The sequence below is a fragment of the Tachypleus tridentatus genome, chromosome 12, assembly GCF_004210375.1.
Source record: "Tachypleus tridentatus isolate NWPU-2018 chromosome 12, ASM421037v1, whole genome shotgun sequence".
Lineage (NCBI taxonomy): Eukaryota > Metazoa > Arthropoda > Merostomata > Xiphosura > Limulidae > Tachypleus > Tachypleus tridentatus.
Genome location: NC_134836.1, coordinates 96262340 through 96492180, shown reverse-complemented (window position 1 = coordinate 96492180; position 229841 = coordinate 96262340). Strand labels below are relative to the sequence as shown.

Here is a 229841-nt window from a genome sequence, read left to right as displayed (position 1 = left end):
CGCGACCCTCAGATTACGAAGCGCACGCCTTAACGCGCTAGGCCTTTTCACTTTATCAGAATTTACAATGTTACATCACAAAGAACATGACCACGTTGTTTATTGTGATACTGTTTTACAAAATCAAATCAACCTCACAAACAATTTGGATTTATTTTAATTTTCATTTGTAACATAAAAATATTTAAAAGTACATTACGAAAATAGTTTATAAATACTTCAATAATGTGCAGTTATTTCATTGTATTATTTCAAACAATACTTTTAATTAAAAATTAATCACTAAAATTGCAACTTTCCTAACTTTCGATCAGTTTTGAACTTGACTAGTTTTGTGACTCAGCTGGGTTTTTCCTATAAACGTGCTTATTTACCACATACATATTCTAAATAGCAGGTATTATGTAATTATTTATTTCAACATTGTGTTCCTTTTATCTTGGGGCGTTCCTCTGGCTGTTAGTGTAGAAGAGGCACCCGAGCCTTGTAATTATGGTAGTATGTGCCAAGTTTTACACACCGATATCAAATAGGCGAAAACGCCTTTGGTATTATGTGACTACTTATTTTTTTCAGTTCATAATCAAGAATGCAAAATTAATCTCGTGACTTTCTGCATATAATGAATTATAATTGTAATTTTTTAAAATTTTAAACAGTCATACAAACAATTTATATGTTAATATTCTATACGTGTTTTAGTCCCATATTATTTATCTTTACACACGTTGAAGGTATATTTCAAACATTGTTACTATTGAAATTCTCACAGAAAACAAGCAAGGTTTATTGCTTAGTTGTGAATATTCCTGCATTTCAGTTTTATGTTACTGTAAGTGTGTGTTGGCCCGGCATGGCCAAGCGCGTTAAGGCGTGCGACTCGTAATCCGAGGGTCGCGAGTTCGCGCCCGAGTCGCGCCAAACATGCTCGCCCCCCCCAGCCGTGGGGGCGTTATAATGTTACGGTCAATCCCACTATTCGTTGGTAAAAGAGTAGCCCAAGAGTTGGCGGTGGGTGGTGATGACTAGCTGCCGTCCCTCTAGTCTTACACTGCTAAATTAGGGACGGCTAGCACAGATAGCCCTCGAGTAGCTTTGTGCGAAATTCAAAACAAACAAAACTGTGTGTTCTTTGTCAAGTTTTATTAGTTCGTAAGAAGTGCAGTTTTATATCTCTATTGGGTTTTTTTTTTTCTACGTTCATCTACAACAGTGTTGAATTCCAGCAGTTCGCTACTAATCAGATAATGTAGTTGTAACTAGCCTCAGGTAGGTTACTAAAATCGTTCCTTGACCTGATTCTGTGTAGAATGGGGTATTTCGTAGGGGTGATAGAGTTTCTGTGATATGTGAAATAAAACCGATACCACCAATCTCTGTGATCTCACAATGCAGACAAAGTTGTCATTTTTACGTACAGTATAAAAAATAATAATTTTTATTGCACGAGAATTCTACATTTAGAATGTAGTATGTATGAATACAGCTAAGAAGGAACTGTGAACGTAGGCTTTGTTTTCTACAGCGGGCAATACTTCTCATGCGTAATGAATTAATTGCTCGTTAACTTTCTCACTTGAAGCGTTTTAAATACGTGTTATAAGATCCATCTCGAAATACAGGTTTATTATATTCAAAGCGTCTGTACAGTATTTTCTCTGCTAGTGAAGTTGTATAGGCTCACACACTGTTGAACTAAACATCAGGAAATAATTCGAGTTTTCAGTTCTACTTCATTTTAGTCATAGTGCACTCAGCTAAGGTACTTTGTAATAAGAATTCAGATTCAATACCATAGATTTAGCTTCACGATATATTATTTAATTTGCATGTGAAGCATATCTATCATAAAAAACAGTACACATTACTAAATCTAAAGAAACCAAACTCATGCTTCAGGTAATACATATAAAGTTTTGAAACCAATAATACAAAATATTATTGGACAGTTCTCTGTAGATCACTAATAGACATTCGCTTCTTCTTTGTGGGTATTTGGTTATTTTGGAAAAATTTTGATACCCACGCGGGTCAGGTTCAAAAGACCTCTTCCTCAATCCCTAATTTTCATTTTAGCCACTACTATGTTTTAGTTGTAGTGCTTTAGGGCCAGTGTAACCCACAGTACTCCGGCCCTTTTCAGGGCAATGTCCATATAAAAATATTTATAAACCATGAATATTTTACTAATTCTAACCGTCCAGTGCATCATGGCCAGCTTGATTTATATTTCTTAAATATATATTCATTGGAGAGAGGAACTTAGGGTTATGTTCATCACGTACGTGGTATCTGTCGCGATCACACAATAAATCATTTTTATGCCAATTTTTATTTAAATAACTTAGTGTATTATGCAAGAACCTATCAGATACTGTCTCTACATTTGCATACTTGTGCATAAATGTGGATGAAGTACTGAGTGGTACTTTATAGGCTGAAGTTAAGATTGAATTTTGTATTTTTTGTAGTTTGTGTAGTTGTTTTTGTGTTATGTTTATCCTGGCTGGACATGGTTATTCTGTAATGGGTCTAAAGTATGTTTTGTAGATTTTTATTTTATTATCAGGTGATGTACCTTGATTTTTACCCGATAGGTTTCTTGCATAATTTGCTCTTTTCCAAATTGTAGTCAAGATATTGTTTGTATGCTGTATCCACGTTTATTTGGTATCGTAAGTTAATCCTAAAAATGTAGCTGAGGTAGCAGTCAGAAAGAATGATCTGTTCATGTATAACCTTTGGTGGATCTTTTATCAGTTTATTTAATCTGGTAAATAGTATTACTTAGGTTTTCGGAATATTTATTTTTATTCTATATTTCTGGCTCTATTCTTCTGAATTATTCACGGTCGGTTGGAGGTTTGTTGCTGCTATTGATAGAGTGGAGGCACTTTTCCAAACTGCTACATCGTCAACAAATTGTGATGCAAAACCTGAGTTTAGGCCCGACAGTGGCGTATTACTCACGTACATGATAAATAAGATATGGCTAACTACCCCTCCCGTGAGACTCCTGCTTCAAGTGAAAAAGACTCTGAGTGGGTTCCATTCACATCTACTTTACACTTTCTATTGTCCAGAAAGTTAGATAGCCAGCGAATAGTTAGTTCCCTGGGGTAAATCTATTTCCGTTAAGGGATGCCAGAACCGTGTCGAATGCTTTCTCAATGCCGAGAAAGTAAGCTACAACGCATACGTTCTTGTTAAAACTGTCTATAATTGTTTCTGTTAATCTGATTAAGTGGTCTGTAATTTGTCTATATTTTCTAAAACTGTTTTGAATTTTGGGTAATTTTGAGTTTGCTTCTAAGTAAATCGATAGCAAATCTTTTTGAAAAGTTTTAGCTGATTATGAGAGGTACCTGGTAGGTATGCACAAATATAGTTTTGGTTTTGCTTCATCACGTAGGAACTCTGAGAAATAGACAGTTAACTCTTTACTAGCAATAACGTATTTAATTGCGTTTATGTTTCTAATACGCTACTAAGTTCAACATAATTAAAAGTGTTTTGCTCCTGATTTTCGCTTCGTATTAAATGACCGGTGCATCACATTGCAGTGTCCAACAGTAGTCAGCAAGCATTGACGGATTCCAACTGCCCTGATATCGTTTTTCTATTGTAGCAATGTCCTGGTGAAACTGAAGACTTCGATGAAACGGAGGCCCTGCATGGCCAAGCGTGTTAAGGCGTGCGACTCGTAATCTGAGGGTCGCGGGTTCGCATCCCCGTCGCGCCAAACATGTTCGCCCTTTCAGCCGTGGGAACGTTATAATGTGACCATCAATCCCACTATTCGTTGGTAAAAGAGTAGCCCAAGAGTTGGCGGTAGGTGGTGATGACTAGCTGCCTTCCCTCTAGTCTTACACTGCTAAATTAAGGACGGCTAGCACAGATAGCCCTCGAGAAGTTTTGTGCGAAATTCAAAACCAAAAACAAAAAAAAACGATGAAACGGTACATGATGGGCAAATTTGGATGTGATTTTCGTGATCAGCAGCCAAAAAACTATAAGAAACACCCAACAGTGTTCAAGAAGCAAAAACTTTGTTGTGCAGTGTAGTCGGTTACTAATTATCCTTTCTAATATTTTTCCTATGTAGCTGGTTAGACTAATCGGGCGGTAATTATTTGGTTTATTTGCTGGCTTTCCTTCTTTCTGGAACATTAAAATTACTGCTTTCTTCCAAGAAACAGGGATATATACAGCTGAAAATGATAAGTTAAATAAGGCTGTTAAGTATTCATATAATTTGTGAGTGCCATTTTTAGAAGAATGGTTTGTATTCCATCTTCTCCAGATGCTTTGTTTTTTGATGTTTATTGATACTTCTGTTACTGTTATTTCTTTTATCATTTGATGAGTACTCCAGTCTATTGTTTTATCTACTATTACTGATGTGTTTATTGTGAATCTTGGCATGGATATGGTTTTGATCTGTTCAACATGAGTTTATTGACTTTATTATAGAAGTATCTCTTCATGTCTGGTTTATGGTGTGTTTTGAACGTTTTTTTCAGGTGGTCTTTAAATATATCTGCTTTTTCTAGGTTAGTGTAAGCTGTTTTGCCATCTGATTCAAGCGGTGGGTACTCTTTGTTGGTTTTTCCTGTGTTGGTATATCTTTTCAAATATGTCCAGAATTGTTTTGGATCTGTTTTATGATTTAATTGTGAGCAGAAGGTGTCCTAACTCACAAATACACTTGAGGATTAGAAATCTGGTTTGAATTTTACGCAAAGCTACACGAGGGCTTTCTGCGCTAGCCATCCCTAATTTTGCAGTGTAAGACTAGAGGAAAGGCAGTTAGTTATTACCACCCATTGCTAACTCTTGAGCTACTCTTTTATCAACGAATAGTGGGATTGACCATCACATTATAACGCCCCCACGGCTGTAAGGGCGAGCTTGTTTGGTGTGACGGGGATTCGAACCCACTACCCTCGGATTACGAGTCGAGTGCCTTAACCCTCTGGCCATACTGGGCCGGTAGCAATCTGTTTATTAGCTGCTATCTATTTTTATTGTTAGTAGTTTTACGTTTCCCTGGCTGTTATGATTGGCTTATATGCATTTCAAAATATTAGCTTGATCATTTGTTGAGAAACATTCGTAATAGCATACGGCTTCTAATAGGAAGAATGTTATATACGTGTCACGTGAGATCTTACCAATGCAACAAGGATAGTAGTGTACATAAACTAGATCATCGACTAATTGCAATATAATATATTCATGCATTAATACTATATATTGATGTAAATCAGTAATAGTTGGCTCTGAAGGAAAACCTCAATTATTCAATATTAGTGCCTTTGGATACTGCAGTGCTACCCTCTTAAAGTTAACATACTTCGAAATATTACAACAGATGTATACATATTACTGGCTAGGTGTGGGAGAATACTTGTCTGTTCCAGCGCATTTTCCATGTACTACCAATTTAACTTTATACATATAATAATATTTTTCCACGATTTACTATTATAATAAGCATTTTGATTATTTGTATTACTCTCATTTAAGTATGTGATAGTCTTATCCTGTGTTATCGAGGAGGGGGCGAAGGCAGGTTGTCTTAACTTTTAAATACTGGAAATCGAATGAGAAATGTTACAGCTCATTTTACCAACACCCGGAGTTCGATTTCTCGTGGTGGACCAGAGTACAGGTAGCCCGATGTATCATTTTGTACCAAAAATAAAGCAACAATATTTTACACTAAAGTAATCAAAGAGATTACTTTCCCTAACCCCACCTTAAAATTATGGATTTTTGGTTTCAATGTGCCCCTGAAATTTCGGTCATAATCCAATCCCTTTTACACAATTATTATCGATAAACGTACAAAAATGTTTCAAAGTTATCCATAATTAAGATATGAATACGGATCAGATTTGGAGTGGACCATGGAGACACTGTATCTCTTGTAAAAAAAATCACTTAAATCGGGTTATTATTTTTCGAGCACTGACATTTAATACCCTAGCCAATCTCCTTCCGGAGGTTGAGGGTGAGTAATTAGCACTAAGCCAAGGGTTGGCCAGGCCTAAGGTTCTTCGGGAATACTTAATTGTAATAGGCTTGTTATCTTTGTCAACATGTGTCCAAGAAAACTTAGTCCTCAAATGTTTACGGAAAAGTAAGTTAATTGCTGTTATTATAACAGTAATTAAGCACATTTATTTCTAGTAAAATTGTAATTTCATTCAAATAAGGGATAACAATAGATTTGTTAAAATCCTATGGACAATGATATTGTCATTACAATAATGGTTATATAAAATATTGTTCATTTACACACAGAGACGAATACGGTCCTTGCAGTACATTTTGTTGTAAGTTTATGTTCAACTGTTCTTATTTATGAGTTTTTAATGTTGAGATTACGTAAAGATAACCCTAATGGATGAAAACATTTTCCTTTCTGTTCTCGACCGATGTAAATACAAACCCCGTGCCGTGCTATTAACAAATGTTTCAGTGTATGTTATCTTACTAACGTATATTAATGATATTAGATTGGATTATAATGAAACATGAGTTTTCTGAAATAAAAATGAAAACGTAATCACTTTTCCGTCAGTTTTACAATGTTTACTCACTACAGTGGGAATTGTAAAATGTATTCTGGCTTTGGAGATGTTTACGATAGTAGGATCTACACAGAGCGAAGGACATACCGTCTGCCAGACTTAATCTTCCTTCGCTTGTCTAACGTGTTCCCACTATATAACTTGTACCTTGGTGTTATGTTAATCATTTCCCGCTATTTCTTTACTTTTTTGATTTAAAAAAATTGTTCCTTATGAAAAATTTTTATCATCTGTTATTTATTCTGTTTAATTTTGAATATGTTAGTCTTATTTTATTGTACCTGGTGAAGCAATGGATGGATTTATATTCTTTAAAACGCCCTAAGAAATAATTACTTTCGGATACAAACTTAAAAAAATACCATCCATAAGTTCAAACGATTCAGAACCACACTCGCGTATTATTGTCTGTGCCCTAGTGGCACAGCTGTATGTCTACGGACTCCACCGCTCAAAATCAGGTTTCGATACCCGTGGTGGTCAGAGTACAGATATCCTATTGTGTAGGTTTGTGCTTAATTCCAAACAGAAGCAAAAAAGTGTTCTTAAACCTTATGTTGATTTAAGAGTAAATTATTTTGTAATATCTCACCATATGTTCACTCGAAACATCAAAGTAAAAAATGAATACATTGAGTTAGGTCACAGTGTTGTACATTGAGTTAGATCACAATGTTGTACACTGAGTTAGGTCACAGTGTTGTACACTGAGTTAGGTCACAGCGTTGTACATTGAGTTAGGTCACAGTGTTGTATCTTTGTTGCCAACCTTTACGACAGAGTACAAAGTTCATATTTTATTGTCTAACGGTTTATATCATTTGACGGAGTCGTTTTTGATTATTAGTTAAATATAATGCAAAAATACGGTATAGTTTATTGTATAGGGTTATTTATTTCTTTGTTTGTAATGCATAAGTTCGTCGACAGACGTATTCATAAACAGAATTTAACTGTCATTTATTTGTCAAATTTACTCTCCTATACACACCATAAACTCAACAAAAATGTATAGCACTGAAGTGACTATCGGACTGTCTGTCTGATCTTCTGGCTACTTAAATACTACAGCGTGGCTTGTAAGTCCCTACCCATCCATATATCTTATGTATCCAGTGTATATGTGTGTTGTCCCTCATTCTCGCTGCATAATATTATGCGACGCCATGTTCTGTGAGACATTTTCCTCAACATAGCAGGGGTTATTATTCCAAATGCCGCGGTAACAGCTGCCTTCAACTCAGCATTAGTATTATAACGTTGTTTATAATAACATATGGATGGGTAGGGATATACGGGCCACCCTGTATGCTCCCGTGTATGTCAGACCTGCCTCTCTCTTCAAGCTTTCTTCATATATTATTCCTTTTCAACATCTGAAATACCTTAATGTTATACGTTGTAATTATGACACGTTAAAACTCCTTGTAACAAACAAAACAAAAATTATAAACATAGTATAAGACACTACGATGTAAAGACTGTTTCGCAAAAAAAATAAAAAATCTATAAAATATATGACACAGTCATAAGATATTTAAAACATATCTATCAAACACATGTTTTTATCGACTGTGATGGTAAAATAAATAACTTGTTTTAATTTCTTTCTCTGGTAATTCTGAAAAATATTGTATGCAAAACGTTCTCGCTTGCTCCACGCTCGGCATAGCTACGTGGTTAAGGCACTTGACTCGTGATCTGAAGGTCACTGGTTCAAATCGCTGTTACATCAAACATGCTTGCCCTTTCAACCGTGTGGGCGTTATAATGTTACGCTCAATCTTATTATTCGTTGGTAAAAGGGTATCCCAAGGGGTAGCGGTGAGTGGTGATGACTATGTGCCTTCCCTCTAGTCTTACACTGCAAAATTAGGGACGGCTAGAGCAGATAGCCCTCGTGTAGCTTTTCGCGAAATACAAAACAAACAAACTCTCTGATCCTTCATTAATTTGGTAGAATGGTTGCATGCTTTATGGTATTTTTGTTCGAATCATCTACACGAAACTATAGAGAATTAACGCTATTTCCAATATTGAATTCAGTTGTTACGTTTGTAAAACAAATTTTGAAAAAGTGATAACGCATAAAAGCACTAATTTTTAATTAAACTTCTATCTTCAATAATCGGTGCTAATGAGATTTGTTCTTTAATTAACCATTGTGTAACAGTTTAAAAATTTTAGAATGTTCGGTTAAATAGTTATTAGATACAAATAAATGTTCGATAATTTGCATTATTTTCGTTTGTGATTTCCGACGCCGTGTTAATGAATTTATTGTACACGCGTTCCTCATACTGTTATTTATCAAAATCAAACCCAAGCAAACAAGTCTTTATATTTTAGCTAGCTACGCAAATAAGGTAAACTTTTATTTGCAGATTTTAGTAACTTACTTTATTATTATTAGAATGTTCCTTTCTCTAATATAAAGTGATATTAATTTTCTTTCAACCATGAAATAAGTTGTTAGTAAGTCTACTTTCGTTATTGAACTAAGTTAAATTTTGTTGTATTATATCTATAAATAGCTTGACGTTGTTGTTGTTGTTTTGTATTAAGCACAAAGCTACACAATGGGCTATCTGTGCTCTGCCCACCACGAGTACCGAAACCCGGTTTTTAGCGATGTAAGTCCGCAGACATACCGCTGAGCCACTGGGGGGCAAATAGATTGAAAAGCAATGTCTTGGTTCATTCATTATTTGTAAGAAAAATATTTAGGCATACATTTATTGTTTGTTCCAACTGACTAGAAAATCGGCTATCCTTCACACATTACGAAAGTTAACTATAGTTATACATATAAGTTGAAAACAAATCGTCAGTCACTTCTAGAAATGGCATTGAAGAGAGACAAATGTATTTAAAAAGGACAAAATATGAAAGGGTGGTAGATTACACGAAGAAATAAATCTTGGATTCAATCAGCTCTATTAAAGCTATGTTGTAAAATCAGGCACACGAAAACGTTAAATTGGACTCATTAGGCACTAAAGTAAGTGTACAAAAATGGCGTATAAATGAAATGAATTTTAAGACAATGATTTAAAAACTAAATTTTGAAGAATAGAGGTATTTAATAAATGTCTTGTGTACTGGAATGTATATATTCGTTCATTGCTAACGTCAGGGGGTAGCTTAACAACGAATACACCTAGGATTTACGCAGATAATACGCGATCAAGTACTAACCAATCGAAACGTGCTTTCTGCTGGGGTTCTAAAGGAATGTATAGCGGTATCCATGGCAGTTTAACTGTGTTGTTCGAAACATTGTTGGACAAGTGTGCTATGGCTACAGGTAGCCCGATAACATCCATTTTGAAGAAACGGCTGCTTTGTGAGTAAACTGAAATTCCTCACTGCTGGAATTGTTATTTCGCAGACAAAAATAGTGAACAAAAGAGTTATTAAGATTCATTATCATTATAAAGACTAAAACTCACCCGTAATGAGTTCTACTGACAATCTTGCTCGGAGAAGACCTTTAAGTAGCAGGAGTGCATGGGACAATGGAGATGGAGACATGGAAAGTCTGGGTCCTTATGACAGTGAGGTCAAGGAGGCGGGTTTTATTCCCGAGAAGGATAGAGGAGGATGTTGGCATTGCTTAAAGCAGTGTATAGGAGGTAAATCCTATAAAATGTATTCAAAATACGAATGGAATTACCGTGTAATACGTAAAACGCAAAATAATATTAAAGGATTTTATTTGAAGGTTAAACAACTTGAAGTTTCAGAGAAATCCCAGTGTCATACATTGCTGGTTTAAGATTTTCACGAGTTTTAGCTATTTACCTAGACGAAATTAATGTAAATAAAACACTACAACCAAACTTTTAAAGCAACAACGCTGTTATCGTTGGTGTAGTATAATGTTTTGAGTTTTTTAAAGTTTGATTTTTCTGTGTATAGCGTAGAATGTGTGATTCTATCAAGAGATGTGGAATCTGTGGTCAGCTTCCTGCATAGTTTGTATTTAATGGGCAGTCTTCTTGAGATTCCTAAGAGCAAACGTTTTGCTAATGTTTGATATATGATGATAATATAATATTTCCAGGTATATGTGATATGTTATTTGATTGTATAATCATTATAGCTAGTGTGTGATAGGGGACTTAAAGTGATTTTTAATTAATATGTGGTGTATATTGTAGATGGAGTCTCATCGGGTATGTATGCATGTAATTTGAAGGCAGTATTTCTAGGTAAAATGCTATGGGTTTAAAGTTAATTTTCTTTGTGATGTACGAATTAGGAAGCAGAGGCGATATTTTAGGTAATGTTGATGCGTAAGGCAACAATAATAATTTTGGATACTTTATAATGTAGGATCTAAAGGTAACTTTTATGGATATCGGGCGAATAAAATGTAATGTGATCAATGGTTGATCTTCTTCAGTGATATATACTGCATAATGTATAATATGGGTTTAGAGAAATGTAATTTTTGTATATTGGATACGTCATTCAAAGGTAATCTTCACGGAGACCGTGTAATGTGAAACCTAAAAGCATTGATTTTGGAGATGTATTATATGAGTTCTATAGCATATTCTTCTGGTAATGTGTGATTTAGGGGTTAAGTGATATATATAGATATTGGGTAATGGATTAAGTGTTGTGTAAGGGTAATGTTTCTACATAAAACATGATATTAAAGTGTTTTCTTTGTGTATAATGTAAAAAAAATGAGAACTTATGTGACCTCCTTGAATATGGTGTAAGAGTTACCTTTCTCTGTGATGTGCGTTCTGAAGGCAAACTGATTATCGTCTGTCATCAGTATGGAAATTAAACAAAGCATTTATACACTGTTATAAACTTTACGTATGTTTAGCGATTAATGCTATACTTAACTGTGTTTACACATCGTTAAAGGCTTTTATGTATAGTGATAAATGGGATATTTAACATGACTGTGTTTACATGTTAGGATATTTATATATTTAGAAAAGGATTTCTTCTTACAGCATCTATTTGGAAACTCAAATTTACTTATTGAACTATTTTCGTGAAAGGAGAGAGCCTTGTCTTGATAGTTAAAATAATTGTACATTTAAAACTTTTATCGCCATTGGTTTGTTTGTTTGTTTGTTTTGGAATTTCGCACAAAGCTACTCAAGGGCTATCTGTGCTAGCCGTCCCTAATTTAGCAGTGTAAGACTAGAGGGAAGGCAGCTAGTCATCACCACCCACCGCCAACTCTTGGGCTACTCTTTTACCAACGAATAGTGGGATTGACCGTCACATTATACACCCCCACGGCTGGGAGGGCGAGCATGTTTAGCGCGACGCGGGCGCGAACCCGCGACCCTCGGATTACGAGTCGCACGCCTTACCCGCTAGGCCATGCCGGGCCTATCGCCTTTGGAACAGATTTAGAGTGAAATGTTTGCTAAAAAAAAAAAATATTGTATCATCAGTTTGAATCACTCGAAATGCTCAACTTTTGTTTCTAAAATAAGCATCTCCTACTCAACAAATATATGTTTTATTCTAGGTGAATCATTTAAGTTTTCCTTTTTATATTTCCTTTATATTTATACAAATTCTTGTCGGATCTAAATCAATTCCGCTAGACACGGAAAGAGCGAAACCGAATAAAGTACGTGATTATTGTTCGTACAAGAATTGTTCTAGGTCGAGTGCTCACGCGCATAATGTGAGGTCACTCATGTGAAAAGTTACAGATTCAAATTCAGTTTGATCAAATGAGTAGAGATACAAACTATTAGTTAGATCAAGAATAGTACGGACACAATCGGTTCGGTAAATTAGGACAAATCTATCAGGTCTGTTAGGTAAATACAGTCCCACTTAGCCACGTGTTTCTAGTAATTATGAAATATTCAAACTGGTAATTCTGTCATGTAAAGGAAGTTATAGGCTGTAAGGTAAATAAACGAAATACTGAACGTTTTACGTGAATTTTTTCGGCTCATCAAACGAATATAGGCACAGACGGATTGGCTTCATGAAAATACACACCAACTAGTTGGTGATTGTGTAAATATATATATATATAAACACACACAAAGTTTAGTCAATTATGTAGATATGCATGTTTAATTGGTCATGTAAGTACATAAGTTTGGTTGATCATATGAACACATACACAAAAGTTTAGTTGTTCACACGAATACACACACAAAATGTTTAGTCTGTCATGTAAATACACACATTTGGTTGATCATGTGAACAAACACAATGTTTAGTTGGTTTTGTTAATACACACGTTTGATTTGTCGTGTAAATACAAGTTTGGTAGATGATGTGAATACAAATTCGACTGATCATGTGAACGTTCTTATGTATATGTTAATGATATGATTACGCTCACTGTTTACCGTAGCTTAACAAACTTTTGTACATTGTATAAAATAATCAAAGAACAATATTTTGAAACGTTTATGTGTATAAAAAAACAAATTATTTCTATTGACAATAAAACAAAGTTAACTTAATAAGTCTGTAATTTTTCGTAGCTCTTCCAGAGATCTGTAGATTTTAAACTTGTTCACATATATAACTTTTTAGAACGTGCGGAACGTCACTTTGTTATTAACAGAAACAATGTTAGTTGCCATGGAAACAGTTCGTTGCGTGGCAGCACTACTAAATTAAAGTGTGTGTATCGACCTTTGCAGCTACTGTGATTTCGCATCCGAACTATACTTTGTGCACGTATGAATGTTCTGTGCCTGACTGCAGTAACACTCTTCAAAATTCGTATAACGTGTACGAATTTCATCTATAGTTCCTAACATAATTATTCGAATTGGATAAAATCATTATTAAATGGAATCAAGCTTGAAACTTATGTAGAAACGTAAAATCGCTTAAAATAAACCGAGTGCAAAAGCATGCATTAATTGGAAATATAAATGTTCTTCTTTTTTAACGTTCGCTGCGAATGTTAATTTATTAAAGAACATTAAAAAGTAGTTCGATATTACAGAAGAAAAAAAGTCATTGGGTTTGTAAACAAAGTGTTGAAATAAAAATATTAGTAGAAAGAAATTCTGTTTGTTTTCTTGAATATAAAATGTATTGGAGTTAGGAAGTCTAAACCACATGCACTATAGCTAGGCAGTTTTAGAAAACAAACAACACAATCACATTGACTATGTTAAACCTAAATAGCGTTATCATGAATCGTTTATTAATTTGTTTTATAGTATAGGAAAAAATACAAATATAGCTTCAAATAAATCTATATCATTATTTCCTTGTCGGGACTCGACTCGTAATCTGAGGGTCGCGGGTACAAATCCCTGTCACACCAAACATACTCGCCTTTTCAGCCGTTGGGACGTTATAATGTGGCGGTCAATCCCACTATTCGTTGGTAAAAGAGTAGCCTACGAGTTGACGGTAGGTGGTGAAGACTAGCTGCCTTCCCTCGAGTCTTACACTGTTAAATTAGGGGCGGCTATCACAGATAGCCCTGGAGTAGCTTTATGTCAAATACAAATTAAACCAAACCAATTTCCGTGTAAAAGTCTAATCATGTAGGCTCGGCATGGCCAGGTGGATAAGGCACTTGACTCGTAATCTGAGGGTCGCGGGTTCGCATCCCCATCGCTCCAAACATGCTCGCCCTCCCAGCCGTGGGGGCGTTATAATGTGACGGTCAATCCCACTATTCGTTGATAAAAGAGTAGCCCAAGAGTTGGCGGTGGGTGGTGATGATTAGCTGCCTTCCTTCTAGTTTTACACTGCTAAATTAGGGATGGCTAGCGGAGGTAGCCCTCGTGTAGCTTTGCGCGAAATTCAAAACAAACCAAACCAAACCAAACTAATCATGTATACTTTACACTGACACTGCTCATTTATATAACATATAGATAGCACCTTCGATTTCATAGCAAGTTCAGTTATTCCATCATCTAAAACTTGTCAGAGTTAAATGTTATTTGTCTTAATGGTATGCAGCAGTGTAAGGTTGTGTAGTTTGTTGTACCTTGGGATTTATTATTGTTTGTTTGTTGTAGGTCTGGGTGTGGGCGTATAATGTTTTTACTGTTTTTGGAGTAAATTTGTTGATGTTGATGAAATGTTGTTTTATTTTGTTTATTTCATCGTTAATTTTATTGGTTGAACAAAGTTTTGTGGCTTTGTTTATTTGGTTTCTTAATATGCTGAGTTTTTGTTTTGTTTCATGTGCTGAGTTTCATATGTTCCCAATATCATCGAAAAAATAACCAACGTTTGGAAAAAAAAATACAAAACACAACATTCCAGTAAACACCAAATTTATTCAAAAACCAGGTACAAAAGGAAAGTCCATACTATCTAAAAACTACACTGACAAACACAACACCAAAATAATTTATAAAATACAATGCAACAACTGCCACGACTTCTTTATTGGAGAAACAAGCAGAAAAATGGAAACTAGATTCAAAGAACAACAATAAAAAACACATCCACATGTTTTTGAATACTGCAAATCAAATAAACATAACATGACCATAGAAAACATTCAGATACTAAGTAGGGAAACAAATATAAACAAACGTAAAATCAAAGAAGCCCTACTAAAACCACAACTAAAACCAAAATCAAACCAATATAAAGGAACACCTTTATATCTATACTAATTAATAACCCAACATCTAACTGCAACGCCATCTACAATACCGTTCCCGTTTATACTGTCGTCCCTAAGACATGTGCCCTGCAACGGTCAACTGCAAATTCTCTCTTAGTTAACCTGAAGATGACCTAGGAAGGTCGAAACGTTGTTCTCTCCTTATCAATAAAAGTGTGAATAACCATACCAGTCGTTATGAGATACATTTTTATTTCAAGTGGGTTTCTCGTCATCAAGAGCTATTTGTCTTTTTTTTTTTTTTTTTAGTTGTCCACCAGTTCTAGCATGGATAACGTAGACTGGTTTACTAGAAACTGTTGCATTTAATACAATATAGTTCACTTCAACAATATGATAATTTATTATATATATATTTTTAAATTCACTGAATATTTCACTGACATAATTAAAAAAGAGTATTAGAACATCGTTGGAACGTAGTTTAGTTAGAAGGTATTTAAAAAAGTGACCCAAAGTGTAAATATTCAGTTAAACGTTTGTTTTAACAGAGTAATAATCCTAAACTTAAAAAATAAAAGGGATATCATATATTTTTAAAGATAATAGGTCAACTATAGTTGTATGTGTGTGATTAGTGTAACATTTGAATAAATAAAGATAAAGTGATAATTATGACTATCGTATTACATTAGACCACAGGTTTAGTGTACCCGTGTAGTGAAAGTATACAATTAATAAAATGTGAAAAACAAGGAAGCCAGTCATATATATGTATCTTAAAACTTCTTTAATTTGTCTCTTGTTCAGTAACCCCCTCAAAAAGGGTATATTTTTATAACATATAATTTATTTACAATCAAAATACAAATTTCAAAACTAACATTGCTCAAAGACGTTATTTTTCACAAAATATAAAGCAGTTTTCTGTTGTAGGTTTTTGGAGCACACGTCAGATGGCCAAGGGAAAGGAAAATGAAGACAGGGAATGGTACGTGAGGACCACACTGAGGGAACTACTAATCTACATTATTTTTATCGTCATATTTTGCATTTGTAAGTTTTCTTCCCCATTGTTTGAATTTTTTTTTAATTTTTAACACTAATATCACGTTAATTATAATGAAACTATGAGCTTGATATTTTCATTTCGGCCAATTTTGTCATGCACGCGAGATATCAGGAAAATGTTCGTGAGATGCCAGTTATTACTGTTTTATTATTTTCCTTTGATTCTGTTAAAATTTATTTTAAATTATGCTAACGTGTTTTAATTTAAGCAGTAAACTATATATGGAATTTAGAAATACATTATATAATGTAACTTCATTGTTTGTTATTAAATTAAGTTTCGTAAAATTATACAGTAAATGTACTATCTAGCTACTGTGCACGATTCTGTGCGCTGGACAAACACAAGCAGTTCATTGTGTAACTCTGACAAACACAAGCAGTTCATTGTGTAACTCTGTGTTAAAACAAACGTCTTGCTTTTCAACGCAATGGTTGGCTCACTATCAATACGTCTTTGGAACTCTGGTTTCTTCTTATATAAATGAACGTACATGAATGAAATTATCTTGTGATATTTAGATTTACTTTAAGATATCAGGCAAGTGGTAACACTGTCGATGTCTCAGATTGTCTATCAAAATGATATTTTAATATATTCTGGATAGGTCATCAGAATTTGACAATACTATACATTATTTCCTTTTATAACTATCTATGTAAAGACTAAGCCATACTTTATTGGAATGTTTGTAAACATCATACCAAAAAGTTTGAATTTCTTGTTCTCCCGATAACTCAAAACCCAAAACAATGGTGTCAACCAGATTCACTTATGTGACATAGTTTTAAATGGAATAGTAGTTTAAAATGATCATAATTCTTGTCTAAACAATGTTATCAATAACTTTTGTAGTTAGCTTTCTTACAGAAATTGGATGTTACTCCAAAAAACTTAAGTACAGGGTGAAACAGGAATTACCAGCCAATAATAGATTATCACAGTTGGAACTTTATTGTGTTTATAACATATTTATATAGATACGACTTTCCTTTGTCTACTGAAACATTTCATTAAAAATAAGCAAAGAAATACAGAAAAAAAGTTAAAAAAGGAGTTACACTTTTGGATGGCTAATATTAATTAGTCTTTCAAAAACTGTACAAAGAAGATAGTAGGGATGCTATTTGCATCATCCCTACAAAATAGTATAGACAAGAATCAACATATAGTAATATATATAAAATTATTCAATCACAACTGAGTTTAAATTTATCCAGTTTTCATTTGTTAACATTCTACTACACCGTGCGCCTGTGATATTACGTAGCGATGACGCAAACTTCGTCACTACTTTATTGTTTTCATTGTTGTAAATGAGTGATATTTGCCATCCATAATTTAGTTCCTTTTTGAAGAGATTTTTTCTTTACTTTTTAAAGATATTAGTGACTTTTTTTTCTTCCTTTTCACGTTATCGTAACTTCTATTTACAAACTGTTAGATTACTACATCGACAGTAAATTCATCAATTGGAAATATTTAATTTAAAGGACTAATAGCAGCACATATATTTATCATTCCACCTTCAGTACTTCATTGTCTACAGAATTAACAATAATATAAATCAATGCGGTGAAGAATGTTTACTGGTGTTCTTATCCCTTCAATGGGGGGCCCGGCATGGCCAGGTGGGTTAAGGCGTCCGACTCGTAATTTGAGGGTCACGGGTTTGACTCCCGGTCGCATCAAACATGCTCGCCCTCCCAGCCGTGGGGGCGTTATAATGTTACGGTCAATCCCACTATTCGTTGGTAAAAGAGTAGCCCAATATTGGCGTTGGGTAGTGATGACTAGCTGCCTTCCCTCTAGTCTTACAGTGTTAAATTAGGGACGGCTATCACATATAGCCCTCGAGTAGCTTTGTGCGAAATTCAAAACAAACAAACAAACCCTTCAGTAGGAAATGAAAGTTCTACAGAAGGCTGAGCAAGATGTATTAGAAGGACTTGGAACCTCACCAAGTTGTTACAGTCCGTGTTGTCACTCATCCAGTTGTGATCTATCTGTACCATGCATGTTTAGTTGTTATTTGTCCCAGTCGTCCATATTATCTATGTATTGACTGAAACGTATCTTTGGTAATGCGTAAGGTGGACATAATGTGGTAGAAAAATTATTATGTAGGGTTCTTTTTCTTGATAAAAACACAGGAATTTTAATATTATAGTATGGCATGCTCAGATTAATAAGTTTAATATTAATGTCTTATGACAAGTATAATTAATTATTCTAATTTACTTCATGCTGATTTTTAAGTGCGTATATCTTTTGCTGGTTTATTTGTTTTAATGTAGAGCTACACATTGGGCTATGTGCAACACGATTCTCGAATTTTAGTGTTGTTAAGGATGTAAACTGACCTCTGACCCATCAGGGAACGTGTGAAATTGTAATATTACGATGTAACTTACTTTTTTCACTACATTGATTTGTGTCTTTTGAATCTCAGGTGAAGGATAAAACCTGTAATTTTTTTCATCGAATGAGTTTCCTTCACTGTTTTACATTATCTGTTTTATATATCAAAACTTCTACGTTTGACATCACGTGTGTAATTTATATTTTACTTCAACAACTCAGTTTGGTTTATTTGTTGAATTTCATACACAACTATTCGAGATCCACCGCTCCCAAGTGGCGTAGTGGTATGTCTGCAGACTTATAACGCTAGAAACTAGGTTTCGATACTTGTGGTGGGCAGAGCACAGATAGATACTGCGCAACTTTGTGCTTATCCACAAACAAACAAATCGAGATTTGCATGCACTAGTCGTTTATGATTTTCAAGCAGTAAAGTAAAAGAAAGATAACTAGACAACACCACCCACTGCTAACTCATGGACTACTCTTTACCAGAATAGAGTGATTGACTAACACATTAGGTAGCTACAATGGCTGAAAAGGCTTGAAGAAATGTTTTTTAGTTGCACAACCCGCATATTTCGAGTCAAGTACTTTAACCACCAGACTATGCTACGCTCTTTAAAAATGAAATTACTATTTGTCCATGTGATTTTTTAATAGGTAAGTTGTGCAACGTGATTTAATATCAAGATATTTCTTGATGATATAAAGTGTTCTGATAAACTCTGTGAAATCTAGTGGCCGAGACACCAAATGTTGAATATATAAAAAAGCCACTACAACAGAAAACTATTTAAGCTTCTGATTTGTTATTTCAATGTTGGCAGTTTAACATCTTCAGTAGTTTGTTTGTCTTGTCGTTAAACGTAAATATTCTTAATGGGCTAGCTGGTCTGTACCAATCGTAGGTTGAACTCCAAATCTGACGTCACAAGCTGTCAAGCTCACTGCTCTGCGAAAAGAAGATATTTTCATTGTTGTGCTTCTTACAAAACTCCGTGTTAAAGTGATTTAATTACATTCCCAATTAATATTAAAAATATCAAAAAAATATGTGTTTAATTTTGGACATCAAGAGGTACATCCGAAATTATATGAAACAACAAAACTACCATTTTGGATTCCTAAGAACTGAAGTTTTGAGTAATACCTGCTTTGTACTTGTATCTATGATAGAGTTACTAAGGGTACTTGCTTTAAAACTAAACTTTAAAACTACTAACCTTAGGGAAGACAACAATTAACTCTCCATTATGTACACTGAAATACTGACTGTCACTCTTACATCTCATATTGTAATATTGCACGGATAAGAACCTTATTCGCCTTTTCCGAAGTGTAGAACTCTATCACAAGATCAAACCATTCCTCCATATTTGTTCTTTACAACTTCTATTGTGTGAACAATGTCAGAACGAAATGAAATAGAGTATTATAGATTAACATATTACTTCTGGGCTTACAAGCATACTTTAACTATCTTTTATTAAATTATAGTATTTTAGATTGTTATGAAATGAACGACTTTTCCAAACTAATGAAACATGATTGCAATTACTTAAAAATTAAACTTTTCATAAGACATTAGAATGAATATATATGCAAAAACGGCTTGTTTGGGTTGAGAAAATATTTTACATAGAAGAGCGAACAACGTTTCGACCTTCTTCGGTCATCGTCAGGTTCACAAAGGTAAAATATTTTCTCAACCCAAACGAGCCGTTTTTGCATATATATTTCTCTACAAGTGGGTTTTCTCGACATCACTGATTAGAATGAATACCTTTTAAGACTCCATTCTTTATCTGGTTCCCTAGAGATTTTCAAGAACTTGAATAATGTATAATAATAATAATAATATTTTAACCTCATTATGTTTGCCATATTCATTGCCGAGGGCTCATTCTGCTTTATCTTTAGCTCATTAGGCTGAATGGGACACAACAAACTAAATAATGAATGTGGTGTTAAAACATACAATAGGTTTAATACTAATTCCTTACCACAAATATGATTAAGCGTTTTTGATTACTCGGGATATGTTCAGTAGAATTTGTAAGTCAGTCAGTAGTCTAGAATACATTATAATGATATTGTATAAAAACTGAAACATTTGCAGATTACTAGGTAGCATGGTACCGAACATGGTCATTTGCTTTCAGGAATTATTTTATAAGTATTGTTTTTAGCGGTATTGTATTTGTAAGTACAACAGATAATCGAAGAATTCCTAAAACTGTTAATTCATTGTACTTTTTTTCATTATTATATCATGTAATTTTTCAAACTACTATTTTGATAACAGTATTACTACGTTAGAAGACAAATTCAAATATTGTTCTTTAATAGTTAACCATAGGATTCAGTAAAACTCGTTTAATAGAAATCTGTTTTTTTATCTCTTGTGCCCCCTAGTGGCTCAGCGGTAAGTCTGAAGGCTCACACCGTTAAACATCGGGTTTCGATGCTAGTGCTTGGTACAGCACAACTAGCTAATCCGTTGTGTATCTTTGTGGTTAAAAAAATCAAACAAACAATTTCTTGCATTCAGTCGTCAAAAGTGAAATTTGAGTTTTACGTTTGTTGCATTATACAAGTTTCAACTGTTTCATTGTTTTATCATATTAAAATATTATAAATATATTTTAAACAATTTCAGTACTTTATGCAATGGAAAAAGGAAATATAATTAATACATTATTTCATTCTTTAAGATTCAAATTTACTTGTCATTTGTAAGGACTATAACATGCATACTTACACTCCCCCCACTAGTACAGCGGTAAGTCTACATTAGGCGTTCGATTCCACTGGGTGGGCTCTACAGATAGCCTGATGTGGCTTCGCTATAGAAAGAACATACACGCGCATATTTACAATTTTTCGTTAATTATGTCCAAAACTTTTATCTTTCACTCTTCTGATAAAACCACTCATTTAGAAGTGATGGTTGTTTATAAATAAACTTAAATGGACCATCTGTGTTCTGCCATTACGAGTATCAAAAGCCGGTTTCTAGCAGTGTAAGTCCGCCGACATATCAGTATGCCACTAGGGGTATTTCGAAGTGAACAACGTGCAATGTACTAAAATAAATGTATTGTCCATCAAATGTTTCAGTAAATTCTTTGTCTTTCTACTAATTAGAAGTTTTCTACAGTAAAATTTTGCCTTTCATTCACATCCACACATAATATGCCGAAATTCAAAATGTACCACTTATTTTTTTATATTATACACGTTTAATAATGTATTTTAGAAATAAATCAGAATTACTATGTTTAAATTGTTCTAATAAATCTTGAACATGGGGCTGTTATATTATCATGTTTAGTCTTAGAAGTAGTTTTATTGCGATAGATGTAGGCCCGGCATGGCCTAGCGCGTAAGGCGTGCGACTCGTAATCCGAGGGTCGCGGGTTCGTGCCCGCGTCGCGCTAAACATGCTCGCCCTCCCAGCCGTGGGGGTGTATAATGTGACGGTCAATCCCACTATTCGTTAAGAGGTATAATAACTTACTTTAGTACAAAAATATCGCATCTAATCTCGATAGAAGATTCCTTTAAATCTGACATTAATGAGACGGTCAATCCCACTATTCGTTAAGAGGTATAATAACTTACTTTAGTACAAAAATATCGCATCTAATCTCGATAGAAGATTCCTTTAAATCTGACATTAATGAGACCATTTTTTGTAATATACACTTTAACAACCGGCTAACTATTCCGATTCTAGCCATATATTGCTCACCATCTAAAGATATCGACATTAACTTCCTTCAAAAATGTGTTAATCGTAAACCCAAACCAATTATTATTGGAGATTTTAATTCACCGCACACAGAATTAAGGGGTAACAGAGACACACGCAGAGGATCGTGCATAAAAAATTTTATCTCTAGCAATAAAATGCACTTAATTAATAACAATACACCTACACACTTCTCAGCCGCTAACGGCTCATACGATGTACTCGATTTCATCATCACACCCAAGGACATGGTTAACAGAATATCTGACTTTAAAGTGCATGATGAAATCACCAGTGACCACTTCCCCATGTCATGTATGATTCACCCGCGCCACCCTGCTGTGGCGTACGTGACTCCTTCCGCATACACCTACACTGAAACAGACTGGCTCTCTTTTAATGCCTCTCTGGACTCGTACCTACCCCATCCAATCGAACATGTAAATAACAAAGCAGAACTAGACAACTATGTTGATCAAATTACAGAAGCCATAAAGAAAGCCATAAAAAACACAATTCCTAAATCAAAAAGAAAACAATCACTTATTCAATGGACTCTAACACCAGAAATTCACGCACTAATAATCAAACGCAGACAATTAAGACGAACACACTACATCACACGCGATCCACACATTAAAACAGAAATCAATAGAACAAATACAAAAATTAAACAAGAAATTAAAAAAGTCAGAGAAAACAATTGGCATAACTTCTGTAAAAACTTAGAAAAAACCAAGAACAATCCAAAAGAATTCTGGAAAAAATTCAAGAGTATTGCTTCAGACAAAAACACAAATCACATGCTACAACATATCACACACAACAATAAAATCGCAAGGACGGACGAAGAGAAAGCTGACTTATTAGCTGACTATTACAAATCCTCTTTTAGCGATTTAAACTCAGTAGATTTCGACACACAACACCAACACCATGTCAACAACTTCATAAATACAAACCAAGCTTCATTCTCACCAGGATTCCCCGGCGAGACACTAGAAGCATACTCAAGTTCAATCAATAGAAAAATAACCATAACCGAACTAAAAATTAATATCAAAAACTTGAAGAACACTTCCCCCGGACATGACCAAATACCAAATATTATTCTCAAAAAAAGTTCTACTCTCCTACTACAACACCTCACAAACATCATGAACATTTCACTAGCGACCGGGTATTACCCTGACAAGTGGAAAAAAGTCATCATAACAACGATCCCCAAGAAACAAACTAATAGAACAAATCCAGATAATTTCCGCCCCATCAGTCTGTTAAGCTGCCTTGGCAAACTGATGGAGAGAATTATCTCCAACCGTCTCCTCTATTTTTGCGAATCAAACAACATCCTTCCAGAATCTCAAAATGCCTCCAGAAAAAAATAGACAAACAACAGATCACCTCACACGACTCACCGAATCAATCTACAAAGCTTACAACAACAATCAAGTAACCATCGGGGTATTCCTAGATGTCAAAAAAGCATTCGACAGCGTATGGCACAACGCCATCATATACAAATTAAATCACCTACAAATAAATCCCACGATAGTCAAATGGATTTCAAATTTCTTAACCAATAGAACAGCACAAGTAAAAGTCAATAAAACCATATCCAAATTATTTAATATAACGGCAGGAGTGCCCCAAGGATCAGTCCTCTCTCCACTTCTATACATAATTTTCGTCAGTGACATACCTTTTCCAACTCTAACATACACACACAATTCACAATACGCAGACGACATCGCAATCTGGAGCACCTCCAGAAACCCAGTAATGGCCATGTCTCGCGTACAAGAATCACTAAACAACGTCTCAACTGGAGCAATAAGTGGAGGGTCGTGTTAAATCCAACAAAAACACAAGCAATCACCTTCTATAGAAAACTAAAAAAGCAAAGAAAAAATCTAGAAAAAATAAAACTATCACTTGGAAACACAACCATTAACATGAGCAAAAACATCACATTCCTTGGCGTCACTTTCGACACAAAACTAACATGGAAAAAAACACGTAAACAATATACACTCATCAATAAGAAAAAGGATTTCATATCTAAAGACTATAACTGGTAAACAATCGAAATGCGCACCGAACACCATTATACAAATATACAAGGCTTACATCCGTCCACTAATAGAGTACGGATGTCAAGTAACATACAACATGTCAAACAACACACTCCAAAAAATCCAAGTGCAACAAAACAAAATATTAAAATCCGCATTCAGTTTACCATCATTTAAGCCAACAAATTATCTACACCAAATTAGTAATTTACCAACTATAAGAGATAGAATGACAGAACTTTCTCTCAAATATTATCTAAAAGCAGAAAATAGAAACAAACTAACGGCATCACTACACAAATTATCAAGTGCACCAACAAAATATATATCACCTTACAACATATTTCAAGAATCACAATCCACTCAACAAAGAATCTAAATAAATAAAATCGATGTTATTAATATGAATTCCTTTTTTTCAGGTACAAGGCACACGACAGGCAAAACTTTCGGCGCCTGTCGTGTGAAAGTGGGTTTTCTCGGGGGCACTCCCGTTTCCCCCCACATCAAAATCTTCAGGCATTGGATTTCTAGATCCCAGCCCAGGCAACTCTTTTTTGCCAGACCCTGAATCGGGCCGTTTGATTTGATCTGGATTTGAATGAATTACATTCATGTTCACATCTGCCCAACTTTTTCCTTTCGGGACAGGTCCCGGCCTTTCTTTCTACTGCTGCCTTTGCCTTCACCCAAAACAACATTTAGAGAGACATTCTCCACCCAAAAAGTCAAGAATAATAATGATAATTTATTAAAATAATAATAAAAAAAAACACCACTTAATCTTAATAACAATCCACGAAAGGGGACGAAGAGGAACTACAAAGTTCCTGAACACTCCAGTTGGAGAGAGAACTCTTCTGATTTCTCTCTCTCTAAACTGAACCCCTGCCACGTTAGTTTAGTTTAGTTCCACTATTCGTTGGTAAAAGAGTAGCCCAAGAGTTGGCGGTGGGTGGAGATGACTAGCTGCCTCCCCTCTAGTCTTACACTGCTAAATTAGGGACGGCTAGCACAGATAGCCCTCGAGTAGCTTTGTGCGAAATTCCAAAACAAACAAACAAAAAAAAGCGATAGATGTAGTTGTTCTTGTGTCAAAGTAGGTGGTTGCAGGAATTTCTGACCTTAAACAAAACAGATCAAACTTTACTGTTCTACTCCAACTATATATTGGTTGTACTCGTCTTATAATTTGCTGATTTGTTTATTCAAAATCACTTCAATAGAACTTTATTAACCAAGCAACAGCATTCTGTGAGAGATGAATAAATCAAAGCATTTTTACTGAGAATACTTTTTTATTGCACAAAATCTTTCAACCCGTTTAAAGTTTTGAACATGGTCCTTAAATATGTTTAAGCTACTTGTTCATTGGAATAACAGTTATAAAAATACGAGATACAATTTAGTCATGAATTTCTGTTCCACACTTATTAAAAACCCAGTTTATTTGGATTTGCCTAAAAATAAAAACTATTTAAGGAATTGAAGTCTTATTTACTGATTATGTTTCTACTTAGTTTAACGTAAGTTCGATATTTGTATGGCCAGCAGCGATGTTTATAAATCTTGATGCAACTATAGTAACATTCACACGAATGACGTGACATGTTTTTTCATAATATAAGACAACACAAGATTGATTTGACGTCATTCTTAGAAAATAAACGCCAGGTAATAAATACAGAATCAATCTTAGTCACTTCCGTATGTAACTATGGCAGGAGTTTCCTAAATAACTATGATATTCAAGGCTAATTCAGTAAGTACAGCAGCATGGCGAAATAAAAAATCACAATCTTCTAATAAAAGCCCAGAACACGAAGGTAATTTCCGATAGCATTATGCAAATACAGTTATTAAATTAACTAGCTTTGCGTGATCAAAAGGTCATTTAGGCTTTCATTTACTGTAGATTCTATCCAATACCATTTGACATTAAACTATTCTATTACTGATTCTAATTTTGAAAACTAAACTAAAGCATTACTATTTTTATCGTCTTAAGTACGAATGCAGACGTTTTCTATGCATTTGTTTCTGCAGCTGCAAATATATCAAAGTGGTATAGGTCCTTTATTTGAAAAGAGAAGCTCGGAACATGATTTTCTGAAAAAACAATTGACAGATTTTACATCTTTTACCTTTTTTAGTCAACATTCTCTTAACTCTTTAGAGTATATTAGGTTAACATTACTTTTAGCTCCCTAGTACCTTCTAGACCACTAAGCTTATTAACTTTGCACTGACTCTCCTCGCCTGATGCTACTCTTAACTCTCTTAGCCTAATAGTACTCTTAACTCTGTTTTTTTCCCAACTCAACACAGCTCTTAACTTTGTCCTAATTCTTCTAGCCTGACACTGTCTTAACTCCCTCAGACTAATAGTACTCTTAACTCTATTGTTTTTCCGACTCAACACAGCTCTTAACTTTGTCCTGACTCTTATAGCCTGACACTACTCTTAACTTACCCGACTATCCTACCCCAGTACTTAAGTTATCAAATTCATCTTCTTCAGCTAACCTTCTGTTGTTTCTTTCTACTATTTTTTTAGCTCAAGGCTGTTTTTAATTCTCCAGAGACGTCTAGGACAATAATTATTTGGAATCAGTCAGGTGACCACGTATTTTAATTCCCTATAATCTCCTAGGTTAAAACATTTCGTAATTTTCCAAACATTTCAGAAGGTCTTCACACGTCATAATTCCAAGGGATATTCGTACGTTTCCTAGATTCTTAGTGTTCTGAGAATGTTCTAGGTTATCATACTCGTTAGTTAGCCAAACGTTGCTAGTAAATAGGCATTTTAACTCTCTAGACTTTCCTTGTATCTTTTTAACCTTTAACTGTACAATCGTAGTGAACTTTGTGAGCTTCTGTAGCAAAATATTAAGTCGAAAATCCATTTTCTCGTACCGTTTTACAATTGCTTTCATAATTACTAATACTTTTTACAACATATAGAATGGTTGTAAAAATTTAATAGAAGTAAAATAATCTGTTGTACTTGCACAATGAGACATAATAAGAATGTATTTTTTCTTACCTCTTGAATAACAATCACAATCTCTCCAGTTTAAGAAATGAAATTGTCATGCACATTCCTGTCACAGCACATCTGTAATGGAGATTGATGTGTATGTGTAGTTTATCTTCTTATGATAGGAAGGTGTAATCAGTTGGAATATCTACTTAATCTTGAGAATAACATATACATTTATTTAACATATACATTTCTTTCTCTCTCGTAAGTATTTAAGGGAAAAATAACAGTTAATTTAAAAGAATTAACATTAAAGATTATGATATTGCTATTGTTAAAATATAAATGTTGGTTTCAATTTGAGTGAATTTACCGATTGAAATAAGAAATTAGACAGGACGTATGTTTAATAAATCAAAGCCATATTTATAAAGACGGACAGTAAGGTAAATTTCCTGCTCTAATATCTTTTATTTGTTTGTTGTTGAGTGCAAAGCTACACAATGAGTTTTCTGCACTTTGGCCATCACAAATTTTGGTCAATAACTTCTCAAACTTACTACTAAGCCACACTGAGATGGCTTAGTAATAATAGCTCCACTTCTAAACGTAATGATAAACACGCACTTTAAATATTCTTTTGTTTACTGATGTAAAAAAAGCCAAAAAGATTAAAACTCATTAAATAAACAAAGGATTATTGTATTGAAGACTATATGCTCTCTGTATTTTATGAATATAATATGGTTTAACGTGTTACAATAAATATTAAAAGAAGAAAAATAATCACTACAATACGGACAATGTTGCTTCAAAACATGTAGAAAATCATGCACATTAATTCTTCAAACAGTAACTTCTCTTCAAAGTATATATATGTGTGTGTGTTTTAGAAAGAACTCCGTTTTTATAGTTTCATAATTAAATATATATAATGATGAAAATAAATGAAATACTACAACTTTATTAAAAACGATTTTGAGAAATGAAATATGTTTAAATAATGTTGCACATTGAACAACATTCCAAAGTTTATCGCAACACTCTATAGATTCTTATTAAAGTTCCTGTGTTTCACAAGTAGGTACATGTTTTATTGTTCGTAAGTCAAAATTTATAAATGATATAATATTGTTACGAAACGTCTGAGAAGACCCTCCTTTGGAGGCGGAAGTGAACAATCATGGCCTTGACCCAGTTTCGACAAAGTAATATTAAATATGAAAATATGCTGTGGACATTGAACTAATTTACATCTAATCGACTTGGCATGGCCAGGAGGGTTAAGGCGTTGGAATCGTAATCTGAGGGTCGCGGGTTCGAATCCCCATCACACCAAACATGCTCGCCCTTTCAGCCATGGGGGCGTTATAATTTGACGGTCAATCCCACTATACATTGGTAAAAGAGTAGCCCAAGAGTTGGCGGTGCGTGGTGATGACTAGCTGCCTTCCCTCTGGTTTTACAGTACAAAATTATGGACGGCTAGCGCAGATAGCCCTTAAGTAGCTTTGCGCGAAATTCAAAACAAACTATATCTAATCTGTACAGATACGTCATCAACACCAGAGCCATGTTACTAGATGATATAATATGATGACACAATCGTGTCATACCACCTAGTAACATATCTTTACACAATTAAATCTGTTATGAAAACCTTACAAAATCTCGTTACATCATAAGTCTTCATGTCTATACATGCACTATCTAAAGGAATGAAGCAATTTCGGCGACGTTGCATGAATCGAGCATGTATAATTATTATGTGTAAAAGTACTATAAAGTAAATTAGAATTCGTCTCTTCATGTTAGAGAGTTATAAACCTTCTTTCTAGGAGCACAGTGTATAATGATGGATATTTATAAGCGTGGTTTTAAATAAGAACAGCTGTTCAAGTATGACCTAAAAATGAAGATGCCGTGTGTTTTATGAAGTATAGTTTGTGACTATTAAACGTGTTATAAAAGCTTTGAAAAATCACCTGTACTACAATGTGATGCCTAAACATGTATTACTTAGGGCATTACCCAGTTTCGACAAGTTAGCATACATAATTATAGTATGTAAGGATAAGTTCTGACGATGTAAGGCCTAAACATGCACTGCCTGAGGGCAGTAAAGAAACCTACATAATTTAAGATTTTGGAACGACCTCTATTATATATCATTACACCTTGAGAAAACATTTACGACATGACCATGTTAACTTCCTGCATAGGTGCACACACAATAATACGATTACAATTATAGGCACGGTTTATGAAAAAAACATATACAATTATAGAGTAAAATGAACGGTTGTTTAAATATATCCTAAAAACTACTGAACTACGATGAAAACAACCAGAGTTTTCGAGGGATATGTTATTGGCACATAGAATAACGAAGATCTGAAAAAAGCAGTTGAATGTGTGGCTATCATACTTTAATAATGTATGGACTTTGTTACTTCTCTTTAAGTTGTTTGTTATTGAGCACAAAGCTACACAAAAGGCAACCTGTGTTCTTCCCTCGACAGGTATCGAAACATTGTTCCTAGCAGTATAAGTCTGCAAACACACCACTGTGACCACAGGTGTTTAAACATTATATAAAAACGTGTAAAAACTAAATAGAAAAGATCATAATGACCCTCTTTCTGCGTTATATCGGAGACAAAACGATAATATTTTGCACAGTGTACTGCAAATATAGATTTTAATCTAAGCAGGTTAGTTGCAGAACTTGGTCTAACTCTTTCTGTAGTCATTGAGGTATGCCTGAAGACAGATCATAACTGTACTGTGTTACACCTGTTAAAGTGTATTACTCTTCAATGAATGATATCACTAATCACTAAGATTATAAAAGATGTTATAACAATAGTTAATTTGAGACAAAAGCATGAGAAAGAAAAACACTGCCTACACACGACTGAGTTGTACCATGCTATAGTGATGTTATGTTCATCTGTTTTATATTGTGACACTGATAATGTTGTTTACCTTTCAAATAGAACTAATGATACCATTTTAGGTGATTATCTTGGATAATTTACAGAAGAGCGTGATAAACGTTAGATTACATCATCAGTCAGAGGTGTACCTATGAATTATCATTATGATGATGGAAAGACCTCTTATAAGATCTGAGGATTTGCCATAATTTTATCAATAGTCAGAAGTTAAACCTCTCTGTTTCAATAAAGAGTATAATATTAGATATTTTTAATCATTGTCATCACGCTATCATAATAATGAAAGTGGTTTGGGATATGAAAACTATCTAAACTTAACAATCGCCCTTTCAGTTGTGGGGGCATTATAATGTGACGGTCAATCGTTGGTAAAAGAGCCCAAGAGTTGGCGGTGGGTGGTGATGACTAGCTGCCTTCCCTCTAGTCTTACATTGCTAAATTAGGGACGGCTAGCGCAGGTAGCCCTCGAGTAGCTTTGCGCGAAATTCAAAACAAACAAACAAACAAAATTAACAAACCAGAAAGCAAAAAAATATCTCGCTAAAATACATATTTTTTTTTCAAATTTTAAGACTATACCATACAGGTATTAAATTAAGTTATTTATTTGATTGTCTTACTTCGTGAAAGGTTGGTCCTTTGTATATAAACAATTTATATTAAATATATTATCATTGTAGTTACAAATGAATTACCATTTAAAACATCCTTTTACTTGCTTAGTGTCAGGTACAGCTGGAAGTAAATTTGTTAACAATGTGTTATCAATTTGTTGTGATAATATTAAACCTACTACAGAAAACATTTTGTGGTTTTATAGTGAATTTCAACGGTTATGGACTAACGTAATGCAAACTATTCCTAATAACCGTTTTGTCGAAGGTTTCCTGGAAATTTCTATAACTAATTACAACCTGAAAAGCCAAATATTTTTTATAACTGACGATCTTGTATGCAAAAATGGAGAAAAATTGGGGTATCTCAACTTTTTACTCGTGGAACCCAAGATTGGATTTATCCCTGTTTTATATTATGCAGAATCTATTTCATCAAGGTAAAGAAATGTATACCATTAGTTTAAACTCTAAACGTGTAAGTTTATTTAACAGTGTGAAAGACAAGTCTCGGCTGGATGTTTTAATGGTACAAATGTTTGCAGCACTTGCAAGTACTTTGAAGAAGCCTGTCAAGATGTAACCCTACGACTGTTTGGATATCTTGTTTGTTTGTTTTGGAATTTCTGCAAAAAAAATTTGCAGAACAATTATCATATATAAATATCCACTAGAACTTATTTAAAATGTTGATAGATGGTGGTATACGAAGCATGAATATTGTACTGTTAAAATATCAAAACGAACTATATCTAAATTGGGTTCATATTTAATAAATGAACATTATATTATATAATCACTTATTTCTTCATTGTCGTCATGGACTCTTGACAATCACTGAAATCTATTAATATTGTAAATTACATAAGGTTTACCTATGCTTGTTATAAAGGTCACATTATAACTACTGCTACTGCCAGAAATCGAAAGAGAAAATAATTGATTGAAAGGAATCAGATGTAGCTACATAAGCCTTTAAAATATATATTTACTTGAAACAAAGTGGTTGTCCCTTTTATTGATAAACAATGCAATCTTATTTAGTAAATCCAACTTAAGTCACTGTAACAATCAATTTATCTATTTGCTGACGTGTATTGATGTGTTTTCTAAATATGCATGGGTCGTTAAGCTCGAAGATAAAAAATGGAGCACACTCGTAAAGGCCTTTGAATAGACTTTTGAACAAGGTCGAAAACTTTGTAAACTTGAAACCAATGCTGAAACAGAATTTGCTAATAGACTGTTTCAATATTACCTTAAGGAGCCAGACATTTGTTTCTTTACTTTGCATAATGAAACAAAGCCCTTATAGTTGAATATTTTAAATGTACTCTGAAAACTAAAATATGGTGTTGTTTTATCCATCATAGGACATACGAGTACATCACAGTACTGCAAAATTTAGTTAGTGTCAATAATAGGTCGTATCACTATACTACTAACATGACACTGATATATATTAATCGTTACCCTGCAATAGTCCTAACAATATGTTTCCAACAATAACTTGACGAATTATATCACACATCTTCCGAGATCTATTAAACTCGAGGCTTTGTGAGAGGTAATCTTGTCCAAATTACAACATCCATACAGATGGCATAATATACCTGTTAGTCGAGAATGAATATCCCTCCTTTCTGTTTCTGAAGGTTTCAATAAAGTTGTTTTTATATTAGACCAGGTTATTACCAAGATAATTAGATTTGAATAATAAACCAGTTAAAAGAATCACATGATGAACGTGATACAGATCCAGTATTTATTTCGTTTCTTTCACCAGAAAAAATAAGTGTAAAAGTAAAAAACAAACAAACGAAGCCATTATATTTATTAGACCTAGTATTATCTTGGCTTTGAGATTACTTTTATGATATTATCGCCCATTAAATTTCCACATACTGTTAGTATTGAAGGAGGATTTTATTCACTGTATGTTTAATCAGGTTTTGAGGAATCTAATATTGTCAGTGATGTACATGTACCGCTGGTAGGAATCATTCAAGTTAATGATCAGGATGGATACCTCATCACTAAAATATTCAAGAAACCTCATTACAGACCTGTATCTGAAAATGTTTTCAGACTATTGAACTTGATGTAATGGATAACATGGGTTGAGTTGAATAATAAAACAGTTAGAAGAATCACATGATGTACATCTGAACCATCTGAACATGGGAAAGCCCTCATTATGCTTCACTTTTGTCATCTTTAAATTACCTTGCTTTATGGTTATAGTATGGGTTATGAAATGTATTATGATTACCAGGTGGGAAGCAGTTTATCATAATTTGCAGGTAGCCAATGGCAGTATGGTCACTGTTTGGGATAGATGTTAAGCAACCTACCTCATTCGGCCATATCTTTATCGGAAAAAAAAGAACATTAGTTTTAGGAAAACAAGCAGTTAAATCAAGTACAAATTTAGCATCTTTTGTTGATGATGGAAAACAATATGTAAAGGAATGAGTTCGAGAGTTGACTCCAGGTGTCGCACAGATTGTTAAAAGAAGGAAGAAGTCATGATCACGAAAGCCAAGAGACAAATACAATCGATCTGTGATATTTTATAAGTAATTATGTTCCTTATACCTCATGAAAAATCCTTCTAATGTAAGAAGATGGATCTGCACTTAATTACCCTCTCTTCTACATAAGTGTTGATTAAAGTTAGCTTATGTATAATAGAATAGAATATAATATAATATAATATAATATAATATAATATAATATAATATAATATAATAGAATAGAATAGAATAGAATAGAATAGAATAGAATAGAATAGAATAGAATAGAATAGAATATAATATAATATAATATAATATAATATAATATAATATAATATAATATAATATAATATAATATAATATAATATAATAGAATAGAATAGAATAGAATAGAATAGAATAGAATAGAATAGAATAGAATATAATATAATATAATATAATATAATATAATATAATATAATATAATATAATATAATATAATATACTATCCCTTTTCGTCATCGAACCATCGATATTTTTTCTCTATCAGAATCGGGAAACGAATATATGGATCCGGCACAATCGTATTTACGTGTGAAGGCCAATGTTATTAAAAGTGATGAGATTGACATAACAAAAGATTATGATAATTTGCTCACGTAAATCTGTTTATTCATTCTCTATTTCTTCATTCACACGATGTCTATGGTTGTAAGGCCTACATAGTAACACTACTGAGATATAGTGGAGAAGCCATTTGACTATGTATACTTGAATAGAGGACATGGATGTTGGTTTGACTCTCTTGATTTTAATGATGGAATCAAAGACCGGTACATAAATACCCGATGTAGTCAAACTGGCAACATCACAGGCTGTTTATATTCAAAAATATTTTTTCAAAACAAGTTATTTCCAAAAGGTGTTAATTTAAATGTACGCTTCGTACAAAATAATAATACATTTTTATTATGTAGAATGATGAATCCGATTTCAAAGCTGTTCTACAACACGTTTCTATTTATGTTAGAAAAGTAAAATCGGCTCTACTATCGTTCTGTCGCATGCAAAATCTTTTCGCAAAGGAAATCCTAAAGTGCCTCTTGAAGTGCGTGGAGCGCTAATCATTTTCAGTTCTTCAGGAAAGATTACAAACACCTTTTGATAAGCTGCTTTAGGTAAGTGCTTACTTGTTTTGTTGTAGGATGTGTTGAAAATGGTGCATTTAATGGATCTTTGGAAAAAAAAACCTAAACTTTCAAACATTAATATATATCAGTATCATGGCAATCAATGTGGATGAAAAATAAATACGTGTTTGAACTTTACAACCCAATTCTGATGCTGAGCTGTATGTACGAAGCTAGGAAAGATTATTTAAAGTAATGGGAAGGTAGTTTCAAGATCATAGAATTTATATAAGATATGATAACTATTCAAAAATACATGCACTCTTTGTATTGGATCTTATACCCGATCTATCAGCTGGTGATTTTCAATTTAATTGGTAAAACAGGGAAATTCAGAAATAGAAAAAGGTTTAGTAAAGTGTTGCTTAATACTTTAAATGTTACTGAGTAAGCAGATTTTCAGTCTTTTTTAGAAATTGGTCAGTCCAGAAACATCGTCAGTGATATCTCATTGCAGAGATTTATTATAGAGTTATATCTATGACTCAGTTGTATTAGTTAGCTAATAATACTATGTCTGGTATATTCGGATCAAGTTACTGTTGATTGAACTGAGATGTTATCAGTTTCTATTCTATTTCTGTTTTCTCAGTTTCTATATTGTCCACTTCATTATATAACAATGAAGATATTTTGCAAAATCTTAAGTTATATATTTGATTCATGCCCTTGGATGGTGCATACTTAGGCTTCAAGTCGTGAGAACCTATCATTACATGCTATAAGTATACATGCTACCTTGTTGAATATGTCGAGCTTTTCTAGATTTTTACAGCATGTTTAATTGTCTAAAGGCATTTACTTGGTCTTGTAATAAGATTACGTCATCATATACACCAGAAAATAATACACCCGTGGTACTGTTGACATATGTATATGAATAACAAACAAGTTAGGCCAGTGCTCTCTACACTTCATTACATTTATACTATCTTGTCGAAACTGGATCAAGGTCTTGTTTGTCTAGTTCCGCCTCCAGATGAACATCTCACTTACTAATTGCTAGTTATTAAGTACGGAGGTACATAATGGGCTATCTGTGTTCTGCCCACTTTTGGTGGTGTTGAGTCCGTTATAAGTCTTCATACTTACCACTACGATACTTGGGGATAAAGAACCATGAGCGTGTAAGCTTGTGAATTAAATCACAATTGATATCTAAACATCTCTTTCTGACTAAATTTATTCATTCTCTTCTGGTTTTACAGGCTAGCGGTTTCTATCTAGTATATCTCAATATGAGTCATTCACATGCCGTAGTAAGTAGGTTGCGTTAATTCATCAGGTGAGTACGTTTGCTGGTAATGGTAAATTCAGCCTCAATGTCTTCCGAGATCAGGCCAGCTTACAAAATTAAATTTGTCCAAACATTCATCGGTTGATTGCTTAATAACACGTCTAGTGATAATATTAAAGAAGTGAAATGTGAGATATTTGTTTTAATCAACCATTGTAATAACTAAAGCTAACAACCATCCAAATCTGTGAAGTAATTTCAGGTTCACTATCTTGATCTGTGCTGGATGAATCCACACAATAGCCATACAACGTTGTATAAGAAATTTATTTCGGTGGTCTTCTGTATAATATTCTGTATCACTGAAAATATATCTTATTTTATTATTTACTAAAAACCATTACAGTAATGGACGAGGGTAAGTTGTGTAAGGTCATTTGAATCACTGGAAAAAAAAAACCAAAACAGGTAAGTAAAAGGTTTCTGAGGTGAAGACTTTTGGTGAGTTCTGTAAGGTTAACTATATCACGAAATATAACGTATAAGAAAATGGTAACTTTCTGAAGAAACTCATGTCGGTGAGGGTCTAAAATGTGAATCAAATTGTAATTATTGTGTTGTGTATATGACATTTGCAATTTTAATCAGTGATTTTTTAAACTAACAGCCTAAGTTACACATATTTAACTTCTAAATAATGACAAATCGATAATGGAAATGGCTATTGATATTAACTATATTCTGAAAATGAGTATAGTGACCACTAAATAACTGGACGAATAACTTCTTCTCTTCCAGTAACATTCGGAATGATGAGTCCTGTGATGTACTACCAAACCAAAGTAATCAGTGAATTGTTTTTAGAGTCACCTTTCACGGATAACCGGAACAACGTCAAGGGTTCCACTCAGCTTGTGGATTTCTGGAGAGTAAGTATTGTTGATCTTATTATGTTAGTTATACACTAAGATAGCTATGGCAGTCTGTTGAAACATATGACACACAATATACGATTTGTTGGTTTTGAAAAAAAATCCTTTATACATATCTAACAATCTAAAATACTTCAGGTGTTTGAGTAACATGTTACTTTACGAGGGTTCTCTCAAAAGGTCATGGTCTGACCTTAAAACTGGAATGTATATTTTTTTCTGATAAATATTAAGTTTGAACAGTTTTATGACTAAACAACACGCAGCCTATATCTTAATTATCTTATTTTGTTTGTTGCGTATTCTTGAAGGACAGAAGTATTGAAATCATGGAAAAGATCGAACTTCATGTCAAATATTTTGTTAGAAAGACAATTACACCGCAAGAAGTCCACCAGGACATGGAGGCAGCAATAGGAAAGGGTGTTAACAATGAGAAAGTGGTGTGCAGAGTTTAAACGCGGTAGACAATCATGTGAAGATGATACGAGGTCAGGTTGGCCTTTCACATCGATGACAACAGAAATTGTAGATAAACTTCATGATTTGGCTCTATAAGATGGATGAATTACCATTAGGAAGTTGTCGGAGGAGGCATTCTGAGAGACAGTTTGGACGTGAGTAAGGCTAATGCCAGGTGGGTTTCATAAATATTGTCACCTGAGCACAAAAAGACCCGAATCGTTGAAAGCCGACGCCTACTCCAATAGTTTCAACAGATTTGTAACTGTGGGTGAAACGTGGGTTCGCTACCTCAAACCATAATTAAAATTTAAATTTGATAGTGGAAGCACCCAAGTTCGTACACACCACATAAGCTAATGTCACAATTTTCTGTTGGGAAGGTCATGACATCAGTGTTTTTGTATGTCAAGAACGTTTTACTGGTTGTTTATTTAAAAATGGGTCAGATCGTAATAGGAAATTACTAGATATCATTGATTAACTATTTGCGTGAAGAAAGTAAGGAAAAGAGAAGGAGGTAACTTCTAAAAGGTGTGTTCTTCCATCACTACAATGTCCCATGTCACAAGTTGCTTGTTACTTTGAACGATGTCCCTAATGATGGCATCAAATTATTAATTCACTCCGTTACCATTTTTACTTTTCTGAAAAGTAAGTCATTTCAGATTGATGATGATTCACGTACATACAGTCCAGTCATGAATTGTTTATGAAGAAGCAGAGTTCTTTCAGAGGGACATAAAGGGTTTAGAGCCCCGCTGACGTAAGTGTATACACCCAGGATGAGATAATATTGAAAAATAAAACTTAATTGAACCAGTAGGTCGGGACAGGAACTTATCCGACAACCCCGTGTACTGTCACAATTAATTATTCGTTATTATTTAGTGGACAAGGTCATTTATAGGTAATTTCTTTTTCGCTGAAATTACACGTTTTTGTGTAACTATAATGCATCGTTGTTCAAAATAATTCACAAAATTTCGAACGTGTTGAAGACGTAAGGTACTTTCATAAAGTACTAAGGTTTTATTATGTTTTTATGTGATTCAAAACAGTCGACGAAGTGAAGAAAAACACGTTGTTTTTCTCAGATGACATCAAAACCTGAGTTCGATAGTTATTTTAATAAACTTCCTTGTTGACATTTCTTTAAAATTTGACCTCTATATGACCTCTGAATATTACGCTTTTTTAAACATTTTATAAGAGCGAGGCCTGGCATGGCCAAATGGGTTAAGGCATTCGACTCGTAATCCTAGGGTCGCGGGTTCGAATCCCGGTCGCACCAAACATGCTCGCCCTTTCAGCTGTGGGGGCGTTATAGTGGTACGCTCAATCCCACTATTCGTTGGTAAAAGAGTAGCCCAAGAGTCGGCGGTGGGTGGTGATGACTAGCTGCCTTTCTTCTAGTCTTACCCTACTAAATTAGGTACGGCTAGCGCAGATAGCCCTCGAGTAGCTTTGCGCGAAATTCAAACAATTGTTAGAGAGTACCTAGTCATTTTATAATTAAGCGATTATCAATATATATATATATATATATAAGTCGTACGTAGAATTATTTTATTAGAAGTGTTTTGATTTTTTTTTTTCATTTTCTTCATTGGTCATTTACGTTCCATGCTTAATAAGATGGAATATATTGATATGATATTAAGAATGTTTAGTTTATATCTTAAACTTTATGCTCACGAATTAGAGATTTTTTAAGTTTTAGCATAAGCGACGCTTTAACTATACTAGGCACATGAAAAAAGAAACTTTTGTACCTTATTAACCTTATAATATTTATTTTTGATAATCCTTCAACATAGACTTCAGTAAAATAGTTAAAATCTTGCCAAAAGTAATATTCTAATCAGTGAAAGTTGATGTGATAAATGTTTAGTTTTATGTCATATTTTTAATTTGAAAGCATGTGAGTGATATAATTTTATATTTAATTACGCCCCCTCCCCAGTACAGTGATAAGTCTGCGGATTTACAACCCTAAAATCAGCGAGTTCGTATCTCTTGGTGGGTTCAGCAGATAGCTCGATGTGGCTTTGCTATAAGAAAACACACACACACATTTAATTATAATTACATAATTGTTAAAAGGTACAGTGTTTTCTGCTTCTTTTGCGGATCACAGAATGTATAGCATTTTTTTAAAATGCTATTAATTAAGACTATTATCAAACAAATAATTATTGTTCGTACAATGATTAACATTTATATTATATTAAATAAGATAAAGATAATAACTGATGTTTGGGAGTTGAGTTGACATACATATTATAACCACACACACACACGTATATAATGAACAAGGTTTAATTTTATAAACACATTGAAATGTATATATTTTCATTATTTGTTGGAGTCCTGCTTACTTTATTTTATGATATATTTACAATAAACGTTTTAATAAGACTTCTTATGAACTAGCTTACTTTTCTATAGGGTTAGCTATGATACGTACCAAAAGCTGTATTACTTCCAAAAGTAGTCATCCAAATTATTTGTATAAAACTATAAAATATCCAGTTGATGTGAGCATCCCTTTCCTAGTGTTGTCTTATCAAAATTTGAGCCATATTTTGATAATAGAAATGTGCTGAGTTTCCAAGAATTAGTGTTAAAAATAGCGTGTGTTATGTAAATTGAATAGGTTACTTTGCATTTGAACTTCTAAATTTGTGTAATTCAGTCTACGTAGAATTGGGTTTGTTATTTCTATATCATTATATATGGAAATAACAAACCCAATTCTATGTTTTAATTGTAATTTTAATTTACAATTTTTAATTAAATGATTATTAAATAAATGTAAACACCATTAGCAAACAGAAGTTAGGTTTAACAAACTACGAAAACTAAATATAAACAATTATAAACAAACATGTAAACTTAATACGTCATTAAATTTTAACGGTATTACTTATAGTAGAAATGGGGCAGACACATAATAGAAACTATTTACTCATGCATAGCTTTAACAACAAAATAATAAATCTTCAAAAGTATTTGGAAGAACTTTTTAGGTGATAAACAAACCACGTTCAAAATTACAAGTCATAGGAACTATTTGAGAAAGTCATCAGAAAAAATAAAAAAATTCAAAACCACACATTTCTTAATCTCGATGATTAACTGACATATGGAGCATTTCTCGTTGAGTAACAGACTATTCACAGTTATAAGTTCAATAAATACAACAGTAGCACAGGGGCTATATGCTAGTGTTAGCGTTTTTCTATAATAAATGTGATAAAGGAGACTTATCTGACGTACATTTGGTAATATCTTGAACACAGACACCCTTTTAAAATAAATATGGATGTTCGCTCACTCCTATGCTGAGGGGCCCATTATAGCGAGGTGTTTAGGACACTTGACTCGTAATGTGTGGTTGGGAGGTTCGAATTCCTGTCACACCAAACACGCTCGCCCTATCAACCGTGGGGTCATTATAATGTGACGGTCAATCTTACTGTTTGTTGGTAAAAGAGTAGCCTAAGAGGTGGCGGTGAGTGGTGATGACTAGCTGCCTTCCTTCTACTCTTACACTCCTAAATTAGAGACGGTTAGCGCAGATAGCCCTTGTATGTTTTCGCACGAAATTCAAAACAAACCAAACCAATACCGAGTAAGTGTGGCCAAATAAAACAGAGTGAAGGGGTGCAGTTTCTTGATCTACAGTATTGTGTGACAAGATCTGAAAGCTGTCAGTAGTATGGGGTATACCAGTGTAGGGAAAGCTTTGAGAAAAGTTTCAATATCTGGGCCAAAAAACAAGCTTCACTCTTTTGCAAAAAATGTAAAGTAGGTGTTGTAAATTAAATCAGATCTGCATTCAAGAAACATTTAATGGTTATCGTGGGAGTCTACAACTATTTCAAATTGCTGCAACCAGTTTTTCCTGTATATCAATCCTGGTCGGAGAGCGTTGCTTCCAGTTTTTCATCGTGAAAAATTAATTAAAGTTGAAAGTGTTACAAGCGTTTATAAAGAGAATTCTGGCTGAATAAGTCAGCTTTTGTGACTATTTGTGGACTAATTATGTCAATAACTTTGTTAAGCTTGATGCATTAAATATTTTTTGGTTCAGCTGGCATTACATCCATCCCATCTGTAATGATGCCTGACTGTGATAGTTATTCTGTCAAGTAAACCTCCTGTTTGACTGAGGATTAGTTGAAACTTTATTTCTACTCAGCTGACCCAGTGGTATACTTTACATGAATAGTTTGTTTGTTTGTTTGTTTGTTTGTTTTTAGATTTTCGCGCAAAGCTACTCAAGGGCTATCTGCGTTAGCCGTCCCTAATTTAGCAGTGTAAGACAAGAGGGTAGGCAGCTAGTCATCACCACCCACCGCCAACTCTTGGACTACTTTTTTACCAACGAATAGTGGGATTGACCGTCACATTATAACGCCTCACGACTGAAATGGCGAGCATGTTTGGTGCAACGAGGATTTGAACCCACGACTCTCGAATTACGAGTCGAACGCCTTAGCCCACCTGGCCATGCCGGGCCTACATGAGCAGTACTGCTTTATTTCATGTTATCTACATAACATTCCAGTTTTTGCCTGAACTGGATGAAGTGGCTAATTATCTCAACTAACTAATTTGTCAAAAACCTTCAGTATATACATAGAACCGCAAGTCATGCTCAAAAGATATTGTACACTATAGATTGTGTGCCGTCACATGTACGGGACACATACATACACCATAAGTAAAAATAATGCACACATGCACACAACACATTTACAGCGATGATAATGATACTAGATATCAAAACAAATGAATAAATTATGCATAAATCATACCACTTGTATAAAAAAAGTGCAGGAGCGAAAAAAATGTAAAAAGTTGAAGGTGTAGGAATGGGTGCACTAAAAGTGAAGAAACGAAGTAGGTATTGGAATGATGAAATACAATGTATTCTGTACAATACAATACAAGTGCTATACAAGGTATTGAGTATATACAAAGGTCTGTCTGTGATGCTTCTACTTTTGTATAGACAGTAACGGATCTATGACGTCGATACATAGAAACGTTTTAGGTTTTGACATTTGTATTTTAATCCACCAATATAATTAATGTACGAAATCCTGTTGCCTTCTCATACAATTCAAAAGGAGAGACACATTGCACAGAAAAAAACCAAAACTAAACATAGTCGTTATAGTTTCACATGAATATCTGATTCTTCTGGTGTCGTATAAATAAACATTGCAATACCTGCATTCCTCCAGTAATTCAATTTACACAAACTTCTAGTCGTTGTACGATAAACATAATTAGGTTTTATAATTTTAATCCACCTGGCTTATTGTCCACAAGATAGAACAACAAAGTAGGCATGGACTTACTGTTGGACACCTCTCTTGTGAAGTTGGGCACCTTGCTCATGGACTAGCTGTTCGACAATTCCCTTGTGAGGTTGGGCACCTTGCTCATGGACTTGCTGTTGGACACTTCTCTTGTGAGGTTAGGCACCTTGCTCATGGACTAGCTGTTGGACACCTCCCTTGTGAGGTTAGGCACTTTGCTCATGAACTAGCTGTTCGACACTTCCCTTGTGAGGTTGGGGACCTTGCTCATGGACAAGCTGTTGGACAATTCCCTTGTGAGGTTAGGCACCTTGCTCATGAACTAGCTGTTCGACAATTCCCTTGTGAGGTTGGGCACCTTGCTCATGGACTTGATGTTGGACACTTCTCTTGTGAGGTTAGGCACCTTGCTCATGGACTAGCTGTTGGACACTTCTCTTGTGAGGTTAGGCACTTTGCTCATGGACTAGCTGTTGGACACTCCCCTTGTGAGGTTTGGCATCTTGCTCATGAACTAGCTGTTGGACACTTCTCTTGTGAGGTTAGGCACCTTGCTCATGAACTAGCTGTTGGACACTTCTCTTGTGAGGTTAGGCACCTTGCTCTTGGAGTAGCTGTTGGACACTTCTCTTGTGAGGTTAGGAATCTTGCTCATTTTTACCTTGTTTCCTCATTTCTTGATGCACTCACTCCTGCAGTTCCAATTTTTAAATATTTTTTACACATGCTTTTATATATATTTATATAAATTCAGTAAGAAAAATAAAACAGTTGTTAAAAGGTAAGTTATGAAAATTAGGCCTAAACACAAGCAATAATACCAAGCTACAAATTATAATGTGGGAAATTAATTATAAGATGTGTCTAGACTTTTAATGTAACTGCTGAAACCGAAAGTACAGAGTTGTAGTGATACGTCATCTACCAGATTTAACTTCAGTTTGCGTGCATCAACTATTGTACAAAAACGAAAACAAACAGATATGAGTATGAAAACTTACAACGTCCGATATTTATACCACCTCTACCTGACTCTAGACAGTTATGGGAAGGTGGTTTCTTGAAAATAACGAGGAAACTTAAACTAGTAAGTTCTTAAAACATCTGAGTTTTGTAAGTAAATCTGATATCGGCTTTGAAGTTCTCTAAATGGTTAAAAGGTTAGTAAATTAACTAACTGCATAATGAAAGCATGCCAATTACATTTTCGGTATTTTGCAGTACGGTAATTCTCTCCTGGAGGACTTGGCACAACAATGCTTAAAACATAAACAGAATAAAGAAATCACTTTTTCTGGAGATAAATTGTATATTCTGCGTGTTTGTGTGTGTTTTCTTATAGCAAAGCCACAAAGGGCTATCTGCTCAGCCCACCGAGGGGAATCGAACCCCTGATTTTAGCGTTGTAAATCCGGAGACATACCGCTGTACTAGCGGGAGGCTTGTATATTCTATTCTTACAGTTTTTATTAGTCTCCAGTGTTCGTTGCGTTTACTAAATCCTCTTGTTCCAGTTTGTAGATTATGTAATGCTTGACAGTCTGTACTGGGAGACATGGTATAATAACAATCCTACTGACATGGAGGACCGGAACATTCTCTACGAAAACCGACTTTTAGGACCTCCGAGAATACGACAACTCAGAGTTAGGAACGATTCCTGCAATGTGCATGACGACTTTAAAAAAGCTATCTCTCAATGTTATGCTGTTTATTCCAGTCATATTGAAGATAAGACACCCTTTGGACTAATGAATGGAACAGCGTAAGGCCGCTATTAATGTCTGTTTTAACTAAATGTACGAAACTTTATAAGTTATTAACGTTTGCTTGTGCTTATATCATGATATTAAAAAAAAATATATTTGTATATATAACCAAAACACTGCTAGCAAATGTGGGACACTGTGTATATGAACACCCACATCTAATCCAATACTTTTTTTTTTAGAATTTTTGCTTTAAAGTTTTTCCGATAAGGGCTGAGGAACCGCCAAGGATGTTCAGAAATTTTCGTTTGTCATCATACCTTACGCAAAATTAATATTCTAATTGAGTATGTGTTAGGCTTCTCGGTCGAATATTTTAGCTACGAATTAATACGACAGGCAAGGGAAAAATTGGATCGGTCTAGCGAAAATAAAATAATAGACTGGAGATTGCGGTTCATACAGAGTCTTATGGACTAATAAAATGTTGTAGTGATCGTATGGATTTGAAACGGAGGTTAAATAGGGACCCTTTTCAGGACGATGAGGCTGGCGTGATCCGTTGTAGTGTGTTACCGAAGAAAATTTACTTTCATTGTTCGGAAGCTTAATAGAATGGCTGAACAATGCTTTTACTATTAGACCTAAAAGAAGGCAAGAAATACATGTTAATACCTATAGCTAATGTTATAGATTAACTTTTGCAGCACGGTTGAAGGGGAATTTATGTGTGGCGGCGCGAAATTGAGAATTGTCTGATTCGAGGGATCTTTCTTTAATTTTCTTAGGTGTGGAGTTACATGTTTTCCAGTCGTAATGCTCTATTATGATGTGTTTGTAACTTCTAGAATAAGTATCCAGGCGTGTTACATGTAATCACATCGTGTCTTGTTGACATGTTTTAAATTTTACCCACATTTATTTTATTTGGTTATACTTTTGTAGCGCAGTGCTACTGATTGGTTCATACTGCACATCTGTTAAATGTGATTCTTAAACAATTAAATGTGCTGTAAAAGTGATATTTGTATCAAAAATTTTACGTTTAGCTTTGGGAAGTTCTTTGTTTTTCTTGCGAATACTTCTGTAAAAGGCTACTGCTTGTGTTTTGTCAAAGTGAAACTTACTATACTGCAACTTGCACTATATCGTGATTTGATTGAGGGTAGCTTGAACACATGCCAAGGCTTGCTTTAAGTACTAACTCGAGTTGCCATGTCAAACAGCCTATGATGCTACGTAAGTAATTTATAATCCTAGGAAAGAAATGTCATTCATTAATAAATAGTATGCATTTAAATTTGATGACGGGGAACACACTATTTAGAAAATAATCGTTTGGAAACGGCTTGAACGGGTATAAGGGAACTCTATTTTAGTGTATAATATTTCGATAGTCATGTTATCACTAACCACAAGTGGATTACATGGACACAGGAATATATATATATATATACACAGTATGGAACACATGCCTCGGCATGACCAGATGGGTTAAGGCGTTCGACTCGTAATCTGAGGGTCGCGGGTTCGAATTCCGGTCGCACCAAACAAGCTCGCCCTTTCAGCCGTGGGGGCGTTATAATGTGACGATTAATCCCACTATTCGTTGGTAAAAGAGTAGTCCAAGAGTTGGCGGTGGGTGGTGATGACTAGCTGCCTTCCCTCTAGTCTTACATTGCTAAATTAGGGCGTAATATAGCGCAGATAGCCCTCGAGTAGATTTGCGCGAAATTCAAAACAAACAAACAAACAGCATGGAACAATAGTTCACATCACTGAAGATTGCTTACCAGGTGAAGAAAGGTATTTGGAGTGTTGATTTAGAGTTGAGCTGTTTTGTTGGTTCTTTGTTTGAAATTATAGTGTTTTTTGTAGATATACTGTAATTTTTTTTTTTTAGTTGCAGTGGTGGTAAACATGGGAAGGTTTTTTTTATTATGTTCGGTGAATCTAGTTTCTCCGATGTAGAATTTTGGACATTTATTGCACATTATTTTATTAATGACGTTGGTATTAATGGATTCTTTATAATTTTTATTTAATACGGATTTTAGTTTAGTGCTGGGATTTGAAGTTAAAAATAATTCTATGCTTAATGGCAAGTTTTCTCCAAGTGCTGACCATTTCTAGCAGATGCTAGGGATAAATGGTGAACAGCAGTGAAATGTTGTGCTGTTGTTCGATGTCAGATTCGTTTGTGAGTTGTGTCCGGTTTCATTTCTAGCGGTTGTGTGAAAATGTTTCGACAATAGCTGGTGGAAATTTGTTGGTGTGATTGAACAAATGCTGTATAAAGTTGATTTCATTTTCTCTGTAATCAGTTTTAAAGCAAAGTCTTGAAGCTGTGTTTATAAATCGCATATTTTCCTAGATGATTGCACGTATTGAACAGTTCATATTTTTTTGTTGTGCAGATTATCTTGTATATGGACATGTAATACAGTAACTATCATATCTAAATATTACTGCACCTTCTTGTCTGTTTACAAGCTCTGTTAGTGACACTGGATACAGGTGTAATTCTAATTTATATCGTGTGTGAGGCTAGAGAACAGAAGTAAAATCCGATGGACAGATTATATCCGTCATCAGGACTTCACTTCTTTAGAAATTTCTCTTACTAGAGCACGTTTTACCATTTGTACTTTGTAACCTATGTGTATTGTTGTATTTGTTATGCCTGTTTGTCTAGAATTTGTTTATAAAAACATCTCAGGTAAAGTACTATTATTGTTTATGCTCTATTTTCTTTAGGTGTAACTGTAGTTTATAATGTGGAACTAAAATAACTGCCACTTACAACTGTAGGAGTCAAATAATCCTGCCACGCAATATTTGTTGTAAAAGTATTTGAAATGCGTGGTCTTTTTAATTGTAGCTTTCAAATAATTACACACAAACAAGTTACATTGTAGATATTTACCATAAGAAATTCTTATTGAGTGTTCAGTGTTAGTAATTAAAATTTTTCTGTAAAACGGTACAAAGTTCAATAATCGCTAAGATAGGTTATTTGCGGTGTTATTATATAACTTTACAGGTATTTGTAAATGTGTATAATTTGTTCTTTTGTATTTAAGTAAAGAAATGAGCCACTTTTGAAGTGTCCCTGAGCTAATCTGTTTCAGGTTAGGACTTGTTTAGGACTTTGATGGTTAGAGTTAGGGAATATGCAAACTTAAAGAGGGATTTAAGTGTTTAAGAATACAGTTGTAGCTGTTAGAACATTGGTGTTAAAGATTACTTGAATAAAAAAATATATGATACTCTTATAATCTTAAACATTGCCTTTAGAGTTATTCAGTTTGGGTTTTGAAAGAAACTCTAAAGCATTTATTTAAAGAAGATAATTTGTTTAAATTTGTTTTTCTTTCTTTACCTAGCTGGACATATACTAAAGAAAAGGAAATGAATGGTTCTAGCCACTGGGGGCTTATAGCCACTTACAGCGGAGCTGGGTCCTACATAGATCTCGGAACCAACAAATCGCAAGCTCTGACTGTCATGAATGAGCTGCGGGAAAACTTATGGATCACTCGAGCTACGAGAGCTGTATTTCTGGATTTTACTACATACAACGCTAACTTAAATCTATTTTGTGTTGCAAAGTAAGTCTTCATCAATTATTTGGACACCCATGCAAGAATAAATCAAACACTTTTATGGAATCTGTAGAATTTTGAGTGATTTTAGTAAACATTCCACAATATCATGAGATAACATTGTTTTGTTTAGATCACAAAACGTTACTATCAGCTATGACTTTTGTTTTTGTTCAAAACTAGGCATACGGTAGGTAAAAACAACAAATATATGTATGTCAGTAGACTTTAAAAAAATGTTCAATAGAAAGTTGGCAGGGTATAGACCAACACTGATCAGTTAAGATATTTTGATGGTCACTGTCAAAGTTCACACAGCCAAGAGTTATGAAAAAAACATTTGAAGCTCAGTTGTGTTGAACACCAGATGACGGTTTCACGGGTTACATTGGTAGGAGATCACCCGATTGGCTGGCATATTATCAAGGCTTTCTGCCTCTATAATGTCCTTCTGGTTCCTTGCCTTCTGATTTTTTTTCCCCTACGCCATATAATAATTTGTTTTTCAGCAGTCTTAATATGATCTTTCATATAGGAGTTTATCACCAGGCAAAGGAGGATAGGCTGTCTTCCCTCTAAAAACAGTCGTGTCGATCCATATTGTCAGTATTCAATACAGGCACTAGAATGAGAAATTCGACCAACGGCAGTCATTTGACTTGCTTGCTTGTATATTTTATTTTACAAAAAATACAACAACCTCTTACAAGACTATATCTCCTTTCCTTATAAATGCTTTAAAATGTACCAGTTATTTTCTAAATTTGAATGATAGGACATATGAAATTGAACAATAGAGCAATTTTTTTCTTTCTTTTGGATTACGACTTATGTTGTATGGCTTGGACGTCGAAAGCTGGCGACATATCATAAAGCATCAGACCTAAAATTGGTAATGAAAATACGTATACTGAAGATATGTTGTTATTATTTGTATATATTTCTCTTAACCTGTCCCTTTCGGACTCAAAACTCTTCTAGTTTTGAAGGTAAAAAGCAAAACCTAAATGGAATGTCAAAAACAACAACACCTGTAATTTACTTGATGTTATCGTATATTTTAGGCCAGTTAATTACTAATGTTGTAGCTTTAAATCTAATGTTGATACTGAATAATCCGATAGGTGCAACTGGTCTGATGGAAATCATCTCTTGTAAAATTTATATATATACACTACTGTGCAAAAGTGTTAGAATAAGAGAATATTTTATCATTCTTTCCATTTTATGGGGCCTATTCTTCTATGCCATTACATAATGTAAATTTCAACACCATGGTGATGCTTGAATGGCCTGTGGTAACAACTGAATGAGTCAGGGTGAGAATACTTATCATTCTTTAGAATTACCATGTACTTGTACCACGGGCGTACAGATCAAATTTAGGATTTGAAATAACTGTCTTGACACTCCATGCAGTATTTTAACTATATAGAAAAAAGCTAGCAAGAAGCAATCATATGGTACCGATATATGCTAGAATAAATCAATTTGATAGCACTACACAAATAAACCTTGATTAAAACAGTGCATCACGTTATATATTAAGTGTTGTTGTCATGCTATGGCACCAAAAGCATAGAATATAGTCAGTAGAGCAAAGAGTTCGTATAAAGGTTTTACATGATGCTAGTTGGATTCTCTGATACATTGCTGCAGGTTTGGACAAGTTCCCAAACACTATCAAGTGCAACCTAAATCGTGAGACCGAGACAGTTAAGTATGAAAAGAGGAAAGGAAGAGGCAGTCTACCTAAACTCAGTGATACTGATGTTAAATATCTTCGTTTATGCAGCCTTCAAGACAGAAGGAAGACTGGTACTGATCTCAAGCATGAGATAAACAACCATGTAGCAAATGACAAAAAAGTATTCAGATCTACAGTATCAAAAAAACTCAACGAGAATGAAATATTTGGTCGTATAGCAGTTAAACAAGTTTGCTTCGATCTCCAAATATTGTTAAGAGATTGAAATTTGCTAAAAAGTATAAAATCTGGACTTGAAGTTGGTTGAGAAAACTCCTAGTGTAAATTTTAATAATAGAATCATGAGCTTTTATTCACATAATAAATAAACATTTATATATATTTATATACTATCATGAAGTGACCAACGTTCATTGATTTTAGTAGAAAAGGACTATATCCGGGGCTTTTTCTTTTGCAGCTTTGAAATCCTAAGACTTTAATGTTTTAATGCCATTGTTGAATGTGTTTCTCGGTAGTATAGTGTATGGTTTATATAGCTTAGTAATTTATCCAAATGTGTTTCTTACCCCTACTTTTAAATTTGAAGTAATGACCAAATTTTAAAATTGTATCTTTGCAGTTAAGCACAAAAATACATAATGAGATATCTATACTCCGTACTGCGAATATCGAAACCCGATTTTTAGCGTTATACATCTCTAGACATAACATTTAGCCACTAGGGAAGGGAGCGAATTTTAAATATTAAAAAAAAAACTAGATTAATCTATGAATAGGTTTCAAGTTATTTAACATAACTATGTTATTATGGTTTTTGTAAGTATTTCATAGTGATAGTACACGCCCTATCGGTCGTGTATGTGTTACAATGTCACGCCAAATTCCACTGTTCATTGGTTGAAGACTGATGCTGCTGACTGTTCACATTTGCTCCTGTGGGGTGTTCAAAATTAAGATAGGCGGTATATAGCTTATGTATAAAGAAAGAATCAACCAAACAAATTTCATTTAAAATAAAATACTAATTTTTAACTCTAATACCTAAAAGAAATAAATTATACTATTAACTTTTGAATATTTACCTTTTGAAGTAATAAAATGACAAGAAAAAATAAAAATAAATTTGTATATCGGCGCGTTTTATCAAAACATTTAACTTTTTAAAACTTGCAATTACTGCAATTACATTGTATTCCTGTAGGGGGTAAAATTAAAACTGTCGTTTTACACTAAAATCTTTAATATTGCATCAAAAGTCAGCCTAACGTTTACATTTAGTATGAGAGAAATTCTTTTTATGCTATCTACAAGTATTAATATTTATATTAAGGTGAGTTTTTAAAAACAGTTTGCTTGAATAACTCATAGGGAAAACGACGTTAATATACGCTTGCTTAAACTAACGCTGAGACAACGAATCATAAATGGCCAATGGCCCGGCATGGCCAGGTGGATTAAGGCGTGCGACTCGTAATCTGAGGGTCAAGGGTTCACATCCTCGTCGCACCAAACATGCTCGCCCTTTCAGCCGTGGAGGCGTTCTCATATGACGGTCAATCTCACTATTCGTTGGTAAAAGAGTAGCCCAACAGTTGGCGGTGGGTGGTGATGACTAGCTGTCTTCCCTCTAGTCTTACACTGCTAAATTAGGGACGGCTAGCGCAGATAGCCCTCGAGCAGCTCTACGCGAAATTCAAAAAACAAACAATAAATTTCCAATGGAATCTGTTGTAAAGTCGTCGTCCTCACAAACTCACTAGGCGGGCCGACTAATAATTTATTCTTAAAGACAGGTTTTCTCAGGGAGAGAAGCCAGAATATTTTGTGACGTCATTTTTTATGCGTTTTTCTACTTACGATTTGTGAAATGTTATGTTTATTATTTTATGAATGAGTAACGTTCTTTGTACGATAAAACTTTCTTTGTTAATCGAGTTTTAGAATAACCTTTTAAATCTCCACAATTTTTAAGTGTTTATGAATTTGGATGTTGTTCAACGACGTGTTTTTTTTTTCTAGTTTCTATAGGTATTCCTTTTGTGATGTACGTTCAGTAGGATGAAATACATTTCCTTACTTTTTAATGTTAAATGACACTGAGTTTTGGACGCTCTTTATGTCTAACAGAATGTTGTTATTTAACAACAAATGGATGTTAAATTCACTTAACACTTTCTTTAAGACACATTTGATTATATCATTTCAGACATCTCTCTTGCATGTTTTAAGCAGGAGCTAGATGTGTACTCGTATTACAGACATGTAACATAACGTTCTTTATATTTATAGGAAGCTCAGGTTGCGTTGCAGAATTTATTTTGAAACAGACATCGCTTTGATGAAAATATTTAACCTTTTGTTATAAGTTTAGAATTTGTTTTTGGGACTGCATTGGTTACACTTTTTTTTTTTTCCAATTCTTATTTGCATCATTAATCGTTAGCTCATTACAGTTTGGTAATAAACTGTATTATAACGTATTAACTTTTGTTAATTAAATATGGCGAGTTACAAATTTCTCCGCTAAGTAAGGAAAGTTTTATTGCTTTAGTTCTTGTTTGTTTGTTTGTAATTAAACACAAAGCTAAACAATGGGCTACCTGTGCTCTGCCCACCACGAGTACCGAAACCCGGATTCTTGTATTGTAAGTCCACAGACATATCGCTGAGTCACTGGGGGGCTACTTTAATTCTAATAATAATACACTTTGACATATTACGTCTGATGGGTGTAATTCGTTTGGCCTATTTAATATATTTCTATATACTGTCTATGTTAAATAAACATATTTTATTTCTTTCACTTGCTCTTGTTTGCAACAGGATTGTGTTTGAATTCCCAGCCAGTGGTGGGATGATTCCATCCTGGAGTTTCAGGACTGTAAAATTACTGCGATATGTCACCACTTTTGACTATGTCATCCTAGCCTGTGAAGGCGTCTTCTGTTTATTTATCATTTACTATATTATTGAAGAAGCCATTGAGGTGAGAATATATATATATATATTAGTGATGAGTACTGTTTTAATATTCTTTCTCTTCGTTAAATTCACTTCTATTTCTATTACGTTTTAATCTAACTACTTTTTGTACGATTAATCTATGTACGTAAAATATGTGACCAAGCATATTATTATTATACAACTTGATCTCATTAACTTTGGAAGATATAATGAAGAAGGAAGCGTATTTCAATAACACAATACCAAATTTAAACAGTACAGTATCTGCTGAAATATTACTATTCTGAAAAGTGTAATAGATGTAGTATTAATTTTTATTTTTGCTTTTTTTCCATTCAGATTAAGCACAATAAGTGCAAGTATTTCAAGTCATTCTGGAACATACTGGACATTCTTGTGATTTTGGTAAGTATTATAAACTGTTGTATAGTTATGAAAAACGTACTGGCTGTTTTGTTTTGCAGTAATTTGTTCAGTTTATAACAATCGTTGAAGAAGACCACTTAGCGCCACCTATTACTAAAATAATATGAATAAAATTTATTTGGTTCACAAAAAAGTGAATTTTTAGTACAACTTCTTCGAAATTAAACACAAAGCTACACAATGGAATATTTGTGTTCTGCCCACCACTGGTATCGAAACTTGGTTTCTAGCGGTGGGAAATCGCAGACATTCCGCTCTGCCACTGGGGGCTGTTTTATTCTTAATCTAAAGTAGAGGAAATAATTATGAAATCGTACAGAAGATATACATACAGGAGTCACAAACAACAAATGATGACAGTTAGATTACTACGTTTTAATAGTATAGAACATTATCACAGAAAACATACGAAAGAAAAACGAAACGTTTGTGCAGTGAACTGGAAGTCTCCATTTTGCTTTACGTATGATAATACGTTACTGTTGTCAATCTTAGAAAAAGATAAATCTAGATGTACTTAAAATTAGTTCAAATAGTTTTGATATTCTATGGTTAATTGTGCACGTTTCACACACTGTCTTCAGTGTTCTGCAAACAACTGTTACTCATGTGTAGTTTTTATTACATATGAATTTATAAACATATACAGAATGTATTCTTTCATAGTTCTGATATCCATACGTACGTCGCCCTTAAGCATAAGTAAATAACGAAAATTAGGCTTAACAGCAGGTAGAAAATCAAAATAATGTTCTAATTGTGTGAAGCAGAAATAACAATAAAATTTACTGTAAATGATTTTTCACTCTCTGAGGCTGATGTGATTCTTATTAAAATGTTATAGCTTTCGGTTTTGGTGCTTCATCGGATTTCGATAGGTACATGTTACTTTTATAATACTATCTAAAAACCTATCAGCGGATGACGACGAAACATATCTTTAAATAAATGTCCTATCTATAATGGTCAGGTGGGTTAAGGTGGTTGACTCGTTATCTGAGGGTCGCGGGTTCGAATCCCCGTCACACCCTTTCAGCCTTCGGGGCGTTATGATGTGACGGTCAATCCCACTCTTTGTTGGTAAAAGAGTAGCCCAAGAGTTGGCGGTGGGTGGAGATGATTAGCTTGCACAAACTTTGTGTTGATGACATTTAGAAGATCAAGTCATTGAAAAAAATGTTTTAAAATAATCAGTTTTATAAAAAGATTGTTATATTTAAAGCAGGAGAGATTTATAGAAAAATGTTTTAAAATTTATAAAGGGCACAAGATGATGACATTATGTATATATATATATAGAGAGAGAGAGAGAAAGAAATGAAGTTTAACATTCTCTTCAGTACTTAAACTTACAACATTCCTGTATAGATTTTATCCACTAATTCAAAGAACAAAGTATTTAATGTGCTAATTATTCGAGAATGCTAAAAAGTTTGTCAACTTTAATTTATTGTAAGAAACCTTTCACAGGACAACTCAACCATTTTAATAGCTTTATCTGATAGAGCACAGATAGCCCATTGTGTAGCTTTGGAGTTAACTTCAAACAAACAGGTAAACTATTGGTGGACGAAGTGACTAATACTTGCATTCCTTTATAACTTCCTAGTGGCTTAGCAGTTAGTCTGAGAGCTTAGAACTTTAAACTTTAGGTTTCGGCACCCGCTGTTGATAGAACACATATATCTTATTGTGAAGCATTGTGCTTAACAATAAACAAATCCTTTTAGAAATCCTATAAAGTTTTTTTTTCATACTTAATGAACAAAGTGTTAAAAATAATAAAAGGTTTTGTAAATGTTTGAATCTTATTCGAAAATAGAGATTCATTTACTACCCAGAATAATCTAAGCAATTATAGAATTTTAATATTGTCAAGCATATACCTTATAACAAAGTGTGACAAGTGTAAATTTGTAATTACTTAATACTATATATTTTGGGTTAAAGAAAGTAAGAAAAACAAACAAATATGGTCACTACAATAGATTGAAAACTTATCTTAAATTTGCACGTGTATATATTTTTTGAAAAAAAATTGTGGATAGTTGGATAGGTTAATATATAATTAAATTAAACTCTCATGTGACTAATACTTCTTGAATTTGTAAAATAAGAATATTCGATATTTAATAGTTCGTTGCACATTTAAATAAACAACTACAGAAATGATTTTATTAGATCTATTGTTTTTTGTAATGTGGAATAGTACTGTTATAGAAATTAAAAAGAACGTAATTTCTGTGATTCAAATAAATAAAACATTCTATTACCTTTCATCGTTTTCTACCACTTTCATCTTAGATCTCGCTCGTGTGTATAGCGTTCAGTATCTTTAGAACACTGATGGTGAACAACGTGATGGAAAGTCTGCTTGAAAACCCGGATGTCTTTTCTGACTTCGAGTTTCTCGGATTTTGGCAGACGCAATTTAACAATGCTGTGGCGATAGATGTTTTCTTTGCCTGGATTAAGATATTCAAGTACATCAGCTTTAACAAGACCATGACCCAGTTATCTTCTACTCTGTCGCGGGTGAGTAAGAAATCTTCGTAAACACACAGGTGTTTACGTAAACGAAATGCATAACACACTGTTGCATGAATAATGAATGAAAAAGTAGTAATTTTATGAAAATGTTCACTGAACGGTACCGTTTCGACATTTGCCAGTTACTATGTGCAGCAAAAATATTTACTGGCTTTAAAACTATAGTTTCACCGTATCAACTCTGATTGAAATTTGCTCATTTTACAACTTTTCTGCGAAGAAAAAACTCAATACGTATAATGTGTCCCTAACATATACATGAAAAAAACAGTTTACACATATGTAATACAGTAATTATTCAGTTTATATTTCTCAGCGAAGAGACACAGCGAAAATGTTTTAGTTGCTTTATATAATTGCTATAAGTGTAAAATAAGCTTTAAGGTAAATGGTTATGTATATAACTCTGTGGAGGTTAAGTGACTGTGTATTTTACGAATGATACATGCAGTACCTTGAGTAACGTACGAGTTGAAACTTTTGGTATATTGTACCAGGCTGTGATATCTAAATCAAACTGTATTCGGGTTTTAAAAATATATGTTTGCACACTTTTACTCTAATCAGATACTTAGTTTATAATTAACTAAATCGCCTGGGAACAAAAGACGATATTAACAGGTATTGAAATGCAGTTGTATTATTTTAAACAAAGATATATTAGTAGGTGTTATTTTGCTGCAATCTAAATTGTACTATAATAGGAAAAAATGGTCTCACCTTAAAATTAAATATTTTAAATACATTATCGATAAAACTGTTCAAAATATGCGAGAAAGAAATGTCACCTCGAACTAGAATATTCTGTGATTTTGTTTCTTGACGCCACGTAATATACGTTTAAATAATCTAATTCGCATTGTTAAGCAGCCTATGTCTGCATCCTTTATCGTCATTATTTGGATTTACATTATCTATAAACCAAAAATTGTTTTCCAAATATTCATAACTGTAAAAAATATATGCCCGAAAAGGTTTACTTTGTAGACAACTATATTTTTTAAATCGTTTATTCTTATAGAATAAACACGAATACCTTATACTTTTCTGAAATGGAATTTATTTCAATTCAAAAACAAAATTTAAGGGCAAACATTTATATTCTTATTGCATTTTAACCAGATTGAATATTTTTGTTCGTACTTAAGACTGGATTAAATATTTACTTTTGATTATTTTTTAAAGATCGTTATTAAACTGTAAAAATATTACTATTCAAAAATTATTTCATAAATTTATAAGATAAAGTTCTTAATTAACTCTTTCTTTCTCCTTCTTCTAGTGTTCCAAGGACGTCGCGGGCTTCGGTATCATGTTCTGTATTGTATTTTTCGCCTATGCCCAGCTTGGTTACTTGTTGTTTGGAACCCAAGTGAAAGATTTCAGTAATTTCCTAAAATCAGTGTTGGTACTTTATAAAGTATGCTTGTTTTGATTTGTAGTATGTTCGCTTGTTTTGATTTCTTGAAATATTTTTTTTTAATTTGTCGGATATAACGTCGAATCAGGCCAAACGTGGCGCTTTTTAAGGCTATTAATGTGATAAAACATCACACTAACGTTACTATAGTACTAACACTTTTCCATAAAAAGTTGTAGAGCTTAACTGATTCATCATGTTAGACACATGTATTTGATTTATTGGTAACAATTTCCTTGAAGAACCTGCTGCAAAATCATTTTTCATGGTTAAGCATATAATATTTTATTTTTCAGGTTCACCCTTTTGCGCATCATTTTGGGAGATTTTGACTTTTATGAAATAGAAGCAGCAAATAGAGTACTTGGACCAATCTTCTTTCTCAGCTATGTGTTCTTTGTATTCTTTGTCTTAATGGTGAGCAGTTCGAGAGAATGTTGTAACTGTTTTGTTGTTTACTGGCAGATATTGAATACTGTTATTTTTTATTATATTACACGATAATATTTAAGCTATATTTTAGTTTATATAAGTTAAACATTTAAGTATTTTTTTCTTACAGAACATGTTTTTGGCAATCATCAACGATACATACTCGGAAGTAAAGGCAGAAATTGCAAATCAGAAGAATGAGTTTGAAATTGTAGACTACTTTAAACAGGTAGGTAGTTGTAGTTTTACACCAGAACTACTTTAATATAAATAGTAATAATTTTATTACTTTTAGTAGACATCTGTATATGAAATATCCAGCTTTTATTAACAGTGTCTCGGTAATGAAAACTCCTTTAAGTTTGATTGTTTTTTTTTAATTTCGCGCAAAGCTACACGATGCTATCTGCGCTAGCCGTCCCTAATTTAGCAGTGAGATGGTGATTTTTGAATAAATAGAGAAGTAATTGATGTCTTAACTTGTTTATAGGGGCGCGAAAAGAACTGAACCTAACAAGGAATTTGTCGGTTTTTGGTATACATAGAGAATTGGTCTCACGTTGTTTTGTTTTTTTTGGGCATATCTCAAAATGAAACCACAAAATATAATGTTGGGATTATGATTTTGGCAACGTTCTGCTTTATTAATATTTTACAATAACGTTATTTAGTCTGAGCATTAATAATCCAGTGAGACCGATACAACGTTATTAGGGCCAAGTACTATTTTGTATGAACAGAATAATCTCATAATGAATTACCTCTGTTTTACTTTCGTTTTCCGAGTATAGAAAGAAAAAAAGATTAAAATTCTGATAATGTAAGAACAGCAGAAGCAGTGAATATAATGTTTTTACTTCATTTTCTGTTAGGGAATCAACAACATCATGGGAAAAATTGGGAAGCGTGACCATATTGTTGATATTCAGAACGCTCTGAAGCTAGCCGATAAAGATAACAATCAGAGTTTGTCATTTGACGAAATGCGACACACTCTGAAAAGGTGAGAACTAATAAATATCTTTTATTTATGTGTTAGAGTACATATATCTGCATCAACTAAAATAAGTAATTATTTTTAACTTTCAGACAAAACCTCTCAGAAATGGAGATTGAAATGCTGTTTGCAAAGTACGACCGTGATGGCAATCGAGAGTTAGACAAACGTGAGACCAGACAGATGTTGGCAGACTTAGAGGGTGAGAAGACTCAGCTGGAAAAGGAAATCCAGATGGAACAGGAAGGAGTTCGTCCGTTTAGTGCTGGTGGAAGAGAAATGTTCCAAAAGTAATATTAATGTTTATTTTTAAGCAAGGTGTTAAACCTTCTAGATTTAAGAAAATGATTTTCGGTATCTACTTGCAAAAACGACGTAACTGGCGGACGGTAGACATTTGAATCAGCAGCGAAGTGTCCCTCATTTTGAATGGGGAATAAAGACTTATGTGTGGGAAGTTGGTGTTTAAGTTTTGAACTCAATGGCCATGGTTAACATAGTAAATAAGGTACTCCCAATCGTGTTTTCAGGTAGAATTACGGTAAGTCTACAGATTTATATTGCTAAAAAGCTGGGTTCGATTTTACGTAGTAGACAGTGTAAATAATCCAATGTGACAAACAAATCCATAATCATCGGTGATATCCCCCACGAACTTAAATATCTTCTTCCTCCTATGGCTGATTGTAGCTTTAGGTGAGTGTTAACATTCTGTGTTTCAGAACCGATATTTTATGTGAAAAAGAAAGATTACTTTTCATCTAAAACCAACAGACAGATAAGAGTGAAATTCTCTGAAACTTCAATACGCAATCACTAAAATAATATTCCATTTTAATTACGAAAGTAACTTCTAAGTGCTTATGTGAAACTTCATAAAATAAGTTATGTCAAACAAAATACATAGTAACTCAACAACCCCAAGTTGATTATGTTATTTATCAAACTTTCCTTCAAGTTGTAATAGTATTAACTAACAGAAGTATAATTATGGAAAGCTTGTAATAAACCCTATCTAATTTTGATAATGAGAATGCTTCCCGAACCGTAGTGATATTATCTTCCAGGAATATTTCTAAGCTTTCCTTTGCTACGTATTATAATTTATCTCGGACCGACTCTCCTATTAATTATGTGCATTACGTATTACGACTTTAAATAGCCAGAACTTTTAATTTTAATTTGGAAGTTAATTGAATACCAATATGAATCTAATTTATGATGTCTACCGACATGATTAAGACACAGTTTTCTTTCTTAACATAGATATATTTTGATATACAAACAACAATACAATTTATAATAATGGTTATTACAAATAATACTTTATATCCAAAAGTTTTACAAATTTACAAACAATACTGAGTCTTCCATCTGATCTGAAAATGAATCTTTTATTGACAGTTTACGGAGAGCGAATTAATTCCATGCAATGAATGACAAAACACCAACTTGAACGGTTCGAACAATAATGAACCATCTTGTGATTTGGGATGTTATGCACTAGATTTCATTTGTTTATCACTGAGCTGGTAAACAATTTCTTGAAACAACCTAGGCATAAAAATTGATCCCTGTTTAGACTGCATTTCTAGGGACAAAAGTAACAAAATCATTAAAAGCCTTCGAAGTGTTTTTGGTTGAAATGTTTCTTAAAGGGATATCTTCAGAAAATTGAGTGGATGTGCTCATGATAGTCAACAAATACTGGTTCACTGGTCGAGTTTTTTGGTAAGAACCCAACACAATCAATAATCACACGAATGAAGGGTTCTTAAAAAGCTGGGATAGGTTTCAAAGGAGCAACGGGAATTTTCTGGTTAGGTTTCCCGACCAATTGACAGGTGTGATATGTTTCACAAAACTGAGAAACATTTTACCTATTTTTTGGTCAAAAGAAATGTTTCATAATTTTGCCACGTGTCTCGTTGACACCAAGATGACCTCCCAATGGGAAACTTTTAATATTTCAGAATGATATGCTTTAGGAACAACAATTTGATAAACTGCAGCCCTGTCCTCGGAAGCTGGCACCCTTAGTGGTCTCCATTTTCTCATGAGCACACCATTTTTGAAAAAGTAATCATATGGAACTTTCTCCAGTTCATTTTTTGGGAGTTCAGATTTAAATAGTGAAGATTTTTGTGAACCCTTTTCTTGCTTAATGATTAGTTCATACATAGCAAAGGAAACTTCATCAGGCGAACTAGATCCCTGTAGTGTATCATTGTCACTCACTGAAGAATTGTAAGACAATTATTCACAAGATTCTTATCGGATACAAAAAATGTTTTTGGCTTAATTTCTTAGCCTCAACTCGAGTCACAGCACACGAAGGAAACGTGTCTCAATATCCTCAACAACAACATCATCCTTATATGAAACAGTGATCGGCTTGCTAATCATTTTGGATTCGGCAACAACTTTTCTCCCAGTCAAACCGTTTCCCAACAATAATGATACATCCTTAACTGACAGAGTCGGTCTTACTTCAACTACAACTGGTTGTAAAACTAGGTTTAATGTTAAATAAATGTTATGAAGAGGAACGTTAACAAAGCCAACCTCAACACCTTGAGCAATAACAGACTCACCAGTGGCAGAACTCAAATATAAAGGCAGTATACCTTCTAACAACGATCGCTCCCATAACCATACCAATAGACACAAAAGGTGGTCAATCAGTGGCAAAATCAACAACATCGGATGATCTGTTGAAAATACATCCATATGTGGACACGAACGCACTGGGTGTTGCTTCCTTTCTTCTTTTTTTTTTAACACCAACAGTCGGACATAACATGACCAGGTTTTTTACAAAAAATGGCTGACAGGCCTTGATGGTTTTAATGAAGTTTTATCCTGACTGTCTGAATATTTCGAACTAGAGGAACTAGATTTTTTAAAAGAATCTTCAGCTTTAATGGATTTAACAGATAAAAGTTTTTATCGAGATAGAAGGAATTACGTTTTATGAAAAATTGTTTTATGTGTTAAAGTGTAGTCACCAGAAAAAGCAGCTGCTTCCTGTAGTGTATCAACTTTATTTTCTTTCAAGTAAGTTTTGAGGTCGTCACTTGTATCGCATTTAAATCTCTGAATTAGACATAATTGTCTTACGTTGTTGAAACTGTTGCCAGTATACATAAAATTACACCATCGATCAAAATAAACTTTTTTTTCATGGGCGAATTCCATACAAGTTTGACTTTGTTGCTTATGATGACCTTGAAACCTTTGATGGTAAACCTTCAGTACTAAGTCGTTTGCTCTGAGAATAGCTGCTTTAATCGTATAATCTGTACATTGTTTTAGAGAGAGCACCATGAGCTTCTTCAATCAAAACACTATAATAATAATTACCATTTTTCGGTGAGCCATTCCATGGTCTGGAATGTTGGAAATATACTCTTCAAAACAAGAAACGCAAAAGGCAAAATATGAGACATATTGTTAACAAGTTCATTCCGGGTAGTTCTGTATGACATGTGTGAAACTTTGCACATTCACTGCTGAACATCCAAAGTCTGGAAAGACGAAGTCCACGCTCACTAGGTGAAGTTCAACGTCACCCAACGTCAATAACGAGTATGCGCCCCGTGAGCATCAATAACTGCTTGGCATCTCCTGCCCATGGAAGCGATGAGATGACGAATCACATCCTGTGGAATGGCTGCCCACTCAGCCTGCAAAGCTGCTGCAAGCTGAGGTAGAGTCTGCGGTTGAGGTTGTCGCCGTCGCACACGTCGGTCCAACTCGTCCCAAAGGTGTTCGATGGGGTTTAAATCTGGTGATCTGGAGGGCCATGGAAGAACGTTGGTGTTGTGTTGTCTCAAGAAGACAGTGTTGAGTCGGGCTGTGTGAGGACGGGCGTTGTCATGTTGAAAAAACGTCGTTGACGTTCACCATGATGGGTTGCACATGGGGCCAAAGAATCTTGTAGACGGTTGCGTACGGTCTGATCGGAACTCCTACGCAGCCCTGGTATGATTGAGGCAGTAGACGTCGCAGTGGTGGTCCTATCCCGAAGGTGACGTAACCAGATGTAGCGATCTTGTGCGGGCGTGGTCACACGAGGTCTGCCAGATCGTGGACGGTCACGAGCTGATCCATGTTGTTGGTGACGATTCCATAGCCTTGTGATGGTGCTTGGGTGGACATTCACAGCTCTGGCAACATCTGATCGAGATTCGCCTGCTTCCAAGCGACCAGTGGCGTTGTTGCGTTGTGCTTCAGTCAGTATTGGCGTAACTGTATTGTGTGTCGGTGGCTTAACACTGAGCTATGGAAACCGAGAACCCTTCACTTTTATAGGGATTTTGCACATGTTACACGCACTTGCAGAACATGCAGATCTCTCAAACAAATTTATTGGACACGCATGCGTTTTGGCGAAAAATCTGATGTTTTCCTCCGTTTTCAAAGTGCACAACTTTTATTGTCATTTTGGTCTGACAGTCAGTGCCTTAACACGTGTAACATTACATACTCTGAGCTTGTAACGTTATTACATATATTTCTCTTTAAAATAACAAAAATATCCCTTTTGCGTTTCTTGTTTTGAAGAGTATATTTATTAACTTAATTTTCATTAAATGGGAATGCTTTAATGTTTCGAACAAGCTCAAAGTTGTTATATTCTATTGATCTATTGGAGTTGAGTCTAATTTCTATTTCGTTCAGCCTAGTTTCATTTTCGGCTTCAATACGAGCTTCTTTGGCCTCGAAACGTTTACTATCTTTTTCAGATATGATACAGGCTTGCTCTTTCTCGGCTTTGATATGGGATCGTTTTTCTCAGCTTGTTCAACGTCGATTTGTTCGAGTTTTAACTGAATTTCTAGTTTATTTTTATTACTTAACTCTGATTGGATATTGGAGACACTGGAATATTCCCCTAAAGTTTCCTCAGGCAACTAATCATCATTGAGTGGTATTTGAACAATACGCTTTTTTAGTTCATTTTTTCTGATTTATTTTTTTAATCACTAAGGTTTTGACATTTTCGAGCAATTCACTTTCGTTATACTTTTCTAGTTGTTCAAGGGAGGGTGGTTCAAAAAATCTTCATAATGAGACATAATCAAATCTTGTTGGCACTGATGAATATAAATTGAATTACGATTTTAATTTTAATTTAAAACGAATTTTGTCTCTGTTTCAGATATCGGACATGAGCCCTCAATTTATTATCTTACGTATTACGATTTCAAATAGCTGGAAATTTTAATTTTACTTTAGAAATGAATTGAATGTCAACGTATTAAATTTATGATATTTGCCAACAAGATTGATACGCACAGTTTTCTTTGTTAACTAACACAAATATATTTTTATATACAAATAGCAATACAATTTATAATAACAGTTACAAATAATAATTTATATACAAAAGTTTTATAAACTTACAAAGAATACTGAGTCTTCTATCTTATATGGAATTGAATCTTTTATCGATGGTTCACGAAGAAAAATATTATTAGGTTGTCGAGAAATAAATGTCGGAATTCTCACGACGACATTTAGAAGCTGAATACTGAGTAATTTATCGTTGGTCGGTTTCGTCCAACGTTTGTTACTTATAAGGTGTATTAATTGTCCGCTGTTCCAACTCTACTCAGAGTAAGTTTTGAAACCCCCAAAGCAGCATGAATAAGAAAGACTTTCGTCTAATTTTCCTCTACGACTTTATACTTGGACGAAAAGCTACCGAAATTACACGGAACATCAACCAGGCATTCGGCCATGGATCTGTTACTGAACGTACTGTTCAGCGCTGGTTCCAGTGATTACCACATGAAGATGACAGTCTTGAAAACCACGAAGGTTGTGGAAGGAAGCCATCCTTAGATAAAACACATTAAGAGAAGCAGGTGAGACAGACCTTCTCACAGCAGTACATGAGCTTGCAGAATAGCTAAGCACAAGCAAATCAAGCATTGCCCACTACCTGAGTGCAATTGTGAAGACGAAAAAGTTGGAAAAGTGGGTTCTGCATGAGCTGACTGAAGATCAACAAAATTGGCGTTATTAGACCTATCAAGGATGACGCTCCAAAAATTGAACGAATTGGGAATCAAGGTTCTGTTTCTTCCACCTACAGATTTGTAGCAAGGGGCATAAACGGCATCGTTACACGTTGGCTAAAGTGTTTTGAAGCAAATGGTGCTTACTTTGATTACGGAATGTTTTACAACACTGTTTTATACTTTTACAAACTTCGCAGTTCTAAAACGACATTTATTTCTGGACAACTTAATAATTCTATGTTGATACAGTAGCACACTTCATTTGACACCTAGGTAGCTGCTTCATTGAGCACACGCAATTCTTTTCACTGAAGACAATGTCTAATGTCTTCATAGAAATACTAATGGTCGAAGTTAATTCACTAAAGTTAAACGGTTTGTAATGTTTGAAATCTTTAGACGTTCCTGGTTAAATATCTGTAGTTTTCTGATTAATAAGCGTTCACCACAATTATAGTTTGCGAGGTTCATAGCATACTGATTGTAGCAAACTAACAATATTAAAACTGTCTCTCCGCATGTTGCGATTTATAAGCTTTAAGACGAGGTACTAGACATTTCAGCTGGCCCAACAGTACTGGTATTTACGTAAATATGTACATTGTTAACTCTTCTACAAATTTAGAAACATGCGGGTCTTTCGCAATACACTTTTAACAATGTAACTTTCATGTATTTTAAATATATATTGACCTGAAACAAACATAGATAATAAATTAAATATGTTATAGTAAATCTGTTACACCTTAATCACACGCTACCCACCGGTTCAGCGGAAAGCTCGAGAAAATTATAACTTGAAATATCATGGTTTGATCCTCTCCGAGGAGCATAGCATAATTTGCTTATTGTTTAAAATTTCGATTAAACAAACTACCCTTTATCAATAATTAGATTTGCACGTAACAACTTATTAAATAAACCTAGTTCTTTAATTACTAACATTTCGAGTTGTAAAACTGTACCTTTTGACCAAAATGTCTCAGTGAAATAGTTTAATATTGTGTTCTAAACAGAATAACTTTCTCATTAAGACTGCCTGTTGTTATTAGTGTTAATGTGACGTATTATTATATACATATTTAATGTTAAGGTGAACAATTTTGATGCCTTAACTTTTTGAATAATGTTTTCGTTTTTAGGCAGTGTGATGACACTAAACATTGATCAGTTTTGGGAAGGTATATAACAGCCGTTTCTGACGGAAATTATTTGTTTTCAGATAATAAAGATGTGTTTAGATCGGAGATTTAGAATTTGTAATGTGGGTTTATTTTTTGTACTTAATATCCTTATTCATTACCATGATTATGTAAAGAGTAGTAGTATGTTTTAAATACGACAACCTTATGACAGAGTCTTTTCCGATGGAAACAGCGCTGCAGGTCTATTATTAAGATGCACAGTCGTTAGAATATGACTTGACCTATCGACGTTTATCTTAACGACGTGGTGTGGTTTCAAAATCGTTTTAATATTATGTTGTTGTTTTGAATTAAGCACAAAGCTATACAATGGGCTATCTGTGCTCTGCCCACCACGGGTATCGAAACCCGGTTTTTAACGTTGTACGTTCGCAGACATACCGCTGAGCTACTGGGGGACTAATATAATGTAATTAACGTCGTTACCTAGGCCTTATAACAAAAATCCGTGAAATATTAAATGTTCGGGTACGTAAGATACTGTGGTTAAAATAAATGCGTAGTTTGATTCTGAAAAAAAAAATATATATATATATATATATATATATAAATATATATAAATATAAATATATATAAATTAGTCTCCCTGAAACCTAGTAGTATACATCTCTAGTACATAAATAAAATTAACATTTTTATATGTATTTTCTAGCCTGAACGTTCGGGTAGACAAAATGGAAGAGTCAATTGGAAACATTATTATGAAAATTGACAACGTACTTGGTAAAATCGACTTCAAGGATCAAACAAAGGTAAAAAAAGAGGAGAAATTATATAACAATAACATCAACTTCAAGAGTAGTTGATTTATCACTTCTATAACAAATAGTTTTGCGCTGTGATTTTGGTTTTTAATGTATTATTGCTTGACGAAGTTAAAAAAAAAAACGACAAGGAAGCTTCAAAAAGTCAGCAAATAAAAGGCACAGAAGGTTTCTGTACAACTAAGACAAACAAAGCATCAAGGTAAATTACTGCTAAACGTTTTCTTGTTTATGAAATAAAAATCCACTTAACACTAATGAAAGAAAACGAAGGATAACAAGCTGGGATATTTTTAATTGTTTTTTGTACCACTTCTCTTAACCGCTTGATCCTGATTGGTTATAATAACGGAAAAAAGGAACCGAAAGAAACAGACAACAAAACAACATAACTGTAAATTGTGTTATATGTATTTTCAATCTAAGATATTCTTAAGTAACGAAAGTACAAAATTTAAGTTATTAAGTAATATACAATATATATAAGGCAATGTAATCTCTCGGATTTTAAAGTTACTTCCTTATATTTATTACTAAATTATAAACAACACCGTTAAAATAATTACATTTCAGCAGGCAACTAGAGTACCTAAATCTGAAGATGGAATTTTTAAATTCCGAAACGTTTATCTGTATCTCCTTGTGTTATAAATAACGTTGTTTGTCTTAAGTATGGTTATCCTTATTATTATCTGTTGATGTTATATGTATTTACTTGAAGCACTTTTGTTTTATATTATAACAAAGTTATCGATGTACGATTATTGAATATTGTTTAAAATGTTCAGTGCTACTAGACACAATTCAAACAAGTTGTTGGGTTGCTAGTTGACTTTATATGCTTCTCAGCACCTGACTGTACTTCGGTGTAGTTCATTTGCATACAGTAAAAGGTAGAAATCCAATAATATTTGTTTTTATTACTCAACATTTCCTTTGTTACTTCCAATGCAATATATCTGGATATTTGGTTAATATTTATTTTGCTGTAAATAATTGATGCAAGTATTTACTTTTATTTGTTTGTTAAGTTTTTAAAACATATTAAGTCAAATTATTTTTAATTTTGTTAGCTTACCAACAATTATAGGACAATAAACTCGATTTTTATTAACACTTCATTTTCAAAAGCTAGTTGAATTAGCACTTTCAAAACCTACAGATCATTTGCAAATTACTCGATCAAGCTACAAGCTATCTTCTGGCTCACTGTATTTAAAGCTAACAGTTAACAAAATAGAATTCACAAGAAAATTTCTTTAAGACCAATCCTGTGTACTTATGAAATTTGTAGTTATTCAGTGCTTACATTTGAACTCTTCTTTACATCAAGATTTACAAGATGAAATTTTGTAGAATGGATAGAAACTGTTGTGGAGACACGAGTGCAGAGGACAACGTTTCGAAAGTCTTCCGCCTTTCGTCCATTCTACAAAGTTTCATCATGAATACTCTGCCTGAGCAATTTATCAAAGATTTGCAAGATCGCTGTTCTTCTTTCATTAAAAATGTGAGGCCTAGACTCTTCTCAGAATTGTTCGATACCACTTAGCTAGATTTATTTTAGGAACTTCATAAATTATCAATAACCTTGAATAATGAGAACTGTAAGTTACGACTAAGATGTTTTTTTTTCTTCTTCATAATTGATTCAATCAGTTTTCAAGTACTATCTCAGGTGCAGAAGTTAGTTATCCTGATAACAGTACACCCCTTGCGCTAACCTTCCGCAGTCCTATCAGTAAGTTTTTCATATAATGTGATGAAAAGTTAATAATTTCCTGTTGTTATCCCTTAATGTTAATATCTTCCTGTTGTTATCCCTTACTATTAATATCTTCCTGTTGTTATCCCTTAATATTAATATCTTCCAGTTGTTATCCCTTAATATTAATATCTTACTGTTGTTATCTCTCTCCCCAACTTTTGTGGTAAGAAAACAGTGACTTGTAGGATGAGGTGCCTTACAACATGTTCGAACTTGTTTAACTGTTTGGTGGTTATTGCTGTACATTAACTGTCTTTATTTTCACTTACTTGCTATCGCTAAAGCTCTTTATCGGATTTTGTTTGAATCCATATGTTTAATATTCTTCTGATAACTAATGCTTCATACTTTTGTAAAATCGCGCATTTCACTTTACTGCCCCTCCTTCGCTAGTACAGCGGTGTGTCTCCGGATTTACAACGTTAAAAGCAGGGTTTCGAGTCCCCTTGGTGGGCTCAGCAGATAGCCCTATGTGGCTTTGTTATAAGAAAACACACAACACACCTTTCACTTTACTGATAATTTAGGTTTGAACAAGTAAGCTGACGTACGTTCCAGTCAGTATTTCTCAAACTTGTCTTAACAGTAATATTTCCAGGGTTTTTTTTTAGTTGAAAGCACGAGACTTAACATAAAAGTGCTTTAGGTAGATTCTAGTTTGAAAAAATGCAAGTGCTTCCTTTGAATCTGAGTCAGCTAATGGCTATCATTGTAACGAAGCATTGACTACGAATTTAGTACAAAATTTCAGTAATTCGAGGACTACAAGTGATATTAAAACTTGTATTTACGAGCCCACATGTATGTTGTCTAGTGTCAGCTATCCATTGAACATGTGACCTTGACCTTCTTGTCGTTTTCTGAATGTAAAGCTACACAATGGGTTAGTTGAACTTTGTCCACTGCGGGATATTGAACTCCGGATTCTAACGTTGTAAATGCGCAAACTCACCGGTGATCCACCGGAAGGACTAATTCAGACAGAATAATACACAGTGTACGTAAAACGGCGTGTATGTTAGAGTATAACGGAGTAAAACTGGAAACATAAAATTGAAGACAGCCTATACACAAGTGTCATACTGAGTCATCTAGCAACCGATTACATTTTGAGTACAACAGAAGTTCTAATAGAATGCACATCCTTTCATTAAAGGGCTCTGAAGTTTATCATAAAAAAAGGCCAAGTATGCCGACAAGTCATTTCAGAAATAGCAAGGAAGCTTGAAAATGAAAACACAGATACATTAATATTGTCAGCGACAACATGACATAGAAGTTGCTACTAAAATATAACTCACAATGAAACTTGTAGCGTGAAGATCCTACTCCTCAAAATACTGAACCTTCGTTAATAGCAAGCTTTAGATTTCATGAAAAATAAATGCTTCTTTTGTGGCGGTGACTACATGAACCGAAACCTATTGCACGAGGTGAATAGGGATAATACTGGAAGCGTTTTCACGAAGCTATGTAAAGGAAAAGTGATGTTTATTAAAAGTGAAATTAAACACTGTAATAGTTTTTACAGACGCCTAAGCTGTTAATGCCACAAAAAATTGTTGACACGTCTGGAGAGAAAGCAAGACAAACTTCAGTAGTACCTAAAATAACAAAAGAAAGTGAGTTCATTTGGATTCTCCGTGAATATCAGTTCACTATATCTAAATTACAAAACACGTATACAGATACACAAAAGACAAGAGTGTGACTAGAGTAGGGAGTACTAGAGAAAGATTGAAAACATTTATCAAGAACAGAACTGTTGATAATGAATTCCCACAAGTCGCTTGGATCATTGAATCCGACCAAGTCAGTGTAAAAATTACCTACGTACAGTTGATCGCTCTTGTAACTGTAGTCAAACACAGTTGAAAAGATGATATTAGAAGTAACCCTAAATAAGTTCAAATAGATTGCTTTCTTTCAACCACAAAGATGAGACATTCTCTTTGACCTCTGACCGTAGTGCTTAAACCTGTTTTCATGACACAAAGAACCAATCCTCCACTCCCTATTTTTCTTTCGATTTGACTTTCGCATTTTTCATCTTCAATTTACACCATCATTAACAATAATAATGTTGAATTGTAGAGTTCAATCTTTTCACTTAAATTTATTAGTTTGGTTGTCTTCATGTTTGTACTAAAAGTAAAGATTTGGCTTATTATGTCCACAACATCCACGATTTGTTGACTACTTTTCTCCGATTCAGCAGCAAGAAAAATATTGTGTATATTTCATTTTTTTAATCTTTTTACCACCTTTTCTAATATTCTCGGGTAATTTTATATGTCCTATAATGTTTTTATCATAGCTGTTATAGAGGCTTGGGATTAGATCGCAACGTGACTTTATCTTTTCGTTATATCAACATAATCCGATAATGTTTACCAAACTCGTCAAGCCTCTAGTCTACAGTATAACACAAGATGAATCAGCTTCTATGTCAGTGATACGTATTCTTGAAATACCTACATTAATGTAAATATTCTGATAAAAATGGTACTGCAAACACCATGCTCACAAAGTAAATAAGTTATAAATGAAATTCAAAGTTTTAGAAAGTATAATTTCGAACAGAATTATGAAATAATAAATAGTTTTCAAATAGAAAATCTAATGAAGGGAAAAAGGGCAACTGGAGTTTAAATTTTTGTATACGTTTTTATTAATTTTGTAACATGTTTTTCACTTAGGGAAAATATATGAAGCAATAGGAAGAACGCCTTTGTCTATGGAAGGAGAACCTGATGAAATGTGCCTCCTCAATCGCTGAGACTGAAGATAAGACATTCACATTCTGAGCGCTTGTCACCTGTTTTTTACTTGAATTATTTTTTACAATAGAACAAAGTTAAGAGTATCTGTTGCAAGAAAATATAATTATTATGATTACAATTAGCTCCGAAAGGGGTTCTATATATCTTAGTACATTTTAAAATAATACTTTTCAATATTTATTAATTTTGTCGTATTTGATTAATACTGATTCGTTATTACCAAATTAATTTTTTTATATTCAACTAATGTTGCAGATTTGTTTTTGATTTATATTCGCAGTATCCATTATTTTTGTTTTATGTTTTGTTTTACTTTATCATAAGTTTCATTGTGCTGTAACATTATGGGTAATTTGATTTATTTCTTATTATTAAATTATCTGTAAATATTATTGTGGAAACCTCCTTCCGACTTCCAAATCAGTATTGAAAAATATATGAACCTTTTATTATGCACCTTAAAGCTTTGTGTTGGCTGTTGTGATGTTACACGTTGTTATAACTGTTAGTAACACATAAACGATCAGATAATGTTATTTAAATACTACAAATTAGGACATTACCATGTTTGTACACATACGTAGTTTCTACGTAAAAATATTTATGTAACTTGAATATGCGTAAAATACGTTATAGTAACAATACAGTTAACATACTAAATACTATAAGTTAGAATGAGATTTAATGCGTAAATCGCTTGTTATAAACACTCTACTCACTTCTTAAGAACACACGAGTTCTTGATTTATGACAAATGATTTTAAAACTTAATGCCTCGTTACATCATATGTCATATAACCCTTCACGTATGAGAAACAACAGAACAGGGTCTGTTGTTAGTTAATTTGACCTTGACTGGACTGAAAAATTAGTTTAAATTTTATTACAGCAGTTTTCCTAATTGTTAACCGAAGTGGGGTTTCATAGAAACACAATTTATTTGTAATTAGTAACTGAAATAACAATTAAAAAGAAAACACTTCGTATCACGCAAGTAAAATTTAGCAATTTAAATAAAAATGTTCTGTGAGAGGATTCATGTCACTTACACTGTTTACCTAGACATAACAGTATAAACTAATCGGTTAACGTTTCTGTATAAATCAATTAAAAAGCAAAAACAACGCATTCCTCATCTTAGCTTTAAAATGTGATTAACTGGGAAGGCAATAGAGAACAGAGACAGCAGTAGAAACAGACAAAAACATTTAACGTTTAAAGTTATGTTAATTACGTTTTGATATATATTTTGAAAATTCAAAATAATTCATATCTATTTAAAAGGTTATATTTGAATAAGAGTGCGGCACGAGGAACTTATTTGTCACGTTTTGAGAAAAAAATAGCTATTATGTTTTAATTATTTACAAAAAAAGCCTTTATATTCTTTATTTTAAAGTATATTTTTGTAAATAGTGTCAGATGAATGAAGTTTGTAAAATAAAAATAAAACTACATAATAAAGCTCATGCAAAATCGTACTGGAAGAGGTTATTAGCATTTATTAAATTTCTATGAATATAAATTAATTTCAACATTAATGTATACACTATAGTCATGAAAACAAATTAACTATTACGACTATTTTCTTGTAGCTGAACATTGAAGTAACTTAAGATAAATCTCACCCATTAAATTGTATTACTGAATATTGTTTTCCTCAGCCACAGTATTAGCAGCAGTTCTATGCAAAATAAAGAACCTGAGTGACAGCATAAGTTATTTAATGAAAACTGTAATTCAAATTAAGATATACTGCTAAAAATATTAACATCTGTCTGATGAAGAAATATATATGTATGTGTGTGAAAATTATAGTCATTACTTCTTAGTCTAGTCTTGATTATTTTATTCTTCAATAGATTGTTTAGAAACAGTATTCTATTAGTTGTATAATGAGAAGTGTAGAATACTTTAAAACGTTATCTTCTATAGTTGTATTTCCACAACAGGTAGTTGGCGTCCACTCAAGTAAGTTTTAAAATTGGTTTGTTTCCTGTAAATATCAATTCGAAGCAATTGAGGCCAAATATGAAAAACTTATGCGAATAAATCATTGCTTTAAATGTCGTTCGTACACAAATGAGTAATTTTCAAGATGAAATCCATTTAACTAAAGAGAAAGAATTATTACAGTATAATAAGTAAGAACTCCATCTGCCTTTAGTGAATTTGGAACTGTGTACTATTTTTCAGGTGCGAATTATTAATATTAGTCTTGTAAAGTAATTGTCAGATATAGTGTGAATCAACCTTAAGTATTATGGAATCTTAGAAGAATTTACCACTTCAAACAGATCGAAATGAAGGCAGTTTGAAATTTCCAGATATGATATGGTTCATAAATTTGAAATCTACCTTTTTGTATAAAAAGACTTCTTCAAAACTAATACACATTTTACAATTAAACTTCTTGCGGACCAAAAATAAACAAGTTTTTTAAATATTTGGGATTTTATTAGAGGTAATTAAACAAAGCTTAAATTATCAAGTTGTTTTATTCATGCTGAAGACTAGCAATAACGTATAAAAATGGGCTTAGGAAACGTATGTAAATAAATTAAATTTTAAGGTATTTTTAATCTCTGCAATGAAACCATGACTTCTTTACCATCTGAACAACATATATAATTAACTTAAAACTTATTCTTTATCTATCTACCTATACTAATCTATCTATCGAAAAGACGTATTTCTTTCTTGGTAAATCGCTACTGTAATACTGTTAAATTTCTAGCCTTCAAGAGTATTATGTGTTCTCTTATAATATTACTGTACAAAGGACTGTATTAACAGAAGAAACACTAATTTTGTAGATGATTTTAAACTTACACATATGATAGTAAGATTAGGCTTCCGCTTAATCTGCTACATAGCCAGTAGAAAATGTTTCTCAATATCTTTGCAAACAAAAATTTGTCATTACTTAAGGCTGTATAATATGGTTTTAAAGTAGCGTTTTAGGGAGCGGTACTTATATATGTAAAATGGAAGCTCTTTTCCCAACTATTAATATTTGAATATTGTGAGTTATACCTGTATTATCAATATATATTTAATGTATATACATTTCTTGATAGAATGTGTAATGCATGTAACTGAGGATCCTGTCAGTATTTTGAAGCAGTTATAATTAATATATATATATATATATATATAATTATAGAAAATTGTAGTTTATTCAACATATTTCAGTATAGGTACTGAGGTAATGTCTTCACGTTTAGAAACTGATAAAATTTCAATTAAAGAGAGCAAGGTTTATGAATATGTTAAGGAATATGGATTATATTTCGATGAAAGACATTAATAACAAACAAATATTTAAAAATTGTAGTGCTTAGTTGTTTAATAAAAACACTAAATCTGCATTGTTTCTGGATAGCTATTGCACGTTGTGTTATGCGCAACCATAGAAATTATTATTGAATGTTTCCATAGGATATATAAAGAATTAAAAACGTCAGTATTAAGATATGTTTTAAGAACTCTTATTTTCGAAGAAGAGGTAAAGATTTTATTTATAAAATCAGTAAACTTAAAAATACATAATATTTGAAACAAATTACTATAAACTTAAAAATACATGATATTTGAAACAAATTACTGTAAACTTAAAAATACACGATATTTGAAACAAATTACTATAAACTTAAAAATACATGATATTTGAAACAAATTACTATAAACTTAAAAATACACGATATTTGAAACAAATTACTATAAACTTAAAAATACATGATATTTGAAACAAATTACTATAAACTTAAAAATACATTATATTTAAAACAAACTACTAAAATAATTCTGATAAACGATTTTTTTTGTCATTAAAGTGTTTAATTTTGTTTTCGGATAAACAAAAATTGTCATTTCACTGAATGTACCTTTTAATTCCATTTTTACCTTGATATCCTACTTTCGTATTATTTTTTAGTTATGTTTCAAATTTCAACTTTTTTTTATCTCTATGTTATCTTTCAAGATATTTTGAAAGTATATAAAAATATATCCAAGTATTTATATTTACAAAAATAGTGGATAAGATTATTTTCTGTAATAACATACTTTTCTTTAAATGTTTTCTGAAAACATGTTTCAGCATGGATGTGTGAAACTGGTATATCACTGGATTACTGTAACTTGTATACACAATTTTGGTAAGAATAAAGCCTTGCACGATAAATTTATTTCGTGTTTTTTTTCTATAGATCTTGAATAATGTTTCTTCTAAAGTAATGATAGATGTGTGGATGAATACCATAAATGTTCATGATGACAGCAAAAGACGTAGGTTCAAGAACTTTGCGTATATAAAAAGAAAGGTACACATCTCTAAAGCGCTCGAGTTATAAGGTTTTATCATTTTGCACCATAACTTTTTTTATTCACTGTTATGCATTAGCTTTGTCTTAAAATTCTTTGTTCACAATAGACATTATAGACGTGACAAACTATTTAAACACAATCACCGTTACGGACATCCCAAACTGTTTAAAAACAACTGGCATTACTGACATCTCAAATTGTTTAAACACGAGTTACATAATTGACGTTTCTCAGTACAATACCGTGCTTTTTATAATTAAGTACTGAGTACTTGACGGAAAGGATGGATAAGGTTTCCAAATAATTTACTCATTGACAAATCACAGTAACGATTTCCTAAGCGAGAATCTATCCATTCAAAGTATTGGTTACGATATACTATGTCATTATACAATAATAATAATTTAAAAAGGTCGCTAACATTTTCGGTATAATATTCCAAAATTTCGAAAACAGCAACTTTTTTGTCTACTACCTTCCTACCTTCCTGATCACCTCAACGGGGCTAGCCCCTAGATGGCTCAACCTATTACTACAAGATTCTTCCAGCTTACTTTACTAGTCTGTGGGTATCTGCTTTTCATATTCCAATCAATACATAAATATTTTTAAAAACGGTAAATATATCATGCATGTAATGAAATATATTTTAAACCTAATAGATAACGATACATATCTATTGATAATGAAGCGACAGTTTCTAAAGGTAAAGTATATACTTTCTACAGGTATAGCATAATAGTGAACAAACAATAATATTAAAAATTATTAATTTTAAAATGAAGTAGAGATCTTGCACCAAGAATAATGAATTAAGAATTCAAACCACAATCACAAATTTATAAAATTTAATCACGACTTTGGTAGCTTTATACAATTATCTGTAGACCAAAGAAAGGATGATATTTTATAAATTTATGATTGCTGTTTTAATGGTTGTAAAAGCTATAACTATCAAGGTTATGGCTATGTTGAAAGTTTATAAATGTTATGAATAAATAAAGAGGAAAATAACGTAGGGATCATTGATTATTCATAGAACTGCTGTAAGAAATATCCAAACGAAATAAATGCTGCAATAAGTATACACAAACAATTAAAGTTATGCTAGTTGGATAGGTTATAAAATGAAGGAGGGATTGAAAATCGTGTAAAACTCTATCCAACTGGCATCACTTTACTTGTTTATGTACTTTTTGCAGAATAACTTTGCTGTATTTACTTCATATAACATTTCTACGAATAACTAACGATCCTTACTTTTCAATAAAATTGTAATTTTCTATATTTATTTGTCTATACATTTTATACATTTATTGATACAAAAGCTATCATGTAACGGTTTCAATAGGTAGAATGTTGTTTTTATTTCTTTTCTAGATTAAACACATTGTAAACTTAGTAACTCCCGGTCACACCAAACATGCTCGCCCTTTCAGCCGTGGGGGGCGTTATAATGTTACGATCAATCCCATTATTCCTTGGTAAAAGAGTAGCCCAAGAGCTAGCGGGGAGTGGTGATAACTAGCTGCCTTCCCTCTAGTCTTACACTGCTAAATTAGGGACGGCTAGCATACTGAACAAGACTGAAGTCCATTAACTGTTTAGTAAAGAGAACGACCGAAGTCGTTCATTAGCTCTTCAGTATGGTTGATTGTTATGTTACCGTTTTGAAAAAATAACAAAAAAAATATCCTTGTTCATAGTTATATATCAGCAACTTTAATTAGTAAACCTAATCAAAACAGTGTTCAGGTACGCTCTAAACGTATTTGTTTGTTGCAGAGGGATGAAAATATTGAACTTTTGCCACAAGAATAATATGGTTTCCTTTTCATATTTACTCTACTGTCAGGAAAGAATGTTTAACAAAACAAATCTGGTTATTTGCTGTGTCCACCACTTACCGCAGTCCTGCCGGAGGACCTGCAAGAAGAAAAAAAAGTAAAAAAAAACTCCATTAGATCACTTCACACATACAGAGTCATTTATTGTCCTGAATTTATGTTTAAAATAGTGCCGAATTAGCTATTTATTGTTTGCATCATAAACAAAGTTGTTTGGACCACCTGTTACAGATAGCCCTCGAGTAGCTTTTTGTGCGAAATTCAAAAACAAATAAACTTGTCATGGTTGTCTGTCATGACGTCACTATATTATTCACAGTTAGATTTAATTAATCAGTCCAAGTTTGCCCTTGATGAAGAAAGGCAAACCTTTTGAATGTGCTCGGCTGATTTGGTTTCACATTTTTGTTTTTGTGTGTTTCAGTCTACGTATTTTCCAAACGTTATAAACAATACAATGTATATAAACAGTGTTTCAGGGAATACTTTATTTTCCCTTGTTATTCTACCCAGCTAGTGAATTCTGGTATTACGATCGGCATCTTCGGCAATGATCTGTGAGAGATAAATGATATATCTAAAATTCTATTCATGATTTCTATTTCAAATTTCATGAATTTTATAGAACTATTTCAAAATCAGTCATGGTTAGGCATCAGTAAAGTAGATTATGTAATGACACCTTTGTGTTTTTTAACTATCCATTGTCACAGAAGGAGTGAATAAGATAAAAATACAATAAATGAAAAATACGATTTCTGCACCATACAAAACAGAAAAAGTAAAACGAATGATAAACGAATAAAAACAATCAAAAGCACAAAGTAAAATTAGAATTACAACACCACTAACCTCAGTACAAAACTATATAGCAGATAAGATAATAATATTACATAAACTGTACTGGAGTCAGCGGATAGACCGATTTGGCTTTGCTGTAAGAAAACCCACACGCACATAAAATGTACTAAAAGAAAATTAAAATCCCTTCCCTCTACAAAAAACGGCCCAGCATGGCCAAGCGTGGTAAGGCGTGCGACTCGTAATCTGAGGGTTGCGGGTTCGCATCCCGGTCGCGCCAAACATGCTCGCCCTCCCAGCCGTGGGGGCGTTATAATGTGACAGTCAATCCCACTTTTCGTTGGTAAAGAGTAGCCCAAGAGTTGGCGGTGGGTGGTGATGACTAGCTGCCTTCCCTCTAGTCTTACACTGCTAAATTAGGGACGGCTAGCACAGATAGAAGGGCCTGGCATGGCCTAGCGCGTTAAGGCGTGCGACTCGTAATCTGAGGGTCGCGGGTTCGCATCCAGGTCGCGCCGAACATGCTCGCCCACCCAGCCGTGGGGGCGTTATAATGTAACGATCAATCCCACTATTCGTTGGTAAAAGAGTAGCCCAAGAGCTAGCGGGGAGTGGTGATGACTAGCTGCCTTCCCTCTAGTCTTACACTGCTAAATTAGGAACGGCTAGCACAGATAGCCCTCGAGTAGCTTCGTGCGAAATTCCAAAAAACAAAAACAAAAGTACAGATAGCCCTCTAGTAGCTTTGTGCGAAATTATAAAACAAACAAACAAACTCTACAAAAAAAAAACAACCAAAATAAAACAAATCCAATAAATGTATCTATAATACAATTAAGTACGATGTATTAATTTAGTTTTAAGGTAATTTAGAAAATGTAAAACTGTAACCCTAAACAGTCTGATACATCAAGCTCTCAAAACTATATAAACATATGAGTTAAAAGTTACAATAAAGAATATTTACGGTTTTGCAAACCCGAAATCTTCCCAACTAATGCCTCTTGTTACTTTCCCCAAACTGTCAACGCTCGACCTATCTTTTGAAGATGACCTAAGAAAGTCGAAACGTTGTTCTTTACTTTATTTTAATAAAAGTGTTAATACTCATACTATCCGTCCTGAGATACATTTTTACTTCAAGTGAGTTGGTTTTTCGTCATCAAGAAGGTGGCGGCTTGTTTAAACAAACAGTTTTCAAAACAGATGTACTTTAAGTACAGTTAGTATAATGTTGTATATACCTGAAAGGTGACCGTAAAAAGACGCTTGGATATAAATATTGTTGTGTAAGAGAAAAGGAAATTACCCTGCCGAAGAAAAGATGGCCTTGAGTGTCTGTTTTGAAATGGTAGTGCGCAGACAGCCTTCGAGTAGCTTTGCGCTAAATTCAAAAACCGAAACAAAAACTTGAAATGGTAGTCACCTGTAAAATGTTCATTAGAATAAATTAGCGCCCTCTATCCGATTTTGTGAAGTTCTCGAAATATAACGAATAGGTTAATCGTATTATATATTATGTTTAGTTCAAATGCAGTCGAATATTTTCATATGCATTTGTTTTAGCTAAAAGAAACTCAAATATACATACTATTTTAGGCGTATTGAAACACTATAAATTTTGCCTGCTTCGTTTACTTTCATATTTTATATTTTTCTTTCCTGTTCTCAATACTTGTAAGTCAAGCTGCTCGTTAAAGCAGTAATGCGCATGCGCCACCATAATATGTAAGTGTGCTTTTCACTGTTGGATTGTACCTTGAGGGTAGACCTAACAGTATATTCAAGGCTATAGTTATAGTAATAAAGTGAAAAGGAGAGAATTTTAAAGAGAGAAACTACTGACTAAGTCAAGCCATGGAACAAGACATAGCACTGTTTCCAGTTAGCTTTTTAAATTTTGTTCAAGGATATGTCTGGAAATCGTTGGTCACCTTAGCTCTTATCGGAGTTGTTTTGCCTGTTGTGTTGATTTACCAAAAGTATGCACAAAAGGCTGAACAAATCCTAAAACTCCCTGGCTCTAATGGGAATTCGTTCGTAGTAGCTGCTGCAGTGATGGGTACTTTTATTCGTAACAAGACAGTTGATCCAAATGTTCGTAAGTATTTATGAATGAGCTTTCATTTTTATTCTTTCTTGTTTTGAAGTTAAAGCTCGTTGCAGTATCACATAAAGTTATGAAAAGTCAGAAAATATTTATTAAGAGCAGATGTGTTGTTATTAAATTGAAACAAATCCACACAATATAATTAATTAATTCAATAAATACGAACTAAATATTTACTTCGGTATCTTTACGTCACACAACCGAGCAAATACGTTTCGTGGTTTCATTGTACACCAGTGTTGAGTATGACCTAATGGTTAGCGTACTCAGACTATAGCTCCAATCAATGGCTTGTCTCCCAGTGGCATAGTACTATGTTTGCGGACTTACAACGCTATAAACCGGGTTTCGATACCTGTGGTGGACAGAGCACAGATAGCTCATTGCTTAACTTCGAACAAATGACATTTGGGCCATATTGGCCAGATGGATAGACCGACTCGTAATGGTCTCAGGGTTTACTCAACCAATCATCTCAGTGGTAATATAGATATTAACAGGACAGAAGTTTCGAGTTTCTTTATTTACATATCTTGTATTGGGCCTTACCCCACAAAATGTTTTATGAGCTAAGTATTGATGAATACTTCTTTAACTATATTGGATTGAACATTTCTTAGTGTCGTGACTTGTCTTCCAGGATTTCAGTTTTTTGGGGAAGAGGCCTTGTGAGATTTTTGGAAGCCTTTTAAGGGTTTTCTTCATTGAACTTTCATTCCAGATTATCCAACAGCATACCATTTGTGCAAAAATACACTTGGGTAGTTCTTCTTGGATGAGCGATTTTTCTTCTCTGTAACTTGAATATGGAAACCACCAACCACCAAGAACTGGTGTGTAATAATACTCGTCTTCTTAAGGAACGTTTTTGGCAGAAGTGATAAATTATACCGCTATTTATTTATTTATTTTTGTGATGACACACCTGTATATAAATAAAGTGTCGAGTATGCATTCCAGAGTCGAATGTGCGGTGTGTTAATGCGACAACTGCTTGCTAATCACAGAGAAACGTTACGTCATTATGTTACTAGTAAAGTAACACATTGGCCCGGCATGGCCAAGCGTGTTAAGGCGTGCGACTCGTAATCTGAGGGTCGCGGGTTCGCATCCCGGTCGCGCCAAACATGCTCGCCCTTTCAGCCGTGGGGGCGTTATAATGTGACGGTCAATCCCATTATTCATTGGTAAAAGAGTATCCCAAGAGTTGGCGTTGGGTAGTGATGACTAGCTGCCTTCCATCTAGTCTTACACTGCTAAATTAGGGACGGCTAGCACAGATAGCCCTCGAGTAGCTTTGTGCAAAATTCTAAAAAAACAAACAAAAAAACAAGCAATTATGATATTAAAGACTTGAAAAATAATACAGTTAAATTGATTTTACTCCCCTTTTATATGTGACAAGTACAGAAGTATATGCATTCAGCTGTGGACCTATGATACTTCTAAAACAGATTCAATTTCTGAATGTAAATACTTAAGCCTATCGATAAAAGAAAATAACATATGAAACACCAAATATTATTGAATGCATTAATACTAATGTAGTCATTCAACTTTGATATTTTGATATATATTACATGGTAATTACAAGCATCAAAACGAGACATAACCACTTTTTTTCAATATGAACACAGATTTCTTTGTGTTCATAACAAAACAAACAAACAAACAAGTAACACATTAAAAAAAACACGCACGTTGTGGCTGTTCTGGAAGAAAAGTTAGGGATGCATTGGGTCAATTACCAAAGGAAACATCACAATTCTAATGAATTAATATTAAAGATATATATGAAGAGAGAAAATCTGTGATACTAGTTTCTAATTATTTTTAAACAACATTCAGTATTTTACTAAACTTGTGACAACCCACAGATAACCCAAGGTATAGTTTTGTGCCTCAGCTACAAAGAAACTAACATGATCTTAACTCTGCATGAAATATGTATATTCTGAAATCAAACCCACTTAACTGGTAAATAATTGACCTTTTGTTTGTTTTTTTATATCAAGAGGCTCATTAAAACATATTTGTGAAACATTTGCACAAAGAACTACAACTTTAAGAAATGTGAAAATGTGGTATTTAAGTAATAATGTGCTCTTCTGATACCATTTGAAGAGATATAAAATATAGTGTGCTGTACTGCATTTTGACTTAAAATAGTTAATGTTAACAATTCTAGAATGTTCAAATATTTCAAATTAGTTTAGTTTTATTTTATTTGTTTCGCATGTACTTTTACGATATATATCACTCAATTTTGGATGTATAATGCTTGATTTTAGACAACCTGCATTTTTCCAGCAGATATATGTTTCTTAGAGTCAACGGGAAACCATATGAGCTTTATTAAAATCAAACTAAAATACAAGTATACATTTCTAAATGTTCATTTCTTTATTATTTTTTCTCGTATAAAATTACTACCTACCAGCGACATAGGTTAGTTTTGTTTTTTTTGGAATTTCGCACAAAGCTACTCGAGGGCTATCTGTGCTAGCCGTCCCTAATTTAGCAGTGTAAGACCAGAGAGAAGGCAGCTAGTCATCACCACCCACCGCCAACTCTTGGGCTACTCTTTTACCAACGAATAAGGGTATTGACCGTCACATTATAACGCCCCAACGGCTGAGAGGGCGAGCATGTTTGGCGCGACGTGGGCGCGAACCCGCGACCCTCGGATTACGAGTTGCACGCCTTACGCGCTTGGCTATGCCAGACCTCATAGGTTAGTAACAGAGAAACTAACGCTAAGCAGAAGTTACATTATTATAAAGTGTTTGACACTTACTGTTTAGTAAATAACCTTAGACGTTATGTAAATAAATGTTACTTATATGTTTGATGAAAGAGGGCGTAGTTTGTTTACATTTCAAACATACTCGGCATCGTAGTGAGTCAACAAAGATGTACACATTTATTACAAAGCTGTTACGCCCTACGGAATTTTATTTTTAAATAATTGAGAAATTTTTTCCTTCGCAACAGTTTTAATAAGTTAAAATTCACATTTTCCCAAACCTTACTGATCATTGCTTTGTTAATTCTTATTAAGTTTACTTTCTTGAAAGACCAAAAACATTTATTTCACTACGTAAGGGGCCCCGGCATCGCCAGGTGGTTAAGGCACTCGACTCGTAATCCGAGGGTCACGGTCTCGAATCCCTGTCACATCAAACATGCCTGCCCATTCAGCCGTGGGAACATTATAATGTTACTGTTAATCACACTATTCGTTGGTAAAAGAGTAGCCCAAGAGTTGGCGGTGGGTGGTGAGGACAAGCTGCCTTCCTTCTAGCCTTACACTGCAAAATTACGGACGGCTAGCGCAGATAGCCCTTGTGTAGCTTTGTGCGAAATTCAAACCAAACCTTTATGTAAGATTTTTATCAAAATACAGTAAAAATAATTTTGGAAAAATGGTTTATAACAATTGCTTAAAAATGCATGTAAGATTACATGTTTTTGGAAATCCACCAAATTACTAGTAAAATACTTAAATACATGTACAAAAATAAATTCGTTAATAAGTCCATTTTTTATTTGTTACCCACATAAAAATATTAGTTGTTTTGAATTAAGCACAAAGCTATACAATGGGCTATCTGTGCTCTGCCCACCATGGGTATCGAAACTTGTTTTTTAGCATTGTAAGTCCGCAGACATACCGCTGAGCCACTGGGGGGCAAAATTATTAGTTACCTGGATGGTTGTACAAACATAAACCATTTGGTTATTAAGTAAGGAATGAAACTTAGTGCGCACAATGGTTGAAATAACAGCTAATGACTAATTGGAAGAAGTCGTACTCCAGTCTGGAAAGACCTGAATGATCAGTTTTGCTGTAGGCAAAAATATCTTTTTAACTTTTCACTGAACAATTATAAGTTTGAAAGTTATATCCTACTACATATGTTCTCCACTGGGATAGCAATAAGTTTATAGACTTACAACGCAAAAATCCAGGGTTCGATTCCTCGCTATGGACACCAGAGATATCCCAAAGAATCTTTACTGTAATAAAGAACCAACCAATCTACTTATTGCATATTTCTTTTATCAAAGTTTCGTGTGACACTTCGTTAAAGAACCTTCCGTAAAAGCTCATTGTAGCTTTAAAATTATAGTGGCAAAGTGATCTATTTCTTTCAACATTACCAAAATTATTGTCATATTACAGTTCACAGAACACTTTTTCTAAAGTCGAAACGTATACAAATAACATTTTAAGATCAGATAAAGCGATAGGCATGATTACTTTGAGTTAGTGTTTGCACAAATAGACTGATTGGTGTTTCGTAAATAAATGTTTAGGCATACGCATCTAATACTACTTATTGAACAATTTTAATAAGTTTGAAGAGTCTAATTTCTAAGTTTCTAGCTTGTATTCTTAATTTTATAAATTAAACATAAGTTGTTATCTGTTTGATATTTGAAATGTCTTGAGATTGTAGTAGTCGCATAAGTAGCAGTTACTGCTGCTTGCTCTAACACTGGTTAGCAGTTCTAAATTAGTGGCGGCTAAGCCTGATTCGCAGTGGGTATTGACTTATCTAGCCGTTTCGCCTAGGGGTAGCAAAAAAATAAAAACAGCAACTATTGAACTGGTTTTCTGTGGCTTACTGTTTGAAAGTTCTATAACTTGCAATTGTACGATAGAATAATATGTTAATAGGTTTCAACGCATCGATAGATGTAAACTCAACAGTACTAGTTAGCTTTAGTTCAAGAAACGAATATATTTGTTTCTCAGAACAGTGAAGTAGATAAATGTATATATATATGAAATCCACTCCGAGATAACAAACAAAACTGGCCCTAGAAAAAGAAATACTTAAATGGAAAGTGTAATACGAAACATATAATTACACCTTTGACAATATATTAAAAGCAGAATCTCATTTTTCTCTTCAATGTTTAGCGACTGAGTGGCTTTAAAAAACAGCTGCTTGGAAATTGAAAACAATCAGTATGACTAGCTAAAAATAAAACAAAAAAAATGAAAAGATTGGTTTGTTTTTTAATTTCGCGCAAAGCTACACGAGGGCTATCTGCGCTAGCCGTCCCTAATTTAGTAGTGTAAGACTAGAGGGAAGGCAGCTAGTCATCACCACCAACCGCAAACTCTTGGTCTACTCTTTTACTAAACAATAATGGGATTGACCGTCACATTATAACGGCGGGGAGGGCGAGCATGTTTGGCGCGACGGGAATGCGAACCCGCGACCCTCAGATTACGAGTCGCACGCCTTAACACGCTTGGCCATGCCGGGCCATGTAGGCGAGGGGATTAGGTTTGATCATTGGATGGAAAACAGACTAGAGAAGAAATCAGAGGGTTATTATAAATGAAGGTTTAATGCCATGAGTAGGGTACCTCAGGGCTGAGTATTAAGACCTGCATTTTTTTGATTAGCATCAATAACAAAAATGAAAGAATGGTCAATACACTATTCAAATATTTATTTAAAATGTTACAATTATACATTATAACGCCTCCACCGCTGAGAGAGCGAGTATGTTTGGTGTGGCGGGGAGTCGAACACGCGATTACGAGCCGAGTGCCTTAACCACTTGGCCATGCCGGACCTAAAATGAAAATGAAACATAATAAACTCAGCGGTTGTTTTCTCAAACAATGCTTACTATAAGCTTTCACGTGGCTTTCAGTTTTACACTTTTTTCCATGTTTTCAACAACTGAACGAATCTATGTTACTAGGAATATACTTTTATATACTTATTATGTTTTATTCACTCTACGTTTCCTCTAAAGCTAGGCCTTAACTTGGCATCTAATTATTGTGCATACAATAGAATAATTAAGTGTGCAATAAAAGTAATTGTTATTTATTGTTAATCTTGGACAAGAAGAAAACTGTTTCTGGTGAAGAATGAATTAATCTTGGAGTATAGAAGTCCGTCCTAGAAATAGTCCCGTGGAAAGCAGATATCCTGATAGGGGTTAAAAAACCCAAGGACGGACACTTCTCAAGCTCATTTGAACATGGTTTAAACTACAATCCAGAACCACAAACAGGAATTTGCAAGGTTTTTTTGACCACCAGACATGAAGGAGGAATTTTCCTTATTGAATGTAGCGAAATATTTACACTTTATTACTAACTTCGACGAAGCAGCTGTATGGATTTCTGCTAATTTAAAATACATGATATTTGGTGCTTTGGATTTTGATCCACATATAAGAAGTAATAAACTCTGTTTGCTAAAACATACTTGTGGCACAAATGAAACACTTCTCCTGATTATCCAAGAAATGCAAGGTAGGGAGTGAATAAACTGAAATTCTGATTGAGAAAGAAAGAAACATAAATAAATTCGTCTAGCCTTCAAAATAAATACTTAATAATCGATACTTAGATGTCGTTCTTTACATTTGCTGTATTAAAAATAATTTTCATCGCTATATTTACATATGCGTATAACGATAATGTATAACGTTCTGTATGGTATACATAAATACAGAGGGAATGAAATACCAGTTATGAACAGTTACTAAATATTTGCGTTCTGGTAGGTAAGTAGTAAGCCTGACGGCATATAACACTAAATTAGGGATTCGATATCCGCTATGGACAGTTTGCTTTTTTTTGTTTTTTAATTTCGCGCAAAGCTACTCGAGGGCTATCTGTCATAGCCGTCCCTAATTTAGCAGTCCAAGATTTAAGGAAAGGCAGCTAGTCATCACCACCCACCGCCAACTCTTGGGCTACTCTTTTGCCAACGAATAGCGAGATTGATCCTCACATTATAACGCCCTCACCGCTGAAAAGGTAAGCACATCTGGTGCAACCGGAATTCGAACCATTGTGTGGTATTACGCTTATCAACAAACAAATGAATATTTAAATAATGTTTAATTTATGGAGCTGTTAACATTCTATTAATATATACATTTCACACCTCAGTTCCTTTATTATAAATTTTGACATCAAAAAATGCATTCGCATGCAGATGACATTGGTTTTAGCCACGAAGTTTCAACTCTTTCAGTATTACAGAAGTTGATAACAAATTTATATGGTTAGTAGATCTATCAAGATGTCGCCGTTAACTAGTAAGGTCTAACATTTGCCTCATTATACGTCAGTCACTTTGGACAATAAATTTGAATAAATGTAGATTTTGCCTTTTTACTCTTGTCATTTTTGATAAACTATCAATGGACTTACGGTTTGATCAGTGGTTTTCCTAGTCCCAATACAGTCTGAAATTTTAAATTAGACTTAAAATTTTTCAATGCCTTTGAAATTTCACGAGTTAATACTGTAATCGAAAAATGAAACAGATTATTTGATAAGAAATACCATTTCAACAATATGTATAAGAAAAAAGTATAAAAAATAACAACTGGGTTATAAAATCATAAGTAATTTAGACAGAATACCCTTGGTTAATCCTTGGCGTCAAATTACTTATGAGTAAAATATTTTGTTAAGAATTAAAGCAATCAGATTAAAAAACTACCTAACACTCTCCGAGGTCATCTTCCAGAATACCGGGCACGACATGGCCAGGTGGTTAAGGCATCGACTCATAATCTGAGAGCCACAGGTTCGAATCTTAGTCGCACCAAACATGCTCGATCTTTCAACCGTGGGGTGTTATAATGTGGGCACCTTCCTTTTATTAATTACCTTCTAACGCTGTTGGCCCGACATGGCCAAGCGCGCGACTCGTAATCCGAGGGTCGCGGGTTCGCGCCCGCGTCGCGCCAAACATGCTCGCCCTCCCAGCCGAGGGGGCGTTATAATGTGACGGCCAATCCCACTATTCGTTGGTAAAAGAGTAGCCCAAGAGTTGGCGATGGGTGGTGATGACTAGCTGCCTTCCATCCAGTCTTACACTGCTAAATTAGGGACGGATAGCACAGATAGCCCTCGAGTAGCTTTGTGCGAAATTCCAAAACAAATCTAACACTGTTTTGCAATTGTGTAGTTCTTACAATGGTTACATTTACAATGCTTAAAGTAAGTATATATTCTATACTGTTCTATGGTTATAATTTTATCGCCTGCTTGTAACTATTATTGTTTGCCATGTTTTGGTTTATTGTGACTAATAGGTAGACAGATAAAGCAAGAAAAGCTTACTTTCAAAGGTGGTATAATAAAGTGCTGTCCAATCTTTGGTGAAAGACATTATATTACAATAATTAATAGAATTGAACTATAACACTCAAATATAATTCGACAGTAAGCAATGTAATCTCCCAATATGCATTCATAAAACCAAAGATAAGTTTGCTCGGCTGCTCACAAAGTTAAAATTCTTGGTTATATCCCCCGTGGCAGAAAGCACAAGTAGCTAAACAAAACAAAATATAAAAATATTTTTATTACATTATCCATTTCGCTTAATACTTTTTAAGTAAATCAGCTCGAACATTACGTATTCCATGTCTTGACTACACCAGGTTTATATAGTTAATATTTTCAGGCCGTAGTTCTTATGTCAGGAGCAAATATCTAAAAACCACAGTATTTCTAAAATATAAAATGTGACCGTAAATTACTAGTGTTCTCTGTGTTGCCATTTCAAAATACTTTCTACAAAATGTGAATAAAACTTGTTATAAAATAATAACAGTGATTATAAAACATTCTAAAGATTTTAATTGTTTTTCTTGCATTTAAAAATCAATTAATTTAAATTTCTGTGTGAAGAAAGTTTTTGTTTTAGATCAAAACCACGTAGTTGGATACTGACGCTCTGTCTATCAAGAGGAATTGAACTCCGGATTTTAGTGCTATAATTCTGTAGATTTGCTTATAAAGAAAATACTTCTTTGGTGAATATGTTTATCATTACAAAAAAAGCAAACCTTCTTAGTTTATGAAGCCACCTTCTTTTTAATTAATTAGAAACCCAAATATTTTAAAGTTTACTTCACGACTTTCAAGAAATATGAAAGTTTGTACGCCAGAATTACAAAAAAAAAAACAGATAATATTGTATAACTAATTCAGAGTGATAAAATAAAGGAAAATATTGAATCGTGGCTTAAAATAAGTGACAAAATAAGTGCACTACATTCAATAAAAAACAAACAAACAACAGAGAAAAAAACGTTTCATTAAACACAGTTATATTGTTTGTAATCTCCATGTAGAACATTACAAGGGGCCCTCGGCATGGCCAGGTGGTTAAGGCATTCGAATCGTAATGTGAGGATAGCGGGTTTGAATCCCCGTCGTACCAAAAATGCTCGCTCTTTCAACCATGCAGGCGTTATAACATGACTCTCAATCCCACTATTCGTTGGTAAAAAGTAGCCCGAGAGTTGGCGGTGGGTGGTGATGACTAGCTGCCTTCCCTCTAGTCTTACAGTGCTAAATTAGGGACGGCTAGCGCAGATAGCTCTCGTGTAGCTTTGCACGAAATTAAACAAACAAACAAACAAACAAACATATTGCAATCCAGACTTTTAACCGAAAGAATATAGTCAATTTGTTTAAACTTGGACTTAACAACACTATACTGTGATTTTGCCGGAATTATGTTAATCTCGAGTTCAAATTTCATCACCAAACATATTCCCCCTTTCGACTGTTTGTACGCTATAAGTGAAGGTTATTCCTACTCTTCGTTGTAGCCCAAGTGTTGGTCTTCTCTCTAGTCTATCCCTTTAAATTTAGGAACGACTAGTCCAGGTCACCCTCGAAGAGCAAACAAACAATTTTCGTGTTCAAAAAGTTTCTTCTTTTTCATATTTTTTCCTTTTTTGAAAAAAGCAAATTAATTTTTGTTGACTTCTTTCTACATTTAAGCTTCTGTCTCCTTATTTTCTTACTAGATTTTTGAATTTTATAAAAGCATACACAGAACAATTGTTTCGTATCCTGATTTAATTATACTTCGCTCAGTGATGGATTACGAATATTGTACGTTATTTATTTTAATTGAACAAGGCGTGGATAGTGGTCCAACGTACGTGGTTGCGATTGCAGGCCCGAGTTTTTAGCCTGTTATGTAATCCTAAACATGTTTTGTATTTTTAGCTGTGGGTGTATTATAAAGGGTGACAATCATTTCCAAATCTAGTTAAAATGATCCAAACTGTATAAGTGGTTGGTGTTATCTTCTCTCTAGTCTGTAGTTCTATATCATGGACAACTGTGCTTGAACCTTGTGAGTGGCCTCTGATTTGGCCATTTAACTGAAGTACCTTACAAGGTGCCGTTCAGATTAAAAATATCAGATATTTTTGTATGGTGTAGATTATTGTTCATGGTATACAGTAAAGAAACAAGGATATGTGTCTAGGCTTTATAACCCCTTCTTCCACCAACGATCATGCTCTGTTTTACAGTTCTAATTATTCACGTTTTTTTGTACAGAACAATTTCAATTGCAGGACACGTTTGATTGAGGTTTCTTTTCATGCTTTGTAAACAGTACTTTGACGAGAACTTTCGATGGATTGTTTGACTAACGCACAGAATAACAGTTATCCGTGGATGGCATAGAATGAACTCCCATTTCTTGTGATTTTGGATAATGAGAATTGTAATGCAAATATTTATCTCTTTGAGTTGCTTTACTGTAAGCACTTGAAGAAAGAGTGTTTTTGATGAACAGGTAATTAGAATATCTTAAAAGCTACGTTGGATCAATACTTTCTTGTTCAAAGATAAATAGAATAAGAACGTTTTGGAGTATGTAGATAATTAACACCTTGGTTACCGATGCGTAAAACTTCAAGGGTATGCCTACGTCAGAATTTTATGTCGTGTTAAAAGTGTTTAAGGTAGAGGTTTGTATGTATTACGTAACTAAGTTACCAACCACACGAAGGCAAAATATTGCATTGTTTTCCGTGTAGTTATTTATATATGACGTTCATAAAAGAGAATACTGTTTTCGAAGCAAACTTCAAGTAAATTACATAGTTCAGAAACTATAAGTGATGCACTGGAAGGGAACTTTTATCTAGTTTTAACTTTACTTCTGTAAAGTTTAACTTTAACTCTGTCAAGAACTAAAGATAGAGATATAGATGTGTGAAATAGATGTGGGACAGCGATAAATCTACAGGTTTATAACATTAGGGGCTCAGTTTCCCTCTGTAGACACAACAGATGGCCAGATGTGGCTTTGCTATAAGAAACACACTTTGCAGAAACACTTCTAATGCTATTATTTAACAAACCAGTTTTGTAATCTTACGCTCATCAATATGCATACAGCTCTTGACGTTAGAATTAATTATGTGATTGCTATTTGTTAAAAACCAAACTTTGTAAAAGTGAAAAATTAACATCGTAAGCCCTTTGCCAACTCAACGTATAATTGGGTTAAGTTTAACCCACGTTTTTTGTTCGAGAACCAAGTTATTTTAAAATGAGTAATCTTTCGATTATAAAGGTAATTATATATCGGTTTTATTACTAATATATTTGAATATATTGATATTTTTCTTCAAATGAGAGTAAACTTTTTTGTATTACGAAACTGTGAAGAATTTCAAAAACAAAAGTATTTGGAAGATCAAAAGAATATGAGGAACTTTGTAAACTTGATAACCTTGAGAACTGTGGAACTAATATATGTTAATGTTACGTGTTTTGGAAATCATGATACGTTCTGTACTTTAAAGCACTTTTCCAATTTGTGAACTGGTTAGTTTTTTTCTGCACGCTCATTAACTGAAATGATAAGAGACAGTCTTGATGACGAGAAATCCACTTGAAGTAAAAATGTATCTCAGAACGGCTGGTATGGGTTTTAACACTTTTACTAATAAAGCAGAGAACAACGTTTTGACCTTCGTAGGTCATCTTCAGGTTATCAAAGAGAGAGTTTGCAACTGACCGTTGCCGAGCATATGTTTTAGTTTGTTTGTTTTTTGAATTTCGCACAAAGCTACTCGAGGGCTATCTGTGCTAGCCGTCCCTAATTTAGCAGTGTAAGGCAGCTAGTCATTATCACCCACCGCCAACTCTTGGGCTACTCTTTTACCAACGAATAGTGGGATTGACCGTCACATTATAACACCCCCACGGCTGGGAGGGCGAGCATGTTTGGTGCGATAGGGATTCAAACCCGCGACCCTGGGATTACGAGTCGCACGCCTTAACACGCTTGGCCATGCCGGACCACATGTCTTAGGGACGAGAGTATAAACGGGTACGTAATGTAGGTAAGTTCAGGCATAACAGAGTTTGAACAGATAAAACGCTACACAAATAAACACAAAAGACTTACACGTCTCATATAATAGCCGTTTATACTCTCGTCCCAAAGACATGGGCCCAGCAACGGTCAGTTGCAAACTCTCTCTTTAATAACCTGAAGATTTGCCCTGTAAAGAACCAGATTTAAAGTTATGCTATTACTTCAGCCATTTTGTATTTACTCTAAATGTATTAATCAGGCCATTCCAACTGTGTAATGGAAGGAGGAAGAGGTCTAGTGTGCCTGACCCTCCTGGGTATACAAATTTATATACCCAAACACCAGAGAGAGAGAACCTGAAGATGACCTAGGAAGGTCGAAACGTTTTTCTCTGCTTCATTAGTGAAAGTGTTAATATCCATACCAGCCGTTTTGAGATACTTAACGGATACTAATATGGTAGTGGGCTGATATTTTTATTTTTAACTGACTCATCACAAACGGTGATTTTTTTTGCCAAATTGAAATATTAGTTTTGTACAGAATACATGTTAAGTTTCATCATGGCCCACAGAAGCTAATGGTAAGATCAATAGAGTATGATCAAAAAGCTGATGAAGACACCATCATAAACACCAGTCCAGGAAATATTTATTTGAAATGAAAGAATAATTGCAATGTTCCGAATAAACTTGAACCGATGAACGTTTTTCGTCAAAAATTATGTAATTTTATGTGTTCTTGTTTTGATGAATAAGTTATTAACATAACAAAAACAGTTGATTTATTGCTTATAAGAAATAATGTTTTCTGCAGTTTTTTTTCAGCTGTTATGTGGAGGTTGTCACGTATTCGAGAAATCGAGAATTTGGAGATTTTTTATAGGACTTCGGCCAGTTGCTTTGTTCTATAAACCAGAAACTGTAGAGGTATGCAAAAAAATAGCTAATTCCCCCGAAATTTTTGTTTTAATAATAACGTACATCAAACCACATTATTTTGTGAAAAAAATATAGATTTTGAAATAAAACATTACATTTTATTCGTATGTTAACTTAGATTTGTCTCTAGATGTCACTTTAAATGGCCACGCTTCGGATATCTGATGTAGATAAAAAACAATCAAGTGTTTATGATACAATTTCAATTAATGTAAGGCTAATTACCAAGTAAATTATTTTCATACGTTTTTATTAATATTTTATATAATAACACCATTTTTAGTATCTTTTTAAATGTATTTCTCAGTATTGTTATCTTCATTTTTAGGCCATTCTGAGTAGTAACACTAATGTGGAAAAATCCTTTGATTACTCATTTATTCGTCCTTGGTTAAAGGAAGGTCTTGTCACCAGGTAGGTAATGAAAGTTTAATAATTTAAAATCATTAAACAGTTGGTCCTTTTACCTAGTACATTGAACATTCTTGATTTGTAGCTAGTATTGTATCGACTGTGTGTAGCTTCCTAGTGACACACAGCGGACTCCACTGCTAGAAACTGGGTTTCTATACCCGTGGTGCGCAGATCACAAGTAGTTCATGGTGTAGCGTTGGGCTTGTTTTCGAACAAACAAACAAACAATTAAATTCAAAGACACGAGACTAAGTAAGTTTATTTGAAGAAATAAAAGTGTGACGTTATCTGATCAAAAATGCAGAAGTAAAAATACAACTTCCTAAATTAAACATCAAATACAACAAGCCAACAGATGCTAGATTATAACACAAAATTTATCGCTACTTTTTGTGTACTAGGTGTATAATATGAAGGCATATAATAAATAGGTTATTATTATAAGGGATTCTTTAGTACGCCACGAGGATAAGATAGACCGTGTAGTAAATATGGAAAAATGAATTATATTATACTATCTAGGAGCAGGACCAGACGATATAACAGACAGAGCAAGTGATATAACGAAAGATACTAGCAGTCATGTAATCTTTATAGGGTACATAGGAGCTAGTGATGTAGGTAGAGAAGGGTAGATCAGAGGAACGTATTGTTAAGTGAGAGCACTAGTACAGGAATTAAAGGAAATGGGCATAATAACCTAATTATGTCAAAGATATAGCAAATACTTAACTGTGGAGATTAAACTGTAAGTATGTCAGTAGGGATAAATATTCAGATTAGGTTAAAATGTAAGGAATAGCAGGTTGGATGTCTGGAATCAGTTCAGTAGTTAAAGGGAGCTTCTTGTAGGGGCTGTTTTGTTTGCAAGGGCAACTTTAAACAAATGCTATAAAGTGAAGAGAATCAGGATAATTAAGATAAAATAAGGTGTAGAGAGAAGTATAGTGTGTAAATACGTTACAAAGGCAGCTTGAATGGTAGGATATTAGTGTGACGCTGGGAGTACAATAAATAAACCGATATCATGGAAGAAGTTGAAATGTGGTTAAATGTAGACAATTTTGATGACAGGAATTTCTTTAAAATACTAAGTTATATATTGTTTAATAGAAATAGAGTACCAAAAAAGAGGAGGAGTGGTTTTATATGCAAAATGTGTGTTACAGCCTGTTGAAATTTATTATATTAACACTTATAGCAATGAAATAGAATCTATTTGAATTTCTGTTAGTGGTTATAGAAGGAGTAAACTTTTAATTGGAATTTGTTGCAGACCACCAGGCGAAACTAACAAGAAACTTTAGGGAGGAAAAGAACACAATTCTTAATGAAGTTATAATTATGGAAGATGTTAACTTTAGGCATATGGATGGAGATAGATTTTTTAGAAACTCTCCAAGATTATTTTCTTCAACAATTGGTTTGGGAACCTACTAGGAAGAAGGATATTTCAGATTTAATTTTAACTTCTAATAATGAAATTGTTGATAGGATATTGATTATGGAACATCGAAGTTGAGTGCAAGTGATCATTGCTCGTTTTGATATTTGATATTTTGCTGGAGATAAGGAATAATGAGAATTTGGTTCCAGATTAAAAACAACAACAAACAAATCTTGAATAAGTGAGACGAGAATAAACCTTGTAACTTGTGATTTTATTTTTAAAATAAGTTCTTAAATATTCAATATAGGTACACTGTTGGTCAAAATCGTAAGGCCAATGAACATAAAGAAAAAATATGCGTTTTGCGTTGTTAGACTCAACCACATATTTGAGAATAGCTTCGAAAGAGGAAAATAAGAAAAGGCAAAATAAAAGAAAAAAATTAGCATTTAATAGGGAAAATGTGAACACTATGAAATTAGCCTAATTACTAGCTGGTCAAAAGTTTAAGACCATACCAAAAAGAAGTCCTAAACACGGTAGGACTCAGTAGTGAGTTGCACGGCCGTCATTGCGAATAACTGCAAACATTCACTTTGGCATGGTCGATATAAGCGTTTTCAGAAGGCAGGCTGAATGTTATTCCAAGTGGTGAAGATGGCTTCACGAACATCTTGTACTGTTTGGAATTGACGTCCATTTTTGTATACTTCCCTTGCCATCTACTCCTAAATATTTTCAATGGGGTTCAGTTCGGGCGAAAACGCTGGATGGTCCAAAAGAATCACGTTACTCGCCATGAGAAAGTCCTTTGTCCTGCGGGCATTGTGGATTGCAGCGTTGTCCTGCTGAAAGATCCAGTCATTTCTACACAAGCGAGGGCCTTCAGTCAATAAGGATGCTTTCTCCGACATGCCAGTGTAGCCAGTTGCTGTTTAACGCCCCTGTATAACCTGAAGCTCCATTGTTCCATAGAAAGAAAAAGCACCCCAGATCATGATGGCACCTTCTCCACTGTGTCGTGTAGAAAATGTCTCCGGTGGGATATCCTTATCGTGCAAGTAACGTTGGAAGCCATCTGGACCATCAAGGTTAAATGTTTTCTCATCAGAGAACCAAACCTTCGTCCACTTTTCTACGTCCCATGTTTAGTGCTTCTCAGCAAAGTTTAACCGAGCTGTTTCGTGGTGTGGAAGGAGGCGTGGCCTTTGAAGACGTTTACGGTTTTTAAATCCTTTCTCTTGTAGATGCTGTCTTATTGTTCTTGAGCTGCATTCTGCGTCCGTAAGGGCCTTAATTTGGTTCAATGATCGGCTGGTGTCTTGCCAAACAACCCATCGAATCCTCTTGCTCAACGCCGGGGAAATTTTCTTGGGCCGACCACTTGAAATTCTCGTTCCCTCAGGGTCTTTTAAGAAATTTGCAACAGCAGTTTTACTACACCCAATCTCACCATCGATGGCACGTTGAGAGAGACCTTTCTTTTGCAGCTCGACAATTCTGCCGCGTTCAAACTCTGTCAACGTTTTAGCCTTTGTCATGTTTTGACCCAATGTGACACAGAAGATGTTAGTGGGAGATGTTGAGAACGCTCATGCTTGAACACAAATGACTAAATTTGGTTACATGTTTACCGATTAACGCTTCATTTCAGTATGGTCTTAAACTTTTGACCAGCGAGTATTTAGACAAATTTCATAGTGTTCACATTTTCCCCATTAAATGCTAAAAGTTTTTTTTTTTTTTTCCCTTTTCTTATTTTCATCTTTCAAAGCTCTGCTCAAATAAATGGTTAAGTCTAACAACGCAAAATACATATTCTTTCTTTATGTTCATTGGCCTTAAGATTTTGGCCACCTTATAGAGAAAAAAAAGGTGGCTACAAGTTAATAACCATTTTGACTCACAAATGGTATAAATAATATAACTGATGAAGGCATTACAAATTTAAAAGTTTAAATTAATTGCAATAACAGTAGATTTAAGAGATCATAGAAGATGAAGAGAACTTGTCAAACTGGAAACTTGGAAATAAAATGAATGTATGAAAAAAGGTTGGTTGAAAATGCAAAAATTATTAGTAAGGATTTCGTCAAATATGTTGAGGATAAGTAAAATGATAGGATGGGAGTAGGACCTTAGGACCTTAGGACCTTTTATAAATGATGCAGGCAGACTAATGTCTGATGGTTATGAGATGGCTTTTTCTTCATTTTTTGTTAATGAAGATTTAAACAGTATATCTGTTGATGAATAATTGTTAGATGGAAATAATATCGATCAAGATGCTAATATTAATTCTGAGCTTGTTAAAATAAATTGAGAAGTTCAAAGAATTATAAAATTCCTGGGCCAATTAATATTTATTCAAGGGTTTTAAAATAAGTTAAGGATTGTATGTAATAACTACTTTCTACTATTTTTTCTGAGTCCATGAATAGCGAGCAGGTGTCAGAAGATTGGAAGTTGGTTTATGCTACTTTTGGTTTCTATCAGTCTTACATCTGACGAAAGATGCTCTGTAAAGTCATTTAACAAAATCTAGTATTACGTTGAATAGTAGGTATGTTTTGAGTAGGGAAGATACTGGCGTACTAATATTTTTACATTCATTGAAGAGGTTATTGCTTTGGTAGATGAGGGATTTAGTGTATCCGGATTTTTAGAAAGCAATTAATAATGTGTGACATAAAGTGTTGGTTAAAAAGTTGTGTCTTTAAGTGTGGGAAATAGGTTGGTTCATTCGATAGTCAGTTGAAGAAATGAAAGAAAGCAGAAAGTTGTTTGTTATAAATGTAGTTCAATCAAACTGGATTAATGTCAAGAATGAGGGACCTCAGGGCTCGGTGTTAGGACCTTTGTTTTGTTTACATTAATGAAAGAACTGCCAATAGATTATTTGAACTTACTCTTGGCATTAAAGTTTTAGGTGTTGCTGGATGTGAAAAGGATGCTATTACTTTAAAAGGATTTGAATTATTGGATGAGTTAATTGAATAAAAGGTAGATTACGTTTATCTATAATAAATGCAAATTAATGTAAATAGTTTATCAAAATCTGAATTATGAGTATAATTTTGATGGAAATTACATTAACGGTGTTATGGAAGAAAAATCTTAATATTCTAATTCGTCATTAGAAGTAATGAATACAAGTATAAAAAGTTATAATGTCATTGCATAGGTCGTTGCTTAGGCCACATTTGGAGAACTGTGTTCAGTGCCTTATCCTAGATGGGACATTTAATTGTTTGAAAGGGTTCATAGGCTGGAAAAGTTGTCATAGAAAGACTGTTTGAAGTACAAAATAGATTCAGAAATTGAGACAAACAACTGATCACTTAGTTTGATTAACTGAATCCACAGTTGACAGCTTTAATAAAATAGGATGCACTGTAGCTTGCTTTCTTGATATCAAGAAAGCTTTCGACACTGTATGGACAATGGTCTCCAGTTCCAACTCACAGAAATGGAACTACTTTGTGGAATTATTCGCTGACTCTCAAACTTTTTGGAAAACAGAAAATGTAGAATAAATGTGGAGGGAACCTTTCCAGAGTAATTTACTCCAGAAGCAGGTGTCCCTCAGGAAGCAGTAGTGAGACCTATAGTCTTCATCGTGTATAGGCTGGTTAATAGGATGATATAAAGGATGGAAAAGTTTTCATACAAAGATAGATTAAGATCTACGAGTTTGTTTTTTTTTTATGGGGAAAACAAAATGAGTTAGAGGATATCTGGTTGAGGTGTTTAACGTTGTTAAGGAAATTGATATGTTCACGTATCATCTTTTTTTCTCATTTAATGGTGAAAATGGTGCGAGGACGGGACATAAGTAAACATTTCGCACTGTAAGACAGCATAATTTTTCTAACAGAATTGTTGGAGAAATGGAATTACCTCCAGATGTGGAAAATGATGTAATTAATTTAAGAGATTTAGGCATGGCCAGGCGGTTAGGGCGCTTGACTCGCAGTCTGAGGATCGTAGGTTCAACTCCCCGTCACACCAAACGTATTCACCCTTTCAGCCGTGGGAGCGTTATTTAGTGACGGTCAATCCCACTATATTCGTTGATAAAGGAGTAGCCCAACGATTGGCAGTAAGCGGTGATGATTAGCTGCCTTCCCTCTAGTCTTACACTGCTAAATTAGGGTCGACTAGTGTAGATAGTCCTCTTGTAGCTTTGCGCAAAATTAAAAGAACAAACAAATAAGCTTTGATCTTTTTTTAGTTAATCAAAATACTATCTTATTAGGAGACTTTAATAAAATAAAATGCACTGTCGCTTGCTTTCTTGACATCGAATGGACATCGGTCTCCAGTTCCGAATGAGAGAAATAGAACAACTGCGTAGAATTATTCGCTGGCTCTCAAACTTTTTGGAAAACAGAAAATTTAGAATAAATGTAGAGAAAACTTTCTCAGAGTTATTTACTCCAGAGGGAAGCGTCCCTCAGGGAGCAGTAGTGAGCCCTATACTCTTCACCTATTCATTAACAATATACCTCTGAATGAACTAAGTCATGGATCTCGTCACAGTTCGCTGATGATGTAGCAGTTTGGAAAAGTGCCCTCACACCATCAATTTATTATTATTATGCCTCTCGATTCCATGAAACATAGGGCCGCAATCACTTGCGGATTCATTAACAGGCTGGTTTTTTAAGTGAGCAGAATTTTAGCCTACCGCACAACCCCCAACCAGGAGGAGAAACCTTAGCTGTCCCTAATTTTGCAGTGTAAGACTAGAGGGAAGGCAGCTAGTCATCAGTCCCCACCGCCAACTCTTGGGCTACTCTTTTACCAACGAATAGTGAGATTGACCGTAACATCATAACGCTCCCACGGCTGTGAGGGCGAGCATGTTTAGCGCGAACCCGCGACCCTCAGATTACGAGTCGCAAGCCTTACGCGCTTGGCCATGCCGGGCCCACACCATCAATAGCAGCTACAAATATACAACCTCATTTAACTAGAATAGGTAAATACTGTCAAAAATATAGAAATAAAATCAACATATCAAAAACCCAACTTGTGTTTTTTCACAAAATTAACCAAACACAAAAAGACCTAAACAATATTGGAACCACAATATGGTAAAAACGTTCCTTACTGTTCATTTATGTTACATTAGACTAAGGGAGCGATTGATGAGTAAAAACGAATTTAAAGTCCCTACTTTGTATATATTGGTATAATAGTTATAATGGTGAATTTTAGTAATGCTAACACGACAAAAAATTTCGTAAATATCTTTCCCTTTGATGTTTTACACTGACTGTAAGATATTTATTCTTAATCATTCTGAAATGGAGTATGCGTAAAATATTACATGTTGTTATTATTATTTTCATAGTGGTGGTGCTAAGTGGAAAAGCCGAAGGAAGCTCCTTACCCCAGCTTTCCACTTCCGTATCTTGGAAGATTTTATATCAGTTTTTGATGAGCAATCAAAAATCATGGTAAGCAAAATCAAAGAAAAGATAAACGACGAGTGCATGGATATTGTTCCTATAGCAACACTTTGCACCTTGGATATTATCTGCGGTAAGTTGAGGTGTTACTTTTCATATATTTTTGCTCTTATTTCAAGGCATGTTTGGATATCTTGTTCATAATTTAGATATTTGTCTATGGAATTAAATTCTCTTAAGCTAATTGCATCAAGTTGTACAAGAATAAAGTTAAAATATGAACACAGTAAATAAGGATAAAATTACTTAAATATAAGGATTTATTTTTACTTTGCTTGTGCTTTAAATGGGGAAACCACAGATGATCAATATATCTATTTGTTATTAATTAGATCTTATGAAATAAAGATCTCTTTGCTTTGAGATGTGTATATCAAGCCAATAATCATCGAAATCTGCTTTTACTTACAATAAAAATAACAATACTTTTCTACTGGTACAAAAACTAACATGAAATATATATTGAGGCTTTAAATTTGCACAATACTTTAAAGGTCGAAAATCATAAGATCTATTATTCTGTTTAAACTACAAAAATTGCGCATTATCAAATCTTCGCTACTGATTAAGTGCAGTACAGTTATAAGATACTTTTTATTTTCGTGTGTGTAAAGTTCTGTTGTGTTTTAGGCTCGGCATGGCCAGGTGGGTTAAGACTCGTAATCTGAGGGTTGCGGTATCGAGTTCCCTTTGCACCAAAATTGCTCGCCCTTTCAGCCGTGGGTATGTTATAATGTTACGGTCAATCCCACTATTCTTTGGTAAAAGAGTAGCCCAAGAGTTGGCGGTGGATGGTGATTATTAGTTGCCTTCCCTCTAGTCTTGCACTGCTAAAGCAGGGAGGGGTAGCGCAGGTAGCCCTCGTGTAGCTTTGCGCGAAATTAAGAAAAGAAACAAAAAACGAAGTTTTCAAAATTTACATTTCTTCCTTTTTAAATAATAATTGTTTAAGAATTTTTATTTTCTAATAGTGTTTTTCCTTTACCAAGAATTCTGAAAATAATTTGAAATTATGAAAATAAGTATTTTGTATAAGAAATCAATATAAATTATTTTGATTCATATATTTTAGAAACTATGCTTCATCTGATGTTAACAAACATTTTTCTCTACTGAACAAAACGAAGAGGCTTAGGTATTCTGTCAACCAAAGCTTGCTGCTTAGCATGATTTGTTTGTTATCGATAAAAGATCATACAAGCATGCACTGTAGTAATTTCATGATGCATGTAAACCATCAATGCATATATCTAAATATATATAAATTGCAAAACTCTGTGTGTTTGTATGTTTGTCTGCTGTCCGTTAAGTAATTACACTTAGTTCGCTAGATCATTTTCAACTAAACTTTGTGGAACAAGAGTTCGAACAAGGTGCATGGTAATAGGGGTTAACAACCTCTCACCGCTCATTATTGCTGTTAAGGTTTGTTTGTTTTTGGAATTTCGCACAAAGCTACTCGAGGGCTATCTGTGCTAGCCGTCCCTAATTTAGCAGTGTAAGACTAGAGGGAATGCAGCAAGTCATCACCACCCACAGCCAACTCTTGGGCTACTCTTTTACCAACGAATAGTGGGATTGACCGTCACATTATACGCCCCCACGGCTGGGAGGGCGAGCATGTTTAGCGCGACGCGGGCGCGAACCGCGACCCTCGGATTACGAGTCGCACGCCTTACGCGCTTGGCCATGCCAGGCCTGCTGTTAAGGAGAATTTATCTTTAACCTAACTTAATTATTGTTAATTACATCCATAGATGGCGCTACATACTTATACCAAAACAAAAATGTATTAAATTTTGTCTACAATGTGTGGAAGGTCACACAAATGTTATATATGGATATATTATACATATATATGGTGGAATGGAATGGAAAAAAAAAAGGTCACCAATGTTGTAATTATACGCAAAATCTGCTGAAGCTTCTACTGTAACAGCCACCTTTTTAAAGCTGATGTGAAGAGCAGTTTGTCGATTTGTACGACCTTCCTACTTTGACCTGTGGCCTTGCAACTTTGACCCATATGATACTTCTGCGGTTAATAATTATGTAAAACCTTGTGGAAGAACATTAAAAGCTATGTGTTGAAAGCGGGTAACAGAAAGCATTCCTAGCGTCACTACTTTACTGCTATTTTTTCCTACAAGGTCAGCCGACTACCGCTCAATGTTTCATGTATGTACGTAAAAGTTTGAAGTTCCCCTGTTTACTAAAACTAGTCAAAAACATGACCATTTAGTTTAATCAATATATAAGTTCATTGCATCTGAACATTTCTTAATATAACTAAAAAAAATCAATTTTGGAGAAACACATAATTAAATTGCTAAATTTAAAAACTTGTTTGTGCAGAGAAGAAAAATTAACATTATTATATGACGTTTTTATTACCAGTCATGTTTACATATGGACGTTCACTGTTTTCTAGTGAAAATTTAAATGCTTTGAAACGTATTTTGTTTTCTGGACTGAAAGCAGTTACAAATAAAATTAGCAGTTTCACGCTGGTTGATGAAGATATCTTTTATTTCAATAATGTGAACATTATTAGTATTTATAGTTGAAGGTTTTGAATTTCTAGCAAAGCTACACGATGGCTATTTGCGCTATCCGTCCCTAATTTAGCAGTGAAGGCAGTTAGTCATCACCGCCCACCGCCAGATTGATTTTTTAATATTGTAACGCCCCCACGGCTGAAAGGACGAGCATGATTCGAACCCGCAACCCTCGTATTACGAGTCGAGAGCCCTATCTATCTGGCCATATAGTAGAAGGAAGTTATCATATACTGAACGTAATGAAGTATAAACTTAATACTAGGGAGTCCAACATTTCTAAGTTACTACTTCACAATCATAGAATAATTGATTATTGACACAGTGGGTTTGTGATTGTGGTCTTTGTCTGGATGAAATACAAAATATTTTATGCTTTTGAGCAAAATAAATAATACTGAAAAAATTATTGTGTATTTGAATTCAATTATAAATTATTAAGTGTCATGATTAATATTATGTGGAAAAATGAGAATCACTATCAGGATTTGGTTTTTCATTGAATCAAATACAAAATTAACTTAGTTTTTAACTTCTAATTTTTAAACCATTCTTATATATGCCATAAAATAGTAAAGTATAATTGCTTTCTTCTATGAGGATATTGTTGTATTCACTTTGTTTGACCTATTCATTTTTAGCAAAGAAATAAATCGTTACGTATCTGTACATTTAATCACCCCTACTTCCAAACACAGAAAATAAACTAATTGTAAAACATAAAAACAAGGCATTTCTATTATTTCCCAAAATGCTTTGCTTTTTTACAAGAGCATGCTTTTGTTATGACTGTAACAATTGTAACTAAATGTATTCGTTAGAGTTTGGTTTTAATTACCTATCCTTCAATCACATTTCAGAAACAGCGATGGGAATTCATCTTGGATCACAGGAAAACAAAGAATCTGATTATGTTCAAGCAATGCACAAGTAAGTTTAACTTTGGAAATATTCTTTGCATATTGTGTTGTATGGTGTAAAGGTATTGTAAAAGTAAAATTACTTGAATACAAAGTACTTTATCTAAACCCAATAAAGTTTAAATGAAAATACTTACTTGTAACTTTGTCATGATTAGATGGTTTGTTATCAGAAACCCCATCTAATATGAACAGCAACAATGAAAATGTTTTGGTGTTGTTAATACAAAAAAGTTCACTCTAGAAATTTATGACTATGGTTACATTTTTCTCGTGAAATGGTTGAATTGAGCACAAGTGAACAGAACTTGTTAAAGCTCCTTTTACAAGTTAGTAGGCAAACTTATGTGAGGATGTTTCTAAAAACGAAAAATTGTGCAAAATGTTGGAATAATAATTATGCATTAAATAATGTAAAATTTTATTATTTAAACTTTTCAAAATAATACAACAATATTATTTTTGTAAGTTTGTCGTGATCAAGAAGGAACAGATCTGTTAGATATATTTTATGTGACAAACATTTTTAAAAATGAGCTTTGAGATGTATATTGACTTTAAACATTGCATATATTTTCTTGACCAATTGTTATACAGTACAAAAACGAATGTAGTCATTTTTGTTGGCTGAGTAAATTTATGATAAATGAGAGATTCAACAACACATTTTATAGGTAACTCAATTGATTTAAAAAGCTTACATATATGGTTAATTGTGGAAAATTTCAGCTGATTTCAAAGGTAACTAGATTAATTTAAGAAATATATATATATATATAAATTTCCAATTGATTTAATTGATTCTAAGTTATAAATATGACAAGACAAGTCTGCATAATGCTTCTATATAGCTAGTGTTCATGTATATTCCTGTAAATATGTATACATAAACAAAAAAGGAAGTTTTTACACAGAAGTCAACTACTAAATATTAAAATTCAAAAGACAGCCTCTCTAAAACTGGTAATGATCCCACCAATGTCCAGAGCTTCAGTGTAATTTAGGTCAAAGATGTGAATGGTCTTTGGTTTTAATAATATTTAGAGGGTGAATAAGAGCTTTTTAATAATATATCTTTATAGATTTAGCTTTTCATTGAACTAAACTAAACATGAATCTAGAATACTAAAAATTATAAAATTCATTAACATTCATTACATTATACACGCCATATATGAAGTAGGTCTTGATAATTGACATTATTTTTATTCATAGTAAGAATATAATTTACCCTGCAAGTGAAGTGAGCCAACCACTTGCTAAATTGCTTAGGTTTCATGATTTTAGAGCATAATTAATTGAATTCATGAGATTGTTATTAGAACAGTTGACATATCTATATCTTTGATCTAAAGTGCATTTTTTTAGAATGAAATAACTTCATATGAGATAAATATTAACATTTAACCAGCGTATCCCAAACTTTCTCAGTCACGAGCTCCATATTGTCTCAGATATTTTTTCATGGTGGCTATAGACAAAATGAAGAACTTAACAGTTCCGTTTATTATGTAGTTAAGTCTAAACAACTTAATACTTACTAAGTATTTATGTTCTAACAACTTAGCAGTCGTTTGAAAAAATAATACACGTAAATTGAAAGTAAAAATAATATTTTTATTTCATTTTTAAATAACCACAATTATTAAAGGGGTGTGTGCACCTGTTGGGTACTGTACAGCTTCTCAAACCTTGGAATCAGACTGGACACTGCCTCCCTCATTTTCTGTTCCATGTTGATTTTCCTGCAGTACTTGCATTTTATCACAGCAACTGCTGAAAAACCCAGCTCTGCAGAGATATGACGTCGTAAATATAATTAACATTTGCTGAGCTTTAGCATTTAGCAGCAGATGTTCATTTTTTACTGATATCCAAAACTCAGTTAGTTCCATGTTGCCAAATTTTGTTTTTAAAGTCTTGTCACAGGACTTCTCAATAAGATTTTCTTCTTCTGTAGAGGTAAATTCAGATGGAGCCTTAGCCTTGAATGGGTCTTAGATCCATGCAAACTTCTTCATTTCTTCTGGAAAGCAATTTTCAAACCAGTGACTGAGCAGTGTTATGTGCTCCTCAAAAACATATTTTAGTTCGTGGGTCAAATCAACTTCATTGGATGTAACAAACCGCTGCAACAATCTTTGTCACCATCTTCATTCATTTTTCTTCTCCATAGTAGTAACTTTTTCTGAAGGCTGAAACTTTCTTTGCGGATTTCAGAATGTGCGTGTTGCTTCTCTGCAGAGATAGATTCAACACGTTCAGTTTTTCGAAGAGATTGCACAGGTATGCTAATTTTGACAAAAAAATCAGTATCCAAGAAGTTTTTAGCACATTCGTGTTCTCGTTCTTCAAGATAAGAGAAGAGTTCCTGTCGTAATTCAAACACACAGGACAGTACATTCCAATGGGAGAGCCATCATGAGCTACAGTAGTACAACAAAGTTGTGTTTTCAAAACCCATATCCTCACACTGTTTTTTAAAACTTTCTCTTTTATGGCCGAGTTTTTATAAAGTTCACCACTTTCAACAAGTTTTCCGGAACTCAGATGTGGACTCAGATACTTTGATCCAAGGGCTTCCCTGTGAATTATGCAGTTGGTACATAGTGCATCAAGAGCTTTGTTTCATATGAGTGTGTGCAATCCTCCATAACAGCTGGACGTAGAGCGACCACCATCAGTACAGAAGACAATGCACTTAGTTCAATCTAAGTTGTTTTCTCACATAAAAGTGTCAAAGATCTCAAACAAATCTTGAGCCTTTGTACTAGAAGTGATCATTTTACAAAAGAGAAGGTATTCCATAACTTTGTCATCATCCATGAACTGTGTGTAGTAAATCAAATGAGCATCCTTGTAACTATCCGTCACCTCATCTAGCTGTAACCCGTATTCCTTCCGTTTCATTTTTTCAATTAGCTCATCGTGAATTCTTCAGCCATGTGTTGGATGCTACTACTGATAGTATTGTTGGATAAAGGCACATTTTAAAGCAGTCTTATTACAGATTCATCAATCCTAATGTTCACCATATTCACTGCAGCAAATACAAATCAGTTCTTTTGCGATGGTGTGAGACTTTTTAGATTTCGCCACTCTATATGCTAGCAAAGCATTGCTTGGTATTGATGCTTGTTCCAAAAATGTATCTTTTTCTTTTTATTGTTTTAATTTTCTGGTAAAATAGTCACAGGATTTACTAGCCATGTTAGGATGACTGGTCTCTAAGTGGCATTTTAGTTTATTTGGAAGCAGTCGTGTATTCGTTTTTGAGAAAACCTGAAGATGTATGAAATAGAAAAACAGATTCTATACAGATCTGTATATTGGTAGGAGTGAATGTTTTGTAGAAGTTTTGGGTAAAGTTTCATTCATAAAAATATTTTGATAAGAAGGTGTATGTTTTCCAGGGGTCACCAGTGAGCTTACAAACTTACAATGCTAAAATTTTGGCTTCATTTCAATTTGGGAAAACATGGAGATAGCCCATTTTATAGTTTGATAGTAAGAAAACAACAACAATGGCAAGTTGTTTAAGAGACATTTGCAGTTTCCTAAATCAAAGCATAGTTATAGAGATTAATGTAACAGGCATTACTGAAGAGATAACCACTCTCTACAAAGAGTGTTATTCATGATATATGAGGAATCCAGTTTGTAGCATTTACACACACATCACAGAATCGAAGAAATGTACATGAAGCATAAAGAACTGAGAAAAAATAAGTTATATGGGAACTGAAACTTGTCCCTTATCTATAGAGTGAATAGAGGCTTCCTGCTGGCTCATCTGTTGTTGGCACTAGTTCTGTGATTGATCATGTTCTGATGTATCTAGACTATTCTTTGCATTGTCTGTCTGTGATTGATGCTGAAAATTAGCTACAGCTTTTATTGAGAAATTCCTGAATGTTTGTCTAAGTTGTTGGAATGCAAACACATTAGTTTTATTCACATTAGAAAAACAGTGGAATGCGTTAGTTACCAATGAGTTTTTTGTTTGCTATGATTGCTTAAGCTTGAGTTCACCTGCACTTTAGTCCAAGATTAATAATTACCTGTTATATGTTTATTAACACTCCTACGAAAACTGGGGCCTAATAGGCCCCAGAGCAACTTGAAAGGTTATTAATATTAGGCTAATAATTTTGTATTTAAATGAAATTGCCATTTCATTTAATGAAATGAAATCTAATAATTTTTCAAGATTCTGTTGGTTTCATTTGTAACTTATTCTTTCTCAGTTGCAGATATTTAATGTGGTTTGCTGTGTTCTCTTGACAAGAATTATAGCCTTTAAGTAAACACCCTGGCTAGCTAGGGATCGGAGTGATGACTGTTCACTTAGATAAGTTTTTATGTTCATAGTTCAGTAACCTCAAACCTTGGTAACTTCCTGATAACTTGAGATTTTTGTACTAGATATACTGCAGTGAAAGTCCCCTTGGAGTATTTAATATTAGTTTTCTATAAATATGATTTTACTTGTGTGTATAATTAACTAAGCCTCCATAATTATTTATTATATAAATAAACAGTGTGATATTGAAATAGCAGATATTCTAATGTAGTATACATTTTACACACACACACACACACACACACATTCATTTTTAACCTTTATAAAACCCTAAATTTGAACATACTAAAGAAATGAGCCATAGATATAACAGGATCCAATAATAAAAGCTATCTATTGTTTCATGAGCTAACAATATTGTTACTTTCATTACCATGTGTACATTAGACTGCTGTGCAATAATCAGACATATCTTGCATTCTAATAACCTAGTTTCACAATATATCAGTTACAGAAAGAATCTGGAGCAATTCTGGAGTTTCTGACAGATGTGTTTCTGACTTCCAAAGGCTATATGCACGTATTAAGCATTATAGCCACTAATTTCCTTTCTCATGTGTTTGACTTGCTGATCAAATTTATTCCTTTTAGCTTATCAGCCATTCCACTCTAGTTTATTCACACATAAAACTTATCTAAATGTGAGTGATAGATTTAATTCAATTTTCTCTTCAGAAACACCAACAAAACAGACCTAGAACTGTAGCATGCAGCTAAATTATGACCCTACCACCTTCTCTCATAAATAAAGTTTTAAAATTTGCTTTCATTTTACACAGTGCTTTGACTCTCAATATTTACCTGCAAAAAACCATATATTTGTCCCTTGGAATGCAAAAGTTTCAAAACTTTATAAGTTTAGACATCAAAATGTTCTTTCACATGCTCAAAGTTTCTTAAAGCTCAGTTCACTTTTTAATTTTTTTTTTACAGTAAACTCCTAATTCTTTTATTATAGTACAACAGAAGACTGTAGAATAAATAACACTGAAAAAAACGAGTTTTACTTTTGAAAGGTTTTTCTGGCTTTAACAAGAGCAGTTGTTGCATTTTTCTATACAACACACTGCAATTTTGAATAGCTACATTGGCATATTTTAGGTTCTCAAACTGCATGAAATGTACAAATACTTTTGTTAGTATTAGGGTTGTGCAATTGTTTATTTTATTTTGGTTTTCATACTGTACCTAAACACATCTACCATCAGTTAATTTGTAATAAATACACATTTTCTTTAAGGGAAAGGTTGAGAGAGAAGAATTATATAACTAGTAAGCATAGCTATGATGATGTGCAGTAACTTTTGTTTTATTCCATTATTATCTTCAAGTGTTGCAGAAACATTCATTGCACGAGTAACAAAGCCTTGGTTGTGGTCAGACTTTCTGTTTTATAGAACACAGTTGGGCAAGAGGTTCCTAAAAAGTATAGAAATAATGGACAACTTCACAAGGAAGGTTAGTTATCTAAGCTAAATATATCTTTATAAGATGAAGAAATATGAAATGGTTATTTTTAATAACAGTTTGTTATAGCACACAGTTTTGGTATATATTTATTTATTAAGTATAAAGCATTTCATAAAACACAGTTTCAAGAGTATTTTAAACCAAAGATTATTAATAATATTAGAATTAGAGATGTGTTACAGTATCAGTTTAAGTTTGTAATATTTTCAGTAAATTTCAGTTTTATTAACCTGCCAGTGGGATGTCTGTGAACTAACAATGCAAGAAACCAAGTCTCAGTACCCATGATGAGCAAAACACAGACAGCCCATTGTGTAACTTTGTGCTTAACTATGAACAGTTTTATTTAAAAGAGATAAAAAGTTAGTCTATCATCAAGTTCATTAGGTATTAAATGTTATATTTAACAAAGTAATGCTATATTTATACCTATTGGAAAAAAAGTATATTGCTTGAAATCAAGTTTTAATCTCTCTGAAATAATTTAGTTGTCATAATAAACTTTTGGTTATATGAAAAACATCCATCTTTGAACAATGTTATAAAATTTTATTCTACACTTTTAGTGAACATGGGATGGTGGAGTCTAAAACGTAAGTGACTAGACTTTATGTGTGAAAATCTACAACAGTATTCAAAAGATTTTCAGACTGTTATTTTCATTACTGAATTTTAAAATGTCTTATTAATTGTCAGATTTTTTCATCAGATTTTTATGTTAACGCACGAAGTAAGGTAACTTGTGTTATCAATAATAAATCGGAAAATGGTAATAGTAAAGTGTATCTACTTCAGGTTATTCAAGCTCGTAAAGAAGAAGTGATCAAGGATAAGAAAATAAAATACAATGAGCAAAACAGTGATAACAATGAAATGACTTTTGTGTATGGAAAGAAGAGACAAGCTTTTTTGGATTTGTTGTTGGATCACCATCTAAAGGATAATGCAATGACTGAGGATGACATGCAAGAGGAAGTTGATTCATTCATGTTTGCGGTAAAAGAACTTAATAAAATGTTACTCGATTGAATAGATATTTTATGGCATATTACAAACTTCTAATATTGACTATTTTAGTCGTTTATTTATCTTTTAACCAGTTTATCTTATTTCCTGGTTATTTTGTAACCTGCCTTTAGATCATGCATCAGATCCAATTCTAACGCTTTTTATAAATCATTTCTCTTCCACTTTCAAAATTGCTCACAGAACACTGCTGTCAATGTCTGTTATAGTGCAGTGAAGAAATATAAATATTTAAAATACTAAGTTGAGTTGTAAACCATTCATGAAATAGCTTAACTAGTGATAGTAATCCTATTTATCTTTTCTCAAAAAAATGAAGCTCCTCAGATTCTAACTTTATAATATTCTAGAAACATTTACTTGTTTTATTCTTCTCACAACTTTAGTATATTTGTTATTATGTTCTACACAGCTTTAGTATATTTGTTATCATGTTCTACACAACTTTAGTATATTTGTTATCATGTTCTACACAACTTTAGTATATTGGTTATTTTATATTCTATACAACTTTAGTATATTGGTTATTATGTTCTACACAACTTTAGTATATTTGTTATCATGTTCTACACAACTTTAGTATATTGGTTATTTTATGTTCTACTCAACTTTAGTATATTTGTTATCATGTTCTACACAGCTTTAGTATATTGGTTATTATGTTCTACACAACTTTAGTATATTTGTTATGTTCTACACAGCTTTAGTATATTGGTTATCATGTTCTACACAACTTTATATATTGGTTATTTTATGTTCTATACAACTTCAGTATATTTGTTATCATGTTCTACACAACTTTAGTATATTTGTTGTTATGTTCTACACAACTTTAGTATATTGGTTATTTTATGTTCTACTCAACTTTAGTATATTGGTTATTTTATGTTCTATACAACTTTAGTATATTGGTTATTTTATGTTCTATACAACTTTAGTATATTGTTTATTTTATGTTCTATACAAGTTTAGTATATTGATTATTATGTTCCATGCAACTTTAGTATATTGGTTATTATGTTCTATGCAATTTTAGTATACTTGTTATGTTCTATGCAACTTTAGTATATTGGTTATTATATTCTACAAAACTTTAATATATTGGTTATTATATTCTACACAACTGTAGTATATTTGTTATTATGTTCTACTGAACTTTAGTATATTAGTTATTATATTATACAGAGCAAGATTTGTTTGTATAGAATTAAGCACAAAGCTACGAAATGGGGTATCTATGCTCTTCCCACCATGGGTATTGAAACCCAATATCTAGCGGTGAATCTCTGCAGCCATACTGATGTGCTCCTGGGGGGTCACTAGAGCAGGAATGAAGAACCCAAGTTCATTGATTTAGTCCTTGCACTTAACAGAATGTACAAATTAAATGACCAACTGTTGTGAATTCAACATTTTGGTCTTAGTTATTTTTATTTTTACATAGAGTTAATGGCTTATCAAACAGGCAGCCTTTGATTGATGAAAATTGAAATTAGGTGATATGGAATGTTTCAGCAATGATTTGAATTTTGAATATTTTTATAATATTTTTCTGAAATTAAGTTTTAATATTTTGTATTTTATTCAGCACACATCAAATGAACCGACACCTCAATCAAATACATGTATTTCATAATTACGTAGTTTTTTTCATAAATCTCTAATTTTTTTCCTGTTGTTAGTTACATAGTAATTTAATTTTAGCACTTACTATAACATGACGTCACAGTCATAAATGCATGTTGAACCATAACAGATATTAAAAACATTGGAACACCACAAAATATCTTTAAATATGGATGCTTTGGAATTGTATTAAATTCCATCATCGACTCGTAATCTGTGGTTCGCGGTTTCGAATCCTCGTCGCACCAAACATGCTTGCTATTTTAGCCGTGTGGATGTTATAACGTGACGGTCAATCCCACTATTCGTTGGTAAAAGAGTAGCCCAGGAGTTGGCGGTGGGTGGTGATGACTAGCTGCCTTCCCTCTTGTCTTACGCTACTAAATTAGGAACGGCTAGCGCAGATAGCTCTCGTGAAGCTTTGCGCGAAATTTAAAAAAACAGCTCCATCATCATTCAAATTTCAAACATAATCAAGACATACCAGACATATCCATAAATTAAGCCTTATTTCGGATATAAGTCAACATTTAGAATCTAAAACCTCTTTCAAACTAGAAGACACCTACCTACTCATCCGTTGTATAACAGAGCAGAGAACGTGGTTGGGGCCCGGCATGGCGAAGCGTGTTAAGGCGTGCGACTCGTAATCTGAGGGTCGCGGGTTCGCAACCCCGTCGCGCCAAACATGCTCGCCCTTTCAGCCGTGGGGGCGTTATAATGTGACGGTTAATTCCACTATTCGTTGGTAAAAAAGTAGCCCAAGAGTTGGCGGTGGGTGGTGATGACTAGCTGCCTTCCCTCTAGTTTTACACTACTAAATTAGGGACGGCTAGCACAGATAGCCCTCGAGTAGCTTTGTGCGAAATTCAAAAACAAACAGGATGTGGTTGGTATTTCTGTTTAACATTATATGACTCCAAGCCGAGAAGCTCAGGGGCAGGTATAACCGGGGACACTCAGAAATTGTCTTTCTCTTCGCCTCACTCGCAATTTGAACGTCTTGGTGGGCTTAATGCTAAAAATTATCATGATAGAAAGAAAAAAGTATATACATGTATAATTTGGACGCCGGGGATGAGATATAGGTTTACCTTGGGCGACCAAGAGAAAGTGAAAAATCCAAGAACAGAATTTCACCAAACGAGAACAAAAACAACTACAAATGTGGGACTTCGGTCCTTCAGGACGGCGGCTTAGAACCTGTAGATGAGATGACAGTATTCTGGCGTGTGAAGGGGAGAACCCTGAGAAAACCCACTGTCACTACCTGGTTCCTGGAACATAAACTTCATGAAGAATGGAGGAATTTAAGAACTGTAATCATTTCCCAGGTTAATATTTTTTTTAAAAATCTGGCCACAGTTTTAGACATGAAGAGAAGACAGGTTTGAAGATTAAGACGTGGTTAGTGACAAGGTTTGTCCTGGATAAGCTGGTGGAGTTTGATACTGGAAAGGTTAATGGTGAGTTTATTTTAGCAGAAGGGAAGGGAGCAGGTTCCTGTAGGTGATTGGTGAGTTGTGTGGCATCCATGGTTGTCAGTTGGGATGACAGTTGAGTTTGTGTGTTGTTTTTTTTTTCTTGTTGTAGTCGTTTCAGTAGCCAGCTTCTGTTGTTCTGGTTTGGGAGTAGTCGTTTCAGTAGCCAGATCCTGTTGTTCTGGTGTGGGAGTAGTCGTTTCAGTAGCCAGATCCTGTTGTTCTGGTGTGGGAGTAGTCGTTTCAGTAGACAGATCCTGTTGTTCTGGTGTGGTAGTAGTCGTTTTAGTAGACAGCTTCTGTTGTTCTGATGTGAGAGTTGTTTGCGTTTTTTGGTCTTTCCTTTTTGTATGATAGGCGACGGGTGTTGGTTGGTATGTGTAATGCATGAACGAGGTTTCTCGGCTTTAAAGTGGTGGTATTCGAGGGAGCAGCTGTTGGCAAGGGTGTAGTTAGCAGTGGCTTGTGAGGGCGTGACAACTTTAACAAAGCCAGAAAGTGAATCTATCTTCTTTAATTATATTCGGTGGACAGTATGTATTGCTGAGTTATTGAAGTGTACAAGGGCTTGAAGAATACTTTCCATGGTGAGCGATGGGTGAATGTTTCTGAGGAAGGCTGTAAACAAATGAGTGTTGCTTTTCGGGGGATGACCAGGTGACGGGTTGATTCGAGCGACATAGGTATTCCAAAATTCTCGGGTGTTTTTGACTGGAGGAATAGGCTTCCCTTGTGAAGCGTCCAGTTGTGGTTTATTTCATTGAATGAAGCTGACGGCGTCCCACGGAGAGATATCAATGGGTAGTCAGTCAGTCCATCAGTTATTACAGACTACGTTGGGTGAACAGCTTGCATGCTGGCGTAGAACATGCTTGATATCAGTACGAATAAATACTCGTCCTTTTGTCCTCGGGGGCCGTATATAAATATACCTGCGGTAGCTGTACAGCTGCTACCTATACTGTTAAAATTACGTCACCTACAAATACACGATCCCATAGAAATTTCACCAAGCAGTGGATTTAAGCTTATTAATTCAACTGATTCTCATATCCAATTGCAGAGTGACAGTAAGAACTATCTTACCCTTCTTGAAAACTTTAAAGTTCTCGACTTCAGAACAAATCATTAATTCATTCTAGATCCCCAGTGTTATTAATGTATTATTATTGTTTTAGAGAATGCAGTTTACATTCATATTTAAGTGTTTCGCAATATTATATATTAATAAACATGCGTATGATGCACGATTAATTGTACATTCACTATATTATTAACATTTAACTTTGTATTTTTTATAAAGTTTTGATTGAATGAGAAAATTATCGTTTAACAGCTGTTGTTGTTTCGTAGTTTGAAGTTTTACAGCTAAAAATGGAATCTGAGACAATTCTGAAGTATCCGTAAAGATATATTTTAGTGTTATTATGTTCTTCAAATTTATTATTTTAATGATATAAAATACTGTTTAATGAAGATATTATTAATTAATTGATTAAGTTAATATTTTATGATTCTTCAGTTTTGTTCATAGCAAGAGAGTTAGGACCAATTATTTTAAAGTACTGTAAATGTTGTAACGTAATTCAGTAGGAGTTGTACGTTGTGCAAGTCATTGATGTCGAAATTATATAATTATCGCAAGTTCCTTGAAGTTCATTGATGTAAAGAATATAGCGAGTTGCCAGTTAAGTGATAAACATATAAATAGTGTGAGATCAGCGGAGAACAAAATATAAACATAGGGAACACGAAAAGTTAAATTACAAGGAATTAGAACGTAGAAAAGTCATCGTCAGGAAGTCACAGGAACCTACTGCAGAAAAACCTTTCGTCCTGCACACCCATATATATACTTACTATGTATAAAAACTATGAAAGTGTGTTTTCGGACAATTATAAAACTTGTTTTTTTCTACTGCTGAATATTGAACTATTTAGATTAGAGAAACATTGAGGCAAGTTTTAAAAACATATATATCAGTTTTATTGTTGCTTCTTTAGTTATCTGTACTGAAGTATTTAGAAAAGGTAAGTTAAATACTTGTCCACATTCAACTTTAAACTTTACACTTGGATGTTTGCAGCTTAAGTGCAACAGGAAGTCATTAATTTGAATTTGTTACAGAAAATGGCGAATATATTGTTAAATAACATCTATAAGAATTGTATAAAATTAGTGAACATTTTTTCAAATATTGTTTTTTATGGCAGTTCAAAAACATTAAAAATACTGTGTGCAAGTTTTAATGTCATTAATAATTTCTCCTTTAGTAAGTATTTTAAACATAAAATGATACTAAAGACACCCATTAAAAAACAATTTAAAACCCCATTTACTATACCTGAAGACGGATCAATTAGCACAATACATAGCTGATTTACTAGACTTGCTGCTAATTGCAAATACGTTAACCTTCTGTTATCGCATTATTTAAAGTCACTACTCTGTATCTTTTGTCGTATTCTGTCATAACGACAGTATGCATGCAAATTATGTTTTTACCTTCTTTTATTAATATAGGAATATCTAAAAAAAAATTCATGTAGTTCGATTCTATGCAGTTTTCATATACACACGTTACAGGATACCATTGAGTTATTTTCATTCTGGTCACTTTTGTTCGTCTATTGTTCTATAGCAGAGAATATTCTTCTTTGTTTGTGGTGAGAGTATTTATTGCATATTTTATACAACCTGTTCAATGACAGTAATGCTCTTCAATAGCCCAGGAGATAATAATTAGATGTTACAGCTTTTACTATGTTGTAAGAGAACAAGCAGTCACATGGTTATGCGCATCGTTTTGTCTAAATTCGAGCATTGGATTCAGATCAGTTTTACTTGGTCCATACAATGAAAAAGTGAACACGGGTCAAAAGCTGTTGACTAATATACCAATCTTGTAGAAGACTGCTGTCCATTGTTTACGCTGGTTTGCACACTGTGTTTTTATTTCATCTAATTGATTTCGAGTTTCACTTAACATCACGTACATGCCAGTCTGTTTATATTTTATTAGTTGAAGCCCAATCGTTTATTTAAACTTAAATATCTCACCATTTTCCTGATGGGACTTTCTATCACAAAGTGGACCTTTCTTACACTCGTGGGGAAATCAGTTTCACATAAGAATATCACAAAACTAAATCAGTCCAAAACTAATGAGTAAATAAACATGCAAGAGTAGTAATAATGAGTCATCTAAAGTATTATCAACTTACAAATATGCACTTAGACAAAGATAAAAAAAAAGTCAAATAAATACCAAATTGCATTGTTTTAGTCCAAAAGATAACTTACTAATTATATATCTTTTCAAAATCACACACTGGTAATAAAATTGTGATTTACTTGAGAATGAACTCATGTATTGAAATGTAACAGAGCTGCTTCAGTTTAAAAAGTCGAATAATTGCATTACGATGTAAGTGTAATTATTGACCTTTGTATATAGATTTCTTTTTCTCAGGGCCATGATACAACAGCAGTTGGGATCAGCTGGGCTATATATGCCTTAGGTTTGTATCCCGATATTCAGTTGAAGGTCCAAGAGGAAGTCGACTCCATCTTGGGAGATGACCATGATCGACCAATAACGGCTGACGACCTTAAACAAATGAAGTATATGGAATTAGTATTGAAGGTAATGAACGTGTAATTTCGGGAACAAACAACTAAAACTACCAAGAAATTATGAAACTAAGATCAGAAAATGTTGGTTTTGATTTTTTTTTCATTCTAGTAACTTATCGTGACGAAAATTAATTTTGTAGTTGTATACATATACAACCAAGCACGTCAACAGTTTTGTTTACGTCATATCTTTGCACGTTAGCTGTGCTTTTTTTTTCTTTTTTTTTAGGCGTTTAAAACATGGCTTGTTCTGGCTGACAAGAAAACTGTTACTGCTAAATTGTTACAAATTTAAAATTGTTCATTTGACTTTCACACAGAAATTTGCGTGTAAATAGAAGTTATAATTCTTGCTGAGGTATTACTAACATAAAATTATTCTGAATAATATTTTAAATGCCTAATGGCGACTTGGATATTATTAGTGATTTTATTTTTACTGTCGCCACGTGATTTTACTTGTACAACGCGAACTCTCTGACAGATAATTGTGCATAGCTTACCCTTCACAATGTACGCATACATAGCAGAGTTATCTTTAATTATTATAATCTTGTATACCTTTCTTGAGAGAGATGATGATATGAAACAAATAAATATAAAAATTTTTAAGGGTTAATATTATCTGTAGCTCGGAATATGCCACTAGGATCTTTTGTTGATTTTTATGTAATGTAAACTTTTGATGCTTTTAAAACGAGGGATATTTCAATATATATTATATTTGTTAATATGCCAAACTGTTAATATGCAGGTTTTTCATTGGTATCCCGTTATCGCACAAGAAGAAATACAAATGCTCTTTGAAGTTTGGGTTCATGGGTGTGATATTAGGATGATGGTCAAATCCTACTATTTGCTCAGATAAGAGTAGCCGAATAGTTTACAGTCATTGATGTTGACTGATTATCTTCCTTCTAGTCTTATCAGTTTCAAAATTTGGGACGCTAGCGCATATAGTTTTTGAGTAGTTTTTCGCAGATATCTTTTTGTTGTTAAGAGTAAAGCCATAATGGGCTATCTGTGCTGTTCCCACCAGGAGTATCGAAACCCAGTTTTTTAGCGTTATGGGCCTTCAAACTTACCACTGAGAACTGCGAATATGCGAAGACAAACAAATAAATTCATGGTTTCTTCGCCTACAGTTTAGTCGTTTCTTATTGTCAGTGTTACAGTGATTGTATTTGGAACAAGTAATATGGTATTCAAGTGTACTGATGCGTACCAAATCTTCAATAAGTTCCACAGATCCAAAGAAAACGTTTAGCGGATAACGAACACAGAACAATGAAATAACCAAACTAGGCACAGTGTTTGACGTCAAAATGAACAAAAACGTTTTTCTGGCTATTGGGGAAGAGTCAAGTTACTCATCAGAGGATTAGAAAAACTCTTGTGCTTGTAGAGTTTAGTCAGGTAAAGCATTACTTCGGAATGATCTCCCACAGTCGTGAGCTACCTACTTCTGAAGTTATACTATTTTATATTTATGGGAATAATCTCCCTTTAAGGTTGATAACTGTAGATATCTTGGAGCACATGGAAAGCGGTCTTTAATACGTAACGTTCCTAAGATAGAGGTTAACACAAGGTAGTGTTGATATCATCCTGTTTATTAACACGATAACATAAGTATGCTAGTGTGAAACTTTTAAAATATTCCAACAGAAGATACCGAACAAAGTTGTATTGATATACTAACAGATTCCAATTACTACTTAACAATACCTTTCCTTTAAAATGTACGTCTCGCAATACGACATTTTACTTCTAAAAGTTTAAATTTTTCTTGCATTTAAGATAAATCATTTATATTTTCTATCCGTAAAAATTAAGGTTTGATTATTGTACAGTGATATACTAAAGAAATTGTTTATGCTAAACCTGTTCAGTGTTAATTTGGAACATGTTTAAGAGATTTTTATACTATGCAAATTACTATCATCTGTTAAAACTGGTTTTAAAACATTTGTAATGTTGTATATTTCAGGAAACTCAACGTGTTTTTCCTTCAGCTCCGTTTGTAGCGCGCGATCTTGTTGAAAATTTAAACGTCAGTAAGTAGATAGAAATGCTTAATATTCTTAAAAATGGAGATAAACGTGGGTAAAACTGAAATATATCTTTTAATCTCTGTAAGTTATCTGAAGTTTATACTATGTGTTAAGCAGAGAACGCTAAGGCTCCCAAACTGTTAAATTGCCTCTCTTATCTTACCAAGTTATGTAGACTATGCACCAGCATGGTTACAGAAGACGAGGTATCATGGAACATACAGTATTATATATGTACAGAAGACGAGGTATCACAGAACATACAGTATTATATATATACAGAAGACGAGGTGTCACAGAACATACAGTATTATATATATATATACAGAAGACGTGGTATCACGAAATACAGTATTATATATATACAGAAGACGAAGTATCACAGAACACACAGTATTATATATATATATATATATATATACAGAAGACGAGGTATCACGGAACATACAGTATTATATATATATACAGAAGACGAGGTATCACGAAACATACAGTATTATATATATATATATATATATACAGAAGACGAGGTATCATGGAACATATAGTATTATATATATACAGAAGACGAGGTATCATGGAACATATAGTATTATATATATACAGAAGACGAGGTATCATGGAACATATAGTATTATATATATACAGAAGACGAGGTATCACGGAACATACAGTATTATATACATACAGAAGACGAGGTATTACGGAACATACAGTATTATATATATACATACAGAAGACGAGGTATTACGGAACATACAGTATTATATATATACATACAGAAGACGAGGTATCACGGAACATACAGTATTATATATATACAGAAGACGAGGTATCACAGAACATATAGTATTATATATATACAGAAGACGAGGTATCACAGAACATACAGTATTATATATATACAGAAGACGAGGTATCACGGAACATACAGTATTATATATATATACAGAAGACGAGGTATCACGGAACATACAGTATTATATATATACAGAAGACGAGGTATCACGGAACATACAGTATTATATATATACAGAAGACGAGGTATCACGGAACATACAGTATTATATATATACAGAAGACGAGGTATCACGGAACATACAGTATTATATATATACAGAAGACGAGGTATCACGGAACATACAGTATTATATATATACAGAAGACGAGGTATCACGGAACATACAGTATTATATATATATATACAGAAGACGAGGTATCACGGAACATACAGTATTATATATATACAGAAGACGAGGTATCACGGAACATACAGTATTATATATATACAGAAGACGAAGTATTACGGAACATACAGTATTATATATATATACAGAGAGACGAGGTAGTACAGGAACATACAGTATTATATATATATATATATACAGAAGACGAGGTATCACGGAACATACAGTATTATATATATACAGAAGACGAGGTATCACAGAACATACAGTATTATATATATACAGAAGACGAAGTATTACGGAACATACAGTATTATATGTATACAGAAGACGAGGTATCACAGAACATACAGTATTATATATATACAGAAGACGAAGTATTACGGAACATACAGTATTATATGTATACAGAAGACGAGGTAGTACGGAACATACAGTATTATATATATACAGAAGACGAGGTATTACGGAACATACAGTATTATATACATATATTATGCAAATCTGAAAGTGATGGTAAACCTGTTTATCTCTAAAGGAGAAAACATTCTACTGAGGTTGTGGTCATATATTTAAGGTATTAAAATCTTGCTAGATTATTTTAAATTTTGTGTAATATATAATACGTTTTACTGGTAAAAACAACAATATTATGCTACTTGTATAGAAACAAACAAGACAGAATCAATTTACAATAATAATTATTCACAAATGTATTACGTCACAATAAGTGATTTTACGGTGACAATATCAATTTATTTACTTAATTATGAAGCAATATTGACACAATCACAAAAATACTGCCTGGTCAGAATCACGAATTTCTTAATATAATACGTCTTAACAAATCCAATTTCACCGTCAAATACAATTCCAGTTTCGTAGCTATTAACCGTCTTGATGACACAAAATATCGATTTTTCTGAAAGCTGGAACGTGATGACTTTTGGCAGTCGGTTAGGTCTTTGCCGAAGGTACTAAATTCACATCATCTTTAGAAACATCTTAGAACTCTAGAAACTTTTGAAGTGTAAAGACTTCCGCACGTGAATTTCATCACATCGTCTCTGGAAAGTTCAGTTCTAGTAAGTTTGCTGACTTCCAATCTACATCCCAAAAGGTTTTTAGGCCTAACTCACGGGCGTCCAGAATACTCAGTAACATTTCAATAGTTGAAGAATATTCAATAAGAATCAACTGTGTTAATTGTGCTGAGGATTCTGACCAGGTATTAAGTTTGTTACGTATTATAATTTAATTTCGGATGAGTCTCCGATTTATTATGTTACGTGCCTCCGCTAGTACAGCGGTAAGTCTACGGATTTACAACGCTAAAATCAGGGGTTCGATTTCCCTCGGTGAGCTCAGCAGATGGCCCGATGTGGCTTTGCTATAAAAAAATACACACATTATGTTACGTATGTTTAACGTATGACAATTTCAAATAACCGGAAATATGAATTCGAAGTTAATTAAATGTTAATACGTATGAAATTTATGGCATTTGCCAACAAGCTTGATAAACACAATATTCTTTGATAACACAAATATATATTATATAGAAAAACAATAACAACAGTGCAATTCATAATAAAGATTATCACTAATAGTTATCACACGTAATGGTTTATATACAAGAGTTTTACAAACTTAGACAATACTGATTCTGATATCTGGTCTAGAACTGAATCTTTTATTTACAATCCAGGCTTTTTAACTCATCGTTTCCTTTTATCTGTGACTGATGCACCAGTGTGTAGTTTGTGTAACACTCAGATCACTATAAGCCACATTTTACTGTCTTGCCGTCATTATGACTCTCGACGATGGCAACATTTTAAACATGTTCTGTCCCAAGGTTTGTCCATAACATTAGACAGTGTTATTGGTGATGGTGACACTGTCCACCTTGGATATGTTTTTAGTTTTTTAAAGGTCATTAATTTTTTAATGCCATTTAAGTTTTTTAATTTATACATTACACCTTTTTAATGTGGCTCCCTTTTAAAAATCACAGTTCATCTAGTTTGATTTGAATTTAGAAACTGGCCGTAACATTAAGTAACTAGAACTGGAAAGGCCAACTTCAGGTGACTAACGCTGCTGTTTGAACTACCTGTCAGTCATCCCGGTGAGTTATTGTTAAAATTTTGCTACAAGTCTTTTAAAACCTTTTTATTACTTCCCTTTTTAAAAATAGCCATAACGTCAAATAACCCAGAACCAGGACTGGAAAGGCCAACTTCAAGTGACTGACGGTGCTTTTTGTACTTACCTGTTAGTCGCCCTGGCGTGTTATGATTATTACACTTACGCTACAGAAAGTCCTTTACAACTTAAATTACTGTAGTTTTTCTCTTGAAGTTGTAGGCTAGATGTAAACATTGGTTTTATGCTATTTATGTTATTTTTAAAGTTTGTTTTGTTTTACCTTAATTTTCTTTTATGAATTTTACTAAATTTACTTTTAACTTTTTACCGGATGTTTGGCGCAGATAGCCTAGCTGCTTTGTGCCATAAAACACTAAATCAACCAACCAACCAACAATCCAGATTTGTTGTTAGGAGCAAAGCTACACAGTAGGCTATGTGTATTACGCCTACCACGAATAGAATATCGAAACTCGATTTTTGGCGTTAAAATCATTTAGACTTACAGTTAGGCCACCGTTTCAGGGAAGGAGCAAACACCTTCTATTCTTGTTTGTCTTTTCTTGTTGAAAGAGGCTAGTTGTAAGCTGTCGGCGTTTTAGTTTAAGAGTTCTTCTAGTTTATCACATCGAACCACAATAGTTAGGACATATCTGTAGAATATTTTAGAAAGACTATACCATGCTAAAAAAGTTGCAGGGTTCTCTAAATACATTCTTATTTGTGTGTTTGTTTTTTCCACCTCGTTTTCATTCGATACAACAAATTGTCGGTTTTATTATTTTTCTGAGACATTGAATGTTGTGTCAGATACTATAAATTTGTAGTCCAACGGACGAAGAGATACTTGACCTGTTTTGTAACCGTACTTAGAAAATGGTAAAAATGTTGGACGCTGAAATAAGTTAATGGTAATTGGTACAGTTACGATTAATTTTGCAAATATGGCTGGTTTAGCTCATAACAACAAAAACGTAGCCCTGAAGAGGTTTCATATCTTCATAGTGATGTTTCATAAACAAAATTTACACTTACATAAACTCAAAACTGTTATATTTCTGAGAATGAAATCCGCAGATACTTCTTATATTAAATAAGAAGTAAGCATATATTCAGATACTTCTTATATTAAATAAAGAAGTAAGCATATATTCAGATACTTCTTATATTAAATAAAGAAGTAAGCATATATTCAGATACTTCTTATATTAAATAAGAAGTAAGCATATATTCAGATACTTATATTAAATAAAGAAGTAAGCATATATTCAGATACTTCTTATATTAAATAAGAAGTAAGCATATATTCAGATACTTATATTAAATAAAGAAGTAAGCATATATTCAGATACTTCTTATATTAAATAAAGAAGTAAGCATATATTCAGATACTTATATTAAATAAAGAAGTAAGCATATATTCAGATACTTATATTAAATAAGATACTTCTTATATTAAATAAAGAAGTAAGCATATATTCAGATACTTCTTATATTAAATAAAGAAGTAAGCATATATTCAGATACTTCTTATATTAAATAAGAAGTAAGCATATATTCAGATACTTCTTATATTAAATAAAGTAGTAAGCATATATTCAGATACTTCTTATATTAAATAAAGAAGTAAGCATATATTCAGATACTTCTTATATTAAATAAAGAAGTAAGCATATATTCAGATACTTATATTAAATAAAGAAGTAAGCATATATTCAGATACTTCTTATATTAAATAAAGAAGTAAGCATATATTCAGATACTTCTTATATTAAATAAAGAAGTAAGCATATATTCAGATACTTCTTATATTAAATAAAGTAGTAAGCATATATTCAGATACTTCTTATATTAAATAAAGAAGTAAGCATATATTCAGATACATCTTATATTAAATAAAGAAGTAAGCATATATTCAGATACTTCTTATATTAAATAAAGAAGTAAGCATATATTCAGATACTTCTTACCCTACATATTAAAAGGAACAGCTTTCAAACATTTGATATTTTAAATAACGAAGTATGCAAGCCTTCAGATGCTTATCTTTAATAATGAAATAGTTAAGGCGATAAATATTTTTCATCCTAAATAATGAAGAAGCTTTAAAACACTATCTGTCTATGCTGTAAACAACTTTATAGTTTATTTATTTATATTTTATATAAAGGTTATTCCATCGTTAGAGTGTATCGAGTTCTTGTTATAGGCTTTTCTTTAATTCATAATAAGTAGCATCTTTCTACATTTCAATAAGTAAAGAACTTTCGGATATTCAGAATGTTTGATGCTTCCACATATCTTAGTGTGTATGTATACATATACTCTTGAACAGGGGTTCCAAACTATTTACATCTGCAGAGCTTCACATCAGAAAGAAAAAACATTCCGGAGCCTGTATAAAAAAAAAAAAAAAAAAATAGAAACAACCGGTCACTAGCACCAGATAAAGTTTTCTTCAAGCTTTAAGAATATAATTTTTACTTTTACTTATTCGTTCAAAAATGTCTGCTTGCAAAATTTATATGAGTAAAAGTACGGTGTATTTATTTATTAGTGGTTCGGATGGGCGTGATTTTGTTCACAAAGTAGTTCAATATTTGGAGTTGTGGTTGTTATCTGTAAGCGCAAATCATCTTCAATATTTAGCCTGTTTCTAAATTTGGTCTTTGTAGCTGTATACAGTGAGAATGTTTGCTGACAAAGATTTGTTGTTGGAAAACGCATCAAAATTTTCAAAGCTCTGTGACTTATTTCAGGGTATTACATGGCTATTTGAATCCAAAATTATGCAATATCTCCCTACTGAAATGTTTTTAGGGTATAATCAATTGAAATTTCTATAAGCTGTTCTTTCTTTTCAAAGGCAAATCGTTGGTATTTGCAGAATCAACAAATGGATTTTAAATCCACAGTAATTTTTCTAAATGAGGAGAGAAGTGCTCCCCAGTAGTTGTACACAAATTAGATGTGTGATGCAAGACTGAAACTTTTGCATCTTTACTTAAGGAAATTTCATTCATAAGTAAAAAACCACTTAGATTTTCGAAACAATCAAGTTATTCCATAAGTATAGATTCACCCCAAAGTTTTAATTTGCGTTGTAGCGCTTCCATTTTACTTTGAGTTTTGAAGTAAGTTACCCTGGTACCCTGCATTAGGGTAACCACTTCATTTAGATAGGCAAATACGTCCGAAAGTAAGCCACTTTCTGTATCCAGCATTTGTCCCTTAATTTGCATGCAAGTTCAAAATGGCATTTAGATAAAAAGAAACCTATCTCCTCACGCAGTTCTTAAAACCGAGCAAGCACTTTTCCCCAAGAAAGCCATCGGACTTCTGTATGAAGCAGCAAATGTTTATGCAAACTTCCAAATCCTCACAGAGTAAACTGAAGATCCTCGAACTGAGTGGTCTTGATTTTATAAAATTATCTATTTTTATGACATCACCCAATACCTCTTTTAAATTTTCTGGCATTCGTTTCATTGCAAGTGTATGAGGATGAAGACAGCAGTGAATATTCTCGATATCCGGGATTTTTTGTTTGTTTGTTTTTTTATGCGTGCCACTACGCCTGACAATTTTCCAGTCACAGCTGCAGCCTCATCAGTGCAAATACTTGATCCAAGCCTGCCTTTGGATCTCATGTTCTTCCGTAAATACATCGATCAGTTTAAATATTTCTTTGCCTGTCGTTTGAGTGGGCAAAGATTTGCAAATTAGCATGTCTTCTTTAAAAGTAGCTTTGTGAATATAACGAACAAACAAAAGCAATATCGCATAACCTGCGACATCTGTGGATTTATCCATCTGAAGCGAAAAAGTTGGACTCGCTTTATTAACTCCGTTAAGCAATTTTCTGACATATCCTTGATTCTTCAAGAAATTGAGTTGTCAGAAAGGGGCACAGAGTTAATGTTTTTAAGAAAATTCTCATCAGTCGTGCACTATAATTTTTAGTGAAGGGTGATGATACAGATGTAGAAACTTGTGGGCTTGAGCATTCACATCTCGCTTTCCTAATTTCTAATCTTCTTATGTGAGACTGATAGACAATGTATCCCAACTGCTTTGAGGGCCCTTCTTCCTCAGTCACCTCCAAAACATAGAATATATTTTATAATCCCCGTTGTAGCTTGTACCCTAGGATCTTTAAAAAAAACCATAAAACATGCTGTGTATTTTGTTTAATTTTTATGTGTTTTGTTTATGGCTTAAACATTTATAATTATAACATGTGCGTATGTGTATCTACATATATGCATATAACATAAAATGAGTGTATATCATATATATAATTACAAACAACATTTTCATTGTTGTAACAGTTTTTCTTTCATTTTTTCTATATCAATCTTGTAAAATCTATATTAAAATTAGGATGACACTTATATAAGTTTTGCACATCTGTATCAATCAAATAAAACCAAAATTTAATAATACACAATAAATACTTAAAATATTCAGTCTTAAAATACAATCAAATTTATTTGTATTAATAATTTTACTTCATAAAGATAAAACTCTACTAATGACACAGTAAGACGTTGACAACTGTAGTGTGTGTGAGACTGTTTCTATTTTCAAAGTATTTTATTTTTATAGAATAAAATCATTAAATAAGATAAATGTTAGTATTTTGAGACTGGGGACAGTCTCATTTTACATACATCTTTGGTGTTGTATAAAAACGTGGCTTGTTTCCTTAATAGACTTGTAAAAACTGATTTGGTTGTTCTGAATAAAAATTTGTAAAAAATGTACATACCTGTCTCATAAGAAAGTTTCTACTGATTCTCAATCATGATTTTAAAATGTGAAAAGAGCATGTTAATACACAAATTAACTAAATATACATAACTACCTGGTGATTGAAGTTCATTGTTCAATATAGGAACTAATCATGTTAACTCTAATAAGAAAGACTTCATTCACTCTTATCGGTTTCCGCGTCATTCATGTGCATTAAATGTATTGTGATTGATTTACTCTATACTCATCACAATGAAGCTACATTTGTATAAGTATTTTAAGAGGTTTGGTCTAGTTTTATTGTGATTGATTTACTCTATACTCATCACAATGAAGCTACATTTGTATAAGTATTTTAAGAGGTTTGGTCTAGTTTTATTGTGATTGATTTACTCTATACTCATCACTGTGAAGCTACATTTGTATAAGTATTTTAAGAGGTTTGGTCTAGTTTTATTGTGATTGATTTACTCTATACTCATCACAATGAAGCTACATTTGTATAAGTGTTTTGAGAGGTTTGGTCTAGTTTTATTGTGATTGATTTACTCTATACTCATCACAATGAAGCTACATTTGTATAAGTATTTTAAGAGGTTTGGTCTAGTTTTATTGTGATTGATTTACTCAATACTCATCACAATGAAGCTACATTTGTATAAGTGTTTTGAGAGGTTTGGTCTAGTTTTTCTATTTGTCCGTGTCCGAGACTACTGGTGAGAGGTTGATGTCCGAAATCTGTATGGCTCAGTGGTCAGTAAGGATCCTCAACATAGGTTAGACTTCACGTTATTTCTCCATTGAAATTCGCAATTCTGATTATAAGATAAAGCATTACGTTATGATACACAATAGCTGAAGACTATTAAGTTTAAACAAAAACTTTCAGATAACCTTTTATACCAAAAACTTGGTATGTAAAAATATACTTTTGATAAGCGACTTTTAAACTGTAAACAGTTAAACTGAACAAAATTTTACTATTATCTCTTCACTGTAAAAGAATTACTGCTGAATTTACTGAAGAGAAAACTGTGCTACGTTATATGTTAAATACAAATACAGGTTTGCTCTGACAACTATATATATGTTTCTTATGTAGTATGTATGAATTGTATATATTTTTTTTTCGTAAAAAGTCGTATTCGATTTGCCATCACGAATATCAGCACTGAGTAAAATTTGGTAAATGGACCCGAACAAATAAGTGGAAAGGAAAAGATAAATTTAAGGCTGTTTGATTTTTACCAAAAACAGATTTATGATTGACTTTAAGCAAAAGCATTTATATGCCTCCTTCTTACCAAATTAGTTTGTTTTGCTAGTGATGGCAAGGTAGAATATGAAAGACTGAAGGAGTTATCACTTGGAAAATAGTTTAACTTATCATTAATTATATTTAATAATCTTTCAGTTTATAATTCTGTCCATTACCGATTCATCAAGATTGAATGGTTGATCAAGATAGGTGATTACAATTAATGTTTTATACATGTATGACTAGTACTATATATAGATAGATAGATAAAACGATACAGACTTTCCAATTTGTAAGCAGAATAAATAACCGTAGAGTGTAACGTAAATCTTAAGTTACCTTGACTGCAAACTGCAGTCAACCTTATCACTAATGGCCGAATCTTAAGAAGATAGGTAAGGTGGGTTGAGGCGTTCGGCTCGTAATATGAGGGTCGCGGGTTCGAAACCCCGTCGCAGCAAACATGCTCGACCTTTCAGCCGTGGGTGCGTTATAATGTAACGGTCAATCCCACTATTCGTTGGTAGAAGAGTAGCCCAAGAGTTCGCAGTGGGTAGTGATGACTAGCTGCCTTCCCTCTAGTCTTACACTACAAAATTAGCCCTTGTGTTGTTTTGCGCGAAATTCAAAACAAACAAAATTAAGAAGATAATATTCCCTGTTCTATAAATGGTTTTATCCACTCAAGGAAAGCCAACGGGAAGGAAAGATTAAGTTGAAATAGATCCTTTGTTTCAAGTAAAAACACAACGTCTATGATCTTAAAGTTTTTTTTAACTAAAATTAATACTCAATACTAAATTTTCTTATATCCCATTAACTAAGAGAATGTGAGTCTAAGTAAATCAAGTATCCTTGTTTCAGTGAAAATGATATTTAATTTCTAGCTCACTTAAACGATGCTCTTTGACCTTTCGCTGCGAGTTCTGATGTACCTTCATCATTTGATTTAGGCTTAATGATATAAAATTTTATTAATACCAGTCATTACTTGATATCACTAGGTGATTATGTAGTATTCTAAATTACGAATTAGTATACATAACTTGTGTTAGATCAAACTTTTATTACTTGTTATTTCTGTTCACTAGATGGCTACATACTTCCAAAGGGAACGACCTGCATAATTTTTACGTATATGTTACATCGAAATGAAGAAGTATTTCCAAATCCAGAGAAATTTGATCCTGAACGTTTCCTACCAGAGAAATGTGTTGGTCGACACCCCTTTGCGTACACCCCGTTTTCCGCTGGTCCAAGAAGTTGTATAGGTATGAGCTCTTCGCGTGCTAAGGGGCCACCTACCGTTAGGATTACAATTTAAATAATAAAGCTTAATTTATGACACTATAATATAACTTTTTTATTTTACATATTATGAAAATAAACACACGAAATTCAGTTATTACACATACATATTTTCGTATATAATAAGTGTTCTATTAAAATAACGTTTTAATTATTTTATATTGGGGACTTTTAAGATATACAAATAAAATTATACGTTACAGAGTAATACCATTCATAATCTGTATTCAAACGTTTTATATTTCATACTTGAAAACATTTTATCCATTCATCAGTAGTTTTAATATTTAGGATATAATTTTTTTATATAGCACCGAATTATGCTGAATATATTTTAATACACCAGTTTAAACAGTACGTGCAATGTACGTTTTAAAATCGTAATGTAGATTTGATATGAAGCTCAATAAAACTCATTGGTATGTGTGTGGATGTAAACTAGACGAAAAATAAATTATTTAGTACTTGAGGTAAACCACATTTTATATAATTTATATTTTATGCCTATTTATGATAACTAAATGTCGTTCATTGGATTTAAGGTCTGTACACTGACAGGAAAAAGTGCGTATGTTGCACGTACCTTATTTAACCAATCATTTCAACAAAATATCGATGATAAAATTGAAGTCGCCTGAAATAATAGATCTGACATGAAATCAACTCGTGGGTTAACAATACCTTTTGCTACTTAAAAGAAATACGAGTTAAAACAGAGCTGCATTATTTCAGGGTCAGATGGAAACCTGGATTTCTGTCATAACTATTATAAGGAGACTTTAAGTTTTAAGTCAGCAGTTATCTATGTTGTTTGTATAAATTGCTTTTACTATGCGATTTGTTTTTATCTCATATTGTTTAATCATTATACCTAACATTCTTTTATCTTATATTTAATTTTAGGTCAAAAATTTGCTTTCATTGAGGAAAAGGTAATGCTTGCCACCATTGTTAGGCATTTTAATATCACGTCTTTGGATCAGCGAGATAAACTTAACATCAAAATGGAGATGGTCCTGAGATCCAAAAATGGTTTACGGATCCGCATGGAAGAAAGGAGGAAAAAGTGATCCAAATATGTTTGTTTAACTTCTAATTTGAGTTAACAGAATAAGTACGTTCTTCCAATATTACTTTGTTTTTAAATAAAGTCATATCGGGCTATTTGTTTTGTCTACCACGGGGAACCGAACTTTTCAATTACTAACTTGTATAAAAATATAAATAAAAAAAAACAATTTTTGTTATTGCGCTCATAATCTTTCATGTATTTATTTCTAGTTTTACGTCATCTATTACAAGTCTATGATGTACTTCCACAAATTCCTTTCTCAAGCATTAAGATCTTATCGTAATCAATTAGACATTTTGTTTAAACATCAGTCATTTTTAACATTGCATCTCATGATAAACCAAATGTTCTGTAATACCAAACAGGGAATAATATATACGTTTTCAAAGACACTTTTCTGTTTATGAAAATATCTGTTACTAACAAAACATCAGTCATTACATAAATATCAGAATGTTATGTATCTTACACTCTTTTTAAACCTTTCGTGCAGGTAAACAATTTTCATTCGAAACATCACATTCGTTCAATATACGTAAAATTTTATTTTTAGTAAGACTTGTGTTTCATTACATTTATAAAACAAAAACATATAATCATAATGATACATTACTTTTTTATTTTAAGATAGAGCTTACCTTCTGAAAAGTGCTGCTTTGCGTTTTTGAACTGTTCTTTTCTGAGATTATTTGAACATCTGTCTAAAGTTCTAGCCTTGAACGTAAACGAATATACGAACCTTCACTCCAGTTTACATTTTTTTTTCTAATTAAATAAAATACTTTTGTTTTCATTTTTTGAAATTAGATCAATTTCTTTTTATCTCAACCTAAATCTTTGATAAACTGATGGCTATCTTATCTACTCATGTTATAATTAAATATTGAAATGATTCAAGGATTTCTGTATGACAGATTACAACTATTAAAACTGTCCTTTATATTTTCCAGTTAAATGATCATGGTCAGAAACTTGTTTTTTCCAACACCTGTTGGCTTATCACGGATATGAAAAATATCATTATTTCTGAATTTCTCTACTGTTGTTCAGTTACATTATCAGTTCTCTTAATATCATTATATATACTTTTTATTTTTTAAAAATGAAGCATTTCCATAAATTAAGTTTGTTCACTTGGCTTTCTAAAAACACCAGGATTTTAATAATGTCCATTGACATACTTGAAAAAATTAAAAAAAAATTAAAGTTTCATGTTTTTATTAACTATTGTATAATTCCAAGACGGATCTGGAAAACAGGTATCATACTTCGTATTGAAGTATTAAAAATCAACATATATAACACAAATATCTGTAATTGAATTGTTATTTTTTTTTTAATTTTATAGTTGAATTTCAGTTATAATAGCTTCATTGTCTTACACTATTCTTCGTGTTTCTTTAACCTGTCTTCTGAATAAAAATACTGCAGTTATCTGTCACATTTGTTTGTTTTTGAATTTCGCGTAAAGCTACACGAGGCTTATATGCGCTAGCCGTCCCTAATTTAGCAGTGTAAGACTAGAGGGAAGGAAGCTAGTCATCACCTCCCACCGTCAACCCTTGGGCTACTTTTACCAAGAAATAGTGGGATTGACCTCGAATTATAACGCCCCCACGGATGAAAGGGCGAGCATGTTTAGTGTGACGGGGGATTCGAACCTGCGACCCTCATATTACGAGTCGATCGTCTTAACCCACCTTGCCATGCCGGACCACAAAGCTATGAACAGTCATGTCATAAATATTCGTATGAGAATTTATTTGCTTTAAGAATTTGCGTTTTCGCACATTTTTACAATAATATTCATTATAGATCCATGTTTGATAGTCCTGTTTGATGGGTCTTCTAATGTTGAGGTTATGTGGATGCAAACTTAAAGTATCAAAATATACTTATTTCTCAATTTGACAAAAGTAGATTCAAGTTTACGATGTTTTACTGTTTGTCAACATGGTCAGGTAGTGGATTACTTGAAAAAACACCTCCAAGTTTCTTTCTCGGACGCAAATCTTGCTTGAACTCGAATAAACTTTCATAAACTTTTCAAATAAACTCGAAATAGTTTCATATGTTTTAACATATCAGTTATGATATTTTTAGATTGATCAAGTTCTAAAGTGGACTGAAATTAACCATATGTAATAGTGTTGAGTAAGACATTACTAAAACGTCCTTGATGACGACAAACCCACTTGAAATAAAAATCAGAAGATAACCTAGGAAGGTCAAAACGTTGTTCTGCACTTATCAATAATAGTGTTTATACCCATACCAGCCGTTCTGAGATACACTACTGAAACGTGTTTATATCTGTAAATTTCCCTATTTTATCAAGTTAAATTTTGAATCTTCAGCAGAGAGGTTGAGTGAAAGATAAAAAATCTACATCTTCTAGAGTATTCATCATGTCAATCCTTTAATTTATAACTGTTTTCCTGTTCCACTAAATAATGTTCCATACCTTATATCCTACACGTCTGGAGCAAAATCTGATTTTAAATGTCGAATAGGATCCTTTTTTATATATATTTACATTGATTGCCACGAAATTCATATTTCATATTTGATATTGTACATGTTTTTTTTCCAAGGTCCGCTAAGTGCACTGTTATCAACATTTCCTATAAAAATGCATTATATAGATGTTTGTAAGTTTTTCTGAGTAACTGAACACAAATTAAACTAAATATTTTGAAGGATATTTAGCCGCTGTTTTCTGAAAGGATTTAACGTGCGACGGAAGAACTGAATATACTTTTTTAGAAGAACGTAAAAATAAGATTCATCACTTGACATAATACAACAAGATTCATCACTTGACATAATACAACATATATCTTTACTTCGCATGTGACAAAGTTTTAAACTTATGCCATTCAAGAAGAATTTGTTCTGCAAACAAATATCAAAGTGTAGAGGACTGATAGTTTTCACTGTTGGACCACCACGTGCATTTATGTGTCGTTCTCCCAATCATTAAATCTGATATAAACTAAACTATCACACATGTCTTTTATTCACATAGACAATATTAAATGACTTATCTTAGCTTCTCCATTATAACTCAGTAAGTCTTCTACACACGGCTTAGAGGCACAAAGATTGTGAGATAGTGAATAGTGAAATATGTTTGTCATTCAGGTGTACATCGACTTTAGAAAATATAGAACGAAGAAACATTAACTGGCGCAAACCTTTCTTCATCCTTTGTTATGTATATGTATGTATAACGGTTCCATCAAGTTTATCAATGTTTGCTTTTACCTGAAGATATGATTGTGCCAGATCTCGGTATTCATCCCCTTAACTCAGCAGGTTCTTTATCAGTTATTCGTGATAAAGGATAATATTTTGTTCACTGACCTTCATCGATTAGGGAGAGAAGCACCGCAGTTGTTCAGTGGTATGTCTGCGAACTTACAACGCTAAAAAGCGGGTTTCGATACCCGTGGTGGGCAGAGCACAGCTAGCCCGTTGTGTAGCTTTGTATTTAATTCAAAAGAACAACAACTATAGGGAAAGAAAATAGGTCTAATTTAGATTTTGTGCATTAACACAATGTTTCATGGTGTATTAGGGAAATGACTACTTATCTCACAGTTTTAATTATTCCAAACATGGGACTTTTTACTTCTTCTACTGATTAGGTGGAACAATCTGTTGAATGTCTCGAGCTCCTTCTTTTGCTTATCGTTTATCAGCATTAGCAGGATATTTATTAGCATTAGCAGGAGATTTTTCTTGTATGTCATCTGATGCTAAATTTATGCCTGACTTTATATTTTAATTTGTTAAGGTTAATGCGCCTTTCTTCAGAAAAGGTATGGCATACGATGGAAGTGATGTCTTACGATGTCTTTCCTGTGTCTAGATAGAAGAGGTCGATTTATGTGATCCTTTATATCAATCTCAATAGTCTGAAAATTTGTTTAAAATTGAGGATTTATGAACATTTAAGTGATCATGTCTCCGTTATTACCTTTAGTTTGGTTTGTTTGTTTTTGAATTTCGCACAAAGCTACTCGAGGGCTATCTGTGCTAGCCGTCCCTAATTTAGTAGTGTAAGACTAAAGGGAAGGCAGCTAGTCATCACCACCCACCGCCAACTCTTGGGCTACTCTTTTACCAACGAATAGTGGGATTGACCGTCTATCCTTTAGTTTGGATGATATATAATAGTGGCACATGCACATAACTAGCAACACTAAGTTAATATGTGAGTAAACAGGGAGTGAATAAAATCCACTGTGGATATTAATATGTGGAGCTATGGGTGACTCTGGTAGCAAATAATTGTTATCAAATCCAAGTATGAAAGATGATACATCACCAAATAATATGGAGGTTCCATCTTTCACATTCACAGTCACTTTTATGGTGAACGAATCACAACTAAATACAGGATCTCTGCTAGATTTATGAAGCAATTCTTCTAAGTGATATATTATTCTAAGTAAATGTTCAGACTCTTTTTAATGACCTAGTCAGATATGAATTATTTTATTGCGAGTTTCAGAATCAGAAAAGAATGTGGGTCATCCCATTCCATCAAGTATATTTTGCAGATACTTTATATCTGCTAAGGCCACTTTTTTTCAAGCCCTGTAGAAGGTGTGTGCAATGTAATTCGTCAGAGAATTGTAGGAAGAAGTTCATAGAAAGATTGCTAGGTAATTTTATATACAACTGATCCATTCCAAATAATGAATTAAATAATTTTATACAATAAAATATGATAGCATTCGATTCAGATCGGTTTAAGAGATCCAGCTATTAAATTTATCTGTATATCGTTTTCACTTAATTAAATGCTCTTTTTATATTTTGGTTTTTCACAAAATATTTAGTCACAGCATAGACATCGTTAGAGAAGTTGAAAACACGTTTCAATTAAAATCCGTAAAATGTCCCATCTAATTTTTCTCTAAAGTAGTCCTGCAGTTTGTACACTGGGAAATTTCTCTCTAACATCTTGTGAATTATACATATTACATCTGTCCACCTAGTCATATACTGAATTATACATATTACATCTGTCCACCTAGTCATATACTGAATTATACATATTACATCTGTTCACCTAGTCATATACTGAATTATACATATTACATCTGTCCACCTAGTCATATACTGAATTATACATATTACATCTGTCCACCTAGTCATATACTGAATTATACATATTACATCTGTCCACCTAGTCACATACTGAATTATACATATTACATCTGTCCACCTAGTCATATACTGAATTATACATATTACATCTGTCCACCTAGTCATATACTGAATTATACATATTACATCTGTCCACCTAGTCATATACTGAATTATACATATTACATCTGTCCACCTAGTCATATACTGAATTATACATATTACATCTGTCCACCGAGTCATATACTGAATTATACATATTACATCTGTCCACCTAGTCATATACTGAATTATACATATTACATCTGTCCACCTAGTCACATACTGAATTATGCATATTACATCTGTCCACCTAGTCATATACTGAATTATACATATTACATCTGTCCACCTAGTCATATACTGAATTATACATATTACATCTGTCCACCTAGTCATATACTGAATTATACATATTACATCTGTCCACCTAGTCATATACTGAATTATACATATTACATCTGTCCACCTAGTCATATACTGAATTATACATATTACATCTGTCCACCTAGTCATATACCCTTTCTCAAACTGGCGTTTTGATTCACTAATTCGAGCCTCGTCACTCGGAATCGATAATTACCTTTTGTGAGTAGTTTGTAGAGTATTTGAGACATTATAGTCTCATTAAAGTGAGTAAAATGTACGGGCATCATTTTAACACTAACTAATTTTTTTCAACACTGATATACTTGCATGTCCAGTGAAGGAAAAACAGTGTCACATGTTAGTTTTAAGAGAAAGATTAAAATGTTGAACGACAGACTTTTCTGTTTCATTACGTAAAGAAACAAATGTCTTGTTCTTTGAGATAACGTTAAAACTGTTGATTATGAATTCTGTTCCAGTAATGGTTTATATTATACAAGGTTCACAAATGTTACTCCTTACTTGTCTTTTTGGGTGGAACATCTGATGCATATTTAGAAGAGAACATCGATACAAGTAAGCAGCTATTTAAACTCACTAATATATCTTATGTGTATACGTAGAGTATGTACTATTTAAATTCATTAACACATCTTACATGTATACGTAGAGTACGTACTATTTAAACTCACTAACACATCTTACATGTATACGTAGAGTACGTACTATTTAAACTCATTAACACATCTTACATGTATACGTAGAGTACGTACTATTTAAACTCACTAATACATCTTACATGTATACGTAGAGTACGTACTATTTAAATTCATTAACACATCTTACATGTATACGTAGAGTACGTACTATTTAAACTCACTAACACATCTTACATGTATACGTAGAGTACGTACTATTTAAATTCATTAACACATCTTACATGTATACGTAGAGTACGTACTATTTAAATTCATTAACACATCTTACATGTATACGTAGAGTATGTACTATTTAAATTCATTAACACATCTTACATGTATACGTAGAGTACGTACTATTTAAATTCATTAACACATCTTACATGTATACGTAGAGTACGTACTATTTAAACTCACTAACACATCTTACATGTATACGTAGAGTACGTACTATTTAAATTCACTAACACATCTTACATGTATACGTAGAGTACGTACTATTTAAATTCATTAACACATCTTACATGTATACGTAGAGTACGTACTATTTAAATTCACTAACACATCTTACATGTATACGTAGAGTAACGTACTATTTAAATTCATTAACACATCTTACATGTATGCGTAGGTGCGTACTATTTAAATTCATTAACACATCTTACATGTATACGTAGAGTACGTACCTATTTAAATTCACTAACACATCTTACATGTATACGTAGAGTACGTACTATTTAAATTCATTAACACATCTTACATGTATACGTAGAGTACGTACTATTTAAATTCATTAACACATCTTACATGTATACGTAGAGTACGTACTATTTAAACTCACTAACACATCTTACATGTATACGTAGAGTACGTACTATTTAAATTCATTAACACATCTTACATGTATACGTAGAGTACGTACTATTTAAATTCATTAACACATCTTACATGTATACGTAGAGTATGTACTATTTAAACTCATTAACACATCTTACATGTATACGTAGAGTACGTACTATTTAAATTCATTAACACATCTTACATGTATACGTAGAGTACGTACTATTTAAATTCATTAACACATCTTACATGTATACGTAGAGTATGTACTATTTAAATTCATTAACACATCTTACATGTATACGTAGAGTACGTACTATTTAAACTCATTAACACATCTTACATGTATACGTAGAGTACGTACTATTTAAATTCATTAACACATCTTACATGTATACGTAGAGTACGTACTATTTAAATTCATTAACACATCTTACATGTATACGTAGAGTACGTACTATTTAAATTCATTAACACATCTTACATGTATACGTAGAGTACGTACTATTTAAATTCATTAACACATCTTACATGTATACGTAGAGTACGTACTATTTAAACTCACTAACACATCTTACATGTATACGTAGAGTACGTACTATTTAAACTCACTAACACATCTTACATGTATACGTAGAGTACGTACTATTTAAACTCATTAACACATCTTACATGTATACGTAGAGTACGTACTATTTAAACTCACTAACACATCTTACATGTATACGTAGAGTACGTACTATTTAAACTCATTTAATTAGTACGTGAGATTTTTATAGCCTAAAGGGTTTTACCATATACTTTTACTAACCTATGTACAGGCTAAACTCCACCGTAACTACCGAATTGGGAACTATTATAATAAACAGATCAAAGATTCTATGCGTCTAGAACAAGGATGTCTGAGAAGAAATTTCATGAATCCACGAGACACGTCACTTAAACCACAAATTAACACAATTCACGCCCTAAATAAAAGAAAAATATACTCAAGAATTATAACTGGTTACTTTTCTGTAAATATTTAGACATCAACCGTAATAATCCTAAAGAATTTTGGAAAAAAGTCAAATATTTAACAAATGGCAAAAACAACAAGCTATTTCACCATATCAAATACAGCTACATCACATCCAAAACAGACATCAACAAAGCAGACCTATTAATCAAACACTACGAAGTTTCCTTTTCAAACACTGACTGTTCCTACTTTAATGTACAACTCAAACAAGAGGTAGACAATCACACTGCGTCCAATCCTAGGTACGAAATTTCCAGTAAACATAAACGCACAAACATAACAGCCCGATCGTAACTAGTTCAATAGAAACATTTCCATAGGTGAAATCAAGGTAAACATCTAATCACTAAAAAACTCAGCTCCAGGACATGACGGTATTCGCAACATTATTTTCAAAAACGCATCACGTAACCTCCTATTTCACCTCCAAAACTTAATAAATTTGTCTTTTCTATCAGGCTGCCATCCAGTTTCTTGGAGAAAAACAATAATCACCATAATACCGAAAGCTAACACTAATAACTCAAATCAGGACAACTTTAGACCTATTAGTCTTCTTGGCTGCTTGGGTAAACTCTTGTAACGAATTATCACTAACAGATTTATATTATACTGTGAAAACAATAATATCATACCTCACATGTGAAAACAATAATATCATACCCCACATGTGAAAACAATAATATCATACCCCACATGTGAAAACAATAATATCATACCACACATGTGAAAACAATAATATCATACCACACATGTGAAAACAATAATATCATACCCCACATGTGAAAACAATATCATACCCCACATGTGAAAACAATAATATCATACCCCACATGTGAAAACAATAATATCATACCACACATGTGAAAACAATAATACCATACCCCACATGTGAAAACAATAATATCATACCCCACATGTGAAAACAATAATATCATACCCCACATGTGAAAACAATAATATCATACCACACATGTGAAAACAATAATATCATACCCCACATGTGAAAACAATAATATCATACCCCACATGTGAAAACAATAATATCATACCCCACATGTGAAAACAATAATATCATATCCCACATGTGAAAACAATAATATCATATCCCACATGTGAAAACAATAATATCATACCCCACATGTGAAAACAATAATATCATACCCCACATGTGAAAACAATAATATCATATCCCACATGTGAAAACAATAATATCATATCCCACATGTGAAAACAATAATATCATACCCCACATGTGAAAACAATAATATCATACCACACATGTGAAAACAATAATATCATACCACACATGTGAAAACAATAATATCATACCACACATGTGAAAACAATAATACCATACCCCACATGTGAAAACAATAATATCATACCCCACATGTGAAAACAATAATATCATACCCCACATGTGAAAACAATAATATCATACCTCATATGTGAAAACAATAATATCATACCCCACATGTGAAAACAATAATATCATACCCACATGTGAAAACAATAATATCATACCCCACATGTGAAAACAATAATATCATACCCCACATGTGAAAACAATAATATCATACTTCACATACAAAACTTCTTTCGTAAAAGCAGAGAAACAATAGATTACCTTAGAGGATTAACAGAGTCCATCTTCAGAGCTTTTAATAATAAATAATCAAACGACCATTACTGTTTTCCTCGAGAGCATTCGACTCTGTGTGGCTTAATGTCCTCAGGTATCGGTTACTCAAAATGAAAGTTAATGTTACAATCCTTAGATGAATATCTTAGAGACAAAACAGCTGCTGTTAAAGTTAACAGTATTATATCCAAAACATTCAATATCCTGTCACCACTACTTTACATTCTCTTTTTCAGTAACATACCTTTCCCGAATCTACCATACAGATTCTTTTCACAGTATGCAGATGATACTGCTGTTTGGAGCACTTCGCGAAGCCCCCTCATAGTTGCCACTAGAATACAAAAATCTCTAGATACCATTATCAGATGGTAATAGGAGGGTAATTATAAACCCTCTTAAAACAACAGATGTCATTTTTCGGCGTAGCCTCAATAAACATTTTAAAAATGTTAAAATTAAGCTCAATAACAATGAAATAAAAATAAGCCAATCAGCCAAGTTTCTCGATATTACTTTGGACACTCGACTCACATGGGCAGAGCATAAACAAATCCGTAAGTAAGCGAACTGCTCACTTAAACATCATCGCAGAAAGTAACAAAGGATGTAAACCTCAAACGCTTATTAAACTTTACTTAAAATGTGGGTGCTAAATCACCTTCAACCGTTCAAACATAATTAAAAACAAGATTCAAATACAACAGAACAGAGTTCTAAGATTAGCTTTTAGATTTTTCAAATTCCTCCCGATGGGTTATCTACACATAATATGCAAAACTGAAACAATTAATGAATTAGCAATCAAATACTATAACAAAGCAGAAAAACGAAACTCCCTAACGGCTGCTCTACACATGGCAAGTGCACCGTATGAAACAATATCCCAATATAATACATATCTATCCATGAAATAATCATAAATACTTTCAAGTGACATTAATAATTTATTAATGTTTTTCTTTGCAGCTCTGGGCACAGGACAGGTAAAAACTATTAGGCGCCTGTTCTATGAAAGTGGGTTTTCTCGGGGTTCTTCCTTTTCCCTCACATCTAATTCAATGGCTTGTTTGGTTGATCGTAACCACACGTCATCTTCACACGTTTTCGAACACTGCAAGTCAAATAAACACAGCATAACCATAGAAAACACTCAAATACTAAATAAAGAAACAAACATAAACAAACGCAAAATTAAAGAAGCCTTACTTATACAAGAACCTAAACCCAAAATAAGCCAATATAAAGGAACGCCTTTATACCTATATTAATATAATAAAATAAATAAAAATTATATATTCAAACATCTGACACCGCCCTCTACATTCCGACACTCAGTTACACAACCCCTTCCAAACATGTGGTCAGCTTCCGGTCAGTTACCTCTTTCTTTGTGAACCTGACGATGACCGAAGAAGGTCAAACGTTGTTCGCTCTTCTATGTAAAATATTTTCTCTACCCAAAGGAGCCGTTTTTGCATATAAATTTCTCTACAAGTGGGTTTCTTGACATCACTGAGGCTTAACCTTAATCTTGTCTGACGCAAACCACACGAAACACACAAGGTTACCTTCAACCCGACATACACCCCACCTATTCGACGAAATAAACCTCCACTATTCCCAACACCACCCCTAGCACCACAAGTACAAGTAACTCCCTTACACTAATTCAATGGCTTGTTTGGTTGATCCTAACCACAGCATTTGACTTATGGATCTCTGCCAGCAGGTGGCTCCGTTGATATGATGTTTTCTCTGAACGCTACCGACTTGCTTCTTTTCTTCTTCGCATTAGCTCCTCTCCAACTACGCATCATGAGAGTTCTCATCAACATCACCATCGCTAACAGCCCTGAACTTCACACAATCTCTGCATCCACCGGACGTTCACCAGATTTCGTGGCAGACACTCACCTGATCATTCAATAAGGTCATTCTAATCATTAAATTTCTCGAATTTTCTTTAACATATTTGCGTGCGGGGCGAATGGCAATAATCATATCCCTGACCACTCAGTTTGGGAAAGTGAAAAACCTTTCTTTAAATTAAATACCTGCCACGGTATTTTTTATCCGCATTAGGGCACACGAGTCATGTCCAGTAGCACAATATTCAAGCCAGATTAGACGTAAAAGCACCTGACACCAGTAACGGATTTTGCTTGAAATATTTTAATTCAAGCATCACAAGAATCGTATCTTTTTAGAGGGTAAATACCGGCCGTGGAGAAAGATTCCAGTGGAATTACAATCGGCTCCGCCGGGGCTGCTCTTACTAAAGAGATTGGCAATCTCCTCGTCAATGCAGGGGAAAATATAGAAACCTATCGATCTCCAACTAACATGACCCTGTCTGACTTTGAGAAGGATTCCTTATTGATGACGAAAAACCCACTTGAAGTAAAAATGTATCTCAGGACGAGTGGTATGGATACTAACACTTTTAACACTCCTACGAAAAGACGTTTCTAGTCCTGATTTCTCCAAGCCCGTTCCCTTGGCTGTGGTTTCGCTAGATAGTAGATAGAGACAGTGGGAATCTCGTTAATCCATTCATTAGTGGATTTAAATGGCAATTTCATTTAAATGCAAAATTATTAGCCTAATATTAATAACCTTTCAAGTTGCTCTGGGGCCTATTAGGCCCCACTTTTCGTAGGAGTGTTAATAATAAAGCAGAGAATAATGTTTGGACCTTCTTAGGTCATCTTCAAGTTAACAAAGAGAGAGCTCAGCAACGGTCAGTTGCAAGCCCTCTCTTTGTTAACCCGAGGATGACGTAGGAAGGTCGAAACGTTGCCCTCTGCTTTATTAATAAAATTGTTAGTGTCCACACCACTCGTCCTGAGATACATTTTTATTAAGACGGACTGAGTCAAATCCATCCATGAACAATGAAAGTTTCATCACTATGAAGCAGAAATCAAGAGAAAAGAAAACGATGAACCCAACCTAAGTATGTCCCCTGCACTCAGTGACAAATGTAACACGTCTAACGAAGCTAACAATAAAATCATCACTGAAAACAATAAAAACACGAACAAATCAAACACAAAACCCACTTACATATCTACACTGATTGTCGAAGGTGTTCCTGGCACCTATAGACAACAACAAATCGCTCTAGCACTTCGAAACTATTTCCGTAAATTTCTCTAAAAGAAATAAGAATACTACTTTAGGTTGTGCTAGCTATAAAATGTACAGAACCCAAAGACTTTGCCCATTTGTTAACCCAATGGCCATCCTTCACTATAGGAGGTAAGATTTCAGTACACACACCTGTCAACCCTTTACCACTTTATATATTAATAATTAGAGGCATTTCACATAACATGGAGGATCAAGAAATCTATGAACTACTAGCACTAAATATGCCACCAAAACGAGTTGAGAGAAATAAATGTTTCAAAACCAAAGATAAAGCTCCCCTCATCAGAATAAGTTTCGAAAACAAAGACCATCATAATGCTTTATTACATGACAGAGGCATATTATTTTACACTAAGTTTAAAACCGAACCTGCTAAAGACCCCTACAGAATGGTTTTACATTGCTTCAAATGTCAGTGATTTGGGCATCCTAGACCCTATTGCACTGCCAACCCGAGATGTGCGAGGTGCTTAGGCCCACAAGAGGTTGATAAATGCCCCAAGGCTATAAAACAGGTAAAATGCGCATATTGCCAGGGTACTTACGCTGCAGGCGACAAAGCCTGCCTTAAATATCATGCTAGCCGAAACAGGCTTAACCTTATATATGCAAAAACGGCTCGTTTGGATGGAGAAAATATTTTACACAGAAGAGCGAACAACGTTTGACCTTCTTCGGTCATCGTCAGGTTCACAAAGAAAGAAAGAGGTAACTGACCGGAAGCTGACCACATGTTTGGAAGGGGTTGTGTAACTCAGTGTCGGAATGTAGAGGGCGGTGTTAGATGTTTGAATATATAATTTTATTTATTTTATTATATTAATATAGGTATAAAGGTGTTCCTTTATATTGGTTTATTTTGGGTTTAAGTTGTTGTATAAGTAAGGGCTTCTTTAATTTTGCGTTTGTTTATGTTTGTTTCTTTATTTAGTATTTGAGTGTTTTCTATGGTTATGCTGTGTTTATACGACTTGCAGTGTCCGAAAACGCGTGAAGGTGACTTTTTGTGTTCTTTGAATCTGGTTTCCATTTTTCTACTTGTTTCTCCAATATAGAAGTCGTGGCAGTTATCACATTGTATTTTGTAAATAATGTTGGTGTGGTGTTTGTCAGTGTAGTGCTTACATAGTATATACCTCAGTTTTGTGCCTGGTTTTTTGAATAAATTTGGTATTAACTGGAATGTTATATTTTGTTACTAGTTTTTGCCAAAAGTTGGTTATTTTTCTGCTGATGTCGGGAATATATGGTATGCAGCAGTATATGGTTTCGTGATTTTTTGATTCGTGAGATATATTACCTCTTTCTTTGTGAACCTGACGATGACCGAAGAAGGTCAAACGTTGTTCGCTCTTCTATGTAAAATATTTTCTACACCCAAAGGAGCCGTTTTTGCATATAAATTTCTCTTCAAGTGGGTTTCTTGACATCACTGAGGCTTAACCTTAATCTTGTTTGACGCAAACCACACGAAACACACAAGGTTACCTTCAACCCGACATACACCCCACCTATTCGACGAAATAAACCTCCACTATTCCCAACACCACCCCTAGCACCACAAGTACAAGTAACTCCCTTACACTAACATTAATAACCAAACAACTGGCTCTTTTCAGCCACATACGTCCACTTTATGTTTGTTTTCACTACCTCACCCAACACCACAACTTCAGAATGTAACATATATGCAGATAAAATCAAGAAAACACGCCCCAACATAAGCCCACATCTGGCACAGAGTGCACAAACACCCCTCAACCTTGGGGACTTTACTCTAAATCTACCTGAATTTCTCACTGACTTATGCACATTTCCACCCGGTCACGATACATCTCCTGAAAATCATGAATCATTTATTAATCATGTATGCAAAACAGCTAGACATTATTTCTTACTTCCCACACCACTTGATATTGCACATTGATGCCCGTAAGCGAAAAGCTGAAACTTTAGAATGTCATTAAAAAAATCTACATGTTAATTGTCACGGAAGTCTTAATACCAAGAAACTTTGCGATCTAACCAGCAATGTCAATGACGACATCATAATAATCTCCGAAACCTCAGCCAAAGACCAAACTAATATAAATATAACAAATAACAGGTCTTATACACGTCTCGAAACAGATGAAACAAGAGGCCTCGCTATACATTTCAAAAATCACTTATCACACTGCATCAGCATAGAAACACCACCTGTTTCCAGTATTAACGAAATCATTCTCTGTAACATTAGGTTTAAGAGCAGGCACACTATCTCAGTGTTAGCTATGCATTGTTCAACAAATAAACCACTTGACAGAAATTTCATTCAAACATGTCTACATATGTAACCAAAATTTATTTTAGTTGGGGATGCTACTTCTTCCTACACAGACTTTTAAAACTATCGCACAACAGCTAGAGAAATAACCCTTCACAATGTACTAGAGAATGACAAATAACAACATGCATGTTATTACAACCAATCACCACGCACATTGTCACACAAGTATCGACACATACGACACTCCTGACCTTGCAGTTATCCCTGAACTTTACAGTACGTCCTGTTGTGTCCACTGGCCATTTTCCAATCTCTATTTAATACAATCAAATAGACAGGAATCTCTCCACAATCTCCCACTGGTTTTCAACTACAATACAACGGACTGGAACAGATTCAACACGTTCTTAGATAATCTCTTACCTTCCCATAATCACCATAAACAACAAAAGCAAACTAGATAACTATATAGACAAAAATCACTTTTGCAATAACACAAGCAACCAAACTGACCACCCCACAAAACAAACAAATCCAGCACAATTCAACAATGGAAACTTAATCCGAAAACATGGATCTAATCCTAGAAATAAGACCCTTAAGGGAAATTTCATTAATACTCGAGTCACGTCACTTAAATCACAGATTAACATAATTCACGCCCTACTGAAAAGAAAAATATACTAAAGAATTATAACTAGATACTTTTTTGTAAATATTTAGACATCAACCGTAATAATCCTAAAGAATTTTGGGAAAAAGTCAAATATTTAACAAATGACAAAAACAACAAGCTATTTCACCATATCAAATACAGCTACATCACATCCAAAACAGACATCAACAAAGCAGACCTATTAATCAAATACTACGAAGTTTCCTTTTCAAACACTGACTGTTCCTACTTTAATGTACAACTCAAACAAGAGGTAGACAATCACACTGCGTCCAATCCTGGTCTTTTTCCTCCGAAATTTCCAGTTAACATAAACGCACAAACATCACTGACTGATCGTGACTTGTTCAATAGAATCATTTCCATAGGTGAAATCAAGGTAAACATCTAATCACTTAAAAACTCAGCTCCAGGACATGACGGTATTCGCAACATTATTTTCCAAAACGCATCACGTAACCTCCTGTTTCGCCTCCAAAATTTAATAAATTCGTATCTCAAGACGGCTGGAACGGGTTAAGACTTTTATTAAAATAAAGTAGTGAACAACGTTTCGACCTTGATAGGTCATCTTCAGCTTAACCTTTGCAGGACCGACTCGCCTCCCACCACAACTATATGGCACCCCCAAATCTACAAATCCGATTCTCCACTACGATCCATAATGTCGAACTAGGAATCATTCAATTACAACCTCGGTGAATACATAGCGTGAGCATTTTTTAAATATGTAACATTAGCCGGATCCTTTTTAAAATATTCTTTTAACTTTAAATATATTCTTAATCAACTAAATCATAAAGCCTTAATGACCAGTTCTGATGTCAGTTCTCTCTTCACAGAAGTACCAACTATTGAGCCTGCAAGATAGTTATAGAACTTTATATCCAAGACCCCAAGCTATTGATACACATCTCCAGCAACCAATTAGCAATCCTAATAGAATTCACTATCACCAAAACTAACTTTATGTTCCATGACCAAAACTATCCACAAATATATGGCTTAAGTAAGGGCAATCCTGTGCCACCAGTTTTAGCCAACATTTTTTATGACACAGACTGAATCTCAAACGATATCATCAGCCTTACACCCACCACTGTACTGGTACAGGTATGTTGATGATACAATTGCTGGATTCACATTTGCAGAAAACACACTGTTTTTCAACTACATAAACTATATACACCCCAACATTAAGTTCACCTGTGAACAAGAAAAAAGAACCAAATAGCATTCCGTGGGAATCAACACATGAAACAAAACAAAAACTCAACATAACACAGCCACAAAACATCAGCAATGTAAGTCCGCAGACATGCCGCTGTGCCACTAGGGGGCGCTTTAACATCTATAAGTGGTACATGATTATGTATAACTGACTTCATATCTTTATCCCTAAAGCTCAAAAATTTATATAGTTTTTGACGAAGTTAGTGTACTAGTTCTTCAGTAACACGAATCATTCGTTTAGCGTTGTCCCCCACTGGTACAGTGGTGAGTGTACAGATTTACAACGCTCAAATCAGAGGTTCGATTCCCCTCGGTGGACTCAGCAGATAGCCCGATATGGCTTTGCTTTAAGAAAACATATACACACACTCGTTTGGCGTGTTGTATTTTAAAGTTCAGTTATTTTACCAGTTGCTCATCCTGCCAATTCATCAAATAATGAACATATTGATGCTACTACTAATAATAAAAAAAACATCCTTCTGCTTGAGTACGTTTATTTTTTGACTAATTGACATTTTCTTAACATCTTTCTGACTAAACTGTATTATTTAAGTTTCTGCTTTTGTTTGTTTATCATGGGAAAGTTACCCTTTGAAACGTTTAAAGCACATTCACGACCACAAGGTATAAAATCATTTTAGCTCTGGCGATTATACTTTTAGTTGTTTTAGTGTAGCTTTAGTTAATGCTTAGAATATATCATTGTGTTGTTTAACTCTGAGTGTTATGAGGAATAAATGAGAAAACGAGTGTGTGTGTGAACAACATATAAATATATTTATTTACACATATATTTATAAAATCTTTTACAATCCACTTAAATATAAAATCAACTTTTTAACACTACAATTATAAGTTGTTTCACTATTAGGTATTGGAAAGGATATGATTTGGTTATGAAGTCGATCACCTCACATTCTTGAACCAAACAATATACTGAGAGTTGAAATTCATGTTACACACTTTTTTACCCTCATTAAATACATTTTATAGAATACAAAATACAAATAAATTGAAATGGTGACTTTCATAAATAAAACAAGCTAGGATACTCGCTTTTTTCACCAGTTTCACTCATAAGATCGTCAATTATAAAAAAAAAAAGATTTGATTTAACGGGTGGTAAATAATACAAAAATGACAAAACGATTGTTAAAAATGGTTTGAATTGCAATTGAAGCTCACCATACAATCACACGATGTTTTATAGAGTATGGTGAATAATATCTCAATATTTTGGTTAAATATTGCTGAACAAACCAGTTGGACCTGATACTAAATAATTGATAGGCAATCCGTCTCAAATTACAATAATAATATATATAATTATTTTATGTACAAGCCTCTCACAAAAATTAAATAAATCATTTAATTTAATAGCCTTATAGCAGATTTCTAAAATCTTATAAAAGATGTTTTTTTGTGTATATAGAAATGTTTTTTCTTCCTTATGTTTTTTTTTTATTATAGGTAGTGTTTCCATATCCTGTCATACGTTATTGTAATAGCATGCTGGGAAGAATAAAATATTATATTTTACACTAATGGTATTTTTAAGGTAGGGACCTCGACTTTAAATGATTTGTATAATGTTATATATATTTTTATTCTCCTTAGCCTTTCAATATTTGACAGGTGAAAAATGCAGTCTTATCATGTAAATATAAAGTATTATATTTGTCAAAGTTATTTGAATAGATACACACTCTAAATCTGTTAGCAGGTTTTAGGTAGGAAGTAGTCTCTTCCAGTGTATCCTTTACGTTAACACACAATTCAGAATGTTATATGAGGCTTTGGTTCTATAGGTGTGGTTAAACACACAGCTACACAGTGGGCTAGATGTACTTTTAACCACTACAGGTATCAAAACCCGCTTTTTAGCGTTGTAAGATTGGAGGCATACCACTGTGTCACAGGGGGACTTGCATGGTATATGTGTATATATATTTTGAATTTGGCGCAAAGCTATACAAGGGCTATCTGCGCTAGTCGTTCCTAATCTAGCAGTGAAAGACTAGATGAAAGTCAGCTAGACCTCGCCATCCACCGCTAACTCTTGCGCTACTCTTTTATCAACGAATAGTGGGATTAACCGTACATTATAACGACACCACGGCTGAAAGGGCGAGCATGTTTGTGAATTCAGATTTCGAGTCCATCGCGCTAATCACTTAGCTATGGGCTTATGAGAGCCTATCCATAAGAGTCTTTATTAAACATGATATTACACAAAGTTAACATAGTGTTACCTTTTTCTAACATTAAAAATATCACAGCTGACATTTTTAATTGTTTTTTGTAAAATAAAGAAAACATAATAAAACAGAAACTATATAAATCAAAGTATCAATACAAATTTTGTTACCAACCTGAGAAAATCTTACCGCTGCTTCATCTATGTTGGGCGCTGATGGAAGTCTGATGGAAATGAAACGAAATATATTTTAAATAACTTAGATGAGAAAATCTTCCACAGAGATCGGTATAATACGACTCTGACACACATAGCTAAAGTTTGCGTGTTTTCTTACAGCAAAGCCACATTTGGCTCTCTGCTGAGTCCACCGATGGGAATCGAACCCTTAATTTTAGAATTAGAAATTCGAAGACTTACCACTGTCCCAGCGGGGTCCGTTTAATTTGAATCAAAATAAATAAGTATAAATATACCAGTTCTTAGAAATAATTACAAATATGTATTGGTCTTGAAAAAACATACAAATACGTTTTTTAGGAAATTGTGCAACATAATGTATATGTGTACTTAACGCAAACAATATTTTAGGCTAATTCGACATGTGGAATGGAGAACAATACAAGATCATCCCTGTGTTGTTAAAAAAGTGTGTTCCCGTTTTCTGTGGAAGTTGAATGTTAATCTGATTTTAGCATCAATTGAGCTTGTATTGTGAGCAAATAATTTACTTCAGGAGAAAAGTTTATGACATATGACATTCCCAATCCAAGTACAGAAAACACTAGTGTCAAGGAAAAGAAAAGTGTGGGGACTAGTGCAAGCCAGTGCAGAAATCGCAGATAACGGATATTCATTACTTCGTGAATTTGGAGTCGATAAAATAGGCCTAATCATATAGCTTTATTAAAAATGGTGGATAGTAAAGATATTAAAAGAGAAAAATATACAAATGTTGTAAACTAACTAGCCTTTGACATAAAAATGTGGTCATCGAAGAAAGATAAATAGATTAATGTAATTAATGATTTTTAACTTGTAAAGTATTAAAATTTTCTATGACAATTAATTTTATAAATGAAAACTGTAAATTATTATACTTGTAAAATTCATGTATTTAACTTTATTATTTGCCATACTATGTTGTATTTAACTTTATTATTTGCCATACTATGTTGTATTTAACTTTATTATTTGTCATACTATGTTGCTTTAACGTGTTTTTGTTTAAAATTAAGCACAAAGTTGCACAATAGGATGCGTGCGTGTTTTTACCAACACGGGTGTCGAAACCTGGTTTCTAGCGTTCGGAGACCAGAGACAAACCGGTGTGCTACTGGGAGGTTATTACTTTTACTCTGTTGTATTAATAAAAAGAAAAAAGTACGTATTCAATAACACAGACCCAAACACAAACTGATCTCTTCGAATATCTTTCAAAATTTGGAGTACATACTGGAGGGATTTACACATTTTGAAAACAGTCATGTATTTTAACCCTAAAGAGCCGGAAAGGCAAAACATTGGTTTAAAGAGAATTTTATTACTTTATATTTATCTGAAGTGTGAAGATCTTTTTTCTTAACTTTTAAAGTCTGCGTAAATTCGTGGTACATTCATGGGTGTATGAAGAACTTTTCTGGTGGGTGGAAGTCAAATGTGTTGAGAATTTACGTTTTTTGTATAAAAAGGTATTTTTTGAAACAAAGCAATTTCCCGCAGTAATGCGATTCTTCCTTAAGAATATTATGAAAATAAGAATACATTATTATTCATCCCATATTTTCTCGGCCCCAGGTTCAGGCCTGCTGGTAATATCATTTTCTCTTTCAAGACTAATTAACAGTTAATTATTGTAAAATAATAATTTTGCAATTTGTTAAGATATTAAATTGTCATAAATGGCATATTAATATAACATAATATAATAGATGAAGCCACATAAGAACCTGCAGTATGACAGCTTGTGTTTGGCAGCAAGAAACAATCTAATTTATCGAAAACATCTGCTGACATTCATAGTATCAACCTTATAACATCTGTTGACATTCATAGTATCAACCTTATAACATCTGTTGACATTCACAGTATTAACCTAAAACATCTGCTGACATTCATAGTATTAACCTTAAAACATCTGCTGACATTCACAGTATTAACCTTGATTTAAAAGTTAATTAGATGTTAATCTCTTTCATTTTTTCATATTATTTAGCTACGTAATTTAAATATTAATAATATAATTAATTACCTGTAATTAATACGCCATTATTTGCATGCATCTAATTAATGTATTGATTATTAATTACATGTAACTATTGAATTAGTGATTATTAATTTGCATTTAATTAACCTTTAATCAGTAATGATTTTCATTGCTTCGTTAGCTTTCGAAGTTTGATACCTTAATTTTTTATTGTACTGAGTGTAAACAGCATCTGGGTTGGTCTCTTGGTACGTTATGAACTTAATTTTAAATGTGCCTACAGATCGTGGTCCAGCATAGCCAGGTGGTTAAGGTACTCGACTCGTAATCCGAGGATCGATGAGTTCGAATCCCCGTCGCACCAAATATGCTCGCCCTCTCAGCCGTGGGGGTGTTATAATTCTACTGTAAATCCCACTATTCGTTGGTAAAAGAGTAGCTCAAGAGTTGGCGATGGGTGGTGATGTCTAGTTATTTGCCTTCCCCCTAATCTTACACTGCTAAATTAGAGATGGCTAGCGCAGATAGCCCTCGAGTAGCTTTGCACGAAATTGAAAACAAAAAAGCCTACAGATCAGGATTACACTCAGTCACAGAACGTTAGTAAAATAATTGCCTAAGTGATAGTTCCCGTTATGTAATTGGATTATCTAATAAAGAAGAACCAGTTGGTGTAATACTTTCTATAAAATAAAAATCTCCATTCACACAAAGAAGTTCATAAAAAAACTATTATTTTAAAGTCAGTCTTTTTGTGATATTATATAATCAAAGCCAGAAACTGATCCAAGGATTTTATATTTTATTTAAAGTGCATACTCACAGTAAGAGACACCAGAGATACTACAACAAAGAATTCAAGTATGTATAGAATGCTCAATTCTGTAAAAGATTTTTGGAAGAGCATTTTGAATTAGCAGCACATAAAAACATGTTATTTTTTTAAATCGCTTACTTAAAAAACAAAGTATACAAAATACATTGCAGAGAATTCAAAGTGTAGATGTTTTGACTGTGAAAATAATAAGAAACTCTGAGTTAATTTAAAAATACTGTGTTCTTGATACATCACACTGAAATTACTTCCATATACTTTATTTCATTATCTTGAAATTTAATACAAGAAATGGAGGCCCACCATTTAGTTATAATTTACAATGTATATGATGTTGAACGCAGAAGTGATATTCTTTGAAGAACAAGAAATACATATTTTTAATGCTTTATAACTGGTGTCAGTGTACAGAAATTTCTTATCACAGAATCTACGTCTATTTGTTTATATTACAGCTCCAGGTATTAGCACATTGTATTAAAGTTATTTATCTCAGTTAAGAAATTAAGAGTCTGCCACTAAGTTTTTAAACATAAAACCACTTTTACAGAAATAACAATATAATAATGACGCGGACATATTGCCCGTTAAAGTAGAAGAGACAGGTATGTAAAACATTCACAAGACAGTTGACAAATAGTGTGTCCTATTGAGGCCAAAGTAGATATACACTTGAGACGACTGGCGTGCGATTCATCAAACTAGCGTAAGCATAAAAGTAAAACTATTTCAAGGTAGTTGACAATAATAGGTACTTCAACTGGGACGAGAGTAGATAAACACGTGAGACGGTTTGCATTATCGTTGTCTATAAATAGAATTGACATACCTACAAATCTGAACGTTTAATTCGTGTGGTTGATTTTCCAATATCCGAAGTAAAACCAAACCCAGATGACTTGAAATATTATTAACTTTTCAGGTGATAATCAAGTTTGCAACCTGTCACCAAAATAGACAATTATATGTGAAGATAAAGAAATTAGTTTACAAAGGAGAAACAAAGCAATTCATATTGAAATTTTGGAACAAAAATTATATCTAAAATATAGAAGAGTACTGTTATGATATTATTATACCGCGATTACTATACCAGACGAATGACACTAATTTATGCTCGGCATGGTCAGGTGTGTTAAGGCGTTTGACTCGTAATCTGAGAGGCTCGGGTTCGATTCCTCATCGTACCAAACATGCTCGTACCTTCAGCCATAGGGACGTTATAATGTGACGGTGAATACTACTATTCGTTGGTAAAAGAGTAGACCAACAGTTGGCGGTGGGTAGTGATGACTGGCTGCCTTCCCTCTGCTAAATGAGGAACGACAAGCGCAAATAGCCCTCGTGTGGCTACCAATTTAACCATATCAAAATATACTGTTAAAATTGTCTAATTATTAACATTAAATAACGACGGAACTCGGAAGCCTAAATCTATTAACAATTTGATATTTTAATGAGTTTTTCTACTGAATATTTCAAATGTTTTTCGTTATTGCCAAGAGTAAACTAGTCGAAAGACAATGATTAGTCATTCTAACTCGATACTTTTGACGTTAATTCTAGTACTTGAAGTCCATAACAAAGGCACTCGACTCGTAATCGGAGGGTCGCGGGTTCGAATCCCCGTCACACCAAACATGCTTGCTCTTTCACCCGTAGGGGCGTTATAATGTGACTATCAATCACTCGCGGCTAAAAGAGTAGCCCAAGAGTTGGCGGAGAATGGTGATAACTAGCTGCTAAGTTAGTGACGGCTAGCGCAGATAGCCCTCGTGTAGCTTTGCGCGAAATTCAAAACAAACCAAACCATTTCGAACGGCATCGTACAAATCTTCATGAAGTTTTATCCTGTTATTAAATCTTATTATTAGCGTTAAAACTTTGCGACTTTGTGATATGTATTAGATACATTTTAATATAATTAAACAGTATGTAAATGAAAGAGTTGCTAAAGTATGTCACCACAAAGTTCCATATTTTACTTGCCCGGAGACAAGTACTTTTCTTGGCTACGAATTATTTTTGTGAATTAATTTCTATATCAAAGATGCAGTTAGTGTTCTTATTAAGTATTCGAAGCACATTTCGGTACAGTAGCTGCTGATATTATAAGTACCACTGTATCATACATATAACAACACTTTCCATGTCATCATATTTTGTATGAACATAATTTAAGAGTCGCAAATACTATTAGTGAAAGCTAAATCACTATCACTATAGATCGGTACATTACGCTTTAGTTGGTTGGTTATAACTAAAACACAAAACTACAAAATGGGCTATTTGTGCTCTGTCCACCACAGGTAGAGAAGTCCGGTTTCTAGTATTATAAATCAGCAGGCATGCCACTGTGCCTCTTCATTACTTAATGTTTCAATGTAATTTTAACAGTTGCAGATAGCGTTAATTAAAACTAAACCTTCATGACCACATAACAATACTTTCTAATATTCTATACATTTATTAAATTATTCACTGTCTGAAAGTTTAACAATCTTATAAAGTATTAATTAAAATTCAATTGTTATATATATACACAGCATAACTTTCTACTGCTGTAAACATTCAATATTACATTTTGTTCTAATACAATTTTTTAACAACCGGAAATATCACGACATGTGAACTATGTCTTGTTTTAAGTATCCTAATTTTTACATTGTGGGATCTTTTTCTAATCTTTCAAAGAATTGTTCCTCCAATGGGGGCTGATAAACCAGTCTTTTTCCGTTAGATTAGGAATAGCTTTCACATATAGCCCTCATGTAGCTTTAAACTAAATTAAAAGCAAATCATAAAAAGATAACCCTAAAGATGCCTGAAAGCACATATGTTATTTTCTAACTAATAGAAGGACACAGAATATGTGTTTTGTTTCAGTTATCACTTTTAGGCAAATCACGGAGTTTAAAAACACTTCACAACACTAACGAATTATGAATATGTGGTAAATATTAATAGTTAAAATATGTAAACTAAAATTAACTCGAAACTTGCTTAATAATAGAGAACGCGTTGATATGGAACGAGATAATAGGTGTCGGGGAGAGACTGATGTGGTAAGTCCAGGTTTCCAACAGGAAACACGAACATTTATTATTTTGAACATTTAAATGTAGGAGGAAAGTCAAAACACGTTATTATTAGGCCCGGCATGGCCAAGCGTGTTAAGGCGTGCAACTCGTAATCTGAGGGTCGCGGGTTCGCATCCCCGTCGCGCCAAACATGCTCGCCTTTTCAGCCGTGGGGTCGTTATAATTTAACGGTCAATCCCACTATTCGTTGGTAAAAAAGTAGCCCAAGAGTTGGCGGTGGGTGGTGAAGACTAGCTGCCTTCCCTCTAGTCTTACACTGCTAAATTAGGGACGGCTAGCACAGATAGCCATCGAGTAGCTTTGTGCGAATTTCAAAAAAACAAACAAACAAACATGCACGAACGGCGATGTACTGTGTACTGTCTTATGATGATTTTGTACTATTGATACTTTTGGAAATGCCCTCTGCTAGTACAGCGGTAAGTCTACAGATTTACAACGCTAAAATCAAGGGTTCGATTCCCTTTGGTGGGCTTAGCAGATAGCCCGATAGCAGATAGCTTTGCTATAAGAAAAACACAAACACACACTTTTGGAAAATTTACAGCATGGCATATATAACCATCTATGTTCTTTTTCAGACAATGTGGATCATTACAAACCTTCAATTAAAATAAAATGAAATAAGGAATACCACAGCAAACTTTTTATCATGATTAACGTTATCATTGAATCACTCGTATGTTTATTACAAGTTATGTATGAACCAACCCTGCACATTTTTCTGAGGACTGGATACTATAATGATGTTTTCAAACAATTGTTGTTGTTTTTTTAAATCACGGGCAAAGCTACACGAGGGCCATCTGCGCTAGTCATGCCTAATTTAGCAGTGTAAGACTAGAGGGAAAGCAGCTAGTCATCACCACCCACCGCCAACTTTTGAGCTACTCTTTTACCAACGAATAGTAGGATTGACCATAACATTATAATGTCCCCACGGCTGAAAGGGCCAGCATGTTTGGTATGACCGGGATTCGAACCCGCAGCCATCGGACTACGAGTCGAGTGCCGTAACCACCTGGCCTTGCCGGGTCGTATTATGTTTCTCCTTCCTCGTGATCCTGTATACGCTCCGGAACAGGAAGTGTTAGGTTCATCGCTCACATCTTCCTTCTTCTCAGGAATTGTTATTTTGTATTTTTAGCGGCACCTTTTATTCATATCTAAAGTGTTTTTGATTAGGTTTGTTAATAATTGACAGGCTCGTTAATGACTTGGAAAAGAAATCATTTGCTCAAAACGATGTTTCTGTGAGCAACAGGCTTACCTAAAATGTTCCTGTTATTTTCTACTTTTTCCACGTCATCTTCCCACAGATGTTTGCTCTAAGCACTATAAAGGCCTGAGTGAATAAGATAGATCTTCGTCACCCAGAACCCAGTGCTAGGGAAACTATTATGTATTATTATTTTACGAACTACATTTGCCAATGACATCGCTTTTTTAACTTCAAGTGTTGGCCTTGCCGTCGGAACACGGCTGTAGTCAACATTCGGATTTCTGCTCGGAATTTAAACTCCTAACTTTGTTGAGCGACTTCGGATTGTTACTCTGGGTCATCAAGTTTGTGTGGTCGCCATACTCCAAGTCAGTACTTGACTCTGTAGGTCTTTCCTTTCTCAAAGAGTCGGTTTCCTTCACTGACCTGAGAATTCCGGGTTCACCTCCTTGTACCCAACACCCGCCAGTATGACGAACCATCTACTCGACAGCTAACCACGCAACGAAAAGTAAAAGTAAACCTAAACACTTCTAAGGTGATTTATTACCCACTGTCTTATTTTATCACTTTCGCGTATTTTTTTTTTCATGAGATATTGTGTAACTGTTTTAGTGAACAGTTTCACGAGGTTTCGTGAACAAAACAGCATTACACTTTGTCCCGTATGACTTTCTATAATAATAATCTATATCACTTAGCTCGTATTACACTAGTACACATTAAACAGAAAGCCACGTGATAGACTGGTGGACGATAAGAGCTGTAGGAAGTAGTGGGCGTCAAATCTTAAGAGCAAAAAAAGAAATCGGACAGATGTAGTTACACAAGTGTTATGTTAAGGATGTGTAAGAATACTTTTGTCATAAAGTAGTTTAAAACATGTTTTGATTTTTAGTAAACTTTAGTAATATTTACAATACTTAATTAATATACATCAATAAATAAACACGAACTTTTGAGAAAGTAGATTAAATAAATGACAACAACTTTTTTATTTGGGTTTAAATTGCAAGTTGATAAACTCCAGTGGGTGTGTTATTTCGGAAACTACTTAGGGAATTTTGTTTACTCAATATATTGTACTCAATAGTTAAGAACCACAATAATAACTGATCGTTCATGAAATTTTCTTTAAACACATGTAATATTCCATATATACAGGGTGGCCTGTAAGTCCCTACCCATCCATATATCTTATGTATCCAGGGTGTCACCAGTATTTTTGCGCTCTCGGCCTGGCATGGCCAAGCGTGTTAAGGCACGCGACTCGTAATCTGAGGGTCCCGGGTTCGCATCCCGGTCGCGCCAAACATGCTCGCCCTTTCAGCCGTGGGGGCGTTATAATGTTACGGTCAATCCCACTATTCGTTGATAAAAAGAGTAGCCCAAGAGTTGGCGGTGGGTGGTGATGACTAGTTGCCTTCCCTCTAATCTTACACTGCTAAATTAGGGACGGCTAGCACAGATAGCCCTCGAGTAGCTTTGTACGAAATTCCAAAAACAAACAAACAATTTTTTGCGCCCATGTACATACGTACTTGTCACAATACGTTCTTCAGGTATAAATGGGCTTACATCAGCCATATTTCTCTGAAATAAAGAAACAAATTTATAATACATGCGTAATTGAATATAACACAGTAACATATGGATTGGTAAGGATTTACGGGTCACCATGTATTTTAAATATTTTTATTTTCCACTAGAATTGAAATAAAAAAAAGTCTGTTATCTAGAAGCTTAATACCTCCTAAATACCATATGCGAGTTATTTAGATTTTAAATAATAATACTGGCTTTAAAGTGTTAATTTCTGCCAAAGGCATCTGATTCTTATTCCATTTTAGGAAAGATGTCACGTGCAGGACCGCAAGCTGTACGCTAATTGGGCCGAAGCCTACAGAAATAATCCGACAATCTTGAAACGTGATTGACTGTTTTTAAGCTTATCTCGGGTAGAAAGCTGGTTGCACTTCTCACTGTGTTTCTAGTTGCTATAAATCCAGTGCTTAAAACTTTACGGTAATGGATGCTATCTCGAGACCATATCCGTATCTTCGAAGTTTTTCGGGAAACTTGATAGATTGGCCAGTTACTACATTTTTACTCTGTGTATTTATTTCTTTGGCGTTCATTCAGATTCTGGCGATTTTGATACGAAGACAAAGTCTGGCGAGGCTCATTAACAAGATACCTGGTTTAACCCCACGCAACCCATTTTTAGGAAATGTTACGATAATGAATCAAGTTTTTGATTCAACGGACAAAGTACGAGTGAGTAAGTAAATTTTATTAGGGTGGTTCAAATCAGTATTGGTTAGTTGAGAATAAATATGAAACATGCAAAACAACACATATAGTGTAAATTTACCTGAAGATGACCTAAAAAGTGCGAAACGTTGTTCTCTGTTTCATTAGTATTAGCCTTAATACCCTTACCAGCCGTCCTGAGATACATAGTGTAAATTTCAATCCAACTATATACTTGTATATACATATTAATAGTAACCCGATTATACTGTGTCCTCAGTCTTTACGACAATTTTATTGCATAATATGTCTATTAAAATTCTAATGTAAGTGAAGAATACATAGTAAGATGTCTTCATATTCTTTATGTATTATGAAGACAAACTTTTTATTGAAATCTAAGCCATTTAAGTATATTGCTTAAGTGAAACTTTAGAGTGAGTGCGCGTAGGAGATTTGAGAACTTTATTGGACAACACAGTTGTTTGTTGAACGAAAAGGAGACGGTGTTTCGTTTTAAGCCTAGTTTTACCTCGAAGTAAATGTAGCAAAGACAAAATAACAACTTACTTTAATTTTTAATTTGATATATATAACCAAATGACTTATGTGTAGGTAAAATTCCTAAAACATAACATTTTGTTACTAGTTACATATTCAGTACACGAGTGGAAAGAAAGCTCGCCAGTGTTTGTTTGTTTTGAAATTAAGCACAAACTTACACAATGGACTATCTGTGCTCTGCCACCACAGGTATCGAAACCCTGTTTCTAGCGGTATAAATAAGCAGGTATACCTTTGTGCCATTGGGAATTAAATTTTGTCATAATATTTTTAGGAAAATGTAATTTTTTAGGAACGAAAATTATTGAGCTACATTGCAAAATGCAAATGTTAAAAGATTGAAACATTATGTATATTGTATCCTGGAACAAATAATACATATTACTTTTCATAAATCATACATGGAGACAAAATATTGAAAAAGTAGCTAACAATGGATTTTTTTAAACTTGTATTTTACCTTTATGTCTCTTCTGTCCAAATTATTTCATAAGTACACCTTAATGGTATTTAGATTACTGCCTTACCAGTAATAAGTGAGTCTCAAGTTATTAAAATATTTGATAAATGATATAAGTTGGTCTACGAATATTTCAAAATCATAATAACATTTACACCACACAGTTGTATATTTACTTAGATAATGCTTTAATCGGTTTGAGAACAGTGGACTGGAACTGCCTGTTGAAAGAAAATATGATGATGTTTTTGTTTCTATAATCATATCTTTTTTGTCTGAAACAACGAAACTAACATAAGTATGGGACTAAAATACATATTTTATGAATTTCACCCTTTTATATCTTTCGAAAAATGGTTATAGAAATTATAAATCAAGTTTTACTTTTTAAATGAAGAAAATATTTTGACACTACTTCTTTCAATGACCAACAACTATCAAAGAGATATCAGGTATTTGAATTATTTTGTAGAATAAGGAGTTGAAGATATATGGTTTTAACTTCAAAATAACTCGAACTAAATTAACTGTTTCTAAAATCTTCATCCGCTAATGATTCAGAAATGTGCCCATCTGATGTAACCTGATGCTTCTTCATTATGCAGTGAAGCTAAGTTAAAAAAAAGCAGGTTTATGCACTTATCTGTAGGCCAAAGAACAGATTACATCTTATGAGTTTGTGATTCTGGTTTTAGTTTCTTTACTTTTATACTACACCTGTATGACGTATGTGTGACACTTTACTTTTAGAAACTGTCATGGGTCTATCCGTTGACATGTAGCGTCATCCGTTGGGTTTAAAAGATATTTAGTGTTTGTTTTTGAATTTCGCGCATAGCTACTCGAGGACTATCTGCTCTAACCGTCCCTAATTTAGCAGTGTAAGACGAGAGAGAAGGCAACTAGCCATCACCACCCATCCCCAACTCTTGGGCTACTCTTTTACCAACGAGTAGTGGGATTGATCGTCACATTATTAAGCCCCCACGGCTGAAATGGCGAGCATGTTTGGTGCGACGGGGATTCGAACCCGCGATCCTCGGATTACGAGTGGAACACCTTAACGCACCTGGCCATGCCGGGCCCCACTTAATAAGTGTATAATGTTTACTGTTTACCAAACAAAAGAAAAAAATATTTAATGGTATATAGGAGCCGATACTTGCGAAACAACCAAGTAAGCTAGAATAATCTTGTAACAATAGTCCAAGGTGCTAGCCCTGATAGCATGATCAGATAGGTAGTACATGAAACAGTAGCTACTTTAGTAACATCCGAACTGTAAAACAGTGTTCATAAAAAAATAAATAAACACAAAAAATCCGCAAATAACAGTTTATTAGAGTAGTACTAGTTCTAGCAAATGATACTTAAGAAAAGTCAAATTCAAAATAGAGATAACTGTAAAAGTATCACCTCCCACACACACAAAAAATACGCTTTGGGAATGTTTCGTCAGATAGGTTTCACTCAGACATCAATGTAAAATTAGAAAACTTTTAGGGTAATGAAATATTTAAGTTTTCTTGTATGTAACTTCACCTGAAGCCAGTTGTCTTGGTCATGGTTGCAAGTAACGTGTAGTATTAAAACCATAACTGACTGCTTAATGATATAACCTGTTGTAATACCAAAATAAATAGGATTAAACGTTTCTCTCCAGAATGCTTGGTGCTAGAAATTTGTTAGGCATCCGCTTAGCAGAATTTTGAATCGGAAAGAATTCCGCGTTCTTAATGATCGAAGTTTACAATCTCACTTGAGGAATCAATATAGTTTGTGGCTCAACAGTAAGTGCTGAGGTCTTGTGACGCTAGACATTAAGTTCTGGTACTATTGTATAGCATTATGCTTTACTACAAACAAATGTCCCATATGCACCACAAGTACAATGTGACGCGTACTTTGTGTTCCTTGTTCTAGGCTAAGCTGTTTTACTTTGCTAACAAATGCTGCAATCATAACAATAGGTAATTACTGATGTGCATTTTGTATCCTTACTGTTCTTTCAGGCACCTTTTGTTTGTTCGTCTGCATACATATATACTCCGAAAGTATGTATATTTACATTAATATGGTTTCTATATTTTTAGTCTTGCTCCAAGTTCTCTGCGGTTTCTCTCACATGTTTGACAAAGAAAGAATTTTTCGGTTTTGGATTGGAATGCAACCGGTTGTAGCACTTTACAAGCCAGAAACGGTTGAGGTAGATATCTTTAGTTTAAGATCTCTTACATTTTCAACAAAAGTGTTATATCTTTGGAAATTTAACTCACAAACATGCAGAGTTCAACACAGGTAGTTCGTGCAGCGTTGTATTAGCAACAAACGAACAAACAAGTATTTTTCAAAATATTCCTGTAAAACTGTTTTTTATTTATGTGTAAAATGTATGAACAATAATTTGGTGTTTTTTTTCCTGTAAATTCAGGCTATTTTCAGCAGTCCTACGATATTGGAAAAGTCAGAAGAGTATGCGTTATTACATCCGTGGCTAGGTTCTGGTTTACTGACTAGGTAATGTACGTGATAATGTAATTTATTTTATGGTTTTTTTTTTATATATGCCAGTTAATGTAAACATTATATTGCATAGGTAATGAGATAATAGAGAAATTATAGAAGTTCCGTAAATCCATATGCTGGTTTATTTAACTAACAACTTTCGTGATATTGTTTCTCGTAGCAGAATAATCAAGTAATCAAGCAGACTTGTCTACATTTTTAAGGAAGAAAAATTGTAGAATAGAGGAGACAAAAGTCTGGGAAATACTTTGATGAAATTAAATAGAAATTTGATAAAAACAAAATAATTAGACACAGCGGTGACATAAGCGTTTTGAACAGTGTTTCAATCTCAACAGTAAAAGTGATAAACATGTATGTTGAAGGTAGTGTTGGTTAGAAACGTATACGGTACAACAATGCACTAAATTAATATAGCTACAATACGCAGCTTTAATTAACTTGATACTATGCAAATTACCATTATTTAAAATGTCTTACATAGATAATTATGTAATTAGGAAGGTAGACAGAGAACTTAAACCTCACCTCTCATTTATATATATATATGTACATATATATATTATTTACTTTTGCAGCAACCAGCCTAAAATTTTGACATCACGAAACGTAGCTTTAGGTACTTCCTTCTATTCAAGTTGTTCTCGAGTTTCGATAGTTTTTCAATCTCAGTTTGCTACGGTTAGAAAAAACATAACCAAAAATGTTGACTTTTATTGTGATATTATGGCTTTTGAGCTAAATTCGCTATATGTTAAAAAATCGGTCTCTGAGCACCACTTACTTGTACAATGTTTGAAAAGTGTGGCTGCTGAAATTGACAAACAAGTATGAAAACAATATTTCTGCTATCAGTTAAAGATAAAACTAAGTAAAACGTAGGTTGTTTGTGATTCTGTGATTTATAGCAATTTACAGCACTAAATTTAAATAATTCAATTTCAAGTTAAGTAAATTATATAATTAAGTAAAATAACAAATTACATTTGTTATAAAACAGTAATTATTACATTTTTCAAATCTAATAGGCATAGTACATGGAGCTTTAAATATAAGAAATTCTGTTTCAGTGCTTTATAGTATCGCCAAACACCCTCAAATTTGTCGGGTATTCTTGGGTTAAGGGCGAAAACCACCACTAGCAGCCAAAGTATCCAAGTGATTACATAGGGTAGATTAGCTATAGAAGTTTTGCAGTTTTCCAGTTACTCATTATAAAGACTATTTATTATTAATTGTAGAATTTTAGCAGCTTTTCTGGTAGAAGATTTTATATCAGTGTTGTTTTTTTTTCGAAATATGAAACTTTTTATCGTCTTGATTTACATTAGATATCTGAAACGAGCACTCTAATGAGATAGGGATCAACCATCTGGAAAATGTCAATACTTTTCTTATGCTCCAAACAAAACATCAAGAATGCAAGCCATTAGATGAACGTATTTCACGAAACTAGCTCATATAATCTGTTTATCAATTTTTGATTGCCTAGTATATAAAAAAATAGAGAAACAAATTTTCCTAGTTACAGTCTGTAACACTTATACGGATATTTATATTTGTGTCTTGGTCCTGTATATATTGAAATAAAATAGTGAAAAAACAGTCAATAGGTAAACGTCTTGAAGATACAGAGCAGCAATCCTCAACATCTGTAACACCTGTTGTACATCATGTTCTTATAATACATTCTCTTCTAGACACAGCCCCCCAGTGGCACAGTAGTATGTCTGCGGATTAAAAACCAGGTTTCTATACCCGTAGTGGGCAGAGCACAGATAGCCCATTATGTAGCTTTGTGCTTAATTCTAAACAAACATAAACTCTTTCAGACAAATCTTTAGGGCAAAAGTATCGATTTTTCATTCATGATGGATTCAAAGTAGCATGAGATGTAACCTCAATATGCATATCCCCAATTGCATCTGAATGCAAGAGGAGTTCACTGTGTTGAAATGGGTTTGAAGAACATCCCTGAATCAGATATTCTTGCCGGTTTCTCCACCCAAGGAGTTTCTGCAGTGGGGCATATCTTCACTCGTAAAGATGGAATTACGATGCCAACCAATGCCCTCATTCTGACATTTATATCACGACATTCACCTGCCGCCATCAAGGCACGTTATCTTAATTGCAGGGTGCGGCCATACATTCCAAACCCTCTCAGATGTTTACTGTGTCAGCGGTTTGGTCACTCTAAGACGTCATGTCGTGGTTCCTTGACGTGTGCTATTTCAGGTGGCAAGGACCACAATGCCTATGAGTGTGAAACGGACCCTCATTGCGTCAATTGCAATGACTCTCATCAGTTCTACTTTCGTTCATGCCCTAAGTGGTTGGAAGAAAAAGAGGTGCAGCGTTTGAAAACGATTCTAAACATTACTTATCCTGAGGCTCGAAAGTTGCTGTCCACCACTTCATCTCTGACGTATTTTGCTGCACTTCATTCCACAACTACAGTGGGAGTGCAGACAGATCTCTCTGTACCTCCAGAGTTCTCAAACCAAATGAAAAGTCTTTTGACCTCCATGGTTAAAAAGTTGATGAATCAACCTCAACAACCATCTTTGTCCCAAACATACATTCCAGCAAATCCTAAAATTCACTTCCTGTGGTTCCGAGTACGGTTATTTCTTAGGGTGCATCTTCTTCTCTCACTCCAAGATCCAAAACGATCATTCATTCACATCCTTAGTCGCTGTAATCCTCTTCCAACAGTAAAGACCTGCCCAATCGACAAAGGGCAGGATCCATGATGGAGGTCGATAGACCTCCCTCGAATAAAGACAGAAAAGAAAAAAGACGTGGTCGTAAACAGAAGGCTTCTCCACCCAATTTGCTTACATGTGAATAAAAATGTCTACCTTGATACAATGGAACTGCCGAGGTTCACGTTCTATTCTGGATGACATCAAAACACTGATTTCTTCCTATCATCCTGTATATCTTTCTTACAGGAAACATTTCTGAAACCTACCGATATAGTTACCTTTTGGAGTTTTCTTTGTACAAAAGTGACAGACCGTGTGATGAACGAATGCATGGAGGGATGGCAATGTTGGTTGACCAGCATATGCCCATCCTGTCTTTGCCACTCGACACACCCTTGGACGCCGTAGCCATCCGTGTTTCCTTGGGTCATATCATCACTGTTTGTTTCTCCACCTGTCACCTGGAGAGACATGTGATCAATCATATCATGATGATTTCATCGAACAGTTGTCGTCTCCTTTTTTCATCCTGGGGAACTTTACTGGACATAATCCCCTCTGGGAAAGTGCTGATGTTGGTAGGAGGGGTCGCTCTGTAGAGCGTATGCTCTCCGATCACAACCTTTCTCTTTTCAGTCCTGGTTCTTCTACTCATTTTCATGCACCTAGTCAGTCCTTTACTGCTATTTATCTCTCAATTTGCTCTCCTTTATTATTCTCCCATTTTTCATGAAAGGTTGACAATAATCCACCAGGCAGTGATCATTTTCCTATAATTGTGAGATAGACCAACCGTAGTCGATGCCACCCGACCGGCATGCCCCAGTGAAAGCTGGATCAAGCAAACTGGCCCTCTTTCACTGCCCTTGCAGAATTTAATTCTGTCATTGTCTGTGAGCCATTAATAGACGACTGTGTAGCAACAGTAGCTGACTGTATTATATAAGCAGCTGCTTAATGTATTCCTAAAACATCGACACGTTTTCCACGATATTCTCAGCTGTGAATATTCAGCTCAACTTGTAATGTCAAATACTTTAAATTACAAGTTAGACTCATAAATGTGGCCAAAGTCTTCATTATGCTGCTGTTTCATATTTGCGGATCTTTTCAGAAATCATCATTCTTTTTTAGACTTACCGGAAAGTTATTTGCTATGAAAACAGAAAAATGCCGTCCAGCAATAAGACTTATGTCACTTATGTAAGTGCCATCTGATTCAATCTTTAACAATTAAAAACTTCAAAACATCTGTTGGAATCTATAAATACAAATCTATGTACCCTTACTCAAGCGTATTTGGATATTTTCTCTTCAACACATTAAGCGAGTTAGTCTGTTATTGCTACTAAACTGTGTAAATTGATTTCTTAATAATAATTTGTTTATGTGAGGTTCTTATTTATTTACTATTTATAAAATATAAAATACTTTCATTCGAGGACTGCCAAATAAACAAATGTATAACTATTACGTAGTTGTTGCATAACAGGTACCAGAGTTTGCGACTGCCTAAGGAAGTCCATGACACCAGGGGACTTTTACAGTATTTGGTGAGAGGTTAGCATCAAAAGGCATGTTACTATAGGCGGACACTTTTACCAAGGTTTTATAGGCAGATGGTGATACTGAGAACAATGCTTCTTTAGATGTTTTGTGTTACTAGGGTAGAGTTTCTATAGGTGGTTGGTTTTAGAAACAGCAACATATTTCAGCTCTTGACTTATGTAGAGAAGCATATGGATTATTAACTTAAAAAGGTTATAGTTACAGGCGATTCCTTGAAACGACATGTGGATAAAATAGTCTGTAGGGTAAATAGGAAGAAAAGAGTTAGATTATGTTATTCTGAGACAATGGTGGAAGACATGAGAGACGGAGTAAAAAATAATGAAGAAACTGAGTAAATATGCAGTTTTTATTTTGCACGTAAGGACTAATGATATAAGGAAGAGTAACTCAGAAGAGCTAATTAATAAGTACATAAAAACATAAGTTGATAAAAATATTTAAAGATTAAGGCCATAAATTAAATGTGTCAAGGATACTGCCAGGAATTAACTCTGGAGATGAAATGTTTAGAGGTCAGTAGGTCTGAATGCAAGATTGAAATTAATATGTGAGGATGAACAGGTTAGAGGTCAGTAGGTCTGATGCAAGATTGAAATTAATATGTGAGGATGAACAGGTTAGAGGTATCAGTTCAGTGAGAAGAGAAAATATTTGAAATGATTAACTTGCACTTAAATAGCAAAGGGCCTGGTATATTTGCAAGGGCTAGTAACTCAGATGTAAGTGTTAGGGGTGTTTTAAACGAGGGTTAGATATTGGTGAGAACAAAGATAAACTAAATGAACAATATTGAGATGCATAAAAAAGTTTAAGACAGAAAATCAATATAAAAGTTGTTATAAGAATAAGCTTAATTGTTACTATAATAATATTGAAGGTATAAGAAATAAAATAGATGACTTTATAGCACTGGAAGAAATGGATAATTTTGATATAATGAGAATAATTGAAGTGTTAAATCTAGTTGATTCTGATGACAGAATTTTTTTGAAATAAATGGTCATAGTTTATTTAATAAGGACAGATTAGTAAAGAGGAGAGAAGTGGCTGTATTTGCAAAGTGTGAGTTACATCCTGTTAAAGTTAAATATTAAGAATGGTAGCAAGGAGACTGAATTAACTTGGGTTTCCCTTGGTGGATATCAAGGGTAAATGCTTTTAGTATGAATTTGTTATGGACCACCAAATGAAACTGATCAAATTAGTGAGAAACCTTACAGTGAAATTAAGATTTCAGCTGTAAATTAAGATATAATTATGAGCAATTTTTATTTCAGACATAATGATTGAAAAATGAGGAGGAAAGGTTTCTGGAAACTATTTAAGATAGATTTTTTTACTAATTGGTCAAGGAACCTAAAATAAATAATGCTATTTAGACTTATTGTTAGCTTTTAACTTTTTTTTTCTATTTTGCGTAAAGCTACACGAGGGATATGTGGGCTAGCCGTCACAAAGTTAGTAGTGTAAGACTAAAGAGAAGACAAATAGATGTCCAAAGCACATCACTCCTCCTTCATAATCTCGTTAGTGTAGGAAGACGACAATTTTCCAGTGGCACAGTGGTATGTTTGCGGACTTACAATGCTAGAAACTGGGTTTCGATACCTGTCGTGTGCATAGCTTACGTCATTGCTTAGATTTGTGATTAACTTCAGAACAAACAATTCATCAATGTCTATTTCAACAATCTGATCACGCATTAATCCAGAGGTACTGCATTTGGCGACTTGACTGTTATGTCTTTGTATAAAGTAGCATTATTACGAGTTTCATTTTCCAGCTGTTTAATGTATAATGGTTGAAAGAATACATCGTGGAAACAGGTTATTTACATGTGAGAAAATCAATACAAGCATATAAGTAAAACAGCCCCCAACAACAAGGAGTGATTTTTAAATACTTATAAAAGCCCTATTCCGAATAATTGTTTTCTAGGAATGACATTTATAATAATAAAAAATAGGGTTCATCTTGAAACCTTTGCTTTTTTCTATGAAGTTCATTTTATTTGATAAAATCATGTCCAGAGTTATGATGGTTGTTTTACCCCACCTTTCCATATAACCTGGAAGGTAAGAAATTACATATTTCATTTTCCTAGTGATATTTTAGGACATTCTATTTTCTATTACATTCTCACCTATTGTTTGTATATATTTTTTTAGCCATCACCTCTTCTGATAGCAGGGGTATAGTTTTTGTTCTTTTCTGGTTGTGTGTATCTGCAAACAGCATAATATCAAAGGTTTTCATCTGATTTGGGTCAAAGATTTAACAATGGTTGATTATCATCATCGACTAATTTATCAGTTTTCATGAATGTAGCTTAAAGGTCAAGGTTAAATGAAGATTTCTTGTTATAATGGCATCAAAGTGAGATTTCGAAAAATGACGCAACCTCAAGAACAGTTTTAAATTTAAAAAAGAATATTGGTGTCTAGAACTATATTGTTGTGGGTGAATATTTTATTGTGAGATTAGAATCTTTGAATGATTTGTAGCCGGTTTTTAGTAACTTATTTAACTGTTTATATATTTGCATGAAAATGTTTTTACTTGATTACTTTTAGCCTAATTTTTCAATTGTCATTTTATGTATACGTTCTTTTAACGTATATATTGTTTAATATTTACTAAAACCACTACTTATTAAACCGGTTAGTTCTGGAAATAAATGGAGAGCAAGACGAAAGATGGTGACTCCTGCATTTCACTTTCGAATCTTGGAAGACTTCATTGTAGTATTCAATGAACAGAGTCAAATCCTGGTGGAGAAATTAAAACAAGTTCAAAACCATAAGTGGGTGAATATGGTTAGTTTTGTTACTCTTTGTACATTGGATGCAATCTGCGGTGAGTATTTGTTCAGTTATTAAAATACATTTTATATATATATATATTACTTTATGTATGTCGTGACAAATCACTGTTATAACATATTGTCAATTTATTTTTAAGTAACTCAGAAATCGGGCGAATTGATACGTTATCTGAAATATAAATAGTTGATCATCAGTCGTCTTTTGCAGATGAACCTTTGGTAGGTGTGATTTACATCTAATAGTTCGTCAACTATCATTTCCATATAGAACATTTAGAACAGCAAAGGCAGCCTGACACAAATGTTGCATGCTCAAAATCAGAATATTCATGATATCCAAAGATATCTGAAAAAGTTGTTTTCGGGACATTTTTAGTGTTTGGACTTACTTGATGGGATGTAACGCACATTCAAAGATTGTGTTATATAGATGTTTAATGGGGCGAAAGTCTGGCAGAATTAGAGGTCACTGTACTCGGTTTTTCATGGAGTATGTTGGTCAGTTTAGCAGATTTTGGAGAGGTTCATTTTCCTCTAAGCTGAAGTCAGGGCCAGTTGTACCAATATGGCAGCACAAAATGTCATATAACGCAAACTTTATTATGTGTAGCATCGATAGTACAGTTGTTAAGGATGTGTAAAAAACTTGGCCACAGAGCTTATTCATAGCCTCTGTAATATACATATGGAGTTAGATTTGGCTCTACAAATTAATAAAAAGGATAGTTAGTAAGTTCACTGGAAATGTTTAAGCACCATTGCAGGCAAACTATTTTATACCTAGCTATGAATAGAATGCACAACTTGGCGCCTTATATACCTAACGATTTTATGGATTCTCTCTCCTAACATTATAGTCCATCTGTTATTTCGAATATCTCATGTAATGTTCAGACAAACTAAAATCTGTGCTATTAGCTCTTAAGCGATACCATCTAGTACTAACGATATTTATAGCTAATTGGTAAACATATGCTGGGATTGTCTGGCAACTACTTGTTCAATGGTTCTTTAAATGAGTAAAACATATAAAATACTTTGAACTTGTAACTCAGTTTAAATTTACATGAAACAGTACTATATGAGTCCACTATATTAACTTAATTAATGACTAATTACTCATTTCTATTTCAGATCACATGACTGATTATCATATAAAAGACATGTGTAGAAATGAACTAGAAGGGACATCTGATATAATCTTACAACAATGGTCTTGCTTATTTACAACTATGACATTACAAATTCTTTTTACCTATTAATTGTTTTATGATGCGTAATTAAAAAACAACCCATGAATTATGAAACGCACACATGTATTTCAAACCAACTTAATGAGAACTTTACGGTAATAGTGTGATGGTCCTCGTTATGTTTCTCAATAATGACATTTCTTTGTAAATACACAAAGCAAATGTAATAACTATGTTTTCCACAGCTTAAGTATAGATAGAAGTACTATTATAATTAAAAATTCGGTATTTTTTATCTATACAAAACAAAACTATATTTGATTTACAGGTTTCAAATATCAATAAACAGGTATACTTACATTAACATACACTTCTATAACTCTCAGCAGATAATTTGAATGGTAATACAGAGTAAAGATGGCAAACTTACAAAAGTCGTTTACGAAATAATTTTTTTTGAGAATAAAATATTTCACCTGAATAGAACAAAGTTGCAAAACAGCTTACATTTCAAATCCCCCCATTATTACGAAATGTTTTATACTTGCCATTTTTTAGAAACGATAGTGTGATAAATGTTTTCCAAATCTATATAAAACAGTTCACTTAAATGGTATATCTATATAAAACAGACAATTTAGATGAATCATACATATTTTATTGTAATATTTTGTTAACCAAAATAAACTGGATGTATATCTAAATAAAAGACCCACAAAATGATGTATTTTGTTAAAATGTCTTTTCTTGTTATATAGAATACATAAAAATAAAGTTTTTACTTAAAAAACATATAGACCTTTATGACATGTTGAGACACGTTGATTTACATCACCTCTGTTGGTTTAATCATCATACCAACACACCATCTGGTGGCACTTCATGTATTCCTGTTAGAGTTGTGTTTTCTGGTGCCTATTACGTAACAGTTTTGTAACTATCAGGTACACACACACATATGTATATATATAGTTAATGTAATTATGATATATAATCTTTAGATATCGACATATTACATAATAGTTATGCAATCCTTTTATGGGCACAAGACAGTCCTCCTAAATATTGAGTACCACATACAGGGCGAGTTTTCCCATATGAACTTTTGAAATAATCTCTACAAATGTGTTATTGAGCTGTAAAAAGGGGATTGAAAAGTCTGTTTGTTATTAACTCTGCACATTCCAAAAAAAATATTTTATTTGCCAAATAAACAGCGTGACTTAGTTTCAGACCAAACTTCACATTTTATGTTAGTAATTCTTGAATAAAAAGCAAACACATAATAATGTTTGTAACATTTTTATTGTATAATTGCAGAAAGCGCTATGGGAATACAGATTCACGCGCAGAAAAATAAAAACTGTTCTTACGTACAGGCGGTGTACGAGTAAGTATATTTGTCAATCGTTTTAGTGCAGTTTAAGTCCTAAATATGAATTATCTAGTTTTAATAGTTCATTATAAGATTCCTGTGTGGAATTTCCAGTGATATATCCTTGTGTTCAAGTACTAAAAAGTACCTGCAATTCTTCTAAAGCCTTTAAAGGATCTTCTTAAAAATATAAACTAATATCGAATTACTTCCGAAAATTAAAAAGAAAACAAACAACTTTTTTCTCGCTAGAGCAATGCTAGAATTTTCGTATGTTTAACTATTCTAATTCTTAGAATACACAGGATGTGTTCGTTAGGCCTGTGTTGACGGCCCAGCATGGCCAAGTGGGTTAAGGCGTTCGACTCGTAATCCGAGGGTCGCGGTTTCGAATCCCGGTCGCACCAAACATGCTCGCCCTTTCAGTCGTGGGAGTGTTATAATGTGACGGTTAATTCCACTATTCGTTGGTAAAAGACTAGCCCAAGAGTTAGCGGTGAGTGAAAATGACTAGCTGCCTTCCCTCTAGTCCTACACTGCTAAATTAGGGACGGCTAGCGCAGATAACCCTGGAGTAGCTTTGCACGAAATTCAAAACAACATACATATCATATTCCTGTTTTATTACTTTCCACATATTTTCACTTTTAATATATGTATGTCTGTACATGTTTTTATTGTGAAATGCTGTTTGTGGGGCTCTGTTTACTCTCATGTTCCTAATCCAAAAGTGTTTATTTAGATTAAGAATTATGGTTTTCATGCACGAAAAGAAATCTTTTTTTTTTAATCGGTGATCTGGTGAAGTAGACACAATAAATAGCGATGTCATAAATCTATTACGTCCTTCTTAAAAATCGGTATCCTACTTTCACAAGCTGTGTAATGATCGATATAACACTTGCATCGGTTGTTTTATATTCATTCATGTTTTTTATTCATTCACCACTCGATTCCATCAAGGAACATAGGGCCGCAATCGCTTGTGGATTCTTCAACAGGATTGTAAGTGAGTAGGTTGTTAGCCCACTGCACCGAGCCATCCCTAAATTTAGTAGTGTAAGACTAGAGGGAAGGTAGCTAGTCATCACCACCCACCGCCAACTCTTGTGCTACTCTTTTACCAACGAATAGTGGGATTGACCATTACATTATAACGTCCTCCACGGCTGAAAGGGCGAGCATGTTTGGTGCGACTGGGATACGAACCCGCCACCCTCGGATTATGAGTCGCACGCCTAACGCGCTCGGCCACGCCGGCACTTGTTTTATGTTAATGAAGTTTATTTTTAAATAGATTACATTCCTAAAACAAGAATTTTAAAATATGTTTTTTTTTCATTCAGCATTCAATAGTAAACGAAAAGTAATTTGATATAAAGTTTTATTATCAGTTATTTTAACTTTTTTTTACTTTTACACCTTTTGTTATAGGAAATTGTTTATCTAAGTATTTCATTTCTCTCTTTCAGTAATATCATTTTCAGTGAACTTTATAACCTAAAGATACTTTTTATCCTTTACTAATAGAATGAATATATTGTTATATTGAAAGCATTCATTGTAAATTGATTCAGTTTACTCAGTTATTATATTGTGTCCGACAGCTTAACAGTGTAAGAGTTGTCAAATCAATAAAGTATCCGGTTTCACATTTATTTGTGTATATATATTTGTTTCTCGATCCAGAAATGTGGTGTATATTTTAGGGTTGGTGAAACGTTCATGGCTCGTATGTCGAAACCTTGGCTGTGGCCCGAATTGTTATTTGCTCTTTCTCCACATGGACGTCGATTTCGCAAAAATTTAAAAAAGCTCCACGATTTTACAAGAAAGGTTGGTGACGTTATGACTAATTCCTTAATGTTTATTAGTTTCTTAAGCTGTTTTGGGGTATTAAAATGGTTCGTTTTAATTGCAGTATTTCAATACATTACAAACCTGGTAATGCTAGTAATTCCGGTTTGAATTTTTACAAGTGAATCCACTGAATGAGCCCACGTAAACGTTTGGTGAATAACAAACCTACAGTTACAGCATAAGAAACACTTTTCGAATGTACATACAGAAATTTACCATTAAATTATTGGTACTATTGCTCGGAAATTAACACAAGGCTCGATTAATAATCAGTCGTTTGTTTATTGGAAAAGTTTAACTTAAATTCACAGGTTTTGTGAAAGAAATTAAAAAGTTATGGTTAAACACAATGGAGAAATTAAAAAGTTATGGTTAAACAATGGAGAAATTAAAAAGTTATGGTTAAACAATGGAGAAATTAAAAAGTTATGGTTAAACACAATGGAGAAATTAAAAAGCAAGTACTTTATAATATCAGTAGATATATTTATCAAGATATTTCTGTATTTCACTTAGTGTTTTAATTAATAGATAGTTTATTGCACGGTAATAAAGTATTTTATTTAACACTTTGAATCAGGTCATTCTTAATCGGAAAGCTCAAATTTTAAACGGTCTGAAAGCCAATGAAGACGACTTTACCACCGACAACGCGATAGGAAGCTTAAAAAGGCCGCAGGCATTTTTAGATCTCTTAATTAACTATCATCTAAATGATTCCAGTCTTACCATAGAGGACATCCGTGATGAGGTGGACACTTTCATGTTTGAGGTGAAATTCATTATATGCAACTTTACACTTTGAATGCTAATCTGTTTACTACAAACAAATTATCTTTTTATTTATGTTTTTTTTCTGTTTCTAACGTAAGCCTATTGTCTACCTATTGATAGTATGGTTTTGTTATTTACAAAAAATAATATAAGTATCAAAAGAGTTTGATATAAAATACTAATTGTTAATACCTAGAGAAGAGAGTAGCTAAGACAGTATTCTAAATGAATAAGTCAGTCCTCTCCCATGCTCCTGTTTCAAACAACTGAGATCGCTTCCAGATCACTCATCGATAATAAACGACGAGAGAAGTTTCTTTCTCAGTTACCCATTCAAACGTTTAAAGCCTGCTGTAAGTACCTGTAGTCCCCTACGTGTCCAGTTACTAAAGATAGATAAATACAAACAATATTTTTCATTCTCTGCATGAATTAGGAACAGTTCATGTTATGACTCTTAAAAATACAATGAGGAAAAAGAAAGCCTGTGAAAATCCCAGCTATAAATTTTTATCAATAGTAATTGTTTACATACTTGAAGACTATAAAAAAGGAAAAATAATTTCATTTAGGTCCCTGATTATCGAAAAATTCAACCGGTTTCTGGCCAGTCTTGGTCATAAATAACCAGAAACCATTATTCTCCTACTATCGATTATTATTAATCAGGAAAAATTTATCCCAGTTGTTGATAATGAACAACCGAGAACAATTGTTAACCAACAGCTGCTGATTGTGGATAATCAGGAACAATTATTTCTCAGTTGTCGATTACAAATAACCAGAAAAACTTCTACTCTAACCGCTAATTATAAATAATTGGGAACATGCGCTCACCCCCCCCCCATTCCCAATTATAAACAACCGAGAACAATATTTTCTCAACTATCTATTATAAACACCCAGGAACAATTATTTCTGTCTTTCTGAAAACAAATATTTCTCAGTTGTTGTTTATAAACACCCAGAAACAATTATTTCTATCTATCTGAGAACAATTATTTCTCAGTTGTTGTTTATAAATAACCAGGAACAATCTCCGATTTGTCGACCTTGGGTTACGAGGAACATTCTCTACAAGCTGTATATTATTATTAAACTGGAAGTTTCTGATGCTGCTTCCAGTCAGTAATATTTGAAGACATTTCCAGCCTATCTATCCTTCAATCATAAACGACATACTGTAACAATTTCACAGTTTTTACAGTTCACAATAACGAGGGCAATTTTGTCAATAATAGTCAGTTATAAAACACGGTGAGCAATTCCTGCCAGCATTTACTATTATCAATACGTATATGAGAACAGTTTATTACCATCTGTCGGCCATAGATATCCAGGACACGTTTACTGCTCTGACATCATTAATAATAATAATAAAAAAAATATCCCTAGCTGGTCGATATAAATAGGTGAAGATTTAATTTCCCAGTATTCCATAACAAATAACGGTACTAAATTCCAGACTGTTTTTCATTATAACTAACTGTAAACATTTAACATTCAACTGTTTAAGTCTGCAACAAGACCGAGAGCTAGCCACTTCATAGAATTTTTAGAATAACTCCTCAAAGACAATGTTACTATCGATTTTTAATTATAAGTATTACTAATATATATATATATATATATATATACATGCTTGTTTATTTTAGTTGGCTCTAAGGTAACTACTGTGTCTATTATTCTCAGGTATTTTTTACAATCACAATAATTTACATGTCAAAGCTGTGAGTAAAGTGTATTATGATATGTATTGAAAACGTTCGTGATACAAGCTGTTTTTCACCGAAATAGGGACATGACACCACCGCTATGGGAATTAGTTGGACGCTCTATCTTATTGGTTTGGATCCTGTTGTTCAGAAGAAAGTGCAAGACGAACTAGACTCGATCTTTGGGAACGACACTGAAAGACCAGTCACCGTTGAAGACACTAAAAAAATGAAGTACTTGGAATGTGCGATAAAAGTACGTAGCTCTTTAAATTGACTGGGATACGCCGTAAGAATATGGAAATATAATAATGAATTTGTTTGTTTGTTTTTGTGTTGCGCCCAAAGCTACGCAAGGGTTATTTGCACTAGCTGTCCCTCATTCAACAGTGTAAGACCAGAGTAGAGGTAAAGGCAACTAATCATCACCACCCACCTCCATCTCTTAGGCTACTATTTTACTACCAACAAATAGTGGGATTGACCGTTACATTATAACGCTCCCCCTGCTGAAAGAGCGAGTATGTTTGATGTGACGGGGATTCGAACCCGAGACCCTCAGATTACGAGTCGAGCGCTCTAACCACCTATCCATAATTTGTAATAACTTAGTGTAAACGTTATTATAAATTATATTGTTTTTCGTATATTGAAATATCTTTCCGTTAAAAAAGAAAATTGTCTGTGTCAGTTGTGTTGTTAAATATCATCAACTTGATACATATTGACATCCAATTAACATATAAAATGAATTAAAATATATTTGAAATTGTAATACGTAACTCGGAGACTCGTTCCAGAGGAATTATAATATATAACACAATCAAAATATAATTTAATCTTATACTGCCCGGCATGGCCAGGTGGGTTAAGACGTTCGACTCGTAATCTGAGGGTCGATGGTTCGAATTCCGGTCGCACTAAACATGCTCACCCTTTCAGCCGTGGGGGCGTTATAATGTGGCGGTCAACTCCACTATTCGTTGGTAAAAGAGTAGCCCAAGAGTTGGCGGTGGGTGGTGATGACTATCTGCCTTCCCTCTAGTCTTACACTGGTAAATTAGGGACAGCTAGTGCAGATAGCCCTCGAGTAGCTTTGCGCGAAATTGAAGTTGAATCTTTTACTAGACAGGAAGAGGAATTATTTTTCTGTATATACAAATTTTCACATAGAAAAAACAAAACTTTATTATCTGAATTTCAAAATTAGTTTTTTATTCTTAATATATTCGGGCAATTATAGAAATTTCAAATGTTTCAATATATCGTGTAGAAAATTTTCTGTTATGAACCACTTTCTCTCGTAGTTTCAATATCATACATGTTTTATCTATTTTAAAATATCTATATAAAAATATAGCTTATTATATTTACACTTCCAAATGATTCAGTAGCGACCCGTATGAAGATTACTATTTTTTTTTCATTAGTGTATGCGGACTTTTAGTTTGTAATGAGAGAAACATGTTCTCGTATACTTCGTTCGTGTTGTGTTTTTTCGCATGACGTCATTTATTACAGGGAAACACTATGCATCAATGTGCGAAACTTGAGAATATTGACACGGTGCTGCTATGGGATATTTTACAATGTGAAAAGTCCTTTTTACAGCTCTCCATAGCTCAACGCCTAACGCTGAAAAATGTTATAAATGAGTACTTGTGTTTGTGAAAATTGAAATTATAAATTAAAAATACAAATTTAAAATGACATTTTGCAAATAAACATAAATGATGAAACATTCCATTTGATAAGAAACATTATTGTTTTTCGAGAACTGTCAGAAAAATAATACACACTTTAAAAAAACAAAGGTTTTTTTTTTTTCAGTAACAAGTGTTAAAACTTATAATTTTTGAAAATGATGAAGTAGAAATAATATTATTCCAGCGAGAGAAAGTGTAGAGGTTTAGTTTTTGGAGTGAAGAATCACAAAGCCACTTAATGGGCTATTTGTGTTTTGACCTAAATTTTAGTAGGTGTAAGTCCGCACTACAAGAATAATCGTTAACTCCCACTATTCAGTCACACAAAAATGTCTTAAGAGTTGGTGGCGGGTGCTGCTAACTAGCTACCTTTCCTGTAGTCTTTTAAGTTCAAACTTAGGAACGGCTAATTAAAAATAACCCTCGTGTAGCTTTGAATGAAAATTCTACCTCATAATAGTTTTTAGCATCTTTAATGACGTTAATTTTAGTACTTTAGCCCCTAAAGTGTAATGCTGAATGATTCCTGAAAAATTAAACTTATTTATTGTTATATAGAGTAATACACTGCACGAATCCTTATGCAACTGTGGCATAATTCATAATTAAATTTTACTGTTATTTTGTATTTATGTGTTTTTAAACATACTTATTCCTTTTTAAACCCTGCTTCTTACTTCTGAATGGATAAAAATTGTGTTATTGTTGTTCTGTAAACTTGAAATAAAAATTTTAAGAACTCCGTATTCATTGCGGGACAATGTCTGTGCACGTTTGTACATGTACTGTCCTAAATATGCTCCAGTTCTATACTTTACTATATAACTTTTTGTTCTTGTTTTTCTCTTCTTTCGATATAGTTCTTCTGATGTGCTATTTTGATTTTGTTTTTGAAATAATTAGTTTTTGTTTGCTTCCAGATTAGTATTTTTAGTAATGGCGAGAAAGCAGTTCAATCTTCAAAGATATATAGTCTCTCAAATCGCTCCACTCCTTAAGATAAATAGTTTATTGCATAAAGTAGGATTATCACATTGAAGTCTTTCTTATATTGTTATTGTAACAATTTGTGGTATTATTAAGAAAGGTAAATTTTGAGAATATATTTTAATATTATTTATGAAAGGATAAACAATTATAACAATTCAAGCCGAACGTAATATACTTGTCCAACTAAGAACGCCATATCGAAGTTTTTAATATACATTATTTTAACGCAAACGTAGTTTCCTGTTATGAAAACGTCTCAAGTTACATCCTAATGTTTCACTTTATTTTTCATCGTTTGTATCAGAGTTTTGTTTGTTTTGTTTTCAGTACGTATGATGTAAAACGTGTTCATTGTTTTCATTTAATCGTATACCTAGGGATGTTTTACGTTTATGTATTTTCACACAAAATATTATGCAAAGTTTTGGTTACCTTCTTCTCTTTTATACTTAGGAAAGCCTTCGTCTCTTTCCGTCAGTCCCTTTCTTTGGAAGACTTTTGAAAGAAGATCTGGTCATTAGTAAGTGCTCTCTATGATTATGTTGTCATATAGAAAATAGATTCAATTGTTTGAGCAAAATTTTCGTTGCCCGTAAATCAGTTTTAGTAAAAGTGTACGTTATTTGTGTTATGAAATATTATGGGTACAAAATTAATCGCGTAGTTACATTTTATACATCAAATATTCTGAAGATAGACATATGAGCTCCAAAAGATAGTTTGTTTTTTTCTTAAGCTGATCGCGTTTATGAGAATATAAATATACTCACTAACTCTGGTATATATTCAATTTATCACTTTCAGTTGTATAGTATTTTAAAGAAAAATCAGCTATTTTATTGTATATAACTAATTCCCTCATCTAACGCGAAACACATTTTTAGTTGAACAATTGAAGATTCCTCGTTCACGTAACGGTTTCAATCAAATTATTAATATCAAATAATAATTTTGAAGTTAACTAACTTCGAGAATTTGAAGTTAAGGAAAGTAGACATGGGGTATTCGTACTCGAATGCATTCGAATACAGCTTTTGGAGTATTCATACTTGTATTCAAATAATATGGTAGAGGTAAATAAGTATTCTTATTCAAATTCAGTGACATGGTATTCGTATTTACTGAATGACTTAGTAAAGACGTAATGTAATAATAAATGTCAAATTTTGTACTCGTTTAGTTTCTAGACTGTCATGATTACGAAGTTTGTACTGAAAGCGAAATTAATATTTTAACTTTTCTTTACAAAAAGCAACGTAATATAAGACGTCATTTGACAGCTGAAAATCTTGGGTTTCTGTTGATTACAAATAATATAGAATTGAATCTATATGAGTGTAGAAAGAGGGGTTTGATTTTCTATTTGATGGCAATGTAACCAAAAAATATTTAAGACCATGAAAAGTATGTTCTGCCTGAGTGATGACAATATTATAATGAATAATTTACGTTAAACTTCGTACTTCTGGGAAGGATGACAGATAAAGCAGAGGAAATGGCATACCTCGAGAAAAAAAATCACATTTCTCACACTAGGTGTAATTTAGGATTTTATAAAATATTGCCTTAAAACGTTATTACGTATTGTACTTTGGATGAGTTTCCGATTTATTAGGTTACGTACGTTACGTGTTACTATGTCAAATAACCGGAAATTTGAATTTAAGTTTAGAAGTTAATTAAAGGTTAATATGTATTAAATTCATGTTATTTGCCAACAAGATTGATAAAAAATTTTCATTTTTAACAGAAACACATTTTAATATACAACAATAATAACAACGGTACAATTGGTAATAACGGTTATTACTGATAGTTATCACAAATTATGGTTTATATACAAGAGTTTTACAAACTTACAGACAATACTGAATCTTATACACGGTCTAGAAGTGAATATTCTATTGACGATCCACGTCTACCATGAGAACATCAATTCTGAGTTAATATTGTCACACCTTGCTTAATTGCGCTAACCGGTTCGGTTGGACTATCACCGGTTACAAGCTCTCTTACCGAGGAAGCCCTGTATGGCCAGGTGAGTTAAGGCATTCAGCTCGTAATTCGAGGATTGCGGGTTCGAATTCTGGTCGCACCAAACATGCTCGTCCTTTAGCCATGGGGGCATTATAATGTAACGGTAAATCCCACTATTCGTTGATAAAAGAGCGACCCAAGTGTTGGCGGTGGGTGGTGATGACAAGCTGCCTTCCCTCTAGTCTTACACTGCTAAATCAGGGACGGCTAGCGCAAATAGCCCTTGAATACTTTTTCGCAAAATTCAAAACAAACCAAACCTGATCTAAGTTTATATGACATAAAATATATGTAGTAAGAATTAAATATAAAATAAAAAGTAAAAAATAAGCGTGAGTATTTCAATATGTGCAAAACCTATAAAGAGAAATTAAATCAAATAACTGAGATGAAATTAAAGGTATTGTAAATACGGGATTATATTGTTTCATCTTAACAATATTTAATGAAAGTATATTAGAACATCTTCATAGGATAAGTTTGTTATACTTTAGTTGGAAATAGAAGTATAACATCAACAGGTTCAATAATTTCAGGACATAGCCGATCACGATAAGCATGTGTAGGTGGGTTAAAGCGTTCGATTCGTAATCCGAGGGTTTCGGGTTCGAATCCCTGTCGCACCAAACATGCTCGCCCTTTTAGCCGTGGGGGTGTTATAATGTTATATATATTTGTTGGTAAAAGAATAGCCCAAGAGTTGGCGGTGGGTAGTGATGAGTACCTGCCTTCCCTCCAGTTTTAAACTACTAAATTAGGGACGGCTAGCGCAGATAGCTCTCGTGTAGCTTTGGGCGAAATTGAGAAACAAAAAATAAAATCTTACATTATATATATATATATATATATATTCAATTTGTGTTTCGTTCACCAGATGGCTACCATATACCGAAAGGGACAACCTGCTTCCTGTTTGTTTTTATGCTTCATAGAGATTCTGAAATATTTCCAAATCCGGAGACTTATGATCCTGACCGTTTCCTGCCACAAAACGTAGCAGGGCGCCATCCCTACGCTTACGTTCCTTTCTCAGCGGGTCCCAGAAATTGTATTGGTAAAAATACATACTAGTATTTAAGATAGTTTTTAATTGTTTGTTTGTTAATCTATATTTAATAAATGCAATCGTTTCTCTTTTCTTTAAAGAAATTTAGGCATTTGCCTGATCCCACCATTTTAGGACTTAGGAACATTCGTATTTGTTGGTCATGCGCAAATACATTATTATAACGCCCAAATTGTGTATTTGCACAGTACAAAAAATTGTGATCAGGTATAATCATTAGAAATATTTATAGACAAATTTTAATTATTTTAACAAAGTCTACAAAATGCAGCCTTTAGTTAGTTTAGATATAATAGTTCTAGACCTTTGGTTTGTTTGTCACTCCTATTGTTCAAGCGCCAAACACCTTCAAGTTTTCAGTAGCATATACTCTGTAGCTTTTCTAATAATTATTACACATGATTGCACATATTATATGTACATCATTTACTAAAACTTATTAATAATATCAGTTATTTTTATGTGAATAACTGCTTGGAATAAATCAAATGAAACTGTTTCTTGCTACACAATTCAACTTATTATGAAAGTCTTAGGGCCTGGCATGGCCTAGCGCGTAAGGCGTGCGACTCGTAATCCGAGGGTCGCCCTCCCAGGCGTGGGGGCGTTATAATGTGACGGTCAATCCCACTATTCGTTGGTAAAAGAGTAGCCCAAGAGTTGGCGGTGGATGGTGATGACTAACTGCCTTCCCTCTAGTCTTACACTGCTAAATTAGGGACGGCTAGCACAGATAGCCCTCGAGTAGCTTTGTGCGAAATTCCAAAAAACAAAAAAAAAAAAAAAACAATTAAAGTCTTAAATTTAAATTACGACTCAAGTATCTCTGTTCTAATACGCAAATTTAAAGTTTAAAGTATTTTATGATGTAATCAATCAATTAAAATTATTTTTAACACTGTAGTCTGTATTTCTAAATATAGCTGATATACCTTAGTTGAAACAACGATAATTCAGCTTACAAGATACCATTTCCATGAAATAAACTTTAACTAGAAAATAATTCGATTCACGTTATATTAATGTATCTTTGCTTAGAGATGAAAATAATCCGTTTTTACTTTTGTAAACAACAAAACTGGCTAATTAGAACTTCTAATAGAAATGTGATAAAAAACTGATAAACTGGAGGTTAGTTTTAATACAAACCTTTTTGTTACTTCTTCACGCTTAAAAGTAATGCTCGACATACATAGTCAGTATTTTCTGAAAATATTTACAGGTCAAAGGTATGCAATGATGGAAGAAAAAGTTATAATAGCAAATATCTTACGTAACTTCAACCTGACATCATTAGATCCAAGAGACAAGGTACAACTGGTTGCAGAAATGGTGATTCGGCCAAAAGAAGGACTGCGGATGAAAATAACACCTCGTATGCGAGAATAATTTGCATAACTATATGAATTTAATCTACAACAGGCACGGAAATAAGATAATTTACGTTTCCATATTTCTATGTGACAAGTAATCTGTGTTTAAAAATATAAGAATCTGTACAAATTCACAGAAAATAATAACGAACGACCAGTATAATAATGCAATAATAAACAGAGATGAATCAAAACATAAAAATTGCACTTGTTTCGTAAGCTATGCTTGTTACTCTCAAGAGATTGAATAAAAATGTCAGGTCACGTATATATCATTTATATAGAGTGACCTAACAACGGTTTCACATTTCTTGAGAATGAGAATGTTGGACTATGGAAACTAGTTGGGTTTTTTATGTTTTGTATATTTTTTAGAGATTTGTATGCCATTATACTGATGTGTGATTACTGTTTTTAGATAACCTATGTTGACTTGTGCTGCGTAGGTAAGGTTTTCTGTATGACAACATGAATTAGGTGGCGCGGTATTCGATATATGTTGAACATAGTATAAAATCTGAGATGAAGCTTGTATTGCAAAATATTTAGGACTTTAGAATAACACTCAATAGGTAAGAGTTAAATGACTCAGTGTCTAGTTTAAAGGACTATAGTTGGAGGATCGATTCCAAATAGTTGTTACAATGTGGATAGCCCATCGTATAACTTTTCGTCAATGGAACAATATAAATAAACCTCAACTGAAATAATCAATTTTGATGTGACCCTCTTGAGAGAGTTACACTTATTGTTTCTTTAGGATAATTGAAACTCAATAGCACTTGTTTATTTTATATCGTAAAATTGTGAACTCAACCAAGTTTAACTATATGGGTGAAGTAAAACTAAAACTACCTCAAGTATCTAAAATTTGATTTCATATCTCTCTCTATAGGCCTAAGCTAATTACATAGTTGGAGATTATCATAAGTGTTGATTGGAGTAATTGCGTAAACTAGCTAGAATATATAAGATGTAAGTGCAATTAAAGTGTAAGTTTTCAGATTAGCTTGCACCTTAACAATGTTTGCAGTTTCTCAGTTTTTCATTATTTCTTTTGAATAATGAAGTAAGAATGTAGACTCAGTTTCGTAAAATAAAATAGCGAAAATGTATTCAAGTATTTCCTTGTTTTATACAAAATATTAATAGATCTGTACTCTTGAGCCTAACCCAGCGGTGCAAAATATAACTAAAAAAAATATTTTTTTAACTAATTATTTTCAAAAGTTTTTTTTATACAGAAAATCTGGAAGTTGTGGTCGAATATTTCATATTAAGGTATGACAGCAGCGCTATGTTCTTACATGCACACATAAACACGTACACTTACATATGTGTTCCGCATGCTCCCAGGTTTCAATGAATAACATTCCCCTACAGTCAGCTAGAAATATACATACGATGTGTACCGATGCCATAAGTAATTTAAATATCATCGAAACTACTCTTCCTCGAACAACTAGAAATATACATACGATGTGTACCGATGCCATAAGTAATTTAAATATCACTACACAATCGTCGAAACTACTCTTCCTCGAACAACTAGAAATATATATCAAAAGTGAATTTCCCCGAAATTATTAAAAACCTTAGAATTAGAGGCTAGGAAATCAATGAGAAAAAATGAACTAAAAGCGTATTATTAAAATATTCGTTGATGATGACTTGTCTGAAGAAGGAATACTCTAGTGTCTCTACTAGCCAATCAGAGTTTAGTGATAAAGATGAGCTGGAACAAGGAAATCTAGTCTATACAAGCCTGTATCAAAGCTGTGAAAATAAAATAAAAATAAAAAACAGCAAGCAAAGCAGTAAAGAAATAATGCAAACAATATAGTAAGGATGGCATTCATATCATCCTTGTATAATAGTGCTTGAGGAGAACTAACATATAGAAATATATATAACTATTCAATCACAACTGAATTTAATTTATCCTATTTTTCTGTTAACTATTTTTAACTGTATGCCGGTAATATAACGTAGTGATGATGCAAATGCCATCCCTATTTTTCTGTTAACTATTTTTAACTGTATGCCAGTAATATAACGTCGTGATGATGCAAATGCCATCCCTATTTTTCTGTTAACTATTTTTAACTGTATGCCAGTAATATAACGTAGTGATGATGCAAATGCCATCCCTATTTTTCTGTTAACTATTTTTAACTGTATGCCAGTAATATAACGTCGTGATGATGCAAATGCCATCCCTATTATTCTGTTACATTATTATCCAAGTATTGATATTAGCTATCCCTAATTTACTTCCTTTTGTAGAAAGTTTTTCACATGCGTACATTTGTGTGTGATTATAAATTCTGTATTTAAGGTATTTTTATTCTGTATTCTCAACCATCTATCTGGCCCATTTAAGAAAAAACTACTAACAAGTCCTGAAAGAGGGCATGTGAAATATGGGTGTAGCAAGAGGGGTCTTAATTTCTACTTGACAGCTATGTAACCAAATAAATTGTTTTGCCTGAGGGTCCGGCATGGCCAGGTGGGTTAAGGCGTTCGATTTTTAATCTGAGGGCCGCGGGTTCGAATCTCTGTCGCACCAAAAACGCTCGCCCTTTCAGCCGTGAGGGCGTTATAATGTTACGATCAATTCCACTATTAGTTGGTAAAAGAGTAGTCTAAGAATTGCAGTGGGTGATAATAACTAGCTGCCTTCCCTCTAGTCTTACACTGCTAAATTAGGGACGGCTAGCGTAGATAGCCCTTGAGTAGCTGTGCGCGAAATTCTAAAACGAGCGAACAAGCTTTGCTTAAGCGATGACAACATTACAGTGAATAATTTACGTTAAATTTCGTACTTCTTGGAAAGGTGATAAATAAAATAGAAAAAGATGCGATGACTCGAGATAAAGTCATATTTCTTACACTATGAGAAATTTAGGATTTTTTTTAATTGTCTTTTGAAATTAAGAACTTCAAACTTATATATTATTAGAACACGCATCATTAGCTACGATTTTATGCTACAGTAATTGGTAGAGTTTGAGCAAAGAATAGTTTTATTAAATTTTGAATGCAACTTATTGAAACTATCCTGACATGTGCAATAAAATGCCCGTGACGAGAGAGTTACTCCATCAGCACTAGTTCTTTCTACATAACCGACCACGTGACTGACCTCTTTGTGCATTAAAGTGTTTTTGAATTTAATACTTCTAACTTTCAATATAATGTGTGTATATATTCTCAACATTTGGCAGTATTTCAGTTAATATTACAAGTCTTTAACATATAAACAATTATATTTTTAGTGAAATATTTTAGTTAAACAAAATAAAGATTCATTTATGAATATATTGAGTATTTGTTTTGAATGGTTCGTGTGCAAAGTAATTTCATGTTAAAATTAAAAATACTTTTTCCATCTCAGAAATCTCAGATTTCTTTTTATAATTCCTAAGACCTTCTAAACACATTTCAGAAGGTTCTTTTCATCAGTAACACTTGATAGTTTATATGTTATTTTCTCTACCGTAACTCAAAAAGGAGAGATTTAACCCATCTCGTAACCACAAAAAAAAAATCGATATAAAATCTAAATCACCCATTTTTCTTTCTAGAATGACTTCGTATTGTAATATCACATAACTTAAGTAGCTCTAAGTTAGTAACAGTATACATCTACTTATAATTAAAGGTTATTGTCTTATTGTTCCTGGAACCGTGATTAACTATTTTCCGCAACATTATAGGTTGTAAAAATGACTGAACCTGTATACATAGTTAATAAAACACAAGTAAAATACATTGTTTTTAAAGTAATTTTGCCAAATTATTGTAACAACTTTATTTTCAAGGTGCTTAACTCAGATGTTTGTATTAAGATCACCCTCTTATTTAACTAAAATGGACAAAATTCTATTGTTTCAAAGCATATGTTGAACTGTTTTACTTCAGATATTAATTGAGACTACAATGATGGTGAACATGAATTATTATTGTTGTTCACCTAATTGTGATACTTGTGTAAATATAATACTCTTTCCATTTAAAAATTATGCATTTCCAGAGCTTGTATGTACTTGCGTGTATGTGTTATTTATATATGATAAACCTAATTAAAAACACTTTACGTGTGGAAAAATAAAATCTGTAGTCAGAAAAGCATCAGAATTTGGCTTAACGGTATGAAATCATAATTATTCGCCAAACTGGTATTCACTCTTATAGCACTGAGAAGAATTTTACAGCACATTATTCAGTCACTAATTAATTAGCCAGGCCGTAATTTTGCTTTTCATTTTGGGGCATGATGGTGGGTAAAACATTCAATTCATTTTTATTCGAACCTTCTTTTTCACAACTAATTTGTTTTTTATTAAATATGACACACCAACAAACCACAACAAGTAAAAAAGCGACATTCGACATTAACTAATATTAGCTTTAGGATCGCAATCATGTTTTTCGGAACAGATCCAACCAGTTTCTTTGAAACATATGTGGCATTTTTTCTCTTCTGAAACAATGTTAATAGTTTCCTCGATTGTAACGTCGTATAAACTAGATTAACCGTTTATTGTCATCACACGCATGCATCCTGTACAGCCTTATTTATAGTAATTGCTTAAACTAATACCACATGATGCTAAACGCTCTCTAATTAGGAGAACTTAAGATTTAGCGAATTTGTGCTTGAAAATTGGCCATGAATAATAACCGTCCACCGGTATGCTTGGCCTAATAAATACTTATGTATCTACACGTCCTTTAACCTTACAATTTTGCTACTCTATATGAACTGTCTTTAATCCGAATGACAAAAACTAAAAACTATCCACTTTTACTTTTAAATAAAGCTGTAGGAAACATTTTATACCGATAGCTCACGTGACTTTGCACAAATTATTTAAACATCACTGAATGTTTCTTACTTTGCACATGTAGTAGTTTATATTTAGATAAAATCTGACACCTAAATATAGATTGTAAAAGTCTATCAGTGTTTTGAATTAAAGTAAAATGCACACAAGTTAAATATGTTTTAATTAAATAAAGTTTCAACGCAAAGAAAAAAAAAAGGAAGAATTATATTTTTTAATATTCTGCCTTTAAATTTGTATGTAAGGTAATGTTCCAGCAGAGCACATTTAATGAAAATATACCACAGTTTGGATCAGCGAACTCTGGGATATAGAAAGCGGGAAACAGTTACTCCTGTTAATAAAAGACAGTTCATTCAGCCCGTTGTTTTGGCTGCACGACATATTACCATGTGTCATGATATCAAGATACAACTGAACATTGTTTCAAAATACGAATTTTAAAGTCACAAATATATTATTGTTCTTACATGTGTACACTTTCTACAAGTTAAATAAACCCTGCTATTCAAAAAATTGAATATTTGCACCTGACTGTAATGAAAACTTCAAATTAATTCCTAATTTGTCTTATGCAAACATCTATCAGGCTTGTCATTAATAATAATCGCCATTTCGTGATATAATATTTATCTGATGATAGCTTGGTAGATCTAGAGCCTGAATGACCACTTTATTTGCTTGTATTATTAACTACTGTGAGTTGACGTCACTGGAAGTATTCAGCTTTAGGCCCTGAAAATACCTTTACACGTGACACTCATTGTGAAAGAGTTATGGTGAATATGCCACGTAGCGTGAAGAGGACTAGCAAGTTAAGCTGTTGTAGATTTATGCTGGTAATTTTCCACTCTCAAAATATCTTATTATATATTATATCTTTACTACTGTTATTTATTTGTAATGAGCAACTTTGTAACCTCTCTGACCCAAAAAGGAAAAGGTAACACCTTAAGCTAGAAACCCATCGACACGAAATGAAGGTAGGATATGATCGAAGACTTACAGATATAAATAACATAATTACTTGGCATTATTACGACAATTAAAATTAAGTCAAAATGTTGTTTTATAAGCATACTCGAAAACGAAGCACCCTAACCACTTGGTCATGCCAGACTAACAGATGATGTGACCGAAATATATTACAGAAGGTTTTAATTTATAATAACTTAAAAAAATACAAAATACCTATTTATGAAATGTTTTAACAAAAACACAATGGAAAAAGTATTAGAATATCAAAACACAAATAATTCAAAATGGAGACATTTTACTATTGTTTCACCCATTTATTAACGAATCTTAGCTGGTGAGCTAGGAGTTTGGGGCGCAAAAAAGAAAAGATATAACTTTTGTGTCTAGTAGTAAACAACTACTGCATTAAATAATGAAGATATAGATAATTTGAAAATGGAGTTATTTACTTATGTAAAAGTACACAGCTAAATTAGGAACGGCTAGCGCAGATAGCCCTCTTGTAGCTTTGCGCGAAATTAAAAACAAAAAAACAAACAAAATTTACACTGATCATAACCCATTGACGTTTTTAAACCAAACGAAGGGCAAGAAATAAAAGACTGTTAATTGGAGTCTAACGCTACAAGAATATGATCTGAAGGTAGTCCATGTCAAAGGTACTGATAACATTAGTGCTGATGACCTCTTACGTGTTATGTAATGTCATGATCATGGGGATATGTATATAAACTGTGTTATATACTGTCATGGTTATTTAAGTTGTATAATTTTTTGATAATTTGTTATATTAATGTATTACTGACAATGTATATATATAATATCTTAGTTACCTATTGTCTAATACTAAGTTTTAATTCTCTAAGAAGGGAGATATGACGGATTTCGTATTATATATTCATTTTTAATATCGATATTTGATTAAGTTAATCTGTATTTATAAATGTACGTAACAAATAATGTTTATGTTGTAACATTTTAACTTGCTACTTTACTACAATAATACTGTCACTTCCTTTCTAATCAACAACAGCATTAGTTTTACAATTAACCAGCATTTATGTGATTATAGAATTATTAGAATAGTTTTCCTTTCTAAATTAATTCATAAATTAGAAGCTTTCAAACGTATATTTTTATTTTGACATCGTTCACATTTCAGTTTTAGTAAGTCTCTACTACCGATCCTAAAACACCTAATTAATTTCAAAAGAACAAACGCCTTTCTTTGCTCAATAGGAAGGGATTTGTTTGGAGATTGGTGACAAGTGTTCACGTTGTGTTCTTTTTGCTCGGTGTTATTAATTTCAATACCATTCCAATGTTTCCTTTAATTATCATTATTCTATAAGAAACATTCATGTCAGGTTACCACTATAGTTAAAAGAGATCGGGGGATTTAATTATTCGGTTAATGATAGGTGATCAGTTCAAAAGGTGTTTCAACCTACGTTGTATAAAACAACAGATAGGTTCACAAAGAACACATTGATGCAAATTTTGACAGAAATACAGAGTTACGAAACGAAGACCTACAAACTACTGAAATAGGCGTTAGTAGTGACATCGATGGTTAGGTTAGTTTCATTCTAATTCTGTGGCTGATTGAACAAAGACCACATTGGAGATTGTCAAGACACCAGCTGAACAATGTGAAGAATTAAACATAAGACTTTCTTCTCAAGAATTAACTTCACATTGATAACAAATTGCCCACAAAAAAGTCAAACAGTGTGTTACGATAGCATCACTTCTGATATACATTTTATTCATAAAATTATTGTCAGCTGTTCACTATGTATACCCATGTAAAATACAGTCAGCAACCTAAGGTTATCTTCAAAGATACTTATACAAACCAATGAGTATATTCGTAGTCCAGAAGAGTTTGTTTTTTGTTTTTGAATTTCGCGCAGAGCTACACGAGGGCTATCTGCGCTAGCCGTCCCTAATTTAGCATTGTAAGACTAGAGGTAAGCTAGTCATCACTATCCACCGTCAACTCTTGGGCTACTCTTTTACCAACGAATAGCTGGATTGACCGAAACATATAACGTACCAACGGCTGAAAGGGCGAGCATGTTTGATGCGACCGGGATTCGAACCCGCGACCATCAGATTACAAGTCAAATGCCGTGGCCACCTTGCTATGTCGAACCTGTCCAAAATTGACGGCAACTAGAAAAGAGCGACAGTTTTATAACACTATATCATAAAGGTCGAAAATGGGCTTTTAAGACACAATATAGAAATGTATTAGAAGGATATATTCAAATATCTAAACCATTTCATCTGCGATGTTCCTTTGAAATAACTCATCTAATTTTATCGATAAATGTAAATATTTTCTCAACTTTCTTAATTCTGTTAGCCTGATACGTAGATACGTTATCTGAACGTCTTTTTTTTTGTTTCTGGTGTTTAATATATACATTTTTATTCCGTGTTTTTATCTTGCGATTCTTACAGAATGTACCTCTTTCTTTTAACTCGTATGTTATGTTAGAATTAGTTAACATGCGTTGAAATATAGCTTATGATTCGAATTTATTTATGTAATTCACAAGTAATTATCTCTTGGAAGTGTAAATTGATAAAAACCTATCTGGCCGGGCATGGTTCGAATCCCTGTTACACCAAACATTTTCACTCTTTTAGCCACACAGGCGTTATAATGTTACGGTAAATCCCACTATCTATTGATAAAAGAGTAGTCCGAGAGTTGGTAGGTGGGTGAAAATAACTAGTTGCCTTCCTTCTAGTCTTATACTGCTAAATTAGGGAGGCCCTAGAGACATTAGCATGTTTCCCGCTGGGACAGTTGTAAGTCTATAAGTTTACAACGCTAAAATCAGGCGTTCGATTCCTTTCGTTCGACACAGCAGATAGTCCGTTGTGGCATTCATATAAGAAAAATAAACAAACATTAACATTAACTGAAGAAAGTTTCATAAGAAAAAAGTCATACTCACCAGCAGAGGACAGGTGTGAATGGAGAAAGTCCAAGTCCATTTACAACTAACTGGAATACTGCACGGTATGCCGTAAAAACACTTTCTTTTCTTCACTAAGTCATTATTGTTTTTGTAAATTCAAATAACTGATACTCGTGTTTCATTTTCTAATGTGATTAGTAATATTATATTATATAGTGGAAGTTGAGATAGAATGAAAAAATAAGCAAGAAACACAAACCAGATAATAACAAGTTAATACAACATAAACCATACAATTCAATTAGACAAAAAACAACAACTTTTAACCTGAAAATTTGTAATGTTTTCTTATTATTTATTTACTCCAAGTCAATTAAGTTACAACAACGAAAACAACAAAAATCCAGTGTGTTTTACACTCGCCATTTAGTAAGTAAATCGACAAAAAGCCATCAAAAAGAACAACGTGAGAGTCTTATCAATCATTCTAAAAAAAAACAACAACACAAGAAACACACTGCTTGTCATAACATGTCATTTCTGTAGAGTCTTTGTTTCTGAACACACTTTGGAATCATTACTTTTATTTTCAATATTATTTATTCGTCGTCATGGCAATAAGAGATTGTGTAAATGACCCAAACATATTTGTGATAACTGTTTGTTGGGCCTAAGATTGGCAAATTGGCTTCAGATGAACAGTTTAAATGGACAATGAGAAATTTGTAAACGAAGCAAAGACTGCCTTTAAATTGCCTTTTAGGAAACAGCAAGAACCCAGATGACGAAAATATTCTTAATAACATGCTAAATGAATTCAAAGTGTTGCATTGTGATATGAACTTGAAAATTTATTTCTTATACTCGCATACTGACTAATTCCGAGAAATATATCTGGATCATCAGATAAGGACAAGATGAAAGGTTTCATCACGACATCAGAAAAGAGGGGAGAAGGTAGAATATCAGCATGATGGCTGATTACTACTGGTCGTTAAAACAAGATGCTCTAGATGCAATACATAAAAGAAAGATCACAAGACGTACCTTCGAGACTAAAAGAAGTAGATTTTACATGAATGACTGAGGATTTGTATTCGTTTGAGAACAACATTTTTTCCTTTTCTTCAGTTTTTGTACATTCTGAGCTATCGATTATCGATTGGTTATACACATGTTATTTGGTAAAGTAGGGGCACGTAAGCAAGTACTTTAAAACACTATAGAGGTTGGAAGGACCATCTTGGTTGTTTCACTAAATATAAAATTATAGCTCATTAAATAATTCTATGAGAATTACGCCAGAGTACTATTTGTCCTCGTGTTTTGTTTACTTGGGTTTGATTTATTACTGATTAATAAATTTTTCATAGTTTTTCTAACATAGCTATAATGAAAAATGATTATTTCAATTATGTCATTAGCACCCAATCAATGTTTTGGACGCCTCAGTCAATGAAACATGTTACAACAGCTTAAAGTTGGAAATGTTCGCCATTGTATTAGCATACAAATACTGTTTTTATTTAGATACAAGAAGAACATTTCTTTATTGTATCGACTCGTAATCTGAGGGTCGTAGGTTTAAACCTCCGTCACACCATACATGTTCGCCCTTTCAGCCGTGAAGGTTGTTATGATGCTGGTCAATCCCACTATTCGTTGGTAAAAGAGTAGCCCAAGAGTTGCCGGTGGGTGGTGATGAATAATTGTCTTCCCTCTAATCTTACACTGCTAAATTAGGGACGGCTAGAGCAGATAGCCCTCGAATAGCTTTGCGCGCAATTCAAGAACAAACAAACAAAAACAATACATTTCTTCTGCATCTCTTGTTGTTCATGGTGGTTGATGTTGTTAACCTCGATCTTTCGGTCCTGTTGCCTTCTGCTATTCCGTCCTCGCTGTCCGAGGATGACTCAGACGGCAGGAGGTCTTTGGCTAGTAGTTCTATACCTGGTCTGCATCTATATGACTACTAAATTCTATTTCAGTAGTTTGTAAGTCTTCGTTTCGTAACTCTGCACTTCTGTCAATAAATGCATCAATGTGTTCTTTGTGAACCTATCTGTTGTTTGGAACAACATAGAGTGATACACTTTTTGGACTGATCACCTATCATTAACCGACCAATTAAATCCCCCGATCTCTTTAAAGATAGTGGTAACCTGACATGAATGTTTCTTATAGAATAATGATAATTAAAGGAAACATTGGAATGGTATTGAAATTAATAACTCCGAGCAAAAAGAACACAACGTGAACACTTGTCACCAATCTCCAAACAAATCCCTTCCTATTGAGCAAAGGAAGGCGTTTGTTCTTTTGAAATTAATTAGGTGTTTTAGGATAGGTAGTAGAGACTTACTAAAATTGGAATGTGAACGATGTCAAGATAAAAATATACGTTTGAAAGCTTCTAATTTATGAATTAATTTAGAAAGGAAAACTATTCTAATAATTCTATTATCACATAAATGCTGATTAATTGTAAAATTATAGCAGAATGCTGTTATTGAGTAGAAAGGATGTTTGTTTGTTTTTTGAATTTCGCACAAAGCTACTCGAGGACTATCTGTGCTATCCGTTCCTAATTTAGCAGTGTAAGACTAGAGGAAAGGCAGCTAGTCATCACCACCCACCACCAATTCTTGGGTTACTCTTTTACCAGCAAATAGTGGGATTGACCGTAACTTTACAACTTTCACGGCTGAAAGGGCGAACATGTATGGTGTGACGGAGGTTTGAACCTATGACCCTCAGATTACGAGTCGATATAATAAAGAAATGTTCTTCTTAATCCACCTGGCCATGCCGGGCCGATTAGAAAGAAAGTGACAGCATTATTGCAGTAAAGTATCAAGTTAAGATGTTACAACATAAACATTTGTTACGTACATTTATAAATATAGATTAACTTAATCAAATATCAATATTAAAAATGAATATATAATACAAAATCCGTCATATTTCCCTTCTTAGAGAATTAAAACTTAGTATTAGACAATAGGTAACTAAGATATTATATATATACATTGTCAGTAATACATCAAATATAACAAATTATCAAAACATTATACAACTTATATAACCATGACAGTATATAACACAGTTTATATACATATCCATATGATCATGACATTACATAATACGTGAGAGGTCATCAGCACCAATGTTATCAGTACCTTTGACATGGACTACCTTCAGATCATATTCTTGTAACGTTAGACTCCAATTAACAGTCATTTATTTTTGCCCTTCGTTTGGTTCAAAAACTTCAATGGGTTATGATCAATGTAAATTACAATAGATACATAATACTGAAATATTATAAAGATAATGCTAAAGCCATTGTTTTGTTTTTCACAGTAGAATAATTATTTTCGTGAAAATCAAATTTTTTAGAAAAATAACAAACAAGGTGCTTAATATCTTTGTTGTCTTATTATAGTAGAATAAAAAAGTATCAAAATCGCTGGCACAAAGAGCTAATGTAAAAGGCTTATTAAAGTCATGTACCATCAATACGGGGTAAGTACACAATAAAGACCTCACCTTTTCAAAAGGAGATTGACGTGTTTCAGATCACTTGAACTTTTAGTAATTTTTTTTCAGTAGGTTTGTTAATGGCACAGTGATGTGAGCAATATATTTACAAAACTTCCTGTAATAACAGACCATTCTCAAAATTCTCATCAAAATTACTTTTTGGATGATTCATAATAAAATCAACTTTGGCTTGAATTAGAGAAACGTGGTCATTGCCTACTATACGACATAAGTAAACAAATTTAGTTTTGCAAAAGTCACTGTTTGTCAAACTTACAGTGACATTGGCTTTATTAAGCTTCTGAAAAACATCACGTAATATAAATGTTGTCACTGGGAATCCCAGAATTAGCAACATAAATGTCAACATCTTACAGATTGTTAAGGCATTGATTCATTATTCGCTGAAAAGTTGCTTGAGAATTTTTTATCCCTAAAGTCATTACAATCTACTGCTATACTCCATCAAGAGTAACAAAAGTATAAATTTATGTTGCTCTATGAGTTAGAAGAACATCCCAGTATCCTTTTCGTAGGTCGCACTTTGTGATATATCTGTCTTTTTCAGTTTTATCAGTACAATGCACCATTCTTGTAACAGGATAGGAATTTGTCTTTGTCAAAGCATTTACCTCGAAAAGTCTGTACAGAATCTAACCAAACAATATTCAGAAACGACTACACAAGCTGAATACCACTCGCTTTTACTGGGCTCACTAATGCCGTTTTCCAGCATAAAAGATATTTCACCAGTCTTGATTTGGTTACCTGGCTGCTGAAGTTTTGGAGATAGTTTATTGCCAGACCCTGAATCGCGCCGTTTGATTTGATTTGAATTCTATTCATGTTAACATTTGCTTGACTTCTTCCTTTCGGGACAGGTATCGGCCTTTCTTTCCGGTGCTGCCTTTGCCTCCACCCAAGACAACATTTAGAGAGACATCCTCCACCCAAAGAGTTAAAAATAATAATAATAATTAATTTAATAAAAAAAAACAACTTATTCCTAATAACAATTCACGAAAGGGGACGAAGAGGAACCACAACGTTCCTGAACACCCCAGTTGGAGAGAGAACTCTTCTGATTTCTCTTTCTCTAAACTAAACCCCTGCCACGTTAGTTTGAGTTTGATTTGGTTCACACGAAGGCGATGTTGTTTTTCAGAAACCTATATCTTCATTATGAACAGCATGTTGGTTTTATTAGGAACCTCTGGAAATTCCTGTCACTTTAATTGGTTTTTTTTTTTTTTCACACATTGACCTGAAGACAAAAGATGGAAATTTTCAAAATGTCGTCTTCTACATTTGTGTTCTTTCTACAACAGGCAGTGGCTGTCCATTCCAGTATATTCCAAATGTTTCTACTTGTAAAGTGCTAACAACTCTGTATGAATTTTGCAATGAAATATTATCACTGGTTCTACATAAAACATTTAGGAAAGGCTATTATACTCGCTATAATACACTATTTTTAAATATACATATAACAGTTTTTTGGGACAACAAGGGACCTATTGGCCCATTAGGCTGTCCCGTTTGCTAAACTAAACTACTAAAAATTGAAATAAAAAACTCAAAGTCAATCCTTGTCATTTATATAATCATCAAACTTTCACTTGATCTCCATAAAGAATTTGAATAATATTGAAAAAAGTGTAATTACTTTATGATTATTAAAGTGTTCAAATTTCTGACCAATAACTTTGAATCTGTACGTGCTTCAAAATTAATGGCCAACAATTTCAGCATTTACTTTAACAAACTAAAAAGTATTTTTCTTTGTTGTTGTTATTCCAAATACTTATGAGGTATGACTTTTGCACCACCCTGTACGTACAGATGTTTAAGAAGGCTTTCTCTTAACAGAAAATCAAGTTGCACCTTTTTCCTTAAAGGGTGTTGAATGAATCATAAAAATTGTACATCACTTTTACAAATTAATATGAACGTCTAACAACCAACAATGTCTTTTTATAAATGTATACATACATTTAAATATATAGAAAATGTAATTTTTTTACACTGTGTATCATTTACTTTAAATAGGCTTATTTCACATTAACTATGTTAAATATTTACTACTTTATGGTTGTATCAAAATCAACAATGAGAGAGATGTACGACACTTTATATACAGTTATGTCCTGTATTTCTTTATTAAGTTACTGGATACCCAACAGTATCTGGAACATAGCATTTATAAATTAAACTTTTTTTTTTTTTCAAAATAGGCAGGGGGAAAAATTGTTTTTTTAAATTTTATCAATTGTGTGCTAGATTTCTAAATCACACTTTCTTATACAGGCATCTATATTCAATGACATCACAAGTATTTTACTGCATTTGACAATGGTTAAAAATGTTTTACCATATTAATAAGATATAGAAAACTGAAGGTTAAAATGTTATAAGAAAATTATTTTGAACACATCAATTAGCAAAATTCATGAAAACTAAAAGTGATATAAAGTTTCTTTACAATTGCATGTAACAAACTTAACTAATATTTTTTATTAATCTTCCTAATAACATAGGATCTTTATAATTTCATTTTTTATAAAATATTATTATTAGGCTTATTTCATTTTTAAACATTAGATTCTTGATCTAAAGCCTTGAGAATTTTCAGGAATTAGAAGAAGTACAATAAAATTATTCTATCTATGCAACAATTGTCTTATTCTATCTATGCAACAAATGTCTTATTCTAACTATGCAACAATTGTCTTATTCTATCTATGCAACAATTGTCTTATTCTATCTATGCAACAATTGTCTTATTCTAACTATGCAACAAATGTCTTATTCTAACTATGCAACAATTGTCTTATTCTAACTATGCAGCAATTGTCTTATCCTCAGAATCTTTCAATTGTTCCTTGGTCACCTTACCTTTCCATATATTCTCTTCCTATGCAATAGATCATTTACATTTCTCAGGTATCGTAAGTTTTCTTATTTATATAATTAATGGATTTTTACTCATTCATGATAATTTTCTATAAAACATTCATCCTATTGGTAATTTTTTTCCAATGTTTGATACTCACTATTTCGAGATACTCCCTATTATCTATCTGGTACATAACTCAGCCCATAAATAAATCCCAGTAAAAGTTGATTTTTAAATCATCCATATTCACTTATAAAGACAGAAAAAAAGTAATAATTTTTGTTTTGGACAACAAATCACTTTTTAATCTATTCAAGATTTATATAAAAAAACAAATACAGTGCGTTTGATTAGAAAAGGTGAGTTCAATCTAATTCAATGTTTCGTAACATACGTAAATAATATCGAAAGTTATTGATATAATAGGAAAAAAATTGTTTACTCTGGCATTTTAAACCTGTTAAAAGGAAAAAGAAAAACTTCAGTATGAAACGAAGAAATATATAATATGGATTTTAAAATATATAGAAATATATTTATAATCTCCATATATTTAACTAAGAACTACATATAAATTTCCAACAAACAGTACAATATTAACTATTGTATTTATTTAAAGAATATTCACCCAACCTTTTTTGAAATCCTCATAATTAAGAAAATGAGTATTTAGCTTATATGCTACTATTACGTATTATAATTGTTTGGGACGAGCCCCCAGTTTATGCTCTGTATTACAGTTTGAAATAGCCTGAAACTGAGTTAAATTATAATATAAATTTAGCAGTTAATTAAATGTAGAGATGTGTCAAATTTATGATGTTTTCCAACAAGATTGCTTTACACAGTTTCCTTTCTTAATACAAATATATTTTTATATACACACGATATACAATTTATAATAACGGTTATTATACATACAGACTATTGAATAATGTTTATCGAAAAGTAACAATTCTGATAAACAAAACATGTTAAAACGTGTAAAAATGGTTTAAGTTTTATAGAGTTTCTCCTTCACTGGCTAAGTTTTTATAACAGTGTATTTCAGTGTCCTGTGTTTTTCCTTTTGTATATGAATGTAGAAATTCAAACTTAAAAACAAACATAAAAATATGCACCTACACAGATATAAATGTCCCCCAAAGGCTCAGCGGTAAGTATGCAACTTAAATCCTTAAAATTCGGGTATTGATACCCGTGTTGGGCATAACCCATATAGCCAATTCTTAAGCTTTCTCTTTAACTATATATATATACATATATCACAGTACAGGTGAAGTCAAACTTAAACAATTTCAATTTTTTATTATTACTCCTAACTGTCAACATTAAGTTTTAAATGATAATGTCTTTGTGATCATGGACGCAAATACATTGCGGATATTTCATATACCAGAGAAAATCTAGACGTTGTTCAACCAAGCAGCAGCTTTTTAAAATCAGTTAAGAGTTACAAGTTGAACCCTTACACTCACAACATCTCAACTCCTTCTTCCCTTCCTGTCTGTAACCAGTTGTGGGAAGGCAACTATCCTTAATACTGAGACATAATCTTAAAACAGAAATAATACCACTCTACAACTTACAATCTCCACCTTTCTATTTGCAGAAGGATGTTAAACAATACTAAAATTCCTATCTTAATATACATTAGTACTATGCCATTGTTTCCAAGAGTAAGGTATCAGAAAATCAAATATATCAGCTTCGCTTATTGCGTTTTGAAATACTCTGTTTCATTTCACTATCCTTCTAATAGTGTTTAATATTAACTTTGTGATCAGGTTATATATATATATATATTTTAAGTGTTTATATACTTTTTTCTCTTTCAATGTAACATTTTTGCTCAAATTTGCTGTTAATATTTATTTTCTGCTGTAAATCACAATGTATTCCATTATAAGACATCAAGAGCACTTATGTTTTATTTTCTAAACATGAAAATACATTTTAATTACATCCATCCGACCTTTAATATTTCGTTTCGGTAAAGCGAAAGTTCAAATATGTTCACATCCACTCTGGTATTTTTCAGTTCTGATACTTTTACGATAAAATATATGCAGATCATTAGATAAAAATAATACCCTAAACAGTTTGTGAAACTTTTTAATGCAAAATTAACACAGAAGTTTAACTATTTCGCTGTCTTATAAAGGGATCTTTCACAAATACAAAGAACACATTTATTTTAATATAGTGCCTCAAATAATAATACAGGTTTTGTTAGTGGTTAAGACTAGGTTGAACGTTGTCATAATATCATTGCTTATTAATAAATTTATTACATAGCTAAAAATACATCTATATTTCTTCTAAGCCGCATTCCGATGAGGGTATACTATATATGTAATTATTTTTTCCTACAAAACGTATTGTATTCCACAGTATAATATAGATGGAAAAAATCTTAACGTCCAGTATTTCTTTCTACGCAGTTATAACAGATACCCACGTTTCCATGACGAGTATAAATATTGTAAAATTGTGCATTTTTATCTCATTAGTTAGAAGAGATTACAAATATCACTATAATCGCTCAAACAGTTTTGGAGCTAAAACAAATTACAGAACACACATTTGTGTGTTGCAAAAAATAGTGTAAAACTTACTATTAGATAATATGTAATATGTTTTTGTCAAAATGCCCCCTGAGCTTGTTATTTACTCTACACAGCGCACATGCGATGTGCTTATGTTGAAGTTGAACGCATGTTGTTACGTATAATAATTTATTCCGAAAGATTCTCCAATTTTTTTTTATGTTACGCATTTTACTTATTAGGCCCGGCATGGCCAAGAATGTTAAGGCGTGCGACTTGTAATCTGAGGGTCACGGGCTCGCATCTCCGTCGTGCCAAACATGCTCGCCCTTTCAGCCGTGGGGGCGTTATAATGTGACGATCAATCCCACTATTCGTTGGTAAAAGAGTAGCTCAAGATTTGGCGGTGGGTGGTGACGACTAGCTGCCTTCCCTCTAGTTTTCACAAAATTTCGCACAAAGCTACTTTGTGCGAAATTCAAAAACAAACAAACAAACAATTTTACTTATTACTGCTTCAAATAACCGGTGGACTCAGCAGATAGGCCGATGTGGCTAAGCTTTTAAGTCCACAAATTTTCGTTATTATAACAACTTTGAATGTTAAATGTTGAAGAGAGAAAAACGTACGCAGTAAATGTATTGCGATACAACATTAAAAATGTGAGGAAAGAAACAAACGTTCTAACCAATATTTATAAAGATGTAGTTCATGACAATGTTATTTGTTATAATTACACTGTTAAACGAGTTTCTATTCAATTACATTGTTATAGTTATGCTTAAGTCATAAAGTAAATAAACTGCTCAAAAAGTTAAAGGAACAAGTACGTTTTCTTATATAATTTATCTAAGTGTTCCAAATGTGATAATATTTTAATTTTTTTAGGTAATTTGCCTCATTTCAGTTTCATCTGTATCTATTTTTTAAAATGTGATGAACGGTAAAACATGGAGAAATAAAATTTTTAAAAATGACTAATATCACCAAAACTGATATCCCATATGAAACAATACTTCAAACAGTTTATATACGTTTATTCAAGAAATGTTTGAAACATTCAATATCTAGTGTGACTCCACGGGCTGTGACAATCGATTTGGCACACTTCAAATCGGTCTATCAATGTTATCTTGGGGTATGGCAGCCCACTCGTCTACCAGAGTTTGTCGGAGTTACTGTACATTCTGAGGAGGGTGCTGGTGTTCACTATCACGCCTCAACAATATATCCCAACAATGTTCAATGAGATTTAAATCTGGAGATCTGACCGGCCACTCAAAAGTCTCTATTCCTTCCTCGTCAAGGAAGCCCATCCACAGTCTGGCAACGTGAACTCGCGTGTAAACCTGCATGAGAATGAACCCATCTCCGACAGCATCGGAAAAGGCCTCACAATGGGTTCCAGAATTTCGTCTTAGAGTACCCTTATCGAGTATGAATAAGTCTGCGCGGCCACCCAAGCATATGCCTGCCCAGACCATTACAGAACCTCTTCTATAAGCGTCGACTTGCACAATGTTACAGGCGGAAAATCGCTCTCCTCCGCGTCTCTGCACTCTCGCAAGTCCATTATCACGAGACACAGTGAACCTACTCTTGTTTGTCCACATCACGGTGGCTCATTGACGAAGTTTCCAGTCCAGGTGCTGACGAGTAAACTCCAACCTGGCTGCAAGGTGTCGCGCTCTCAAAATAACGCCTCTTGCAGGACGCCTGGCCTCAAGACGATCTTCGTGCAAACGATTGCGAACTGTTTGGGTTGACACACTTGTTCCAGTGGAATGCTGAAGGTCATATCGCAGTGACCAAGCCGTAGCTAACCTGTCCCGCAGGGGTTAGTCTCGATATAGCGGTCCTCTCTGCCTGTTGTGCAGTGATAACGGCCTTGACTTGGTCTCCTGCCATTAGAGTTCGTCTCCTGGTAGCGTCGCTAAAGTCGATTGACGACGCGTGTTGACACACTGACGCGCTGTGCCACCCTCTGGGTCTGGCCATCCTCTAGCATCTGGACCGCGTGGCCACCTCGTTCTTTGTCAGATGGCGCCTGACTGCTTGGGTACACAAGATGAAGGTTCACATTGACAAAACAACCCGCAAAAGATCCATGTTGGTGTTTGTTTCTAGAATTAATGAGGAATGCATAGTTTCACGTAACAGCCTTATATAGGTTACATTGAGTTGTATTCTTCTTGAATGAGATGAGTTTCGTTTGAGTTGCTTCAAACTTCACTCACAAGCTTAAAATATACACTTGTAGAGGAACGGATATGTTTTTCATATATAAATTTAGTTATGACAAAAATATACTGAAATATGTACTTGTTCCTTTAATTCTTTTGATCAGTATTATATTGGTACAATGGACTTTCAATGTAAGTTCTGTATTCTAAAAATATATCAATGTTAAACGTAAAAGATAATTCACAAATCGTAACACTAACTTTGCATTTTATATTTGATTTTTTGTCTATTCTGCTATGAAGTATATAGCTAAATATATTTTACTGTTATATACAGGATCAACTGGTTTTCTTTATTTGTAGTAACGTTATCTAAACTGTTTAAACTGTATTGCCTATAAGTGTCAGTGAATTTAACGAGTGCATTTAATGTTTATTATCAGTCATAATATTACAGCTTTATAGATGTTTCAGTTGATTTTTAGAGTTAATTAGAGAGAACGGTTGCATTATCACACTACTGTATTAAAGGCTTTCTCTGGAAGTTTATTGAAAATTCAAAAAAACGATCAGAGAAGCTAATACGATCACACGAGGCGTATTACTGTAATATTCTTTGAACTGAACGGGCTCTTTATAATAGTTCTTTGTCTTCTGTACAGGATGACCACTTTCTTTTGTTAACGTATGGCATATTTTGTTTGAAACCCAGATATAGAATGTTGTTTTAGCTTTCTCGTCCCTTGTTACTCAGATTTCCCGTTCTTTTGTCCCTCGTTAATTGTGACACAGATCAACAAATAGAGTGAATCTGAAACGTGCGGCAGTTTCTATCATTGTTCATCTCTTATGCTGGCTGCCTATAATAACATTAAAGTTTTCCTAAAGAGACGACTTAATCTATACTTTCCTAACAAACTTTGTTAGCTTGAAGAATGTACTATAGCTCAGTATGTTCACACCAATTATTTCACAAACAACTGACTACTTTTTATCTTCTTTTCTGAGTTCAGAATAGCTTCAGTTCATTCACACATATTCTTGTAGAAGACAATTATCCCTGATTGCAGACTTCTGTAGCACAGGAACTCTTTAATTGCTTGGTCTTAACTATTGCACCATTAATACGTTTATTTTTTTAAATGTAAGTGTACGAAAGTAAAGACTTAAATAGTATTGTAACCTTTAAAACCTGATTGATAAGAAACTACTATGAATATCTACATATTTTTAAAGGAGTTCAACTTTATTGTTTTTTTTTTCTATCACAAAGCTACATAATGAACTGTATGCGCTTTGTTCACCGTAGAAAAATTAACGACGGATTTTAGTGTCTTAAGCCTGTGAACTTGCTACTGACACACTCATCAGTGGACAGGAAACTTAATCAGAGAAGGCTGTTACCTCTTTCATTTCTCTCTCTCTCTTCTTTTATATATTATGTAATGAGCCAAGTACGTAACGACTCTTAATTCAAATAGAAAGGTAAAGGTATTTTTATAATGTTCAATATTCATACTTTTCTGAAGTAATATATGGATCAGCTCTTTAATGCTTCTAACCAGAATAAAACAATATTAAAATTTATTTATTTGTTGAAATTGTTTTATTTTATGTTCCCCCACGTTGTTGTGCAGACAAATATTTTCAAATAAAAATAAAAGAAGTACGTATCTGGTTTATCTGTAAATGCTAGTCTGTGATTCATGCTTGTTAAAATAAAATAAAAACAAATAAATTTCAAATTAAAAAATGACACGTTTAAAATCATGTTTATTTTATATAATTAGAAACAGAATATGCTCAAGCGATTCAAATATGGTTTTACTTTAAGTAAAAGTAGGTATATTCAGCAACAGTAATTACAAAAACATAACTTATGACGTTTATTTCTATTTAATATTACTAGCCTATGTACAATATTTTGACGTAAGAATTGAACAATTAAACATATTTTGATAAAATGAGTTTTACTGAAATATCGTTGTAGTATAAAAGTAACAATTTGGTAGAGTTTCTTGAGTTGAATCAAATAAAGGTATTGCAATAGGATCGGTTATCAGTTAGTTTTTAAGAAAACTGAAATTATTTAAATATAAGCTAATATAAAACAAATATATTAATAACTCGGAAGTTATCGTTTAATAGATTATAATCATGTTGTGTAATTTATTTAAATAAATGTTTTGAGTGTAATTCATTTCAGTGTTGATATAAATATGATTTATAAGATACATTCCACGTGTCAAAAATGAAGACACCCACAACAAAATTTATATTAAATTTTCTTCGCAAGCACATTAAATTATAACAAACAATCAAGAAAGAGAAACTATAATTCATACAATTCATATAAGCATAGTAACCACATCGAACATTAATTTGTTGGATATTAATAATTTAAACACGAAAATTATATAATTACATATTAGAACAACTGAAGAGAATTTGTATCATGTTTTAGATGTTTTCATTTAAAACACAAATAAACAGCTCCTTAACTCATTTTTTTTGCATTTTAGCACGATAACAATTTATCCACATAAATTACAGTGTACATTTTAATTCATCCTATTATGAGAAAAACAAAAATTATTACAAATCCTAAAAAGGTTTTCATAATTATTTTCAATTTCTCAATTTTAATAGAGCTACGATAATTAAAATAAATATTAGATCTGACTACAATATTGGTTTCTTAATCAAACTTGTATCCTCATTATGAGAGATTTTTACAATTTTTTTTTACTGAATACAACAATTCTGACTACGAACAGCATCGTAACATTTTCATTAAACAAGTAATACTGTTTTCTCAGGAAAGAATTTCTTTGCACAGAGGTTATATAAAGGGTTGGATAACAACACGAAATATCATAACGTATAAACATAGTTCCTAATATCTAAAAGATATGTTAATTGGAATATTTATTCAATTAAATCACAAATATTCTACTTTAATTATTAATTTATGCTTTAAAGCAGATAGACATAATGTCTATAGCAAAGCACAAATCATATACATATATTTTCATTTACCTAATTTAAATGCTAAGCAAACAAAATGTATAATTTTTCGAAAGCAAAGGTAAAAAAATATATGGAGTGAAAATTTCTGAACATTTTAAGCTCTCTATTTTTTTACAGATTTATATACCATAGCTCATACGATAGTAAATCAAATTTTAATTACACGTACAAGCACCAGCTTTTTGTTTACCCCTAAACCATATTCCATAGCAATTCTGAAGATTCATGTACAATGCTGGTCTTGAGAGTTTCCTCCTGAAAATAAATTACGCTTTAGCTGCTCTTTTAAATCTGCTCTATTTAGAGCAGACATAATATTAATATGCATATATATATACATAACATTTAGTAGCTACATATAGTTTTCTCTATAAAAAAGCTCTAACTGTATAAATTTCATAATATCTCTGAAAAAATACTTTATCTTTGGTTTGAATGTAATTGCTCGTATTACAGTTAAGATGTATGATCAATTTAAAGTTAAACCTGACATTTTATTTCTAGAGAAATACTCTACATAATACCATAATATTCTATGCTTTTAGTTAATTCTTTTCCCCATTGAATGAATGTGAAAAACACAAACGATATTTGTTACTATTATTACGATAAAACATTTATAAGTACATAATCCTTTGTTTGCTAGTTTAATACTGTGCTGTTCTACATTTACACATTTTTTTCCATTTGTATTAGTATTTACACAAAATAAACAGGAAATAATCAACTATTAGACCAGTAACAGAAAAAGAAACAAGCGTAAAATAAAAAAAACAAAACAAAAAACTAGACGTACATTTGTCTCACTGCTAAAACCAAAACAAACAGACAAAGTACAGTTTTTGATCAAATGATAATTTAATTACAATTGCACACTAGTATAGCACATAATAATTATACTTAGACAAACGAATAAAAATAATGAACAGAATAAAGTTTATCAATAATAGAATCTCAAAGAAACAAATAAATAACAATATAAAAGCACGACGTAGTCTTAAGGCTGTAATGAATGTTTAAAACGCATTCTAAAAATATTTTAATGTATATCTATCAGTAAAATAGTTAGGGGTGTATTCGTGCGTCTCGCCGCGAGAGGATGCAACATGAGTTTTGATTTAGTGCAATGGAAAAACTATAATGTTGCCAGAGACGATGACATTGTAGAACCACGAAACGTCACAACTGGACATCCAAAACGAGAGAGGTAGAGATAATGACGTCATAGTTCCACGAACAGAGAGCGCATCAGTATGGTGTATATCAATATTACAATAACAAAGTTTGAAAACTAATAATTGATACTAATTTCATAACTTTATATACTTTTTTTTTATAAGTAAATCATTGAATACAGCTCATAAAGGCTGACAGTTCTGTAGGGCAGTTTGCAGGTCTCAACTTATGTTTTTTCATTCATATATTACGTCTGTTTTATCAAAGCAGATGGCGTTACTATACTTCCACTCGATTACATTATCAGTGTCTGAACTTCATTATGTGTCGTCAAAATGAAAAGTAAAACCATTATTGTAATAACAATCTTACTTTCTATCAGACTTTAACAAATCTGTTGTTCTGTAAGCAAGCTCCTTATTTCAATGAAACAACTATGAAAATATACATGTTGAGCTAAAAGTCAGTGGCCACACAAGTGTGTATAATCATGCAACAATCTCCTAACAAACAGTGCTTTAACATTATACACTCTCAATGTTTTGTAAAATTTTAGTATTCGAGGGAATGTTCTATAATTTTTTTTTAATTTCGCGCAAATCTACATGAAGATATATCTGTGCTAGTCGTCCCTAATTTAGCCATGTAAGACAAGAGGAAAGGCAGCTGGTCATCACCACCAGTTGCTAACTCTTGGGCTACTCTTTTACCCAAGCATAGTGGAATTTACCATCACATTATAACGCCACCTCGGCTGAAAGGGCGAGTATGTTTGGTGTAATGGGAATTCGAATCCGCGACCCTTAGATTACGAGTCAAGTGCCTTAACCACTTGGCCATACTGGGTTTACACGAGGACTATCTGCACTAGTCGTCTCATATTTGCCTGTTTAAGACAAGAGTTAAAAATGCTAGTCATCATTACCCACCATCAATTGTTGGGCTACTCTTTTACCAATGAATAGTGAGACTGACCATAACATTATAATGTCCCCACGGCTGAAAGGACGAGAATTTTTGGTGTGAAGGGGATTCGAACCTGCAATGCTCAGATTACGAGTCGAGATCCCTAATTACCTGCCCATGTCCTGTCAAATTTACATGGAAAAGGGATAAATAAGTATTAAGTCATCCATTTATCACTTTTTATTGTATCAAAATGAATTACTACAGATGTTAAAATACTAATGATCTAGATAAAATAAGATTAAACATGCGAAAGAGTATGTTAAATTCGTAGCATTTTCAGAACAATGGAATTTTGTAAAGTGAACTATGAGTTGTAATAACTGCCTCATCCAAATAGTGGCTAACATTTGGAATATTTTAATATATTTGGAAGCATAGTAACACCATCTGCCTTGAAAATAAACATGTAATATACAAATGAGAAGAACATTACAAGTTGAGACGTATATGCAACACTATAGGGTTTTCAGCCCTTGTAATTTGTAGTTAATGATTTACCCTGAAGTGAAATTGTAAACACATGGTTATGAAATTGTAGTAAATTATTAATTTTAAGCCTTTGTTGCTATAATGTCATATTAATCTACATTATCCCGAGGCGCTCTCAGATTCCACTTTGTGGCAATGTGGTGTCATAAACTCTGGCATCGTTTCTACCACTACCCCCTGCTCGCCCTCTGGTAATACTTTGTGGAACTACGATGTTTTCGTCTGTGATTCATCATCGTCTTCCCAGTTGCCTGTGGTCGACATTCGTGAAGCTAGGTCCCTCTCAAAGCGAGGAACATGAGTGCACCTCTAAGTACTTATTATGACAGCTCATTTTCTACCACTATAAATCTATTACGATGACGAATTATGAAATACATACCTACAATGATTGAACTTTTTAAGTTCTACAAACCTTTAATTTTACCATATCACCTAAAGTGCAATACAATAATTTTTTAAAAATACATACGCATATTTTAGTAAGTTCGTGCTAGATAATGGAACCATATGAAAAGTCTCCAAGTGAATAGCAGAAAGATATATTATCTGAATTAATTGTAGCTTATGAGTTTAAACGATGATGTTTAGAAAGAGTTAAAATACGAATAGTCTGTTCTTGTGTAGTTTAAGGTATATTCTGAAAAGAAAGAAATAGAAACTCAAAAAGTAAAACTGAAACCCATGAATTAAGGACATTTTATATTCCATTAAATATTGGAAAAATATGATTAGATTCATATTAGTGAAACACTGTGACATTAAATCTGGGCTAAAATACTTGTTTTTGACATATCTACATACAATATCATCTGTGGTAGTATTCAGTACATTTCGAATATAAAGTGAACTGAAAATCAATATTTCTGTTTGATTACTGGTTTATAGCTCAAAGCTGTTTATTTTTGTTTAATTTCGCACAAAGCTACTCGAGGGCTACCTGCTCTAGCCGTCCCTAATTTAGCAGTGTAAGACTAGAGGGAAGGCAGCTAGTCATCACCACCCACCGCCAACTCTTGAGCTACTCTTTACCAACGAATAGTGGGATTGACCGTCACATTATAACACCCCACGGCTGGGAGGGCGAGCATGTTTGGTGCGATAGGGATTCAAACCCGCGACCCTGGGATTAAGAGTCGAACGCCTTAACACGCTTGGCCATGCTAGGCCCGGCGCTATCTGCACTATAGGTACATCGTGGGGAATCAAACTTTTGATTTTAGCGTTGTAAGTCAGTAATCTGACCACTGATCCAAAGGGGAAGTACCCTTTCTAAATAAATGTAAAGTGACAATTATGTAAAAGTAATTCATGTCCATTATCAGGGACAAAAATAAAATGTTAGGTTATTTATGAACAGGAATATTAATAAACATATTCATAAAAATAATGAAACTTTTATCTCTAAAATAATAAATAGCTAGAAACAACTTGTAAAATGTCAGAAAATACAATACGAATCTTTAGAATCTTACAGTAAAATATATTAGTATCATAATTAAGTATGTTTGTTTCTTTAGAATCTTACAGTAAAATATATTAGTATCATAATTAAGTATGTTTGTTTCTTTAGAATCTTACAGTAAAATATATTAGTATCATAATTAAGTATGTTTGTTTCTGAATTTCGTGCAAAGCTACATGAGGACAATCTGCGCTTGCCGTCCCTAATTTAGCAGTATAAAGATAGATAGAGGGAAGGCAGCTAGTCATCACTGCCAATTTTTGGGCTACTCTTTTACCAACGAATAGTGGGATTGTTCGTCACATTATAACGAGTCGAGTACCTTAACCATCTGGCCACGCCGGGCATTACTTGAGTATGGAAGCACTTAATGCTAATATACTATAATACCTGAGGAAGATAAACCAATGTTCTGTCGAAACGTGTAGAAAGCCCACCAAAACTAAATTATTTCATTATGATTATGAATCGTTGTTCACCAGCGTATTAATAAACTGTATTAGCACTATTAATGAAAAACCATTGCAATGTTTGCCTCGTGAATACGTTTAAGCAAACAACCTTACTCCATGGAAAACTTGTGAGAAAATAGTAAAATATTTACTTATGAAAGTAATAAAATCATATGTATTTTAGGCCACTGTCTAAAAAAAAAACTATTAGTTTTCTTAAGCATATTTGTTTGAAGAGTTCATGATTATGTTAACTTGGTATGATATCCTTCAGAATTTTATCTATCTTAGTTTATGTCAAAATTTAACTTCAAGCTAGTTTTATAACAGAAAAAAAAAAACATCTTCCACTAGCGGGTTTGTGTGTGTCTGCTAGAAGACTTTCTCATAACAGTTTTGTATATTATATTCAAATCTGAGTTCAAAGCAGTATTCAGTCTAATAAGTTAATATCAGTAATTAAAACTTAATCTAAATCATTGTCTGCTAAAAGGCTGCGTGTGTGTGTGTGTTCGATTATGCAGTTAGTTACGCCAGTTAATTATCCGTAAATGACAACAGGGCGGGTTAATAAGGAGAATTTTGGTACGGACCTCTTAGAAAATTCTCCCCCTACTAGTAGCTCAGCAAAAAGTCTGAAGATTTATAACGCTAAAAATCGGTTTTAACACCCACCGTTAGCAGAGGAAAGATAACCCATTGGTAAGACAAAGTTAGACACAGAGCAGTGATTTGTAGACGTCTAAGAACAAATCTGAAATGCTAATTTCATACATCTCTAACTTCGAATACATAAATCAAGAGGAATGAGGGAAAAAAGCATAAATAAATTCCAATTCCCGACACATAAGTTCCAGTTTACTAATTGTGTAGGAATTATCTTCATGAAAAGATCCAGTTTACTAATTATTTAGGAATTATCTTCATGAAAAGTTCCAGTTTACTAATTATGTAGGAATGATCTTCATGAAAAGTTCCAGTTTACTAATTATGTAGGAATGATCTACACGAAAAGTTCCAGTTTACTAATTATGTAGGAATTATCTTCATGAAAAGTTCCAGTTCACTAATTATGTAGGAATTATCTTCATGAAAAGTTCCAGTTTACTAATTATGTAGGAATTATCTTCATGAAAAGTTCCAGTTTACTAATTATGTAGGAATGATCTTCATGAAAAGTTCCAGTTTACTAATTATATAAGAATGATCTTCATGAAATGTTCCAGTTTACTAATTATGTAAGAATTATCTTCATGAAAAGTTCCAGTTTACTAATTATGTAAGAATGATCTTCATGAAAAGTTCCAGTTTACTAATTATGTAAGAATGATCTTCATGAAAAGTTCCAGTTTACTAATTATGTAAGAATTATCTTCGTGAAAAGTTCCAGTTTACTAATTATGTAAGAATGATCTTCATGAAAAGTTCCAGTTTACTAATTATGTAAGAATGATTTTCATGAACAGTTCCAGTTTACTAATTATGTAAGAATGATCTTCATGAAAAGTTCCAGTTTACTGATTATGTAAGAACGATCTTCATGAAAAGTTCCAGTTTACTAATTATGTAAGAACGATCTTCATGAAAAGTTCCAGTTTACTAATTATGTAAGAATGATCTTCATGAAAAGTTCCAGTTTACTAATTATGTAAGAATGATCTTCATGAAAAGTTCCAGTTTACTAATTATGTAAGAATGATCTTCATGAAAAGTTCCAGTTTACTGATTATGTAAGAACGATCTTCATAAAAAGTTCCAGTTTACTAATTATGTAGGAATGATCTTCATGAAAAGTTCCAGTTTACTAATTATGTAAGAATTATCTTCATGAAAAGTTCCAGTTTACTAATTATGTAAGAATGATCTTCATGAAAAGTTCCAGTTTACTAATTATGTAAGAATGATCTTCATGAAAAGTTCCAGTTTACTAATTATGTAAGAATGATCTTCATGAAAAGTTCCAGTTTACTAATTATGTAAGAATGATCTTCATGAAAAGTTCCAGTTCACTAATTATGTAAGAATGATCTTCATGAAAAGTTCCAGTTTACTAATTATGTAAGAATGATCTTCATGAAAAGTTCCAGTTTACTAATTATGTAAGAATGATCTTCATGAAAAGTTCCAGTTTACTAATTATGTAAGAATGATCTTCATGAAAAGTTCCAGTTTACTAATTATGTAAGAATGATTTTCATGAACAGTTCCAGTTTACTAATTATGTAAGAATGATCTTCATGAAAAGTTCCAGTTTACTGATTATGTAAGAACGATCTTCATGAAAAGTTCCAGTTTACTAATTATGTAAGAACGATCTTCATGAAAAGTTCCAGTTTACTAATTATGTAAGAATGATCTTCATGAAAAGTTCCAGTTTACTAATTATGTAAGAATGATCTTCATGAAAAGTTCCAGTTTACTAATTATGTAAGAATGATCTTCATAAAAAGTTCCAGTTTACTAATTATGTAGGAATGATCTTCATGAAAAGTTCCAGTTTACTAATTATGTAAGAATTATCTTCATGAAAAGTTCCAGTTTACTAATTATGTAAGAATGATCTTCATGAAAAGTTCCAGTTTACTAATTATGTAGGAATTATCTTCATGAAAAGTTCCAGTTTACTAATTATGTAGGAATGATCTTCATGAAAAGTTCCAGTTTACTAATTATATAAGAATGATCTTCATGAAATGTTCCAGTTTACTAATTATGTAAGAATTATCTTCATGAAAAGTTCCAGTTTACTAATTATGTAAGAATGATCTTCATGAAAAGTTCCAGTTTACTAATTATGTAAGAATGATCTTCATGAAAAGTTCCAGTTTACTAATTATGTAAGAATTATCTTCGTGAAAAGTTCCAGTTTACTAATTATGTAAGAATGATCTTCATGAAAAGTTCCAGTTTACTAATTATGTAAGAATGATTTTCATGAACAGTTCCAGTTTACTAATTATGTAAGAATGATCTTCATGAAAAGTTCCAGTTTACTGATTATGTAAGAACGATCTTCATGAAAAGTTCCAGTTTACTAATTATGTAAGAACGATCTTCATGAAAGTTCCAGTTTACTAATTATGTAAGAATGATCTTCATGAAAAGTTCCAGTTTACTAATTATGTAAGAATGATCTTCATGAAAAGTTCCAGTTTACTAATTATGTAAGAATGATCTTCATGAAAGTTCCAGTTTACTGATTATGTAAGAACGATCTTCATAAAAGTTCCAGTTTACTAATTATGTAGGAATGATCTTCATGAAAAGTTCCAGTTTACTAATTATGTAAGAATTATCTTCATGAAAAGTTCCAGTTTACTAATTATGTAAGAATGATCTTCATGAAAAGTTCCAGTTTACTAATTATGTAAGAATGATCTTTATGAAAAGTTCCAGTTTACTAATTATGTAAGAATGATCTTCATGAAAAGTTCCAGTTTACTAATTATGTAAGAATGATCTTCATGAAAAGTTCCAGTTCACTAATTATGTAAGAATGATCTTCATGAAAAGTTCCAGTTTACTAATTATGTAAGAATGATCTTCATGAAAAGTTCCAGTTTACTAATTATGTAAGAATGATCTTCATGAAAAGTTCCAGTTTACTAATTATGTAAGAATGATCTTCATGAAAAGTTCCAGTTCACTAATTATGTAAGAATGATCTTCATGAAAAGTTCCAGTTTACTAATTATGTAAGAATGATCTTCATGAAAAGTTCCAGTTTACTAATTATGTAAGAATGATCTTCATGAAAAGTTCCAGTTTACTAATTATGTAAGAATGATCTTCATGAAAAGTTCCAGTTTACTAATTATGTAAGAATGATTTTCATGAACAGTTCCAGTTTACTAATTATGTAAGAATGATCTTCATGAAAAGTTCCAGTTTACTGATTATGTAAGAACGATCTTCATGAAAAGTTCCAGTTTACTAATTATGTAAGAACGATCTTCATGAAAAGTTCCAGTTTACTAATTATGTAAGAATGATCTTCATGAAAAGTTCCAGTTTACTAATTATGTAAGAATGATCTTCATGAAAAGTTCCAGTTTACTAATTATGTAAGAATGATCTTCATAAAAAGTTCCAGTTTACTAATTATGTAGGAATGATCTTCATGAAAAGTTCCAGTTTACTAATTATGTAAGAATTATCTTCATGAAAAGTTCCAGTTTACTAATTATGTAAGAATGATCTTCATGAAAGTTCCAGTTTACTAATTATGTAGGAATTATCTTCATGAAAAGTTCCAGTTTACTAATTATGTAGGAATGATCTTCATGAAAAGTTCCAGTTTACTAATTATATAAGAATGATCTTCATGAAATGTTCCAGTTTACTAATTATGTAAGAATTATCTTCATGAAAAGTTCCAGTTTACTAATTATGTAAGAATGATCTTCATGAAAAGTTCCAGTTTACTAATTATGTAAGAATGATCTTCATGAAAAGTTCCAGTTTACTAATTATGTAAGAATTATCTTCGTGAAAAGTTCCAGTTTACTAATTATGTAAGAATGATCTTCATGAAAGTTCCAGTTTACTAATTATGTAAGAATGATTTTCATGAACAGTTCCAGTTTACTAATTATGTAAGAATGATCTTCATGAAAAGTTCCAGTTTACTGATTATGTAAGAACGATCTTCATGAAAAGTTCCAGTTTACTAATTATGTAAGAACGATCTTCATGAAAAGTTCCAGTTTACTAATTATGTAAGAATGATCTTCATGAAAAGTTCCAGTTTACTAATTATGTAAGAATGATCTTCATGAAAAGTTCCAGTTTACTAATTATGTAAGAATGATCTTCATGAAAAGTTCCAGTTTACTGATTATGTAAGAACGATCTTCATGAAAAGTTCCAGTTTACTAATTATGTAGGAATGATCTTCATGAAAAGTTCCAGTTTACTAATTATGTAAGAATTATCTTCATGAAAAGTTCCAGTTTACTAATTATGTAAGAATGATCTTCATGAAAAGTTCCAGTTTACTAATTATGTAAGAATGATCTTTATGAAAAGTTCCAGTTTACTAATTATGTAAGAATGATCTTCATGAAAAGTTCCAGTTTACTAATTATGTAAGAATGATCTTCATGAAAAGTTCCAGTTCACTAATTATGTAAGAATGATCTTCATGAAAAGTTCCAGTTTACTAATTATGTAAGAATGATCTTCATGAAAAGTTCCAGTTTACTAATTATGTAAGAATGATCTTCATGAAAAGTTCCAGTTTACTAATTATGTAGGAATGATTTTCATGAAAAGTGCGCCGGTGTTGAAATGTGTTCCTTACTTTGAATAATATCAACATTTTTTGTATTCTGAGAACATATTACAGTTGTAATGTTTAATTGTATGCGTAGATTTTTAAAAAATAATTTACGTTATTGTTCACAACAAATACATATATATTTACACATATTACAACATCTAGTTCGGGTTTTAATGGCTGTAGCAATTGTCACAATAGATTTATTATTAAATGAACAGAAATATCACACTTCTTAAATTAAAAAAATAAATCTTTACATGACTATAGTACATCACCTGTGTTCTCAAGGTGCTGTCAAAATGAACATGTCTAAATGTGTTATTCAACAAAATGTTTCCACAAAATATCCTTAAAGATTTAATAATCATAAACTCACTTTGTAATTATTAACTAATTCGATGACTGCTTTAAACTCGTGCATGAAATATACGGCTCTTTTATTTCGGTATAACGACCCAAACAACTCAAAGTTTCAAAGTCGTAAGTATTTGGTTGTTTGAATTTCGCACAAAGCTACACGAGGGCTATCTGCGCTGGCTGTCCCTAATTTAGGAGTGTAAGACCAGAGGGAATGTAGCTAGCTTGTCATCACCACTCACCGCCAACTCTTGAGCTACTCTTTTACCAATGAATAGTGAGATTGACCGTAACAAAATGCTCCCATGGCTGAAAGAACGAGTATGTTTGGTGTGAAGGGGATTCGAACCCACGACCCTAAGAATAGGAGTCGAGCGTCCTAACCACTTGGCCATGTCGAGCCTAATTGTGAGTAATACAGCAATGGTAGTTATGTATCCAAAAACGGCTAGAGTTTTCAACACAAAACAAGCTAGTTCTGTGTTTACAAAACTACTTTGCTTACAGCTAGAAACAGGCTTCTCACGTAAGATAGCTTAAGAAACTCCTTATTTTGTAAAATGACAACAGAAGTAAAGAGACTAATAAATTAAAACTAATCAAATAATGATCTATATCTTAATTTCAAACGTATTAAACGTTTAACATTTTGTTATTTTTTAAAGTAATTATTATACGGAAATACATAAAGGATTTTTTGTAATACAATGAAAGTTTAATTTATCGACGGCATAAGTGTTTAAATGTCGATCGTTTCTTTTAAAATTATGTATTTTGTATTATGCCTATTTTGTATTTCGACTAAATAAACAAAACAAGCTCTCACTCCTAACATAATCCATAGTTTTGGAAGAGACAAGATGAGCAAATCTTCTGTTGTTATACAATATTTAAACCTCTAAGAAACTTTGCTTACATTCTTAATTACTTAAAACATTAAATGAAATGCGATGCGTATATCCAGTTTTCATAAATGTGTGTAATTGTTCTATTTTATGTGTGCAATAGTTCTAGACTGGAGATTTATAACTTTTTTTTTTGTAATTTTCGTTAAGTATAACGTGTTACTATTTACAATTCATTAAACTATTAGCTGATAGTCTTTATCTAATAAACGAGATTTATGATATAGGTACACAACTGGTTTTAATATAGGAAATTTTCTTTTAATAAAACAGGCAAGTATAAGGCAATGGTCTTCTGTCGCACTTAATCTACGTAAGTGATTAGAAACATCAAATTTGAGCACCATTCTAATTTTCCTGTCGAAAATGAATCAATACAGCATAAAGTTAATACATAAAATAACTATTTTTTTTATCACATTATTTAAACAAGTTCAAAATCTCAGTGAGCCTCCCAGCAACATAATAAAACTTCTATAAGTTTTAGTTTTCTCTTGATATTTTTCATGAAGAATATTTAATCAAGATATCTATTACTCTGATAACTGAAAACGTTATATTAAAACAATTCCGAATACAAAATAAGTTATATCACAGCCAGAGTCGTACAGTCTCGTTTGTAAAGCATGTATCTAACCAACATTTTAGCTTTTTCTTTGTCATATCACAGGTATCATGATGCCACCGAATACTAATGGTTTTTGAGATATCTAACTGCCTTTACTGGCCTAAAATATTTATACTTTTCGATCATAAGGATCTGTTGATATTGGTAATTTGGAATTTTCAATAATGAACTCGTGTATCGGATATATTTTTTAAACTATACATTTTTAAAAAGTAAAAGCTGAACGGTTCTAAATGAAGTGGATATTTTATTGATGGTGGATTTCAATAAATATATTAATATTACGAAAATAAATAAACAAGTTTTCAAAGTTAAATCAAATCCCGATTATAATAACTTATCATTGAAAGTACAATAGTATGTTTAATAATATACCAACCATACTACATTTGCTATAACGACATGCATCTAAATATCTTATCCAATATCAAAGATTCTGAGACCAACTGAAATACCAGACAGAATTGATAGCAGTTTACACGTTATTTATAATGCTGGATTGCATGAACAAATTTCACGGTGTGAAATACGTTTAGATGGGGCACGGCATGGCCAGGTGGTTAAGGCGCTCGACTCGTAATCCGAGGGTCGCGAGTTCGAATCCCCCTCACACCATACATGTTCGCCCTTTCAGCCATGGAAGCGTTATAATGTGACGAACAATCCCACTATTCGTTAGTAAACGAGTAGCCCAAGAATTGGCGGTGATGACTAGCTGCCTTCCTTCTGTCCAAATTAGGGCTAAATTAGAGACGGCAAGCGCAGATAGCCTTTGTGTAGCTTTGCGCGAAATTCAAAAACAAGCAAACACATATTTAGATAGTGAAATGTAATTTTCTACCAGTTTATTTAAATTATTATGAAATCAGAACTAGGGTAGGAATTACAAATAGACTATTATTATTTGACACTTATTATCCATTACTTATCCAGCTCTGCCTTGTTTTATCCAGCAGAGCTGAGTATAACATTTTGGATACAAGTGTTCATCACATAAGCGTTGTACATATTAACCCATACCGGTATGGTAAATGTCCAGTATCAAGGACAAATTTATGCCTTTGAACACGTCTTATCTTAAATAAAGTGACCAATCGATACCAAACTTGGCATGCTAGCTCAGTAGTACAACAACAAATATAATCCTTATAAACGTTTCACACAATGAAAAAAATATATTTTACAGAACTATCCCTATACGGTTACTACAGTAGCTATTTCAAATATTTGAGTTTTCACAAAGCTCTAACAATCAACAAAACTCTATAAATTAAGGATTGCAAATAAAGACTAATCTCTGATCATTCGTTTGGACAAGTGACCTGGGAGAACCAAGTACACACTTCATACTTTGAATGCTTTAATGATTACTGAATTTTCGTTTGTTTGTGGCTGTTATATTTGTGATTTGGTTACATTTAGCCATGCTAAGCATACCGCTGGATATATGGATGTTTTATAAATTTTGAGTATGTTTTCAGTTGTTGCCAGTTAGATGTACGTAATCAGCTCCTTAGCAAATTGGCTGATGTGGTTACATGGAGAAGAGTTTCATGGACGTATAATTTTGGGGAATGTTTATTTGTCTTTTTTTATTTTGCTAAAAATATGATTTGTGTTTTGGGGTCATTTACCTTAATTCTCCATTTGTTACAGCATTTTTTCTACTTCATTTAAATGCGGTTGTAAATATGTTGCTGCTATGGTTGCAGTATAGGAATTCTTCCACATCACCAGCAAACTGGAAACAGAAACGCAAATTTGAATATGACAGAGTCATTTCACTCACATACATGATAAATAGTAGAGGGCTAATTACCTATCCTTACGGAACACCTCACTCCGAGAAAGTACCAGACACATTAATTATAGCTTTTCTGCTGTTTAGGAAGTTCGAGAGCGGTAGTTTTAATCTTTTCAGGCAACACAATCCAACACTGGACTTTAACTCCAGAAATACACAAACTCATGTTTGAGTGAAGACGCGTAAAAAGGCTTATGGTAACACGTGACCCTTCACTTAAACCACAAATGAATATAATTCATGTTCTGATAAAGAAAATCATTAAAAAAAAATTAAAATAATAACTGGTTGCAGTTATTCAACACAGTAGATGATAATTACTATCAACTTTAGACGAATAAGTCTACTTAGTTGTTTAAGCAAACTGCTAGAACACGTCGTATCCAGTAGACGACTACTTTGTGTGTGTATGTATGTAAATGACAATCTTATTACAAACATTAAAAAATTCCTCTTGCAAAGGTAGAGAAACAGTAGACCACCTAACCAGCATCACTGAATCAATTTATAACAACAATCAGGTACCCTTAATTATATTTCCAGACGTTATGGAATCCTTTCACTCTGGTCATTATGTCCAGGATCACATCACAGAAGTGTATCATACAATAATCAAGTGAAAATCTAACTTCCTTATAAATCGTACATCTCCAGGAATCCTTTCACTCTGGTCATTATGTCTAGAATCACATCACAGAAGTGTATCATACAATAATCAGGTGAAAATCTAACTTCCTTATAAATCGTACATCTCCAGGAATCCTTTCACTCTGGTCATTATGTCCAGCATCACATCACAGAAGTGTATCATACAATAATCAGGTGAAAATCTAACTTCCTTATAAATCGTACATCTCCAGGAATCCTTTCACTCTGGTCATTATGTCTAGAAACACATCACAGAAGTGTATCACACAATAATCAGGTGAAACTCTAACTTCCTTATAAATCGTACATCTCCAGGAATCCTTTCACTCTGGTCATTATGTCCAGCATCACATCACAGAAGTGTATCATACAATAATCAGGTGAAAATTTAACTTCCTTATAAATCGTACATCTCCATGAATCCTTTCACTCTGGTCATTATGTCTAGAATCACATCACAGAAATGTATCACACAATAATCAGGTGAAACTCTAACTTCCTTATAAATCGTACATCTCCAGTGAAAGTCAATAAATTCTTATTGAATCACTCAACATTTTAACACGAGTACCATAAGGTTTAGTCTGTTTATCACTTTTAAAACTTTTAAGTCAATAAAATCTTATTGAATCACTCAACATTTTAACACGAGTACCATAAGGTTCAGTCTGTTTATCACTTTTAAAACATTATTTTCTTAAACAACATACCCTCTCCAGACTTAACGTATACGTATTTTTTTCAGTATTCAGATGATATTGCTAATTACAGTGTATCATGAAACCCTTAAATTACTGGACGCTACAGTAGATTTCTGCACCAAGTCATCCCAAATTTACCCATATCGAGTATTTGCAAAAAATTGAAATATCCATCTTGTAAACGAAAGATTAACATCCTTAGCACTCAGTTATTATGGAAAACTAGAAACACGTTAACTCCTGCTTTACATACCATAACAAGCACCCCACATAAAGCACTTTCTCTGTTCAACAAATACGTAGCTTCCAGATTAACATTGACACAATGCTACAGTTACTCACTGAGGTATGTATTAAAAGCCAGAGAGAAACAGGAAGTCTGTACTAAATAAAACACGACACGCTGGTAGAAACCCTACAATTAACTAACTACTGCATAACAATAGTAACTCTAGTTAAGAAAAAAACGACGAATTATATAATGGTAAAGAAGGACACAGGCCTTATATCTATAACAGTCGATGTTAACACTAAACGCAAGTAAACACATGTTGCCTCGGGCAAGTGGAAACAAATAAAACTTGTAACAATTGCACAAAACAGTGTTTGATATTAACAACTGTTAAAACTGAAACCCAAAAACAGTTGAGATATCTTCCTTTAACGTTCCCCGCTAGTACAGCGCTTTGTCCACTGATTTACAACACTAAAATAAGGGGGTTCAATTCCCCTCGGTTGGCTCAGCAGATGGAGCATTATGGGTTTGCTGTAAGAAAACACCCACACTCTTTCTCTCAAATATCTCATTAATTGTTAAATAAATACTTAAGAAAGATTTAAGTAATATTACTACAAACCCCAATTTTCAGCGTATTATAGTTTTTACTTGATATTAACTGAGACTTCTTTACAACATAATATATTCAATATAATGCAAAACGACCTTCTAAACCTTACCGTTTGGTTTTCGAGATTTGGCTTTCTTGAAGGTTAAGCTTTTGGGTTGCAAAATTGTGTCTCACTGGGAAAACACATAATATTATAAAGTATAACAATGTGTTTTATATTAATGATACATTAATCTTGTATCTGTATCTTTGAGATACATAGCATGAATTACAAAACGACCTTCTATACTTTGATAGGTTGTTAGGCAAAGTATTCATGATGAATTTTTGAAGAATGGACGGCAACTGCCTGTTGTCGAGACACGTTTTGAAAGTTTTCCACTGATTTGAAGACGAAAGGCGGAAAACTTTCGAAACGTCGTCCTCTACGCTTGTGTCTCCACAACAGGTAGTTGCGGTCCATTATACAAAGACCTCCTATACTATACCATGCTGAAAATATTTAGAGTTCTGGGCTTTATAATGTCGAAGCTACCTTGCGTAATTGTATCCATCCGGGAAAACATAGCATTATAAATTTATAAAGAATAATTATCTTCATAATAACTTCTCCATAACTTTGCATGAGATTCTTTCGTATAATATACATAGCATAAGTCACAAAACAACCTTCTAAACTATATTACGTTGATTTTATTTAACGTTTTGGGTTTTACTATGTCAAAGCTATCTTGCAAAGTAGTCTACCAACGGTGAAACACATAACATTACAAAGAAAAACTATATATTTTGTGTGCATAATAATTGGTCCATAACACTACTCAAGATTCTTTCTTATAACATACATAACATAAATTACAAAATGAGTTTCTGAATCATACCACGTTGATGTTATTTAACGTTCCGAATTTTGGTAGGTTGAAACCAACTATGTAATAGCCGTGTACTGGGAAAACACATAACATTATAAAGCAGCAGAAAAAAAACAACTTCTGTGCCTAATAACTTGTCCATAACACTAGCCGAGATTCTTCTTTAGGGGTAGGTGGGAACCATTATTCAGTCACTTCATTTGACAGAGACCTGTCCAATCAGCCCACGCCAAATTCCACGGGGATTGATAGAGTTTTTTACTAAATATAAATGTCATAGTCATAAACAAAAGAATTCACGCTTTATTTCTCCACTCTATAAGTTAAAATGGTTACTTTATACCGTGGAACTGTTGAGGTGTTTGTTCTAACATCGATGATATTAAGGTCTTGATAAATTCTTACCACCCGACGTGTCTCTCCTTAGAAGAACCATTTTCAGACCTGCCAATGCTGTCACCTTTATATCAGGTTTTTTCATACCAGAATGACGGATAGTGTGACAGTTGAGATCCTGGAAGTGTGACACCGCTGGTTGACTAGCATATAACCACCATATCTGTACCATTCAGTATGCTCCTTTAGACAGTAGTTGCCTGTATCTCCATGGGTCATGCCATCACTGTATGTTTTCTTTACCTGTCACCAGGAGAGATTTACGATCAATCAGACTTTGATGCTTTTATTTAAAAGTTTCTGGTTTCTTTTTTAGTTGGTTTTGGGAGAGTCTAATGAACACAAGCCCCTTTAAAGTAGTGCTGATATTGAAGAGAAAGGAAGTTCTGTGGAGCATATGCTCTAAGGTCACAACCTTTCTCTCTTCAGTATTGGTTCATTTACTTCTTTCACACTTCTAGTCAGTCGTTTATTGCTATTGATATATTCATTTGTTCTCTTTCAGTTTTGTTTTCTTATTTTTTGTGAAAGGTGGACAAAGACCAATGAGGCAGTAATCATTATCCTATCATTTTGAAGGAGTTCGGCTAATGCCACTCAAATTGTGCGTCATGGAGGAAGCTAAAGAAAGCTGACTGGCTCTCCTTTACCACTTTCTCAGAACTTCATCCTAATGCCGCTAGTCTTAATGACTGATGTCGCTGAAACTGAATATGTTATTCAAGCAGCTGTTTCATCGATTCAAAAACCCTGTGCACCATCTGGAGCTCCAGCTATGCATGGGGGCTTTCTCCGCTTCACCTTCACCTCAAGAAGCACGAAACAACAGTTGTAAAGTGTAGGAGTATTAGCAACGTTCAACAATATTACTGTGTAAGTGTCGCCTTCCAGAGGCTGCAGAAGTTATTAGATGTCACAGACGATTGTCAAAATATTGTAAATCGTTGTAACATAAACAGCGTGTAGTAGTAAGAAGGTAACTGCTTGTGTGATGATTGTAAAAGTAAAGCAAATGAAAATAAAATAGTTTTACCATATTGTGTATTATATTATAAATTTACTTTATTAACATGCTTATATCTTTGTAAATAAAATATAGTGCAAACAGAGATATATATGTTTGTTATTATATATACATGAATATCACCAATGTCAGATAACATAACTGTGCAGTTACCTTTATAATTTAAAATCAGTGGCTTATAGACTGATCATGTTTCATAACATACTATACAAACTTATTTAATCTCATCATGTCCACAAGTAGAACATTTACGATATCAATATAAGTAATGAATGACTACAGAGAACATGATTATGTAATACCAACAATTGTGTACAGGGATCAGATTGTTTTACTTGTTATTACATATACGTATATTAACTACTCTAAAAGCATAATTTCGAAATGGATATAAAATAAATATAGTAAAATACAAATGTTCGTTTTGTTTTAATTTTAGGCATTTCATAAAAAGTAATCTCAAGCAGTGTTATAGAAAAGATATTATTAACATAAAATATATTTTTATTAGATAATACATTATGTGCATCCCCGTTGGTAGGTTATTGTGCAAGATAGCTTCGACATCAGTATACCGGGACCCTCATCCAAATAACAAAATAAATAAGAGAGAAAAATACAGGAGGTCCTTTAGTAGTTTATCTTATGTGCCTTTGTAAAGAAGAATCTCAGGTAGTGTTATGGACAAGCGATTATGCACATAAAATTAGTTTTTTACTCCATTTAGGTGTTTCCTTGATGAGGGGTTAGTTAGCAAGCTATACAGCTTACTTATCTAGAAGTCGGAACTCTAAATAAAATACATGATATAAACATGAAAATATTTTGTAGTTTATGTTATGTAACTCATAAGGAAGATTGCCATTTACTGTTATGGAAAAGAATTATACACATAAAGTATGTTTTTACTCAGTAATATATTGATTTGTTTCCCCGGTGGGAAACTATTACACTATGTAACACAAATTTTGTTCCTAGATAGTATGTGTTATTTCTTAATTGCTTATATTGTAAAACTACAGAAAATGGGAATGTATAACGAAAACATGATGGGAGACTATATTTGGGGGCTGATACGTCAAAGTGATTTACATTACAGTCGCAAATCGCGAAAAACTACTCACTTCTAAACATTTTTGTATAACTTTAGTATAAATACATGTAAATCTTGATTCATATGTTGTTGTATTCACACCTTATGTAAATGAAAATGTGCAAATTTGCCCGTTTTTACATAGAAAATACGTTAATTTCTGAATTTCATTATCCAGGCCACAAAAGCAAAGTTTGAAGAGAAAAATAGGTCTTTTCCGTTTACTTGAGGCATAAGCAATTGGGAAATAACACTTTCTGCCCAGAAACAAGAAGAAGTAAAAATTTTGTGATTAAACTGTTTAAAAGGAATTAATTATGCACAAACAATATGTGTATTTTTTAATTTCTAATGTTTTCCCGGTGACAGTCTGTTTTGCAATCTATATAGGTCAAATATCAATGAAGCTAAACTTCAAAAACCACATAGTAAAGTAGTACAGGTTATTTTGGATTACATTGAATATATTATCTTGTAAGAAAGTCCCAAGTTACATTCATTATAAATTTTGTATGTAATATTACTTGTATTTTTCTATACTTAATTAATAAATTTATTTAGCGACTGATGTGTTATGACGTGCAACCTTGTTTTCCCACGTACGTTATCCCCTTCTTTTATAACAACAAGAATCATGTCGTACTTTGTCTTTATTATGGCTCCCATGGTTATACAGTAGAAATTTATTGGTTGGGTTCCGGCATTTCCTCCGTGTTTTAGTCAAAAGTTCCAGTTGTGTTCTGTCCAGAGTTCCGGCTTTTTTTACATCCTACTCATAAATATACATTAATCATAAAATATTTATGTTGTTTTATTATTTCAGCCATGGCAAAGGATTGGTGGATTTTTTGGCGCTTTTACTAAGAAAGTAAATTTTTTTTAGATACTTCCGTTTCTCCCCACAACAAATTCTACAGCATTTGGATTCAATGATCCCCGCCTGGGTATAGGATCAACAGATCCCAGCTATCCTGAACACCAGAAGTTTGTTTCACTAGACTGTGTAGAACGTTTATCGCCTTTTGTAGAAACGGAAAAGATTGTTGTTGTTTTTTGTTTTTTGAATTTCTCACAAAGCTACTCGAGGGCTATCTGTGCTAGCCGTCCCTAATTTAGCAGTGTAAGACTAGAGGGAAGGCAGCTAGTCATCACCACCCACCACTAACTCTTGGGCTACTCTTGTACCAACGAATAGTTGGATTGAACGTCACATTATAACGTCCCCACGGCTGAAAGGGCGAACATGTTTGGCGCGACGGGGATGCGAACCCGCGACCCTCAGATTACGAGTCGCACGCCTTAACACGCTTGGCCATGCCGGGCCAAACGGAAAAGAAAATCTCGTGGCAGGGATTTAGTTTTTAAACAAAAGAAGTTTTCACAAACAAACTTGTTCAGAGATTTGATTGTCCCACCTCTAATTATTTGTCAAATTTGCGATACAGTTTGATTTGGATGGAGAAACTTTTCCATTGACGTCATATATATCCAGCCTCAACCTACTCACTGCCTCCGGCACTTCCAATTAGTTCTGTCATTTTAACACTAACTTCGTCAAAGTGCAGTATCAGAACAGTTTTTCTACCGAATCTAACCCTAAAATAGATTTGCAAGACATATAACCGCAAGCGAAGCGAAGGGGATAATCAAATCCCTCAATACCTAAGGCTTAGAAAAGTTTATTTCTTTCCCTTAAAACTAAATCCCTGACATCACAAATTTTTGTTTATTGTTTATTTTTTGGACATTTGGTATCTTAATTTGTTGTGCTATACAATGTCGAATGCTTTCTCAGCATCGAGAAAACAGGCAACAGTAGATTTCTTTCAGTTAAAATTGTGTACTAGGGTTTCTGTGAATCTAACTAGATGATTTACTTTATATCTTTTTTCTCCGAATCCGTTTTGTATTCCAGGTAATTTTTACATTAGGTCCAGATAAGCCAAAAGTTTTGAACTGAATTTTTTTTTTTCTGGTCGTTTCCCAGTACATTTCTTATAGTCCTTCCGATTGTATTTAGATTGGCTTTTTCTTTGGGGTTTTGTCATTTTGTATAGAATGTTGATATTTTTCTACGTTCTTTTATTGTATTTAGGAGTTGTCCTTAAGGTTTCCATACTTGGCTGTCGTATTGTATTGCTGTTGGAATGCATAATTCTGTTTCATTTATAGTACACACTTTGATTTCACGCCAGTAAATGTCTATTAAAGAATTTTTTTTTCAGTGATGTCGAGAAAAAAAAATCACTTGTAGAAAAAAAAATATACATGTAAAAACGGCTCGTTTGGGTTGGCGATGACCGAAGAAGGACGAAACGTTGTTCGCTCCTCTAGGTAAAATATTTTCTCAACCCAAACAAGCCGTTTTAACATAAATATTTTTTTTGGTTTTTACGGTATATTATTGTTTAGATTTCCTGATATTTTGTCCACTTTGATTTTCTGTAATTACGTTTCACAGTATTGATTTTTTATTATAGATTGTTCTGAGATCGAATTCGCATCAAATAGGTAGATGATCACTGTTTATATCCTCTCTGACATTGAAGGTTACGAATGAGTTTACAAAACAAGTAGAGTATATACATATATCTAAAATATCATTGCTTTTATACACGTAACAGGTATACGCTGGGGTATTGTCGTTGAGTAAGACTTTCATTATTTTCTATGAATTTTAGCTTTTTCTGCTATTGTTTGCAGTCGTGTCACATCCGAATACTTCGTTTTTGCTATTCATGTCTCCTATTATTATGTACTTATATTTTT

The 229841-nt window shown here is 33.3% G+C and overlaps 3 protein-coding genes and 1 long non-coding RNA gene across 7 annotated transcripts; 3 read left to right on the top strand and 1 right to left on the bottom strand.

The window, feature by feature from the left end:
• Window positions 1-6005: 6005 nt before the first annotated feature.
• On the top strand, window positions 6006-74696 carry LOC143234077 (polycystin-2-like protein 1). 3 transcript variants are annotated; one of them, XM_076471125.1, is made up of 15 exons: window positions 6006-6145; window positions 16099-16218; window positions 36711-36841; window positions 44157-44407; window positions 47738-47962; window positions 52491-52653; window positions 52971-53036; window positions 55362-55592; window positions 56890-57011; window positions 57324-57444; window positions 57590-57688; window positions 58332-58462; window positions 58549-58746; window positions 66343-66442; window positions 70922-74695. In XM_076471125.1, exons 2-15 carry the CDS (start codon window positions 16119-16121, stop codon window positions 70940-70942), a joined length of 1959 nt encoding a protein of 652 aa, XP_076327240.1. In that variant the 5' UTR covers window positions 6006-6145; window positions 16099-16118; the 3' UTR covers window positions 70943-74695. The 3 variants fall into 3 exon arrangements, with proteins under 3 accessions (XP_076327240.1, XP_076327239.1, XP_076327241.1); XM_076471124.1 differs by lacking the exon at window positions 6006-6145 and adding an exon at window positions 9821-10234 and having other exon boundaries at window positions 70922-74694; XM_076471126.1 differs by lacking the exons at window positions 6006-6145; window positions 16099-16218 and adding an exon at window positions 35690-35802 and having other exon boundaries at window positions 70922-74696.
• A 5031-nt stretch (window positions 74697-79727) lies between these two features.
• On the top strand, window positions 79728-131510 carry LOC143234075 (cytochrome P450 4c3-like). Its single transcript, XM_076471123.1, has 11 exons — window positions 79728-80083; window positions 93055-93167; window positions 93508-93593; window positions 100343-100533; window positions 103879-103948; window positions 109633-109759; window positions 110567-110767; window positions 117378-117551; window positions 119532-119598; window positions 130038-130217; window positions 131158-131510. Exons 1-11 carry the CDS (start codon window positions 79840-79842, stop codon window positions 131322-131324), a joined length of 1620 nt encoding a protein of 539 aa, XP_076327238.1. The 5' UTR covers window positions 79728-79839; the 3' UTR covers window positions 131325-131510.
• On the bottom strand, window positions 130126-158654 carry LOC143234076 (uncharacterized). The gene is made up of 3 exons (XR_013018507.1): window positions 158045-158654; window positions 131965-132091; window positions 130126-130247 (listed from the first exon to the last, which is right to left on the bottom strand). It is a non-coding gene; the product is annotated as an uncharacterized LOC143234076 (long non-coding RNA).
• Window positions 158655-159926: 1272 nt separating this feature from the next.
• On the top strand, window positions 159927-188316 carry LOC143234074 (cytochrome P450 4c3-like). 2 transcript variants are annotated; one of them, XM_076471121.1, is made up of 11 exons: window positions 159928-160277; window positions 163367-163479; window positions 163705-163790; window positions 170748-170938; window positions 173420-173489; window positions 175184-175310; window positions 175915-176106; window positions 177906-178079; window positions 180973-181039; window positions 183431-183610; window positions 184845-188316. In XM_076471121.1, the coding sequence occupies exons 1-11, from the start codon at window positions 160025-160027 to the stop codon at window positions 185009-185011; spliced, it is 1620 nt and encodes a 539-aa protein (XP_076327236.1). In that variant the 5' UTR covers window positions 159928-160024; the 3' UTR covers window positions 185012-188316. The 2 variants fall into 2 exon arrangements, with proteins under 2 accessions (XP_076327237.1, XP_076327236.1); XM_076471122.1 differs by lacking the exon at window positions 175915-176106 and having other exon boundaries at window positions 159927-160277.
• The last annotated feature ends 41525 nt before the right edge of the window (window positions 188317-229841 follow it).

Excerpts from the sequence above, each read along its gene's own strand:
- LOC143234077 (XM_076471124.1), top strand. The coding sequence starts at position 10,057 with ATGAGTTCTACTGACAATCTTGCTCGGAGAAGACCTTTAAGTAGCAGG. Across the intron at positions 10,235-16,098 it reads CTTAAAGCAGTGTATAGGAG|GTTTTTGGAGCACACGTCAG; the intron begins GTAAATCCTATA and ends TTTCTGTTGTAG. Across the intron at positions 57,689-58,331 it reads TTGTAGACTACTTTAAACAG|GGAATCAACAACATCATGGG; the intron begins GTAGGTAGTTGT and ends ATTTTCTGTTAG.
- LOC143234075 (XM_076471123.1), top strand. The coding sequence starts at position 79,840 with ATGGAACAAGACATAGCACTGTTTCCAGTTAGCTTTTTAAATTTTGTT. Across the intron at positions 80,084-93,054 it reads GACAGTTGATCCAAATGTTC|TTTTTTTTCAGCTGTTATGT; the intron begins GTAAGTATTTAT and ends TGTTTTCTGCAG. Across the intron at positions 109,760-110,566 it reads TGGACAACTTCACAAGGAAG|GTTATTCAAGCTCGTAAAGA; the intron begins GTTAGTTATCTA and ends TATCTACTTCAG.
- LOC143234074 (XM_076471121.1), top strand. The coding sequence starts at position 160,025 with ATGGATGCTATCTCGAGACCATATCCGTATCTTCGAAGTTTTTCGGGA. Across the intron at positions 160,278-163,366 it reads AACGGACAAAGTACGAGTGA|TCTTGCTCCAAGTTCTCTGC; the intron begins GTAAGTAAATTT and ends CTATATTTTTAG. Across the intron at positions 175,311-175,914 it reads TCCACGATTTTACAAGAAAG|GTCATTCTTAATCGGAAAGC; the intron begins GTTGGTGACGTT and ends ACTTTGAATCAG.